At 42.6% G+C, this 288358-nt stretch overlaps 3 protein-coding genes across 3 annotated transcripts; 1 reads left to right on the top strand and 2 right to left on the bottom strand.

Moving 5' to 3' along the window:
- Positions 1-4534: 4534 nt before the first annotated feature.
- On the bottom strand, positions 4535-48456 carry Slc17a5 (solute carrier family 17 member 5). Its single transcript, XM_051140268.1, has 11 exons — positions 48287-48456; positions 37133-37329; positions 34828-35061; positions 32169-32256; positions 27986-28072; positions 24560-24678; positions 22632-22790; positions 20124-20256; positions 17435-17582; positions 7528-7618; positions 4535-5007 (listed from the first exon to the last, which is right to left on the bottom strand). Exons 1-11 carry the CDS (start codon positions 48378-48380, stop codon positions 4870-4872), a joined length of 1488 nt encoding a protein of 495 aa, XP_050996225.1. The 5' UTR covers positions 48381-48456; the 3' UTR covers positions 4535-4869.
- Positions 48457-81003: 32547 nt separating this feature from the next.
- Cd109 (CD109 molecule) lies at positions 81004-193207 on the top strand. The gene is made up of 33 exons (XM_051140837.1): positions 81004-81241; positions 82267-82439; positions 108542-108570; positions 109932-110165; positions 117684-117809; positions 135761-135800; positions 137946-138030; positions 139774-139870; positions 140384-140525; positions 141215-141324; positions 143547-143771; positions 144973-145074; positions 145166-145228; positions 146994-147170; positions 148920-149072; positions 152359-152433; positions 152901-152961; positions 161752-161893; positions 162700-162817; positions 164190-164303; positions 167547-167765; positions 168541-168685; positions 169809-169985; positions 174745-174826; positions 175713-175941; positions 177000-177165; positions 179890-180077; positions 180541-180696; positions 181947-182012; positions 186804-186943; positions 188250-188397; positions 190916-191018; positions 193032-193207. The coding sequence occupies exons 1-33, from the start codon at positions 81171-81173 to the stop codon at positions 193205-193207; spliced, it is 4332 nt and encodes a 1443-aa protein (XP_050996794.1). The 5' UTR covers positions 81004-81170.
- A 62558-nt stretch (positions 193208-255765) lies between these two features.
- On the bottom strand, positions 255766-257155 carry LOC127184456 (centromere protein W-like). Its single transcript, XM_051140838.1, has 2 exons — positions 257050-257155; positions 255766-256020 (listed from the first exon to the last, which is right to left on the bottom strand). Exons 1-2 carry the CDS (start codon positions 257153-257155, stop codon positions 255779-255781), a joined length of 348 nt encoding a protein of 115 aa, XP_050996795.1. The 3' UTR covers positions 255766-255778.
- Between the last annotated feature and the right edge of the window lie 31203 nt (positions 257156-288358).

Raw genomic sequence — 288358 nt, forward strand, 5'->3', positions numbered from 1 at the left:
GGATATGTAGCCGGGAATGATCTTAGACTGATCATCCTGCCTTCACACCTCCTGCCTCCTGGGATTATAGGTACAGGCTGCTGTCAGTCCTCACACCTGGCTCAATTGTAAATTTGACCTGTTTTTTTTCCTTTTGGCAGAGTTTTTCTTTCTTCTTCTTCTTCTTCTTCTTCTTCTTCTTCTTCTTCTTCTTCTTCTTCTTCTTCTTCTTCTTCTTCTTCTTCTTCTTTTCCGAGAAAGGGTTTCTCTGTGTAGTCTTGACTGTCTTGGACTCGCTTTGTAGACCAGGCTGGCCTCAAACTCACAGTGATCCGCCTGCCTCTGCCTCCTGAGTGCTGGGATAAAGGCATGTGCCACCACCGCCTGGCTGAATTTTTATTTCTAATAGTGGGATGTTACTCTGAGATAAGTCAGAGTCAGGGGATCTGCTTTGCAACAGGTGCTAAATTCAAGAGCTGATCAAAGTTTGGAGAAGGGCACAAGGGCTGAAAGAGACTGCTGATGTCAGTATTTGCCCACATTTTTTTTTTATAAGCCTGGTTTTCTAGCTCAGCTGGCAACTCATCTCCATGGTATTTCACTGCTGGGTGTTATAAAACAAAGTTTTGCATGGAAGTTTTCAAAAGTTGCAATTTATGAAGAGTTTGGAAGCCAAGCATGGTGACCCATGGCTATAAACACCAGCAACTAGGAGATAGAGTAGGAACATTGCCTAGGGTTCAAGGACAGCGTGGGCTACCTAATGAGTTACAGGCCATCCTGGGACACACAGACTAAGACCCTGTCACAAAGAAACAAACATCCCTCCCCAAATGTTTTCTACTAAGAACAAGAGCCCCATAAGAAAAAGAACTTGTGTTTTTTTCTCTGCTGGGTCCGTGAGCAAAGAACAGTTGCCTAGTGCAAAATGAATGCCCAATAAATATGGCTACATAGCTAGCGAAGTGTCTTGACTATATGGAACTAAGCCCTTCCTAAACCCTTTCAGAAACATTTACCAATGGGGCCTGATGGTATGTGAGCAACCCCAGCATTTGGGAGAAATCCCAGGACTTGGTCGGCAGGGACAGGAGGGTCTGGAATTCAGCCATTTTTGATTACCAATTCAGTTGGAAGCTAGCCTTAGCTATATGAGACCATCTCAAAAAAACAACCCAACCCCAAAAACAACACTTCTAAAAAACAAACACAACAAAACACACACACACACACACACACACACACACACACACACACACACACACACACAAAACTAGTAATTGTCACAAGTTTTTTGTTGTTGTCTGAGACAAGGTCTCAACTGTCAGGCTGTTTTTCTTTGTTCTTTCTTTCCTTTTTTTCCTTTTTCTTTTTTTTTAAGACCAGGTCTCTTTCTGTCCTGGAACTCACTGTGTGGACCAGATGGACCTCAACTTCACAGAGATAAACCCACCTAAAGGTGTGAGCCATGCCTGGCTAGACCCATTCTTATCCATTTCAGTGGGAATAAAAGTCACAGCTTTTTGTTACTTATTTTTGTGTTGCTGGGAATGAACCTGCCTTGAACACTCAAGGCGAGTGCTCCTCCACTGAGATACATGCCAGCCCTAGCCATAGATTCTTAGGGGTCGGCAACAAGGTAAAAGCAATGTGGAGTGTGAAAGCTAGGTGGTTAACCTGGGCCTGGGGATGCAAGAGCAGGGAGGAAGGACAGGAAACGTCTCCAGATGCCTGGGAAAAGGGACAAGGAATGTGGCTGGGTGGCCGTTTTTTTCTCTGACAGGGATTAAAGGATCGAGGTTGGCTTTTGCTAGTTCCAGGTGCAGGAGGACAACAGCTGGGATGTCCAGTGGACAGCTGAGAACCTGGGGGCCCCTAGAGCAGCTGGAGACATAACGCTTGCTTTCTGCATGCTGTGCCTGCCTGAAGCCTAGTGGCCTGTTGCCTCCCCACACAGGTAGTCATCATTTCTTCTTTCCTATAATTCTAGAGATATTCCACATATTGATTATTCATGTTCCCAGGACACTTTTATATTTTTGTTTCAAGTCTAGAGAAGACCTGTATTTTTTGAGAGAGAGAGAGAGAGAGAGAGAGAGAGAGAGAGAGAGAGAGAGAGAGAGAGAGAGAGAGAGGAGAGAGAGAGAGAGAGAGAGAGAGATTTAAAAGAGACCCTAGCATTCGGGAGGCAGAGGCAGGTGAACCCCTGGGCCAGCCTGGTCTACATAGTGAGTCCAGGACAGGCAGGGATACATACAGAGAAACCCTGTCTTGAAAAACCAAAAAAAAAAAAAAAAAAAAAAAGAGTCAGTGACAGAAGCAGCTAAGAGGAATTACTGAACTGAGTCCTTAGAGGAAGTAGGGATGGATGTATCAGTGAAGTGGATATGTATTTTATTTAAACTTTTAAAATTCAATATGTAGCTTAGGCTGGCCTTGAACTCAAGATTCTCTTGCCTCCACCTGCAGAACACTGGGACTTCTGGTGTGACATCCCATCCTGCTCTCTCCATCCCATCCCCAGGGTTTCTTTATGTAGCCCTGCCTGGCTTGGAACTCACTCTATAGACCAGGCTGGCCTTGAATTGCTGCTCCTGCCTCCCAAATGCTGGGATTAAAGGTGTGAACCACGAAGCCTATGCTGGCAGGCTCTTGAGAAATAAGACTGGGTCTTCTTCAAAACTGGGAAGGGCAGAAAGATGGCAAGAGAGATTTCTCTGGATGAGCCCCACCCCTGCTCTCATGCGTGCTCAGCAAGTGCCGTCCGTGCTCCATCTCCAGGAAGCATAGATTTTTGATGCTGTCTCACTTCCCACCTGGTGCATTCACAGCTGGAAGAATGCTGTGAGGGAGGACGCAAAAGAGATGTAAAACAGTCCTGTGGACAGAACAGTCAGATACGGGTATGAACGGAGAGGGAGCTGGAGAGATGACACGGACTTTAAGAGCATCGGCTGCTCTAGCAGAGGAGCTGGGTTTAATTCCCAGCACCCACACGGCAGCCCACCCCCACTCATACCTATGTTCTTGGGGGGGCTGATGACATCTTCTGGCCTCCTTGGGGAGCAAAGAATGAAGGTGTTGCCCAGGTGTACACGCAGACAAAACACCCATACCACACACATAAAGGAAAACAGATTAAAAACAAACACTTAATGCAAAAAGATTTATTTTGATGATTTATAAAAGACATGTCACACGACAACTTAATCTATATTTACAAGTTTAAAAATAAATTTATATAAACATATTTATACAATGTTCCATTAGCCGAGTGCTAGTTAAAATGTGATAGGTAAGTGTTGGGATAGACACAATAAAACATAAGACAGGCTTTCACTCCTTGACTAATTTGGCTTGTTTGTTTATTTTGTTTTTCCGAGATAGGGTTTCTCTGCGTAACATCCTGGTTGTTCTGGAACTCACAGAGATCTGTGTGCCTCCCCCACCCAAGTGCTGGGACTAAAGGTGTGTACCAGGGCACTCTTACAGGATGCCCAACAACCAGGCGGCACTGATCAGGGGAAGGCTGGCAGAAGGTGGTTTCAGGAAGCAGGGTAAAGGTGATTTACTGGTGCTCTGCCCTTTACCTCTATTTTGCTGTTGGATGGAACACTATTCTAGGTAAATGCTCTACCACTGAACCAAACCCCTGGCCCCGAAATTCACTTTAAACTGTATTCAGAATCATAAATCAAGACAGACTGAAGAAAAAAAAAATTAAAGCATTTGAAACATTCTATTGTAGCTAGAAAAACCGAATGTGAAAATCTATATTCTGACTCATATGCAGGACATTTTAATCAAGAATGGCATTATCTGTGGCTGACCAGGCATCATGGGTTTGCTTTGTAGATCACGTGCCAGGAATCAGGCCTGGGTGCTGCCAAGGGCAGGCTGGCAGAGTCAAGACAGTAGCTGTGGATCTCACTGCTCTAGTCCACTTGGGGCTTTATCTACACATTGACAGCCACGGGGGGGAAGAGTGTCAGCCAAACACTTGGCATTGGCCCTACACTTGGAAGCCACTCCTTGATAATTTCGGGGCACTCCAGCTCTGCAGCCAGGAGGACTGCTTGGCAGCTGCCTGGGCACCGATCCGCCAGTCCACTTGCCAGGCCAGTTCTCACAGTGGCTGGCAGCTTAATGGAGATGTTACTGAGATCTGTGTGTCAGGGAGACTGGACAACAATTTTTATGAGGAAAGTAGATGAAACCAGGTATTTAACAAGACCTGAGATGATTTATCTCATTTAATTAAACAAATGTACATGTGTGTGTGCCCATTTCTGCTTTATTTATTTACTTCCCAAGACAGGGTTTCCTCTATGTAGTCTTGTCTGTCCTGGACTTGTTTTGTAGACCAGGCTGGCCTCGAACTCACAGAGTTCTGCTTGCCTGTGCCTCCCGAGTGCTGGGATTAAAGATTAAAGGTGTGCACCACCATGCCTGGATCTTTCTTTCTTTCTTTCTTTTTTGGTTTTTCGAGACAGGGTTTCTCTGTGTAGCCTCGGCTGTCCTGGACTTGCACTGTAGACCAGGCTGGCCTCGAACTCACAGGGATCCGAGTGCCTCTGCCTCCCCAGTGCTGGGATTAAAGATGTGTACCACCACGCCTGGCTTCAGCTTCATTTCTTAAGCCCTATCTTATATCATGCTGCCTTACTAGAAGGCAGGTATGTGAATCCAGTATAAGGTTTGGCAGATATATTCGTAGTAATTAAAAATAGCTCATTTTAAATAATCTTGGAACTAGTAACATTTCATGATTACTTTAAAAATGGAATACAAGCACTATTTTTCTCACATAGAATGTTCACACATTAAAATACCAAAGGCACTTTCAGTTTACATGATAAATAAAAATACAGTAATTATTACTCGCTGTCTTCAGTTTCTGTGTCCATGGTGGTCGCTGAGAGCCCAATTCTGCACCTCCCCTTTGGCAAACAGCAGGAAGAAAATGGCACCGAACATGTTAATAGCAGCAGCGATATAGAAAACGGCCTGCCATTCTCCAATAGTGTTCTGAACAAGGAAGGAAAAATGCAAGTGAAAAAAAAAAAAAAAAAAAGGAAAGGTGTTTGTATAATAAATGATGACATCGCAAGGCTGTGAGAACAGACGTATCATTCAGAAGTGTCTGTGGATCGGAACAAAGCAAACACCCATCTGCAGCAGCGTGGTGGAACCTTTCTTCAGTACGGTATCAAATGACAATGAGGACGAACCAGTTATACTAATTTGGACCCGAGCAACGAACACAGACAGAGTGTGGACTGATGACTCGGTTTCTATAAAAAGCTCGGGCAAAGCGAATGGTGAGGGCCAGTGTTCGGCTCTGTGAGTGGGTAACAGCTGCTCAGATAGGTCAGTGTCTTGAATATGTGCTAAGCTGCATTTTCCTCATGTCTCTCACGCCCTCTGTCTTCACAGAGCTAAGTTTCTCCCTTGTCTCCGTTCTTCCTCCCTTCCTCCTTTCTTTCCCAGAGACAAGCTTTCATTCTGTAGCCCTGTCCTTGCTCCCTAAGTGCTGGGTTACAGGCTTGTGACACTGAGCCTGGCATATTCACCTATTTATTTGCTTTTGGGATGATCAATCATGTCCTAGGCTCACCCTGGTCTTGCCCTGGAGTTCTGTTCCTGACCTTCTCCCCTCTCTCTCCTTTCCTGAGCGCCGGGCCAGCAGGCACACACCACTAGTTGGCTTAAGGGGCATTTTTCATTTAGCAGCCCTTCAGGTCAGTCCTCCAAACGTTCATGATAACTCTGGCTGCTTGCCATTCACTCACCCGGATTTCCTGACACCTCACTCACCCTGACGATGCACTTCATGTATTATTTCATACTGCTGTTTTTTCCTGCTTTTTTTGGTTTTTCGAGACAGGGTTTCTCTGTGTAGCCTTGACTGTCTTAGACTCACTTTGTAGACCAGGCTGGCCTCGAACTCACAGCGCTCCGCCTGCCTCTGCCTCCCGAGTGCTGGGATTAAAGGTGTGTGCCACCATGCCCCGCTTTCCTCCTTCTTTTTGTGCTGCTGGGATTTGAACTCAGGGCCTTGTGAATGTTAGGCAAGCACTTGGCCACATCCCTGACAGTATATATTGTTAGTTTCAAACTGAACACACACTGTGTTTGGTAAAATATCACAACATTTAAATAGTTAGGCTCTAAGAGCAGGGTGTGGTGGCACATATTTTTTATTTTCAGCACTATGTCTCAGGAGTTCTTTATGTATCCCAGATAAATTATTTTTTTGTCCCATGCTCTGTGAATATTCTCACCCAGTATGTTACTTTCCCACCATTTTTCTAACTAAGTCTTTAGATAAGTAGATATTTAAAATTTTTGTTTTGCTTTTTGGTTTTTCCGAGACAGAGTTTCTTTGTGTAGCCTCGAATTCAGAGAGACCCACCTGCCTCTGTCTCCCCGAGTGCTGGGATTACAGACGTGCGCCACCATGCCTGGCTTTTTTCTTCTTCTTCTAATTAGAATTTAGTTTTCATTTTAAAAATTTGTGTCTGTGTGAGTGTATACCACATATGTTCAGGTGCCTGAGGAGGGCAGGAGTCACAAGTGGTTCCGAACCACCTGATGTGGGTGGTAGGAACTGAACTGGTCCTCTGCAAGCAAGTACTTTTTAACCTTGGCACTACCTCTCTAGTCCTACTCTTTTGTTTTCTTTTTCTTTTCTTTCCTTTTAAAATTTTTTTTTATTTTTTTTGTTTTTGTGCTGCCCTTTTGTTTGAGAGTGTGTGTGCTCACAAAGTATGTGGACATGCTTGTGTGTGGAGGTTAGAGGTCACGGATCAGTTCTAACCTTCTACCATGCATGTAGGTCCTGGGGACTGAAGCCAGGCTTTGTGGTAGGTGCCTTCACCCACTGAACCCTCTTGATAAGCCAGCATTGTTTTTCCATAGCCAGCCTACTCAACATACTGAGTTCCAGGGAAAGATCTTTATTTAAGTCTATTATTCTGCCTAACCCCCAAAGAGTGTTCTATGAAAACTGGGAATCAAATCCAGGGCTTCTTGCATTCCAGGAAAGCATTCTACCACTGGAGCCACCCTCCAGCCTGAAACCAGCGTGTTTTCCCATCTACTAAGGCATGTGACTCCAATCTGACCCACATCCCCACCCGGTAAAGCAGCAGCTTTCAACATAAACTTTATTGTACTTTTTTTTTTTTTTTTTTTTTTGTCACAAAGAATTTCATAAAAGGCTGGACAGTGGGCTCAGTGGTTAAGAGCACTTGCTGCTGTTGTAGAGGACCTGGGTTTGGTTTCCAGTACCCACATGGTGGCTAACAATAGCACTCCCATGATGCCTAATGATCACCTATAACTACAAGTCTATAGGCTCCAAGGCCTTCTTCTGGCTTCCTTGGGCACTGCATGTACATGGTGAATAAACATAACATTCAGGTACAACATCCATATACACATTTAAAAGAAAAAATTCCTAATTTTGCCATTACAACACACTCGAGTGGATACAGACGTGAAACCCCAAAGTCTTTTTACTTTATAAGCAAGATTTCTACTTACGTCAGGGGTCAGACTCTTAGCAATGATGGGCCCAATCATTCCGGGAATAGTGGCGAATGTGTTTGTGACTCCCAGGAGGATGCCGGCATACCTGAGGAGAGTTTCAGAGGCTCGGGTTATGGGGCAGCTCCCTCCATAGACAGCTCCTCCATTGCTGAGGCACTCTGTCTCTATGAAATGACGTACGGAACCAGGATTTTATATTTAACAAAACCCGTGCATGGAGTCATGTTAAGGTCCGGGGGACACCTATGCCTGAGCAAAGAAATCAACCTTAGAGGCAAGGTTCAGCTTAGGGCAGGTAGGTCATTGGCAGATTCTTTCGTAAAATTGCCTACATTGGGTTAGATTAAAAAAAAAAAAAAAAAAAAAAAAAGATCACAAAGGCACATAAACTATTACATATGGCAAGGAGGCCAGTGATATGGTTTTATTTTTTAGTTTTTTGAGACAGGGTTTCTCTGTGTAGCCTTGGCTGTCCTGGACTCACTTTGTAGACCAGACTGGCCTCGAACTCACATGATCCACTTGCCTCTGCCTCCCGAGTGCTGGGATTAAAGGCGTGCGCCACCACACCTGGCTGATTTTTTTTTAAAGGGAACTTTTGTTTATCTTGTCCCTGGACCTACAAGGAGTTTAAAAGTGAAAACAGTTGTAGTGGGGCATGGTGGGGTACATCTTTAATCCCAGCAACAGGAGGTGGAAAAAGGAAGACCAGGAGGATCAAGGCAAGCCTTGGCTACATACCAAGCTTGAGGTTAGCCTGGGCTGCCTAAGATGCTGTTTTAAAATAAAGAGAGAAAGAAATTATAGGTTGGGGGCACATCTCAGTAGCAGAGTCCTTGTCCAGTGTGCTTGTTGTCCTGTCTGGTATTTCAATCTCCAGCATCTAAATAAAGCTACTTCCTGGTTACAAAGCTTTGTTTTGTTTCGGTTTGGTTTGGTTTTTTGAGACAGGGTTTCTCGGTGTTAGCCTTGACTGTCCTGGACTCGCTTTGTAGACCAGGCTGGCCTCGAACTCATAGCGACTTTCCTGCCTCTGCCTCCTGAGTGTTGGGATTAAAGGTGTGCGCTATCACACCCGGCCCCAGTGACAAAGTTAATTTTTAAAAATTTAACTTATATTTTCAGTGTGTGTGTGTGTGTGTGTGTGTGTGTGTGTGTGTGTGTGTGTGTGCGCGCTAGCATGGGTCAAAGGTCAGCTTTTGGGATTTGGTTCTCTTTTTCTACCATGTGTGTTTCAGGGGCCAAATTCAGAGCACTAGCTTAGTAGCAAGTTTACTTAACCATAGAACTATTTCTTTTCTTTTCCCTTTCTCCCCATTCTCCATCCCCTTTAGTGTTTTGAGACACGGTTTCTCTGTGTAGTCTTGGCTGTCCTGGAACTTGCTTTGTAGACCAGGCTGTCCTGGAACTCACAGAGATCTGCCTGCTTTTGCTTCCAAGTGCTGGGATTAAAGACGTGCCCAATCACCACCCAGTACCTCAGTGCTAGTTTAACAGCTCCCTGAACTAAAAATTTTGAAAATTATATAAACAAGAAAAAAAAATAAGAAAGTAAAAGTCTGTAATTCTTTCATATAGAGATAATCATCTAATTAGCACCTTGGTAAATATACTCATTACTGTTGGCATATGCTTATATTTCCAAGTATGTAATTAGACATGAGACTCTATTAAATACACAATTTCACAGTTCACTTGTTTCACTAATTACATATTTGCTGAAACTTAAATCTTCACACATTGTTCTAGCAGATAAGTTAGGTCCACTTTGTGTAAGTGACAGAGATTAAAAAAAAAAAAAAAGCTGGGGAGGGGGGAGATGGGGCTGGAGAGATGACTCAGCAGTTTAGAATACTGACTGCTCTTCCAGAGGACCCAGGTTCAATTCCCAGCATCCACATGGCAGCTCACAACTGTCTGTAACTCCAGTTCCAGGGGATCTGACACCCTCACAAAGACATACATGCAGGCAAAACACCAACGCACATAAAATAAAATAGTACAGACCCAAGAGTGGGCATGGACTTTGTAAGAGCATCAGCTACAATTTTTTTTTGAGACAGTGTTTCTCTGTGTAATAGCTCTGACTGTCCTAGTCTTTGTAGACTAGGCTGGCCTTAAACCCAGAGATCCACCTGCCTCTGCTTCCTTGAGTGCAGGGATTAAAGGCTTGTGCCACTACTGCCTGGCGAGGCAGGGTTTCTTGAGACACAGGCTGACCTTGTACCTCACCAAGTAGCTAAAGATGGCCTTAAACTCTTTATTTTTTTATTTTGACATTATGTATATATGTGTGTATGTCTTAGGCTAGGTGTCAGGTCTCCTAGAACCGGAGTTATAGGCAAGTGTGAGACACCTGATGTGGGCATCGCAGATTGAACTTGGGTCACCTGCGAGAGCAGTACCTACAGGTCCATGTTAGCTGCTGAGCCACTTCTCCAGCCCTCACCTTGAACCCTCTTTGGAAAGGCTGTCATGTGTTTTAAGTGTATGTGAGTGTGTGAGTGTGTGGGGCGGTGCAGAGGATGTCAGAGTCCCCGGAACTAGAGGTACAGGTGGTTGTGAGCTGTCCGGCGTGGACGCTGGGGACCAACTCAGATTCTCTACACTTTGTGGAGGAGCAGCCAGTGCTCAGTGGTCCTCACTGCAGAGCCACCTTTCCTTCAGGGTGCCTGAGTTTCTCCCAAATTCTTTTTTTTTTCTCAATATTTTATTTAATCTTAATTTATGTGCATTGGTGTGAGGGTGTCAGATCTTGGAATTACAGACAGCTGTGAGCTGCCATGTGGGTGCTGGGAATTGAACCCTGGTCCTTTGGAAGAGCAGGCAGTGCTCTTAACCACTGAGCCATCTCTCCAGCCCCTCTCCCAAATTCTTGCCTCCTCTGTTTCCACCTCCCAAATGCTGGAATTACAGATGTGTGCTACCATGCCCAGCTGCTACAGACACTCAATATAGTTGGGCTAGTTTTTAGAATGTTTATAATTTAATTTAGGTCATTCTTCCTATTAAGAAGCCTACAGGGACAGGGTGTTTCCATAGTGTAGTGGTTATCATGCTCGCCTCACATGTGAGAGGTCCCCGGTTTGAAACCGGGCAGGAACAATATTCGTTATTTCAGAGCTAGAGAGATGGCTCAGATGTTGAGAGCACTGGCTGCTCTTCCAGAGGTCTGGAGTTCAATTCCACATGGTGGCTCACAACCATCTATAATGAGATCTGTTGTCCTTTTCTGGCCTGTAGGCATACATGCAGGCAGAACATTGTATACATAATAAATAAATCTTAAAAAAAAAAAAAAAGAAGCCTACAAGGATAGTTTAATGTCTATCTCCAGAAGGCTGTGATAGCCCAGCAACCATGATTGTGCCCTCATTATTTGGTAGGTGGAGACAGGAGCTCAGAAGTATAAGTCAATCTTGGCTACATCATGTGTTCAAGGCCAGCCTAGGTTACAGATGACCTTGTGTTCAGAGAATAACACTAATTAAATAAAAGAGACAAATTGCATGTCTTTCTGGCCAGCCTGGCTTCCAAGAATGGCACACCCATACCTCCAGACCCACACTGCTCTTGCTCCCAGTGCTCACATCTGGCACAAGCATTCCTCTTGCTCACACTGTAACTGCCACCTGAAGCCTACATCCTGGCATCCTACCACTCCTTTTATCCCTCTTTCAGGAAGCCTTCTTGTCACAGAATCCTCCTTGTGGTCCAGGTTAGTGATGCGGGAGACTGTTCTGTAATGCAAGCTTGCTGACTCTGAGCACGAAGCCTCACTACAAACTCAGCCTTCCCTTTCCTCTGTTCTGCCCACTGCCTCAGTGCCACACACGTGCTTACTCAACACGCGCTGACTAAGGCAAGGCGGCATGCCAGCCTCTGCTATCTCAGCCCACGCATTGGACCACTGCACTCTGCCCACACTGACCATGGGAGCCTAGTCCCACAGAGGGTAGTGCCCCTCTTATACACTGGATCCAAAGCTGTCAGGTCCTGAGCAGGAGACTTATACAGGGGGACTCAAGTGCAACATCTTGGATTATATACCATGGTTGCTGACTTACTACAAGCTGTTATAGGGACCACTTCCATCTGCCAACGATTCTGTCTCTACTGAAGAGACACGTTTGATCTTTGGATAGTCCTTAAACTCTGGTTTTTACAGACTGAGCTGCTGATGTATCATTTAACATAATCCCGTGTCTCCTGTAGCCTGAGCACATAGCAGGACCTGGAGTCTGGCTTCCAGAGGGCTCCCTGAGTTAAGTTTGATACTTTGGTAAGAAAATGTAGAGGTGGAGGGTTCCAGATCATCATAGGTCCCGGAAATGGCACCATAAGCATATTTTCATGATGTTCACCCATACACCTGCTAGGGCTTTAGTGCTTTATGGAGGTGGCCACTATGACTGAAATGCAAATTCTTGGCCCAAGTGAAGGAAATGATGTTTTGTTAGTCCAACGCAATCCTAGGTGGGGCGCTGCAACTTCTACTAGGACCCTTGGCATCTAGGCTGTCAGCTACTGACCTGAAATTGCTTTCTTGTTTTAAATGGAAAGACTCCTAAATAAATAGTAACAATGATATTATTATTATTATTATTCTGCTGTGTCTAACTCAGCTATCCACAAACATCTATATTTTTATACTTTAAGCCCATTCATAAACTATATAATAACCAAGCCAAGATCTTTTTGGCTCGTTCCCCTCAGGAGTACTTCTTAAATTAACAACCTTGGCAGTACTTCTCGCTCTCTCTTTAAACCATTAGCACCTTGGCAGGAGGAGGAACCAGCTGCAACGCTGCCAGGCCTTTTCACCGACAGATTCTAAGTGCAGAGGAATGCTGTGAGATACTTAATGCCAGCACCGAGCAGCCATTCAAGTATTTATATTATCCCTGGCCAGGAAGCGTCACAGAGGACAGATGCCTGCCATGAGAATACGCGCTGCGCAGATTCAGTCAGTGTTCTCTGGTACTGGAGTGAGAGATGCTGGTGGGCATAGCAACTGAAAATCTATCCAGGCTCCAGGCAACAAACCTACCCATAGGTAAATCATTGTATCACTCATAGCGGTGCATACCTGTGGTGCATAATCCCAGCACACAGGGTGTTGAGGAAGGGGACTTCTACAAGTTTGGGGCTAGCTTGTTTCAAAATCAAATGAAAAAAAATCTTAATTTCAATGTTTGGAAGAGCTTGGAAAATACCATGTATGCATTCCATGTTAATAGGGACACTGCCCGCTGGGAAACCCATGAGTGGCTTCTAAGTACTTTCCATAGATTATCTATCAGTAAGATCAAGTCTGCGAAGGCTAAAGAGCTAAGGCTAGTGTGAAGAGCATTTGTTGTGCTACCACGAGGGTGAGAACTAAAGTCTCAGCATCAGTGAGATAAGAGGAACGGGGAGGCATCCCTGGAAATGCCCGTAACTCCAGCTTCACAGCAAGTGGACAAAACAAGGCTGCTGGGGCTCGCTGGCTTTCAGCCCAGCGAAGACATTAGGCCAAGGCTCAAAAGGTCCAGGGCAAGAGGGCTGGAGAGGACTTCCAGTGCTCTCTTCTGGGCTCTGGATGTGTGTGCGTGTGCATGCGCGAGCAAGTGCCCATGTATGCGTGCAGATAAACTTTTGTGAGCATATTAAAGTGCCTGGGTTAGGTTTTTCTTCATCCTAGAGCTAGATGGACTATGAAGTTGAATTGTTTAAGCCTCTTTTGTTATGACAGATCAGGACACACCAATTTCTTTGGCATCTCCTGTAAACTTCTGTCTGGAATACTAGCTCTTTTTCCTGCTGGGAGCCAACCCTGGGATTTATTCATAGGATGGGAAGTGTTCTACCACTGGGCTACATTGTCAAACCCCAGATAAACTGTTTCTCTTTTCTTTCCTTTTTTTTGGGGGGTGGAGTCGGGGGGTGGTGGTTGAGACAGGTTCTCTCTGTGTAGCTCTAGCTGTCCTGGAATTCACACCGTGCAGACCGAGCTGGCCTTGAACTCAGAGATCTGCCTGCCACTGCCTCTGGAGATGCTGGGGTTAAAGATATGTGCCACCAAACCCAGCTGGCACCCTAATACCCTCCCTACTCCCCACACCCCAGTAACTTCTTTGCACTCTTTCTTTTCTTCAGGCTTCAGGGTTATTTCAACATCCCAGCCATAATTGTTTGCTTTTATGAACAGGCTCGCACCATGTAGGCCAGGCTGGCTTCGACTTGTCAGCCTTTTGAATACTAGGATTATGGACATGTTCCATTAAGCTCTGAACAAAAGAGGTTGCTTGATTTGTGTGGCTTTCTTGTCTCCCACCATTACCCAGGCCCCGTCTGTTACGGCTTGCACAAATAGATTCTTAGTATTTGTTGAAAAAAATTATAGCACACAACAACTGCTTAATTTTAATTGGTTCATCCCTGACCTTGACAAGCAGGCACCGAATCTCGGTGTCATGTGGGGTGCTAAATGCTGTGCATATAAACTCCACAACTATTTACTAAGGGGGTGGGGAAGACAGACTGGACTGGTGCTTCAGACTCGAGTGTGAGAGAGACTCACCCATGGGGCTCAGAGTGGAGAGTCGTGTTAGTGGGTCTGTGGTGGAGGCCAAGATGGACGGGTCACTCCATCCTGCCAACGCAGAACTCTAGGATCCTGCATGTTACACAACTGGAAACGGGTTTCAACTGCAACGTTTTCAAGATCGATTATTGATTTTCTCTCTTTCTTCCTTTCTTCCTTCCTGTTTACTGAGCAGCATTAATCACCATATTTTGCAGTGTTAGAGGCTTGAACCCATGCCTTTGCACAGACTAAATAAGTTCTCTGCCACTGAGCCATGGCCCCAGACCCTCAGTTTGAAAATTCTGTCCATCTCCTAGACTCTGTTTTTGGTAGTTAGGCTTAGTTCCTATTCTGTAAAGGTTAAAGCTTCCACGGCCTTGAAATGGGTCAAGTGCATGCCCCCAGCCCCCTTAGATGGTTTTCAGGACACACAGGATGATGTCTGTACAAGTGACTAGTAAGCTGGCAAATAACCGGCAATGGCGTTTTCACATGAGCAGTATATGATAACTGACAACTGGGAAAACCAACAGCTCTGCTCTTTGTCAGTTTGTTATTGTAATTTGAGACAGGGTCTCTCTCATATGGCCTAGGCTATCTTGAACTCAGTAGGCTTGTAGCCAGGGATGCCTCGGTCACTATGAGACTCTTTGCTAATAAAATAGTCCATCTTTCTGTCCCCTTTTCAAAGAAACAGCCCTGACTCTTTCAACTTGAAGTGGCCCCAGTTCCCAGAGACAAGGTTTCTCTGTGTAGCAGTGGCTGTCCTGGAACTCACTCTGTAGACCAGGCTGGCCTCCAACTGCCTGCTTCCCCATGTGCTAAAATTAAAAATGTACACACTACCGCCTGCTGTTGTTGTTGTTGTTGTTTTAAAGAAAACAGATTAGAATAATATCAAAGGTATCAGATTCTTTCTTTTTAAAAAATTGAAACAAGCCGGGCGTGGTGGCGCACGCCTTTAATCCCAGCACTCGGGAGGCAGAGGCAGGCAGATCGCTGTGAGTTCAAGGCCAGCCTGGTCTACAAAGTGAGTCCAGGATGGTCAAGGCTACACAGAGAAACCCTGTCTCGAAAAACCAAAAAAAAAAAAAAAAAAAAAAGAATTGAAACAGTAGCGGTGACGCAGGCCTTTAATCGCAGCACGCTGTAGGCAGAGGCAGGTGGATCTCTGTGAGATCGAGGCCAATCTGGTCTACAGAGTTCCAGGATAGCTAGAACTTCACGGAGAAATCCTATCTTGAAAAACAAAACAAAACAAAACAAACAAAATCAAACCCCAAAACTGAAAACGATTTAAGCAGAGTGTCAATACACAGCTCAGGTTGGCTTTGAACTTTCTCTGATCCTCCTGGCTCAGCCTCCATATGGTTGGGATTACAGGCCTGTGTCACCAGGCCTGGTCAGGTCTGTTCAGGGGCTCTCTGAGAGACAGGACAAGGGCTTATCTCGGTGTCTTCACTGAACACAGAGGAGCCACAGGAGTCAGAGGGCTCTGATGTCTGGCTGGTGCAATCTGGGGTATTTCAAAGGTAAAAAACTACCTCTCAACTCCTCCCAAATAAATAGCTATCCATTACTTTTAATAAATGAAGTACTCCAACTCTTCTGGGGTGAAGTACTCAATCTAGTCCCTTCCTTTTATCTTCTCAGCTGGAAAAAAGAATTTAAAACTATGTGGCTCCAAGAATGTTTCCAGAGGGGCCGCTGTAGGAACAGTTTTGGGCTTAAAGTAAGAACTTGGGTTCAGACTATGGGTTTAGCACTTGTTAGCTGCACGGCACCGAGACAAGGCACTTAATCTCCCTGAGCGTCTATGAAGGAAGCCGAGAGCGCCCATTGACCTCACTGCACCATGTTTAGGACAAACAAGACATTTGTGTAAGATGTTAGTAAGCAACCAAGTCCTAGACAGTTGTGCTTACATGCATGTAATGCGCTGAACGCCAACTGGGCAAGTCAATGGTTCTACCCCTTTGTAATCGTTTTGTTCTGTTTTTTTTTGAGACAGGGTTTCATATGGATGAGGCTGGCCTTGAACTGCAACCAAGGCTGATTCCGAAGTTTTGCTCCCGTTTCTACTTCCTCATTCATTAAAAAGCTGAAACAAGGGGCTGGAGAGATGGCTCAGAGGCTAAGAGTACTGTCCATTCTTCCGCAGGGTCTGAGTTCAATTCCCAGCAACCACATGATGGCTCGCAACCATCTACAGTGAGATCTGTCGCTCTTTTCTGGCTTGCAGGCACTCATGCAGGAAGAATACTGTATAATAATAAATCTTTAAAAAAAAAGCCAAACAATATGTATGTATGTATGTATGTATGTATGCATACATGTATATATGTATAATTTTACTCTCTAAGCCTCTAAGCCATCCCTCTGGCCCCATTTTTATTCATTTACTCATTTATTTGTTCGCTGACTTATTCATGTATTTATAGAGACATGGCCTCTTGTGCCTCAGACTGGCTCTGACCTTCTGAGTCTCCTCTTTCCACCTTCCAGATTCTGGGATTTCAGGTGTGCGCTGCTGCTCCGTCTGTGGTGCTGGTCACTCAGTCCATAGCTCCTCAACGCTAAGCAAGCATCCTGCCAAAGGAGCCAAAGTCGCAGCTTTGTCTTTGACAAAGAGGGCTTTGTCATCTGTCTGTTCAATTAACGCCTTCTATGTGTGAAGCACCATGGCAGTTCCCGAGGATGTGCCTTCCCAGAGCTTCCTATTCTAGCTGGAACAGACCCAAGTTACACTGTCACTGCTGTGTGCAGGCGGACGCCATGGATAGAGGTGGGTGGCTGTTCAGGGTTTGAAAATTTACTCGTGTGTAAACTGAAATGTAGCAAAAAACTTAAAGTGATTCGTATAGTAGTAAAACTCACGGTAAACAGAAATAGAGACGGTGGCTGGCAGGGAGGAGGGGAGGTGGAAAGGCGGCATTAGTGTGTGCTGCACTAATTTCACAGACACAGAATTTCAACTGGAGACGATGTAAAACTTGAGAGATTGTACGTGGGATGCTAACCAACCATAGAGTGTCCTTCAGGCCATAAAAGTGCACTTAAGAATGCCTAAAATGGGCCTGGTGGCGGTGGCAACACACACCTTTAATCCCAGCACTTAGGAGGCAGAGGGGCAGGCAGATCTCTTGAGTTTGAGGCCAGCCTGGTCTACAGGATAGCCAAGGCTACACAGAGAAACCCTGTTTCGAAAAACAAAACAAAACAAAACAAAAAGACTGGCTAAAATGGCAAATACTATGTTGATCTATGTTTTACTAGACTATAAGGAAAACAAAACCAAAGCCCTCCCCAGCAAACCTCTGTGTGTGTACTCACGAAGGAGCAATGTCCAGATGGTTGATGCTAAATCCAGAAGAGGCAAAACCTCCCAGTGTCGTGGATATGGTTAGGAACGCGACAGCCAAAGAATAGTCACAGCCTATAAATCCAGCCGCGATCAGGAAAACTGCAGGGCCAACCATTCCTGGAACGATGAAGTTGTAAGAGAAAAAGAAAGCGCCATTATTGTACTTGCTCTACTTAAAACTGAGTGAACCTGAGTTGGCCAGTGCTGCCACCTACTGTAGAAACACTGAACTGCCCGGAAGACCGAAGCCTTTTCACTACTTTTATCACTAGAAAGCCTTCCAGGAAACATGGGATGCAACTCATGAAATAAGAAAAGGAGACCAAGCACTCGAGAGGCAGAGGCAGGTGGATCACTGTGAGTTCGAGGCCAGCAATTTACTATGTAGACCAAGCTGGCCTCAAACTCATAGAGATCTGTCCACCTGCCTCTGCCTCCCAAGAACTGGAACTAAGAGAATCCACACCACATGTGGACAGAATTTACTTAAAACATATTATTTTTATATATGCTGTATGTACCCTCTGGTACCTGCAGAGGCCAGAAGAGGGTGTCAGATGCCCTGCAGGGGCTGGGCGGTGGTGGCGCACGCCTTTAATCCTAGCACTCCGGAGGCAGAGGCAGGTGGATCGACATGAGTTCGAGGCCAGCCTGGTCTAAAAAGCGAGTCCAGGACAGCCAAGGCTACACAGAGAAACCCTGTTTCAAAAAAACAAAAACAAAACCAGATGCCCAGCAGGTGGAGTTACAGGCAGTTATGGGTGTTGGGAACCAAAGTCAGGTTCTGTATGTGATTAAGGCAAAAGATTATTTTTTGCTGCCCTGTCTTACTGTGACATGAACGGACTTGCCTCCTTGCTCTCTACTCCTGTTCTTGGCACTGGGCCCTCAGGCCTCTGGGATTTCTGGAGGGATTAAGACAGTCTTTTGTTTGCTAAGAACATGACTGGTGACACTGGGACCAGTGGCCCTAGACCGTATGTTTTCCCAATATGCCAAGACAGCACGGCAGGGAGCCCAACCTGGCATCAAGCCAGCTACATATCAGAGGAAGCCTTGAACCTCCGATGCTCCTGGCTCGACTTCCCACACACTGGGATCCTAGAGACACCACCAGGCCTGGCTTGCACGGTCTTTTTCTCTTCGAGATGAAGTCTCCCTCTGGCTTCAAACTCTTGGTCTCAAATGATCCTCTGGCCTCAGCCTCCCGGGCAGCTGGGACTACAAGTATGTGCTATGCCTGCTGGTTTAGCAAAGGCAAAGGACCAGTCTCTGAGAAGGGTCGGCCTGGAGGTTGAGCTGGTCATGGGACCATGACTTACCCAATCACGCCAGCGTAAAAAAGCCTCCTCAGAATCTCAAAAGGACAAGGTGTGGCCTGGGTGTGGCCATGTAGCTTTTTGTCTTTTATTATTTCTGAGACTTTGTGTGGGTTCTTCCCCTGGCTCAGCTGTCACCAACTGTCTTCTCCCTCTGCTGACCCAGAATTCACTTTCACCTGCCTCCTGTTCTCCCTCTGTTCAGTCTCTTCCCTAGCCCTGCTCACCGTCTTCTCTAACCCTACTCTCTGACCTTACTCCAGTCTTATTCTAATCCTACTCAATCTCGCTCTGGCTTTTTTTTAATATCCTCTCCTGGTCCCAGAAGTCCAAGATACATAGGGTCAACCGGGGATCCTTTAAAGGGCCAGGCGCACAATATAAGCCACACTTATATTGTCCAGGTCCAGGTCCACGTCCAGGTCCGTAACCCCAGCTCTTGGCAGTTGGAGAGGGGTGTGCACGGAGGCTGGACCCCGGTAGTATAGCACGGAGAATCTGTCTTAGAAACGAGAAGTTAAGCCACCAACTAGCCAGGTAACCATGCCTGTAACTGCAGTACTCAGGATGGCAAAGCAAGAGGATGACTTCCAGTTCCAGGCTGCCTGAGCTATATAGTGAGTTCCAGACCAGCTATATAGTGAGTTCCAGTTGAGTTCCAGAACAACTCAACAACTAACGACAAAAGAGCAGGGATGAAGTTTAGATGAGCCCTGAGCAGCAGAACTCCAGGAGGTCACCTAGAAAGGGAGGCAGCTCCACCGCCTTCCTATAGGCCTTGCCCTAAGGATTTTTCTATTAGGCTATTCATCTCTGCCCCTTGTATAAGTGAGTAGACGGAAAGAAAATTTGTCCCCTGAGTTCTAGGAGTCAGTCTAGCAAATTAACTGGGGCCAAGGACAAGTTAAGGAAACCCTAGTTTTGTTTTTTTGCTTCTTTTTTTTTTTTTTAAAAGATTTATTTATTTATTATGCATACGGCATTCTGCCTGCAGGCAAGAAGAGATGGTTGTGAGCCATGATGAGGTTGCTGGGAACTGAACTCATGACCTTTGGAAGAGCAGTCAGTGCTCTTAACCTCTGAGCCATCTCTCCAGCCCCGGAAACCCTAGTTTATAGTTAGTCAGTTCCAAGTGTAGGTCACAGCCAGGTTCCTGCTACTAGCCTCTAAGGTGGAAGACGGCAGTCTTGGGAGACTTTGCTGTTTCACTCAGCTTTACATGCTGAAGCCCCAGTTATGTGTGAGGAGATCTCACCTTTTGGTACTCAGAGGCAAACGGGTTTGGTGTGTCACGGGTGTGACTGGAGAAAGAAAACAAAACTTGATTCACCTCACTTACCTACGAGGGTGAAAATTCTCCGAACACTTATGGTTGAGACGTTCCACTTGACCCTTAAGTAGTCAGCAGCCTGGCCACAGAGAATCATGCAGAGCCAGCAGCCAAAATAAGGCAACGCAGATAAAAACCCATTCTGGAAGAGGGAAGGAGATGCGGGATGAGTTGCCGTGGAACACGTGACAGCAGCAGGTATGTAGTGGACACATGCGTTGGTAATGTCCAGACGGCACAGGAAACACGCTGGGCATTTGTAGGGATGGCCTGACTCCCAGCAGCCTGCACTGCTTCCTCGGAGCCAGCTGTTTTGACTTCATGCCTCCACCTCCCTAGGGTGCACCGAGCCCCAGATCCAGAACATTTTTTGTCTCCAAAGCTCTATTTAAAAATCACTTTTTCCCCTGTTTTTTTTTTTTTTTTTTTAGACAGGGTTTTTCTGTGTAGCCTTGGCTGTCCTGGAACTTACTCTGTAGACCAGGCCGGCCTTGGAACTTATAGAGACTCACCTGCCTCTGCCTCCCGAGTGCTGGGATTAAAGGTGTGCGCCACCATTGCTGGCTGATTTAAAGTTTTATAAACAATCCTATGTACAAGCTTCTGAGAATAAGCTCTATTGTGAGCAAAGGACATCTCACGAGTCTCATGAACATGCTGACTTTAAAGGAAAGTGTGTTTGAACTGTGCTGCTATAGAACTATAAATTTATTTTCAAACCCTATTCTCATTCCATTAGATAGGATCTCAGGTACACACACACACACACACACACACACACACACACACAAACACACACACACACACACACTCTTTCAGGGGTAGGAGGGGAACATGGTGACAGGTGGACCTCTGTGAGTTTGAGGCCAGTCTAGTCTCCAGAGTGAATTCCAGGACAGCCAGAGCTACAAAGAGAAACCCTGTCTCAAACAAACAGGAGCTGGGCATGGTAGCACATGCCTTTAATGCCAGCAGAGGCAGGCGGATCTCTGAGAGTTCGAGGCCAGCCTGGTCTATAAAGCGAGTCCAGGACAGCCAGGGCTGTTACACAGAAACCCTGTCTTGAAAAAAAAAAAAAAAAAAAAAAAAAAACCAAACCAAACCAAAACAACAAACAAACAAACAAACAAACAACAGAGAAAACAAAACAAAAAAATTAGTACAGCAGGGCTGGAGAGATGGCTCAGAGGTTAAGAGCACTGCCTGCTCTTCCAAAGGTCCTGAGTTCAATTCCCAGCAACCACATAGTGGCTCACAACCATCTACAATGTGAGCTGGTGCCCTCTTCTGGCCTGCAGGTGTACATGCAGGCAGAGCACTGTATACATAATAATAATAAAGAAATCTTTAAAAAAAATTTAGTACAGCAGAATATAAAAGACAGGTGTCTTAGTTAGGGTTCCTCTTGCTGTGATGAAGCATCATGACCAAATCCACTCAGGGAGGAGAGGGTTTACTTGATGACCAAGCACGAGTCACAGTTCATTGAGGGAGGCCGAGGCAGGAACTCAGAGCAGCTGGGAACTGGAGGCAGGAGTTGATGCAGAGGCCATGGAAGGGTGCTGCTCACTGGCTTGCTCCCCATGGCTTGCTCAGCTGTCTTTCATACAGAACTCAGGACCACCATTCCCGAGAGGACGACACCACCCACCGTGGGCTGGGTACACTCCCCCATCAATCACTAACTAAGAAAATGCACCACAGGCTTGCCTACAGCCTGACCTCATGGAAGCATTTCCTCAGTGGAGGTTCTCACCTCGAAAATGACTTACCTTGTGTCACGTGGACATAAGAACTATCCAGCACAGGAGGAAATGTCTGGATTTGACACAGGTGAAAAGGAATTATGGGGGCTGGAGAGATGGCTCAGTGGTTAAGAGCACTGTCTGCTCTTCCAGAGGTCCTGAGTCCAATTCCCAAAAACCACATGGTGGCTCACAACCATCTATACTGTAGTCTGATGCCCTCTTCTGACATCCAGGTATACATGCAGATAGAGCACTCATATACATAAAATAAATAAATATTAAAAAAAAAAAAAGGCTGGAGAGATGGCTCAGCTGTTAAGAGCACTGACTGCTCTTCCAGAGAACCCAGGTTCAATTCCCAGCACCCACATGGCAGCTCACAACTGTCTGTAACTCCAAGATCTGACACCCTCATACAGACATACATGCAGGCATAACACCAGTGCACATAAAGTAAAAATAGATACATTAAAAACAAACAAAACATCTGCCACTTTGAGCTGGGCGTGGTGGCGCACGCCTTTAATCCCAGCACTTGGGAGGCAGAAGCAGGCAGATTGCTGTGAGTTCGAGGCCAGCCTGGTCTATAATGTGAGTCCAGGACAGCCAAGGCTATACAGAGAAACTCTGTTTCAAAAAACAAAAAAACAAAACAAAACAAAACAAAAAACAGCAACAACAACAAAAGAAAAAAAGAAAAGAAAAGAAAAAGAAGGGAATGTGTGTGCGGTTCTGGACACTTCTCTAGCAGGTGATTATTAGCTCTTACCTCTTGAACATTGAACCGTAGGATTTCTTTCATGTAAGTAGGCAATAATGTCAATAAAGTGTAAAAGGTCCAGTTGTAGGAAAAATGCGCTACTACGATTGCCCAGAGTGGCAGTGACTTCAAGATGGACACCCACGGCACCACCTTCTGGGAAGAAAGCTGAAGGACACAGGCCAAATTAGGAGAAGCCTCAGCTCTGTTAACACTTAACTACACATCTCATTAGCTGGAACTCAGCCTAGAGCACAGAATACCAATTTTCGTAGAGCATTCTAGATCTGAAAATCAACTCTGTGAAATGCTAAATAGCTAGGTCATTAACAAATTTTAGTCATTTCACTAAAAAAAAAAAAAAAAAAAAAAAATCTCTGACTGAGATTAGAGGAAACCAAAGGTATAGTAGAGTTATAAATGCCACGAAAGCTGCAAGTGTCGATGCTGATTTAAACATTCATGCTGGGGCAAAACAAAGAACAGTGCCATTGTCACAGTTGGAGGGCGATGTGAGGGAAGAGCAGAGACTGGAAGGCCTCAGTAGCATCCGTATTTCACTATCCAGTTTTAGTTATATTGAAACGATTTATAAGACCTTGCAAGCTGGGTGTGGTGAGGCACAGCTACAGCCTCCGCTGGTCAAGAGGCCTCAGCTGGAGGGTGACTTGAGCTCAGAGTTTGAGGTACACTGGGCAACATCACTGAAAGGACCAGACAAACTCCATTTTGAAAAAGAAACTCCATTTTGTGTTAAACCTAGGCAAGGGCTGAACACAGAGTCCAGAAAAACCACAAACTAGTCTAAACAGAAGAATATTCCCTAGCAACCCAATCAGCTCACCTTGGGAAAGTCCAAATCTACTCTCCACTGGTCAAGTTGCCCCCATGACTGCTTCGACCAATCTTTTCTATAGGGCAACTTCCCCTACACCTATTACCCAACCACCAAACGCCAAGGCTTGTAACTCCCTGCTTGCAGCTTTTCTACCCAAGTACCATCCAATCATATACTGTAAAATCCATTTCTGGGTTTTACAAAGGATCTGGGTTTGGTCCCCAGCATCCATTATGGGTCATGTATACCCTCTGTAACTCCGGGGGACTTGATAACCTCTGGCCTCTAAGGGTAACTACACTCTCATGCATATATTGACACAAAGACAAATATATTTAATTTAATTCTATTTATTTTTATTCTTTTTTTTTTTTTTTTTTTTGGTTTTTCGAGACAGGGTTTCTCTGTGTAGCCTTGGCCATCCTGGACTTGCTTTGTAGACCAGGCTGGCCTTGAACTCACAGTGATCCGCCTGCCTCTGCCTCCCAAGTGCTGGGATCAAAGGCGTGCGCCACCATGCCTGTCTCTATTTTTATTCTTTTTTAAAAAAGATTTCTTTATTTATTATGTATACAATATCCTGCCTGCAAGCCAGAAGAGGACACCAGATTTCATTATAGATGGTTGTGAGCCACCATGTGGTTGCTGGGAATTGAACTCATGACCTTTGGAAGAGCAGTCGGTGCTCTTAACCTCTGAGCCATCTCTCCAGCCCCTATTTATTTTTATTCTAAAAAAGATACTAAGCTATTAATATTTAATAAATGGGTTGGCCATGGAGTATGCTGGATAGTCACATAAGGCCAAACCCCCCCAATTCATGGGGGTTAATACAGGACCCTCTCTGTCTGTTTGACCTCAGCTTGTATCTGCCTACTTGGATGGACTCCTGGATGGGTATGCTCCACCACTGGGCCATGCCCTTAGTCCCTAGAGTGACCTTGCGAAGAAATTAATTTTAGTTTAGAAAGAATTGCAATTCCTCAGGCAATATTGCAGATATTTATTTCATTCTAATTTGCCCTGAGACACATACAACAGAAAGATCTATTTCAAAACTTGTTATACCACTTTTTAAAATATGTGCCAAAGTCCATACCTGATTTTTTAATGATGAAACAATGTATTCTTTTTCTTGATGGGAGATTGTCTTGTGGATTTCTGGTGTATCACTAACTACCCACATCCATAAAACAAACCAAACTATTCCAATTATACCTTAAAATAGAATGATAACAGTTAAATAAAATTTGAATATATCAACAACATTTTGCATACACAATGTAAAATCAGATTTAATTTCAAGCATCCGATAATTTTCAAAGCACCAGAAGGAATGCTTTGAGACAGGGTTTTGCCAGGTAGTCCTGGCTGGCTTTGTATTCACTATGAAGCTTAGACTTAACTTGAGGTAATTCTCCTGCCTCAACTGCTGAGATGACAGGTATGTGTGACCATGTGCAGCCTCAAATGTACTCTGATGAAATCAAAGACTCAGCTAATCAGGGCCTACAGATAGATAGACTCATCAGGGTCTACAAACAGGCCTGTGTTTGCATTTTTTTGCCTTAGTCTCCCAAGTAACACAATGGCCATTCTTGGCTCAAAACAATTTTTTTTTTTTTGAGACACGGTTTCCCTGTGTAGCCCTGGCTGTCCTGGACTCACTTTGTAGACCAGGCTGGACTCAAACTCACAGAAATCCACCTGCCTTTGCTGGGATTACAGACATGTGCCACTGTGCCTGGCTCAAAACAATATTTTAAAAGCGTATTTCATTGTGCTAATATAATTAATTCCAGAACATTTTCATAACAAAAAAAGAAAACTTGTGATGATTAAGTTAGTCCTGAGTCCCTTCTCTTCCCATGGCTGGACACCCAAATATGAAGTTTACATTTTATTTTTTATTTTTGTTTTTTCTCGAGACAGAGGTTCTCTGTGTAGGTGGCTTTGGCTGTCCTGGACTTGCATTGTAGACCAGCCTGGCGTTGAACTCACAGAGATCTGCCTGCCTCCGCCTCCCAACTGCTGGGATTAAAGGTGTGTGCCACCATAGCTGGCCTTAAATTTACATTTTATCTTTAAGGGTTGCCCATTCTGGACAAGAACACCCTCCTTCTTTCTTCCTTTCGCTCTCTCTCTCTCTGTTTTTCTGAGGCAGGGTTTCTCTGTATAGCCTTGGCTGTTCTGGACTCCCAGCTTTGTAGACCAGGTTGGTCTCAAACTCACAGTGATCCACCTGCCTCTGCTACCCTGAGTGCTGAGATTAAAGGTGTGTGCCACCACTATGCCCAGCAAGAAAAATCTCTCTCTCTCTGGTTTTTTGAGACAGGGTTTCTCTGTGTAGCCTTGCCTTTCGTGGACTTTCTCTGTAGACCAGGTTGGCCTTGAACTGAACTCACAGAGATCCACCTGCCTCTGCCTCCCAAGTGCTGGGATTAAAGACATGCGCCACCACATGCAGCGAAAAATCTCTTACAAATAAATTTCTAACTGAGTACTGGTGGCACACGCCTTTAACCCAGCACTTGGGAGGCAGAAGCAGATGGATCTCTGTGAGTTTGAGGTCAGCCCAGTCTACAGAGCAAATTCCAGGACAGCCAGGACTTCATTGAGAAACCCTGTCTCAAGATAAAACAACAACAAAAAGGAATAAATTTCTATAACATATAATATGTAACATATATATATATATCCACATGTCTGTTTCATTTTGAAAGTCTATTTCTTATAGAAGATGCCTGTGTATAGCCGGGGTGGTGGTGCACGCCTTTAATCCCAGTACTCTGGGAGGCAGAGGCAGGTGGATTGTTGTGAGTTTGAGGCCAGCCTGGTCTACAAAGCAAGTCCAGGACAGGCAAGGCTACACAGAGAAACCCTGTCTCGAAAAACTAAGAAATTAAAAAAAATATATATAAAATTTATTAAGAATATGTATGATCCTGTCAATCAATTTGGAAAATGAAATGCCTTCATACTAAAGGAAGGGAAAAATGTTAAATCCTTTAGGTGAGAAACATCCTAGTTTGCTTGGGAGACAGTATTTTTTTGTTTTGTTTTATTTTGAGACAGGGTTTCTCTGTGTATCCTTGGCTTGGCTGTCCTGGACTCACTTTGTAGACCAGGCTGGCCTTGAACTCACAGCAATCCACCTGCCTCTGCCTCCACAGTGCTGGGACTAAAGGTGTGCACCACCATGCCCGGTGGGAGATAATATTTTTGAAAGACTATTTTCATAACCCCGAGATTGTAGCTTTTCACAGTGTGACACTAAAGTCCCAGATTCAAAAGCAGTTTCTACAGAAGCCTGGTCTAAAGCTAACAGGTCAGACTGGGCTAGGCCCTGTCAGCCACAGCAATCTGGGAAACAGGTTTTCAGTGTTTTAGAACACTGTGGTTTGGACAATGAGTCCTTTGGTGAGTTAGTAGGGATTTTTTGTTTCTTTTTTGTTTTGTTTTGTTTTAAAAGCTCTGGCTGTCCTAGAACTTAGTCTGTAGAACAGGCTGGCCCCAAACTCACTGAGATCCACTTACCTCTGCCTCCCAAATGTTGGGATTGAAGGCACGTGCCACCACTGTCCAGTTTAAACAGTAATTTTTATTTTATTTTATTATTTTACTTCATTTTATTTTTTGGTTTTTGAGACAGGGTTTCTCTGTGTAGCCTTGGCTGTCCTGGATTTGATGTTGTAGACCAGGCTGGCCTGGAACTCACAGCTATCTGTCTGCTTCTGCCTCCTGAGTGCTGGGATTAAAGGAATGGACCACTGCATCTGGCTTAATTAAAAAAAATCACACCCTCTAATCTAACCGAAAGATATGCTGATTTGATACTTACAGGCTGAAGAATTACAGTAGAATACAGTCTTTTTTTCCCCTATAGTAAACATTGCACATACTGTGAAAACATACAATATTTTTTGGGGGGGGGGCTTTAGAGACAGGGTTTTTATGGTAACACTGGCTGTCTTGGACTCACTTTGTAGACCAGGCTATGAAGTGTTTTCCGGGCCACCTTCATGAGTATTGTGTGGTCTGGCAGCACGCAGGTACAAAATGCATGTTCCCTCAGAACCTAGGTGAGATCACATGACACAACCTGGGCTAGTGCTGCCAGAAGGACCCCAGATCCCCTTACACGTGTGACTCTGAATTAATATTTGGTCACTGTGTGTTCAAAGCCTTTTACTAAATTCTTATGACATACCCCTCCACCACCCCATGTTCCGTTACGAAATTCTTTAAGTTAGGAAGCTGGGAGACAGAACTGATTTTAAATGTAGTCAACTCCTATTACATTTTTGTTTGTTTGTTTGTTTGTTTTTGTTTTTTGCTTTTTTCAAGACAGGGTCTCTCTGTGTAGCCTTGACTGTCCTGGACTCGCTTTCTAGACCAGGCTGGCCTCAAACTCACAACGATTCACCTGCCTCTGCCTCCCGAGTGCTGGGATTAAAGGCGTGCGCCACCTCACCCAGTTACATTATTAATTTATATCATAGATTAGTTAAAAGTGTATACTTACCAAAAAGATAGAAGACATAAGTCCAATCCATATAGTAGCAAATTATTCCAGAGAGAGGGAGTGAGATTACTGTCCCAAGCTGCGCTCCTAGGTCAACACAAGAAAGGCTGTAAGTCTTGGGGGAAGGTGAGTCAACAAGATGCCCACTGTTCAAGGAGGGTGGGGAGCAGTGGCACAGGATGGAGCGAACTACTGACTTAGGAGCAGCTATATGTGAACAGAAAACGCAGCATGCTTCTACAGGATCGTGGAAGCATGTACACACACACACACACACACACACACACACACACACACGTACAGTTACAGTATCTACAACTACGCAGATATTGATGAGTAAGAGGTGCCAATCAGTGTGAGAACCATGCACAGTGGTACATGCTGCCATCCCAGCACTAGAGAGGCTGATGGAGCAGGCCAGAGGGTATGGGCATGCTTGTTGAAATAAGAAAGAAGCTTTTTCATAGTTTTATATATTATAAACAATTGTCTTATAAATAAAACAATACATTTTGACCATGAAAGACATTTTAGTTAAATGCAGTGGGTGCTAAATGATAGTCTGTATCTCTCTCTCTCTCTCTCTCTCTCTCTCTCTCTCTCTCTCTCTCTCTCTCTCTGGGACAAGACTGTACCCTGTAGCTCAGGCTACCTTGCTTGGCTAGATAGTATTTATTTACTTTTAAAGACAGGGTCTTGTGTAGCCTAGGGTAGCCCTGATTTCCATCTGTAGCTAAGGATGACCTTGAACTCCTAATCTCCCTGCCTCCACTCCTGAAGTACTGGAATTAGAGATACATGCTACCATAACCTGGCTTAGACGTTATCTCTTATATTTTTGGTTGTGAGCCTAGCCTTTAACAGCTGAGCCATCTCTCCAGCCCTAGACATTATTTCTGATACCATCTTTTAGTCATAGGTAGGAGACAGATATTAGCCAATGACTATTAAATATTAGGAAGCAAAAGGGCAACACGCAACACGGAGCTCAAATAGGAGAGCTATTTCTGACCTCTAGAGAGGGAAAGATATATGGAGTAGCAACCAGACTTTGAAAGAAGATTCATTTCCAGAGCAAGGAATAAAGAAAGACAATGAGGAAGTGGAGACAGCTGGGCGGGGTGGTACAATCAGTAATCCTAGCACTCAGGAGGCAGAGGCAGCCTTGCGTCAAAAACCAAACCAGAACAAGAAAGAGCAGGAAGTAGACCCAGGTCTGAAAACAGGAAAGCAGACAGCGGGTCTGGGGACTTCCCTTGGATAAAAGAAGGACTAGAGATAAAGCCAGAACAACAGATGACAAGGTCACTGAGTACTGGACTCTATGGCAGGCACTATGTGCCAGGGCCTAGTCTGTCAGGAATGCTGCAGTGAAAACGACCAGTTCCAGGATAGCCAGGGCTACACAGAGAAACCCTGTCTCAAGATAAAGTAAAATAAAAAATAAATAAACTAACCATTGTATTTAAAATTAGTCAGGCAGAAAAATTTCCCGTTCAGTTAATGGAAAACAAGCGAGTACTTCTTACACAGTCGAGTTAAATTATAATTTACGCATAAATCTCATGGTATCTCACTTGAAGCTGCTGTGAATGATAATAAACTCATAGGAAAAAGGGCATGGAGAGAAGAGCTGAAAGTAATACGTTTATTACACAGTCAAGTTAGAAATCATAATGAAAGGGCTGGAGAGATGGCTCAGCAATTAAGAGCTCTTAAAAAAAAAAAAAAAAGAGCTCTTGATGCTCTTGCCGAGGACCTGGGTTTGGTTCGCAGCACCTGTAGGGACTCTAAGCAGCCAGAGCATGGCAAACATGGCTTTGGCAGGCTTTGCCCTTCCCCTACTACCTCTGCCTGGCTAAAAACTGTTACATTACGTTCCCAAAGCTAGCCACTGTAGCCATCATTTGCTACTTTATGGGTTCTTCTTCTATCTTTCTCCACTTCTTTTCGTCTTCCCTTTCAAAAGTCCCCAACACTAAATATAAGAGAAGAGAAAAGAAAAGAAGAAGAAAAAAAAAAAAAAAGCATAGAGATGAAAGAAAAAAGGATCCCTGAATAAAGTCAGAAGTTAGAAAGGGGGCGACGTCATCGTTAAGACTACTTCCTGCTGATGAGGGGCCTCGAGCTCCTTGGGGCAAGTTTGATCTTCGCCATCGGATACCTAACTTCTTCTTGCTGTTTCTTCTTTGCGCAGGACTTCTTAACAGACCAAGACGAACAGCAACCAACAACCCGCACCGCCTCTTGTGGGCCCTAGTGTTTATATACCCGCTGAAATGTCCCCAAAATTCCAACCATCACACAATTGCAGAAACTATCTGCAGCTGGCAAAACCACGCCCCTGTCACAGCATGAGGCAAATCATAGCCGCTGCACAGTAGCTCCATATCCCACACCTGGGATTAAAACAAAAACTTTTAAAAATAATTTTTTTTTTTTTTTTTGTTTTTCAAGACAGGATTTCTCTGTGTAGCCTTGGCTGTCCTGAACTCACAGCGATCTGCTTCCCAAGTGCTGGGATTAAAGGAGTGTGCTACCACACCTGGCTATTTCTGTGTTGTTGTTGAAGAAACTAAAATTCCAGAATTCTCACTACAAGCCACCAAAGTCTAGTCCCTTGTTTGGCTACTCCTTCCCCTAGGCTGACTACCAAGGTCCAGCTATCAAAGTATTGAAATCGAGTAATCAAAAGCCCTCTTTGGCCCCTCTAACTAACCAGTCCAATAAAAGCTAAACACCTCATCCTCACACTGGGTTCCCCCTTTGCCTGTGGGCCACATCTGTCTCCTCTCTATCCAGAGGCAGCCCTTTGCCCTCCAGGACAAGCATCCCTTCCCCCCCTCTCTTGTTCCCTGCTTCCTTGTCCTTTCTGTCCTGTCTTTGTCTCTTACTCCCTGGCCCCTGGCCCTCTGGGGGCAACTAAGTCTCCTTTGTGCCGAGAACTTGGTCCTGGGGTGTCTTGTGCAGAATACCAGTCCTTTCAGCACCCACATCAGGTGCCTCACATCCACCTGTACTCCGGTTCCATAAGAGTCTACCCACCTCCTCTGTACTGTAGGGGTATCTCCACACAGGTGGTACATATATACACATGTGCAAGAGAAAACACAGGCACGCCCACTTGGCACACTGCACCTCCAAATAAGAAGCATGGCACACCATGTTCCTGAAGTCAGAGCACTGAATTCTGAAGTAACCTGAGTAGCCGGTATCTAGCCAGCTCTCGCTGCTCCAATCTGATGTAATGTGCTAACCAATCACAGTCGTTAGGCTTCTACTACATAAGTGGCTGCTCACGTGCAATAAAGAAATGCTATTCCTTGAGCCTTCCCCCCCACCCAGTGGTTTACCTCCATACCTCTTACTGACCCACTGCCTTTGGTGTCTTGTTGGGGGATGCCCTGGGGACAACAGCACAAAGAATCAGACACACACAACAGACACATGAAATTCAGAGTATATACTGTTCGTCTACCTGAATTCAGCTCCAAGTATCCACATCGGGCAGCTCACAACTACCTGTAACTCCAGCTCCAGGGGATCTGATGTCTTTGTGAGCATCCACACTTATGTGCACATGCACACACAAACATACACATAGACCCAAAATTAAAAATAAAATAAATCTTGCTGGATGTGGCGATACATGCCTTTAATGCCAGGACTTGGGAGGCAGAAGCAGGCAGATTCCTATGAGATCAAGGGTAGGTTGGTCTACATAGCAAGTTCCAGGCCAGCCAAAGCTACATAGCCCCGCGTCTGAAACAAACAAAAGACAAAACAAAACCAGAAACAAAAGAACTCAAAAGAAAACAAAAAACAACAGAACAAAACAAAACAAAAAACCCAAACCCCCAAACCAACCAACCAACCACCACCAACAAAATCAAAGAACAAACAAAAAAATTTCCAGCTACTGGGCTATTTTATAAATACCAACATTAGAAAAGACCACATATTTTGAGATACGTGATAGCAGGTTGAGAAAATGGCATTAATTAATCACAGCACATTATTCTGAGCCAAAATAGGAAAACTGAGAGTAAAGGCATACCCTTAAAAGGTGATTCCCCTAAGAAGAGGCATCTACACTGTGAGTCTGACATGTAGGGACGGTTCCCAAGGCTGGTACATTGAGTATCCGATTACAGCAAAAGCTTTATAAGGATCATTATCTTACCTGCGTAGGAAATGGTAAGAAGCTTGCTTCTTTCAAGAGGGGGAGCCCAGGAAGACCACATGGCATGCATAGCCGGAAACGTAACACCCTGGGGGTGGATATTTCTGATGAAATACAAGGCAGCTTCAAAATCAGACAGAAAAGATAAAAGTTGCTGACCTAGCTTTTTATGGAGGAGGTGGGCGGTATGCATAGAAAGAACGGTGAAAGATGAGCAAATCCAAGTATAAACACAATTTACATTCTATTAAGAAACACAGTGGTCATCTGAGACAGCACTAGGAACAATAGATAGATACGACGTTAAACATCCACAGACAGGAAACTACGCTACCAGGAGAGTTCAGCAAAGAGACATAGTAACTGGATCAGAAGCAACACACTACAAATAAATATATTTTATTTAGGTAAGAAAAAACCAAACCAAAACAAAAACCCTGGGAACAGAGGGGCTGAGCTGATAGTATTTATTTATTTATTTATTTATTTATTTATTTATTTAATTTGGTTTTATGAGACAGGGTTTCTCTGTGTAGCCTTGGCTATCCTAGACTTGCTTTGTAAACCAGGTTGGCCTCGAACTCACATCGATCAGCCTGCCTCTGCCTCTGCCTCTGCCTCCCAAGTGCTGGGATTAAAGGTGTGCACCACCACACCCGGCCTTGGTAGTATTTATTTTATAACCAGGAAGGAATTATTTAATAGACCTCCGTGAAGACTGCTATTTGGATATGAATGGAATAAGAACATGCAAATTTCTAACAAAATTCTAAGCTGGGCTGTGGTAGCACACACTATTAAGCCTAGCACTTGGGAGGCAGAAGCAGGCGGATCTCTCTGAGTTGAAGCCAGATGGGTCTATAGAGAAAGTTCCGGAACACCCAGGGCCACACAGAGAAAACCAGTCTTGAAATAAAACAAAACAAAACCACAAAAGTCAACTAACCAAACAAACAAAACTTTAAGAGCTGGGCATGGTGGCACAAGTCTTTAATCCTAGCACTTGGGAGGCAGAGGCAGAAGCAGGCAGGCGGCTATGAGTTCAAGGCCAGCCTGGTCTACAAAGCAAGTCTAGGACAGCCAAGGCTACACAGAGAAACCCTGTCTCGAAAAACAAACAAACAAACAAACAAAAAAACCAACCAAAAAAACAAACTAGAGGCTGAAAATCTCCACAGCTTTCCAGAAATCTAACCACATTAGAGCTGCGCATGATTCCCGTGACTGAGGATGGGCAAGCCCTGACGTCTCAGACAGGAATGACGGAACTGAGGCCTAGGGATTGGGATTCACCCAGTGTTTTACTGAGACCGTGGAACTACTGGTCAAAAGCTGACGCTTTCACTCTAGTGTTCTTTCCACTGTGCTGTGGTGCGATGCTACCTACCACGGCCTCCTTAAGTTGAGCCTGACCTGGTGGCCACATTGTGCTGGCACTAAAGGCTCTTAATCAGTGAGCATCTCTCCAGCCTGGAGAGGATCCATTAAGACCATCATCCATTCAGTTAAGATGGAGAGAGACACAAGAGGCACGGAGAGGCCTAGAAAGATAAAGATGACCAGGTTTGTAAATGGGGCTGTAGGGTCAGCCACTGAGAACATCTGCAGTCTGTGCGAGGCCCTGGGTTTGGTTTCCAGCACAGAAGCAAAATCAGATAAGAAAATAAACTAAAAATGAAGAGCATAAAGCCAAATAGTAATATTTCATTCAGAGCATAAACATTTAGAAGAACCCTAGAAGTAAACTGGTATAGTTAGATAAATTACAAATTAGTCATCTCTAATTTAGAAGACCGGGGGAGGGGGTTGGGGGGTGAAAGAACTAACGATAAAGAGGAAGTTTCATAAATAACAAATTTAGTAAAATAAGGCAATTTAACAACATGTTTTATAAAATGTGCCAAAACAGGGGCAGGAGAGATGGCTCAGGGGTTAAGAGCACTGGCTGTTCCTCCAGAGGACCTGGGCTCAGGTTCAGTACCCATATTGTGGTAGTTTATAACAAGCCAAAATGTACGTATACAAGGTAAATGTGGACCATTTTAGCCTTTGTGACAGGGGTTTATTTCTCTGTTTTCTAAAGCATGGCTATTGTGTCCTTTAAAAAAAAAACCTGTTTTCTTGGCCAGAGAGATGGTTCAGTGGTTAAGGGTGCTGGCTGCTGTTTCGGAGGATGGAGTGGGAGTACGTTTGTTTTCCAACACCCCCTTGATGGCTCCCAGCCACTGTAATCCAGTTCCAGGAGACCTGACACCCTCTTCAGGCTTGTGCACGCACCTGCACGGACATCATAGACACACATACATGCTGACAAAACACACACACACACACACACACACACACACACACACACACACTAAAATCTTTAAAACAACATTTAGAGGGGTTAGAGAGATGGCTCAGAGATTAAGAGCATTGACTGACTGGTCTTCTAAAGGTCCTGAGTTCAATTCCGAGCAACCACATGGTGCCTCACAACCATCTATGATGAGATCTGGCGCCCTCTTCTGACCTGCAGGCATATATGCAGGCAGAGCACTGTATATATAATAATAAATAAATAAACATTAAAAAAAAAAAAAAAAAACCCACAACATTTAGAACAGCAGAGAGGAGGAGATAAAGAATAAGACGCAAAACAAGAACTGGAAATTTTCACCTCTCCGAGTCCTTCCAGCGCTCTGAGCGCCACAAGGGCCACCACTCCTAAGTCTGCGGCCAAGGGTGTGAACAGGGTCAAGACAGCAGTGCCCAAGATGCCAAAGCCCAGCAGCAGCTTCCCTCCGACTCTGCTGGCAATGTATCCCCCAGGGATCTGCGTCACGATGTAGCCGTAAAAGAAAGAGCCGAGGATCCACCCTTGCGTTTCTGCATCCCACTGGTACTTTTTACCCTGTTTAAAAAAAAAAAAAAAAAAGGAGAAAGAAAAACAATCCTTCTGACTTTGAAATTTTGAGCTCCTGTTTCGGATCACAAAGCATGCAAGTTGTGCTGGCCTTTTCGTTTTGTTTTGTTTTTCAACTTGACATACTACGCTAGGGTCAGGTAAGAAGAGGGAACCTCAGTGAAGAAAATGGCGCCATGAGACAGGCTTGAAGGCCGGTGTGCATGGCATGTTCTTGATTGATGGTGGATGTAGGATGACCTAGGCTTCTGTAGACAAAAGCAAGCTGACCAGGTTATGGGAGGGGGGGGGGGCGGCCGTTCCAGCAAGCAGTGTTCCTCTGTGGTCTCTGCTTTAGTTCTGACCTCCAGCCTCTGGCACTGACTTCCCTTCGTGAGGGACTGTAAGCTGTTGCTTTTGGTTGTGGTCTTTCATCCCCAAAACCTAACTAGGACAAGCTTTCTAGAAGGCAAGTGAGTCTCTACGACATGCAGTTTCCAGAAGTGCGTGGACAAAGACCTGAAAGTCATAAGCTTTAAGAAGTGTATCACGCCAGGTGTGGTGGTGGCGCACGCCTTTAATCCCAGCACTCGGGAGGCGGAGGCAGGCGGATCCCTGTGAGTTCGAGGCCAGCCTGGTCTACAAAGTGAGTCCAGGATGGCCAAGGCTACACAGAGAAACCCTGTCTCGAAAAACCAAAAAAAAAAAAAAAAAAAAAACCAAGAGAAGTGTATCACTCGGGCTCAGAGGTTAAGAGCACTGACTGCTCTTCCAAAGGTCGCCAGTTCAATTCCCAGCAATCACATGTTGGCTCACAACCATCATTAACGCGATCTGTATACATAATAAATAAATAAATCTTTAAAAAAAAAAAAGTGTATCATTCTATGACACTAGACGAGAAGAGGAACAGTTGAGCTTTAAAAGAAAAGAGCCACAGGCTTGGGCTGGGCTGCGGTAGTACATGTCTTTCATGCCAGCGCTCAGGACGCAGAGGCAGATGTATGTCTGGTCTACATAGTGAGTTCCAGGACAGCCGAGGCAACATAATGTCCTGGAGAAGATACTTATTAGGATTTAGAACAGGGGCTGGAGAGATGGCTCAGCAGTTGGGAGCACTATTTTGCTCTTCCAGAGGTCCTGAGTTCAATTCTCAGCAACCACATGGTAGCTCACAACCACCTATAGTGGGATCTGATGCTCTCTTCTGGCGTGCAGGTGTACACGCAGATAGTGCAATCACGTAATAAATAAATCTTAAAAAAAAAAAAAAAAAGATTTAGAATAGTAAGCTGGTGGAGTTGGTGCACACCTGTAATTCCAGCACTCAGGGAGCCAGAAGCAGGAGGATTGCTGTGAGTTCGAGGCCAGCCTGGTCTACAAATCGAGTACAGGACAGCCAAGGCTACAGAGAAACCCTGTCTCGAAACTCCCCTCCCCCTCAAAAAAAAAAAAAGATTTAAAAGAGCTGGCAGTGGTAGCACACGCCATTAATCCCAGCACTCAGGAGACAGAGGCAGGAGGATCTTTGAGTTTGAGTCCAGCCTGGTCTACAGAATGAGTTTCAGGGCAGCAAGAAAGAAACTTTCTCAAGATACAACCAAACAAAAAACAATCCAGTTTTCTGATGTACCAATGAAGCTTCTTCAGATTGTTCCCAGGAAACGGAAAAACTACTTTCCCAACAGATCAGTGTGTGTGGCAGCATAAGCTATAATTATTTAATTTTAATTGTTCAACTAACTACCTAGAAAGCAGAAAAAGATTATGGTTTGGGAGAAGATACAGAAACAAATATTTTGGTTTCTTTTGCATAAAGACAGATCCCCCTTTGCCCCCCCACTATTTTTACTTGTAAAGATTTCATTATTGGGCTGGAGATATGGCTCAGAGGTCTGCTTTTCCAGAGGTCCTGAGCTCCATTCCCAGCACCCACAACCTTCTATAATGAGATCTGATGCCCTCTTCTGGCCTGCAGGTGTACATGCAGGCAGAGCACTGTATACATAATAATAAATAAATAAATCTTTAAAAATATGTTTTAGTATTAATCAAGTTTTTGTTTAGATCTGGCACTTACCGTGTGGTTGTAGTGTACTTTTACAGGGGCAGAATGTTCTGGACACTCCTTGGAAGTTCTGTTATCGGTCTGAGTTGTATTTGAATCCACCATGTCCACTAATGCAACACTTAGGTTCACCCGTAATGAATAGAGAACGAAGAAACCAAAGAAAGCCAAAACTGCTAGGTTGTAACGAGCTGAGCAGCATACTGGAGCTGAAATCAAGATTGGGAGAAAACATTAAATTACATGATCTCTAAATCATGAAAGGAAAATTTTAAATAAAAAAGGTTTATTTATTTGATTAATTTATTTACTTGATTCTTCTCTCTCTCTCTCTCTCTCTCTCTCTCTCTCTCTCTCTCTCTCTCTCTCTCTCTTTAGGTTTTTCTAGACAGGGTCTTTCTGTGTTAGCCTTGGCTTGGCTGTCCTGGACTCGCTTTGTAGAGCAGGTTGACCTCGAACTCACAATAAACCACCTGCCTCTGCCTCCCAAGTGCTGGGATTAAAGGCATGCACCACCATGCCCAGCATTAGACAGGGCTTCTTTGCGTAACAACAGCCCTATTTTATCCTGGACTCTACTTGTAGACCAGGTTGGCCAAGCTGGCCTTGAAATCACAGAAATCCGCCCACCACACCTGATTCTTATTTGATTTTTTTTTTTTTTTTAAGACAGGGTTTCTTTTTAGCCATGGCTGTCCTGGAACTCACTCTGTAGATCAGGCTGGCCTTGAACTGTTGCCTTCGAGTGCTGGGGTTAAAGGTGTGTGCTACCATGCTGGGCAGATATATCTATTTTTATATCCTATGGGTGAGTATTTGGCGTGTATGTATGTTTGCGTACTGTGCAGAGCCCACAGAGGCCAGAGAGGGCATCAGATCCCCTGGAACCAGAGTTATGAATCATATGTCAGCAGCCATGTAGATGCTCGAAACTGAACCCAGGTCCTTTCTAAGAGCTGTAAGTGCTCTTTAACTATGAAGTCATTGCTCCAGCCCTGAAAAAGGCAGTTCTTAAAGAAATCCCTATACACACTACTAATCAGTATTTTCTGAATAGCCCAAGGTTAAGACTATCTACACGGATTTACCCCGTCTTACCCAGACCTTCAGGAAAACTTTAACATGTGAGAGCATTAAAACATGGGTAACTGCCGGGCGGTGGTGGCACACGCCTTTAATCACAGCACTTGGGAGGCAGAGGCAGGCAGATCACTGTGAGTTTGAGGCCAGCCTGGTCTACAAAGAGAGTCCAGGACAGTCAAGGCTACACAGAGAAACCCTGTCTCAAAAAACCAATTTATTGCACTAAACTATGTTATGTTACCCTTGCCTGTACTATCATTGCTTGTGAAGCCTTGGCTGTCCTGGACTCAATCTGTAGGCCAGGCTGGCCTCGAACTCACAGAGATCCGCTTGCCTCTGCCTCCCTGAATGCTGAGATTACAGGGGTGTGCCCTGGCTTCCTAACAGTCTGAAACTCCAGCTCCAAACAATCCAATGCCCAGACATACATACAGGCAAAACTCATACACATAAAAATAAATTAGAAAAATAATTTAAAAAGCTGGGCACAGTGGTGCATGCCTGTAATCCCAGCACTCAGGAGGCAGAGGCAGGTGGATCTCTGTGAGTTTGAGGCCAGCCTGGTCTACAAAGTGAGTCCTGGACAGCCAAGGCTATGCAGAGAAACCCTGTCTCGTAAAACAAACAAACAAAAAAAACAAAATGAACTTTAAAAGTTTAAAAGGTAAGCAAAGTATTTCAAAGTATTAATGACAATCCTTAAAACATTATAGGTCAGGTAATTTACCCTTCTAAGGTACTGTCAATAATCAGAAAATAAAATACATGACTACAAAGTTTTAAAAGTTATACTAAAAATAAATTGATACAGTTTATGAAAATGGTTGTGACTCTAAGTCCATTTAGTCAGAGATATTTTTAGCAAGTGAAATGTGTCTAGAAAATTGGGATGTTCTCTGAAATTGATCCAAGGTAAAACAAGCTTGCATGGCAGAGAGAGCCGGTGCACTGGATACCCACCACATTGAGTTCAAAGCAAAATCATGCTAGCGTAACGAACAAAGCACTCATCAAAACAAACACCAGCCCCTGCGATGTGCTTTATAAACCCAGGGACATGGAGTGGGTGTAACAGTGAATACAGACTAAAAGTGAAATAGGCCTCGGTTCCACCGATTGAGAAAGCTCAAGATAAAAGTCTAGGATAAAAAAAAAAAGTCTGAGATAAACATAAAAGTCTGGGGGAGGCAGGTGTGGGCTGGCCCTACAGATAGCACAGGTCCCCAGGATATTAAGCACATCTAATCCCAGCCGTCTGGGCAGAAGACAGGGATCCCCCCTTCTGTTGAACAGACAACCCTGTGTGTTTAACATCCCAGGTTCCCATGGAGCTCATCCGTGAGCACAAGGACCTCGTGCCCTCTGCATCTCCCCACGTCTAAGTTTTTAAAGAAAAAAACAGTGGCCATGGCTGAATGCACTGTCGCTACGCTAGCCTAATTAACACAGGCAAGCATGAAAGAATTGTAATAATAGTTAACAGAGGAGCAAAGGAGAAAGCCACGTTAGCCAGGATGTCCATTCAAAGGTCACTTGAGAGAGTTTGCCTATCTCTTTACGCAAATTATTAATTCGACCATCAATAGTATGAGAAAAATATGACACATTAAAGCAACACATACCAGGACACTGTTGACAACTAAGATTATACTTGAGCAATAGATAACTTATTGTAGCACTATTTTGTAAAATGGTGGTCCTCAAATCACCCATCTCTTGATTAATTCCTGCTAAGATTTTTACTGTAATATTAGTAGTTATACTAGTCACATCGGCCATCTTTGAGACCCCTCTTTGTGTATCAGTAACCATTCCTGGGATTGGCAAAAAAAAAAAAAAAAAAAAAGCCCCAAACCAACCCTTTGTATGGCTAAACAATAACACACTCTCTCCTAAAACAGGTGTGCCTTTTTTTTGTTTGTTTGTTTTTCGAGACAGGGTTTCTCTGTGTAGCCTTGGCCATCCTGGACTCACTCTGTAGACCAGGCTGGCCTCGAACTCACAGCGATCCGCCTGCCTCTGCCTCCCGAGTGCTGGGATTAAAGGCGTGCGCCACCACGCCCGGCTCCAGTGGCGCAATCGGTTAGCGCGCGGTACTTATACGGGTGTGCCTTTTATCCCCGCTGACAAACGGCCTTCAGGCTCTGTGGTAACAGACAAGCCGAGAGCTGCCATGTGGGAGAATCATTTTGGGGTTAGTTGTATCGTATCCTTGCTGTATCCCTAAAGCCTGGACGTTTTGCCAAGTTTTTGGCTTCCTCTTCCTCTTGGTGGGCTTGTCACCTATCTTTAGATGATTCCATTGTGCGCACTGATGCTGCCCTGTTCGGACGCATGGAGGTGGGAGCCATCCGGGATTTCGTGCATTTTCTGGAAAGAAACCTCGACTCGATGCTATATGGGATAAAGAACACTGGGCCTTTACCGTTGACCTTTTATTTTATGTATACATATATGTATGTGCGTTTATATATCATATATATGCACATTCTCTAGGCTGTGTCTCCTTTTAGGGCAAAATGCTTTTGGGCATCATAAAAAGCATTATCCTTTAAAGTGAAGTTAGCATAACTAAATGTAGCGGAAGTATGTGGGGATCTGGGTGGTATACTCCCTTTTATTTTAAAATTTTACCAATTAAGTATTTGATGGGGTCATTCCCCAACAGCTAAACCCTGTAGGCTGTAAGGGCTTTAGTAACATGTCTAACAGTCCAGAGATCGCAAAATTCTTTAAAGTCTTTGCTAATATAAGCTGGACCATTATCATTTTTTTTTTAGTTGTAATGGGTCCTCGAAAGAAAAATGTATAAAAAGTTATTTGACCAGGGATGGAGAGATGGCTTAGTGGCTAAGAACACTGACTGCTCTTCCGGAAGACCTGGGTTCAATTCCCAGCACCTACATGGCAGCTTAGAAGTGGTTGTGACTCCAGTTGTAGATGATGTGTTACCCTCAAACCAATGCACATAAAATAAAATTAAATAAATTAAAAAAAGAAAAAAAAGTTATTTGACCAATACAAGTCCCACATGTGGCGTAAACTAAAATAAAGAAAAAAAGAAAAGAAAAAGAAAGTTTGACCAAGACAAGTCCCACATGTGGCATAATGATATTTTCCCGTAGCTCCCAGCACCCTGTGTCTCGCCTGGGGCTGTGTTGTGTGGCTGATGAGTTGGGGAGAAGCAGTACGCACGCCTGCTGTGTACTGTGCACACCTTTGGAGCATTCTAGCACAGATATCTGTATACCTAATAGCAAAGAAGGCCCCAGACATAGGCAGCTGTAGTTTCAAAAGTCAAACTGACCTACACTCACTACTAATTATGCACGAGAAACTTGAAATGTTATGTAAAATAATGCCTTCAGTAGAGGATAGGCCTATGTGAGCCTCCTCGAACTTCCTCCCTTGCCAAGGTCTGACCGCTCATCAAACCAAGGGCAAGCATAAAACTATACAAAGCAAACAAAAGCCACTTAATAAACAATGGTTTTTACGATTAAACCCCTCCCCCCGCCCAGGGTTTCTCCGTTTAACAGCCTTTGCTGTCCTGGAGTCTCTCTTTGTAGACCAGGCTGGCCTCGAATTCATGGTCTTTAAATTATGAAGATTTATATCTAAATTTAAGATTTGGAATCTTGCGGGACCTATAATCCCAGCACTTGGGAGGCAGAGGCAGGCGGATCGATGTGAGTTCGAGGCCAGCCTAGTCTACAAAGCGACTCCAGGACAGCCAAGGCTACACAGAGAAACCCTGTCTCGAAAAACCAAATAAATAAATAAATTAATTAAAAAAAAAAAAAAGAAGACTCTGCTATTAGGTAATAGGACAATCTGACGCGTAGCTGGAATAGTCACAGAAAATCTTGAAGAGAAAAGCGATTGGGTTCCTCCTACCTGTAAAAAAAGTACACATGTAACTGATAGTGTAAATGAAATAAAACTAGGAACAAAACCAAAGCTTGATGGTCTCCCAAAGGAAGAACTTGCTGGAAGGCTTTAGGCTTCACAACATTTTGCAGACAGTCAGATGTAATGGATCCTCAGGTCACGCTAAAAACAATTTAGGTGAAAACGAGAAAACAAGCTAACTCCTATCGGTTGCACATTTATTTAACCCCTTGAGGCCTCCAAGGGAGTCTGAAAAACATGCAATTATGTTTGCATTTCTTGGCCACCATATTATACAGAATACTTTAAAAAACTTTATTCCAATTTACTATTTTTCTTATTAAATCCATCTCAATGTTGTGTACATTGTTATTTAAAAATTTTTTGTAATGTACAAAAATACTAAAAATCCCACAAAGACCTCAAGTGAACTTTTAATAATCATAAATATGCCCTCAGGTTGGGCCTGTTCCTATTCTCAGTGTATTTCTACCTTTCATGTACTAATTTATATTGAATTAAAATACAAAATGGCTGAGAAACAGCTAACAAACGCTGACTGATTACAAGGTCAGATGTTGTGCTGTAGAACCAGGGTGGGCATAATCTTTTTTGTGGAACATTTGGAATTTATACCTAAAACATATATTCTTTGTCCTTTAGAAGAGCCACCTGGAACTGGGTGGTGGCAGTGTACACCTTTAATCCCAGCACTCAGGAGGCAGAGGCAGGAGGATCTCTGTGAGTTCTAAGGCTAGCCTGGTGTACAGAGTGAGCTCCAGGCTGGCCAGTGCTTCATAGTGAGATCTTGTCTTTTTTTTTTTTTTTTTTTTTTTTTAATATCTTTATCTTTCTGTACATTGATGTTCTGCCTGCGTGTATGCATGTCTGTGTGACGGTGTCAGATGCCCTGGAACTGGAACTACAGACAGTTGTGACCTGCAACGTGGGTGCTGAGAATTGAACCCAGGACCTTTGGAGGAACATCCAGTGCTCTTAACCACCGCGCCATCTCTCTAGCCCTGAGAGTCTCTCTTAAGAAAAACAACAGCCAGGGGTGGTGTGGTGGTGGTGGCACGCATCTTTATTCCCAGCATTTGGGAGGCAGAGGCAGGTGGATCTCTGAGTTCCAGGCCAGCCTGGGCTACAAAGCAAGTCTAGGACAGCCAAGGCACAGAGAAATCCTGACACACACACACACACACACACACACACACACACACACACACACACAATCCTAAAAGCCCTAAGCTCTCGGGGAGCCTAGACTTACTAGCTCCTACGGTGGCATCAGGGCCCTGCTCACTATTCCTTGGAACACAGCAGGTGTTGCACCAAGCCACTCTAGACCGGGCAGCAGGAAGGGTGGCAGGGCTAGAGGACTTGAAGTTCCAGTTAGATGGCTCAGGAGGATGAGCCCCAAATTTACACAGATGTGTGACCAACAGCGGGTCAGGAAGCCTGAGTGGCTTTGGGACCTCCTTAGACCTGCCCTGTCAAGATGTGTCCTGGCAGAAAAGATTCTTTTTTCTCTTTGTTTCTTTTCTCTCTCTTAAAAAAAAAAATTCTCTTGCTGGGTGTGGTGGCGCACGCCTTTAGTCCTAGCACTTGGGAGGCAGAGGCAGGTGGTTCGCTGTGAGTTCGAGGCCAGCCTGGTCTACAAAGCGAGTCCAAGACAACCAAGGCTACACTGTGAAACCCTGTCTCAAAAGACAAAAAACAAAACAAAACAAAACAAAAAATCCTCCTGAGCTGGGCATGGTGGTGCAGGCCTTTAATCCCAGCACTCAGGACGGAGAGGCAACAGGTGGATCTCTGTGAGTTCCAGGCCAGCCTGGTCTACAAAGAAAAGTCCGGACCAACCAAGGCTACACAGAGAAACCCTGTCTCTAGAAAAAAGAAATCCTCCTGAAAGGGTCCAAGAAATACATTACTGAACTCTAGCTTGTAAAATACTTGGCAGAAAATTTATCTCCCTTTAGTTCTTATATGCTTCCAATATTTAACAAGAATAGTTATTGGTCTGGAAACCAAGGATTAAATTTTAGTTACTTGTACAGAATTGCAGAGCTCTCGCTTTTAACATTTTTTTTCCTCAGGGTCTATTTATTTGTTTACTTTTCTGTGCATTCTTGGTTTTGCCTGTGTATGTGTCTATACAAAGGCACTGGATCCCCTAAAATTGGAGTTACAGATAGTTGTGAGCTGCCATATGGGTGCTGGGTGCTGAACCCAGCTCCTTCCAGGAGAGCAGCTGCTCTTAACCGCTGCCCCGTCTCTCCAGCCCCCTCCTCTAGGTCTTAACAACTGGTTCAATAATTGTATAACGTTCTTTGTCTCAGACTCCAGTCTCTCACTTAAGATTGTGAATCCATCTTTGCGAGTTCCAGGCCAGCCTGGTCTACAAAGCAAGTCCAGGACAGCCGAGGCTACATAGAGAAACCCTGTCTTGAAAAACCAGAAACAAAAACAAAAACAAAAACTGAATCCTCGGGCAATAGGAGCAAATTCCTGCCTTCCGCTTCTATGTAAAGAAAATTTTTCTTACCTTCTCCGACGGCCAAGCCCCTCATGTTGGGTGCTGATTGCGGGGGTCTCTGCAAACACCAGGGCCAGCAGAGTGAGGCAAGAAGTAAATCTGGCTCAACCCAACTCAGGAGTAGGTGATGTTTTAAACCCTGAGTAGTTTATTTTAGGCATATGTAAGTACAGCCCCGATTTTGTAAAAGTTTCCTGGTGAAGACTAACTCAAACGCATGCGCAGATAACGCTTATTACTACATTCAAGTTCTTTGCAAGGCACACATCACCTCTTCTATAAAGATGGATTCTACAGATAAAGGTGTAGGCAGGAGGAGTCTGGGATAGGTGTCATGGTCTAAGGCAGTCAGGGGTGGGCTGGCCCTACAGCTAGCACACGTCACCAGGCTATCAACTGTATCCAGTCCAGCCTTTCTGGGCAGAAAACAGGTTATAGACCTCTAGGGTTGAAGAGACAACCCTGTGTTTAACATTCCTGGTTTCCCCAGTGGCGTCTACAGAGCTGTGGCGATTAAATACCACAGGAAATGACAGTGTATACTCACTTAATCCTCACCTCCATACCTCAGAAAGGGGGGAAGGGGTTGTGTGTGTGGGGGGAAGGGAAGCAAGGTTCCAGACAGGGTTTCTCTGTGTAGCCCTGGCTATCCTGGAACTCACTCTGTAGATCAGGCTGCTTTGAACTCAGAGATCTTCCTGCCTTTGCCTCCCAGGTGCTGGCATTGAAGGTGCACTGCGCCACCACTGCCCAGCTCTGAGAAAGCTCTTCTGGTAAGATCTAGTGCTACATACCTATGTAAGGGAGAAAGGAATCCCACTAATCTTGGGAGATGGGCCAGGGTCCTTTTGTAAGAGGGATATTTAACCCAGGCTTTCTCAGTGAGCAGAAGTTGCCAGGCAGCTGCGGGGGTGGGGGCGCAGATGCATGAAAAGGAGAGACGCTTGGGCACATGCGTGTGTGTGTGTGTGTGTGTGTGTGTGTGTGTGTGTGTGTGTGTGTGTGTGTGTATTGGGGGGGTGGAGGGGTGGAGTTTAGGACTGTCTCCTGATCCAAATCTAAGAACTAATAGCACTGTGTGAGACAGTGGGCACTGGGCTTTGCTAACAGCTCATGCTCCCGAGTGCTTACTGTACTGAGCTCGTGTTACAGATGTTTTAAAGATGAACTTGGTTACACAGAACAGTACTCAGGACCCAGTAACTCCAGGAACTGGACTGCTATCATTGCTTTCTTTGGATCCTGGACCTCTAGCTCTATGTTAAGAACTGTGAGCAGGGCGTGGTGGCCCACACCTTTAATTCCAGGACTCGGGAGGCAGAGGCACTGTGAGTTCGAAGCCAGCCTGGTCTACAAAGCAAGTCTAGGACAGCCAAGGCTACACAAAGAAACCTTGTCTCTAAAAACCAAAAGTAAACAAACAAACAAATAAATAAAAATAAAAATAACTGTGACTTTTTTTCATTTGTGGGAAATTAAGCTATGTGGGGCACCAGGCTGCTAGTGGGACACACAGACCCGCCAACAAGGCAGACATGCATACAAAATGGAGGGGAGCCATCGGCCAGGTGTGTGACTTCAAGTGCTGTGTGTCTGTGGGGAGGTGGTTGGCGCCAAGACAGATGTGATGACAAAGCACAGGGAAAGGGAATCTAGAGTGATGGCAAGACCAAGTGCCAAGCTTTGATTCTAACCCAAGAAGAAAGGAAAAGGGGCTGGAGGTGTAAAACAGAGCACAGAGTGCCTGCTCAGCACCCATGCAAGGGGCAGAGGCAGGATACACAGCAGCCAAGGCCAGCCTGGGCTACAGGCGTCCCTGTATCAAAGAAAACCAACCAACCAACCAAAACAAAACAAAACAAAACAAAAAACCGAGGGTCCTAAGTTCAACCCACTGCTGCCTTACAATTTACAAAATAAACCTGGTGTGGTGGCGCACACCTTTAATCCCAGCACTCTGGAGGCAGAGGCAGGTGAACCTCTGTGAGTTCGAGGCCAGCCTGGTCTACATAGTGATTCAAGGACAGCCAAGGCTACACAGAGAAACCCTGTTTCAAAAAAGCCAAAAGAAGAGCCGGGCCTGGTGGTGCATGCCTTTAATCCTAGCAATTAGGGAGAAACCCTGTCTTGAAAAACCAAAAACCAACCAACCAACCAACAAATCAAAAGAAAAACAAAATTTACAAAATAAAACATTCGTTTAGGCAGGCGGTGGTGGCGCACACCTTTAATCCCAGCACTTGGGAGGCAAAGGCAGGTGGATCGCTGTGAGTTCGAGGCCAGCGTGGTCTACAAAGTGAGTCTAGGACACCCCAGGCTGCACAGAGAGACCCTGTCTCAAAAAAACCCAAAAAATAAATTTAATATAAATAAATAAAACATTCTTTTTAAAATTTTATTTTCTGTATATGAATGTTTTGCCTGTATGGATGTCTGTGTATCACATGCATGTCTGGTGCCTAGGATCACCTGGAGCCAGAGTTACAGACGGCTGTGAGCTTTCCTGTGGGCGCTGGGAACTGAACTTGGGTCCCTGAGAAGAGCATCCTGGGCTCTAACTGCTGAGCCATTTCTCCAGTGCCCAAACTATTCTAAAAATAAAACAAGACCAAGACAAGTCCCCCAAAAGCCCGAGCAAAGCAGTCTGAACTGTCAGAAAGTAGAGTAAGACAGTTTACCCACACAAGTAGGAAGGATGCTTATAGTTATAGCTGTTAGGAAAGAAAGGAGCCTTCGGTAATGTCAACAAAAGACACACCCATGGAGCCGGGCGGTGGTGGCGGTGGCGCACGCCTTTAATCCCAGCACTCGGGAGGCAGAGGCAGGTGGATTGCTGCGAGTTCGAGGCCAGCCTGGTCTACAAAATGAGTCCAGGATAGCCAAGGCTACACAGAGAAACCTTGTCTCGAAAAACAAACAAACAAACAAAGGACAAACTTCCAGTTCAAGTCTTTCTTACACCTGTATCCTTGAATACGTGCAAGCAACGTTGGGTAGCGAAATCCAGTGAAGACACATACTTGTGTTTTGGGGGAGGATGTGTAGGGAGACCAAGCAAGGACTCTACCACTCAGCTACATATCCAGTCAGGGAAGATGCTTTTTAAAGTACCGCCCGCAAGACCTTTGGCACACTATCTTAACCCTAACCGTGAGTGCGACAGATATCTTATCTTGAGAATAATCTGTTTCCTAACTTAAACTGTAGTCCGATAGACGAGGGGAAAATTGGAAATGTCTGCAATATTTTTGGTCTCTTACAGCAAAGTAAGAATATTCGCGGGATTATGCAACTGTCCCCCGCACACTCAACAGCTGTTAACTCTTTTTGTTGTTGTTTTGTTTTTTTATCTCCCCCCTCCCTGCCCAAGGAGCTGCCAAGATCACATGCCTTGCAGACCTGCATAAGCGGAAATCTGGCGGCCACTGGAGGCAAGCGAGCGGCACTTCGGCCCTTTGCTCATTGGGATACCTCAACCCCAAACTGCTTGAGCCCCCGCCAGCTCCACAGGCAGCTCCGTCCCGTCCCACAGGGCTGCGTCTGCTACCTGTGCCCCGATCTCACAGCCACTTTCACGAGGCGCCCATGGCCGGGAACCACCCGCCCTCCCGGAACGCTGCCTCTAGCAGCCTCTCGGTGGTCCCGCGGCTCACCCGCTTCGGCCTGCCGGGCGCTCGGCAGGAGCGGGGTGCTGTCTGAGCTCTCCTCCTCATCGTTCACCGCGGGACCCCGAAGCAGGGGTCTCATGGCGCCTGGAGAGCAGATGTGCTGAGGATGTTGCTCAGCCAACAGAGCTCTCGGGAGGACAGCCCCCCGCCAAGCTGGCCGGGTGGAGCAGGACATTGCTCCACCCTCTACGTCACTTAGGCCCCGCCTATCTCTGGGTGCTTATTCCTAAGGTGCCATCTTAGCTTCGGGCAACCCCGGTGTGGGCGGGGCTGGATTGGACGTGGCGTTTGCGTGGTGCGTCGCAGGCGGTGGGGAGTGCAGGCTTCTTGTATCCCTGGCAAAAGCCAGGCACAGGGATCTTAGAGGCGGCGACCGGGTTGCATCTCACAGTGAAAGAGAGCTAGGGAAGTGGGCAGGGAGTCTTGACCTCCAGATGTGTGTAGTAGAGTTCCCAACTATGTAAAAATCTCTGTCCGTTTTATGACAGCATATGGATTTTGAGGTGGAAAAGCAGCACAAGAAAACATGTTCTGAGACGGGCGTGGTGGCGCATGTCTTTAATCCCAGCACTCGGGAGACAGAGGCAGGAGGATGCCTGTGAGTTCGAGGCCAGCCTGGTCTACAAAGCGAGTCCAGGACAGCCAAGGCTACACAGAGAAACCCTGTCTGGAAAAACCAAAAAACCAAAACCAAAAAACAAAACAAACAAACAACAAAAAAACATGTTCTGTCCGATGAAATCGCCTGTTTCACAGGTGTGCAGCTGTCTTTTCTCTTTAGGAAGAAGGTATCGCCGATTGAACCCAGGGCCTCACACATACTAGACTAAGGCTGGGACTATGGACTTTCATCCCCTGCTGGCAGGCCACGTGATGTATGAGCGTGGTTTTTTTTTTTTTTTTTTTTTTTTTTTTTCCTTTTAGTAAATCTAATTTGGACAGATTTTTCCTACTGCTGACTCTAAGAAAGAGGAAATAGGAAAACGCCTGAATCAGCCTTGGTGGGGCCACTGGGCCTCTGAGTAATAAAGCCCAGCTCTGCGGACCGATGGAAAAGACAAGATGTCTTAGATGCCCTTGGAGAATTCTAGGCAGACCAAGGAAGAGCAGAGGCTTTCAAGCCAGTAATTCAGTAAGTCAGGCGAGGCCCCTGTCTAGAAGAAGGGCTGAGGCTTTCTAAACACATCCCTGATCTTGGGCCAGTAAATGCTGGGCAAGTTTTCAAATTAGAACAACCTTACCTTGCAGATTTCAAACTCACGGTTGCAGAGATAGGCCTTGAGTATGTCGCTTGGCAAATTTTTCTTTCTTTTCTTTTTTTCAAGACAAGGGTTCTCTGTGTAGCCTTGGCTGTCCTAGACTCGCATCGTAGACCAGGCTGGCCTTGAGAGCACAGGGACCCGCCTGTCTCTGCCTCCCTGAGTGCTAGGATTAAAGGCCTGCGCCACCATGTCCAGGTTTGGCGAGTTCTTTTAAAATTTATGTTCAAATAGTAGTTCTGGGGTGGTTAATTTGATTGTGTCAGTTTGCTTGCCCACCACATGGGTGGGTTTCAATCAATTTTAAGGTTTGATTAGAACAAAAAACAAAAAAACCTAGCTTCCCTATCTCAGCCTCTCTTCCCCCTCCCCCACCCCACCCCACCCCACCCCACCCGTCACCCTACCCCGGCTCCTGAGCATAGGGCAGGAGAAGGGACCCTCCAGCCTTCAGTTTTTCTCTAGCAGGAGCCCTCTGGGTTCTCAGCTTTCTGCACCACTGCTGTTCTGTACTGGCCAAGGTTTGCTCTCTGCTGTATCTCATTTCCCTTACAGGTTCTGTTTCTCTGGGGAAAGACTAAGCTGTCCTTTTTGGCCAGCACAGGGAATCAGACTCCAACAGCCTTGAAAGGTTTCAAGTTAAGTGGGCTGGAGAGATGGTTCAGAGGCTAAGAGAAGGCTCAGGCTACGGGAAAGTTGCAGAGGCAATAGGAAAGCAGAGTTTGAGGGGATGCGGGAAAGGAGCCCTTCACTCCCATGTCTGGTGAAATACCCCCCCAGCCAGCCGAGTCATGAACTCCTGCACAATTAACACAGTTTGCTGTGAGGGGCCATACCGAAGGCCTGAGGGCGTGTGTCCTTCGAGTATGGCCTTTCTCTCCCAGATGTAAACCCAGGGGAATTTCTAGGACTCTGACAAGAAACTCCACTTGGTTACACCCTTGTGCAACCTTATGACGTTGTTTTACCTATCAGACTGCAATACTATCCATGGCACCTGGACAGATAGACAGATGGATGCCCGTCCTGTCATTTATTGAAGGAGATTTTTTTCTTTTTTCTTTTTTTTTTTTTGAGACAGGGTCTCTCTGTGTTAGCCTTGACTCTCCGGGACTCACTTTGTAGACCAGGCTGGCCTCAAACTCACATGATCCGCCTGCCTCTGCCTCCTGAGTGCTGGGATTAAAGGCGTGCGCCACCACCGCCAGACTGAAGGAGGTTTTTTCTTTTCTTATTCTGAGACAGGGTTTCACTGTGTAGCCTTGCTGTCTGGACTCGCTTTGTAGACCAGGCTGACCTTGAACTCACAGTGCTACTGATGCCCTGCTTGGGCCTTGCGGGGTGGTTCTTAGCAATATTTTGATCTGTAATTTAAGGGCCACCAAAATCATACATATGGCTGCTGCTAAGACCCTTAGCTTTGAGAATCCCACCCCTACACTTTGGTGTGCATTATCCTTTGCTCAGGCATCACTAGCTCTCCCTGACAGCAATGCTTAGATCTCTGTTAAAGTCTTATCATAACAGATGGCAGCCCTGCTTCATACTGGCGACCCTGAATCTTGTGTCTGCCGTGAAGTAAGAATCCTGAGATTATCTCAGTAGAAGACTGAGAACTCAGGCCACTATAGGTGCTATAGGTGACAGACAATGTGGGTCCGCCCTATCCCATAGTCAATAGCTCTCCATATACTGTACCAAATTGGAGCCCTTGTCTATTATAGCATGACGCATTTATTTCAACTATTAAAGCAGGTTTTTTTTTTTTTTTTTTTTTTTTTCCCTCAAGACAGGGTTTTTCTGTGTACCCCTTGCTGACCTGGACTTGCTTTATAGACCAGGCTGGCCTCGATTCATACCGAGCCACCTGCCTCTGCCTCCTGAGTGCTGGAATTAAAGGTGTGCGTCACCACCCCCGGCTTTATTAAAGCATTTTTTTTTTTCCCGAGACAGGGTCTCTTTGTGTAGCCTTGGCTGTCCTGGAGTCGCTTTGTAGACCAGCCTGGCCTCGAACTCACAGCGATCCTCCTGCCTCTGCTTCCCAAGTGCTGGGATTAAAGGTGTGCGCCACCATGCCCAGCTTATTAAAGCAGTTTTTGTGTTTAATGAACATCGTACTTGACTTGGATTTCGTTACTTTTTACCTATCCCCTCCTCCTACTCCAGGGTTTAACCCAGGGTGCCATGTTAAGTCCCGTTAATGTGTGACAGTAGCTCAGACTCTTCATTTTTGCTGACCTTGTCAGTTTTATAGAATTCTGATGCTTTTCTATAAAGTTTCTCAATCTGAGTTTGTCTAATGTTTCCCATATAGTTTAACTGGGTGTGGATTGTCTTGGAGACAGGCCAGAGTAAAGAGCCTCTTGTAGGAATGTGCTGGGGATGCAATCTGGGGTTGATGGTCAGCTCTGGTGGCAGCGTTAGGCTTCATTGTCAGCGTTTTCTACCACGAAGTTACTGTTTTTACCCCTTTGCATACTTTTCTTTATGGAAGGAAGCTGGCATGCTCATCCGACTCTTCTGGCATGCTCATCCAACTCTTCCGGGTCAAGGAGTTAGGGGCCGCACTTTGAAGAGCTCAGTTCTCTCATATGGGGGATTTGTCAGGTCTCCACCTGCTTCCCTGTTCGTATTAGAATGGATCCCTGGCTACTGTAAACATTAGTATGTAATCCAACGACTTGCTCTGTTGATTAGATTATAGCCATGCTGCTTACTTTGTAGATCAGAGCACTACAGTTTTGGTAATTGGGAACTCTTTTAGTTGGCTGCAAGGTTCTTATTTGTTCCCATTGTTTTGTTTTGTTTCTTTAGTTTTTGGAGACAAGGTTTCTCTGTGTAGCCTTGGCTGTCCTGTCCTGGACTTTGTAGACCAGGCTTGAACTCATAGCAACCTGCCTATCTCTGTCTCCCAGATGCTGGGATTAAATGCGTGCCCTGCTACTTTCTCCCATTGTTAAGATAGCTTTTGTTAGCTGAGTATGGCAGTGCACACCTTGATCCCAGCACTCAGGAGGCAGAGGCAGAGGCAGGCGGATCTCTGAGGCCAGCCTGGTCTACAGAGTGAGTCCAGAACAGCCAAGGCTATACCAAGGAACTCTGTCTCAAAAAAAAAAAAAAAAAAAAAAAAAAAAAAAGCTTTTGTTGCTGGGTGGTGGTGGAGCATGTCTTTAATCCCAGCACTTGGGAGGCAGAGGCAGATTTCTATGAATTGGAGCCCAGCCTGGTCTACAGAGTAAGTGCCAGGAAGGCCGGGGTTAGACTGAGAAATCCTGTCTCGAAAAACAAAGCAAATAAAGATAGCTTTTGTTTGTTTGGGGACAGGGTCTCTGGCTGGCTTGGTACTCATGATGTGGCACAGGCTGTTCTTGAACTTGAACCCTACGCCTCTGCCTCGGCTGCTTTATTGTTATAACTTCTGAGCAATGCTTTTTCCTTTCTGGTACAGTGATATTTCAGGCTTTTTTTTGGTTTGTTTTTGCTTTGTTTTGCTTTGTTTTGTTTTTTGAGACAGGGTTTCTCTATGTTATCTTGGCTGTCCTGGACTCACTTTGTAGACCAGGCTGGCCTCGAACTCACAGCGATCCACTTGCCTCTGCCTCCCAAGTGCTGGGATTAAAGGCGTGCGCCACCACGCCCGGCTGTCTTCCCACCTCCCTACTCCTTTTTAAATTTTTTTTTTTTTGAGACAGGGTTTCTCTGTTACACAGAGCCTTGGCTGTCCTGGACTCTTTTTGTAGACCAGGCTGGCCTTGGACTTATTGAGATCTGCCTGCCTCTACTCCCGGGTGCTGGGATTAAATGCGTACAGCACCGTGCCCATCCTTTTTTTTTTTTTTTTTTTTTAAACAAGCTTATGATAAGTCTGAAATCTCAGAACATGGCATTGCACATGGGTGGTGTCTGTGGAAACAGATCTCTTTAACAGTTCATACTGTAAAAGGGTCATAGCTACCGTGAGTTCTGTATGAGCCAGTGGACAGCAACTTTGTTCATTTGTTTGCTTTATAAGCCTAGTAGAGACTGATTTTTAAGAATTTAACTGTATTGAACACTGGAAAGTGGATTAGCAGTTAAAGCACTTGATATTTTTCCAGAGAACCTGGGTCTGACTCCCAGCACCCACATCATGGCTCACAATCATCTATAATTCCATCTCCAGGGGATCTAGTCCGTCCTTCCTTCCTTCCTTCCTTCCTTCCTTCCTTCCTTCCTTCCTTCCTTCCTTCCTTCCTTCCCTCTTTTATGGATTTTTTTGCCTGCGTGTGTGTCCACTCATCACATATGTGCAATGCCAGAGGCGGCCAGAAGAGGGAGCAGTCTCACTCTGAACCGTTGCTCCAGCCTTGTCTGATACCTTCTTCTGGCCTTTCTGGCAGTAGGTGCACAAAAAGGCAGACATGCAGGCAAAACGTCCATACACATTAAAAGATAACTAGAATGAAAAATTTTTGTAATGCATATAATTGTGTATAATTCAGAGAAATTTAAATCAAAATCTGCAAATCTTGTGAAAATCAGCAGAATACTCAGTAAATCTGTTGGGAGAACCACACCGGAAGTGAGAGAAACGTCATTAGTTTGAGTAGTGAGCTAAAAGTGCACACAAAACAACTAAAAATCTGAGGGACTCGGACAGATGGGAAAATTAAGGGTAAACAGGTTTGAGCAGGTGTCAAAGCGCAGTGCTGCTGCACCAGCCTTTCCTTTCCAGTCAGAGTTCTTCCTACACCCATGTTCATCCTTCCCGGTCAATGAAAAGTGTAAAAGCGGGCACGGTGGCGCACATCTTTAATCCCAGCACTCGGGAGGCAGGGGTAGGCGGATCACTGTGAGTTCCAGGCCAGCCTGGTCTACAAAGCGAGACCAGGACAGGCAAAGCTACACAGAGAAACCCTGTCTGGAAAAACCTAAACAAAGTAAAAAGAAAAAAGAAAGAAAGAAAAAGAAAAGAAAAGTGTAGTGGTTCATAAATTAACTGTTATTACTTACATAACAGAAAGAAAAAATTGCTATAAGCTGAAAAGCTGCTGTGAGACACAAATCCATATATAAAAAAGCTTCCTGCATTTCTTCCTTTGTCATTCTGGGTCTCCCTCCCCCACCTTCTCTCTCTCACATATTTAGCGAATACAGTTAGATGGGGGCTGGATAGATACATGCCTGCAACCCATGAACCTGTCCACAGTCAAAGTAACATCCGAAAGGTTCTCTGTGCCTCTTGTGGTCAGGACACAGCATGAGATCCACTTTTTTTTTTTTTTTTTTTTTGAGATGGGGTTTCTCTGTGTAGCCTTGGCTGTCCTGGACTCACTTTGTAGACCAGGCTGGCCTCGAACTCACAGCAATCTGCCTGCCTCTGCCTCCTGAGTGCTGAGATTAAAGGCCTGTGCCACCACACCTGTGCTCCTGATCTACCTTTTTTAAAAAAGTGAATAGTTCACTGTTCTTAATCATAGTTATGCTGTACCATTCGTTCAAGAACTTACTTATATTGTTTAACTGAAATTCTATACCTATCTCTGTGTAGGCCTGGCTGTCCTAGAACTCACTCTGTAGACCAGGCTGGCCCTGAACTCACAGAGATCCTCCTGCCTCTACCTCCCAAGTGCTGGGATCAAAGGCATGTGCCACCACTGCCTGCCAATAGTCATGTTTTAAATTGAATTTCTCAGGAATAAAAATTGCAGTCCTGTAAATCTAATGCCAATTAATGATGTTATGCTGCTATTAAATCAGGATATTGAAAGTTACTTCTTGCTATTTTTAAAAAATTCTGTCAGACTCAAATCTCTATCAATATGGATGATAAAATAAGTGTAACAAGAGTTTGACAACAAAACCAGGATGCAGCTCAGAGAAGGCAGTTAGTTGACTTCCTCTCTCCAGCCGTCATCTGCACGGCCAACAGTGACGTGCATGTGCGTAAGTAGTGATGGTGTGTGACGTGGCACCAGGGCATCTCACACAGAGGGAAGCATTCCGTGCATCTCTGTTTGAGCTTATGCTGTGTGGGCACGGGACAGCAACATGCGTGGGAACTGCTTCCCAGATCGGCTTTGAATACAGTTCGAGGGGGGAAGAGTTCCAAAAATGCTTTGAAAACTAGAGCAGCCAAAGTTGCTTAATCTGTTAGAACTTGTACTTCCTTCTACATCGATTTGCGTTTATTTGGAAAAATAACCCACTAGTTCTATTGCTTTATCGGGGCACTATCCTCCCCTCCCCGGCCCCGCCCCCCGCCCCGGCCCCGCCCCCGGCCCGCCCGGCCTCCTTCCCCCCCCCCCCACCAATGCCCTGGCCCCATCTTAGCCATGTTAATGTCAGCAGAGACATATCCCATGCAACACTTCTGTGAAGGAGAGCCTCAGTGAGATGATAAGGAAAAATAGCTTTTTTTTTTTTTTTTTTTTTTTTTTTTTTGCTAACTACAGATTTTTTCCTAGAAAAAGCACCACGGATGGGCTCGGGTCCGGGGCTTTCTGCCTGATGGAGAAGAGGCAACCATAGTATGGCTAAAATCTGATGTTATTAATTTCTTTTTTAAAACATTTATTTGTTTTTTTTTATCTTTTATTTTGATGTTACTAATTTCTTTCTTTCTTTCTTTCTTTCTTTCTTTTTCTTTTTCAAGACAGGGTTTCTCTGTGTACCCTTAGCTGACCTAGACTTACTTTCTAGACCAGGCTGGCCTCGAACTCACAAAGATCTACCTGCCTCTGCCTCCCGAGTGCTGGGATTAAAGGTGTGCACCACCACACCCAGTTGTTATTATCAGCTTGCAAGCTATTATTCATGGTAAAATCATGCTTTCATTCCATGTAATATATGTGTCAGACATGGTGGTACACATTAAATATCAAAATATTCATAGCGCTAGATATCCTAGATGTCGTTTTTTTTTTCTTTTGTTTTTTGTTTTTTTGGGACAGGGTCTCTCTGTTAGCCTTGGTTGTCCTGGACTCACTTTGTAGACCAGGCTGGCCTCGAACTCACAGTGATCCACCTGTCTCTGCCTCCCAAGTGCTGGGGTTAAAGGTGTGCACCACTATGCCTGGCTATCATTTTTATTTTAAAAAGGATTTTATTATTATTTTAAATGTGCATATATGTGCGGGCATATGTGCATGTGGCTGTAGTACACAAGGACACCAGAAGAGGGCGTTGGATCCTCTGAATCGGGAGTTACAGGCAGTTGTGAGCCATCTGAAGTAATGGTGGGAATTGAACTTGTCCTCTGCAAGAGCCATATGCACTCGTAACTTTGGAGTCCTCTCTTTAGTTTCTCATTTTTATTTTATAGCTGAGGAGACCTGAAGTCATGGAGGATAAATTGCTCGAGTATAGGAGCCAAATGTGTCTCTCTCTGACTTCTAATCCCATGCTCTTTCCGTGTTGTGTTCCAGGTGATGAATCCCCATGCACAGGGTGCTAAGGAGCTCATTAGTGTGTTGTCCCATCACCCGAATCCACCATCAGTGGGCAGAGCTTCAGGATGAGGGCTCACTTGTGTGCTAGAGAGTGCATTAGGCTAGAAGTAAGGAGGGCAGATTCTATTAAGTCCAATGGGCTAGCACAGAGTCAATGGGATCCCCAAGAAAGTACAGGCCAGGACGACATGAGATACTAGAATATAAGGGCAAAGGATCTTTGGGGCTGGAGAGAGGGATAGCTCGGTAGCTATGAGTGCCCGTTGTGTGGTCCCAAGGACTGGAGTTTGGATCCTAGCATCCATGTATGTAATAAGCCTGATAACTGGCAAAGGCCTGTAACTCCAGAGCCTAGGAACCTCATGTCCTCTTTTGGCCTCTGTGAGCACACTAGCACACACACACACCACCACCACCACCACCCCCGCCGCAGCCACACTACAAATTGAAAAGAGATCTTTTGGTAGCACTGTGGTTTTAAAGTACCAAATACTCAGGGAGTATATTTTGGGAACCAAAATACAGTCTCAGTTCACACTTAGAACCACAGTGTTAGCTACCTTTCCATTACTGTAACAAATTTCCGAGATAATAAATTTATAGAGAAAAGGGGTTTTTTTTTTTTTTGTTGTTTGTTTTTTCTCCTTCTGAGGATGGGACCCAGAACCTCACACAGCCTTGATCTTGGATTTCCTGATCTCTAGACCTGTGAGAAACACGTTCCCAGGCTTCTATGTCAGTAATTTGTTACAGCTTCTGGGATGGCTCAGGACGCATTGTAATAGAATGTTTGTTCTCCGGCCTCCTTGGCTTTCCCAGTAAGCAGGACTTAGGTGTAGAAAAGGACGTTGGTCCATTGCAGTTTGTAGGAGGACGCTGATAATATGGTGCACTAACTCATGTGAGCACTAGGTGGCAGGCTGGTGCACAGCGACGAGCAGGAGAAAACTGGCCTTGGACCTATAGTCTAATTTTATTTTTTTGTTCTAAGTTTTACTTTTAGGTTTTGAAACACAGCCTACAGGTCTGACTTTAGATAAGAGAACTATTCCTTTGACATTACTGCACAAGCCCCTGACATCTAGAACTTAAGAGAGGCCACAGTATACTGTCTGAAATCGAACTTTGACCACTTAATGAAAGTAAAGAACCCACCCAACCAAGCGAAATAACCAAAGGTTCTAGAAATGGTGATTAAAATTATAAAGAGGAATGTGATGATGGCGGCTCCTGGAAGATACGGCAGCCGACAAAAGTACCCCTCTTTTCACTGTGTTGAGAAGTCGAAAGGGCTCAGTCTAAACTGGCTTCTATTTCCTGCAAGAACTTGGATGCAGTTGTCTCCTTTACCCGACTCTTTTTTGCTTTGGAACGGTGTTCCCTCCACCAGGGAGGCTCAACATCCCAACCCAAATAAAAAAACTTTTGGATTGGCAAAAGTTCATTTTTGGCACAAATTGCTTTGCCTGAAATGATTCCCACAGGACACTGATGTATCTCTTTACACTTGTTGCCTCTGATGCTTCCCAGCTTGTCCGTTCATTTGTTACCACCACCCCAGCCCTTGTCCCCTCTGTGGTCCCCCTCCCGCCCCACCCTGTGCTGGGCTGTATCCTTGTTAAAATGATAACTTTGCTTTGTTAGTGTTGTTGCTATGTTTCACATTAGGCTCTCATACCACTGCCTAAGCCCTGAACGACTTGCTTTTAACACTCTTTTTTGTTTGTTTGTTTGTTTGTTTGAGACAGGGTTTCTCTGTGTGTAGCTCTGGATGTCCTGGAACTTACTTTGTAGACCAGGCTGGCCTCGAACTCACAGAGATCCACCTGTCTCTGCCTCTCTGAGTGTTGGGATTACAGATGTGAGCCACTGTGCCAGGCTGCTGCTTTTTAAAAAGAGAGTGTGTTTTATTTATTTTTATTATTGTAGATTTACTTATGCATGTGAGTATTTTGTGTGTGTGTGTGTGTGTGTGTGTGTGTGAGTGCGCATGCTCCCCCCCCCCCCCCGCTATTTTTTTTTTCGAGACAGGGTCTCTCTGTGTAGCCTTGGCTGTCCTGGACTCCCTTTGTAGACCAGGCTGGCCTCGAACTCACAGCAATCCACCTGCGTCTGCCTCCCGAGTGCTGGGATTAAAGGCGTGCGCCACTACCACCCAGCCGCCCATGCTCCCTTTATCTGTGCCTAGTAGCCACAGGCCAGAAAAGGGACAACTGCCAGGTCTCCTATAACCAAAGTTATAGGTGATTGGAAGATGCCATGCAGTGCTGAGAGAGGAGCCTGGACCCTCTGCAAGAACAGCTGGTGCTTTTTACCACTGGGTCATCTCTCCAGTCCTGAAGACAGTTCTGAAAAGGAACTGGCAGGAAGCAGGTATGACCATGGCGGTCTTTGATCCCAGCACTTGGGAGGCAGAAGTAGGTGGATTTCTATGAGTTCAAGGCCACCCTGGTCTTTATAGTGAGTTTCAGGCCAGCCAGGGTTGCACAGTGAGACCATGTCTCAAGAAACCAACCAACCAATCAACTAACCAACCAACCAACAGATCAAAACAACATTGGCAGGAGGATTTCTTTATTAGGCACCAAATGTAATACTGAATCATTTACTAGGCAGTGGCAGTACATGCTTTTGGGAGGCAGAAGCAAGCAGATCTCTGTGAGTTCGAGGCCAGCCTGTTCTATAGAGCAAGCTCCAGGACAGCCAAGGATACACGGAGAAACCCTGTGTCAAAACAAATAGACAACAAAAAGCCTGAACCATCTGAATTAAAGCATGTCCTTGTCTCCGTGACAGATCAACAAAAGAGAAATGAAATATTAGAAATAGGCTGGCACCTATATAGAAAAATTAGCATAAATGCAGTATGGAAATCATGTTATTTTTTTCTTTCAGTGTTAGAAAACTTAAAATAGCAGTCCATGGCTTAAGAGTTATTAGTTCACTTGCAAGAAGAACATCGTGATGGGTGGATCAGGGCTCAGGGGGGTCTGCTCAAACTATTTCACTAACCAAGGACAATACAATAGTAAACATCGAACCCCTACTCTGATCTACCCAACGGACAGGACATTCTCCACAGTTATGTGGAGAGTGGGGACTGATTTTGACATGAACTCTGGTGCCCCATATTTGACCACCTCCTCTGGGTGGGGAGACCTGATGGCACTCAAAGAAAGAATAAGTAGGCTACCAAGATGAGACTTCATAGCCTATGACCATATAGTGGGGGAACAGGTCCCCTTTGGTCATAGACCTAGGGGAGGGGAATAGGATGAAAGCGGGAGGGAGGGAGGAATGGGAGGGTACAAGTGATGGGATAACAATTGAGTTGTAATCTGAATAAATTAATAAAATTAAAATAAAAAAGAGTTATTAGTTTATTCACCTAAAATTCCAGAGGACACCAGGGGCTTAGACATGCTCTATTACTATTATTATTATTAATTTATTTTTTAAAAGTACTTCTCTCTCTCTCTCTCTCTCTCTCTCTCTCTCTCTCTCTCTCTCTCTCTCTCCCTCTCTCTCTGCTCACAATTTCATGGTACATTCCCCCATGTTATGTATGGTGTTGATCTCTAATCACAGCACTCAGGGCTGGGCGTGGTGGCACGTGCCATTAATCCCAGCACTTGGGAGGCAGAGGCAGGTGGATTGCTGTGAGTTTGAGGCCAGCCTGGTCTACAAAGCAAGTCCAGGACAGCCAATACTACACAGGGAAGCCCTGTCTCAAAAAACAAAAACAAAAACAAAAAACATAACAAAACAAAAAAAGCAAAACCCAAAACAGCACTCAAGAGGCAGGGGCAGGAGGATGTCTTTGAGTTTAAGGACAGTATGGCCTACATAGTAAGTTCCAGAGCAGCAAGGCTACATAGTAAGACCCCATCTCAAAAAACAAAACAAAACAAAAAACCAACCAACCAACCAAACAACAAAACAACAACAAAAAAATTTAATGTAAAAAACAAAGTTTTAGGACTGAAAGAAAATATAGAAAATACATTTTGATGTGTTTGTAGGTTCCTCTCCTCCACAAGACGTATAAAGTACAACTCACTAAGTTAAAACTTGAGAAAGTTGCTGCCTAAGTAATAATTTAAAACTTCTGCACAGTGACAGAATAAACAAAACAAGGAACTGAAAAAGACATTTATAACCTATATTAATTACATTAAAAAGTCTAGCCTACACAATCTGTCTAGAAACTCACAAGAAAAAGACAACCTATTATTATACATGGCATGAATGGGTTTCCCAGGTCGTTTGTGAGCGGTACGACAGAACAGTGGGCTGGGGCCAAAGCTCTCTCTGTGGAGTGCTTGTCTGTTTTGCACAAAGTCCAGGAGTATATAAAACCGGGCATGGCCGTGCGTGTCTGTAATCCCGTAACTCTGGCACTCTAGCTGTAGCAGGATCAGAGTTCAAGGCCATCTTCAGCTATATAACAAGTTTGAGACCAGCCTGGGATGCATAAACACTATCTTAAAACCAAACACCCCAAAGAGATGGCAATCAACACATGAAAATACACTCGGCTTTAATAGAAAAAAGATTAGTTGGAAGGATGAATACCAAATTACATGTTGTTAGCATAAGGACAATACCAAGTATCTACTGAGGGAAGGAACAGGAGTGGGGAAAGTAGTAACAGAGAAATTCAACACGTTACATGGGTCTTAGTTGTCAAGGAAAGGGCTTGTTTGGTGCTATTCTGGGTGTCTTAGTTACTTTTCTACTGCTGCGATAAAACGCCACGATCAAGGCAGCATAGAACGGAAGCATTTATTTGGGTTTGTGGTTTCAGAAGGTTAGAGTCCATCATGGCGTGGCAGCAGGGACACCTGGAACTCACGCCTTGAACCACAAGCCTGAGGCAGGAGAGTACTGGTGATGGCTGGATGTTTTTGAAACCCCAAAGCCCACTCCCAGTGACACACCTCTTCCAGCAAGGCCACTCCTCCTAATTTCCCAAACAGCGCCACCAACTGGGGACCAGTCAACCATTAGTCAAGGAAAATGTGCCCAGTACTGCCTACAGGAGGCATTTCTCAACTGAGGTGGTCTCCTCTCGGACGGCTCTAGATTATATTACCAAAGTGGGAAGACACACTCTAAGCATGGAGCGGCACTGCTTCACAGGCTAAGGTCCCAGATTGAATAAAGCAGAAAACGGGGCTGGAGAGGTAGCTCATCGTTAAGCGAACCTGCGTTTGGTGTCTGCCACCCATATTTGGTACTCGTAACTGCCTGTAACTCTAGCTCTACAGGATCTGACACCATTTTTGAACTTTGTGAGTACCCGCACACTGGGCATATGGGCACTAACATAGGGCCAGACTCAGATGAAAGAAGTAAGTTGAGTTTATTCTTTTTTTTATGATTTATTTATTTTTTTATGCACATTGGTGTTTTGCCTGCATATGTGTCTGTGTGAGGGCGTCAGATCCCCTGGAACTGGAGTTACAGAAAATTTGTGAGCTGCCACATGTGTGCTGGGAATCGAACCCGGGTCCTCTGGAAGAGCAGCTGGTGTTCCTTACCACTGAGCCGTCTCTCCAGGCCTGAGCACATAGTCTTTGCTAAGTGCTTCTTGACTGCACATGCATTGTGACCACACACTTCCTAGTCCAGTCACCGTGCCTCACTTGCTTTTAGGGACTGACCCTCCTTGCATGGCTTTTCTTGGCTTTTTGTTTTTATTTTTACAACAAGACAAATAACTAAGTAACAGAAAGCTGGTACTGCAAGGTGTGGCTGTTGCTGTGGAAACCTGATTACATGACTTAGAGGGCTTTGAAATTGTTTTCAGGAAGAATATGGAAGAGTTTGGACCATGGCACCAGGAAGCCCTAGGATACTGCAAATAGAGCCTAATGGGCCGTTCTGTTGTGAGCCAGAAGACCAGAGTGCTCAGAGAAACAGGAACAGCGGAAGCTTCCCTCAGGAGGTTCTAGGGGGCAGAAATAACTGTATTAGGAGCTGGGCTAGAGGTCATTTGTATGATGCTCTGGCGAAGAATCTGCCTCCTGTGACCAGAGACGATCATGCTGATGCGGGTTTAAACCAATAAAAAGTCTTTACTAGCTGCCAGGATCTCACTGTTGTCACAAGTGTTTCTCAGGGTGAATTTTTTTTAATTTTACATTAAAAATTTTAATAAGAAACAAAGCAATGCCGGGCGTGGTGGCGCACGCCTTTAATCCCAGCACTCGGGAGGCAGAGGCAGGCGGATCGCTGTGAGTTCAAAGCCAGCCTGGTCTACAAAGTGAGTCCAGGATGGCCAAGGCTACACAGAGAAACCCTGTCTCGAAAAACCAAAAAAAAAAAAAAAAAAAAAAAAAAAAAAGAAACAAAGCAATGAACATATTTAAAAGCCTAGTGATTTGGGCCAGATTAACTTCAAACTACTGATACATAAAATAAAAAGTAACATTTTAGAGACGAGGTAATGAAATGAAAAACTATAACATACAAGAAACTGATGGAACACTGAAAAATGAGTAACTAGATTATACATAGGTACAATTTTTACAGTGAAACTTTACAAAAATGTAAAGAAGAATTCATCTCTTATGTGGAATTTTATAGAGCTTCTGCTCTCTAAAATTACAGAATTTTGAGCGCTGTGATATTATACCTCTTTAAAGCCCTCTAGGAACAAGTTTATGCCCTGCAGCATGATCTTTTAATTACCTCGTCAATGTTGGACCACACATTAAATATATTAATCAGAATAAATCTGTACATGGTATTCTATAGAAAAATAAATATCATCAAGACCTGAATACAAGTATCATTAAAGATGTTTGAAACGAGTATTAAGTAACACAGAGAACTCATCAAACATAAAATAGTCTCAACATGATGTTGGTTCAAGCAATTTTGCTCAGTGCAAGTGAACTGCACAGGTGTTTCAATGTTCAGGGTGACCTTTTAAGCACAAAACCTATGTTCTGGGTTGACATACTTCAGTTAGCAAGAACAGTTAGCTAGAAGCAGAACTATAGGACTCAAAGAGCAAGGTTAATACATTTAGAGACTTTCCCAGAGCCATGGACTATGATGAATTAAGTCTTTGTTTTCGTTTTGGCAGGTGGTGCTGTCTACATGCTGAGTTTTATGGCCTGAATGGTACTTCCACCATGGAGTCAGGTGTGCTAAGCCTCTAAGGTCTGCTGGCCTCTTACATGTCCATGTCTTGAGAACCCAAGCAAAGTTGAATACAAACATAATGGACTAATTTAATGCCAGAGGAACTTTCAAGACAAGGTAGAGTTAAGGCCGTGGCTTGGGAACTGCTTGCTGCTCTCTCTCATCGCTGCGCCAGAAGAGCCAAAAGTGAAGCAGAAACACATGAAAAAATGTGCAGTTTGGAAAGGAAAAATGTGTGAAGGAGTTTGACGTTACCGACCAGGCAGGTTTGAAAGCAGCTGTAGTTATTATTATTATTATTATTAATTTTTTTTGTTTTGTTTTTTGAGACAGGGTCTCTCTGTGTAGCTTTGGCTGTCCTAGACTCACTTTGTAGACCAGGCTGGCCTCGAGCTCACAGAGATCCACCTGCCTCTGCCTCCCGAATGCTGGGATTAAAGGCGTGTGCCACCACACCCAGCTAACGCAGCTGTAATTATTAAAAAGGTTATCAGTATTAAAGAGAAATTTGGTGTTTTTCACTGGGACAACAGGAAAGGTGTTCTGAGAAAAAGACTCTGTCATAGAGGCTCCATCCTGTGTGAATGCAGATGGAGCCTGAAGTGACAATGTCATGGGAGGAGTTTCCCTGCTCAAAACCAACTGCCCCAGAAAGTGTTTCCCAAGGGTCAGTGTGTACAGGCGGCTGTAGTTATGGTCTAAGGGCCTAATGCTTTGGCCCTTAATGCAGTTCCTCCTGTTGTGGTGACCCCATAAATTGTTTCCTTTGCTACTTCATAACTGTTATTTTGTAACATAAATATCTGTGTTTTCCTATGGTCTAAGGGTGACCCCTGCGAATGGGATTGCAACCCACAGGTTGAAAAACACTGTTCTGTGGGGTCAAACTCCATCCTGAACTAGCAACAGAATACATCAGCGTCCTCCATTTGGTACTGGCTTTGCAGGCATGAAAAGATGGAGGCTTGATCGAGTCATGGAGTCTTGAACCACAGTTCCAAAGAGGCCCTGAGGCCAGGCAACGTGTATCAGGGTTGGAGTCCTCACCCAGAGGCCTAGGGAGGCCACTGTGTGAAAGAGAAGCCTAATAGGGCGTTGGACCATGGGAAGTCTGTTAGGGGAAAGCTGCATGTAAGGAGTGGACCAGTCCAAGAGACAAGCTATCCATGTTGTGGACAATAGATCAGGAGTGAAGGGGGCTACCCAAGCAGTTTGGAATAGAGACGAGGTCATCAAGAGTCATAGATTTATTTTCCCTACGAAGTTTCAGCTTTGCTTCGATCTAATCACTCCTTGATATGCTCCCATTCTTCGCTTTTGGAAGGGACATGCTTATCTGGTGCCGACGTATACTGGAAACACACAGCTTAGTTTGGGCTTTACCGGAGCTCACAGTTAAGAACTGCTGGAGTGTCAGAGGGTACTCTGCACTCATCCCTTTGAGCAGTGTTCTGGAACTGCTAAACTCCGTGAGAACCTGGGAAGTTGAACTAAATGAGATGGCCACAGACCTCTTTGGAGGAAGATTATGGCTTAAAAGTGATGTGTTGGGTATCTAGCTGATAAGGACTGGACACATCTGGAATAGTTAATATTATTATCACCTGGAGACAAGTTTTTCTCTTTCTTTTTTGGTTTTTCAAGACAGGGTTTCTCTGTTGTAGCCTTGGCTGTCCTGGACTCGCTTTGTAAATCAGGCTGGCCTTGAACTCAAAGAGATCTGCCTGCCTCTGCCTCCCTGAGTGCTGGGATTATAGGCATGCGCCACTGTGCTCATCTGGAGACAAATCTTTACACATGTCCGTGACGGATTTTCTAGGTAGGTTAGTAGTAGGATAGATTTCGTTTTAAAGTAGGCCAGTGAGTGGTAGGCATTGAAAGACACATTGTCAGTGTGAATGGCAGCATTTTGTGGGTGGGATCTGACTGAGAAAAAGGAGAAAGTGAGCCGTGTCCAAGCGTCCTCCACTGCCTCCTTCTTGGTCCTGGACACGGTGATACAGTGCCCAGCTGCCTCCCGCCCTATTGCTGTGCCTGCATTGCCATGAGGAACGGCGCTGGTAAACCATGAGCCAAAATAAGCCCTTCACAACAAAGCAGATAGCTTAACCGCAGGGAAAGGCAGGGTTTTCTATTTCAGTGTAGTAACAGAGGGAAGCAGCAATAAGAATGTTGTAGATACTGTTACTTGTGCTCTTAATGAGCCATGTTGTACATGGAAAGCTGCTTATTTTAGAAGAAAATAAAGCCACATATGGTTGAAAATTACTTGAGCCTAAGGTCTGTACTCAGGTAACAAAGTCAGTGAAGCTGAGACCATAAGTTCAGGGACATGAGGGAATTCATGGTTGGTTTCTCCTTTGTTTCTAGTTACTTTTGTGCAAGGGCGCACACTTCCTTTTGTGCGTGTGGGTACAGTTGAGTGCACATGTGTGGAGGTCAGGACAACTTTGGGTATCATCGTCAGGAACGCCACTCAACTCTTTCGAGAACAAGTTCTTCACAGTTGGCGCAGAGCTCAGCAGCCAGGCTGGGCTCATTGGGCCGCGAGCCGCAGGGATCCTCCTGGCTTTGTTTCCTCAGCAGCAGGGTGAACATTGCTTATCTGGTGAAATGGTTCCGCGGTGGTGGGGGGGGTGGGGGGGGAGGCATTTGTTGCCAAACCTAAGTCCCTGGGCCCCACGTGGTGGAAGGCGAGAAGCAGCTGCTGTAAGTTGCTCTCTGATCTATATACTTACGCCCTGTCAGGCGTACATTCTTACCTACGTTCAATAAACAAACAAACAAGCAATATTGAAGGAAAAAAGGCGCATATCACCACACCTGCCATGTTTGTGTGGGTCCTGGAGGTCAAACTCAGAGTCTCATGTTAGTTGTGCCAGCACGTTACTGAGTGAGCTGTTTCTTTAACTTTCAATTAAAAAAAAAAAAAAGATACATTTAATTATTATTTATACATATTCTGCCTGCATGTATGCCTGCATGCCAGAAGAGGACAGCATGTGGTTGCTGGGAATTGAACTCAGGAACTTTGGAAGAATAGACCGTGCTCTTAACCTCTGAGCCATCTCTCCAGCCCCTCAATTTTTTAAAAAAACGATTTATTTATTTATTATGTACACAGTGCTCTGCCTACATGTACACCTGCCCACCAGAAGAGGGCACCAGATCTCACTATAGATGGTTGTGAGCCACCATATGGTTGCTGGGAATTGAACTCAGGACCTTTGGAAGAGCAGACAGTGATCTTAACCTCAGAGCCATCTCTCCAGCCCTAACTTCCAATTTTATCTTTACACATTGGCCATCTGTTTAATACATATATTAGCTACTGGGCTGTGATTAAATTTATAGAATTTTATTATTCTTTTCCTGCTGCGACTCCCTTTTGAAAAATAAATGTGTGTTTCTAGAAGTATAGTAGGCAAACACATTTTAGTAGAGGAAAGTAAATATAATCTTGTACCAGCCACTGAAGTATAATTGGGTGACTAAAATATGACTGTGGAAGGGTGAGCCATGCTTAAAATAAAGCACACTTAGGGATGGGTGGAGAAATTGCTTCCGTGCCAACGAGGCTTCACTGTGGCAGAAATCACTGACCTCAGGGATATTTAGTGGTGTGTGTGTGTGTGTGTGTGTGTGTGTGTGTGTGTGATAGGATAGGAGAGATGAGCTTGCCCACTCTGGGCAAATGTGGAAGGAAAAATGGCTGGCATGGGTTTTGACACAATAGGTTCCCAGTTTACCCATGAAAGAGTCCTGGGTGGCAAAGGTCCACACCTGACAGTCTGATCCACAGACTTTCTTTCTTCTTCTTCTTCTTCTTCTTCTTCTTCTTCTTCTTCTTCTTCTTCTTCTTCTTCTTCTTCTTCTTCTTCCTTTTTAAAAAAGATTTATTATGTATACAGTGCTCTGTCTGCATGTACATGTGCAGGCCGGAAGAGGGCATCAGATCACATTATAGATGGTTGTGAGCCACCATGTGGTTTCTGGGAATTGAACTCACAACCTCTTGAGGAGCAGGCAGTGCTCTTAACCTCTGAGCCATCTCTCCAGCCCCCATGTTCCTTTCAATAGAGGTGGATGACTGGGGAAGGACAGAGCTGTAGGAGATGCTCGGTGGTCCTCTCAGCCACCAAGTGTTTTCCATCTTTCTTTTCTTTCTTTCTTCTTGGTTTTTCAAGACAGGGTTTCTCTTGTACTCCTGGCTGTCCTGGACTCACTTTGTAGACCAGGCTGTCCTCGAACTTACAGAGATCTGCCTGCCTCTGCCTCCGATCTTTCTTTTCATTATTCTTTGTTTTTGTTATTCTTTTTAAATTACTTTTTTACACATACATTTATATTATTACACACACACATATAATAAACTACATCGAGCAAGAAGAACCATGAAATAATCAGGGATTATATAAATGTTACATTCATAGTGTTTTAGCTATTTGTATATGGCAGCCTTGAAGAAAACATCTTTCCTATATTGGTGCATCTAAAAATTCTGAATGTAAATCAATATCTCTCATACCTCGTTTCTATCAACCTAAAAACATCTATCTAGGCCTAAAAGTAACTTACCCCCTAAACAACTAAGGTTAATTGTAAAACTAAACTATCTGGTCTTCAACCCCATCAGAGACTTGAGAAGGAATAAAATGAATTACCTGAGTAAACAGGACATGGAGGTTAGTAGCTTCCAAAGTGGGGGGGGAAAAAAAAAATGACAGAGACAGTTTGCTGCCTGAACAGTCACCTTGTTAGGTATGTGGCTTGTGGTCTCTGAGTTGCAAAGTGTGAGGTCTGTGCTGACTGACAGAGCCCCGGTTAAGGCTCCACTGAGGTGTTACCTTTATTTAGCAGGGACTTCCTTCCCTAGTGTCTTCCTTTTATGTCTCATCCAAAAATATGTTATGTGGCCATGAGATTTAGTTTCCAGCCTCTTTGGAAAAGAAACAGACAAGAAAGGGAGTGGGGTGGGGGGTGAGGGGGTGGGAAATGGATAGTTTTTCAGTAACCGTTGTGCTTATTTCTAGGCAAGTTGATAGCAGTACAGAAAGTGTCCCTAAGTCAGAAGTGAACAATGAAATTAAAGGTAAGTCTATACCAAGAATCTAGTCTATAGATGGTGTGTGACACATGTCTGGAATCTCTACATGTAGGAGTCTAACGAGTTTAAGGTCACCCTGAGCCCTGCTGTCTCAAATCACAAAAACAGCAGGCTGTGGTAGCACACCCCTTTATTCCCAGAACTTGGGAATAAGAGGTAGGCAGATCTCTGTGAATTTGAGACCTCAAATATATAGTGAGTTGCAAGCCACCCAAGACTGTACAGTAAGACCCTGTTTCAAACAAACAACAAACAAACAAACCCCCTCAAAGCTCCCCAAACCAATTTGCCCACAAAAATAAATGCAAAATAAAAATTATAAAAAGCAAAACAAAACAAAAATCCTTAAATGAAGCCAAAACAAAACAAGACAAAAACCTAGAATGTGTGCAACAGAGCAAATTAAAACACTGGGTTAATGTGACAGTGTTTTTACTCGTTAAAAATATCGGGGCTGGTCACGGTGGTGCACACCTTAAGTCGCAGCACTCAGGATGCAGAGGCAGGAGTACCTCTGTGAGTTCAAGGCCATCCTGGTCTACACAGTGAGTCCAGGACAGCCAGGGCTACACAGACTATGTATAGAGACCCAGCATCCTTCCCTTCTGCTGGGGGTGGGCACACAGCAACATGTCTCAGTGAGTCAAGGTGACTACAACAGTCTGGGTGACCTGAGTTCAATCCCTGGGACCCACATGGTGGGAGGAGAGAGCTGACTCCTGTAAGATGCCCTCTGACCTCCACACAGGCATAACATAGCATGCACACACTTCCGCATATGCATACTGTAGCATGCACACACTTTGAAAAAAAGCTAGCATATGAAATAATAGAGCTCATTATAACATTTTTATATATGTATAGCATTGTATCTTTTGTTGTTGTTGTTGTTTTTTGAGACAGGATTTCCCTGTATAGCCCTGGCTGAACTGGATTCGCTTTGTAGACCAGGTTGGTCTCGAACTCACAAAGATCCACCTGCTTCTGTCTCCAGAACGCTGGGATTAAAGGCGTGCGCCACAACGCCCGGCTATAGCATTGTATCTTGCTCACATTCTTCCCTTAATACCTTCTTCAGTCCCTTCCTCTCTCTAAAGCCCCCCCCCCTCAACTATTTTTATGACAACATGGCAGTTCTGATACTTGGGTGATGGTGGCCTAGTTTTTAAAATGTTGAAAGAATCTCGGCTTGGCTTCTTTTTACAAATGCACACATTACAAATTAAATTCAATAGTTTTTCAAAATATGAAGTTACAGCTGAGCAGAGCCTAGTACATACATAGAGACAATTCTACGATACAGTTCAAAGACTAAACAAAACTCAGCTGTCCTCCCCTCCAGTGATCTGTTCCTGAAAGGAGCCATTTAAACTCAGGTGTTTCTTTCTCAGCGTGTGTATGTGTGTGTGTGTGTGTGTGTGTGTGTGTGTGTGTGTGTGCGCGCGCGTATGTGTCTGTGTGTATGTGCGTATGCATATGTGTGTGTGTCTGTGTATGCATATGTGTGTGTATGCATATGTGTGTGTATATGCATATGTGTGTATATATTTTTTTCTTTTTTTCTTTACCACATTGTCCCCTCTTCATTGGAGCCTTAATCTTGCTTAGGTTATGGATATTTGGGTTACAATTTTCACCTCTGTAGTAACATTTTTGTTGCTGTTGAGTATTGATCATTTAAAAATTTAAGTTGGACTTTTTATATCCTTACATTAATTTTTTTTTTCAGTACAAAAATCATCATTAAAAAAAAATCAAACATACAGGAAATAGAGAATGAAGTGACTCTCCTGGTACCTCTGGCCACTTTCAGACACTAGCACTGGGTTGTATGGTCCTCTGTCTTCTACACTTACTCTCAAGGTCCTGTGCCTTGTTTCCTATTGCGGCAAGAGATACTAAATGCAACAGTTAGCAGCCGAGCCCTGTAAGCATGTCCATATAGTCGTGCAGATGACCCATTGCTGTCCAGCACCAGCACACTTTCCTCTTCTCTGTCCAGCATCTCTCAAGTCCCACTCCGTAGGCCACATCAGCCACCATTTCACTTCATATTTGTGAACTTGACTCCAGCAAGCTCGTGTACTTGGAAACATATAATATTGGCATCTTTTTTTTTTTTTTTTTTTTTCCAGAGACAGGGTTTCTCTGTGTAGCCTTGGCTGTCCTGGACTCGCTTTGTAGACCAGGCTGGCCTTGAACTCACAGCCTCTGCCTCTCAAGTGCTGGGATCAAAGGCATGCGCCACCACCACACCCGGCTCTAATATTGGCATCTTATGACTTGTTTATTGAACAGAGAGTAGTGTCCATGTTGTGGTCTACGTCAGAATTTCCCTCCTTTTGAAAGCTACCTGACATTCAATTGTATTTAATATATTTTATTTATCCATTAATAAATCTTTGGGCTACTTCCACCTTTTAGCTAATATGAATAATACTGTTAGGAACATGAGTGTGCAAACAACTGTGCGAGTCTGTTCTTTCAGTTCCTCTGGGTGTAAATTCAGAAGAAATTGTAGGTATGCTAGTGCTCTGAATAGCTGCCCACAACAGCTCTACCACTGAACATTTCCACTAGTGATATGTATAACCATTTTCTCAATGTCCTCCATATCTTCCCTAATAATTTGCTATTTTTATTTTATTTTTTCTGAGAGAGGGTTTCTTTGTGCAGCCTTGAGTGTCCTAGAACTCTTTCTGCAGACTAGGTTGGTCTCGAACTCACAGAGGTCCTGTGCTTCTGCCTCTTCAGTGCCGGGATTAAAGGCCTGAGTCACCACTGCCTGGCTAGTCCTCATTTTTAAATATCCAATAAGCCTAGAGTTATTTTTGTTATGCATTTATGAAAGGTAAAAGACCTTTAAAATTAACCATATCTGAGACAATTAAAGCATGATTGCACATGCTGCCAGTAGACACATTTTTAATTGCTTTACAAATGAAAGCCCTCTCCTGTTCTGTTTGTATACAGAGCCACACAAGGCTTGTATATTGCTACTAGATTCCACCCACACACGTCCCTGCCCAGGGATCTTACTGTGCAGCAACAGCTGGCCTGGAGCTCCCTATATAGACCAGGCTGGCCACAAACTCACAGAGATGTCTGCCTCTGCCCTTCTGAGATCAAAGCTGTGTGTCACAGATGCCAGGCGAATCAGTTATTTTTAAAAGTCTGTTTAAAGCCATGGTTTCTGTTGGGTGTGTGGTGCCTGCCTGCAGTCCCAGCACTCTGGGGGCCGGGGTGAAGAATGGCCAGGCTGAAGGCAGCTTGGATCGTGTAGGACGATGCTCCATTTCATCACTGCCTTATTATTATCCTTCTAGTCCACTCTTGAGTGTTCCCACTCACCTGAAACTGCAATCAAGGCAGTTGTGAGCTGCCATGTAGGTGCTGGAAATCCCAGGTCCTCTGTAAGAGCAGCTGGTAGTCTTAACCACTGAGCAGTCCCCAGTTCCTCATTCCTGATTTTTATGGAGGTGCGTTGAGTTGTGGGTACTGGTATGTGCCAGTGTACCTGCCTTTTGTTAGGTTCACCGTGGTGAGGGCAAGCATGGAGTAAGAGCCGTGTTGGCTGGGCTTCACTTTGCATCCATGGTCAGAAAGAAGAGAGAGATGAGGCCAGGCGTGGTGGCGCACACCTTTAATCCCAGCACTTGGGAGGCAGAGGCAGGCAGTTGGCTGTGAGTTCGAGGCCAGCCTGGCCTATAGGCAGAGAAACCCTGTCTCAAAAAACAAACAAACAAAAAAACAAAACCAAAACAAAACAAAACAAAAAACAAGAGAGAGAGAGAGAGAGAGAGAGAGAAAGAGAGAGAGAGAGATTGATAAGAACAACTTTGGGTATGGGGGCATGCGAGGGAGGGCTTATTTATCCCACAGTTGAAGAAGGAATAAAGTTTATCTAGGTAGGGAATATATGAAGGCAGGAGGTGAGGCGGCTCATCTTGTCCTCGATGTCTCCTTTAGATAAGTGACCCCATCTCATGGGATGACGTTATCCATACCCTGACGGGTCTTCCCTCCCCAGTTAAAGACTCCTGGGGACACCCACCAGACACACCTAGAGGTGTGTTACCATGGTGATTCTGAAGAAGGTTAATCTTCACAAGTGTCTTCCTCTTTTGTCCTCTTTCCTTCACTCTAGGATCTCAATCTATGAGATCGGGCCAGGCACACCCATGTGTGTTCCTCTTTCAGGTAAATTGTTCAGAACACTGCACAGACATGTCCAGAGGTGTGGCTCCTAGGTAATTTGTTCTGAAAATTAGCCAAAACAGTTTCTCTTCTCCCTCTCCCTCTCCCCCCCTCTGTCTCTCTCTTTCTCTGCCTCTCTGTCTCTGTCTCTGTCTCTCTCTCTCTGCCTCTCTGTCTCTGTCTCTGTCTGTCTCTCTCTTCAGTCAGTGTTTCATTTCTAACATCTTATTTAATTTTTTTCAAAATCTTATTCTCCTTGTGGTTTCTTACATGTTGCCGACATCATCAATATCACTGATTTTTTTTTTTTTTTTTACCTATTTTACTTTTTCCTCTATGTTGTTGCTTACTTTGTTTTTTGGCTTGACTCATTTGCTGTTTATCTCCTCTTTGAAGTACTTTAAACAAAAGTTTTACAAAATTCTACTTATTTACTGTGGATGTGTGCACACAAAAGCACAAGTGTTACGGCATGTGTGTAGAGGTCAGAGGACAACTTGAGGTGGGGTCAGTTCTTTTCTCCCACCAAGTGAGTCCCATGAATTGGACTCAGGCCATCAGGTTTGGCAGCAAGTGCCTTTACCTGTTGAACCATCTCAGTGACTCCGTGTACTAATTACTTTTCTGTTGCTATGACAAAACACCACAGCCAAAGTTTGAAAGAGTTTATTTTGGCTGGGCGGTGGTGGCACATGCCTTTAATCTCAGCACTTGGGAGGCAGAGGCAGGTGGATCTCTGTGAGTTTGATGCCAGCCTGTTCTACAAAGTGAGTCCAGGATAGCCAAGGCTACACAGAGAGACCCTGTCTCGAAAAACCAAAAAAAAAAAAAAAAAAAAAAAAAAAAAGAAAGAAAGAAAGAAAGAAAGAAAGAAAGAGTTTATTTTGGCTTATGGTTCAAGATATATAAAAGGCCATCCTGGAAGGGAGGCGTGGCAGGCAGCGAGTGGCAGGCATGATCGCAGGAACAGGAAGCTGAGAAACCCCGTCTTCAAGCACAAGCATGAAGCAGAGGCTGAACTGGGAGTGACTGAGGCTATGAACTCTCAAAGCCCGGTCTAGAGATGTACCTCCTCCAGCAAGCCTGCACCACCTCCCCAAACACCACTGACTGGGGACCTGAGACTAGCGGGGCATTTTTCATTCAAACCAAGTGATCTTTTTAAATAGTCGATTTATGAAATCATCTCCCATTAGTCTACCTATTTTTTTAAAAAGAAAATTTTTAAAAAACTTCATTTTTATGTGCACTGGTCTTTTACCTGCATGTATATCTGTGTGAGGGTGTCAGATTCCCTTGGAACTGGATTGGAGACAGTTGTGAGCTGCCATATGGGTGCTGGGAATTGAACCTGGGTCCTCTGGAAGAGCAACCAGGGCTCTTAACCACTGAGCCATCTCTCCAGCCCCTCTCTAGTCTACCTATTTTAGTGTCTTGGAAGTCATTTGGAGGAGTCATGTTGCCTTGCTCTTCTATGTTCATCGCATATTCTTGCACAATGATTTGAATGTCTGTCGGTTTAGAGCTCTTGACTGGATTTATGTTTATATCCTTACTGAATACCATACTTTTGACAGCTTAGTCCCCAGTACAACTCAGAAAGTAGAAAATGAATGGTTGTAACAGTGACAAGATGTAAATATATAGAAATATATTTAACATTGGTTAAAACCATTAGTACATCGCCAACAATCATAAAAGAAAAACTTGCAAAATTAACACAGAACGTAGCTAATTGTTTTTTAAGGGAAATGTGGAAATTGTTAAGGAATGCTATATTAGAAGGAGACAGGTGAGGGGAAACAGCAGAGGAGAAGTTAAATAGATGAGAGGTAAAAGAAAAGGAGGAATGTGGAAGAATATTATGAAAGGAGACACAAAAGAACAATCAAAGAAAAGAAAAAGAAAAAAAAAACCCATAGTTTTTCAGTTTGGAAGAAAAAAATTGAATAAATGTAAGGAATATAAAATACAAAATAGAAATGAGATGGATTTTGTTTGTTTGAAACAAGGTTTCTCTATATAGCTCTGGCTGTCCAAGAACTTGTTCTGTAGACCAGGCTAGCCTTGAACTCAGAGAGATCCACCTGCCTCTGCCTCCCAAGTGCAGGGATTAAAGGCCCGAGCCACCCTGCCCAGCTGAGAGGCATGTTTAAAACAATAAGACAAAATCCAAGCAGAAAGGGAAAAAAGGTGACAAAGAAGAAATAAAGGAAGAATAAACAAGAAAGAACATTGCCCAGCAGTGAAAAACTTGTGAATACACATCATATATACATGTATGCTGAGGAGTCGATGACAACATAGAGATTTAAAAATGCAGTAAAGTGAGAACAGTGCTAAGAGGGCAGTAACACAAAGGCGGAGCCAGTGGGGAGAGTGCAGAGCCGGACAGCTTGTATCTGACCCTCAGAACGTGAGCCGGTGTTCTATGCACCAAGTCGGGGGGGGGGGGGGGCGGGGATGAAGTGAATCTGGGGACTCTTGTCTTTCCTGTGGTTTATGCTGTTGTTGGGTCTGGACTGGGCATGTGCCCCATGTCGGGAAGAGCTGTCTTCACTTGAATAGTGTCAGGGTTCTCTTTAGCTCTGTAGTCTGTGAGCCGGGCAGGTTCTCCCATCCTGCAATGGTACACCTTGAGTGGCTAATGCTATAGCTATAGCTGGGAGTGTGTTGGAGCTGTAGGACACAACCACAGCCCTGAGAGGGCCTGTTTCCATGCTTGCAAGATCGTCCAAATGTTGGTCACCATACTGGAGGCATGCTCTTCAGTATGGCGGTTTCCTCTGTCCCCCTGACCCAAGTACTGGGGAATCAGGTCTCACGGAAACCTACAACTGGCGGCTCCTGAGGGCAGTGCCCTTTTCTTAGGTCAAAGAAGGCCAATTTTTTTTTCTTTTCTTTTTTTTAATTGTATATGCACTGATGTTTAGCCTGCACATATGTCTGTGTGAGGGTTAGGATGTCAGATCTTGGAGTTATAGACAGTTGTGAGCTGCCATGTGGTTGCTGGGAATCGAACCCTGGGTCCTCTGGAGGAGCAGTCAGTGATTTTAACCGTTGAGCCATCTCTCCGGCCCCCAAGAACGTCAGTCTTTTCACCAGGGCTGTGTTGCTTGCTTTTGGGATGGGGCTTCTTCTCCGTATGCATGCATGTATATATGTATGTATGTATGTATGTATGTATTTAGTTTTTGTATCTATCCTTACTTTTTGTATTCTGAAGCTTTTCTTTCTTTTCTTTCTTTCTTTTTTTTTTCAAGACAGAGTTTTTCTATGTGGAACTCATTTTGTAGACCAGGCTGGCCTCAAACTCACAGAGGTCAGGCTGCCTCTGCTTCCAGATTGCTGGATTAAAGGTGTGTTCCACCACCGCATGGCCCTAATTTTATTCTCTCTCTCTCTCTCTCTCTCTCTCTCTCTCTCTCTCTCTCTCTCTCTCTCTCTCTTTCTCTCTGTCTCTCTCTCTGAGTAGACTCTATTCTTTCTTGTAGCAGGGCTAATGCCTATCTATCTGTGAGGCTGTGAGGCTAAGTATATTACCAAAAGTGTGCTGTGAGGAAAATATAAACCTGGAGGCCACAGCAACCTAAAGTCTGCACAGTTGGAATTAACCCATTGGTGCTAACCCTTTCTATTAATCTTGGAATACAACATTATTGACTCATATTTTAGAGTCCCTGGCTGCATTTCTTGTCCACTACTATGAAATCAAATAGTTTTAAAGTTTTTTTTTTTTACATATACATTTATCTTATTACACACAAATACCATAAACTACATATAGCAAGAAGAACCATGAAACAACCAGGAATTATAAAAATGTTACATTCGTACTATTTTGGCTATTTGAATTTGGCAACTTTTTTTTTTTGAGACAGGGTTTCTCTGTGTAGCCTTGACTGTCCTGGACTCACTTTGCAGACCAGGCTGGCCTCGAACTCACAGCAATCTGCCTGCCTTTGCCTCCAGAGTGCTGGGATTAAAGGTGTGCCCCACCACCGCCTGGCTGAATTTGGCAACCTTGAAGAAATATCTTTCCTATCTTGGTGAGTATAAAATTTTGAATGTAAATCAATATCTAGAATATCTCATTTCTATCAACTTAGAACATCTATCTAGACCTAAAGACACCTTAAGCCCTAAACAACTAGTAAACAATTAGTAAAACTAACCTATCTGATCGTCAACCCCATCAGAGACTTGAGAAGGAATAAAATTATTTACTTGGAGTAAACAGGAAGTGCAGATTAGCAGCTTCCAAAATGAAAAAATGACAGAGACAGTTTACTGCCTGAACAGTCACCCCAAACTCTATAACATTGGAGCATCATCGTCAGCCTTCTGGCCCAGTATATCTGACAGTCATATTTGTGAGGCAGGAACTGTTGAAGACTTGCTAACCCTGTCTTGGCAGGGTTTTGCGGGCAACTCTGCCTGCATCCAAGCTTGCCCATTTTTAGGCAGAATTCTGTCTGTGGTAGAAATGAGGACATTTTGCCCAGTGACCTGTTTGCCACATTTGAAGCCATCTCCATAAGGAGGTTCTTTGATGCTCATCATCTTCTTTGAGGTAGGCTGGGTATTGCCAGGAGTTAACCTGTCTTGTTGCTAAAGAATCTTAAAAAAAAAAAAAAAAATCTTTAAACGTCATATTCTGTAGCTCTCTGAGGTTTTTGAAGACCTTATCTAACTATTTTACCTTATCTATCTATAGAATCATATCTATCTGTAAAATTCAGGATGTGTATTCTTGTGATAAAAATAGACTAGGAATTGACATGACCAGGATTTGATCAACTAACAATTAACTTGTACTGCTTAATTATCTTAAACAGCCTGCATTAGCACTTTCAAAGTATTAGAGGTAAACCTTGCGTTATAATTGAGTTGTATGGGTGCAATACCTCATATTAGAGCAGAAATATATATATTGTGTGAAGAATAATCTTAAGTGTGATTTTTATACTAATGTACCAAAATTAAACTTATTTTGCATCAATATACAAAATTCTATATCAATGAATCAAAATAACCTTATTTGTGAGTAACAATTAAGGCCTTATGCTGAGTAGGTTTAATAATCTACTTTTTGTACTATCAACCCTATATATTTTTATATTCCCCCTTCTTTCTTTTCTTTTTTTTTAAAGATTTATTTATTATTTATACAGTGTTCTGCCCACATGGGCACCTTCCCACCACGAGAAGGCACTGGATCCCATTACAGATGGTCTGTGAGCCACCATGTGGTTGCTGGGAATTGAACTCGGGACCTCTGGAAGAGCAGACAGTGCTCTTAACCTCTGAGCCATCTCTCCAGCCCCTCCTTCTTTCTTTTCAAGTCCTATCTCCATACCTATGAAAGACAAATAAAGAAAAAGAAAAAGAAAGGCATTTCTGAGTCCAACCTTGTTTTCTCTCTGGATAAAACCAATAATAACTTATAACCAACTCCCAAATGAAAATAAACATCTATAGGCCACAAAAAGCAACCAAAAACCTACCCAACACTCCTTAAGGGAAGTGGGGTGTCATTCTCTTAAGGTTTCTCCTGGCTGATTTGGGGGCAAACAATACTTTTGGAGGGGTCCAAACAAAATTGGGGAAAATGGTTAAATAAGCTGGGAATAGCATTTGTGGTCCAGTTTCTAAATGTTGAGAAATTCCAGGCTGCGGGACAGTCTGAAATGCTGGACCAATTGGGATTGGATGGAAGCTTTCTTCGAAGCTGTCCTGTGAAATTAAATCTTAATTCAGTTATTCCAACTTCTTTTTGTTCATCAGAGTGTCTCTAGTTGCCCCTATCTGCAGATTCCCTGTGGATTACTGTCTGTGGGTGGAAAGAAGAATTGCAGTTCCCACTCAGGACCTGCTGAGTCAACATTCGCATCTCGCTGTGATTCTCACACACATTGGAGTGTGACAAACACCCATTTAGAACTTGGCTCATTGCCCACAGTTGAATGGGCACCTCTTCCCTGTGTTAGGAAGTTGAGGAAGTCAGTCTAGCAGTGACAGCTGTGCCAAGAACCAGCTGCACCCCAGGGCACAACCAGACACTTCTCAACAATACCCAAGCCCCGAGTGCACAGAAAGATGACCACTAACAATAGGCTGCCCTCAGAACAGGACACAAGGGGCATCTTCAGACGTTCAGCGGGGCGAACAAGGGTGGGACAGGAAAGGGAGGGAGGAAAGCAATTCCTGTGCTCCCAAACCCGCACTTTGTCCAGGTGCCGCCACCTCCCCCGCTTTTAGCACACAGCTGTGCCCACACCCAGCTCTTTGTCCGACGTTTCTCTAGTTGCATTTTGTTCCAAATCAGACCATCACCAGCTAAAATTCCTTTTGGGGATGAGAAAGTTTAAGCCGTTAGGCACCGGAGTGTGCTGTTTTCCTAGTCTCTGGCCGTTCCCTGCTTGTATGGTGTAGCCATGGTGAAATCTGAGTCATCTGAAGACAGCGATGGTGCCAAATAGGGTGTCAGGGAAGCAGCTACAGAAACCCTGGCTTCAGAAAGCCTGGGGATCAGTAACTGCCTTGCTCCAGCGCCCCTGGCCACCTCTGTTCTCAGCGCAGCACTTCTTTCCCCACCCTATGTACTGATAAACTGTTACAAACTCAGAACTCTAATGAGTACCTTCCGAAGAAAATGCGATGGCTACAAGGATACAATCATCTTCTCTGGCAGTTGCTTCTGACTTTCAAGTGGCATCACCTAAAGCTTTGCTTGTGCTAGGATGTTATTTTCCTCCACTATGTCTTTTACGTTTTAAATAAAAACAAACAAACAAAAACAAACAAGCAAACAAAAAACAAAAAACTAGGTGCTCGGGTCACACCCAGGGCTAGGCACCCTCTTTTAAATCAGAGAAACCATAACACTTTCTCTTTCTTTCTTTCTTTCTTCTTCCTCATCTTCTTCTTCTTTTATTTATTTATTTTTTTGAGACAGGGTTTCTCTGTGTAGCCTTGACTGTCCTGGACTCACTTTGTAGACGAGGCTGGCTTCGAACTTACAGCTATCCACCTGCCTCTGCCTCCCGAGTGCTGGTATTAAAGGCGTGCATCACCACCGCCAGGCACATAACACTTTCTTAGAGCGCTAAGTATACTTATATTAAGAAAAAAGTTTTTTCCTCTGTTCTTATACATATACAGTAAATAACTACCAATATACACCCACCGGTGTGTGTGTGTGTGTGTGTCCAGGCACGCGCGCGTTTGCCATTTCCTAAACTTCTGATTCATCGTCTGGAGAACAATGATTGACTTTTTCCCACTTCACAAAGCTGCTATGAATTGCTCCTCACAAGGATGGGCCTGTTCATTCACTCCGGGCACCGTTGGTAGAGCGCTAGAGTAAACAAGTCCCGCGTTCCTGGTGGCCGAGGAAGTGGGCGCTCTCTGTTCTGTGCCCCCCCCACCCCCCCGGGAGCAGGGAAGGTGGGGCCAGGTTGTGGCCACCGGGAGCAGAGACCGCTTTTCTCAGCCACAGGACGCGCGACGTTAGCCGGGGAGAAGCCAGAAACGCCATTGTGATGCAGCGAGATGGGTGGAGCCATCAAGTCTCAATTTAGATCTCTCTGCTTTTAGGCGCGCCCATTTGAGATTGCTAAACCGTGGTGCGAAGTGGGAAAGGCAGGCAGTAGGTGGCCAGCCACACCCCGCAGGGCGCGCACGTGGCGGGCTGCAGACCCCGCCAGCAGAACGCCGAGATGCGCAGCCGGAGGCTCCTGAGCGCTGCCCACCTTCTCTGCGTGTGCACGGTCGCGCTGGCAGCCCCCGGGTAGGAGGGCACCCGCGCAGGGGACGCGCGGCCTGTGGGACCCACCAGGGGGCTTTTTTTTTGTTTTTTAATGTTCTGCTGCGACAACTTGCCAAAGAATGTCGTTCTAGCTTTAATCCACGTTGCTCTGCCTTTTGCCTCCCAACTTGTTGCTGCTAAATAATACGCCTCTTTTTTCAGAGACTTTTCCCTTCTTTTTCTAAACAGGGTGTTTCTACTGTGACACTGTCTGTGTGACTGAGGTGACAGGAGTATGGTGAGAGTGCCACATCAGAGATTGCGGGAAGAGTAACAGGAATTAGATAGTATAAAATGCTCCATTTCTTTTCCTTTCTCTCTCTTTTTTTTTAACCTTCAGCAAAGAAAGTATTATTTTTACGGTGTGTGTGTGTGTGTGTGTGTGTGTGTGTGTGTGTGTGTTCATTTGTAGCTCAGACTGGCTGAGGGACCCTGGGCAGTCCTCCCACCTCAGCCTCTTTAGTGTTAGGCGTGCACCACCACACCCGGCCTCTTTGCGGGGAACTTACTTGCTTTCTAACCTGGGAGATTTCTTTGCGGCACTTATTTTCAAGTGGTAATTTCAATCAATGGAGTCAATTAAATGCTCCCCACAATGGGTGGATAGTCAATCACAGAGATTTGAGCACGCGAAATCCTAATTCTCGGACTCCCTCCCACTCCCCCTCACTCGTTTGCTCCCCCCTTCTGCTCCCCCCTCCCTCGTCCCCTTCCCCCATGCTTCCTAAGAAAATAACGTGGGGATGAAGTCATCTTTAACGAGGCTTGAGGACTTGCATTTTGCAGTGACTTCTGCATACTTTATTTTTCCCTTTGGTTCCCCTGCATTTGAACTGTTTGAGGAATTGCGGTTTCTGTAGCATCTATTACTAAGCAGCAACACCGCCACATTAATTATAATTACCCTAGTGGGGCAGTGCAGAGACCTCACTCACTCTCCAGAGAGTAGGGACCGTGGAAGTGTGCGAATTAGAAACTTTGCCTTTCTTTTGTTGGGAACTCTTTAGGCCCAGCTTTCTGGTGACAGCCCCAGGGATCATCAGGCCAGGAGCAAATGTGACTGTCGGGGTGGAGCTCCTGGAATACAGCCCCCCACAGGTCACTGTAAAGGCTCAGGTGTTCGCGACGGCTTCCAACAGAACGCTGTCCGTCCTGGAGGCAGAAGGAATCTTTGAAAGAGGTAAGATAAGCGCACGGTCTTACAGGTTTTACAGCTATAGTTGGAATAAACGAACCATGGGTTAGGCGAGTGCAAAGGAGGAATACAAACAAGTTTTCAGTGACTTCCACAGTGCCCATTTGATTCTCACACGTGCAAAATTGTCCCCGAGTGTTCTACCAAGTGGACAACGACCCAGGTCCTTTCATGTGTGGCTGCATCACATCTCATCTTCTGAGACTGAGTTTCTCACTCAGGGAGGTGTTTGTGGGCCAGCCCTGGAAACGGTGCTTACCACCATGGCTCATGTACAGGCAAGGAGGCTGGGAAGATCAGGCCCAGAAGAGACCAGGCAGAGCTAAGTGCTTATTTCACATAAGCGTACCAAGCTTGCTGGCTGGGTATGGTGGATTTTTATAAGTAAGAAAGAAGAGCCACACAATTCAGTCTCGTGGGATAGTAGACCCAGTTTTATTAAATACACTCCACCCCAATAATTTAAAACGTGATGAGAGTGTGTGGGAGGGGGAGGGGGGCCTGTGAAAAAGTGTCAGCCGCTTATAAAAAGAACCAACATGCCAGGAAGAGACTTGATACCCTATGAGCATATACAGGGGGAGGAGGTCCCCCTCAGCCAGTCATAGGGGAGGGGAGTAAGGGGAAAGTGGGAGGGAGGGAGGAATGGGAGGATACAAGGAATGGGATAACAATTGAGATGTAATATGAATAAATTAATAAAACATATATACATACATATATATATGTATGAACCAACATCTTTTGGTTCAAGGTTGACTTCTAATTCTGTCCCAGGATTATATTGGGCCCAGGACTGTTCCTCCTGCCGCACTCCCACCCCACCCCCGTGCCCCAAGTATTAAGGGAAAACTAAATCTAGGGGTTATTAATTAAAATATAAAACATATTTTAAAAATTCTAAACGGATATTTATTGTGGTCCCCCCCCCCCCAGCTACAGAGCACAATATGCCCAATGAATGCAACTTGATAAGCATGCTAATAAAAGTGATAAGCCCCTACTCCAATACCCAGGTAGAAACACTGTTAACTAGAAAGCAGGCTTAGAGCAGACCTGAGGTGTACATTCCTCTACTGTTGAGCTATTTATTTATTCATATTTGCTTTTTTTTTTTTTTTTTTTTTGAGACAGGGTTTCTCTGTGTAACAGTCCTGGCTGTCCTCGCCTCATTTTGTAGACCAGGCTGGCCTCGAACTCACAGTGATCTGAGTGCTGGGTTAAAGACACTCGCCACCACATCCCGGCTATTTATTTATTTTGAAATCCTGTGAGAGCATGTATTGCAGGGTGGGTGGGATTCCACAGTAGTTCCTTATATACAAATGTATTCTTTATCAGAATAGAAAAAACAAAAGATATCATCATATGAGATAAACGTTTGTGCATATGTGTGACTTTCTCTACAGGAAGTTGACTGGCTGGGTAGGGAAGTTTAAGTCTGGAATCCGGAAAAGGGTTATGTGTGCTGAGAGGCTTGGCTGTTTTTCACTATGGGAGCAAAGTCAGGGAGGGTTTGTTTCCCTGGAGAGGAAATGTTGACTGGCTCTTGGTCTGGGCTGCTTTGTGTATGTGTTTGAGTGCGTGTGCGTGCATCAGTGTGTGGAGGCCGGAGGACAACCCAGGAGCCCTTCGTCAGGACCTAGCCGACTTGTTTTCGCATATGACCTCGGCTCCCAGAACTCCTGGACACTCAAGTGTTCTGAGCACTAGAGTCCTCATCAGTGAAGCAGAGGCAATGCAACTGGTCATCTTGTACAGTTATCAAGTTAAAATTGCCTAGTATGAAGCCAGGTGCGGTGGCGCACGCCTTTAATCCCAGCACTCGGGAGGCAGAGGCAGGTGGATCTTTATGAGTTCGAGGCCAGCCTGGTCTACAAAGCAAGTCCAAGACAACCAGGGCTACACAGAGAAACCCTGATTCGAAAACCTAAAAAAACAAAACAAAAGCAAAACACAAACAAACAAAAAAACCCCCTAGTATGTAGTTTTTAAAAAAGCAGATACAGAGGGGGCTGGAGAGGTGGTTCAGCGGTTAAGAGCACTGGCTGCTCTTCCAGAGGTCCTGAGTTCAATTCCCAGCAACCACATGGTGGCTCATAACCATCTGTAATGAGATCTGGTGCCTGCTGATGTACACAAAAACAGAGCACTCATATTCATAAAATAAACACATCTTAAAAAAAAAAAAAGCAGATACAGACACACGGAGACAACCCTTTCTTTGTATTTTTGGAGTTACCATTTCTGAAAAAGAACAAACCCTTGCTCATGGTAGTGGCTAGAGAAACACTGGAGTGAGTATCAAATCAGAGGCAATAATCCCTGAGCAGTTTCACCTTCATTATTTATTCATCAAGAATTTATGATTTTTGAAAATTTTTTCAGGAATGTACAGGTCCAGAAGGGTGTGAATGATGGTGACAAATATCTGGGCTTTGCCTGGACATTTACACACTCATTTTTACTTTTTAGATTTATTTATATTTTATTTTATGGATATTGAGTATTAGCATGCAGTGCCGGGGGGAACCAGAAGAGGGCATCAGAGCCCCTGGAACTGGAGTTCCAGACAGTTGTGAAACCACCAGGTGGATGCTGGGAATTGAAGCCAGGTTCTCTGGAAGAGCAGCAGCCAGTTCTCTTAACTGCTGAGCCACCTCTCCAGGCCCACACCCTTACATTAGAATTCTACTCTTTCCTGCACTTTCCTTTATCAGTTTCTCCGCCATAACAAATAGCAACTGCACTAGGGATGCGTATTGTTATGGCTTGGTTTTAATGTTATTATTAGATTTTTTTTTTTTTTTTAGGAATATCCCCCATATGCTCAAGGTTAGAACAGAAGACTCTACCTTGGACTGGACTAGATCTTTATTTATTTATTCATTTTTTGGAATAGATCTTTGAAAAGGAAAGTGGGAAAGTACTGCTTTTCCCACTGGGAGCCACTTGACTGTTGACTTAGCAGAGCATTGAAACTCACATTGCTAGGAGCGGGCTCCCACTTTGAAAGGAGAGAATTGCTGTACAATTGGAGGCTGGTAATTGTTCTCTGAGCAGATGCTTCCTGTAACGTCAGGGCTTAAGGATGAAGACATTCCTGTCTCCTTTTCCTCACATCCTTTGCTTTATCTGAGTTCTGCAGTTGTGACAGTATGCAGATGAATGAGGAATTCTAAATCTGTAGGGCCTGAATCTTTATAGAATTTGTGTTTTATTTTTTTCCCATTGCATAAATTCAAACAAGTTCATTTTCAGCCTGATTAATTCATCACTTTCCTCATGAAAAGGTTTGTTTTAATAGAGAGTTTTCATCTAGTATAGAAAAGATAGAAAAGAAGGGGGAAACTTCTGAGTGATTAGAAAAATTGCTGGGCCAGGCTTGTGTGCCACAGCACAAGGATGGATTTGTAGCCTTAACTGTGCCAGAAATACTATCAGGTTACTGTCATTAACAGATGCAGATTACACAGTGAGCTTAGTTTTACTTTATTGGTGGGCTTTATAATTAATTAATTAATGTGTGTGTATGTGTGTATGTGTGTGTTTTCAGACAGGTCACATCTATGCCAGGCTTGCCTTGAACTTATTATGTAGCTGAGGTCAGCATTAAACTTCTTTTTTTTTCTCTCTTCTTTTTTTTAACATTAAACTTCTGATCCCCATACCTTAGCTTACCAAGTGTGAGGTTTATGGGCATAAGCCGTCAAGCCTGATACTGAGAACATACCATATCATAGGCAGAAGAGTATGGCTTTTTCCCCCCATGGAACAATTTATTTATTTGTTTGACATATATGGGGTGCTGATTTGATTATGTGCGTAAATAGTGTAAAAACAGTAGTGTTTTAGAAAAATGTTTCTTCTAAGCTTTTTGGAGTTCTGCCTTTCCAGTACGTTATTCAGTTTCTTACTTTCATGCCCCTCATCTCTGCTGAAAATACAGCTGGGCTCACAATTTTACTTTCCTTCACATGCAAGAGGTAGCTCCACTACCAGCATTGACAAAACATAGTGAGATCTCAGCAGGTGATGTGTGCAGAGGCTTGGCATCCTAGTGTGGGTGAAGAGTGAACCTTCCTCTTCCTTTGGTTGGTTCTTGATATCTTTCTTTCTTTCTTTCTTTCTTTCTTTCTTTTTTTTTTTTTTTTTTTTTGGTTTTTTTTTGAGACAGAGTCTCTCTGTGTTAGCCTTGGCTGTCCTGGACTCACTTTGTAGACCAGGCTGGCCTCGAACTCACAGCGATCCGCCTGCCTCTGCCTCCCAAGTGCTGGGATTAAAGGCATGCGCCACCATGCCCTGCCCAATCTTTGTTTCTTTTTCCCTATCCCAACTGGAACTTAAAAAAAAAAAAAGTATCCTCTATTTTTTGTTTTTAAAGATTTATTTATTTTGTATGTATACAGTGTTCTGCCTACATGTACACCTGCACGCCAGAAGAGGGCACCAGATCTCGTTATAGATGGCTGAGAGCCACCATGTGGTTGCTGGGAATTGAACGCAGGACCTCTGGAAGAGCAGCCAGTGCTCTTAACCGCTGAGCCATCTCTCCAGCCCTCTTCTATTTTTTTTTTTCAAACAAAATGATAACCTTTCCTGTAGTCAAACAATTCACTACCACTAGCTCCATGTAAACCTGGTTTAAGAAAAAAAAGCCTGGCGTTCAGAGGGGAGGACTGGAGAGATGGCTCAGAGGTTAGGAGCACTGGCTGTTCTTGCAGAGGACCCTGGTTCAATTCCAAGCACCCACATGGCAGCTTTCAACTGTAACTCCAGTTCTAGGGGATCTGACACCCTCACACAGACATACATACAAGCAAAATGCCAATGTCCATAAAAAAACCAAAGAAAGAATCATTAAAAAAAATTAAAGAAAAGTAAAAGGCCTGAACTGAAGATGCCAACTGAAATGTTTGGGAGCTCTGCCTGGGCATCTTTGATGAGTCCCTGCCCACTGGAGGCACTGCCTATTTATTTAGTCTCCTTGGCTTGCCTGGAGCTCAATACATAGACCGGGCTGGCCCTGAACTTACAGACATCCTCCTGCCTCTGTTTCTTAAGGCTAGGTTTAAAGGGAACATCACCATCTCTACACTGTTTATTTCTTATGTTGCTGGGTTCTTTGCCTGCCCATTGTGACCAGGCGATGCAACCATCTCCATGTCTGTGTTCTCTGATAACTTGCTTTTTGATTTTGTGCTAAAACTCTTGGAGAGTGAATAGATCTGTTTATTCTATTTTTTTTTTTTTTTTAAGAAGGAAAACCCTAGGGCTGGAGAGATGGCTCAGCAGTTAAGAACACTTGCTGCCTTTGCAGAGGATTTGAGTTCAGTTCCAGTACCACACACACTAGGCAGTTTATAACCAAGTGCACCTCTCCTTCCAGGGCGCCACACTGTCTTCTGGACCCTGCGGGCACGTGACGCTCATGGTGCACACACACAGGCTCAGACACACACACACAAAACAAAAACAAGTCTTTAAAAAAGGATTAAGAATGCCTCCTCTAATAGCTTTCTCTTCTTGAGTATGGAATATTTTTTCCCCCATCCTTGTAAGGAAGGGGAATTTTAAATATTTGAGGTGTTAGCTGAAAAGTGAAAAAAACAAAACCAAAAAACAAAAAAAACCCCATGTAGCTAAGTTAGCATGGTCTTTTGAGCCAATGCTGTCAAGTGTACCTTTCGTCTGTGTAGATCAAGATCTGTCCCACAGTTTTTATGAAAGTACGTTAATTAGTATAATGAGTAGGCGGATCCCAGGGCAGGTTTTTACAAGCAATTTCTGCATGCAGAACTCAGGCTAAACCTGTAGTTACATGAGAATTACCGTGCTCTTAAAGCATGTAGATTCTTCATTCACACATCTTTTTCTTTGTGTGGGATATATATTAGTAATGGTGGCTACTAACGCTGAGGACCACATCAGGTGCTGGCCATTCTAATTTTTTTTTTTTTTAATGTGGAACCTGAGGGCTGCAGCAGCCTTTAGCTTTATCACCTGATAAATAATGGTTTCTGACTTAATGTGATTATATACTTTTTGGATTAAATGAAGATTTTTTTTTTTTTTTGAGACAGTTTCTCTGTGTAGCCCTGGCTGGTCTGGAACTTGCTGTGTAGACCAGGCTGGCCTCAAACTCAGAGATCTGCCTGCCTCTGCCTCCTGAGTTCTGGGATTAAAGGCGTATGCTACTACTGCCAGGCTAAAAAGAATCATTTAAAGCACTCAGCAGGAACTGTTCAAGAAAATAGTACCTATTGTTGAGGAGAGTATCAATAATTCATGTTTGAAGTGATTATAGATTATAGAGATGACGCTGAGCTTGGAACTCTGAAAAAGGCATTTAAGCCCATCCCGTTACTGTTTGCGTATAGTGTCAAGGACACAGTGTTTAATCTCAACAACCCGATGAAATAGGCACAATTACAGGTATGTCGGAGAGTGAAGTGAAGAGGAAATATTCTGTTTCCCTGACAATCAAGTCAGTTGGTAGACGGTGAAGTCTGACCAGAGGTGAGCCCTGTCTGGGCTGCAGAGAGTAGAGGCGTATTGTATTTCCCTTTTCTCTCGGTCAGTGCTTCTCAACCTTCCTGATGCTGCGACCCTTTAGGACAGTTCCTCATGTTGTGGTGTTCCCCCAACCAGAAAATTATTTTTTCTTGCTACTTCATAACTGTAATTTTACTACTAATATGATCATAATGTTGATAGCTGTGTTTTCAGGTGGTCTTAGGCGATCCCTGGGAAAGGGTCATTTGAGCCCCAAAGTTGGCAACCCAGTGGTTGAGAACCACGGTCCTGAATCATCTTCAGATTTGCTTACAGTAGATCCGACTCACATCTTTATGAGACCTAAAGTGGATCTAAAGAACTGCATGTTGAGTTAGGCCTGTGTTATACACCTGTTATTCCAGCACTTGAAAGGCTGAAACAGAAAGATGCTGTTGGAGGCCAGCCTGGGCTACATAAAGAGACTCTGTCCCAAAACAAAACAAAAATGACCCCAATAGCAAAAGAATTGTAAAGTGGAATGCCACCTTTTCTCTGAATTTAATTATGACCACTGTTTTGGACCAGGAATGGGACATCAGAGTTAGGTCAACCCAATTACCTAATTTGTGGCTGAGGAGAGGCCTGGTGTCTGGGGCACTGCCCAAAGTCAAATTGCTTCTTCCTGGCAAAGCTGGAAATGGATCCTTCTTCTCCAAATCTCCAGTCCAGTGTTCTTTTCACCCTATCCTCTAGGGAACTCTCCTCTCATAATATGTGCTGAAGCCAGGTCTAAGACATAGGCTGTATTTACAAAGTTGGCTCTTCTGATACGGCAGAAGGCCTATGGAAGCTTAAAAAACTCCTGAGTCCTGTGCTAGCCCAGGGTGAAGTCTCTTGATGGGCCTGCTGAGAAGCAGTGGGAGAGTTGGTCCGGGAATATCAGAGATCTAAGTTCTATCCTTGTGTTTCTCAAGGCATGAGTTGCACTCATAAGGTGTGTAGATTCGCAGGCACCCTTCAGGCTTGGCTAACGTCCAAGTACCCAAGTCAGTTCTGCCATCATCAGCGAGGAGTCTCAGCCGCATTAACTGAGAACACCGACCTGCCATTGTCTTCCAAACTGTACTTGACCAAGCTTCGGAAAGCCAGGGAGCGAGAGGCAAGCCCTTGCAAGCTTGGTGACTCACCTAGTCTGAGAGAAGGCTCCTCCTGATTTCTGTGCTTGCTTTTTAAGTATTCTCCCCATCCATAAACATCGGTGTTAGTTTTTAAGCCGAGAAACAACATGTTTTGGGGGTTGATTGTGAATCAACGGTTGAACGAAGTTGAAAGTAAATACACTAATTCTTTAAACTTCAAGTTAAACATGTGATGCTCATTTAATGAGGAGTGAGTCACTGTCCTTGTGACTCATGGAGGGCTGTGCTGCAAATAGAAAGCAGATCCTGTAAGAATTTGGGCTGGGTTACTGTCGGAGCTTTTCTATTTTGCTAAGATGGCTTTGTAATGCTAAGACTTCTCATGTTCTCAGAGATGTGTCTTTTTGTTAATTTAATATTCCACTGATGAATGAGGGGTGAGCACTAGGAGGAAGGATAAGATTGGAGGATCCAGAAGAGTCCTACTTGAAATTAAAGGCACAAAGCTGAGCGAATGTGGTTCACATCTGTCATCTCAGAATTTGGGAGGCTGGGGTAGGAGGATTACCAGGAGTTTGAGGCCCTGCCTGGCCTTGAGACCTTGTTTCAAGTAGTCAAAGTCACTTTTAATCTCAGAGCTCCAGAGGAAGAGGCAGGTTGATCTCTGTGTTTGAGGCCAGCCTGGTCTACACCAAGACAGCCAGGGCTACACAGAAAGACTCTGTCTCAGAAAACCCAAAAACCAAAACAACCAACCAAAGAAATTCTACTCTTCCCCAAAGAGAGATATTACCAGTGGGTGCTACGTTATATGTACCTGGGAGGAAGAAGCTCTGGGGTGCCGTTTCTTAGTGGCGTGATTAAATGTGGCATAATGGATTCCACATAAAAAGCTACAATAGGTGCCAGGTAGGTGGTTGAGCAGGTCAGGATGCTTGCCACCACACCTAAAATCTTTAGTTTAGTCTCCAGGACCCACCTACGTGTGAGAAAGAGAGAACTGTCTCTACAAAGTTGTCCTCTCATCCTCATACACATGTGCGCGCTCTCTCTCTCTCTCTGTCTCTCTCTGTCTCTGTCTCTCTGTCTCTCTCTGTCTCTGTCTCTCTCTGTCTCTCTGTCTCTGTCTCTCTCCGTCTCTCTGTCTCTGTCTCTCTCTCTCTCTGTCTCTCTCTCTCTCTCTGTCTCTCTGTCTCTGTCTCTCTCTGTCTCTCTGTCTCTGTCTCTCTCTGTCTCTCTGTCTCTCTGTCTCTCACACACACAAACACACATGATTTAAAAATGTAAAAAAAGCTACAAGATAATTTTGAACATGTATGTATGTATGTATGTATGCATGTATGTATGTATTTAGTGTGCACTAGTGTTCTGCCTGCACTTGTCAGATCCTCTGGAACTGGAATTACAGGTAGTTGTGAGCTGCCTTGGGAATTGAACCGTAACCCCTCGGAAGAACAGCCAGTGCTCCTAACTGCTGAGCTATCTCTCTAGCCCCAATTTTGACAGATTTTTTTTTTTAAAGTTTTAAACCACAAGAAATTGATAAATATTTGATCTGTGACTTAAAACTTACATAATCTATATGTGCACCGAAACTGCCACATTGTACTCCATGAATGTGTATAAATTTAGTGTAAAATATATGGCTTGAAAGATTGGGCCAGTTCCAGTCTCCCCCTGGAGGGGAGGTATGTTTCCTTCCCATGAGTGCAGATGAAACTCAAGTTTGCAAACAGCGCTTCTTTTCCACTCTGTGCATGCTACTGTTGCCTTCTACTTTTAGCGGGCTACAGATGCCGCTCATGTGCCCCCTCCTTGGCTATGACATCTGTGGCGTTTGGTGGGCACCTTTATTTCATACTCTGGAGAAGGGAAGGGAGTGCTGGAGGAATGTGCTGACCTGTTAGAGTGGCACTTGGGTGGCAGTCTTGAGAGGCAGGTAGCAGTTGTGTGTTTTCTGAAAGCACGTTTCAGTCTTTTCTGGACGTGAGTCTGGGGAGGCAGCCAGCTGCAGGCATCCACAGGTGGTTTTGAAATTGTAGCTGGGGAAAGAATTAAAGGCACTGTTTTCATAGAGACAAATAAAATTTGAGGATATCTGAGCTCCACAAGAGAGACAACCTATAAAAAGAGCATGGCAGACGATGGCAGGAACTTGGATGAGGAAACAGGCCAAATTTCTTATCCTCCTGCCTCTGCTTTCCAGATGCTGAGATATGCAGGTGTGTGTTCCCACCCCAGCACCACTTTTTCATTGAAAGGAGAAGATTAAAGAGGATGAGTAAGGCAAGAAGCATTTTTCTAAATGAAGAATAAAATTAAAGTGGAATTTTAGGAAGACTTTGCCAACGTTCCCACCTTCCTCTAAGTTGTGTCGATCTGGCTGACTTCCAGGAAGTAGGACAAGGGAGAAGAACGTCAGAAAGAAAGCAGTGCGCTGAGCTCTTCCGGGATGGGGTTATAAGGCGGACCACTGCTGGGTTGTGAGAAATTAGAGCAAAAGGCCTGGGCTGCATGTGCACGCTCGCTTGTGTCTACTCAAGGGTAAAAGGGACAGGGCTCTTTGTGATGCAGCTGTGCCTCCTAGGGGTGCAAGAGGATAGGAGAGTCTTCTCCCACCGTGAATGCCAGCGTGTGACGTGGCACTCCGAGTCACCACTTTTGACTCATCATATTTTGGTCTGGGCCAAGATGACAGTCATATGACAGTGTAGAGACAGAGCTTGAGGAGGACGGTAGTGGGTCCTGGTTTTCATCTCTTTCTCTCTCTTTAAAAAAAAAAATTGAAGTTTAATTTGTTTACTTTACAGCCCGACTGTAGGCCCCTTCCCTCATCTCTTCCCCATCCCTCCTCACTCCCTCATCCCCCTTCCCCCTCCCCTAGTCCTCAGAAAGGGGAGCCCTCCTCCCCTATTATTTGACCTCAGCCTCATCTGTACTACCTGTAACCTCTTCCTCTGTGGCCTGGTAAGGCCACCTTGCCACGGGGGAGTGGTCAAAGTTCCGTGGTCAGAGTCCATGTCAGAAGTAGTCCCTATTCTCCACATTGTGGGACCCACAAGGAGACTGTGCTGCTACATCTGAGCAGAGGGTCTAGGTCCACATCATACATGGTCCTTGGTTGATGTATCAGTCTCTGTACTGTAGTGTAGTTATCCTGTATTGTGTGGCTAATATCCGCTTATGAGTGAGAATATACCATGCATGTCTTTCAACATCTGGGTTATCTCACTCAGGATGGTCTTTTCTAGTTTTCTTTATTTGCCTGCAAAGTTCGAGATTTCTTTGTTTTTAATAGTGAATAGTGTTCCATTGTGTAAATGTACCACAGTTTCTTTATCCATTCTTCAGTGGAGGGACATCTAGCTTGTTTCCAGATTCTGGCTATTCTGAATAAAGCTTCTATGAACATAGTTGAGCAAATGTCCTCTTGCTGTGTGCTGGAGAATCTTTCAGGTATATTACAAGGAGTGGAATAGCTGGGTCTTTTTTTTTTTTCTTCCCCGAGACAGGGTTTCTCTGTGTAACAGTCCTGGCTGTCCTGGACTCGCTTTTCTAGACCAGGCTGGCCTTGAACTCACAGCGATCCCAGCCTCTGTCTCCCAAGTGCTGGGATTAAAGACGTGCACCACCACACCTGGCTGAATAGCTGGATCTTGAGGTAGCCCTAGTCCCAATTTTCTGAGAAAGCGCCAGATTGATTTCCAAAGTGGTTGTACAAGTTTGCACTCCCACCAGCAATGGAGGAGTGTTCCCCTTTCTCCACATCCTCTCTAGCACTTGAGTTTTTGATCTTAGCCACTCTGATGTAAGGTGGAATCTCAGAGTTGTTTTGATTTGCATTTCCCTGATGACTAAGGATGTTGAGCATTTTGTTAAGTGTTCTCAGCCATTCAATATTCCTCTGTTGAGATTCTCTGTTTAGCTCTCAACCCCATTTTTTCTTTCTTTCTTTCTTTTCTTTTCTTTTTCTTTTTTTGGTTTTTGAGACAGGGTTTCTCTGTGTAGCCTTGGCTGTCCTGGACTAACTTTGTAGAACAGATTGTCCTTGAACTTATAGAGATCCACCTGTCTCTGCCTCCCAAGTGCTGGGATTAAAGGCGTGCACCACAACTGCCCAGCATTTTTTTCTTTTTAAAAGCTTTATTTATTTATTATTATGTTTACAGTGCTCTGCCTGCATATACACCCACAGGTCAGAAGAGGGCATCAGATCATATTATAGATGGTTGTGAGCCACCGTGTGGTTGCTGGGAATTGAACTCAGGACCTCTGGAAGAGCAGACAGTGTTTTTAACCTCTGAGCCATCTCTCCAGCCCCTGAGCCCCATTTTTTATTTGGATTATTTGGTTTGGTGGTGTTTTGTCAGATGCAGGGTTGGTAAAGATCTTTTCCAAGTCTGCATTTTGTTCTGTTGAAAGTGTCCTTTGCCTTTCAGAAGATTTTCAGTTTCATGAGGACCCATTTATTAATTGTTGATCTTAGAGCCTGAACTGTTGGTGTTCTGTTCAGGAAGTTGTCTCCTGTGCCAATGAGCTCAAGGCTCTTCCCCACTTTTTCTTCTAACAGGCTTTGTGTGTCTGGTTTTATGTTGAGGTCTTTAGTCCAGTTGGATTTTAGTTTTGTGCAGGGTGATAGATAAGGGTCTATTTGCATGCTTCAGCAGCATTTGTTGAAGATACTATCTTTTTTCCATTGTATGGTTTTGGGTTGTTTTTTTTTTTTTTTGTCAAAATTCAAGTTGCCATAGGTGTGTGGCTTTATTTCTGGGTCTTTGATTTGATTCCATTGATCCACTTGTCTGTTTCTATGCCAGCACCATGCATTACTGTTGCTCTATAGTACAACTTGAGGTCAGTGATGGAGATACCTCCAGAAGATCTTTTATTTTATAGGATTGTCTTAGGTATTCAGAGATTTTTGTTTTTCCATATGAGGTTGAGAATTGTTCTCTTTCAAAGTCTGTAAAGGATTGTGTTGGCATTTTGATGGGAATTGCATTGAATCTGTAGATTGCATTTGGTAAGATGGCCGTTTTTACTATGTTAATCCTACCTGTCCATGAGCATGGGAGATCTTTCTTTCTTCTGATAGCTTCTCCAATTTCTTTCTTCAGAGACTTGAAGTTTTTCATTCAAGTCTTTCACTTGCTTAGTTAGAGTTATTCCAAGATACTTTATTATTTTTTTTTGTGGCTATTCTGAAGGGTGTTGTTTCCATAATTTCTTTCTCAGCCTGTTTGTCTTTTGTATAGAGGAGGATTACTGATTTTTTTTGAGTTGATTTTTGTATCCAGCCACTTTGCTGAAGGTGTTTATCAGCTGTAGAAGTTGCTTGGTAGAATTTTTGGGATCACTTATGTATACTACCATATCATCTGTGAATAGTAATACTGTAACTTCTTCTTTTCCAATTTGTATCCCTTTGATCTCCTTTAGTTTATTATTGCACTAGCTAGGACTTCAAGTACTATATTGAAGAGATATGGCGAGAGTGGAAAACTTTATCCTGTCTCTGATTTCAGTGGAATTGATTTAAGTTTTTCTTCATTTAGTTTGGTGTTGGCTATAGGCTTGCTGTATATTGCTTTTACTATGTTTAGGTAAGTATCTCGTGTTCCCATGTCTCCAAGACTTAATATGTATGAGTGTTGGATTTTGCTGCTGCCTTTTCAGCATCTGAGGAGATGATCATGTGGCTTTTTTCAGTTTGTTTATACAATGGATTACATCGATGGATATTTGTATATTGAACAACACAACCTCTGCATGCCTGGGATGGGGTGTACGTCCATGATGGATGATATTTTTGATGTGCTTTTGGATTCTGTTTGCATCACTGTTCATAAAGGAAACTGGTCTGAAGTTGTCCTTCTTTGCTGTGTGGCAAGGTGATTGTGGCCTCATAGACGGAGTTTGGTAATGTTCCTTCTGTTTCTATTTTGTGGGATAGTTTGAAGATAATTAGTATTAGCTCTTCTTTGAAGGGCTGGTAGAATTCTGCTCTGAATCCATCTGGCCCTGGGCTTTTTGATGACTGCTTCTATTTCTTTAGGAGATATAGGACTATTTAATTTGTTTACCTGATCTTCAGTTTTGGTAAATAGTTCCTATCAAGAAAATTATTCATTTCATTTAGATTTTCAAATTGTGTGGCATATAGGCTTTTGAAGTAAGACCTAATGATTCTCTGGATTTCTTGGTGTCTGTCATTATGCTTCCCTTTTCATTTCTAATTTTGTTGATTTGAATACTCTCCCTGTACCTTTTAGTTAGTTTGGCTAAGGGTTTGTCTATCTTGTTGATTTTCTCAAAGAACCAGTTTTTGGTTTCGTTGATTTCTTTGAATTCTTTGAATTGTTTTCTTTGTTTGTAATTTATTGATTTCAGCCCTGAGTTTGATGATTACCTGTTGTCTACTCCTTTTTGGTGTGTTTGCTTCCTTTTTTCCTAGAGCTCTCAGGAGAGCTGTTAAGTTGCTAGTATGGGATCTCTCCAATTTCTTTATGAAGGTGCTTAGTGCTGTGAACTTTCCTTTTGCACTGCTTTCATTGTGTCCCATAAGTTTGGGTATGTTGTGCCTTACTTTTTGTTGAATTCTTGGAAATCTTTAATTTCTCTTTTTATTTCATCCCTAACCCAGAGGTCATTGAGTAGAGAGTTGTTTGTTTCAATGAGTTTGTAGGCTTTCTGCTGTTTCTGTTGTTGAGTTCCAGCTTTAGTCTGTGGTGGCATGATACAATACAAAGGGTTATTTCAATCTTTTTGTATCTGTTGAGGTTTGCTTTGTGACTGAGCATATGGTCAGATTTGGAGAAGGTTCCATGAGGTGCTGAGAAGAAGGTATATTCTTTTGTGTTTGGGTGAAATGTTCTGTATGTTAGGTCCGTTTGATTCATGATGTCTATAGTTTCATTTTCTCCATTTAGCTTCTGTCGCGATGATCTGTCTGTTGGTGGCAGCGGGGTGGTGAAGTTTTCCACTACTAATGTATGGGGTTTGATGTGTGATTTAAGGTTTTGCATTTTTTTTTTTTTTCCAAATGTGGGGCATAGATGTTCAGGATTGCGATGTCATCCTGGTGTATGTTTCCTCTGATGAATATTAGTTTTGGTTGAAAATCTATTTTATTAGATACTAGAATGGATACCCTTGGGTCGATTTGCTTGGAAAATCTTTCCTAGCCCTTTACTCTGAGGTAATGTCTATCTTTATTGCTGAGGTGTGTTTCTTGTATACAGCAGAATGATGGGTCCTGTTTTCACATCCATTCTGTTAGCCTGTGTCTTTTTATTGGGGAATTGAGGCCATTGATGTTAAGAGATATTAATGACTAGTGGTTGTTCCTGGTTTTTTTTTTTTTTTTATGTTGGTGATGGTAGAGTGTGTGTATGTTTCCTTCCTTTTGGTTTTGTGAGATGTGGGGTTATTTATATCCTGTGTTTTTCTGGATGTAGTTAACCTCCATGAGTTAGAGTTTTCCTTCTAGAATCTTCTGTAGGGCTGGATTTGTGGCTAGGTACTGTTAAACTTGGTTTTGTTGTAGAATATCTTTTTTTCTCCATGTACGGTGATTGAAAGTTTTGCTAGGTGTAGTAGTCTGAGTTGACATCTGTGGTATCTTAGTGTTTGCATGGCATCCATCCAGGCTCTTCTGACTTTTATGAAAGCCAGTCTTTGTTGAGAAGTTAGGTGTAATTCTGATAAGTTTGGCTTTATATGTGACTTGGCCTTTTCATCTTGCAGCCTTTAATATTCTTTCTTTGTTCGGTACATTTGATTATTATGTGGTGGGAGGATTTTCTTTTCTGGTTCAATCAATTTTGAGTTTTGTAGGCCTCTTGTATGTTAATGGGCATCTCTTTCTTTAGGTTGGGCAAGTTTTTTATGATTTTGTTGAAAATATTTTCTGGGCTGTGGAGCAGGAGTCTTCTCCTTCTTATATTCATATTATTCTTAGGTTTGGCCTTTTTATAGTGTCCCAGATTTCTTGGATGTTTTGTGTGTGAAAGTTTTTAGTTTTTAACATTTTCATTGACTGATGTATCAATTACTTCAACCATGTCTTCTACACTTGAGATTCTCTCTTCCATCTCTTGTATTCTGTTGGTGTTTCTTGTGTCTAAAGTTCCTGTTCTCTTTCCCAGGTTTTCCATCTCTAGAATTGCCTCATATTGTGTTTTCTTTGTCACTTCTAATTCCTTTTTAAGGTCCTGAATAGCTTTATTCATTTCTTTCTCCTGTTTGATTGTATTTTCCTATAATTCTTTATAGGATTTATTCAATTCCTTCATCTGTTTGAATGTATTTTTTTGCTTTTCTTTGAGAGATTTATTTTCCTCCTTCAAGGCTTGTTTATAATTTTCATCACCTCAGATTTAAAACCATTTTCTTTTGCCTCTGGGATATTAGTATCTCCAGGGCTTGCTATGGTAGGGTTTCTGGTGGTGTCATATGGCTCTGGGTTTTGTTGCTTGTGTTGTTGCAGTGGTCTCTAGCCATCTGGTTGTCTTTGGTGTGAGCAGGCCTGGAGGTCCCTCTGATAGGGTTGCTGTCTGTGTCCCTGGGCGTGGCGTAGGCAGGTCAGTAGCAGGCAAAGAGAGCTCCAAGCTGAAGGCTGCTTGCTAGGGCTCCCCAGAGGTTTCTTCAGGATGACAGACAATGGGTGTTGGAGTCTGCACCCAGCTCAGCTCTTCTGAGTTCACTGTCTGTGTCCAGTTGGGTCAGGCAAGAGAGGAGCAGGCTGAGAGAGCGCCAAGCCAAAAGCTGCTTGGATGCCCCTCAGGCCTCCTCAGTATGGTAGATAATGTGAGTTGTGGCTAGTGTCCAACTCACCTCTGCTGGTTGCTGTTTGTGACCCAGATGAGCCAGGCTGCTTGGATGTCCCACAGGCTTCCTTGGGATGGCAGCTAATGTGAGTGTGCCCAACTCACCTCTGCTGGTTCACTCTGAGCCCAAAGCTGCTCGGGTGCCCCACCTTGATCTCTTTTACTCTTCACTTCTCATAGGAAAGTTCTAGGAAGTGACTTTCTTTAGCTTATTAGTATGTATTGCTTGTGCAAAATGATGGATTTCATTATGAAATCTGTCATGTACTTGCTCACATTTACCCTCCCTTCTCTCATTCCCTCCCTCCTGGTTGTCTCTTTTCTCTCAGCAGCCCTCCTCTCTCATGTTATATACTTAGCACCCAGATTCCGCAGGAGAGGAAACACATGGTGCTTTTCTCTACCCATTGCCTTGGTTTGCCTGCAAGGCCCTGGGTGAAAAGCTCCAAGATCTAGTGGTAGTGGGGGGATAGCAGTGGGTACCTGGTGGTCAGGTCTGTGAGACTTTCAGTTCCGAGGAAATGGTTCATGAATTATAATCTAAAAACCAGACTGAGTGGTGAAGAAACCGGAATAAGCGGAAAGGAACATTTCTAAGAATATCGTGTTGTAGTAGGCACAGTTAGGGATTCATATTTATGAACATGTAGCTACAGAACAGTTTGGCATTACTGTGTTGAGATTTGTGCTGAATACCTTAAGGAGTATATAGAGAAGTCATTCATTATATTCAGTATTTAAAATATTTATTGTGTGCCAAACTCTGAGATTATGTTGTAATGACTGTTTTCGAAATGATACCTGGGTCCATCCTGTTCTATCAGGAGGCACAGCGGGTCAAATGGGAGCTCTGAAGATGCTTTGAAACTAAACTCTCTTAAATCACCTAACAGTAGTAGTCGCTGAACGGCGTTTTTGTGAGGGCTAAATGAGGGAATATTTTTGCTGCTGCACCATCTAATGTGGGAGCCATTAGTTATGTATAGTTTTAAAATTATTAATTAATGTTTGAACCATGTTTAGCTTCAAATTCACAGAGATTTGCATACTTCTGCCTCCTGAGTATTGGGATTAAAGGCATGTGCCGCCCTGCCCAGCCTCACGTGTAGTTTTTTTTGTTGTATATAATGAGGCTTTTATGACTTGAGATGAGCTATGACTATAAAGTACAAACTGGATTTTGAATATTGGTACCAGGAAGCATCAAACTCACAACTTTAAAAAATATGTTTGACGATAGCATTTTGAACATTCTGGGTTAAATAAGACGTGCTACTGAATTTAATTTCACTCAGTTCTTTTTTGTTGTTAATACACTGCTTACAGCATTGATCATAATACCTGACATATCTCACATACAGTTAGCATTTCCCTCTGGCAGATATGGAGGCTCCCACCACCTTCCGAGCACACACATGGCCTCTTTGTTGTTGGCTTTAGTGGACGTTCAACCTAGTTCCTTGAGGAAGGAGGAGAAAGTCTCCCCACAGTGCACCAAATCACAAGGGGATACAGACTTTTCTGAATAGGGTTAAGTGTGGGGTTTGCTGTAGAATTCTGTCTTTATTGCTGCCACCCAACACAACCTTAGAGCCTTAAAGCAGCTGTAGATAAACCAACAAGCAACTTGAGGGTCTGCATACCTTTGACTAAAAGTAAAAAATTGTTCTCTCCCACCCTATCTGTTTAAAAATGAAAAAGCGTTCTTAGTTCATGAGCTGCAACAAATGAATGGGCCAGGTTGGGTCTGCGGGTTGTAGTTGGCTCTGCCTGCCTTGCTAAGCACTCTGTTCGCTTAGAACCCTGCCCGACTCCTGCTTTCCCGTGTGTAATGAACCTTAGCTTAAAACTATCTTACTTTGGTGGGTTTCTGTCTGACCTTATTTCACTGAGTCCTATGCATGTAATGAAACTATGTATTAATGTCATATTTACTGAAATATTTCTAAGCAAGGAAAGGCAGGAGGGGGGAGGGGAAGAGTATGAAAGAGTCCAAAGGAGGGTTTGTAAGAAATTGTGAAATATTTGTATTTTCTGTATTGACTCAACTAGTTTTTCCCCCCTCCCCAAATTAAACCATTAAAGAGAAACACTGTATTTTAAAGCTCTGTCTCCCAGAGATTTGTGGTGGAAAATGGTCACCTTTTTGTAATTCATCTGGAGATGAAATCATTTTCTGTCACAATGAGAGAATATTTAATAAACTTGTAAAGAGGTAAAAATTTTAACAGTAGGGATAAACAAAGTTTATTTTTACCCATGATTGCATAGCAAAGAATGGCCAAAGATATTAAGCCTCAAATATTAAGTTGGGCACATACATAGTGGAAAATCCTTTTTTTTTTTTTTTTTCCATAGAGTAATTCTGGACCTAGTTTTATTTTCAAATGTTCACTAGTCTTTCCTGTCACTGATTCTCTAGACCTACTTGGTGAGGACAGATGTCAGGTGAGGCAGCAGGGTATTACAGAGTGTGCTTTAGAAGCCGAGGAAAGGTTCTTTCTTGTTTCTGCTAGTTACAGAACTTAAAAATAGCCCTGACTCTATTTGTAAATCAAATGGCCGGTTTTCCTCCTGTGCCAAGTGTGAAGTCTGCAAACAAGGCTCCTTTTGAGTCGCTGCTTGATGAGGGGCGGGGGCAGCAGTCTGGAAGGCTCTGAGATGGCCTCGCTGTGGTCCCATGTGAAAGCGCTCAGTGAGAGTTGTCTGGAACAACGGGTCGGTCGTGAGACCTTTACGTAATAGAGAGCATCCGTAGTGTCCCCTCTTAAGAGACAGCCATTTCCCATGTCGGAGTGGAACCCGACCAAAAGCAGACGGGGGGGGGGGGGGGGGGGGGGGGGAGTTCCCAAAGGTTTGCAAATACGATCTGCTTAACTCTCTCACCCTAGCAACAGCTGCTACTCTCCCTCACCCCCACTTGGTGATCCAAGTTAATAGGAAAACCTTTTGACTTTCAAATAAGTCCTGTGCTAGGACGCAGTAAGCGTCTAGGAAATGCTAAGATGCATTTTTGAATTCACAGAGAAGACAACAGCAGTAGCAATGTTAAGCATTTAAAGTTGGCTTTTTAATAAGGACTCGTGAGATTAGTGCTGGTCCTCGCCGGTGTCTATCTCCACAGCGTCTGAGATACTGTCCGTACCCAGCAGAAACCGGAGGGGCTGAGACATCTCTGACCCCCTCCCCCACTCCCTGCCTCTCACTGCTGGCTCTCTCTGTTTTCCTGGTTCTGTGACTAATGCCGTCATACGTCTGTGGTGGGACCCAGGCATGCAACTCCTCCAGCTTTGCTCTCAAGTGGGAAACACTTCAAAGGTCGGAGACGATTAAAAGCTACACCCAAAGCAAAGCAAAGCAAAGCAAAAACAAAACAAGACGGAACAAAAACAACAAAACAAAACAAAACAAAACAAAAACAAAAAACGAGAGCCACTGTGAAATGAGATTTCTAGCGAGCCTCTTGGGAGTTGCCAGCATGCCTGTTCGCCTTCCAGTTAAGAGGGCAAGTTTGAGAGATTCATTTATTGCCTGATGTCACTTGGCTAGAAATCAATGGCCACATTCCCGCCCTCTTTAGTCTTTGTTAATCTGGTGGCCACGGGAGGTGCCTGTGTGTCAGACTAGGGTAGAAAGGAAGCATGCTGTTTCCGTGCGCCCCCTCCCCCGTTCCCTCCCCCCCCGGCCCCCCACCCCCCTCGCCAGGGAGTAGGGCTGACAAAATAGCCAATCCTGAAGATTGACCCTGAAGCTGGCTGGGTGGGGGGGGGGGCACAGCTCTCTGCAGTTTCATAACTTGATTCTGGTGTGGGACGCTGTGGTGGCCGCTGTCTTGTAGCACCTTTTGTTTAAACTGTAGGGTGTGTCACAGCCCTCTGATCCTGTTAGCTAGCGACTCGACTTGCCCAGGGTTGTCCCCTCCTCGGAATGGCCTGCATAAGTACCAGGATCCACACATGCTTAGGAAAGCAAGGAATCCGAGATGACTGAGAGTTTAAAACCTCTATGATTAAAGAGTTAGGGACATTTACAAACAGACCAGCCAGATGAAACGCTGACAATAGCCAGCAATACTCTACCGCGACCAGCCAGAGAGCGCTCTAATGCAGGGATCCAAGAGCCAAACTGCCAGCTGAGAGTCCTGCGTGATCCAGGGCCCCAGATCTCATTTGTAAAACAAGGGTAGTAGAATTATGGGAACATTCACCCAGAACACCTCTGTCCACGAAGCTCCTACTTTTAACAGATGCTTCTGCAGTAAACTGAACTGAAACGGCAAGGCCCACGGCGTCGCAGCTGTTAAGCAGTTGGTACAAGCTGCGACTCGCGGGCAGTTTACTTATTTCCGTCTGGTGAAGAGAGTTGGAGTGTAGGTCTGTGGAAATATATGTATTGTATTGATTCATAAAAAAGGAAAAAAATTGTATTCTGTCAGATCTGTTGGCTGTTTTATTGTTTCTAAACAAAGATGTCAGAGTCCCACCCCCCAGGACACGGCCGTAGAACAGAAATATAACTTAATAGTGTAAATAATAGAATATTCTCCAGTGACTGTATTACATCAAAGTAAAAGGAAACATGTAACTTAATTTTGATAGTACTTTAGTTGAGCTAGGTGATTCTTTGTAATTACAGATACTATGATTACACAAAATCCTTATAAAAACCATTGCCGGATGTTTCACTCTATATTTTGCTCTCAGTCTTAGGAACCAGGTGCATTTTTTACAGGTGTCACATGTGTCTGGTGCCTGCTGTTTGTGATAACATAGCTTTAGGAGTTGGCTGGAGTTTCCCCTTTTTTTCATCCCTGTGTTTGAGATTTGTTTTTGTATTAGTTATTTTTGAGCTCAGGCTGGCTGGCTTCAAACTTTTGATCCTCCTGCCTCAGGTCTCCACCACACTAGGCTGAGCTCTACTAGCTTATCTAGTTTGTTGCAAAGATTTTCCAATGATCTGTTTCTGGGAATGAGCTATTCCAAAGTTTAGTAGCTCAACATAAAGCATTGACCAGTTCTCACTGGTGTCACTTGGCTTGCATGCGCAAGGCTCCCGATTGCTGCCTGATCAGTTATTGTCGCCGTTCGCCTTACTGAATGCCAGAGACCCAAGGTTTCAGCTGCTTTCTTTCTTTCTTTCTTTCCTTTCTTTCTTTTTCTTTTCTTTTAAAAAAAGATTTATTTATTTATTATGTATACAGTGCTCTGCCTGCATGTACACCTGCAGGCCAGAAGAGGGCACCAGATCCCACCCTAGATGGTTGTGAGCCACCATGTCATTGCTGGGAACTGAACTCAGGACCTCTGGAAGAGCAGACAGTGCTCTGAACCTTTGAGCCACCTCTTCAGCCCTCATCTGCACTTTCTGTCTGAAGCTTTTCTTTGTTCTCATTTAGTCATGTATTCAATTATATATGGCAGCTTGAACTCATTGAAATTTTTGTTTTGTTTAGTAGGCCATGATCCATTATTTATTGAGTGTTAAAGTTGTTTGGTCATAATACCTTTTTTTGTGGTATGTGCGTGTCCACATGAGCTCATGTGTGTGTGAATGGAGTTATGTTCTTGCATGTGGACTCTGGAGCTCAAGGTCACTTATCTTCTCAATCACTGAACACCTTATTTTTTGAAACAGGGTCTTGTACTTGAACCTTGGGCAAGATGATTTGGCTGGGCTGGCTGGCCTGTGGGTGGCAGGGCCTCCTTTTTCTGCCTTCTGAGCAGCAGGGTTATAGGTGCGTACCACTCTACTTGGCTTTCACATGAGTGCTAGGTATACTGACTCAGGCTGTCATGTGTGTAAGGCAAGCAATTTACTGACTGAGCTACCTTCTCATTACCTAGCCTATAATATTTAAAATTGTAGGAACAATCTCCATTTATTTATTTATTTGGTTTTTTGAGACAGGGTTTCTCTGGGTAGCCTTGGCTATCCTGGAGTCACTTTGTAGATCAGGCTTGCCTTGAACTCACAGCAATCCACCTGCCTCTGCCTCCTGAGTGCTGGGACTAAAGGTGTGTGCCACCATGCCTGGCTTACAATCTCCATTTGTACCGAGGTATCTGGTACAATGTATTGCTCATACACCAACTTCTACTTTACAGATGTTAGTCTCAATTTCATCTTTTTCCTTCTGTAATAGACTGTTTAAGCATTTCAGTCTGGCGCTGGAGAAATGGCTTTGTAGTTAAAACTGAGAACTGTTCTTCCAGAAGATGTGAGTTCAGTTCCCAATGCTCACACCGCCTGTAACTCCAGCCCCAGGAGATCCAACTTCTGATTCTGTCAGGGACTTGTACTCATGTGCAGTGATACACACACAAAACAAGTAATTTTTAAAAAATCTTTAAAAATATTGTACCACAGTATTTTGTAGGGCCTTTCAAAGCCTTTCTTCAATAGAGAAAAAAAAATCATCAGATATGGCGGCTTTTGCTTATAATCTCAGAGCTTGGGACAACAGAGGCAAGAAGACTGCCTCAAGTTGGAGGAAAGCTCTAAGTATGTGTGTACAGAGAAATCTAATGAGTTTCAGGCTAAGGAGGGTTGCATAGTGAGACTCTATTAAAAAAAAAAAAGCCAACCAACAGAAAACACGAAAAGAAGAGAAGAAGAAAAAAAAAAAAAAAAGAAGAAAGAAGAAGAAGAAAAAGAAGAAGAAGAAGAAGAAGAAGAAGAAGAAGAAGAAGAAGAAAAGGGGGGAAAAGCCCTCTTTTTTTGGTGGTGGGGATGGAACTCAGGGCCCCAGGATGCTAGGCAAGCAGTTGCTAACACATATTTTTGAAAGAGACTTTTCTTGTCACATTTCCTATACTAGCTGAGAAACACGATGTGAGAAGCTTTAAACACTCTCTCTCTCTCTCTCTCTCTCTCTCTCTCTCTCTCTCTCTATCTATAATATATATATATATATATATATATATATATTCTATCATTTTCTCCTCCCTTTCCTCCCACCATCCCTTCCCATGTGGACTCCTTTTACTTTCTCTCAGATTCGCCGACTTTATTGTGATTATCTCTTATGTTTTAACTTTTTGCCCCTTTATGTTCTTTTTTCATAGTCTCTCTCTAGCCACATTCGTGGTTAACTGACTCCTTTGTGAAGTTTTGTTTTTTTTTTTTTTTTTAATACTAATTTGTTCCTAAATTCTTGCCCAGGGGGACTACTTCCTCATTCCTAAGTGTGCTTAGAGTATGCCTGTCAGTGTATTTATATATCTTTAAAAGGCTTTTCCCAAGCACGGTTGCTGATACAGCCTTTCAGTTTCACTTAGACTCAGTCTAGAATGTCAGCATCCTATGAAAAATGAAAGCTTAGTAAACATGATTGTTCCTGTGACATCAGCGTTCACCTGTGTTGTGACATAGCTCCTAGCAGCTAAGTGGTGGTAACAACCTAAGTGTCAGTTAACAGATAAACTGGTAAAGAAAGCTAAGGCCTGTTTTCACAGTGCAATACTGTTTCACACTGAGAACAGGAACCCTGCCCTTTGCAACAACGTGGGTGAATCTGGGGACATGGAGTGATTTCATTACACATGGTTTTAAAATCCTGAAATTAAAGAAATGGAAAGCAAACTAGGGTCTTCAGGGAGATATTGGTCAAAGGACAACAAATTCTAGTTAGAGAAGAGGATTAAGTTTCAGTGTACATTGTGTCATTTTTATATACTTAAAAATTGTCAGGAGAGTAAAAGGTAGTTAGTTGTTCTAACAGCAAACATGTGTATCTGTGAGGCAATGCAACTTGAGTAAGCCGTCCCACAGGTTATACATGTGTCAAAACATACTGTAGATCATAAATTTATTTAAAATTTCATGTTAAATAAGATAATAAGAAACATCAAAAGACAATAGTTAAATTAGAGCTATCTCACAGTTGCCCTCACAACTGAGCTGTGGGCTCAGCTCAGCCAGCTCTCGGCTTTGGTAGAGTCTCGGTGCCCTGCCCTGCTGTGCATTTTCTTCCCTGCTTCTCTTTCCTCTCCTGATTGATTCCTCCTGTTGCACATCACTGGAGGTCTATGTTATTCTCTTGAGGCACCCGTCCAAAATGCACCCCATCCTCAGTCTCCCCGTGTCTAATCAACTGTTTCTCTTCACTTTCTCCACATTTTGGTCAACGTCCTATTATGTCAGACTCCTGCTCTTTTTTTTTTTTTTTTTTTTTTTTCAAGACAGGGGTTCTCTGTGTAGTCTTGGTTGTCCTGGCTCTATAGACCAGGCTGGCCTCGAACTCACAGAGCTCCTCCTGCCTCTGCCTTCCAAGTGCTGGGATTAAAGGCGTGCGCCACCACTGCTCTTTGCAGGAGTATTTACAATCATTAGATAAGCTGATCTATGCTGGACCAGTGGTAGTTCCTGCAAACCTATATTCCCTTGAGGTCACTGGAGGGAGTGGTGTTTGAAGTAGACGTATACACTGCTGGGAATACACAGGATTGTTTCATAATTGCTAAAGGTAGAAAATATGCCTATGGCATATGGTCTGTTGATGGCATGTTTCTTCCTAAACACTTGAGGAGTGCTGCTATAGAGACAAGTTGGCATCCTGATGGACACCTCTCTAAGCCTTCCTGTACTCTGATGAATGTCGAGCACTTCCTCTGCACCCTGAGCCATTCTGTAAATTGCAGGCAACGAACAGCCTCCCCTGGATTAGTTTGGAACAACGATTAATACTTTAATCTTATAGATGAAAATACTGAGTGGGAGAATCAGGTCCAAGGACAGGGCAGGAAAAGAGAAAATTCATGAGAGAACTCCGTGTGATTTCAGAACCTGTTGTTAATTCCTGCCCTGTGCTGGGCCATGTCCTTATATCTCCCTGCTCTCACAAGGTAAACACACACAACTTCCTATTGAGAGTGACACTGTGGTTCCTTTAATAAACAGTTTGTCAATGAAGGGACCAAGGGTCTATTATCAATTCTGAAGGGGCACTTGGGGTAAGTGTTTTGGCAATTTTAACTTGGAACTATTTTTCCTTGAAATAAATGGGTCTGATGAGAAATTGACATGTGTTAAACCATGGGTCCTATTTTTAGAAACTGTACATGAAAACAGTCTGTACCACCCTGATCCTCATGAGTCATTTATGAGTCCTAGCTGCCCCCCTGGCATGACTAGTGCTTTCCTTCATCATGAGTGTAGGAGAACATGAGCAGTGAGCCTCACTGGGGCCAGAGCTCAGGGCAGAGCACGTGCTGGGTGGTGTGAAAGCCTGGGCTAAGTCCCTGTGCCACAATTGCTGCTGAGTAAAACAGAACAATCATAACACCCCCGCAACCCCCCTTCCCAAGCTTCAATCCTCAGATTTGTCCTGCCCTCTGAAGCATCCTTTAAGCCCTGTAACCCTAACAGTGGCCTGAGCATCAGGGACAGTGATAGGAATGGGGTCAGAGGCAGAGCTGCTTGGGATTTGATCAGTGGCTGATAATCTTTAAACCTTGATCTTTTCCATAAGCATAGGTTACAACTTCTTGGTTATTTTGGGCATTAATAAAGCTGTTTTAGTTTGGCCAAGTAAGTTTATGGTTCTATCCATATTTAAAAGTGTTAAGAGTTTTCTAAGTCTTGACAAATGTCTCTTTTTTTCTTCTTTCTTTTTTTTTTAAAGGTTTTTTCAAGACTCTTACCCTTCCAGCAGTAAGTATCTAATTAAATTAATTGCCCTAACTAACTAACTAACTAACTAACTAACTAACTAACTAACTAACTAAATGTCAATAATTGGTTTCAGAAATACATTGCAAGCTGGGTGTGGTGGCGTACATCTTTAATCCTAGCACTCAGGAGGCAGATATCTGAGTTTGAGGCCAGCATGCACCACCACATCCAGTAGACCTTTAAATTTTTTTCTGAGACAGGATCTCTCTGGGTTAGCCTTAGCTCTCCTGTACTCCCTTTGTAGACCAGGCTGGCCTTGAATTTACAGTGATCCGCCTGCCTCTGCCTCCTGAGTGCTGGGATTAAAGGCGTGCTCCACCACGCCCAGCACTGACTTTTAATTTTTAAATGAACATTTTATAGTTATACATACTAGCTTTCACTATGATATTCTCATACATGTATTTACTATAGTTTGATTATTCACCCTTTCTGACCTTCTCTTGCTCCCCTCCTACCCCTGCTGACCCCTTCCTGTTCTCAACTAGTTTTCCCAGTATTTCTGAGTCTTCTTTTGATGACCCCATACAGACTCTATTTTTCGGAGAGAGGTAGATCAGAGACTTTCTGGACATATTTAAAATCGCCACATGAAGCTGCTACTGGAGTGGTGCAGGATATGCCTGGTTTTGATGTGAGCTGGTGGTCTGCAGTGCCATCTCTAACTCTCTAAATTTAGTTTCTTTGTGAAATGGTTTTTACCAGGAGAATCCAGTTGAGGGTGGGTGTGGAGTTGGGGTGAGTGGTTATCTTGAGGTCAGATGATGTAGAACGTGTGAACTGCTCAATATGGCTCTGCTCTGTTCCTACCAAGGTAGGAATTTCTGCTGTTATTAATAGTATTAAAAATGGCAGCGTCACCAGCAAGACAAGAGACAAACAGGCTGCAGGAAGAGAAAGCATCACAGAATAGAGCTCGGGAGAGTACAGAACGGAAACAGATGTTGGCATTTTGTGGGCTGATTGCCTCAGGCAGAGAAAGCTTGGGAAAGCTTATTGGTGGTTTAGGTATCCAGCCTCAACAGCTGTGAGTGAGATCCAACGAGCACTTAGAAAAGGAGATGGCAAGGCGATGTGCCTGCTGCCGAGCGAGATAGCTGTGGGGCGTGTGTCCCTCACTCCAGAAACTCTCTCATCTAATCGAAGAACAGAGTACAGGATTGTGAAAGAGAGATAACAAATTATTCCACTCAGGTGCTAAGAAGGATACTTTTCTCCCATCACCACAGTCCTATTTGACAATACTATGTGTTCACTTTTGTTAATCCTAGTTTGTGACTAAAACATGCTTTAAAGGTAAAATGGTGAGACTTTGATATGTCCGATCTTTCCCTGCTCAGCTACCTCTCAACAGTGCAGACCACAATTACAAACTGCACGTAACCGGAAGCACTCAGGATGGGATTTTATTCTCCAACAGCACACGCTTATTATTTGAGACCAAGAGGATATCTGTCCTCATTCAGACAGACAAGACATTCTACAAGCCAAAGCAGCAAGTGAAGTTTCGTGTGCTCACCCTCTTCTCAGATTTCAAGCCTTACACAACCACCGAAGTGAACATTTTCATTAAGGTGAGTGGGCAGGCCAGCATGATGGCGGGGCTTCAAGCCTTCCTCCTAAAGCTGTCTTGAGGGCTCTGCTCATGTTACTGTGACGGTCATTTCTTAGAGTTTTACCTCAGTTTGTCTATGTGGTGGATTACATGGATGGATTTCTGTACGTTAAGCCATCCCTGCATGCCTGGAATGAAGCCTACCTGGTCATGGTGAATGATGTCTTTGATATGTTCTTGTAATCGTTTTGCGAGTATTTTATTGAGTATTTTCGTGTCAATATTCATAAGATAAATTGGTCTGAAATTCTCTTTTTTTATTGGGTCTTTGTGGGGTTTAGGTATCAATGTGACTGTGGCCTCATAGAATGAATTTGGTAATGTTCCATCTATTTCTATTTTTTGGAGTAGCTTGAAGAGTATCTGGATTAGCTCTTCTTTGAAGGTTTGGTACAATTCTACACTGAAACCATCTGGCCCTGGGCTTTTTTTTTTGGTTGGGAGACTATCAATGATTGCTTCTATTTCTATAGAAGAACTAGGACTCCTAGAAACCTGGAAGAACAACTTGATGGGTAGATCAGGCCATAGGGGGTCTGCTCAAACTATTGCACTAACCAAGGACAATATAAGTAGTAAACATCGAACCCCTACTCTGATCTAGCCAATGGACAGGACATTCTCCACAGTTATGTGGAGAGTGGAGACTAACTCTGACATGAACTCTGGTGCCCCATATTTGACCACCTCCTCTTGGTGGGGAGGCCTGATGGCACTCAAAGAAAGAATAAGCAGAATACCAAAATGAGACTTGATATCTATGACCATATAGTGGAGGAGGAGGTCCCCCTCAGTCATAGATCTAGGGGAGGGGCATAGGGTGAAAGTGGGAGCGAGGGAGGAATGGGAGGATACAAGTGATGGGATAACAATTGATTTGTAATCTGAATAAATTAATTAAATTAAAAAAAAAAGAACCAGAAAAAAATTTTTTACTTCAGATAGGCTTTTCTTTTGCCAGGGTGATCCAGGTAGTAGAATCTGGATTACAAACTCAGGCTATGGAGTCTGTCTGTCCATGTCTAGTGCTGGCTTCTTCACTGTGCCCTAGCCATTCATGAGCTAAACTTTTGTATTCCAGGCACTGATGTAAGGCACTGAACAGGACAGATCAATCCCCTGTTCATGTTGAATTTAGCTCTCAACGAGCAGCAAGAAGACAAATGGCGAATGGACAGACATACACACGAGGGGGTAGATTTTCACATGTCTATTTGTATGTGTGTGACAACGCGTGGAAGGGAGGGCCAGAGAACCAGAGGTGGGGTAGGGAGAGTGAGTTTATGGTTGATGCTTTTTATAGAGTCGACTGAGAAGAGCTGTGTGAGCAGAGACCTGAATGAAATAGAAGAACGAACAAATAAAAACGGAGGGGTCACCACATACAAAGCGAAACGCGCTGCTGGGAACAATAGTCCCGGAGCACACTGAGCTTAGGAAGGGAAGGGATGAGCATTAAGGGGCGAGGTTAAATGCACGTGCTGGGTTAAAGGACTGGGCACATTTGAGATCTTGTTGGATGTTACATGACCTGGATTTTACATTTACATATTTGGCTTTCGAGAAAGGATGCCGAGATACTTTCTTCTGTTAGGTCTGATACTAAGGGACCCAACAGGCCTGCTAACATGTAGTGCTTGCTCCTGCCTCTGGGAGGACATTTGCCTTGAAGTTCAGTGCTTAGTAACAGTGAGCAGCGGTGACCAAAAGCCTTCTTTGATACTGAGCTTGTAGGTTTAGGACATGGACTCAAGTCTAGCCACACTCCTCAGTGCGGAGCCCAGGCGGCTGTGGATGTTGGCTTTGCTGTTCTCCAGCTGCAAAGAGTGGAGATGGATGGGTTGGCTGATGGGAGTGGGTGGGGGGAGTGGGGGGTGGCGGGGAGGTGAGGGGTGGGTGCGGGGGTGGGGGATGGTGGGGTGGTGGGGAGGTGAGGGGTGGGCGCAGGGGAGGGGGAGGGAAGGACAACTAAGATGGCCTGCAAGCCAACTTGCCAAGAATGGTTGGGACTAAGATGCTGATACTCGAAGGCATCATCTTTAGGGCCAGGTATTTATCATGGCAGCATATTGAGGGTATCCATTGTTTTTGTGTGTGTGTGTGGGGGGGGGTCATTGACTATTATCTCCCCATCTTTCCTGTCTCAATAACTGACCTCAAGGAGGATGGGGGCTTCTGAGGCCCTTTAACAGTGGAGAAAGCATGTCCAATCTTGCCCCGAGTTCTCTCCTACCAGCAGTATAGCATTACAGTGTGCAAGTAAGTGGCCTCGACACTGTGGTGGCTGCTGGCTTCTGCCAGGGACATTCTTCTTTAAAATTTTGCTCTAGGTGCAGGCGAATAACCTTGTGTGAATGTTGCTATTTCTGGCTTGGAAGATATATCCTGTCTGAGTGCAGCTGAATGTGTGTGAACACAGCTATTCATGGCTTGGAAGGTATATCCTGTGACTGTGCTCTGGCATTGTGGCCCCTCCAACTCCAAGAAGAGTGACTTAAAGCGGAAGTATCAGTTTAGCCTCCTTTTTCTTGCAGGGCCATGACAACATCTAGGAGAAAACTAAACCCTCAGCTTTGTACCTCACCAGCTGAGGTGTCATGTCTCTTTTCCCTTAGGCAGGACTGAGAATACTGTATTTGTACTTCTTAAATCTCTGTCCATCTGATAGAAGAAACCCAGCATATCATTGTTTTTACTTCCTTAACCACCAGACAGGATATATTTATAGCTATTTGTACTTCTTCCCTGGCCCTTTCGCTCCACAGCTCTCCCATGCATCATGCTGTGGCAGGCGCAGTAGAGCCAACTCCTGCTTACAATGCCTGACCCAGGGGTTTGCCCAGGAGACGGTGACCTGCCCATGCTTGACCTGCCTCCTGCAGTGAGAATTTTGGTTTCTTAGGAAACTCAGCTAAGTTATGTGAATATGTTTTTGTTTCAGTCCCAGGTGTGGAATAGGGGGCTGCTTCCGACTGGCCACAGCAGCTGACTATGATTTATCTCATGCTCCAGGAGGGGCGTGATTTGGCCAGCTGAGGATAGTTTACATTTGGACTTCTGGGGACTCTTCAAAGTGTGTACAAAGTGTACAAAGCCCCAGAGGCGCGCTGGTGGCTGCTGCTCCCCCTGCTGCTGGGCCCTGCTGCCGTGGCTTTTACTATTGTTGGATTGCTGGATTGCTGGTTGTTGGTATTTTTCCAGCCTTTTTTTTTTTTTTTTTTTTTTTTTTTTTTTTTTTTTTGAGACAGAATATAGGAAGAAGAAAAAATAGAAAATCCCCTCTGAGAGCAAAGTGGGGGAAGAACCAGTGGTGGCAGCTGCAATAAACTGTTTGCTGATGTCCTGAAACAGAGTGTCCTTTCCTTCAAATGCTGCTGTCCCCTCTGTGGCATTAGAAGCCGAGTTTCCCATTCCGCCTCGGTGCATGTCTGGGCGCCACTTGTAACTGGGCTTTTTGGCTACTTTATTGGGTTCTTTTACCCTTCTTCGCCACAATCCTTTCTAACCACCCAATACTAGGAAGGAGAGAAAGAAGGACAGAGGAGAAAGGGGGCATAGATCACTTTAGACTACTACTTTCTGCTGTTCCTTGGGGCCTAAGTCCAGTCTTTGTTGTTGTTAGAATACCAGCAATCCAAAAATACAGCAATAGCAAAAATCAATATCAGGAACCAGCATCTGGGATCACCACCACCACCATGACCACTACCACCACCACTACCACCACCATGACCACCACCACCACCACCACCACCACCACCACCACCACCACCAGCATGACCACCACACCACCACCAGCATGACCACCACCACCACCACCACCACTACCACCACCATCATGACCACCACCACCACCACCACTACCACTACCACCACCATGACCACTACCACCACCACTACCATCACCATGACCACCACCACCACCACCACCACCACCACCAGCATGACCACCACCACCACCAGCATGACCACCACCACCACCACTACCACCACCATCATGACCACCACCACCACCATGACCACCACCACCACCATCACCATGACCACCACCACCACCATGACCACCACCATCACCATGACCACCACCACCATGACCACCACCACCACCAGCACCATCACCATGACCACCACCACCACCACCATCACCATGACCACCACCACCACTACCACCACCACCACCACTACCACCACCACCACCACCACCATGACCACCACCACCACCACCACCACCACCATCACCATGACCACCACCACCACCACCACCCATTACCACCAGCAGCAGCAGCAGCAGCAGCCAACAGTGCTCCTCTGGGACTCTAGCATTGTACATGCTTTGAAGAGTCCCCAGAATTCCAAACGTAAGCTATCCTCAGCTGGAAAGATCACGCCCCTCCTGGAGCATGAGATAAATCACAGTCAGCTGCTGTGGCCAATCGGAAGCAGCCCCCTATTCCACACCTGGGACTGAAACAAAAACATATTCACGTAACATAGCTGAGCTTTTAAAGAAACGAAAATTCTCACTACATTCTCTCCTTTTAGTCCAATAATTTTTTTTTCTCTAACGTCAATAAACTTTACACAATAAGAACAATTATGAGACCTATCAGGTAAGGATTATACTTACAATGTCTGTCTATTTGTATTTGGCAATCTTGAAGAAAGTGCTCCACTATCTATCCTATCTTGGTGAGTCCAAAATTCTGTACCGAAATCGCTTTATCATAATTTGTATTTATCACCTTTAAAACATCTTACACCCTAAAACACTGTTTTAGACCCTTCACAACTTAAGCTTTTATGTCTTTCTAAACTTACACCTCTTTTATAAGTTTTCTTTTTGTAACTGATAACAAGGAAAACTGTAAGACTATAACTATCTAGTCTTCAACCCATCAGAGATGGGAGAAGGATAAAGCAAGCAGCTTCCAAAGTTACAGAAATGGCAGAGACTGATGAATACCCAGACAGTCCCCCAAGGCTCCTCTGTGTTGGTGTGACAATCAACCTTTGGTGAACAGGCCCAGAATATCTGACACACTGTTCTGTGAAGCAGGAATTTTGAATGACTAGCCTACCTTGCCTTGGCAAAGGTAGGCAGTCTACTTCCCAGTGTCCTGCTTATCCACAGTTTGGACAGCATCCTGTCAGCAGTCCAGGTGAGGACAGTTCTTTGCCCAGTGGCTAGCTTTGCTATGTTTGAAGCAAACTCCATGTGGAGATTCCTCAGTGCTCATCCTCTTCCTTGAAGTAGGTTGGGGTGCTGTCAGAAGCTGACATGGCTCTCTGTCAGAAAAGCCTATTATTTAAACATCTTCAATGTCATATTGTGCACCTGTCTCTCTCAATGTTTCTAAATGGACAAATGTTGCTTGTTTCTAGCTATTTACTTTCTGCTTAACCTTGAAAACATACACAGGAGGCTAAATAAGGCTTATTTCTGTGACTGACTAAACTAGTACCTAACAAGACTACAAGTTTGATTACTGACTGCTAACTCAAATTTTTAAATGATCAGAAACAGTTTGCAACAGTAGCTTTCAAGGACTGGAACTTTACATTTTTAAATGAATTTCATATGCATGATACCTTAAACAAGAGTTGACTCACATGTACAGTATATTGCCGCAATTATAACCTTAAGTTTCTATCAATATACAGTGATCTATACCAACCTAAAATATTTGAGACTTGTTGCTTTCTTAGTCTAAAAGGAGATACACACATACATGCACAATACAATGATCCACCTTTCCTTCCTTCCTCATTTTTGGTAAACACAAAGTCATGCATACACACATACATGCACACACACATTCCCTTTATATTGGAATGTAGACTCCATGTATGAGAGAAAATGTGATATTTGTCTTTCTGAGTCTGGCTTATTCACTGAGGCAGAATTATATTGATTAGACATAAGCTAGAGTACCTAGCACAGTGGGCATTTAATCAATGAGAATTTCTATCTCACCAGTGAGAGTTAACTTTCTCTCCTTCCTTCCTTTCTTCCTTCCTTCCTTCCTTCCTCATTTTTAGTAAACATAAAGTCATGTCTTTTATGACACTTCATATGTGTCTATTATGTATCTTATTAATATTTACCCCCATCACCCTCCTTTTCCCTCTTCCCTCCCCTAAAGAAGCTTTCATGTTATATGCATGTGACATGAATCTGCATACAATGGCCAAAGTTGTTATTCATTCTTTTCCCTCTCATTTGTCTGTCCTTTAGATTTCTTTCTCCTCCCACATAGTACCATTTCTACTTTTTTCTCTCTCTCTCTCTTTTGTGCTCATGTGGACACACACACACACACACACACACACGCACACACACACACGCACACGCACACACACACACACACACACACACGCACATCCTCTATATTGAAATGTAGATTCCATGTATGAGAGAGAATGAGGTATTTGCTTTAGTGAGTCAGGCTTATTTCATTTAACATATTGTCTTCAGTTGCATCCCTTTTCTTGCAAGTGTTTACATGACAGAGCATCATTGTTTATTGTGCATATATACTACATTTTCTTTACCCATTTCTCTGTTGGTGGCCATTTAGGCTGGTTCCATAGCTTGGCTTTTTGGTCTAGTACTCTATAAACATGAGGTACAAGTGTGTTGACTTCAGTTTTTTCAAATGTGTGCTGAGGCGTGGCATCGTCAGATCATGCGGGAATTCTAGCTTAGTTTCTTGAGGACCCTCTATTTTGATTTACCTATGTGTGCACTAGTTTAAATTATCGTGGGGGGGGGTTCTTCAAGCCATTGACGGAGACTTTTGGCATGCTTGCTGTGTGTCCTCTGTAGAGAAAGTCCTGGTATCAGGAATTAAAAGGTGGATCGGAATCAGCAGGGTCTCACGAGAGGGGATAAGAGAGGAAGACATTTTGATTTGTCTTCTTTACTGGGATAGACCTGTCATTTTGCAAAAACTCTCCGTCTTTTCACTTTTCTCATGGCCAGGACAAAATACCTTTTGGAAGCACCTTAGGAAAGGCTTGGCTTTGGCTCCTTGTTTGAGGGTACAGTCCATCAGGGCAAGTGGTGATGGTAAGAGCAGATGTCACTGTGGAGGCAGGAGCGGGAGGCAGCTGGTCACACTACATCCATGTTCAGGAAGCAGAGGGCAATGAACTCTGCCCGTCTTCAGGTTTCCTGTCTCCTTCCCCTTTTTATTTGGCCGGGCTTGCTAGCCCCCTTTTAAGGTGGGCCTTCTCTCGTCAGTTAACCCTCCCTGGAAACACCTTCACAGATCTACCCAGGGGTTTCTCCTGGGTGATACTAAACTCTAATCCAGTTAACAATGGAGGTTAACCATTACACTATCTTAGTGTCATATTTTGGGAGGAAAATTCTGGATGTGTCTGGGAAGGCCAGGCACCATTCCTAAGCAGGATACACTTGCACTTGGGCGTGTCCTTCCACAGTTAACACACATGGTTTGGTTTTTTGTCTTAGGATCCGAAGGCTAATTTGATTCAACAGTGGCTTTCTCAGCAAGGTGACCTCGGGGTCCTTTCCAAAACATTTCAATTATCCTCGGATCCAATACTTGGTGACTGGTCCATTCAGGTTCAAGTGAATGTGAGTATAAATATATTTTTGTGTGAAGATAAAAATGAGTTAGATTGTTCATATGGTAAAATTTTCTCCTAAGTCGTTTTATGGAAAGAAATAAATTGTTATGAACATCTAGGCAATTTAAGTGACTCATTGTTAATTGGTTATATTTTCCAATAGATTAATCTTCATTATAGCTATTATCTTCTTCTATCATAGGATGTTTGAAGGTTTAAGCATTTTGGTACTTTATTCTAAAACTGATTAAATATTTGCTTATTAGTTGCATGCACTGGCTTTTTTGTTTTGTTTTTTGAGACAGGGTTTCTCTGTGTAGCCTTGACTGTCCTGGACTCACTTTGTAGATCAGGCTGGCCATGAACTCACAGAGATCTGCCTGCCTCTGCCTCCGTGAGTGCTGGGATTACAGGTGTGCACCACCACGCCTGGCCATGCGCACTGACTTTCAAGACCGAGCACTGATGACAAAGCTATTCACTTGGCACATTTTTATGTTTCAGAATAATGATTAAAATGAGTGATTGGACAAACCTGCTTTGTTCTTGTTATAAGACACAGTGACTGTAAAGTCACATTGACCCCTGTTCCTTAGGCCTTTCTTCTCAGAGTTCCTACTCGCTTCTTGTATTTGTTTCTCTCAGGAGCATGCTTGTGACCTAACAGGGCAGGAGCAGTGCAGGTGCCCTCTGCTGCTCTCTGCCTCAGCGTCTCTGGGGCCACCTTCCCCCCCCCCCCCCCATAGTTAGTGCTGTGATAAAACACCATGATCATAAGCACTTTGCAGAGGAAATGGTTTATGTAGCTTCCATTTCCACACCATAGTCTATCAGGGCAGGAACTCCAGCAAAGCAGGAACCTGTAGGCAGGAATGGATGCAAAGGCCGCAGCGGAACGGAGTGCTGCTTACTGCCTCGCTCCCTCCATAGCTTGCTCGGCCTGCTTTCTTCCAGCACTCAGGACTACTGATTGCCATCCCCAGCTGGCGTCAGTTGTCAACAGGTCCCCAGCTGGAGGTAGGACCTTATGCGTTCTTCCCTCATGTGTGATGGGATTTTGCCTGGCTTGTGTTTCTTGTACATCTATAGCCACTGTGAGTTCACGTGTGCCGTGGCCGTCCCGGCCTTTACCTCTGCCTCTTCCATTCTTTCTACTCTCTCTTTCGGGTTGATACCTGAGCCTTGTAGGTGAGGGCATTTAGGGGGCAGTTTAATTTTATGTCTACTTAGCAGAAGGATAGCATTAGGTTCTCCTCTAGGGCCTGTCACCTAGTTAACAGTTCCTGGCATGAGTTCTGTCTTGTGAAGTGGGCCTTAAATCCAAGCAAAATGTGTTTGGTTAACCAACTTGTGCAACTATTGCACAAGTGGACATATTTTGCTAGGCAACTGACTATTGTAGACACAAGGTCACAACGAGTAAGACTTTATTATTTTCCTACCTTAGTAGTATGTATAGAACCTTCCAGATAACTCAGTCGGGAATAAGGTTCCAGATTGGTACCAGCTTGATTTTCCCACGTCCTATAATTAAAATATGCGGTGTCCTTTGCAATAGGGTCTTATTATCAAGTCCTGGAGGGCAATCAGAAACAGTAACAATATCCTGTAATGTTTAGGGGAGTTATGGGACCCCACAGAATAACTTGAAAAGAAACCCATACCTGGTGCTGAGCTTTTTCTTTGCTAGTTTCTGGAGTCTGGGAGAGGCATTCCCACAACTCCCCGCCCCCCATTATAGGGCAGCTTGATTTTAAGTTCTTTTATATGATTATAGGTATATATTTTAGGGAGCATCTAAAGTAGTAGTTTTCTATATGTAGTAGCTTTCTATATGGCCTTTTCAAAGGTCTTTAGGGTTGGTTTCCTCCCCTCCCTTTGCCTCAACGCTCCCTTCTATACAACACAGATATTCCTGATTTAGACATGGTTTATGGTGAGGATCCTTGGCAAGCATACGGAATGTGGTTTTTATGACATCTTAGAATTATAGTTTTATTACTAAGACATTCACAAGGGAGCAACCCAGTTTTTGAGATATTTAAGATATCTAACTTGTTGGCACTTTTGTTATTTATTTATTTGAGACACAGTTTCTCTGTGTAGCCCTGCCTGTTCTGGAACTTGTTCTGTAGACCAGGCTGTCCTCAAACTCACAGGAATCTGCCTGACTCTGCCTCTCAAGTGCTGGGATTAAAGGTGTGTGCCACCACTGGTAGCTTATTTACTTACTTCCCCCCCCCCCCCCCCCCGAGACAGGGTTTCAATGAGTATCCCTGGCTGTCGTAAATTCACTTTGTAGACCAGGCTGGCCTTGAACTCACAGAGATCCACCTGCCTCTGCCTCCTGAGTGCTGGGATTAAAGGCATCCACCACCATGCCTGGCCTTATTTACTTATTTTTAAGACAGGGTTTCATTATGTCTGCCTCTGTTTCCAGAGTGCTGGGATCACAGACATGTACATGTACCACCACACATGGCTTGAACTATTTGAAATGAGCATGACCAGGTGATGGGTCAGGGTGCCTGCCCTGTCTCAGTCTTGGGGTGCTCCTCTGTAGGCTCAAGCAGAGGGCTCACACCTGGTGAAATGTTAAGCTCACTTGTCTGATCTTTCTGAAATGAGTTGAAATATTCACACATCAATTTGTGCCTTGAAAAGGTAAAGAGGTCCTCATCCTAGAGAGGAGGGTTATCCAGTCTCATGCCACGGCTCATATGAACCTTGATGTCACAGCTGAATGAAACCAGCCACAAAAGGACAACTGCTGTGCGGTTTCATGTAAATGCAGTAGTCAGGATATAGAAAACCAGTGAAATACAAAGTAGAGTGGTGATGCCGGGGGGGGGGGGGGGGGTGCGATGAGGAGATGGAAGCGGGTGGTGGAGCAGGAAGAGGAGGAAGGGGGTGAGGGAGCAGGAAGAGGAGGAAGGGGGTGAGGGAGTAGGAAGAGGTGGAGTTGTTTTGATGGTACAGTTTCTGTTCTGCGTGCCGAAGTTCCAGAGATTTGTTGTCAACGCTGTAGAGATGTGCGTAATACCACCGGCCAGTGCTCAGAGATGTCAAGGTGGCAAATTCACATCTCCGTAATTGAAATAAGCTAAAAATCAATGTCACCTAACTTAGGTATGTTGGTCGTTGAGCATACGATATTTACATTACTCTATAGTTTATGATATACAGATGAGTAATATCGGCTTAATTTTTTATCTAAATACCAGAAGATGGTGGATATGATGTCAGGTGAGATGTGTGAAGCATTGCTTGCTCGAAGCAGCATAATGAGGGAGTCCTGTGGGAAACAGTTGTGGGACCAGGACTAGGATCCTGCTAGACTCTCCCCCTTGCTGAACGGCCAGCAGTGTCTCTGCAGATGTTTATATACCTACCAACATTAGCCTTGTTAATTTAGCTGCTCTTACCCGATGTATGACATGTTTTTTTTTTTTTTTTTTAAATTATTTATTTATTTTTATTTTATGTGCATTGATGTTTTGCCTGCAGGTATGTCTGTGTGAGGGTGTCAGATCTTGGAGATAGAGACAGTTGTGAGCTGCCATGTGGTTGCTAGGAATTGAACCCGGGTCCTTTGGAAGAGCAGTCAGTGCTCTTACCTGCTGAGCCATCTCTCCAGCCCCATGACACGGTTTTAAAGAATATTGGAGGCAGTGTTGCAAGAGTCTTGTAATGTAGTGAGTAGCTCATAAGTATTAAAAGTAACATCTGTTGGATTTGTAGCCCAGGCATTTGCTTATTTTCCTGATTCATAGCTTAGTGTAATAATAACCCCCCAAAAAACCCCTAGACATTCAAAAAATAGGAATTGTAGAAGCTACAGGAACTGTTGGACATCATGAGAAATTCTGATCTTCAAGCGCCTCTCAGTATAAACACTGGGCTGACACACTATTATAACAAGATAAATATATTTATATTATAAAAGTATATAATATAGAAAAATTTATGAAGGTTGACATCTACTCCTGGGAAAATATAGATGCAGTATTTATATAACTTCTAATTTGTTCTTCATATATAATTTTGGGATATGGGCACGACTATGTCCGTTGTGTGACAGGAAGACCACAGCCTAGCAAATGAGCCTTTTTGACCTCCCATTTGGTCTTCAGTTCCATCCAGAACCAATGGCAGCTTTCTAATCCACACTAGTGTAACGAACAGTGGTGCTAACCTATAAATATATAATGTGTGCTCCAGCCTCTGGATGTGGCACAGTGCTTGCATATAAGTTATTAGGTGTCTTGATCTAAATGCAGCGCCTTCCCTTCCACATTTTAGAAGGTGTCTTTAGCTTATTGATAAAGACAAACACCAGGTGCTTATTGCCAATATGTCAAAGTGTCAATACAACTAAAGAAAAAAAAAAAAAAAAAAAAAAAAAAAAAAAAAAAAAGATGGCCTTTAACAAAATTGACGGCCACCAGGTGTCAGTATACTCAAACACGTGGTCTTTGTCTTTGCTTGGCTCCTGCTTTGCACTTGGGGGCTTTATATTTTATTACCTACTTTTGTAGCAGTGACCCATCACCATGGATGAAGCGTAATGTTCCACCATCATATTCTATGTTTGTGTATGTATTATATTACATATACATATATACATACAAACACATATTAGGCAGTTAACATTCTCAGTGTAAAGTTGGGGAAAATGATTTTCAGGAGAGACATTTGAAATCTCATTCTGTTTGTAGAAAAACTATGGAACAATATCAGCACCGCAATGGGAAGACAGTGCGTTGGAACCGGAAGCTTTACCAGGGGTCTGATGGGTAGCGACGTAGAGAACCAGAGAGTGGCGTTCTTTAGCTGCACATTTCTCCAGGTCAGGAAGGGACACTTTTGAGAAACACTCTGGGGGCTCTTGGCATTCATCCAGTTCTAACCCAGTCATTTGTAGTGGCAGCTCTCAAGCTGTGGGTTGAAACCTCTCGGCGGGTAGAACGACCCTTTCACGGGGGCCGCCAAAGACCATTCGAAAACACAGATATGTATATTATGATTCATAACAGCAGCAAAATTACAATTATGAGCTAGCAACAAAAGTAATGTTATGGTTGCAAGTCACCACAACATGAGGATCTGTGTTAAAGGGTTGCAGCGTTAAGAAGGCTGAGGACCACTGATTTATAGGATAAGACAATCAGTCACTTGCTGTTAGCCTTTCTAGACTAACTTAACTTCCATTTCGCCATCACATATTGCTTTCATCTTCAGGATTTTGAAGTAATGATGTGTGCATGTATGGTATGCATGTGCATGCATGTATGGATGTTTATTATAGGCTTGTAATTGTTACTGCGGTACTATTTACCCCTTTCACAATCAATAAAGACACAGACACCGGTTTTATTTTAAAATAGCCTTGGTTCACTTGGGTTGGGCAGATATTAATACCCTAAACTACCTTCCATTACTGCCCAGACTCCATCCTGTGCTATTTGCTTATAATAATTTCTATTGGCCTACCTCCCATCCATAATCCCAGAATACTTGCTAAGGTTGTTCGTCTGGGCTATTTCTTTTATGTGGAACCTCTGAGTTCTTCCTCTAGGCCCACGTGGCTGGTTCCTATCCCATGGCGATCCTCCTCCTCCTCCTCCTTCCTCCTCCGTCACCTGGCTGCTTCTTCTTCCCAAGATCCTCTCTGTCCTGCAAGGCTTCTAACTTTCACACTCTCTCTTCCTTCTGCCCTTCCCAGTATAGGCTTTTTAATCAGCCAAATCAGGAATAATTTCTAGACAAGGTTAAACAGTAATATTTGGGATACGTGACAGTTTGCTCATAAACAGTAAGAATCTGGGGCAGGGGCAAGTAATTAACAAATACAAAACACCAGGCCATACTCTAACATTTCATTGTTCTCCATCTTTTCTCTTTCTTTCTTTCTTTCTTTCTTTCTTTCTTTCTTTCTTTCTTTCTTTCTTTCTTTCTTTTTGAGACAAGGCTTCTCTGTGTAGCCCTGGCTGTTCTAGAACTCACTCTGCAGACCAGGCTAACCTTAAATTCACAGAGATCTGCCTGCCTCTGCTTCCCAAGTGCTGGAATAAAAGCTGCGCCCCCACCTGGCTTTTATTAATTGATTAATTCATTAATTAATTCATTAAAAAGATGTAAATTTAACTACTGAACTCCTTTTTTTCTTAAAAGGTAGATTCTGTCTCTAAACATAGAGCTCTTCCCCCGCCCCGCCCCGCCCCTAGTATCCGTCTGTCTGTCCTCTCATTATAGATGCACGCCACCGCCACTGCACCCAGCTTTATGTGGGTGCTGGAGGGTTGAGCTCTTGCGCTCAAGCTTATGCAGCTCTGAGCACCTTACAACTAAGCCATTGCCCCGCCCATCGCCCCGCCCAGCTGCTTTTGATGGACATTCTAGGTCTTCATTCCCATTTCCGTGCCTTTCACGTGTACTATGAGGATGGCTGTGGATCGCAGTGAGTTTTCTATGTGTTCCTGGATGTGCCAGTTTCCTCCACATTGTTATGTAACAGAAGTTACAACACAGTGTTGGGTCTTAGCACTGGGTCTCACAGATCACTTTGGCCCATCCCCTCATCTTACAGAGAGAGGCAGCTGCTCAGTGACAGGATGGCACTGGTGAGGCCACACTGTTCTAATGAGGTTTGGACATCGAGCTCCATCTCCTGCTACTCTCAGCTTCTGCTTAAAATTAAATTAGTTTTATGTGGCCATTGCTGCAGCTTTTAAGCGAGAGCCCTTTGGTTTAATTTCGGTATCATCAGGCCTTGCTTTGTGCACTGGTGGGGACTTTACATCTCTGTTAGATAGTTTGAGGGAAGTGTGTGGGTCACATCTTCACACACTACTTTGTTGCCGGGGGCGGGGGGGAGTCTCACAGCTTTCAGCTGTGGACCTGAGTCCCGGAGATTCTTATTTTAATATATAGGTTACCAGACAGCCAGTATCCAGGCAAATCTTTTAGCATATTATCAGGGATTAGCTGTCCCCTATCCAGTTGGATTACCTTGGCCTCATGAGGCATAATGATATTCATTTTTTTACTTTTCATTTTCTTTTTAATTAACTTAAATCTTATTTCATATGCGCGAGTGTCTTGCCCGCATGTGTACATGTGCACCGCGTGCATGCCTGGCACTCCCAGAGGTCAGAAGAAGTACCTAGAGCACAGCTGGTGGTGAGCTGGCACGTGGCTGCTGGGAACTGAACCCGTGACTCTGGAAGAGCATCCAGTGCTATGAACTGCTGAGCCACCTTCCAAACTCCCATTAAAATAAATAAATAAATAAATAAATGTATGTTTCATGTGTATGCATGTTTCGCCTGTGTGCATGCCTTTGTGCCACATGCATGCTCTTGGAGGGCAGAAGAGGGCGTTGGATCCATTGACACTGGAGGTACAGATGGTTGTGAGTTACCAAGTTGGTTCTAGGACTTTAATCCAGCTCTGCTGGAAGAACAGCCGGTGCTCTCAATCGCTGAGCCATCTCACTAGCCCCATTAGTTTTTTTTTTTTTTCGTTTCTTTTCTATTTTTGAAACATTTTCAATTTGTTCACTTTACATCCCAATTGTAGCCCCCCTCCCTTGTCACCTCCCAATCCTGCCCTCCCTCCGTCATCTCCCTGTTCCCCTCCTCTAGTCCTCAGAAAGGGGGAACCCTCCTCCCCTATCATCTGACCTCAGCCTAGCAAGTCTCATCTGGGCTGCCTGTGTCCTCTTCCTCTGTGGCCTGGCAAGTGATCACTGAGCAGGCACCAGCGTCCATGTCAGAGGTAGTCCCTACTCCACATATTATGAGACCCTGAAGGAGACTGTGCTGCTTATCTACTACATCTGTGCAGAGCGTCTAGGTCCTCGCCATGCATGGTCCTTGGTTGATGCATCAGTCTCTGCAGCACCCATCCCCTGGCCCAGATTCGTTGGCTCCATTGATCTCCTTGTGGAGCTCCTGTCCTCTCTAGGTGCTTCTATCCCCCAACTCTTCCATAAGTCTCCCTGCACTCCTCCCCAAAGTTTGGCTGTGTGTCTCAACATCTGCTTGGATCGCCTGCTGAGTGGAGTCTTCTAGAGGACCTCTATGGTAGGCGTCTGTCCTCTTCTTTCTCTTTAACAGCTTCCGGTGTGTATTCAATCTGGTGCTTTCTCAGAAAATTGGGACTAGTTTACCTCAGGACTCAGCTATACCACTCTTGGGCATATACCCAAAGATGCTCCACCGTACAAGGACATTTGCTTAACTATGTTCATAGCACCTTTATTCATAATAGCCAGAATCTAGAAACAACCTAAATGTCCCTCAGTAGAAGAATGGATAAAGAAACCGTGGTACATTTACACAATGGAATACTACTCAGCTATTAAAAAAATAAAGAAATCTTGAAATTTGTAGGTAAATGGATGGAACTAGAAAGGATCATCCTAAGTGAGGTAACACAGATCCAGGAAGACACGCATGATACATATTCACTTATTATAAGTGGGTATTAGCCACATAGTACAGGATAACCACACTGCAATACACAGACCTTAAGACGCTAAATAACAAGGCGGACCCTAGGAAGAATGCTGAATTCTCATTCAGAAGGGCGTTAGTCTCTTTTCCACATGAAAGATTTCATTCAGCTTATTAGGTTTTTATGAAAAGATCCAGGAGACAAAGGAACCTAAGCTGAAGATGTAGAAGAAGCCAGAGGTTTGGGATGCTGCCAATCTTGGGAAGAAACAGAAAGGAAATGCCAGAAGAGTCTGCGCTGTTAGTAACCAAGAATGGAAAAACATAAAGTAAAACAAATCTTTAAAAAGAGAGACTAACTTGAAATGATAAACAACGTTTTGACTCTGTGTCCCCTTCCACTGGTGTCATTGTCTCTTCCTAGTCAGTCCTCCCCAAAAGAAAGCAATTGTCTGATCTCTCTGCCTTCATTTCCCCGGTCCCTTCAGCTTTGCCTTGAAGGCTCCTGCTTTCTTGTTTTCACCATTTGTTACCTCAAATACATTGACATTTCCCAAAGTTTGCTTTTAAGTTCATTTCATAATTCATTTTAGGCAAGTCCAACCATAGGCATGGTCTCAACTTCCACCTACATGCCAATGACTCAAGCTTGTCTTTCCGAGAGGACAACTCAGGCCTCCGAGTCCCAGCCCGGCACCATCGCTGTGACCTTCCCCCACCAATTCAGTCTTCTTCCACTTGACCGAATTATTCTACCCTCCTGCCAGCTGTGCTATCATTGGCATTATCCTTGACATCTTATCCTCACCTTCCACCCATTTCCAGCCTCCGTGAACTTCCGTGGCATTGAGTCTTATGCACATTTCAGATAGACCCATTTCTCTTTCTCTCCTGCCCTCCGTCCCCTGTGAAAGCTGCCATCGCTGGAGATCATCGCTGTCTCTCAGGCATCTGTAAATGTACTTAATCTCCTTACTCGCGACCCATTCTCACACAGGGCAGTAACCACAATCTAAACAGTAGTTGCATCATGCTAGCCCTCCAGCTTAAAGCTTTCCAAACACTTCTTGTTGCTCACCGAAGATTTGCATTTCACCATCACTCACCCAAAGCCTTGCTTGATCTGATTCTATTTTTTCACCTCATCTCCAGTTTCATTTTCCTGCAAATTCAATCCATACTGTTTGTAACAGTTTGTAACTACACATAAATATATTTGATCAGCACCTTGATCACACTCTCCTTGCAAGGAAGGTATATCCTGTTTCCTTCGGAGTGCCTGATGCTCACTCATTTTTTTTTTTTTTCTTGAAGAAGTAGAGGAACAAATGGCCACATGGATGGATGGGTGAATGGACCTATTGTACTTGCACCCCTCACTGCTTCTGAGTCAGTGCCTCCCTGGTGGGAACTGGGTGTCTCTTGTTTGTTAAGTCCATCATTGACGACTCTGTGTGATTTGGGTTGAAATTCCTAGAGAAAGACATCATAACGACAGTTAGAGCACAGATGTTTGGGCTCCAAACACAGCAAGGAAAGGGCAATGCAAATGTTAATAAACATTTTCAGTCACTTGACAAATCCTTTTACGAACTGTCATTCCTTCAAGTAAGTCAGCATAAATACAGTGACACTTTGATACGATGATGTTTCCACCGTGAATTTTTTTTTGTTTATTTTTATACTTTTTTTTTTTTTTTTTTTACCAATTTCATGGCAAAAATAAAAGGGAAAGAAGATTTTATAGATAATGGAATTCCAGCATAACCAGGTTATCAGGGATCTAAATGATGCTGGAAACATGGGGCTTTTCTCTTGTGTGCAAGACCAGAGATGACAGCAGGCAGTACAAGTGTGAAGGTGGCAAGACTCATCCTTACAATAAGGAGTTGTAACAGAGAGCCATGGGAGTGAGAGTCACAAGGACCTTAGAGATCCCAGGCGTCCTCTATCAACTGTACAGAGCAATGGACCAGGAGTCATAAGATGCTCCAGGTCCCCAGGTGTCACACACAAATGCAGAGAGCACTGGATTGGGAGCTGCAGCCATGGGCCCTAGTGATTCAGCTGAGGGACTATGGGAAAATCAGTGCTGGATTTCAGATTTCCGTGCTGAAAACAGAGGACGTGCAGTAGAGAACGTTAAACTCGCCATAGCTCTATAAATGTATGTTGTACATAGATGGACCAGAAGGGAACTCAGGGTAGCAAAGGAGGTGGGGGGAGAGGTTGAGATGCAGTGCTGTAGACTCCAGAGCAGCCACGTGCTGGAGTTGAATACTGGTCGCAGTGGTCGTTGAAGAGAAGATACAGTTTGCATATACAGAATACTGGAGTTTTAGGGTTTCTTTGGCTGTGACCAAACACCATGACAAAAATCAAGTTGGGGAGGAAAGGGTTTATTTGGCTTACATTTCCAGATTATAATTCATCATTGGAGGAAGCCAGGCAGGAGGAGCTGAGGCAGAGGCCATGATGGGGTGCTGCTTCCTGGCTTGCTTTCCATGGCTTGCTCAGCCCACTTTCTTATAGAACCCAGGACCACCAGATGCTGGGAGCAATTACATGCTAGACTGGCAAAAGCAAGCAGGCGAGCTTCCCGGAGGCAGCCCACTCATTTTGTAAGGCTGACGGATGGGTGGATCCCTGGTTTAGGCAAAGCCCAGGGATTTTACCTCAATACTGCTTATTGTTGCTATACGGCCTTGCCATGTTTGTCTCATATATCTGGCATGACAGAGACCCTCAGTGCCCATTACTTCACTCCGCTGGGCAGATTTCCTGTAGATTATATTGAGGATGTGCCTTCATGACATAGCTCTGTTTATATGAGCTGATGATTTCATAATCCCTGATGATGACTTTATAGAATTTCTGACTTGCTTCAAGTAATTAAAAACTTCCTGCGGTTTAAACAAAAACTGCTAGGAGCTCTGGGAACCTTTATGTGAATTATACCAAGAAGGAAAACAGGATTGAAACAAATTAATAATTAAGGATATATAGTCATTCTAGGTTTAGTTCAAGGACAAGGCCCAGGTGTATACCACGATAAGAAAGACCATATGAATACAGAAACAATAAATGGCTAGCCAGTCATACAAGACAAGATAGACACCTGTTTCTTAGAAAAATCTTGACTTGAAAAACTTCTGCTTTGAACTCATAACGAATATATAGATAAACCATTGCTTTAAACTTATAACAGGCAAAAGCATCTAGTTAGGCATAGTTCTAATGAAAGAACTTACAATCAATAGCCCTACTGTAACTCCCTTTTAATGTGATGATTGTATCTATTCTTGAATGAGGTAATTTTTTTTTCATTCATAGAGAACCTTTGTATTAGACGGTTAAAAAAAAAAAAAAAAAAAAAAAAACACCAAAAACAAACCCAAGACAGAATTAAACAGTTGTTGAAGTCATTTGCTTTAACCAAAAACCTGTCTCTCTGTTTATATGTCTAATTGTCTGTATGTATTTTCTCTATATCTGTATATATTTATATTTACATCTGTATATTTACATATATGTGGATGAATGGTGTCTTTGGGAATCTCTTGTTTTGTCTATTGATTGTATGTGTGCATGTGTGCATGTGTGTGTGTGAGGTTCATAAAAATCTGCTTGCTTTTTCTGCCAAATGTGTGTATATTTTTGCATGCTTCTAAGTTAAGTAAGTGATAAGCAGTCTGGAGTGTTTTATCAGCTTTTTAAATTAGGTCTCTAGCTTCCAGCAAGCTGCTGTCCACTGCTAAGCCATTAAGTTAAAAGGAACTGAGGCTTTTCTTCTTACAACCCCTTGTTGTTTAATGCAGGCTCCTGCTCCTCTTCACATCCCCCCCCCCCCCCCCCCCCCCCCCCCCGGCCTGAAGTTGTTTCAATCTGTTTAGAATATGCTTGTGATGACTTAAACTTCCTGTAAGTCCCGCGGAGGGAAATTCCTAATGCTCTGTTTGTATGCAGGTGGTGCAGACCAACCCCCAACACAGCATATGCTCCTTTTGTTTTCTTTTTCTCTTTTTGGTTTTTCGAGACAGGGGTTCTCTGTGTAGCCTTGGTTGTCCTGCAAATTGCTCTGTAGACCAGACTGGTCTAGAACTCCAAGATCCACCTGTGTCTGCCTCCCGGGTGCTGGGAATTAAGGCACGTGAGACCACTGCCAGGCACAGCGTATACTCTTGGCCCCACTGTTCCTTGTGGTTGGTCATTGCGTAACCTCCCTTTAGTTTTCCGAGTGTTCCAAGAGTGTGCACATGATAGTTTGAAGAGGTTCTCAGGGACACAGCTAGCTTTCTGGATTGTTGTGGTGAAGAGCCTTTCACTAGGTTTGAAGTAAGGGGCCAGCAACTCCCCTCTGAGTTGGGGGTGAGGTGTGTGCCAGTACTACCTCCCTGGATCCATTCTCCTAAAATTCTCCTTAGTTTATCTCCCCCCTGACCCTTTTATATCCTCTACAAGGGTGAAGAAGTAAGAATTGTGAGACTAGGTTTTGTAATTCCTTTATAAGTCCTGCAGAAAGTCTCACTCTTGGCTTTGGAATGTGGATGCAGTTGACATCCATTGTCTTGGGGGCAGAAACCAAAATCTAGTCAGAAATAGTGCCATTTTAATATCCATTAGGTATGGACCTGAAATCACAGTGGGTTCTCCGTCTTTAAATGGAAAGTAACTGCAGGGTTGACTAGATGGCCCAGTGTTAAAGATGCTTGGTGCCAAGCGTAACTACGTGACTGTGATCTGTGGAGCCCATATAGTGGGATGAGATAGCCTAGTCTGTCTATGGCCATAGCACTCTGAATTCTTCTGATATTCTTTTTTAAAAATATATTTTATTAATTTATTCATATTACATCTAAATTGTTATGTCCTGATGTTCTTGTCTGGGAACCAATTCTTACAAGCTGTCCTCTGACTTTCAGAGAGAGACAGAAAGAGAGAGAGAGAGGGGAGAGAGAGAGAGAGAGAGAGAGAGAGAGAGAGAGAGAGAGAGAGAGAGACAGAGAGAGAGACAAAGAGAGAGACAAAGAGAGACACACACACAGAGAAACAGAGAGAGAGAGAGAGAGAGAGACAGAGACAGAGACAGAGACAGAGACACACATAGAGAGACAGAGGAGAGGAGAGAAAGGAGAGTTGGAGGGCTTCATTCTTAGAGAAGGAAAATTCTCAATAGCATGAGATGATGATTTCAGCAGTTTATGTGCTTCTTGTATGTAGCCTAGTCACAGCATCTTTTAAAAAGAGGGCCAGTGAAATAATGTTTTTTTTTTTTTTTTCATCTTCTTCACTTGTCTCATTTCCACAACATATGTTCCCACAATGTGTTACTTATTCAGGGACAAGAGTTTAGACAGACTACAGAAATTGCTGAGAGTATCTCTTGGATCTTTTTGTTTTCTATTTTTGTCCTAGACATTTAGAATATTTAATCCAAAATCTAAGCAATCTTACTTTTAGTACAGTGAGTGGATGTATGTCCTTTCCATGGGGACATTTTGCCATGAACACTTTTGTCCATTGGGGAAAGAGGAGCTCAAAAGAAATTGATGAGCTAAATATGCTCTTTACTGGGAAATGTCTGCTTGGAAGATTTCAGTGTTTTAAGTCTGTAGGTCAGCTTTTCTCTCTAGTGGTTGACACAGAGTGAGCATAGCTTTATTTGATTAGTTAGACTTAGCATAAGAACTCATTTAGAAGTATATTAAGTTCTTTACAATTTAATGAAAACTGTCCAAAGAAAATTTGTATATCCCATAAAAGACGAGGCTATCAATTACTTGGTTTTGTCATTGTTTTTAGTTCATCCCAGCTTAGTTTAGTTTCCTAGAACTAATACAGAGTAATTTGGAAATGAATTCAATTAATTCATTTTTTAGAGTGGGACTCTGCATGCTATGACCTGAAGACTAAATCCAGCCTAAGATTTACTCTATATATAAAGTTTAAAAAATTTTTTACTTATTTATTTATTTTTGAGACAGGGTTTCTCTGTGGAGTCCTGGCTGCCATAGAACTTAGTCTTTTTAGCCCAGGCTAGCCTTGAACTTAGACATCCACCTGCCTCTGCCTCCCAAGTGCTGGGATTAAAGGTGTGTACCACTAGTGCCTGGCTATTTTGTAAGTGAAGTTTTAAAAACATTTTCTGAGGCAGAGTTGGATAGGCAAGATATTTAAGACAGGGTTAAGCATGAGGACTAGGAAGAACAAAGGCCCTCAGAAGACAGTGAGATGTACTTGTATGTGAGTGTGACTGGTCAAGGGAGAGGCACCGTGATGAAGACAAGGTTTCTCTGTGTAGTTCTGGCTGCCCTTGAACTCGATTTTTAGCCCTCAAACTAAGATCCACCTGCCTCTGCCTCCCACGTGCTGGAATTAAAGGTGTGCACCACTGAATTTGGCCAATATATCTGTTTTAGATTCATCATTTACCTCCAGATTTCTTTTTTTTTTATAGCTGAACAGTATTCCATTGTGCACCTGTACCGCATTTTCATTATCCGTTCATCAACTGAAGGCCTTTTAGGCTGGTGTTTCCATTTCCTAGCTATGGCCGAGCGTTTAGATGTGGAATAGTATGCTGAGCTCTTTGAGCATATACCAAGAAGTGATATATTAGATTTAACTTGAGCTTTTTGGAATTCTCCACATTGATTTCCAGAGCGGCTGCCCCAATTTGCAATCCATTAATAGTGAGTGAGGGTCTCCCCTTTTCCACAATTTACAGATTGAATGCAATCCTCAAAGTCTGCATAATATTCTTCACAGAAATGGAAAATAAAGACTTTGTAAAATTCAGGGAACCATAAAAGACCCCAGATAGCCAAAACAATTCTGAGCAAAACAACAATGCTGAATTGATTACCATTCTAGATTTCAGGATACATTGGTTGTTCTTTCAGTTTGCTGATACTATTGTACGGTTGGGACAGAGACCATTGGGCCACATGTTTAGTGTCTGGCCTGTCTGGCCCTTTACACCCCACTCCTGCAACCCCCCTCCCCCCCGCAAAATGTGGATTCCTTTGCTAGGCCATTGACAGACTATTGACAGTACTTAGAATACACATTTTTTTGTGTGTGTGTGATTATTTGTGGCACAAATGGCTACTAATTGTCAAAATTGTTATTAACTTTAATATGCCAGTACTTTCTACCATTTTTCTCTTTGTTGCAAAGCCTCACTGTGTAGCCCAGGCTAGCCTGGAACTCTTTTATAGGCCAGGCTGGTCTGCTTTAAACTTGTGATTCCTCTGTGTCTGCCTCCCCAGTGGTGAGATTTCAGCTGCGTGCCACTACGCTTGGCTCTCTTCTACCATGTTTGAATATATATATATATTTCATAAAAATGTTTTACAAAAGTAACCAAACTCATTGAAAAACTGATCAAGCTTCTTGACTATCCAAACGACAATTCGTTTTTGTTGCAAAAGTCATTTCTGTTTCCCAGATCCTTCGGACAGTGGAATTATTTCTTGATTGGGATTTGTCACTTGTAAACGCCTTGGGAAAAATGCTGTGTGACATTAGGTATGCTGTCAGCACTCAGCTATGGAATGATTTCTTAGTTTATCATCACAGAGGGATAACGACAGGAAAGGCTTGGCTTCTTTTTCTTCAGCTTCCTTTGATGATGGCCTTGATCCCTCGGAAACTGAGAACACAGTTCTTACTTCTTCAAGATAGCCTGGCCCTTTCTAGGAGAAAGCTATTTGGAGGTCTCACAAGAGATACTGTTGGGTAACTGAGGGACCTTGAGGACTGCAGCAACTGGCCTGGGGACAAGAGTGAACTGGTTTACACACGTATACGTGCTCTCATCCACTAGCTGCCTGCTGAGCTAGCCAGCCTCTGTGCTCTAAGGAGGTCAGTTTGCCAAAGAGGAAGGAGCAAAGCTAATGATTACGTTAAACAGGGCGCAGGGCATTGTGGGAGCGAAGGGACATCCCTAAGGGCACGTGGAGGCTCCTGGGAAGAGGATCCGCCCATAAAAACAAATCCAGGGCGTTTAGGAGAACATGGGGCTAAGAGGAGGGCATTGGATCTCCTGGAACTGGAGTTACAGAGGGTTGTGAATCACCATGTGGGTGCTGGGAATCGAATCCGAGTCCTCGGGAAGAACAAGTGTTCTAAATGGTAACCCACCTCCTCTCCCTGCTGTGCTTATTTGTTTTGGCCTCAGTCATAAAGCAACTATTTTGAAGACTAAATTTGTTTATCAGCAAATCAGGCAAAATAGGTAAATTACTGAAGAGAGATTAGTACTCTGGATCCTATTCTTAAAACACTGAGCATCTCTCCACCCCCTACTTAGTATAGTCTTTAAATGATATTAAAACCGGATTTAAACAACTTTATTTCTTTCAGCATCGGCAATTGGGTCTAGAGACTGCTCTGCGTTCGGCATGTGCTCTGCCTCTGATCTGCATCCCAGACCTAGACAATCATTTTGTCAGCATATAGAGATTTGTTTTATAATTTGAAGTAAACTGTAATCTATTCTTTAAAGCTAAGTGATATGAGGCAGGTGTGGTGCCCGTGGGATGCTGAGACAGGAGGAGTGCCACTGGCTTTAGTTTAGCTTATACTATACAATGTGTTCCAGGCCCTCTTGGGCTACACACCAGGAGATCCTGCCTCAAACAAAACAAAACAAAGCAAAACAACCAAAAGACCTTCCAAACCAAACCAAACTAAAGCAACAAACAAACAAACAAACAAAACAAAGCCCCTTAAAATAGACACTTTAGACGAGTTGTGCTTTCTGGGAAAGCTGCTGTTTGATTGCCACAGCTCTGCTTACTCTGACAAACTGATCACATTTAGAGTGCAGGGTCGTTAGTGTAGTTACTTAGCTATTTTTCCAAGGTTTTTGTTATTTAGAATCTGCAGTTAGAATTCTAAGTTAGAAAATGATGTGTTTATTAGGAGACCTGTTTTCTTGCGAGTCTTGGAAAAGGGATTAATGAATGTTGCCTGCTAAAGTAGGGTAGGATGCACTGATTTAAACGCCACAGTGGAGAATAATGCAAGGAACAAGAAGGTGGAATATGCTGGTTCATGATAACGTTGTCTCCTTGGTTATTTATAAACATTTTAATTATGAGTACTTTCAGTTCTTTTCTTTTAAGAAGTCATATTTAAAACAAGCGAAGTCACTTTCTGTTAGTTGTTAGTTTCTGTTAGTGTTGTCATGGCTTCCTAAGCGTGTGAGCGCTTCGGCCTAAGCTTTGTTTAGCAAATGATGAGAATCAGATTAAACGATATGTTTAGATGACGTGTCATTATTTTTGTATGAACAAATTGGGAAGAAAAATTCCATCTCACGAGCTTGATATTGCAGTTGACTAAAAGTAAATGTCCACAGATGAAAATAAATTGTGTCAGTCCTTTAACCATTGTATATGTAATTCAAAATTAATTTTCTAAGTTTTTCTACGCAGATAAGAGGATAAGATAAACTAACTCATAGTTGGTTTTTGTCTTTTCTTCCCAATAGGATCAGCAGTATTATCAATCATTTCAGGTTGCAGAATATGGTAAGAGTTCTTCAATTTATTTTGAGGGAGGAAAAAAAAAAAAACTCCACTTATTACTTTCTATGGAGATGAGAAATTTTCAAGAGACATGCTGTTTAAAATAAAAATGCCAGGCTGGAGAGATGGCTCAGAGGTTAAGAGCACTGCCTGCTCTTCCAGAGGTCCCGAGTCTGATTCCCAGCAACCACATGGTGGCTCACAACCAGATATAAAGATATCTGGGACCTTCTTCTGGCATGCAGGTATATGTGCAGGCAGAACATTGTATACATAGTAAATAAATAAACCTTAAAAAAAATAAAATGAGAATCCAAATGAAGGTTTAAGGTTAGTATTCCTTGTAGGATTAAACGTATATTTTCTTTGCAAATGATCTGAAATTACATTATGAAGAAAAAAGCAGCCAGTATCTAATATTCCACAATGTCATTTTTTCTTATGACAATTTTTCTATTTTTAAGAAGTTTATATACATATATATATATGTATATTTTTTTTTTACTTTATGTGTGTAAATGTTTACCTGTCATGTGTGTCTGTGCACCACATGTGTGCTGTGGCCTATGGAAGGCAGAAAAGGGTGTAAGATCCCCTGGAACTGGAGTTATAGATGGTTGTGAGCTGGAATCAACCCTGGGCCCTCTGGAAAGGCAGTTAGTGCTCTTAATTACTTAGCTACCTCTCCAGTCTTCTGTTTTTATTTATTTGAGACTGGGTCTCTTCATGTAGTGTTGTCTGGAACTTGCTTTGCAGACCAGGCTAGCCTCAGATGTGATATTATCTTCTCACTGTGGCCTCCCAAGTACCTGGCTTCCCTGTACTGTTGTAAAACTCTTTGACTCTTTGAAAACTGAACATTGGAGTTGGGTCATGGCTCAGTGGAGAGCATGGCTAAGGCCCTGGGTCCATTTCCATGTATCAAAACAAAACAAAACAAAACAAAAACAAAACCCAACCCAAAAATGCCGATTTGACACTAGTTACTTTCTAGATTATCTTTCTCTGTCAGCACGGTGGAGACAGGGTACTTAACTCTTGCAGGTGTCACATTGCATTTTTAAGCACACAGATGAAAGCAGTGGATCTGGCTGTTGGTGGTGGACAGAGAGAAGGCAGAGATGAGTAAAGCCTAAGACCTAAGCTCAAAGCCTAAGTAGTGGCTTTGAGCTTATAGATGAGCCCCTTACTTGGATTTACATAACACTTTATGATCACTTTTAATTTAGGCAAAAGGAGTCTGAAACATAGTTTGGTACGGCTTTGTGATTCCAGCTTCTCTGGCTCCCACAGTATTTTCACATCCGTATGTCATGGCCTGGAACAGGGAAGAGTGAAGTATTTTCCTGTAATGGGACTGAAAGTAGTATTTTGGTCGCTGTAGGCCATAGGTATCTGTTATAATTGTTCATCTTTGTCTCTGTAGAATGACAAACACAGACAATACATAAGTGAATGCTGCTGTCATGCATGCAATAAACTTGTGTGTCATCATATATTTCTTTTTTGATTTTTCCAATCAATTAAAATTAGTAAAAGCTACTTTTAGCTTATGCTGGCTGTACTGTTTTGTGCCCCCTTAACTGGAACTGTGTGTGTCACCCAGAGCCCCTCACCATATACAAAGGTACAGTCTTTGACATGTATCTGGTCCCAATAAAGACATGTTATACATGTAAAATTCATACCAGATTTCCAAGACTTAATGCAAGAAAAAGAAAGTTGATTAATAACCAGTTTTAAATTTTGGCTAAATATTAAAGCATTAAGATTTTAGATTAGTTAAGAAAAATATTGCCAAATTGATTTTTACCTGTTGTTTATTTTTTTTAAAAATGTGATCATTAGAAATGAAAAAAAAAAAAAAAAGAAAAATTAAATGTGTGTGACTCACATTTTATTCCCTTTGGTTAACACTCTATATGTAAAGCAAAGAACAAAAACCATGCCATTATTATATAAAGTGACTTAAAGAAGGATTTCTAATTGAGTTATATAAAAGGGCTTTTCGATTTATGTTAATATGTGTGTGGATCCTACTAAATCCAAGTTCAGGAAATACCAATTATCAACTTGTTAGAACAAGTCTTTATTTTTATTGTGGTTCAGCTGAGGATGCCAGTAAACCAGATTCCTTTTCTTCTGCAGTGTTACCCAAGTTTGAAGTCACTTTGCAAACACCGCTGTACTGTTCTTTGAACGCTAAGAACTTAAGTGGTACCCTCACAGCAACGTAAGTTGCCTTTGCCTTTTGGTATGGCTCTAAACTGTTGTAAATCAGCATGGCGAAAAGCTCCGGATCATGCATCAGAATACTAGCGCAAGGTCTTGCTTTTTTAAAAAGACCCTAATGTATAGTCAGCAACTGTCTGCAGTACTTCGTGTAGCACAGGGCAGATGTCTACAAGTCTTTACGTCTGTAACTCTACTTCAAGCAGCTGCTCCTGAGACGTTTCCCACACACTAGCGACTAAGAAGCTTATAGGATGCATTGTTATGTTTGTAAACTGCTATGTGTTTAGGGGCTCAGAACGGGAAAAAAACAACTTAACCACTGAGTCATCTCTCTGTAGCCTCTCTGTTTCACATTTAAACCAAAATTAAAAGAAAATTGCCCTTGAGAATACATTAAATTGTTATTTTAAAGTACCCTGAAGTATCATATGATACAACTATTTAAAATATACTATCCTGGCCTTCTGGTTTTGCCTTTACTTAAATAGTTAACAAGACACAGGCCATGCTATGCACTGAGGACCCCAGTGAGTGGCTCTAATGTCCTGGTTTCCTTCCTGGCCCCCTACTAACTATACTCTTTCTATTTGGAAGGATGGTATATTTGAAGGTGGATTTTTTTTTTCCTTCCTCTTAATTTGGAAAATTCTAAATTTGCTTTGGAGTCAGCCCAGAGGAGAGGTTATTTCTGTGTCTAATTAACAGATTCAGGAAACATCAGCTCACCATTACAATCGTAAAATGCAAAGCAAAAGTGGCTTTAAGGGTTGGCCCAGCCTTTGGAATAGAGAAGGGAGGAACTCAGGCCACGCATTTAAAAAAGACTTGCTGGAGGTAGAATGACAGACTGAAGATCGCCTTTCTTTTACATGGAAAAAAAATGTTGCCATTATGAGAGGATATAACGAAGGGAATAAGACTGAAACTGTGAACTGGTACAGAATGCGGTTTGATGCAAGAGGTTTGATGCGAGGGTTAGAAATGATTATTTAAAGTTTCTTTTCGAAAAAACAAACTCAATTTCTTTTTTCTTTCTTTCTTTTTTTTTTTTTTTGGTAGCTATATGGGCACTTGATACTCCATAGTCTGAGATCTGATAATCTCTCCTGCAGAATCCTGGGACGTGCGACAATTGGCTGCAGTGACTATAACTTCGATCAACATTTATACATTTTTAAAGGCTGTGAAGTCTGTAGACACGCACGCGATGCCCAGTCTAGGTTTCTAGCGTGGAGAGATTTTCAAGGTCTTTTGGAGCTCACTTAATTCTTTCAATTTCTCGGGGAGCTCACTGTCCCTTAATTCTTTCAATTCCTTGGCGGAGGGCACTGACAGGTGGCCTTTGAACTGATTTTAGACGCTCTGATTCAGGCTTTCATTTGGAGACCTTATCTGAAGAATCACTATTTGTTAAGAACATTCTTCTTTCTTAGTGTTTTTGTTGTTTTATGTTTTCTTCAGATAGATTGTTGAGAAGTAGCCCAAGCTGACCTTAAGTTTTTTTTGTCTCAGCCTCCCTCCCATCTGCTGGGATAGCAGTGCTGATATGACTGGCTTGTGCCTTTTAAAAAATTATTATTATTGTTTTTTATTTAATTGTAGTGGAGGTGAGCTTTTAATGTAGTTCCATTCTGTTGAATTCCTAGTGTATGCTTATTGGAAATGATATTTTTTGTTGTGTTCCTCTGAGTTCCATTGAGTTGAAAATATAATAATTCAACATTTTAAAAATTGTTTTCAGGTATACATACGGGAAGCCAGTAAGGGGACACGTAACACTTACATTTTTACCTTTATCCTTTTGGGGAGAGAAGAAAAATATCACAAAACACTTTGAGGTAACCTTTGCAGACGTTTTATAATCTACAAGGGGACCTTTTAAGTCTTGGTTGAAAAAATAATTATAGGACCTGGTTGGGTGTCTTGGCACACACCTATTATTTTAGCCCCTGAGGAGGTAAAGGGAAGAGGATCAGTAGTTCAAGACCAGCCTCTGCTATCTAGCAAACCTGAAGCCAGCAGTGCTTTTGTGAGACTCTGTCTCAACAGAAATTAATTATAGAAATGACAGGAGAATGTAGTACTTATTGAGAGTTTATACCCATTTATTCATAATGTGATATAGATAGCATAAAAATTATGACTCAGGTCACAGTGTGGAACATTTATTTTTTTTCTAAAAATAAAGTTTTGTACAGAATTACTAAAATGAGACTATAAAAAAATTAAGAACATTCTAGCATAGATGAGTGAATGAAGTGGGCCAGAACTGTCAAATATGAGTTAGAGTCTTGTTTCTAGAATTCATATTCTTAAAGTGAAAATAAAATGGAATTTTTAAAACAAAACAGATAAATGGATCCACAAACTTCTCTTTCGATGCTAAAGAGATGAAAAGGGTGATGGATTTCTCGGATGTGCTTTCTGAACACGTGGGTCCATTCGTCCCTGGGCCCATAGAGATCATAGCCACCGTGACAGAATCCCTTACAGGTTTGTAGCCTTCATGAAGGTAAAATCCTTTCCTGTCTGTTACCTGCTTACTGCGCCAGCACGCTCAGGAGAGGGGATTCTCTGCTTCTTTGGGGGAGGTGGCTTAATGTTGAAAACTTGTACAGTGTTTCATTAAAGAAAGAAAGAAGAAAGAAAGAAAGAAAGAAAGAAAAAAAAAGAAACTCACTTTTTGGGAAACCTGTACTTCAACTCCATATCATAATAGTAGCTGCTGCACCCCCCCCACCCCCATTTCAGCTCTGTTTTCCCAGCCTCAAAAGAGCACAGGAGGCCTGCGTTTCTGTGCACTGGCTTCCTCTTCTTTCTTTTCTCCTTCATCACTTGCTCTTTGTGGTCTCTCCTGCTTCCTAGACAGTTTACTCTTTTAATAAGAAAAGTGAAAATAGAAGTTAGTTGCTTAGAGCCTTCTCTTACTGTCTCAAAAGATTGAGTTAGTTAACCCAGCAAACAAAACCTCTTCTGTCTGTGCCGTCTTCTCCTGGCGTACAAACCAGGGAGAAGGGCGCGCTGAAACTCCGTTTCTCTTGGCATTGGATTGTAGTCAATAACGGAAGTGGGCTTGTGTGCCCTGTTATCTTCAGCCGCTTCAGCCGCAAGAAGCTCAGGTGCACACAAGCCATTGGTGAAACACTCCATTAACAATCTAAATGATGCAATCCCCAATACAGGTATCTCCAGAAACGCAAGTACCAATGTGTTTTTCAAGCAACATGATTACATCATTGAGTTTTTTGATTATGCTACCGTCTTGAAGCCCTCTCTCAACTTTACAGCGACTGTAAGTTGGGGTATTTATTGCTAGCCCATAAGCATGCGACAGTGGGAAATCACGTGCTCAGTGTCTTTAAGTTAAGAAGGGTTACTTTTCTTCTTTAGAAATATGAATGCGGAGGACTGCTTCCAAATGACCTTTGTCTCATGTATTTTTTAAAAGGGGTTTCTAAAAATAGCCAAGTTCCTCCGCCCCCAAAATTTGCTTAGCTAGCAGTTCATTTGCTATAGATTACAACACTAAAGCTTTTATTAATGCAGAAATGACAGTCAAAGTTTTCAGTTTTATGTTAATCAATGCAATGTTAAAAATCACCGTCAAGGATGTTCCCCCTTACAGAGAGAAAATGTTGAGTTAATACTTAGCATTTGAGTAAACTGGAAAAAGAATAAACGTCTAGGAAACATGCACAATGTTGTGTTTCTTTATGATATTTTCATATGTATGCCATTTGCTCATTGTTCATATTTATGTGCCATCCCTCAACTTGAGTGAATTTTGACAGTGTGCAGAGTATGGTGCTTGGACAAGCTTATTACTTTCAAATAGCCTTAGTTAACGTGGAGCAGGGCAGATATTAATCCCCTAAACTACTTCCCATAGTGGGATAGGTATGGAATCCCTGCCCCAATCCCATACCGTCTGTTTCTAATAATTTCTATCAAGGTACCTCCCATCCATAATCCCAAATACTTGTTAATGCTCTTTGTTGGGGCCAAATCTCCATCTGTGCCGGCCATGTGCTTCTTCCTGCCTAACCCACGGCACCAGCCCCTTCTTCCTGCTCTTCTTCCTCTGGTCTCTTTCCTTCCCAAGATTCTCTCTGTCCCCCAAAGCCTGGGAACCTTAGCCACACCTATCCTATTTGTCCTGCTCAGCTGTAATGCCCTTTATTGGTCAAATAGGAAGTCTCGTAGGCAAAGTTAAATAGCAACATTGGGGTATAGAGATAGCAAGCATTATTTAGCATCAAAGTATATCAGGCCAACTTCCAACATGTGTGTGTGTGTGTGTGCGCGCGCGCGCGTGCGTGCGTGCGCACACACATACAGGTGGGAGGGATGCCATGAAAGCAGTGTCTGAGGAGGATGGTGGAGGCCCATGAGAAGAGGGCCCCAGCAGTGAGGTGTGAGATGAGGAGTGGAGATGAAAGGCAGGGAATTATGGGTCACTAGTTGGGAGGTGGTTGTGGGGAGTCAGTGGACAAATTGGAATTGCCATTCTTTCAGAATTATGGTGGCTAGTAAAAACAGGACCCGTGCAGTGGTTGCTTTGATATTAATGTGGTGAATTTGAGGTGATTGAGTATCAGGTAGAGAGTTCCTCAAGTGGAGCAATGGAATATGAGCTCCAGGGTCAGGTGAGGGTGGGAATTTTTAGTTTGGGGTACAATCACAAATAATGTTGAAGCTTAACTAGCTGAGTGTTGGACGTTTTGAAGAAGGAAAAAAAACCAGAAACCAATGGGGACACAGAGTGTTACCAAACATGGGGTCACAGCTAGTGACCCAGTATGCCATGTTTGGCCACTTGTCCTCAGTAAGCTGATTAAAGCAGTCAAATTAGTGGTGAAAAACAAACAAACAAACAGAAAGGTGATTTATTCAATGTGGCCACCGTGGGAAGGAGTACAATGAGATCCAGTGACCCTATCCTTCCAGGTCCATCGCTGGAGTCATAAAGTGAAGGCTTAAGTAGAGGCCACTGCCACTCATATCTAAACAGTCACAAGGCGAGGCCAGACAAGGTTCCACCAACGGATGGCCCATCACTGTCTCTCCTATCTAGCAAGCTGGAATTCCGGGAGACAAGTCTCCCCTCTGGCTGGTGCAAGGCCTTTCTCTTCTCCCAGCATGAGATTCCTGGGGGGGGGGGGGCAGTTCTAACGATTTGTGTTCCACATTTTAATAGTCTCATAGCCAAAGTGCAGGGTACAAGAGGGTATTTAGAAGATCTTCACCCCTGCTAGGCCAATTACAATAGGACAAAAAAGAGGGCTATGATGCAAAGAGCTGTGTCATGCAAGGATGCCAGGTGGCTAAGGGAGCAGTGATCACGGCATCAGATGCCTCCTGGAGAAGGGTTCCTCAGTGTGGACTGGGGTGCTACCAGTGGCTGCCAGAAGTTCAGCATTCTGAGAACGGTACAGACAGAAACTACGTTCAACCGGGCTCAACCCTTTTGCTTTTCCTATCACCTGTCTTAGAATATCTTGTTTTAACCATTAGGTGAAGGTCAGCCGCTCTGATGGCGGTCAGCTGACTCACAAAGAGAGAAGAAACAAGTTAGTCGTCACGGTGCGCCAGCGGAAAAATACCAACATCTGGAACAGGTGGTACAGAGGGAACCAGGAGATGGATGATGTCCACATCATAAATTATACCGTCCCCCACAGTGGGATCTTTAAGATTGAATTCCCGATCCTGTACAATTCCAGCGAGCTACAACTGAAGGTGCAGTGTGGTTTCACGTCACAGCAGGGTGTTATTGTTGGGATTTTTTTTTTTTTTTGTAGGAGACACCCCCTTGGAGTTCAGAAAGCACAGGATATGGACATGTGTTCGATTTACACATAGGGGAAGTGTTAGAGGTCATTGACCACAGCAGCGAAGGTCCACTTTGGATGCTTCCTTGTAATTTCATTTTAAGGACCACAGAAAAATATAGCAACACGAAGATTTGGTGAAGTGTCTCAAACCCTCATCTTTGATTTTCAGTTATTTCAAATCACCTTCCCTGATCTTTCTCTTCCAGCATGGCCTGTCTGGGAATGCCCCATGATTCCTGTAACCTTTCTTCTGGTATGGGCACTACTAAAGTCAGAGCCCTAAGTGGTTAGGGAACAGCACTGGTGGGAGCTCTTTCCTTTGTGCTGTGCTGTTTTGAGATAGAGTCTCATTACACATTCCAGCCTGGTCTGGAGCCCACTGTGTAGTCTGGATCCTCCTGCCTTTGGCTAATGAATGCTGGGATTGCAGGTGTGTCCCCACTATCCCTGACTGATTCCATCCCCTGCCCCCAGGCAGAGTTTCTATGTGTAGCCTTGACTTGCTGTGTAGACCAGGCTGGCCTCGAACTCGCAGAGATCTGCCTGCCTCTGCCTCCCAACCGTCTGGCTTGATTTTTTTAAAAGTTTTTTTGAGACAAGGTTTCTCTGTGAAACAGCTCTAGGTGACCTGGAACTTGCTTTATGGACCAGGGTAGCCTCAGATTCACAGAGATTCTCCTGCTTCTGCCTCCTGAGTGCTACACCACGCTTGCTCTGGCTGATTTTTTTGACTCTTGATGTTGGTGGGTGAGGCAGAGTGTGATGTTTCTTGCTTCTGTCTGAACTTTGTGTGGGAAGAAAGAGAGGACCCATTTCACGTTTAATTCCACCTTCTACTAGCGTTTCTTAAAGACATTGATGCTGACGTCAGTGAGGGCTGTGCTTTCTTCTTCTGGGCTAGTCAAAGACCCTTTTCCTATGTCTTAAAGCTGTCAAATTCTTCATAGTGTGACCTATAAAATGACGAGGAGCCGATGTCTGCTGGATGTGTTTCTGCAGGAATGCAAGAATGAAAGAATCTGGCTTTCTACAATTACTCAACAGTTAGCATTTCTTCTCAAGTTAACGGAGAGTAAGCATTTATAGCTTTGTTTCTTTTGTTGCAGGCTTCTTTTCTTGATAGCATAGGTAATATGGCAGTTCATGGCATGTTCACCTCCCCTAGTAGGACTTACATCCAGCTTAAAACCAAAGATGACCATGTAAAGGTAATGCTTGTGACTCCCTTGAGAATTGCAACGTGACTTGATATTCTTATCATTGGGGTGTATGTGTACATATTAATTCCTTTTTTTCTAGGTGGGATCACCTTTTGAACTGACCATTAGTAGCAACAAGCAACTCAAGGAGTTAAGCTATATGGTAATCTTTTTATTTTAAGGTTTTATTTATCACTATGTGTGTGTGTGCATATGTGTAATGTGTATTGTGGATGCAGTCATGTGTGTCACGGCATGTATGCAGAGGCCAGAAAGGACTTTTGAGAGTCGGTTATTTTCTTCAACCATGGATTCCAAGGGTTAAACTTAGGCCATGAGGCTTGTGTGGCAAGCACCTTCACCTGCCTTGCAGGCTAGTAATTTCTCAGAGTTTAAGTTTATGATCTGTTCTAGAACCATCTTAAGTGATACTTGCCTTATGTCGTCACCAGACTTACTAACATGTAATAAACCAGTCTGCTCTTTTCACTGTGTAATCAGTTTTCTTTCTTCAACTATATTTATATTTTCATTTAAAATAGATAATTAAATTTTGCACCAAGAAGAAAGTGTAAATTTCTAGTATACAGACAGTATGGATCCATTGATGAAAACTGAGAAATATAAGAAAGAAAATAGGGGCTGGAGAGATGGCTCAGCGGTTAAGAGCACTGACTGCTCCTCCAGAGGTCCCGAGTTCAATTCCCAGTAACCACATGGTGGCTCACAGGCTTCTATAATGTGATCTGATGCCCTCTTCTGGCCTGCAGGTGTACATGCAGGCAGAACACTGTATACATAATAATAAATAAATAAATCTTACAAAAAAAAAAAAAAGAAAGAAAATAGAACTTGCCATCAATGGCTTGCCAACGAGAGCTCTGTATTTCTTTCCATTAAATAGTAGGTTTAGAAATGGCCAATGCAAATGCTTTCTAGAAATGGCACTGATCTGACATACCACACTCAGTGCTGGCTCCGTTAAGAGTGTGTACTGTTAAGAGTGTGTACTGTCTTACAAAAGAGCTGAGGTCAGTACGGAGCACACCTGTTGGGCAGCTCACAGCCACCTATAGCTTCAAGTCCAGGGGATTTGAGCCATCTGACTTCTGTGGGCACCTGTAGTTATATGCACAAACCTTCGTACAGAAGAGGATGTAGACACACAATTAAAGAAATACAAACTCTTAATGTGATATAGTAACATGAAAACTTCACTTGTCTCAGTAGATGCAGGAAACATTTGTATGTTAAAAAATATTCAATGATGTTTTATTGGTGAGATTTACTCAAATTGACAATGGACAATAATAATAAAAATGATTGCTGACACTTAGACATGAGATGGTCAGTGTATGAGGGCCTACATAGACCAGTTAACTTAATTTAGACATTATACATTGTATACATGCACTGAAATGTTACAATGGATTACATAAATATGTACAGATATTATGTATCAATTGAAAATTAAAAGTGAATAAAAAAGAAATAAAAACTGGGAATTAAAAATAACATTTGTAAAGGATGACATGAATATATTACTGCAATATAGTGTTTAATGCCATTTTATTTTTCAATGTACATAGTTTTTTTGTTTTGTTCAACTACCATTTATTTTTCATTGATTCGTCGTTTTAATGTCATTTTATTTTTCAATGTACATAGATTTTTTTTTTTGTTTTGTTCAACTACCATTTATTTTTTATTGATTCATTGCTGGTCTTAATCACAATATCTATTTTTGAAATTTAATTCCTTTTTAAAATCTATCACATAGATTTTTTTTGCATGTACAAAGTTTGGGAAGATAATTTAAGAATTTATATGTATCCTTAAAATTATTCCAAATATAACTTCAGTTGAGATATGACAATCTTCAGCAAATAATTAACCCTTATTTTATTTTATTTTATTTTAATTTTTAGGTAGTATCAAAGGGACAGTTGGTGGCTGTAGGCAAACAAAATTCAAGAATTTTCTTTTTAACACCAGAAGCTTCCTGGGCTCCCAAGGCCTGCATAATTGTGTATTATGTTGCCGATGATGGGGAAATTATAAATGATGTTCTTAAAGTCCCCGTTCAGCTGGTTTTTAAAAATAAGGTAAGAATTCAGGTGATGATGCTTAAAACTTCATTCTAGTGACAGCTGATAAATGTAATATTCTTTACTGAAGAATTGTTTATCCACCTTGCCCAGACACTTGCATTCCTCCCTGTACTAAGCAGATAGATATTTCATATGAAGCTCTACAGTTATTATCTGTCAGGTGTGACTTAGCCTGGCCTTAAGGCTTTAACTCAAAATCATCCAAGGCATGTCAGTATCTTTTTTTTTTTTTTTTTTTTTTTAATATTTGAGTCAATATTGCTCTGGCCTGGAATTCTAGTGGTGACACAGACTGGGTGTGGTGTTGACTGCGGTGTGACAGTGAGTTGGGTGTAGGGAATGGCAGGACCGTTGGAGGTGTGTGGATCTACGCTGTCATCTGGAAGCTAACAGGAGAAAGTTTCAGTGATCACAGTGCCTTGCTCTCTGGGGTGTGTGTGGAGCCTCGTCTTCAGTGCATCAGTACCAGGGTATTCCCTTAGCTTGCACAGGAGAGCACCTCAGCCTGGCTCTGAAGATCTTACATCTTACGGATGGCAGAATGAGGCGCTGTTCTCATTAAACACCGCTGCCTTGATCTTCCCAAGAATGTGTTTCAATGTTGTGATTTGTAGAGTAAAGCTCTCTTAATATTTCCTTTAAAAATTGTTAAAATGTCGAGTTTGTTTTCTTTTACTTAAAATGATTTATTTTAATTATTTTTTGTATGATAGACAAATGTGCTAATACTGAGCTGCACCCCAGCCCCGAGCAACCCCAATTTCCTCTAAGTATAATACAAACTTTTATTCTTTATCTTGTGAAAAGTTTTTAGAGAAGTAGCGATATATTTTCTTAGTGTCAGTAAAAAAATTCACTTTATAACGATCACCCACAACAAGTGAATTTTAGAAAGGAGTTATGGAGCCATAAAGAAGGAGCCCCACCTCTAGGGACCCCATATGAATCTGTGAACAGAGTGGAAGGTTACCAACACTGGGGAAGCCGAGTATATGAAAGGGCGTCTACATGTAATATTTTTGGACAAATGAAATAGAAAATTTCAATTTTATTAAAACACACTTTCTGTGATTTTTGTGTAATGATGATAAAAAAAGACTGAAGTGAAAGAGTAGTTAGGGAACGCACACGGGAGGAAGCCAGCCAGTAGTTCAGCCACTTAGAGGGAGCATCTTTGGCTGTGCAGTGTAACCAGGGGTGCAGCTTGCTCTTGGATCGAGCTGGATGACATGGATGTCTTCGGCAGGAACTTCCTCCCACAACAGAGTCATGGTCTTTATGAAGTATTAGTTGGACCAGGCTTTGTGGAACATACAGACGGATGAAGTTCAGTACAGGAGAATTTGACTATTCCCTTTCTGCGAAGAACCTTTTTTTCACTCACACCCCAGGCAGTTCTGTGAGAAATGTCACACCCCGAGAGTCCTCATTATGTTTCCTACTGGGTCACTAAGGTCGCTGACCTGTTGGGACCTACAGCAGTTTTCCTCTTTCCGTGTCTCCATTTAGCGGGTGGCCTTCCCCAGGTATTTTAGATACTATTGTAATTTGGATATACCAGCTGAGGACTGAGGGATGGAAACTGGAGAAAGGTGGAGGGTGATTGGGAGATTTGTCATTAGAGGACAGTTGTATGTGGTTTTGGAGTTATCCCTGGGCCGAGGCAGAGGTAGAATCCGGAGGTCTTGATCCATCGATCTGAAGAAAATGAAGTAAGTTAATCTTGCCTTCTCCTTTTTGAAGATAAAGCTATTTTGGAGTAAACCTAAAGCCAGGCCATCCGAGAAGGTGTCTCTCAGGATCTCTGTAACACAGCCTGAATCCGTAGTTGGGATTGTAGCTGTTGACAAAAGTGTGACCTTGATGAATGCCTCAAACGATATCACAATGGAAAACGTGAGTTTAACTTTTTATTTTGTGAAAATGTGTGTTAGTCACTATTGCATCACCTTAAATATTTAAAGGAAATTCATCAGTCCCTTTCGATAATAACAGATCGTAACAGGAAAGCCTTCAAAGAAGAAAGTATCTGCGTTCTAGTGTAGGCTGGGCAGAGGCACATGTGTGTGTGCCTCTATGTTAGTATAGGGCATGTGTATGTGTTTAAAGCTTACTTTTTTGGATACCTATTATATTCTGATACCTATTATAACATTTTGGATCTTAATTTTTGTTCTTATTATTAATTATATGTATTACTAATACTTCCTTGTATCCCTTATGTATATTTACTGTGCTTACTTTACAATTTTTAATTTGTTTTAATATTAATTAAATTTTCTCTAGTTCTAGGATTTGATGATCAGTATGTTTTCTGAGCACTTTTGAACACTGTGTGTCGTGTGTGTGTGTGTATTTGTGTGTGTGTGTGTGTGTGTGTGTGTGCGTGTGTGTGTGTGTGTGTGTGTGTAGTCTTAGAGATTTAACCTAGGACATTGTACCATGCTAGGCAAGCCCTGTTCCACTGAGATGCATGCTGTGGTTAGTTGTTGTTGTTATTATTATTATTATTATTATTATTATTATTATTATTATTATTATTGTTATTTGGCTTTTTCAAAGCAGAGTTACTCTGTATGTTCTTGATTGTTCCCAAACTAGCTCTGTAGACCAGGCTAGCCTCGAACTCACAGAGATCCACCTGCCCCTGCCTCCCAAGGGCTGGGATTAAAGGCGTGCTCCAGCACTGCTGGCTTTATTATTGCTATTTGAGACAGATTCTTAGTGTACGACACAGACTGCTCTCAAACTCCTGCCTCAGCTTCCCGCAGTGTGTGTGGACAACCGGGAGCTTTGGGTGGTTCAGTCCGATGGAGAGTGCCTTTCTAGGTAATGTGGTCAGTGTGAACCTCTTCCCGGCAACTCAGCTGGTTTCTGTTTCTTCCGGGCAGCTTTGATGATCCGCCTCTTCCAGGCATCTTGGCTAGTCTCTGAGTCTTCTAAGTGTCTCAGCTAGTCTCCTTACTGCTTATATCAGTGGTTCTCAACCTGTGGGCTGTGACCCCTTTGGGGGTCGATCAACCCTTTCACAGGGGTAGCATATCAGATATCCTGCCTATTATGTATTTATATTACAATTCATAACAGTAGCAAAATTACAGTTATGAAGTGTTAAGAAAAATAATTCTAAGGTTGGGGGGGTCACCACATGATGAAGAACTGTATGTATTAATGAGTTGCAGCATTAGGAAGGTTGGGAACCACTGGCTTATATGTACTTGGGGAAGGGAGGGGGCTAGTGAATCTGATCAGCTTCAGGGACTTTCTGAAGCTTCTGGGTTGCTTACTTCCTGAGCGTAACAAATCCTGTGCTAGATGGGAGATCTCTCCCTCCAGCCCCGCCTCCGTCCCTGCCCTCCCAGAACATTCCACTGTGCCTTAAAGAGCTCCCCTACAAGATGAGGGTTTATGTCAAAGGAAGTTCATGTGAGTCGGCGACTCCGCAGGCTCTGAAGCTTTCTGTCCCTTTATGCTTGGCTTGGTTGTTGGTGCTTGGGCTGATGACACTTGCTAGCTTGCTGAGCATAACGTGTTGTTGGTTTGTTCCCTTGGTGGTTTTCTCTCCCAATGTCTGTTCCAGTGTTGCACGTGCTTAGTGTCTGAATAGCGAGGTTGTTGTCAGCCCAGCAGAATGCAGCAGCAATGTGGTTGTGGGTGTTTGCTTTAAAGAAAGATTGATTTTTATTGTCTCTAATTCCATGTATGGGTGTATGTGTCTGTGTGGATATGTACCATATGTGTACGTGAGTGAGAAGGGTAGAAGAGAGATGCCCTGGCGCTCTTACAGGTGGGTGTGAACCATTGATGCAAGTGCTGGGAACTGAACTCGGGTTGTCTGTAAGAGCAGACACTGAGCTGTCCCTCCACCTCTGAGGAAGTCTTTTATTAACGTCTTCATGCTTTTTAATCGGGCCATTGTCTTAACGGCAATAAGATAGACGTATCGGACATTTCCTAAGAGTGCATAGTACTTGTGGTTCCCCCCACCAGGTAAAATGCACACAAAATTGTCCCTATTAGCACGAGGACACAGAAGTTTCCTGTTGCTTCTCACAGAGACTCCATAATATTAAGCAATTCCTACTCCGCAGGCCCTGTTTCTAGCCTCTGTTAGCCTCTACTGTCTTTTTAGAGCTTGCCTATCCTAGATGGTTTATGTAAATGGAATCCCTTCATCTTTGACTGTTTGCTTGGCTTCGTTCACTCAGCTGAGTGTTTTCACTCATCAGTATGATGTTTTCATGACTTTTTCGTGCTGTAGTGCGTCCCATCAGAATGCTGGTTCATTGTATGGCTAGTATTCTAGTATTCGTTGTATGGCTAGTGTGCCATGTTTTGTCTGTTCCTCTAACCTTTTGGCTGGCGTGAGTGCTGCTGCGTATAGGAATACCCCTTAGCCTTTGTTTTCAGCTCTTTCGAGTCTAACCTAGGTGTAGACTTGCAGGGTCTGATTCTGACTCTATGTCTACCCTTTTGAGAAAAAGAGAAATTTTTATCAATCCGTTAAGCCTCTTTCACCCATTCTTTCTAGCAATGTCCTCAAAAGCATTGCTAAAGCGATGCATGCAAATATATAATTATTAAAAAATTCTTCTTTTTTTTCTTTTTTTCCCCCCTGGTTTTTTGAGACAGGGTATCTCTCTGTGTAGCCTTAACTGCCATGGACTTGCATTGTAGACCAGGCTGGCCTCGAACTCTCAGCGATACGCCTGCCTCTGCCTCCCAAGTGCTGGGGTTAAAGGCGTGCGCCACCTGGTGCAATTCTAATGCTTTGATCACCAACAAGGCTAAGTGCTTTTTTGCATATTAATCACATACTATTTTGTGAATTTTCTTAAGTATCAACCCCTTCACTTTAGCCTGTTTGTCTCTGCTAAAAGTATGGATACATTTTAATGCTGAACCCTATTTTAGCCACCGACATTTCAGTTTTTTTTTTTTTTTCAGGAAAACCTCATGTCAATATTTATAAAAAATTCCATATTACTGAGCAGAGTAAACAGGATTTTAAATAAGAAGTGTAATTGTGCTTGATTGAATGATCATTCATATCCTCATGGTACCTTGAATTGTGTCATTTTCTAGTTCTGTAAACATGAGGGCGGTATCACTTCTAAGAAATGAGTGGGGGCAGGATAGATGGATGAGAATCAACCCAGTCTGTGTTCTGTCTTCTGTGCAGGTAGTCCATGAGCTGGAATTGTATAACACAGGGTATTATCTAGGCATGTTCATGAACTCCTTCGCTGTCTTTCAGGTAGGTACAGTTGGCCAAATAAACTGAGAAGATATTATTGTCTTTTGATTTTATAAAGACTTTCATAATTAATTATCCTAACAAAGAGTAACCTCTATTGGGGGTGTGACTGAAGTTCACTGTCCCATAAATCTAATCTGACTGGAGAAATAAATCCTTTCGGTTTTAAAAGAAAATGGAAAAATTCACCGATTCACTGTTAGACTAGTGGAATTGTCATTAAACACACTTTTGTATTATTATGTTTGACTTTGAGAAGTGTGTTTGTATGAATGTGCGTGAGAAAAGAAAGGAGGAGGAGGGAAAGACACATATGCACACGTGGGGTGTGTGTGTCTGTGTGTGTGTGTGTGCTTAAGTCCCCAAATGGGTGTGTTTGGGACTTTTATGATTAAAGAACATTTAAACTTTGATTTTTATTTCATTTTAGTTAAATATTTTAATTATATATATATTTTTTCCTCTAGGAATGTGGTCTCTGGGTACTGACAGACGCAAACCTTGCAAAAGATAACATCGATGGTATTTGTAAGTAAAACCTGACAACATTCTTTTCGTTGTTGTTCTTGTTTAAAGACAGGGTTTCTCTGGGTAGCCTTGGCTGGCTTGGAACTCACTCTACAGACCAGGGTGGCCTTAAACTCACAGCGATCCGGCTGCCTCTGCCTCCTGGAGCTCTGGGATCACACACGTGTGCCCCCAGGCCAGGCTGCTCCTGACAACGTTCTTAATGGGACAGGTGCTTTCTGGTTCAACATGACTGCCATGTGCCAAAGCGTTTGGACTTTATGAACTTTGGAAGCACGTGTGAGGATGACAAGGAATGTCATCTGGGCTCCTGACTACGTCTTTGAAACGGATGCTTTCCATGTGCCTTCCGTAGTTTATTAAAGTGGGGTTATAGTTTAGGTGTTGCACCATCCTTCCATTCTAATTTGTGTTGTGAATTGTGCGGTTGTTTTGGCATTGGTTGAAAGGATCAAGCTTATGATGCTTTTGTATTCTCTACCTTTTGTTATCTTGAAGGACTACGATGCTTTATCGTCTCTGGGTATTAAAATCGCCAATGTATTTTAGTTTCATCTTCATATTCTCTGTCCTACACAACTTCCCAAATCTGTGTCCCGCCTTCACTCACAACTTTTTCTGTCGCTCCTCTACAAGAACAGTCTTGCTTGATGCCCACTGCAGTACGCAGTTTATTGTCAGCAATGTGGCTGTGTCCATGTGTTTCACATTGGTGGGATCACAAATTACAGTTTAAAAAATGATTTCTGTACTGAACGTTTATAGACTTTTTCTTATTCTTGCACAGAACAATAACTATTTACATAATGTTATATTTTACTATTATACTATATTTATTACATTGGGTGTCAGAAGTAGCACAGAGGTGGCTTAAATGTATACGGGAATGCACGGGAATGCATCTGAAGGACTACACTGCCTTGTACATAGGACTTGAGCACTTAGGTTGTGGCATCCAGCCGGGATGCCAGGGGACAACTGTACCTACTGTGTCCTTGGCTGAGAAGCTTCTACTTTTTCACCACAAGAGAAGCCTTATACTCTCCGTAGCAGATATGTCTCCAGATGGCTACCCAGGTGATGGGCATTGATTTTTCCTCTTCTGTCTCAGAATAAGCAGCTACGTAGGGAGTGAGATGTTCTTGGCCATTTTTAGACCGTGTGGAGACAAGATCCTACCTACAGTTTGAAGCTCAAAACTGTCAACTGTCACTCTTTTGAATTATCATGGACATCATCAACTTCTCTTACGTCTAGGATTCCAAGTCCCAATGTTGTCACCCTGGAGGACTTGAAGGTCCGTCTAACTTGTATTATCATTCGATCATCACTATGCTGGTGTCAACTCAGCTTGTTTGTCTTGCTCCCGTTTCTGAGCTCTCAGGCCTTACAAATGGCTCTCATCCACCATGTACCAAATCAAGTTTTAAATCTCTACCCTTACAGTCTTGTGTTCCCTTTCTTTGACAAATAGTTAATATGATTTCACTCTTTTTCTTGTATGAAATCATTCTTTCCTTATATGCCTAATTAAAAAAAGAAATTCATGCTAGCACTTCTCCTTAAAATCCCTCTCTTTCTCTGAAAAGTAGCATAGTGTTTAACGAAGGAGTTTGTTGTCATACACTGCTGGCTTTGATTCAGGAACTATGATCGTAGGGCTGAAGTGATGGCTCAGGACTTCAGAACACTGGCTGCCTTTTAAGAGGACCTGAGTTTGATTCCCAGCACCCACAAGGTGGCTCACAACTACCTGTAACTACAGTTTTAGGGGATCCAGTGTCCTTTTCTGGTCTCAACATGTACCATATGCACACGGTGTACAGACATATATACTGGCAAAAAAACCATACGTACACATAAAAAAAAAATGTGACCCAGGGCAAATAGTTCAAACCTTTTAAGCCTCAAGTTTCTCCCTTCCACACAGAGTTAACATTATGTGTTTTGCAGGATTATTCGGACATTAGACATAAAATCATGCTTTATCCTGTATCGAACGTAGTGGATTGTTTAAGAAATTCAGGGTTCTTCACCCATGCTTGGCAATTTCTCATTTATCTCATCTCTTAGATTCGGAACATTTATTCACTCTTCGGTAGACAGTGATGAAATTAAGTGTGCACCTAGCATATTAGAGGCAATGGGGTCTGCTTTGGGCTAAGGGGCAGACTGAGACACCAGATGGCTGTGCCAGGGCCGTGTGGGGAGGGACAGCATGTTACAGGGCCGTGTGGGGAGGGACAGCATGTTACAGGGCCATGTGGGGAGGGACAGCATGTTACAGGGCCATGTGAGGAGGGACAGCATGTTACAGGGCCATGTGGGGAGGGACAGCATGTTACAGGGCCATGTGAGGAGGGACAGCATGTTACAGGGCCATGTGGGGAGGGACAGCATATTACAGGGCCATGTGGGGAGGGACAGCATGTTACAGGGCCATGTGAGGAGGGACAGCATGTTACAGGGCCATGTGGGGAGGGACAGCAAGTTACAGGGCCATGTGGGGAGGGACAGCATGTTACAGGGCCATGTGGGGAGGGATAGCATGTTACAGGAGACTGAAGTACGCCCAGGCACAGAGCAGAGTTGCCTCTTAACTAATTAAAAAAATTTTAAGTTTTTTTGGCTTTCTTTCTTAAAAATTAAAAATTGAAATTATAATTTCCCCTTTCCTTTCCTTTATCCAAGCCCTCCCATACATCTCTCCTTGTTCTCTTTAAAATTAATGACTTCTTTTTCATTATATATGTGTGTGTGTGTGGGTGATACATATGCATGTGTGTATTCCTAAATACATAAATACAACCTTCTCAGTCTTTATACTTTATTTTTATTTTATGTATATTGGTATTTTGTTTGCATGTGTGAGGGTGTTAGATCTCCTGGAACAGGAGTTATAGACAGTTGTGAGCTGCCGTGTGGGTGCTGGGAATTGAATGTGGGACCTCTGGAAGAGCAGCCAGAGCTCTTAACTGCTGAGCCATCAGTCCAGCCCCCTTCTGAGTCTTTATAATGTTACTTGTATGTATATGTTTTCAGGGCTGACCATTTGGTACTGGATAACCAAACTGGTGTGCTCTAACGTGGGCAAGACTATCTCTCCTGCTCTCAGAGTTTCTTAGTTGCCCGTAGTTCTTTGTGTAGGATCGATGCCTCCTGGGCTTCCCCCGTCCACCTTACCATATTCTTGCTGTCCTTGTCCAGCTAATGTTGATGCGGTTGTATTGGTGAGAGTACGGGCATAACTTCTGCCATTCCTAGAAGACACAGCCTCACTCCCTGTTCCTCTGGCTCTTACAATCTTTCCACAGTCTCCTTTCTGGAGTGTTCCTTGAATCTTAGGCACAAGAGTTGTGTCGTAGATGTGTCAGTTGGGGCTGGACTCCACAACTTTGCATTTTGATTGGTGGTTTTCGGTAATGGTCTCTGTCTACTGCAAAGGGAAATTTCCTTGACGAGGGATGAGGACTGCACTTGCCTGTGTATATAAGGACAAATGCTTAGAATATAGTTAAGGATTATGCTGGCTTAGTACATGGGGTAGTTGTAGGTTCTCCTTCAAGATCCATGACCTCGCTCTAGCCTTGAGTAGCTGGCTAGGTTGCCAGCACCAGGCACAATTCTCCTCTTGTTGAGAGTCCCTTAAATCCAATTAGAGAGCTGTGCGTTACTGTAGGGTACGTGTGCCCCTACTGTACCATTAGGCCATCCTGCCATGTTGGTTATTACTGTGGTTTGTAGGCGTCAGAGCTGGGTGGGACTGTTGGCTGCTTCCTTCTTTTGGAGACTTGCTTGTCTCCTTCTGGTACCATAAAAGCTAGTTATTCAGCTAGGCGTTCAGGCCAGCTCCACTCACGGACCTCTGGGCCCTGCGTCTAATGTGCATGGTGTTCTTAGAAATAGGGATTTACATTCTACCTCTGGGGATGGCAGGCAACCAAGAGTAAGAACAATGGCCTCACACGCTTTAGGGATCTGTTGCGGAATATTTATTAAACTCTAGAGGGCTATTCTATGACCAGGCTAGCCTCTCCCCCCAATAATGGAGACAGAGACCAATTAATTGATTTAAACACCTTTGGCACAATAAGTAGGCAGGTGTGATTTAAACTGATTTTCTAAGCTAGTCTGGCTATCTCTAAGCTGCATCCCCTAGGTTCCTTGCCAATAAGCCATCCAGTCTGGGCTGGATCTGCTCTACCAGGCCATGTCTTCTTTCTCCATCTTCTTCTTACTCTCCTCGCGTTGATTCTCCTGCTGGTGGTCCCTCCTGAGACTCCCAGCTCAGCCTACCTCTATTCCAGCTAGAGGCTCCAGCCTTTTTTTTTTTTTTATTTAACCACCCAGAGACCATTGGGGATCAAATTTTGTACAACATCATTTGGTGTATGTGAGATATTAGTATCTGAATATGAAAGCATCAGACCAACCCCCAACAGGGGTCTCTAAGGTATCCCTGAACAACGACTCAAAAGGTGGCCTTTTGTGCTTGATTTTTTTTTTTTGTTGTTGTTGTTGTTGTTAGATGGTCTTTGACTCTTGGAGGGAGCATTGTCAGCCTAGATGGGAAAATTTCATTTTCCCTATGTATGTATGTATGTATGTATGTATGTATGTATGCGTGCATGTATGTAACTTGTATACTAACTAACATGCATTATAGGCATTTTGAAAGGTGGTTAACAGTGTGATTCTTTACGGCCTTTTCAGACATCCTGACTGTTATTTTACCTTTGTCCCCTATTCTATATTTATCTTTCCCAGATTTCTAATTAGAGCCCCCTGTTTTGTCTATTTCTCCCTTCAGATCACGTGTACCCTGCTAGTCCTCTTCTCTATTGCTCTCTAACTGCCTGCCACACCAGCGATGGCCCCTTTTTACTTTCCTCACTTCTGCAGTCAGTGCAGGGCTGTGCTTGCATCTGAAGATTTGGAATAGTTAGGAGCCTCAGGTGAGAGAGAACATACAGTGTTTGCTTTCCCGGGGCTGGGTTACCTCAGTCACATGAACTTTTCTAGGCCCATTCATTTACCTGCAAAGTTCAGAGTTTCCTTTTTATTTACAACTGAGTAGTATTGTATCGGGTCTATGACCCACATTTTCATTATTCATTCATTACTTAAAGGACATTTCCATTTCCTAGCTATTGTGAATAGAGCAGCAGTGAACATGGCTGAGCACCTATTTGTGGCCTATGATGGAGCCTTCTGGGCACATGCCACGGGGTGGCATAGTTCAGTCACATGGTAGATTTATCTTTAGTCCTTTGAGTTTTCCCATCCCTTATTTCCAGAGTGGCTGAAGCAGTGTGCAGTCCCACTCACAGTGGTTTTTTTTTTTTTTTTTTTTTTTTTTTTTACCATATCTCCTCCATTCTGACTGGAATAACATAAAATCAAATAGTTTTGATTTTCATTTCTATAATTGCTGGGACTATGAACATTTTTTTTGAGAGATTTTTTTTTAGACTTTTTTTTTATCTTTTGAAAACTTTGTTCAAGTGGCAGGCCCTGGAGTAGGTCGATCATGGTTTTGGCTCTGTTTCTTGAGTTCTTTCTGTGTTCTGGATGTTAATTCTCTGTCCAACCTGTAGTTGACAAAGGTTCTCCCCTCCCCTGTGGGCCTTCTCTTTACTCAGTTGATTATTATTTTTTTTTCCGGTTTTTGGTTTTTTGTTATGCCCAGGAGTTTTAGTTTTATAAAGTTCCTTCTTGCCAATTGTTGGCCTTAATTATTAGGCACATGAAATCCTAATCAGAAAACCTTTTCCTCCATGTATATCATGTTTTCTTTTAGGAGTTTCACGTTTCACATTTAGGTCTTTGATCCGTTTGGAGTTAGTTTTGGTGCAAGGTGATAGATATGGATCTAATTCATTCTCTTCAGTGAACATCCAGTTTCCCCAGGACCATTTGTTAAAGATGATTTTTCCTCTAGTCCTAGGACTTTTGTCACAAAGGCATGCTTGATTTTGTCATGGGCTTTTCTTTTTCTTTTTTCTTTTGCGTCTGTTGAGATGATCACATAGACGCGGGATGCATACCTCCAGGCTCTTCTGGCTTTCAAAGTTTCTGGTGAGAAATTAGCTGTTATTATTATTATGATTTTTTTCTTGTGTTTTTTAAAAAAAAATTTATTTATTTATTATTATGTACACAGTGCTCTGCTTGCATGTACTCCTGCAAGCCAGAAGAGGGCGCCCTATCACATTACAGATGGTTATGAGCCACCATGTGGTTGCTGGGAATTGAACTCAGGACCTTTGGAAGAGCAGGCAGCGCTCTTAACCACTGAACCATCTCTCCAGCCCCTTTTTCTTGTGTTTTCACTCTTGCGGTTTTCAGTCTTCTTTCTTTGTTTTGTATTCCTGGTATTTCAATGGGGTGCTGTGGGGATTTTCTTCTCTGGCCTTGTCCCTTTGGTATTCCATGTGCTTCTTGTATCTGTATGGGTGTATCTTTCCTTACCTGGGAGAGGTTTCCTTCTATGATCTTGTTGACTAGAAATCCATGCTTCAGGAGTACAGAAGGCCATTCAAAAGCAATGTAGATTTGTCTCTTAAGTTTTAGAATTTTTAATTAAAAATTTTATTTTATTTTATTCTTTGAGAAATTTACACAACGTGTTTTGATCGTTATCTTTCTTTTCTCCAACTCCTTCCATACCTAACTTTATGTCTTTATGTCTTTTTTTTCATCAAGTTCATGTTACTCATATATTCCTCAATCTGTGACTTTGCACTAGAGTGGATGGCTCACCAAGGGGTACAGTGCAAGAGCAATGAAGGCTCTTAACTGCTGAGCTCTTTCTTTGGTACTGTTATAATTGTGTGTGCATGCGTGTGTTCGTGTGTGTGTTTGTTTGTATTTCAAGGAAGTTTCCAAAGTAGTGTGCAGGCTTCCATTTGATTGTTTGAGTGATATTTATTTATTTATTTATTATGTATACAGTTTTCTGCTTACATGTAACACCTGTAGGCCAGAAGAGGGCACCAGACTTCATTATAGATGGTTGTGAGCCACCATGTGGTTGTTGGGAATTGAACTCAGGACCTTTAGAAGAGCAGGCAGTGCTCTTAACCTCTGAGCCATCTCTCCAGGCCCTCTTTGCGTGATCGTTAGTGTTACTTATCCCTCTGCATATTCCTTCTTCTATCTTGTCTTCCCACACCAGATTACAATTTAACTTCCCATTCCATTATTTCCTTTTAAGCCTTTATACCATTTGCTTCTTCTCCTTTCAAAGTGCACCCTGTGCTCCTACTAATTTCCTGACATCTGTGTATATTATAAATAAAACATAGACATCTCAAGATTCAAAGCTAACATCTGAAAATGAGAGAAAACCTTCACGGCTGTCTCCTACCCTCTCATCACCACCTCGCTTACAGTTGTCATCTTCATCTCCTTGGCCACTGCCTCCTAACACTGTTTTTCATGGCACCAAACCATTTTTCATATCGATGCTAGAGTTAGCTTTGCAAAACACAGGTTACTTTATGTTTTTCTTTATTTTAGACCTCAGTGATCATCACTTACAAAATGCAGTCCAAAGCCTTTAGTTTGACTTACGTACTCAAAGTCTGAACCCAACCATTCCTCCTTCTCAGCGATGCCATTTTTACAAATACTGTTGTATTCTGGAGACGGCTTTGTGCTTGGCTCAGTTTTCTCTTCTGCATGGGCTGCCCTTAATATTAAGACTTAAAGAAACCAGAATGCAGGCAACTCACTACAAAAGGAGTATTTTTATACTGAGAATCTTTTTATCATTCAGATTCCTTGTAAGTTTAACTATTTTCTGTTTAGTAGACCCTACATATTATCATCCTTTCATGTTTACTGCAATTTTTAATTTTCACTATAGGCTATAAAGAGATTTCATTGTGATCACCTTCATCGCCTAGGTACTTACTTGGTACCTACATACACTGGTGTGATTTTCTTGCATTATATTTTTAAAAATTTCTTGCATTATATATTTAAAAAATTGATAGGGTCTCTTTAGATAGCAATGGCTATCCTGAAAATTACTATGTAGACCAGGCTGGCCTTGAACTCAAAGAGATTCTCCTGCTTCTACCTCCTGAGTGCTGGCATTAAAGGTGTGCACCACCATGCTGGCTCATAGTTTGCAATAATATTAGATTTACAGAAAAGTGGAAAAAGGAATTAAATGATGCAAAAGTCTTAATAGCCACATGTGGTTTTATTTTTTTTGGCTTCTCTGTTCTTTATATTGTTTTTAAAATATATTTTATTAATTTATTCATATTACATCTCAATTCTTATCCCATCCCTTGTATCCTCCCATTCCTCCCTCCCTCCCATTTTCTCCTTACTCCCTTCCCCTATGACTGAGGGGGACCTCTTCCCCCTGTATATGCTCATAGGGTATCAAGTCTCTTCTTGGTAGTTTTTTTTTTTTAATGCAAAATCCAACACATGAACAGACTATAGTTTCTTAGGTTGAACCAAGCCTGTCAAGAAGCTGTCAAAGAAGAAGTACATAAAAATCATAGGCAGGCTTAAAATGTGATTTAACTTTAATAACTTAAATTTAAATAAATTAGGTAACTAAACCCTAAGTTTTCAGTTATTGACCATTAGAACAGAGGCGATCGGAAGAATATTTTTAGCTCTGAGGTCGCTGTCCACGTGACTTAGGTCTGAGGTCATTTGTCTGCTGCCCAGGCCTCTTCTTCAGGAAGTAAAGAGTTGAACAAGTGTGCAGCTCTTTCTCTCCAGTGCCTTTTCTTTCCTCACCATTGTCAATGCTTATTACAGATGACACCGCAGAGTATGCTGAACGGTTTATGGAGGAGAACGAGGGAAACCAGGTTGATTTGCAAGACTTTTCTTCAGGTAGCAACCCACATGTCAGGAGCCACTTTCCAGAAACCTGGATATGGCTGGATTCCCACATGGGGTAAAGATCTGTGAAGTTCTTTGTCCATTTATGTTTTGCTTAGTGTGTGCTTTTGAGCAATATTTACTACTTTCTAGTGTGTTTTAAGCATAAGTGTTGTGTGTCAAGGAGTTTGGGTTTAGAATGGCAGTGATTGACACTAACTGCACTGTGTGGCGGAACCATGCGCAGATTGTGGCCATAAAGTATTGTCAAGGAGAAGATGGGGCTTTTTTTTAATTTAAAAAATTTATTTATTTAATTTATTTATTTGCTTTACATCCCAAGCATAGTCTCTCCTCCCTCCCCTCCTGGTCTCACTCTTTCTCTCTCTTCCCCCAAGCCCTCCCTGTTTCTCAGAAAAGGGGAGCCCTCCTACCTACCCAGCCCAGCTCATCAAGTTGCTTTTTTTTAAAATTTAAAAATCTTAAAAAAAAAATTATCTAGTATTTTGTATAGTGTTCTGCCTGCATGTACACCTGCACCCCAGAAGAGGGCATCAGATAACATAAACAAACAAACAAACACCCAAAAACTTATCTGTAAATTGAGAGAAGGAGTACTGGAGGAATAAAGGTTGAAAATATGTTTCTAAAAGCTTGTGAAAATATAGTAGTTAATTGAGAAGGTATTAAGCTTATGGATTTTATTGGAGTGTGAAAAGTTTGACATTATAAACTGTTTCTTGAGAAGCTGAAATGCTATCGTTTTATATTTAGATATGTAAATAGAAAATTAAACATTTTCTAATGATTGTTAGTTATGTAGACTTATTTGGAATTATATGAAATCTTGTTTTGTAATTTCTGTATTTGTGTTGACTTCAGGTCCAAGATGTACCAAGACTTTGAAGTTACTGTACCTGATTCCATCACTTCTTGGGTGGCTTCTGCTTTTGTCATCTCTGAAGACTTAGGACTTGGGCTAACAACTGTTCCAGCAGAGGTAGAAATACTGACAAGGAGTGGGGGATGCAGGGGGAGGGTCAAAAATCTAATGAAATGAGGCTCAGAAAATGACTGACTATTCATTGTCTTATTGGTCATGGTTTACTGTGACTTTACCTTTTTGCCTTCATCTGTGTCAACATCTTTTTTAGTCCAGTAGCTATCACTCCAAAAAGCCTCTATAACAACTATTTTTTTGTTGCCTCATTATGATCTGTAAGTGAAATTTGTAGAAATAACTGTGCTTTGGGTTTGTATATGGAATTACGTGGAAGCCTTGGTCATTTTAACATTGTGGATGTCTAAGCAACTGCTAATATCTGTATAGATACTTATATGGCATCTTCCATTACATGATCTGAAAAGCCAAATGCACCCAGCAACAAATCTTATTTCTATGTCCCAAATAACAAACCGCATGCTAATAATAAATAAATCAAGACCCATGAGGAATACAAGACAGTAGTTGCTCATTGTTTGGGACAGTCCTAAGTGTTGTAGAACGTCATTTCGCAAAGTGCCATTATTGCCCTTTGATCACTGTGACAACCTAAGATGTTCACTCTGTAAATATTTACATAAACCTGGCAGGCTGTGTCCAACCTTCTGGCATTGTGAGATGGCGTTGCTGTCTCCAAAGTTCATACTTGAGAAATATGCAACTGAATTTCAAAAAAAACACACCTCACCCCTATTCATGTTGGCTTTGGCTGCACGTGGCCCACAAGGGCATGGCTTGACCACGTCTGCTAGAGGGATGTACTTCTGCTATTGAGACCACTTGGCCTAAAGTAACCAGGCTTAATTTCGGGGAAGGGATGGGGTCTGGCCTCGCCTGTAGGTCTTGACTAACAGTTTCAGAGTTGGGTCACATACACATGTGTGCACATGTATGTGACAACACAGTAAGAAGAACATTACTGGGCGGGATACATTAAGAGTTCCCCCAATGTGAGTCTCAAACAGAGACTGTTGGACAGTAACTTTTGAGCAATTATAGAGTCAGTACAGTGTAACAGAGTGGCAGCCCGTTTTGGTATCAGAGAGAATGGGGTGTATCTCTGGTATCTTCACTTATAGTAGAGATTTCTGAACACCATTAAAAAAAATAGGAACACAGCACCCTTAGGGGGTATAATGATTTCACGAATAGTTATGAAGTGCTTGGCCACTATTAGGACCTTAATACAGTATGGTGATTACACTGTTAAATAACAGTCAAGTCAGCTTGCCATCATTCATCTGGTGTAAGTTGTTAATAGGTGATTTGGGTGTTATAGGCTGTAAAGTTCTGAGGACATTGATCTCGTATATAATGTCACGCATTTTAAAAATCTAAATCAAAGCATGTATTTTTGTGTTCTTTCTAGTTTCAAGCCTTCCAGCCATTTTTCATTTACCTGAATCTTCCCTACTCTGTTATCAGAGGTGAAGAATTTGCTTTGGAAGTAACCATATTCAATTATTTGAAAGATGCCACTAAGGTAATGACTTTAGGGCTTTGTTGGTTATTTACACTTTGGGAAAACCAGAGGGATTGATTATTGACTGGTTGCATAGTAGGCACCTGAGCATCAGGATCTCCAAGCATTTTCTTTTAACCATCTTAACCATTTTTTTTGGCTTATATATGTTTCTATTGGTTTTATTATTATTATTATTTTTTAGCTTGGTAATTTGAAATATTAAGAAAAATTTAGTTTACTCTTTGACAATTTCATACTTATACATAATACATTCTAGTCACATTAACTTCACCCTCTTATCCTCCTTCCGCCCCCACCCCCTTTCAGTAGGTTCCTCTTCCCATTTCCATGTCTTTTTCTTTTTCTTTGGTACTGTGGCCTGCTTGCCTTTAACCAGGGCCACCCACATGAGCGTGTGTGTGTGTGTGTGTGTGTGTGTGTGTGTGTGTGTGTGTGTGTGTGTGTGTGTGGCTGCTCCCAAAGTATAGACAGCTTTCAAGTGGCTACACCACTGAAGACGATGAGTCTCCTTCCAGGCATTAAAACTTCCAATAGCTCAAGGATGGGATGGACCCTTTGAGTGCCTCTCCCAGCCATAACTGAATGTTGTGGGCCAAGTCTCTGAGGCTGAGAACAGCACTAGTCTATGGGTATAAACATAGAGTGGGCCTTAGAAGTAATCAGAAAGCAGTTGGTCACCACCATAACTGTTGTTCCACACTGGGCATTTCTTGCTGGACAGATTGGGACTGTAAGCAGGCAAAATCCACACATGGGTAAGACCGTTAATGCTTTTTATCTCCCAAAGGTGCCTAAATAGCAGCCTTTGGCATTATGAAGGCAAGCCAGCAAGGAGGAAGCTTTTGGTGGCATGATTGACTTTAGTATAACTAAAGTGTGTGGTATCTTCAGCAATAGGGTCTTAACCTCTGTGGGAAACCAAGACAATGACGGCAACTGGGGGTCCTTTGGAGTCCCTCTGACTAACAACTATCAATTCTCTCACTAACACAGGGAGGAAGCCACATCTGACACTCCTTCAAGCATTTTGTATTTTGCTGGGAGATTGAACGTATACATACTTTGATAGTGATTTCTTCTGTTTATAAGCGTCTGGGTGTATCATTAGAATGTCTGCACCTTCTCTTAGTTTTCCAGTACAAATCATTCCTTTTGGCCTTGGGGATGTGCCTCCCCCCCACCCCCGGCCACTTCCCTGCATTTCTTCCTGCTCTTCCATATCTAGAGTGTGTTTTTTCTTCTCCTTACCGTTTTGTACCCACTGAAGTTGGTAAGAACTTATTCTCTTTGGGACAGGTTGCAGCTAGGATTCCTTTCCCAAGGAGCCTCACCCACTCTGTTTTGTTTGCAGTCTCCATGGTTATTCAGTGTATTATGTTTTCAGGGATTATTTTGTGAGTCATGTTCCTGCGTCTCCTTAAGCAGTCAGTTTGCTGCAAGGCAAGGATTGGGACTTAAGGACTGCTTGCGTTGTTCTTTCATTTGCATTAGCCAAATGGTTTAGTTTTCTGCCCTAGGAAAAATAGGCATATGTGGCTAACTTTATTGTATGGAGTGCCATAATGTCTTTAAGAGTGCACATCTGCATAGTGAGTCAAAATGTTTACTTATTTTTTTTTTTTTGGTGTTGGAGATTGACTAGGAACAACCCAACCACTGAGCTGTACTCAGCTCCAGCATTTTGTTAGCTGTCCTGTTCTGTGTGGTCAGATGGTCACAGCATAATGAGCAGAAGATGCTATATCCAGTTTACCACTCTTTAGCATAACTCAATAACAAGATTGTAGTTTCCTTATCTGTTTTATAGGAATCATTATTATGTGAACAAATTCTTATGAGAAAATAATTTGGAAAATACTTTGAAAAAAAAAAAAAAAGGTCCATGCTGGTTGTGGTGGGACACACCTATAATCCTAGCCCTTGGGTGGCAGAGTCGGGGGTGGGGAAGGGGGAGGCAGGGGTGATTGTTGCAAGTTTGACACTAGCCTGGTTTACATAATGAGTTTCAGGCCAGCTAGGCTTACAAAGTAAGATTCTAAACCAATGGTTCTCAACTTTCCTAATGATGTGACTTCTTCAGACAGAGTTCCTCATGTTGTGGTGACCCCCAACCACACAATTCTTTTCATTCCTCTTTATAAGTATATTTTTGCTAGTTATGACTCATAATGTAAATATCTGATATGCAGCTAGTCTTACCCCCAATGAAAAGGTTATTCAACTACTAAAGGGGCAGCGACCCATAGGTTGCAAACTGCTGCTCTAAACCTTCCCTCATCTTTGTGCATAATGATGTACTTCTTTAATCCCAGAACTTGGCAGAGGCAGAGGCAGAGGCAGAGGCAGAGGCAGAGGCAGAGGCAGAGGCAGAGGCAGAGGGGCAGAGGGGCAGAGGGGCAGAGGGGCAGAGGGACAGAGTCAGGGGCAGAGGGACAGAGGCAGAGGCAGAGGGACAGAGGCAGGGGCAGAGGGGCAGAGGGGCAGAGGGACAGAGGCAGAGGCAGAGGGACAGAGGCAGGGACAGAGGGGCAGAGGCAGAGGCAGAGGGACAGAGGCAGGGACAGAGGGGCAGAGGGTCCAAAGGGGCCAGAGGGGGCAGAGGAGGCAGAGGCAGGCATATCTCTGTGAATTCAAAGCCAGCCTGATCTTCCATAGCATGTTTCAGGTCAGCCAGGACTACACAATGAGACAAACCAAAACTACATAAACAACCAAAAAAACCAAAAACCTGAGAGAATACTACTTAGAGTAGAAACTTTGGAATCAGATATGCTTTAGGACTACTGCATTAACCACACTTTTCCTTGAATAGTTTTTTGCAGAGATTCTCAGTAGATAAAATGATAGTCAACCTGTTTGTGCCATGCTTCCCTGATAGGACCCGTGACTCTTAGATGACAGTTAAATCAGGAGGCAGTGAGACTAGTGTTTGAAATGGCCTTTTTGTATCTAGTCCTACCACTCAATGGCCTTGTTAAATGAGAGAAGTTAGTGAAATGACTGAAAACAAGGGCAAGAAATGCCTTTTCCAAGATGTATCTTGAGATAGAAGAGGAATGCACATAATAAACTAGTTTTCTCTCATTTCCTTCCCGTTTTTCCTCTTCTTGGCCTAATCTTCGTCTCATTTTTCTCTGGTTGTGAGTCTCACTTAAAATAGCTATGGAGAACACTCTACAGAGACTTTTTTTTTTTAAAATACAAAACCTTTGGTTTTTTTTTTATTTTTCTCCCTCCCAGGTTATAGTGCTCATTGAGGACAGCAGCAGCTTTGATATTTTAATGTCTTCAAATGACATCAATGATACCTCGTACCAGCAGACTGCTCTAGTGCCCAGTGAGGATGGGGTCACTTTGTTTTTCCCTATCAAGCCAACACACCTGGGAGAAATTCCCATCACAGTGAAAGCGGCCTCGCCCACTGCTTCTGACGTTATCACCCAGACGGTTTTAGTGAAGGTAAGTAATTGGTGGAAACAGCGAGTGGAATGGAAAACCAAATGGGAGATGGCGTTTCTGTGTGGAATTTGTTGGTAATCCTAAAACGTCTTCTCTCCTCCATTGCCTTGGTAATGCCTAGTTGTGTTCTCATTTGTCTGTAAAAATGCACCACGCGCATGCTGTATAGAAGTATCGCCATTTTCCTCTTTTGATTTGAGCAGACACATGCCTGTTAGGAAGGTCAGGTATTTTTAAGAAGTCATTTTTTTTTTTTTTTTCTTTTAATATCCACAAACTGTGTTATATTGGGATCCTATTGGGTCATGGTCAGGTCGATAAGGTAGGGCATTTTGGAACGCCTCAAGGTAGATTTTTGTAGGTTGCTGTTTTGAGAGGACGTTGTACATGGAAACCCAGCTCAGCCCAGTGGATGGCCACTCTTGTTCTGGGGTGGAGTTGCCTTGGGTTTGAATCTCTGTCCAGCTGGTGATCTCAGTTGAGGTGTTCAGAGCCCCGGTTTGGTTAACAACAGATGAGCTACAACCCATGGTTTTCTTTGTCATGTTTTCCCCGTTCCCTTGGTCACCCCCAACTTCCATTCCAGTTCCACGAAGTGCTTTCTTCTTAACCAGAAAACAAATGCTTAACATGTTTGAAGTCAGAATCAGGAAGCGGTAGGTGGGTCTGGACTGTGTAGCTGCGTTCATAGCAGACTGGATGTTTGTCTTGACGTCGGCACACAGTTCTCTGTTAACAGATAAGCAGAGGTCACGCTGTGTTTCTTTCCCCACAGGCGGAAGGGATAGAAAAGTCATATTCACAATCTATTCTACTGGATCTGACTGACAAGAAAGTACAAACTACCCAGAAAACTTTGACTTTCTTGTTTCCTCCTGATACGGTCAATGGCAGCGAGAGAGTTTGGATCACAGCAGTTGGTAAGAATAGTGTGTGTCATCACATACCAGCTGATTTGCATGCAATAATATATTTTTCATCTATTTAGAGCTATAGCGTCTTACTTAGCCCCAATGAGAAGAGATGGTGAAAGGCTTTAGTTGTCGTCAATGGCTGTAACTTAGATCGGCGCTTTTCATTGCATGTCTGTGGGGTCTTGCTTAACAGGAAATTCTGATCTAGTATGTCTGGGGTGGGTCTGAGCTTGCTTCCTCTTCCCTCCTTCCTTCCTTCTTTTCCTCTCCTCCTTTTTCCCTCCCTTAACCTTTCTCTCTCCTTCCCAAGATGAAACACAGGGCTTTGTGCACACTAGGCAAGTACTTTACTCATGACCTATATCACCGGCTCTTTGTTTAATGAGCTAAGGTCTTGGTATGTAGCCCACTCTGGTCTTGAAATCTATAAGCATCCCAGGCTGGCCTTGAAGTCCAGATCTACGTGTCCCAGCTTCTTTGCTGGGACTATAGGCCCGCATCCCCGTGCCTGGCTGGAAGCTTTGGATTTCCGATGGCGTTGTTTCTCATGCACAGATACCCTGTGACCACACCCACTGTGACCTAGAGAAAAGCTCCTGGACTCTGGGCCCCTTGGCCACTGCTGAGGATCCTCGTCTTATGTAATAAGTTTAAAAACCCAAATGTTTGGGTTTTTCTCTAAACACACTGAACTAGAATTTCTTAGGCTATCGTCAGGGCAAGTGAAGTTTGAAAACTTTCCACCAGTGAGTTTGTTAAGCAAGGCTTGAGAACTCTTGCCTAGGAGAGTTTTCCCGCCCAGATTCTAGTAATCTGTCACTTCCTTCTAACCTACAATGCTTTTCACAGTGCACTTGAGTCTCCTCCTGAGATTTTGATTGACATTTTGATCTAAAGGAACACTTGGTTTAGAGCCTACCGATATCTAGGCAGAAGCCCCTTGACTTACCACATAATCCACAAGTTACGATCTACAGCATTGCTCTTGCTTTGACTGTTTCTGCTCTGTCCCACTCGCTTCTATGATAGGCGCGTGCACTGAGCTGAGACCACCTGCCGCCAGCAGGGAAGAGCTAGCGAGCGAGCATTAGGAGCATTACCCGCTGAGCCCGGTGCTTTGTGCTTTCAGGTGATATACTTGGTCCTTCTGTCAACGGCTTGGCCTCGCTGATACGGATGCCGTACGGCTGCGGTGAACAGAATATGATAAATTTCGCTCCAAATATTTACGTTTTGGATTATTTGACCAAACAGAAACAGCTGAGAGACAATTTAAGGGAAAAGGCCCTTTTGTTTATGAGGCAAGGTAAGCAGTAGGTGCATGCCTTTATTTTATTTTATTTTTAAAAATTTATTTATTTTTATTTTATGTGCATTGTATGTCTATGGGTGTCAGAATTTGGAGTTACAGACAGTTGTGAGCTGCCACGTGGGTGCTGGCAATTGAACCTGGGTCCTCTGGAAGAACAGTCAGTGCTCCCAACCGCTGAACTATCTCTCTAGCCCCTTCCCTTTTATTTGTTAAAAAGCAAGTTTGCATTTGTTTATAGGTCAGGGTCTCCCTAGGCCATGTTGTGGAATAGGTGGACATTGCGTCTGTCCGTGATTGGTGGGGCGAGTGGTAGTTGGGGAGGTGCCGCTTGTCTTCAGGTAGCCAACTGTTCCTTAACTGCTGCTAATGAAAAACCCTTTCAGAAAGTAAAATGAATGAATGAATGCTCATTTGTGGTCAGTTATTCACCCCCCCCTTATGAGGTACAAGTTAGCTTCAGGGCAGAACAGTGTGCACAGAGTGGATGCTTGCACCTCCGAAAATGGCAGATGTAACTCTGCTCTGCTATGGTGACAGCTTGCTCATAGCACAGTTAGCGTGGGGTGAGTGCTGCCTTTGTGCAGGCAGTGTTCTGAGCACTCTCCGTCTACTATCTCAAGGAAGCCAAGACACAGGGAAGTTAAATAGCTTGACCAGAGCCATATGGCGAGTTCGTGGCCAACCTGGGGTTGGGGTCCAACATTTGTCTTGAGTCCTTGCTCTCAGCATCCATGGCTAGAGAAGCTGGAGACTGGTGAGCTGTCTGCATCTAATCCCCTCACGGGGCACCTCAGTGAGTGTCGAGTGGGTGGGTCCAGGAGCATTCTGAAGTACTCCCACAGTTCAAAGATTACTTGTAGACACCAGCCCTTCTACCCAGCCTGGGCCGGCTCTCACCAGCCAGCAAGTGCGAGCAGTGTTTCTGGTTTGCCCCACAGATTCCATTTGAAGGAGAAGGCAAATGTTTCCTGACACTACTCTTCATTATGACATCAGCGTCTCACTTTTAAGAACTGTCTTTTCTTGGTAGCCTGCTATCCTTCCTCTGAGTGCCACCAGGTCTCCCCATTCAGGGGACGTGGTCAAATATGGGGCACCAGAGTTCCTGTGAAAGTCAGACCCCACTCTCCACTCAACTGTGGAGAATGTCCTGTCCATTGGGTAGATCTGGGTAGGAGTTTGCAGTTTATCGCATGTATTGTCCTTGGCTGGTGCCATAGTTTGAGCAGGACCCCTTGATACCCTATGAGCATATATAGGGGGAGGAGGTCCCCCTCAGTCACAGTCATAGGGGAGGGGAATAAGGGGAAAGTGGGAGGGAGGGAGGAATGGGAGGATACAAGGGATGGGATAACCATTGAGATGTAATATGAATAAATTAATAAAAATATATATAAAAGAACTGTTTTCCTAAGTCTTGGAAATACAATGTAGTTTTTATTTTTAAAGGCATTAGTGTTTTGGGGTGAATTGTGATTGTTTAAACACGCATTGTCTTACTTAAGTCTCCGTGGCCCAGGGGTCCCGTAACCAACAGCTACATGCTACATCACTGAATGAATTTTTTTTCTGTCCAGAAAAGAAAGAACTGTAAAAAGAAACCATTTCTGACAGAGGCTGGACATCCTGAACCTGTGAATTGAAGGGTTAAACTGCTGTTTTTCTCAGATATTTAGATTTTTTTAAATTACATTTTATTTATTTTTATTTTGTGTATGTTGGTGTCTAGGTGTGGGAGCATGTGTGTGTAGAGGTCAGGGGACAACTTTTGGGGTTTGGTTCTGTTCTTCCCCTTGTGGGTACTGGGAATCGAACTCAGGTCCTCAGGATTGGCAGCAAGTACCTTTATCTGTTGAATCGCTTAGATGATCCTTTTCTTTACGTATTTAAGTTACGACACCTGCAGTTTGTTTGTCAGGTGAGACTCAGACTGAGTCTAGTTGAAAACATGTTTTCCTCTATTAAAATATACTCCCTGCCTTCTCTCAGAACCGAAGCCTACACCTGGAAGACACCGAGAAAGAGCTGGACCTGCCGAGCTATACCCCAGCCCTAGCTTTTGTTTTGGTTCTGAAAGCAGTACTTTCATCTTTAGCTTAACAAATTGTGACTACTTTACATTCATGGCTAGTCCAGAGAAAACTCATGACCCAGAAAAAGTTTGCGTCTTATCTGGCCCGTTGTAAATGACAGTTTATAGGTTGTTGTACTAACGTGTTTGTGACTTGTGCATTTTAATTTTCAGAGAGGTCTGATTATATTATTATTTTCCCAACTAAAGATCTATGTGTAAAACACTGAACTTAAGAGTGATGCTCTTATTTCTTTCTAAACTTGTTGTTAATTTACCAGTATGGCCTAATAATGTTTATTATGAGGCCTATACTTATTATTACGGCAGTATTTTCTAACCCACTAACAATGAATCAAGACACAGACACTTGTTATATTTTAAAATAGCCTTAGTTAACCTGGGGCAGGGCAGATATTAATCATCTAAACTACTTTCCATAGTGGGGCAGGTATGGGATACCTGCCCCAATCCCACACCATCTGGTTCTAATAATTTCTATCAAGCTACCTCCCATCCATAATCCCAAATACTTGTGAATGCTCTTTGTTGGGGCCAAATCTCCATCCACACCAGCCACGTGCTTTTTTTCCATCTAACCCACGGTGGCACAACTTCCTTCTCTCCTCTCCTCAAGTCTCTCATCTTCCCAAGATTCTGTCTGTCTCCCCCAGCCTGGGAACCATGGCCACGCCTATCCCACTTGCCCTGTGCCCAGGTGTGGTGGCCTTTTATTAATTAGCATCAAACTTCATCAGACCAACATGAACTTTTGGAGAAAACCAAGGTTTTGACTCATGAGAAATCTCCAACTTAGATAACTACCGTAGAATGAAGATTGCTATGCTAACAATAAACATGACCGCCACGTCAATCAGTATCATTTTCTGCTAATAGAGTAGAAATTAGGTTTGACAAGGGCAGTTGCCTGGAGGAGAGGCAGCCAAGGGTCCTTTCTCTAAGCATGCATAGCCAGCATCGAATGAGAAAGGGGGTCTCAAAAGGGCCTCCCACAGAGAGTCAAACCAGCTCTATGCCAGGCTCTGTGTCTTTCCTTTGTTGTTCCATGGGAGCAGAGCTGGAGATCTGCGATCTGTAGTGTTACTCAGCTCTGAAGTGGATTAATGCAATACAGGTGCAGCTCCTGTTTTGTTCTGGACTGGCTGCCCTTAGCGTAGAAATAAGGCTAGTTTTTGACACTGGTGGGGGATTGGAGTGTTAGTTTCCATAGATGCTGACCTCATGTCTTGATCTCAGTTCTGACCCGTTTTATTGTATCTTATCAAAAGGTTAATAAAGACATCACGTCTTGGCGTTATGAGACTCACCTAGCTTAATACTTAGAAGGAGCTTCTCACATTTTTTCCTGCTTAGTAAATACAAAATCACGATTTGCTATTTGAGGAAGCATAAAGATTACAGCCTGATGTTCCCTTCTTAAAATTAAGAAGAAAATTGCATATACTTTGAGTGTGTATATATTCCTATTGTTATCAGTCTCAACTATCACTGTGGAGCACACTCTTCTGTCATTCATATATATATATATATATCTCCAGATGCTCAGATGCAGGGTTTCTAGTGGGAAAAAAAAAAAAAAAAAAAAAAAAAAAAAAAAAAAAAAAAAAAAAAAAAAAAAAAAACAACCAAAGGAGAAACCTCGGGACTTCACGGGAGAGGTAGACTGTTGTTGAGTGATTCTCATGGGCTTGTCACATGATTTCTAACACCGGACTTTGAACTCTTTGCATGGCTTTGCAAAGGGGAACCCAGTTTCCCTTTGTTTGGAATCATTTGTTTGCAAGTATGTAGCTTCTGCTTTCATTAAAGCAAATGCATTAACCCCGCCCCAATTTATTATTATTTATTTTTGTGTGTGTATGTATATTTATGTATGTATGCTGTGAATATGGGTACACGTAGTCACGTGCACATGTGGAGGCCACACGCTGACATCAGGTGTCTTTCTCAGTCCTATCTCCACCTTGTTATCTTTTTGAGATTGGGTCTCTCACTTAAGCAGAAGCTCATTGACTGACCAGCAAATTTCAGGCATTCTTCAGTGTCTGTCTCTCCAGTTCTGGGGTTATAAGTGTGCGCTTCTGTGCCCAGCTTTCCGGGTAGGCGATTGGGATCTGAACTAAGGTCCTAGTACTTATGTGGTGAGCACTTTATGACCGAACCATCGCCGCAGCGCCCCTAATTTACCTATGGTGTAATACGTCATTGCTACCTCCATGGGTGCACGCGTGAATGCGTGCGTGCGCATGCGTGCGTGCATGCATATGCGTGTGTGTATGTATGTGTTTGTGTATATGTGTGTGTGTTTGTGTGTGTATGTATGTGCGTGTGTGTGCGTATGTGTGTAAATTTGAAGTGTGGTATTGCTATTGAAGCAGGCAAGTTGGTTTTATTGTTTGGCCTTAAACTGTAATTATGATACTGGTGTTTTTCTGAAGCAGTAGACAATCTTAGATAGCTAAGCATCGAGACCCTTCTGGTGAATTCTAGAAGTAAATAAAGCTCGACCTTGACTTTGCTTGCTTTTGGATGACCAGAGAGGGTCTTTGATATCACTCCTCATTTCCCCTATCTGTCAACAGCACCAGCATGACACCAACATGAAGGATAGCAAGTGGATTGTTTTACATGGATTTTTTTTGTGTGTGTGTGTATATTCAGGTTACCAAAGGGAACTGCTCTATCAGAGGGAAGATGGCTCCTTCAGTGCTTTTGGGAATAGCGACCCTTCTGGGAGCACTTGGTAAGTGTCTTTTCCTAACTAAACAATTCTGTATCATGGAACGCATGTTACTGAGTATGTTCACTACGTTAAGCTCTGATGAGACAGATTGCTTTGGATTTTCACTGTCAGGAGTCAGGATGTCAATCTGTAAATAGTTTTCTGTTTTGTTACTTGGTATTTTTTACACACACACACACACACGCACACCATTCCTAGATTTTGGTGTCAGGTAGTAGGTATATAAGTGTGCAGGTTTGACCCTTAGGCTACAGTTGTAGAGGACTGAAAAAAATACCCATTTCTATCACTTAAGTACTGAACTTTGTTGGCGAATGCCAAATGGTTATCTAAAGCTTTGGCCTGAGATGTCTGAGGTTTTTGGTGCATGCTGCCTAAAGTGGTTAGAGCTGTGTACCCTTGGGCAGTTTAACTACCATGGAAGGTTGGATCCTCAACTTGTGAAATACCGGGACAAGATGGCTCATGTTTTTTTGTTTGTTTTGTTATTGTTGTTTGTTTTTTTCCCCTTAGAATTGGAACCAGGGATGGCTGTGAACCACCATGTGGTTGCTGGAAATTGGACTCGGGTCCTCTGCGAGAGTAGCCAGTACTCTTTATCCCTGACCCATCTCTCCAGCCCCACAAGCTTGTTTCTAAATACCAATTAGATGATTCCTAACTTCGTTTCCAAATGTGACATCTTGTGAATTGATCTGAAATTTCTTAGCCATGCTCAAACGAGAATCAGGCCCAGCAGCTAAGACAAGTTTTTCCATGTTGTCTCTTTGGCTGTTTTTCCTTTCATTTCATGGCTGATGAATTTTCTGAAGGAGAACCATGCTTTGTTTCCTGTGCTCAGGGTGAGCTCCAGGACTTACATATGTTTTCCCCTTCTTTCTCCAAGGCTATCAGCATTTGTTTTAAAGTGTTTTCTGGAAGCGGATTCCTATATAGATATTGACCAAGATGTGTTACAAAGAACATACATTTGGCTCAAAGCACATCAGAAAACCAATGGTGAATTCTGGGAGCCAGGAAGAGTGATTCACAGTGAACTTCAAGGTGGCAATAAAAGCTCAGTGACCCTTACAGCCTATATTATGACTTCTCTCCTGGGCTACAAGAAGTATCAGGTACTGCTTTGGTCTTCTTCTTCTGCAAATCAAAGGAAAGTGGAGCTTGATGCGTCAAACATGTGTCTTGTAGTGGAAAGTACTCTGTACTCTGTAATTTTACATTGCAGTTGAAATCTGTGCTTTGCATTTGGGGACATTTGTGGACATGTTTCAAAACACAAAGAAAAATAATAACCCACTCAGGAGAATCTGCAAGGCCTTTTAGTGTATGCATCGTGCTTGTTATTGGAAGCAAAAGTTAGTAATATTTCATTGTTAGGAGAAAGCATCTACTGTAAAATTTGGGACTATGTCCTAGCAAGCTGAGGTGAAGGTTTTTGTTTTTTGTTTGTTTGTTATTTTACAGTGCTAAGGATTGAGCTCAGGGTGCTCTGCCCTCCATCATTTTGAAAGATTTTTGTTTGTTTGTTTGCTTTTAGGATCTTTAAACATTTAGGGAGTAATTGCAGTGTCTGTTAATTTAGTGAAAACTACTTACCCCTGACAGCCCGCAGAAGGCGGTGCGGGCGTGTTGGTGAGAGCGGATGTGTATGCAGAGATATAATTGACTTAATGTTGCTGTGGAGACCTCAGGCTGCTTGATGCCTGATTGCTTATTGAATCCCACTTCCAACATCAGTAGCCACTCTATTAAACTCTGGCTATTTCTCAGCTTAGCTAGGCCTGTGCCAGGCAAACTCTTGAGTTTAGAGGTTCAATTCCCAGGGTTATGTACAAGTCATGTACACGAAGTATGTTTCTGAAGGTGTACTTGTTTTTTTGCCACTTGGACTTAAAACGCTCAGCAAGATAAAGAGATTGCAGAATTTGTTTTTAAATTATTATTATTACTATTATTCTTTTTAAAGACTAGTGTCTACTTAATTATACCAACTGAGCAGTACTATTGCTTTCGGAATGCAGATGCATCAATGTCATGAACATTGTTGATTCCCATTGACTACGTTGAGGTCAGACACTTCACAGGCCTGGGATCGGTCCCTGAGTGGATGTTTCAATGTACATTTTATTTACATATGGAGATGGTAGTAAAATGTGCATGTTTCTATTCCAAGCCTAATGTCAACGTACAAGACTCTGTCAAGTTCTTGGAGTCTGAACTCAGCAGAGGAATTTCGGACAACTATACTTTAGCGCTTATAACCTATGCGCTGTCTTCAGTGGGGAGTCCCAAAGCAGAGGATGCTTTGCGCATGCTGACTCAGCAAGCAGAGAATAAAGGTAATGCCTGGGACCCACCTGAGGCTGAAAGAATGTTGGGCATTATGGGAAAGATGTGAAAAAAGTTTGTACGCTAAGTATGACATTGGTAGTGTTTGCATCATTAGGGTGATATAAAAAATGCAGAACAGAGCAAGACCAGGATGGCATCTGCATGCTGTATTGCTCCTTGCCTTCCAAAGACTTGGATTATCACCTATCTATCTATCTATCTATCTATCTATCTATCTATCTATGTCTGTGCGACATGTCCATGCAGTTCCCACAGGGGCCAGTAGATGGCAGTATATCCCTGGACCTGAGCTGCAAGAAAGTAAGAGCAGACTGTGCTCCTAATCACGGAGCCAACTCCTCAGTCTGGCTTGGCTTCTTCTTTTAGATTGGTTCTCCCTTGAATTTCCCTTTGAGCTAGTTACTCCTTGAGTTTCTGGCCCATGAAGCACAGGTGTTAGTCCTCCAAAAGTCTGTATGAAGTAGTCAGAGATCAGTGCGTTGTAGGCCGAGTTGGTGTGCATAAGTAACGTTAGATGGTTATCTACTGAGTCAAAGTTGTGTTCACTCAGAAGGGGATAGCGTGAGCCTGGAGAGATGCCTCGGCAGCTAAGGACACTTGCTGCTCTGTCACAGACCTGGAGTCTCAATCACAGCACCCAAGCAGCTCACAAAGACCTATAACCCCAACTCTAAGGGAGCCAGTGCCCTTTTCTGGCTTTCATGGGGTACACACACACACACACACACACACACACACACCATACCACACACACACAAACCACACACACACACACAAACCACACACACACACACAAACCACACACACACACACAAACCACACACACACACCACACGACACCACACACAGACACAGACACATACAAACTACACACATAGACACACAGACACACACCCACACACCACACCCATAGACACACAGACACAGACACACGCACCACACCACACACACAGACACACACACACAAACCACACACACACCACACACACACACCATACCACACACACAGACACAGACAGACACACACAAACCACACCTTCCCCACACACCACCCCCTATCACTCTCACACAGACACACAGACACAAACCACACCACACACACAGACACAGACACACACACACACCACACACACACACCACACCACACACACACCACATACACAGACACATACACACACACCACACCACACACACAGACACACACACACACCACACCACACACACAGACACACACACCACACCACACACACAGACACACACACCACACCACACACACAGACACACACACCACACCATACACACACACCACACCACACCCTCTACACCACTCCCACACAGACACAGACACACAGACACAAACCACACACACACCACACCACACACACAGACACACATACCATACCACACATACACACCCACACCCACATACCCCCCCACAAACACACACACACACACAAACCACACACACAGACACAGACACACAAACTACACATACACACATACCACATCACACACACAGACACAGACACACACATGCATAACACACACACACAGATACACACACACATACCTCACCACACACACAGACACAGACATGCACACACACAAACCACACATACCACACCACACACACACACACCACACCCCCCACATCACCCCCCCCCCACACAAACCACACACACACCACACCCCCCCACATCACCCCCACACAGACATAGACACACAGACACAAACTACACACACACACCACATCACAGACACAGACACACACACAAACCACACACACAGACACACACATCACACACATACACATACACACACACACACACACCACAGAAAGAGAGAGAGAGAGAGAGAGAGAGAGGGAGGGAGAGAGAATCACTAATGTTAATGATGTAGAGCCAGTCCTCATTCCTTGTTCCAGGGCTGACGCTCGGCGTTTGTTCTGTGCTGCGATCCCTGATCTCTATTCCACACCCCACTGACACGTAATCACCGTCTCTGTAGACGAGAGGACAGTCTGGAGGGCTAGGGCAGGGTTAGCTCAGGAAGGCTGTTGACCTGCTTGGAGTGGCTTAGACTTTGGATTTATTACATCAGCCTTGAGAAGACAAAAATGGGGAGAGGCCTCCCAGAACCCGAGAGCTGGCTACTGATAGATTCCCACAACAGGCTTCTTCCCCTAGTGCCCTAAACTATTTGTGGAAGGAAGATTTTATATCTATATATATATCGTGTGTGTGCTTCCCCTTTTTATTTATAACTGTTTAGTCTTGCACCAAACATACGATATTTCCTTTGGGAAAGACATTTTAATCAAAACATTCTCAAGTGCAGGCAACACGGAAAGGAGGAAAAGTTATACATGTAATAGTTTAAAACATAACATGTGACACATATTTATGTATGCTTATGTATGTATGTACTTGAATATACATACACACACACACACACACACACATATATGTTTTGCTAGCACTAGTACAGAAATTTTTTTTTCTTTTGAGACAGGGTCTCTCTGTGTAGCCTTGGTTGTCCTAGACTCCCTTTGTAGACCAGGATGGCCTCGAACTCACAGTGATCCACCTGCCTCTGCCTTCCGAGTGCTGGGATTAAAGGGGTGCGCCACCACGCCTGGCTACAGAAATGTTTAATGGTTATAAGATGTAAGCCTTTCGGTATTTGCTCAGTACGCTGTACGCTTCTCTCAGGAAACATGCAGTTCTGGTTGTCATCGGCACCCACGCTTTCTGAGTCCTGGCAGCCTCGCTCCCTGGACATCGAAGTTGCAGCTTATGCGCTGCTCTCACACCTACAGCAGCGTACTTTTGAGGGGTTTCCAGTTATGAGGTGGCTCAGCAGGCAAAGAAATAGCCTTGGAGGTTTTGCATCCACTCAGGTGAGAGATGACAGCTTTTTTTTTTCCCCCCTTGAAAAAGAGATAACTTTCTAATGTCTATGAAAGATCATAGCTGCCTTTTTCATACAGTCATAAAGTCACTTAGATTGCAAGTTCAGAAAGTGAAGATGGCAATTTTAATTCTTTTCTTATTTGAGCTTCATATCTGGTGTGAAAAGGGAACCCCCCCCCCCCCCCCCGCTGCCCCCATCTGCATCGGCTGCTTTGTGTCTGTGGTAACTCACTTAGGTCTGTGTTGGAGTAGTTTGTTGAGCCTCTAACGTACTCCCAGCAAGAGACCCACAGAGGACGGAGGAACAGGAAGAGCAGTCTTCTTTGCAGGAGTGTGGAAAAACCGTCCAGCAGGTTCCCAAAGGTTGCTGAAAGTTTTCTTTGGAGATCTTGCTGGACACTTCAAAGAAACCCCCAAACCAAAAAGCAATCGTTTTTCTTTTCTCAACAGGATACTATTGTGGCCTTGAAGGCGCTATCTGAATATTCAGCCCTAATGCACACGGAAAATATAGATATCCAAGTGACTGTCACGGGGCCCAGCGCACTGAGACCTGTACACTTCCGGATTGACACACAGAACCGCTTTCTCCTACACAGGGCAGAGGTGCGGACAGGGGCGGTCATTTCAAACCCCATGTCGATGGTTCTTTATTCTGGAATACTTCCTTAGTTTTTGTCTTCTGACTTCAACCAAGAGTTGTTCCCAGAGTCCCACAGGAAGGTGGAGGAGGGTCGCCCCCTTTTTGGTTGGATTTTCTGAACCATGGAGGGATGGAGGGGATGGGGGCCTTTGAGAGAAAGAAGGCCAGAAAAGAAAATATGGACACTTTCACAGTGGGCAGGAGTGACATCCACTGAGGCCCAGTTTTGCATAGACACTGTGCTAGGTTATGCTAATGCGTTTATGCCTGGGCCAATCAGGCTTTCCAGGAGTTGACACAAAAGTAAACTGGCTGAGGAGCCACGTGGAGGAAAGTAGAGCTGAGATTTAAACCCACTAGTTCGCATAATTATTCTTTTCACCTGTTGTTCCTCTTCTCTTAGAAGAAGCAAGGATCAGGACTAGAATTAATATTATTACTGTTACTACTACTACTATTATTTATTTGAGTTTTCAAGACAGGGTTTCACTATGTAGCCCTGGCTGTTCAGGAACTTACTCTGTACACCAGGCTAGACTTGAAATCACAGAGTTCCCACCTGCCTCTGCCTCTTGAGAGTTCTGGGATTAAAGGTGTGGACCACCACCACCCAGCAAGATGATGATGATGATGATGATGATGGTGATGATGATTCCTCTTTTTGAGACAGGGTTTTTGCCAGCTACCCCAGGGTAGCATAGACATCACTACATAGTCCAGGATGGCCTTTGCCTAATGACTCTTCTACCTCTGTATCCCTGGGTACTCGATTACAGGCACGTGCACCCCTAGCTGCCTCAAATTCTTCCTTTAAAATTCAGTAATAGATAATGCTAAGAGCTAACCAAAGAAGAGGAGTAAGGACACAGGAAAAGAAGGACCTACCTCGGCACAGTGATTATGTGCTATTGTGTTCATGGTCAGCCCTGGTGAAGGGAGGTTAGGGGAGATGTGTTTTAACTCCAAAAGGAGCACAGTCTGGTCAGGAGCACTGATGTGAGGGAACTAGAAGAGCTTGGGGAGCACACTTCACTCAGGTTACTTGGGTGATGGAGAGCTTTTGGTATTTGGGACCAAGCAGAGCTCCCAGCATTCCCCAAGGCAGCCTCTGCTTCTAGAGTAGGATGCAGCACAGAACTTTTGTGCTACTTGGGAGGACCTTTCTGTGGAAGTTTTGCCTCTCTCACTTTTTCTTTCTCTCACCTTTCTTCAGCTTGCTGCACTAGAGCCCACTGTAGTGCATATTTCTGCACATGGTTTGGGATTTGCTATTTGCCAGGTATGTATATATGGTGATTGTCTATTTTTTGCAGTTAAATATGACTTCTGGTTGCAATTCTTCGTGAAGTCTTTAACTTAGCTTGTGTGAAATTCGTATTGAGGGTTGGCAAGATAGCTCATCGGATAAAGGTGGTTGCGGCCAAGCCTGAGTTTGGTCCCTGGGACCCACAAGCTGGAAGGAGAAAACCTACCCCTTCACGTTGTTCTTTGGCTTTCACATATATACCGTGGCATACATACTCCTTTACACTAAATAAGTGAAAATATAACAAAAATAAAGCTAAATGTAATAAAAATACAACTAAAACTTCTGTGACTTAGGTGAGATATATATCTTTCTTTAATAGAAGTATTGGAGATGTTACTAACTAGAGAATAGATGATAATTTCTTGTATTGGCAATCTACTTGAAAAACATCTCTTAGTGATTGCTTACTTTCTGAGGTTAATGTTGAAATCCTCCAGTGTGATTCACGTGAATAGTTTGGAAACTCTCTTCCTTTAAGACACGGGCTTACTTTGTAGACACAGCCAACTGTATAATCAAATTATAGCCTAGGCTGGTCTCAAACTTGTGATCCTCCTTCATCAGTCTCCAAGGTGCTGGGATTTCAGGCATATACCACCTTGCCTGGTTTCTATATTTTTTTGTTGTATTTGAAAAGTACAGTTAAAAAATTATGATGTTGAGGGCCTACAGCAATGGTTTAGTGGTTGAGGGTAAATGCTGTCCCCCCCTTTTTTAAAGATTTATTATACACACACACACACACACACACACACACACACACACACACACACATAGTATTCTGCCTGCGTGTACATCTGCAGGCCAGAAGAGGGCATCACAATACATTACAGATGGTTGTGAACCACCATGTGGTTGCTGGGAATTGAACTCAGGACCTTTGGAAGAGCAGGCAGTGCTCTTAACCACTGAGCCATCTCTCTAGCTCCCAAATGATGTCCTTTTAAAGGATCAATTTCCAGCACACATCTCGGGTGGCTCACAGTTGCCTGTAAGTCCAGCTCTAGAGGGATCCTGCCCTTCTGGCCTCTGTGTGCATCACAGACAGACAGACAGACAGACAGACAGACAGACAGACACAGACACACAGACACACAGACACACACACACTCATGTTCACATGCACATAATTGAAATTTAAAGTGAAACTAAAACACTATAATGTTGATAGTGGAATTTATATTATATGAACTGATAACAAATATGTATTTCACTTATAAATTATTAATATTTATGTAAAGATAGGAAGGCCAGCATGGCTTTATAAGCTGTCTTGACAGGCAGTGTGTTTCTTTAAGGTTAAAAAAAACCTCACAAAATAACAAATTCAAAGAGTAGAGCATGAATATGTTTGATGCCATGATACAGGATGAAAACACTAACAATCCTACTTTTGATTGTACGATAAGTACTTCAACTAAAAGGTAGACAGTATGTGAACTGCTGACTGGAGCAATTTTACTAAAGACATATACATATCATAGAGCCTTTAAAATAATCTTAATGAAAATCCAAGAGTAATAAGTGACAAGGCAAAAAATGATTATGTGCTTGGGTGAAAACAAACCAAACAAGCACTAATAAAATGACTACTACATAGAAAAGGTATTTTTAAAGTCTATATTAATTATATTGAATAACAGTTGTTAGTATGGCATTTTCAGACATGCATACAACATATTTTGATCACATTCATGCCCCCAGTTACACACACTTTTCCTGTCCACTGTCTCTGCCAGTTTCTTCCCTTCTTAAAAATAAGTTCAAAAAGGTACTTTAAAAAAATACTGTTACAATGTCTTCTGTTATGAAAATAGCATCTTCATTTTTTTTAAAATATGTTTTTTGAGACAGGGTTTCTCTGTGCAGCCTTTGGCTGTCCTGGACTCACATTGTAGACTAGGCTGGCATCGAACCCACAACGATCCACTTGCCTCTGCCTTCCAAGTGCTGGGATTAAAGGTGTACACCACCAGGCCTGGCATAGCATCTTCATTTGCTTTCTGTTGCTGTGACAAAATACTGTGGTCAAAAACAATTTGGGAAGGTAGAGGTTTGTTTGATTTACTCATCCAAGTTGAAGACCATTGCATCAGTGAGGAAAGCCAGGGCAGGAACGTGGAGACAGGACCTGAAACAGAGGCCACGGGAGAGTTCTGCTTACTGGCTTCCTCCCTTGGCCTCCTCAGCTTGCTTCAACCCAGGACCACTTGCCCAGGTTAACTGGGCCCTCTCACAGCAATCATTAATCAAAATAATGCCCCTCAGACATGACCACTGGTCAATTTAACTTGAGAGGCAATTGCTCAACTGAGACCCCCTCTTTCTGGTGTCTACATTTGTGCTAAACTGAACAAAAGCTAATCAGCACAGGTGTGTATATCACTCAACAGAGAAGACACACTTTGTCACACAGATATAATTTGCAAACTGCTGTATAATTTGTAAGCTTTCTTGGAAAGGTGTGTGTGCGCGTGTGCATGTTGGTGCACGTGTACCACTGTGCACGTGTAGAGGTCTGCTTTCTTCTTGCATTGTAGGTTCTGAGGAAAGAGCTCAGGTGACCAGGCATGCACAGCAAGCACTTTTATTGGCTGAGCTATCAATCTGGCTCTCTAAGATTATTTTGCGTGATACTCAAGACACAGAAAACATCTTTTAAGAAACCAGGGGAAATAATTACAGTGAAATGGAATGTTTTCCAGTGAGAAGGAAAGAAAAACTAAATAATTTATGTGGTTCTTTGTGAAGAATTATGGGAAACTCTTTTTAAAAAAATATTTATTTATTTATTTGTTTGCTTATTATGTATACAATGTTCTGTCTGCACATACACCTGCAAGCCAGAAGAGGGCACCAGATCACATCATAGATGGTTGTGAACCACCATGTGGTTGCTGGGAGTTGAACTCAGGACCTTTGGAAGAGCAGTCAGTGTTCTTAAGCACTGAGCCATCTCTCCAGCCCTAGTATGAGAAACTCTTATTCCCTAGACAGATGTTTGATGCAGAAAATAAATCCAAAAGTAACCATACAGTACAGTCTAGGAAAAATTGGAAAACTTAGTATTCTTAAATCATTTGTTGGGATTACTGCATTGGTTGGAAACTATTTTTGATCCCTGACATATAGATGAATTACTGAAGCCATGTGATTGTTGCTTTAGGCTTGAGGAACACTGAGAAATACGGATCTTTTGGTCAGAATGTTCATTAGTCAGTGTCTGTATCAAAATTCAGAAGACAAGAGAGTGGGAGTAGGAGGCATCTGTCACAAAAGAGGGAAAATATAAAACTATTAATCACCCAAAAATGAAAATTGAGATGCTCTTTGTTAATATTTTTATAAGTGCTTTGGAAAGAGTGCAAAGAGAGCACTTGGGTTTGTAATAAATGTTTCCCTAATTGGGTACTAAAAGTCTAAGCAATGATGAATAAATTCTTTTGAAGTCTGTAATGGTCGAGTTTTGCTGTCAGCGAGCTATAAACTCCAGTCCGTATAGATAGATGTTGGTCACTGCCCTAGTGACAAGCCCAGTCATCTTCTTTGATGGCACTGGTCTCTGAAGGGACAACTGCATGCCATGGAGAGGCAGATGCTGAAGACAACAGACAGCTTTTAGATGTTAGAAAACTGCTCTCCAACTGCTCCAGGAATAACCTTAGTTAACATTATACTTAGTCATTAATTGTTGTAGGTTTTTTTTAAAGAGTTGAAAGATGTTCAGAATAAGAAATCCAGAAGGAGCAAGTGAATGAAAGATGACGATATTAACTTGTATTGTAGCAAAACGGAAAAATTAGGGCTCTTATATTTGAGGAGAGGAGGCTTGGCAAAAGGTGTTTTAATCTGAGAAACGTGCCAGATGTTTGCTTCTGAGGTGTGTGTATGTTTATGTCTATGTTTCAAGTAGAATAAAAGGAGAATTCAGCATTACACAGTAATATTAAATTCAATGAACTTGCTTCCAAAGCAAATGGATGAATTAAATATTTAAAAGTCCCATTCTGTTGGGATGGGGCAGCCTAGGCGAATTTTGAGTACTTTCCTAAGCTTCTGATTTAGGGTGGCTTTGAGAAAGATACTGGTCCTTGCACTACTCCAGAGTCAGAGATGGGCACAAAGGATGTGCTGAAGACGACTCAGCTGACCTGAAATCTATCACTTTTATCATCTTTGAAAAACGTCTTATGATGAAAAAGAATCCCCAACAATTGGACAATTTTAATTTGCTCTTTCTTACTGGGAATTTCTGAGCTTCCATTTTGGTAGGAAAGCTTAGAAATTAGTAAATTAAGTATAATTCAGTAAATGCTTTCAAGAAAGTTGTTTGTAGCTTTCCTTGAGGAAACAATTCAAAAACATTATTCCTAGTGTTCTGACATTTTTGTTGGGATGTTACCTAACAATTTTCTCAATAAAAATGACAAACATTTATAAAAGCATTGCCTATTGATGCTTTCTTAGCTGGTAATATTTTAAATTTGAAAACCATGGATTTGTTAATTGGTTTTATTATGAAAAGAATCATTGCCTACTGTTCAGATTATTGTAAACAGCTTACTGTTAGTTTATCATATATACTAGTTTTCTAAATTAGTGTTTTTGGTGAGGGATGAGAGCTACACTTATCTGTGGGCATAAAGACAAATACTTAGGATGTAGTTAGCAATGTTGGTGGTTTAATAAAGTGGTGGCTGTCGGTTCTCTTCCAAGACCCATAACTTTACTTACGCTAATTTAAAACAATTTTTATTGCAGCTTAATATTGTTTATAATGTGAAAGGTTCAGATGCTTTAAGAAGACAGAGGTCTATCCAAAATCAAGAAGCTTTTGATTTAGATGTTGACGTGAAAGATGAGGACGATGTCAATCACGTGAACTTGAATGTGTGCACAAGGTAGGTGTCTGTGTAACAGCTCCTTGAAGAGACCAGCTCTGAAGACTTTGTGTGGTTGTCGAATGAGATCAATTCAGGCGTTTCTTTTAAGAGCCTTCCCTTGTCACCCCTCTATATTTCAGACTAAAGGCACAGGTAATTATGTTTATGCCCTTCTTAGGCAGGCTACAAATGCAAACAAGTTTACTTTGTATTTGTAACAAATTTGGATACAAAATGTTAAATTCCTTAAAATTATTTAATGGAGGGAAGCTGAGAAAGCCTTGGGCGAACAACAGATTGTTGATATGAGCATTGCCACGTCAGTGACCGGTGCCTCAACCCACGGAAATGGCAAAGCCTCTTCTATTTTAAGTGTAAATGTTGGCAGTGTGTGCAAAAGCGAGCCACAGCCGCTTCCTCCTCCAGGATGACTCTAACCTACTGAGATGGGCTAACCCTCACCCCTGTGCTATGCATGCTACAAGTCCTGAGACTCCAGGTGGCATTGTTGGCGCTACCCAGTAAAGCAAACACAGCTCACCTGACCCCAGCTTTTCTGTCTGTTTTTTTTTTTTTTTTGCTTTTGTTTTTGTTTTTGTTTTTTTTTTTTTGTTTGAATTACCCTGTTGTTTCTAGTCAGAGTATTGGGTACAAACCATGCGGGGCATAGCGCTTTATTATTTTAAAATTTACTTATTTATTTTTTATATGTATGAGTGCTTTGCCTACATGTCTGTCTGTCTGTCACGTGTGTGCCTGTGCTCATGGAGGCCGAAAGAGAGTATCAAATCTCCTAGGACAGGACTTACAGACAATTGTGAACTACTTTGTAAGGTCCTGGGAATTGAACCCCAGGTCTTCCAGAACAGCCAGTGCTCTCAACCACTTAACTATCTCTCCAACCCCTAAAGTTTTATTGTTTCCTTATTTTTGCTGTGTTTACGATACGTCTCTGTAGTGCACACACGCGGCAATGTGTGCATAAGGAAGTCAGAGAACAACTTTCTGGAGTTGATTCTTCCCTTCCACCTTTGAATGACCATGCATTGTGCCTGCTATAGTCTGTAAGCACAAGCCTACCTCATCAAAAAGCACTTCATCCCAGACAAGGACCCACTGTTAGCTGTCACCATGTGTCACCACAAGTTATAAGACTATAACAGCTATAAGAAAATGAGACACTGTTTTAAGATTTCCTAAGGTGAATTTTACTTGTGCTTGAACACTATTTAGAGTTATATTTGGTACTTTTAGTTTTTACATAAAAATCATGTGTTGAAGTTTTTCCTAAAGGTTTTCTTTTTTCCTTATCTCTTTGATGCAGGTTTTTGGCCTCAAACAGGAGTGGCATGTCCCTTATGGAGGTTAATCTCCTCAGTGGCTTTACTGTACCTTCAGATGCAATTCCTCTGAGTGAGATGGTGAAGAAAGTGGAATATGATCATGGAAAACTCAACCTTTACTTAGATTCTGTAAGTAGTAAGATGTTCCATAAACCTATTGGTAAAAGTTCTATGTATTGCGTTTAGAAGCCTACCATCTGTTAAGCATTAGGTCATTATTACTTCAGTTTTTTTGTCTCTGAATAATTTTGATATGGCAACCATATGTTTTTCTCCATTAAAAGACACCACTGGGCCTGGGAGATGGCTCAGTGGATGAGACCTCTTTCTGTCCAAGTGTGATGGCCTGAGTTCCAGTCCCTAGGGCCCATATAAACAGCTGGGGGTGACTAGAGATGCTCATAACCTCATCATCGTGGAGGGCAGAAACAGGAGGATTGCTGGGTGCTACTGGCTGTCAGCCTAGCTCCAGGTTCAGCATAGGACCCTGTGTCATAAAAATAAAATGGAGATTGATAGAACAGAATACTTGATGTCCTTTTCTGGCTTCCATATCCATGGGGGAATGACCCTCTCCCCAATACACATATACCACACATAAAACACACATCACATATACTCACAAGCTTAAAAAGAGATATCGTCATGAAATTAATGAGCGTTACTATTAATGTTGAGCCCAAGGAATGCCTTTTAAAAAAGAGCTTAGTAATTGTTTGTTGGAGTATTGTTTTCTTTGTTTGTTTTGTTTTTCGAGGCAGGGTTTCTCTGTGTAGCCCTGGCTGTCCTGGACCCACCTAGACCAGGCTGGCCTCGAACTCACAGAGGCCTGCCTCTGCCTCCTGAGTGCTGGGACTATAGGTGTGCGCCACCACACCTGGCTTGTTTTTTTGTTTTTTGTTTTGGAGTATATTATACTTACATATGTACAGTATTATGCAGTCATTTGGAAGACAGTTACTTTTGTGTGTGCATGTATATGTGGAGTCCAGGAGGTGACACCAGCTGTCTTCCGTCCCTCTCCACCTTGTTGCTTTGAGTGAGGATCCCTCACTGACCCTGGGCTGATGGTTCATGCAGGCTGGCCAGTCAGCAAGCTCCAGCGATTTGCCTGGCCTCACCTCCTGAGTGCTGGATTGCAGGAGCATGCTGTCAGGCTTGGCTTTTTGGGTGTGGACTCTGGAGATCTGAACTTAGGACCTTGTGCTTGTACAACAGACACGTATGTGGTTTATTGAGCCATCTCCCCTGCCCTGATAAGCAGTTTCCTTTGAAATTATCTTTCTCTTTTGATTGATTTTTATAAGTGGGCAAACAAGGGAATGGGTTTCAGTAGGGCGCTTTGATATGCATGTGGCCTTGTAAAGTTTTTCTTCTCCTACTGCCTCCCTCTACCCCCCCCCCCCGTGCTAACTCTAACACCCTTTATCCCTCCTAGTGTCCCCCCCCCCTTTCATTTTACATATATTCCATCACCCTTTCCTCATAGCAGGATCCTTTGCCCCTTTTTCATGCTCCCCTTTCTAGTTTAATGCCTTACACCCCCTCCTCCTCTCATGCACAAAAAATTAAAATCGAAGACCTTCAGCTGAGAGAAAATATATGGGATTTATCAACCACTCTGGGTCTGACTTCATGTAACACAGTATTTTCCAATTCCATCCCCTTTTCTGTAAATGCTGTGATTTGATTTTCTTCATGGCCCAGCTGGCCTTCTGTTGTGTACGCGTACCGCCCGTTTTCTTTATTCATTCATGTGTTGCTGTCTGTCTATGCTGGCCCCATTTCCTGGCTGTTATGAGTAGCGCAGGAAGAGACACGAATGGGATGGTTGTTGTTGAGTTTTAGTTCATGCTCAAGAGTGGTATCTCTGTGTCATGGGGCAGTATGTATGTGTGTGTATACATATAAATATATAGACATGTGTACATGCGAACACACAGACATATTATTTAGAAACATCTATACTGATTTCCATGATAGCTGGACCAGTTTACATTTTCACCAGCACTAAGTGAGGTCATTTATATCTAGAAATAGGTATCAGTGCCCCGTGAATTGTAGTATGCACCCCTTCACCTGAGGTCTCTCTCTGGACTGCTTCTATGCGCTGGTCACTGTCTGCAGAGTTAGGCCTCTCTGAGTCATTAACAGGAGCTAGGAATGAAGTACATTGCCTGAGACCTGGGTTCGAGTGGTCCCAGGAGCAGGCTGGCTGCTTACCAAATACTTCTAAATCTCAACAATCTCTTTGGGTAAAATAGGACTATGAACGATTCCTATCTCATAGGTGTTGTTTTGGGATTTAAATAATATGTTTATAGTAAGTTCTTTTTTTTTTTTTTTTTTGGTTTTTTGAGACAGGGTTTCTCTGTGTAGCCTTGGTTGTCCTGGACCCACTTTGTAGACCAGGCTGGCCTCAAACTCACAGTGATCCACCTGCCTCTGCCTCCCGAGTGCTGGGATTATAGGCGTGTGCCACCACACCCGGCTTATAGTAAGTTCTTAACTGTAGTACCTGGCATGCAGAAACTCTCCCTAATAATGGTTTTTATTTATTTCCTAAAATGAAAGAAAAAGTAATGTCTCTGACTTTCTTATGAGCACATAGTGTGGCAACTTCTTCACACCTTTTGTATTTTTTAAGGTAAATGAGACCCAGTTTTGTGTTGATATTCCTGCTGTGAGAAACTTCAAAGTTTCCAATACTCAAGATGCTTTGGTGTCTATAGTGGATTACTACGAACCACGTAAGTGGGGTCTGGGGTTCCTCAGACTTTGGAAATCAAGCCAAAGTGACCATGGCACTGGTTTGGTTTTGTGGGGCAGGTGGTTGGGAGGAGAAGTGTGGATGGAGGAGCTGCAGGAGGCAGGCTGTCTGTAGATGAGGACTGCTGACAACATACAAGGCCCACACAGTGTCATTTAGCACTGGAATGTTAAAAAGTGTTAAAACATTTCTCATAGTGTTTTAAGCCACAATTACAAACTTCACAAGAAAAAACCCACAATGTCTAGTTATGTTTGGTTTCCAAGGGTTTGCTTCTTTCCAACCCCTCCTCCTGCCCACGCCCCCACCCCCCATTCTTTCTGACCCCCCCCATGTGAAGGGGCGCTCCTCAGGAGTGCAATAATGGCATGGGGGTTAATTCTTCACCAGGAACTCGACAGTTTTGGTAAAACTTGTGCATTACAACTTTTTTGTTGTTGTCAAGAAAAACTGAGTGCTGGGGATGGATAGGTCCAGCTTCTTCGATTTGACTGGTAACACCTTATTTTATAAAACAGAAGTGATCTAGCCCATGAGAGGAATCAGCTGGCCTGGCAGACTCCCAAATTACTTATGGAAACTTGAACTCAGAGTAAGGCCGTGTGAGTGTGCAATTGTGGCTAGAGTTTCTAATGTTAAAGTCTTATTCTGAATAAGTGCTCATGGTGTTCAGAGACATTGGAACACATAAGAAGGGCCAACATAACTGTGGATCAGATAGTTGCAGGTAATTTCACCTTGAAAGAAGGCGAACCAGCTCACAGTGTTGGTAATGCTTGACAGTATTCAAGACGAAGGTACAGCGTCAGGCAGTTCTCTCTCCTAGGACAAAAGCCAGTCTCTCTTGTCCTTTGCTTCCTGCTGCTGTTGATGATGAGGATACACCCGAGGTCTTGTGGGATATTTGGGAAAACAGGTGTAGGACCTTTTTCTGAGGTCTGAAGGGACAGAATAGGGATTTAGTGACAGCCTCTTGCCAGCCAAAGTATTATTTACCTAGTTGCAAAATCCCATAACTGATATCCTTTAGGCACATACAAAATATTTTAAACATTTAAGAAACAAAAAGATTCAATATATATATATATACATATATATATTAAAATATTCTCTTGTAGAAAATAACTTACAAGGGAACTATGTTACAATGAAATTAAGAAAGATAAGAAAAATTAAATCTACTCATTTTTTAAGTGTCTGAAAATACATTTGTGATATTGAAAACAGTCTTTAGCCATCATGAAAAATGAAAAATACAATTGTATTAAAATCATAAAATGCAATACTTAGTTTTTCAGTGAGCTTTTTATAGTGCGATATGGACTTTTCCTACTTTAGAAAATAGTATCCATTTTATAAATTGTACCCCAAATTGAGTAGTTATCAGTTAGTATGCATTCAGTGTTTTAAAACATTGAAGGAAAGCTGTCTTAGTCTTGGTGAGCTTATTAGATTGTGATAGGTTATTTATGCAGCGTAAAAATATTAGTTTGTGCTATGGATTGTACCTGGAGTGAACCGTGTTTGATATATGTCCCTGACTAACAACGGGCGTAGACAACTTCCCGTCATTCTTTGGTTCTCTTGGTGAAGCCTGGGTCGGAGACTCTTGCCTGGAGTTCTAATGGAGCAGAAATTTTCATCCCCAAGGAAACTCTCGGGGAGCTTAAATGACTCAAGATTTCACATTCTCCCTGCTCCAGTCAGAGATTAAAGCATTGTTTGCAGCTGCACCCTATTTGCTGCCTTTTAACGCTGGCCAACTGCCTGTAGATAGACTGGGCTGCCCACCACGTGTTTCTTGGCATTTGTTTGCAACCTGTCCCCCCTTGTAAGCGGTCCACTTGTTTCTGATAAAGAAAAAAAAAAAAAAAAAAAAAAAAAAAAAAGGCCGTGTGAAGGCTAGCTGCTCATGATACATGTATGCTCAGCAAAAAATCACTGTTTCTCAGCAAAGGAGGCGTGTAACCCGGATGTCTGCCTCTTTACACAGGGAGGCAGGCTGTGAGGAGCTACAACGCCAAGGTGAAGCTGTCGTCATGTGACCTCTGTGGCGACACCAGCTGCCATCCGTGCATGGATGGGACCACGGGCTCCCTTCGCGGTTCTTCGGGCCTTCTCGCCTGCTGTTTCACTCTCCTGTACTTGGTGCAGCATCATAGGTTGTGATTTATTTTTCCAAGGACTCCGTCTAAAACTAGTCTTTCCAGAAAGTCAGGTGTGATTGTTTTCTTTCTGCAGCTGATGATTTTTTTTTTTTTGCCTCCGATGATTTTGAAAACCAACTGTTTCCCTTTCTTGCGGGGGGGTGGGGGGGGGGCGGGGGCGGGGGTTCCTGAGGAATGTCTGGAGGCTTGTGCGGGCATGGAGATCAACTCACCTGGTCTGTGTGTGGAGGATGATCAGAGTGATGACACTTGTGTCTCTTTACTTCTCCTATTCTGGAAAAAAAAATTTTTTTTTAGACTCAATTGTTTCCTCCAGAATAAAAATGTTATTTTCCATTATTTCTGTTTTGTAAAAGATGTAAATTGGAGAGGCAGGGGGTGGGGTGGGGTGGGGGAGATGGGGGGGCATCTCCTGTGCATCTTGTCCTTTAGCCTTTGCTTTGGTGTCCAGGGAGCAGTAGGATTCTTGTTCTTGTTATTTCTCATATTTGGCCTGCCTCTGCTGTGGGCCCACCCCACCGTCCTCGGTGACGCTTTATGAGCAGCACATTGGTTCTTTTTAGAACGTTGATGGTGAAAATGTAAAAGTAAAACGGTCTCTTTCTGCTCGAGATCTGACACGCTCCAGACTTTATGCTCCCCAATATTTTTTTATAGAGAGAAATCATGCATTTTTCTGTGTTGTGCTGCTCAGCAGGTGACAAGACAATGGAAACTGCCTTTAGAGGTGCTGGGGTGCAGTCCCACCCTGGCTTTGATTCAGGAGTGAGAGCTGGCAAGTCCTGTAACATGCACCTGCATGCCAATTTGGGCTGAAGAGTGTCAGGAGACACTATGAACCCAGGGTACAAAAATAAATAAATAAATAAATAAATAAATAAATAAATAAATAAAAAATAGTGCCTGTGTCACAGCTGACCTGTTTCCCTGGGTCTGGGTAAGAAGCTGAGGTTGAAGGTCTCAGAGAGTCTGGACATAATTCCTGCTCTGAAGAATATAGTGCTGGCCCTGGCTTCTTCTCAGTCTCTTCCGGTCATAGGGTCTGGGCATTGGGCTGCCATGTGTCCAATGGGCTGCCATGTGTCCAATGGGCTGCCATATGTCCAATGGGCTGCCAGGTGTCCAGTGAAGTCTTGAATCATTAAGATTCAAGTATGAGATTAATTTCTGTGTGTGAGTGCTTAAAGAGAAATTCTTTCCTTACCTCTTCACTCCTTTTCTTCCTTTCAGCTTTTCCTTCTGAGCATACTGAAATAGATTAGGGGTGTAAAAAAGAAAAATAAAGATTTTAAAGAAATCAATTTATGTGGTTTAATTTTGTTCAAGGGGATATGTAAAGATAGTTACATGGACTACGAAAAGTTTGCTTTATAGCATTTTCAGCTATTTAAAGTTATCTATTGATGAAGGGTTAGAAGCTGAAGGGATCTCTGTGAGTTCAAGGACAGCCTGGTCTACAGAGTGACGCCAGGACAGCCAGAGGGCTCTGTTCCAATGAAACCCTGTCATGAAAAACCAAAAGAAGAAGAAGAAAACGAAAGAGGAGGAGGAGGAGTAAGAGGAGGAGGAAGAGGAGGAGGAGGAGGAGGAGGAGGAAGAAGAAGACTACTCTGCATATGACAGAAAGAGACAATGAAGGAAAAAGAAAGAGGCTGAGAGGATAAATCCTCTGCTCAGAAGCAGGCAGGGGTGACTGCTGATCAGACTGCACTGGAATTAGCAGTGGCTACCAGGCAGGTACAGTCCCTCCCTACCTGGACGTACACACAATACAGTTGTGATCCAGCCGGGAAGGTGAACAGGGACCGCTACACACTGTCAGAGCCCCTCAGAGCCCCGGGCCCCACTGAGCCCAGTGGGAAGTGTGATCTGCACCCCACCACACACCAGTGGCAGGGTTACAGCTGGGGAGCACCAGGGCACTCAGGCTAGAGAACCCCTGCTCTAACTTACCTTGTTCCTCTCTTTTATTATCAATTTATTAAGAGTGAGCAGGGGCAGAGGCGGAACAAGGCTTAGCTGGCACGTCGTCATGGCACAACAGTCTACATCAATGGTTTGGCCTCCTCCTGCTTTGCATTGCTCTGAGAAAGTTTGTTCTGCCATAGCAGTGAGCGAGAAGCGACTGGAAGGCCCCAGGCAGAAGAACTGGATGGCTGCGTGGGTCAGTAATGTTACTGATGAACAGGAGGGATGTTTTTGTCACATGTGCTGAGCAATGATATTAAAAACGTATTTTTCCTTAGATTTGCTTTGGCTGATAATTTGACAGCTGATGAGTGCTGTTGATTTCGTTTAGTGCTGTGGTTTGATTCGAGGTCCCACTGCCTTGCAAACTGAAGATGCCAGCCTAGCGCACTTCCACATTTGCCAGTCCACTGGTTCTATAGACTGAACACCATGGTAGCCAATAGGTAACAGCACCCAGAACAGAACGGCACTTCTGTGCTGACCACTTCCCCGCAATTTGTTATGGTTCTGATAAAGAGATGAAGGATCAGTCAGAGGTTCCCAGCGAGTGAGATGCTCTCTTGACCACAATGCTCCATTGCACTCCACGTGCACACTGCTTTCCAAAACACTCGGATGGCAGCATCTGAGGGTTAACATTTTAGATCTAAGATGCGGAGAGTTGTGCTCATATAGACGCAAGTACACAACTTTCCCTCAGAGTTTGTTACTCACACAGACAATATAACGGCCGGCACATGGGAGTTTTCAGAATTGTAGGTGTAACTCTGCATTCTAATCTGTTGTGCCTAAGTTATTTTTTTTTTTATTTTTAAAATCATGCTTACACTGTACTTTTACTGATGTAAATATAGTTATTTTTTTCCTGGCCAATGTATCATCAGTTATTTTTATTTTGAAACAATTCAATGTATTTATATAGGACATTCCTGACTGTCCTATAACATTTAAAAAAATGGTACTAAGATTGTTTTTGTTATTACTGTTTTTAAAAAAGACCAACTTTTCTCCTCTGCTGGCATATACTCTGGGGTTCTTTGTAACAACCTTCCCTTTTTTTTTTCTTTTTTCTTTTCTTTTTTTCCTGATTTGCTTTGTTGAACTGCTGGTGCTCATATACAGTTAAGTTGCAAATTCTTCTTTAAGACTTTCAACTTAAGGATGATAACTATTCTGAGTCTTTTAAGAGGGTACAGTGGCTCAAGGTACCATTGCATTTGCTTGAGGCAACATTCTCCCATAACAACTTTAGGGTATTCAGAGCAACTGGCCTCACTCTTAGATAAGTCTCAGAACATTGTACATTCTCCTCAGAAGAACACGTTGCTCTTCGCCTTTTATTTTACAAGTCCAGTAAAGTATAGTGCTTGTAAGAACGTAAACTTTTCCTGTCATCTGTGCAAATTATGCTCACATTCGCATTAAACACCTCGGTTGTGTTGGGAGCAGCGTGAGCTGCAGCCTGAAGTGAGCATTTTGAACAGAAGATCTCTGTACAGCTTCAGGAAACTAAGCGGTGGGTGCAGCATCTCGTTAAGCACGGGATGGTGAGAATAAGCTTAACATCTTTTCTAACCAATGAGTTCTGTTTCACATACCTTGTCCGAAGTCAGTGCCACACTGTCTTATGCCATGAAGCATCTGGCCATGGTCATCTCAGTTATAAGAAAAAAAGAAGGCTGCGGAGGCCTGGTGGCACTCAGAGGAAGGATAGCAGGCTACCAAGAAGAGACTCGATACCCTATGAGCATATACAGGGGGAGGAGGTCCCCCTCAGTCACAGTCATAGGGGAGGGGAGTTAAGGGGAAAATGAGAGGGAGGGAGGAATGGGAGGATACAAGGGATGGGATAACAATTGAGATGTAATATGAATAAATTAATAAAATATATTAAAAAAAAGAATGCTAGAAGAACTCTGAGTCTCTTACTTCATGGCACTTATACATGGGCACGTGCTTGTTTGTATTAGAAGTGATATTTATATATATGTTATGTTTACGTTCTCCCATCTCATGCTCCCATGATGTTGAGATTTAGACTAGTCTACTCAGTTTATTGAATACATGGGCAGTTCGTGTCCCATGGGCAAATTTTAAATCATTAGTTTTTGATAGGGTAATGGTAAGTTATTGATCGTCAATTCCAAGGATCTGGAGTTAACAAAAGGACATGCCTCTGGGTGGGTCTATGAAGGCATTTCCGGGAATGATTAATGAGGAAGTCCTCTGTAGAGTGGGCAGCCCTTTCCAACGTAGGGCCCGGATCTAAAGCGGGCTTAGGAAAGAGTGCTGCATGCCTGCCTTCACTTCTTGCTGACTGGGTGTGTTTATCCCAGTTCTGCTGTGGCCACTGTTGCAGATACCAGATGCCAGGTTCTTCAGCCTTCCAAGGTGGACCAAAGATCAGCAACTCTCCAGAAATCTATTAGGGTAGCACTATATCAGATTGGGATTTTGGGAGATGCAGATTTGTGAACTGAGAACACTATTTGGTTCTCAGCACCTCTAGCATAGCCAGGCCCTATTATGAAAGCCAGGATTAAAACCTCCTTTATAACAAGTATAGCTTATACCAGTTCTGTTCCTCCAGAGAACCCTGCCTAACACATCGCTCTGCTCGAGTGTGGCTTGACTTTGGTCCTTTGAGCCATTATGTTTTGGAATTTTAGTAGGATACAGTTGATAATGGTGAATAGGTCTCATCTGTACACAAGAAACATTACAAAATTTCACTCAACAATTCCTTTATTTTTAGAATCTACTTTGTATATGAGAAGAGAGTCATTGAAACGTAACATCACCGTTATTATTAATTTTGATTTTTGGAGACTGGGTTTCTCTGTGTAGCCTTTGCTGTCCTGGACTCACTTAGTAGACCAGGCTGGCTTCAAACTCACAAAATTTTGCTTGCTTCGGCCTCCCAGAGTGCTGGGATTACAGGTGTGTGCCACTCCACGCCTGGTTTAACATTATTATTATTATTTTAAAAAAGAAATGACACTTTATTTGTTGATCCAAGTAACAAATTTTAGATGGAATATGTTATTAATTGTACTCAAGTACATACTCCACAGGAAATCATAATTTATCCATAAAACACAAATCCTTGAAATCTTGAGAAAGAGCCAGGATCACAGACTTGGGGGATTACAGAGGAGAGCAGGTTCTATGTCATATGGCTGTGTGGGAAGCCCTTGCACATACTAGGTAAGGAATTTACAGTATGACTGCTTTCGGGTCATCCATACTTTTGTCAGGAATCCCTTACCTATGCTTTGCAAGTAAGCCCAATAAAGCCATTGTTTTCCTAAGTGAACCTTGAGAAAGTCAAACTTTGGTTTGTCTTCTTGGGCACCTTCTGAGGAAGGGATCAACATTGCTCAGTGGCCCCAACCAGGGAACAATTGGTTTTCACAACAAATGGGAAATTTATTTGTTATTGTGTCTCATGGTATTAACAAAGACAACAAATCAGCAACTAAAACAAAGTGCTAAAAGAATGTAAACATTTAAATTGTTTTAATAAAAAGGATTTGTGGGTAAAAATTGAGATGGCTGCATGTTTCCAGAATGGGAGGAAAAAAAATCTAAAAAGCTTATGTAGGTTATAGGGATGAGACTTAGAGATGATGTATATGGTGTTAAAATTCCTAAGGTCAAAGTCCAACAATTACAAGGACTGGCTCATGTATGTCTAATCAAAATTTTAGAAGTATCTGTGATTTAAAATTTCATACAATAATAAAAAAATATCCAACTTGTATAATTGGTCTTATAGGGTTTCAATAACCATACTTAGAGGTCTATACTGTTGGGAACAGAGGGATTAAAAGGGACAATATTTTCCTACTTGTCCTCTAATGCCATCTAAGTCCCAGAGGACTTTCGGATATCTCTCAATTGTCCTGTAACTGTAGTGTTATCATCTGCTGTCTTGTTCAGGGGAAACATGGAACATACACCTGGTGAACTCTAATCAATGTCCAGTCTACAAAGAGGAGGAGGGTCAACAAAGAGAAAAACTATTTCCCCTGCACTTCCCAGTAAAGCAGCAGCCAACCAAGGACTTCTCCTCACAGTGATGGTAAAAGAAAGACTAGGGGAGCCAGAGGTTCCTCTCAAGCTCAAAAGACCCCTGAGGACCAGATCCTCAACTGGCCTTCACAGCTAAATGATTAGTGCTGATCCCCTGCAGGGTCTAAAAGAACCAACAAAAAGAGTAGCCAGGAGTAAAATGATTTGTACGTTTCTTTGACGTTTGGATGAACTATGCTCCACAGACATAACTATTTCTCACTAATGATGCTCTTCTTAAAAGAAATTATATACTCCTAGTTCAGGAAAAACAACTGACCAATCTCTTCTAGTCAAATTGTAATCCTCCACCCTGCATCCCTAGGATACCCCTTTATGGCACAACCTATAAGGCGAGTTATCTAGTAACCTGCTTTGACCTCATGCCATGTCTCCCCTAATACTTGGGATGAGGACTTGTATCTGGCCATGCTCTCGCCTAATAGATACCCCACCCCTATGCTGATCTCTATCCCAGTAAAAGGACAGGACCATCCACAGCATTTTCTTCTTACTGGCTCCGGGGACCCTCATGGTAAGGGGTGTCATGCTAGACATATCTTTCCATCAACTAGCTTTTTCATCTCATCAGCCCTTGGCCTTAAAGAAATTCCAGAACATCTTGACATCTTTAAGATCAACTCCACTTTTTGACTGCTGTGGTGCTTCAAAACAAGAAGCCTAGATGTCCAGATTGCTGCCCACAGCAGAATTCCTGCCCTTGAGGAACAGAGTTGTTTCTACTCCACAGAAGAGCAAAACTGGCTCAAGATGGGACTCAAATACTTAGAGACCAGAGAATTCAACAGTGAGTCCTCTCCTCTGATTGGCTCTTTGCTCCCTCCCATCCTAGCATCTCTTTTCCTCCCTCCCTCCCTCTCTCCCTCTCTCCCTCTCTCCCTCCCTCCCTCCCTCCCTCCCTCTCTTCCCGTGTCTCTCTCTCCCTTTTTCCCTTCCTCCCATCCTTCCTCTTTATTATCCTTACACTTATGTTTTACCTTATTCTTAAACTTTTCACAAAAACTCTTTTAGTATTGTTTCCTATCACCACTTGGTCTATCACACAAGACAAAATAAAAACAATATTAAGAATCATTCCAGGCCCCCAAACCCTAGGATGATACCCTCTCCACCAGCCAGAAGTAGTCAGAAGAAAATAAGACCCCTGCCCTTTATAGATAAAGAGTCTGGAACCAGTGATTCCCCCAGACGCCAAGCCGAGGTCCTAAAGCTGAGCTCAAAGTTTCAGAAAGCCAGAAGAAAACAGATGATTCCGACTCCAGACACCTGGTGGTTACAAAAAGAGACAACAGACTATGACAGGCATGACAGAGGGCAAGAGATCACAAAGAAAGGAGCCGCCAGCCATTGGGATCTGAGAACAATGTCGCTATCACACTCTCTAAGGCATATTTTATGGGATGCCAGCAGGTGTCATGCGAAGCAGCTAGGTATCTCTATTAATGACCACGTTTAGCCAACTATAGATATTGTCATTGACATAGGACTTAGCGAGGAGATGATAATGTCTATTTCAGAATTAAGTTGTAGAAATGATGTTCTATTCCTCCCACACTTTATGGTTGTCACATATATTCGATTTTCTTCAGAGTTTCTCTCTGGGAGTTTTCCAATGACATTGTTTTGGTAAACTTACTTTAAGCTAATACACAACCTTAAAGCAAACCAATGACATGGAACCTTACAAAAGCAAAATGTATTTATTAAGTTTAAAAGTTTATAGTATGCAAAAAAAAAAAAAAAAAAAAAAAAAAAGGCAACAGAATTACTGATTGCATGAAAACATGCTGCCACTAGAGGGCAGAGGAGGGGTAAGGGAAGAAAGCAAAACCCTAGTTCAAATTCCAAAACCAAATTCCTGTTGTGAACTAAAGATAAAATGAAATCTGAAGTCCCCCCACTCTTTTACTTCTGTGCAAACAGATATCCTGGTTATTAAAAGCCTGCTTACTCAGACTACCACACACTTTTTAGGATGCATCCTTATCTTTGGCATGTAACTTATGCATACTAATTTGTTATTTTTAGAGGAAAAATGCCGCCAGAGTGAGTGTGTCTGTGCGGGTGCCTTTGATTTCATAAAGATAAATCCTGATGTTTAAAATCCCGATGATAGTTAACCTTTGGACAGTCTGGAAAGAGATATGATTGCCAAATTCTGCTGTCATTCTTTTAGCCTGTTTTGATTAGGGAATAAGTTACGGCAAGTAGAGTTTGACCCAGAATTTGTGGAATTTTAATCCTCTAATGGAATCAAAGCGTCTGGATTCATCACCTGACAAATATTTATTGCCGCGTTTTTCTACTTACTTTTGCCTTGTGCCTTATTCCTGCCCCATCACTTTTCCTTTCATAACCACTGCTAGAGAAAGAATAAACTCGAAAAATAGGTGTTTGTGGGTGGCAGTTTGGTTGCTGTCAGTTTTCCCAAAGGTCCTTCTTTATTATAGGTCACTGGCTGACACATGCATTAATTCATTTTGAACTAGTTTATATGTGTAGGAAAACCCCTTTCACTCTGGAGGGCTGCCTAAGCTCTCTGAGAGGAAAGGGCGTTGTTGGGTTGGACACTGTATGGAAGGGTCTCCACAGCCATCCCTACTTCCTTCAAGCAAATGCTTGTGATAGGATTTTCCTGGTGGGAGACAGAAGGTGTATCCCCCAAAAGGGAAATTCACTTTTGTAGTCCTGTTTCAAAAAGTTGTGAGTCCTCAGGAAAGCAGATGTCAGGAGATGAGCAAGGCAGCTTGCCTTTCTCTGGGCATATGCCTGTGCTGCCAGGTGTGTGTGTGTGTGTGTGTGTGTGTGTGTGTGTGTGTGTGTGTGTGTTTGTGTGTGTGTGTGCGCATGCGCGCGCATTTCTGTAACAAAGCATCCGTGAGAAATTAGGAGAGGAGGGGTTTATATTTTGGCTCATGGTCTTAGAGCTTGGTTCAACGTCTCCATGTCTATGGCGAGGCAGTGAATGATGGAAGGAACTGCTTTGGTGAGTTCCCATGGAGAAACAGAAAGGGGCCAGGGCAAGAAATATCTCCAGAAGAAATGTTTCCAATGATTAGGTCCTCTACCCAGGCCCCTCCCCCTAAGAATTCTAGAACTTTCCATAATAACATTACCATCCAAAGACCAAACCCTCAGTACATGAGCCTGTGTGGGATGTTTCACTTTCAAATCAGGAATTAGAGGCTTTTATATTGATTGCTTATTTGCACTGTGTCCAGCATTGTTCTAAGCTTTTCACGTATTTTATGATATATTACCCACCTATAAACGCTTATAAGGAAAGTGCATGTACTGGCTAGTTTTGGAAGAGAAAATGTCAATTGAGAAAATGCTGTGACCAGATTGGCCTGTGGACAAGCCTATGGTATATTTTCTTTTTTAAAAAAGATTATATATATATATATATATATATATATATATATATCACTCTGAATGCATGTACACCTTCAGGCCAGAAGAGGGTGCCAGATCTCAGAATAGATGGTTGTGAGCCACCATGTGGTTGCTGGGAATTGAACTCAAGACCTTTGGTAGGGCAGTCAGTGCCTTTAACCTCTGAGCCATCTCTCTAGCCTTGGTATATTTTCTTAATCAGTGATTGATATGGAAAGGCTCAGTTCACTATGGGTGGTGCCACTCCTAGGGAGGTGGTCTTAGATGGCGTAAGAAAGCCGGTTGACTAAGCTAGTAAGCAGCACTCCTCCGTGGCCTCTGTATCCGTTCCTGCTTCAGGTTCCTGCCTTGACTTCTTTTATTGATGGAAGGTGACGTAAACTCTTTCCTCCCCAAGTTGTTTATGATCGTGGTTATATTGTTCCCAGCAGCAGACACCCTAAGACAATGATTTATCAGAGACAAAGGTGCTGAGGCGGGGGGGGGGGGGGGGGGGGGGGGCGGTGAGGTTAAATATCTACCAGGTGATCGCAAGTGGAAAGCTCTGGCTCACTCTTAGCAGCCTGGATCCTGACGGCATCTTGCTCGGCTTCCTCTGCCTTCCATGAGCTCAGTGACTACGTGTTAATCTTGCAGTTTAGCCACAGCCCCTCAGCTTCTAGTGTGCCTGTGTGCCTGCAAAGGGTCTGTCTGGTGTGGGGAAGGAAAACTGAACACTGGCGTTGGATGGTAGAGGGTCACCCCAGTGCCGCTTCAGCGACAGTGTGACCTGGGATGCTGTCTGCCTGTTTCCAACTCAACATCATTTTCAAATGATAAAGCTCATGTCTTCTGGATTATTATTTAGCTGTTGACTAACTAACTTATATTTATTATCTCTTGCCCTTTTCAGTGACAGATTGAGGGAGATTATTCTTCCCATTCTAAGGATGAGTTCAAAGCTAGTGTCTTGTTTCCCAGTATTATAGAACTTCTTAAGAGGAAGAAGTGAGATTTGAACCCAGCACCAGGGTCCACACTCTTAATTAGCGTTGTACCAGTATCCTAGTTTTCTGGCTTGCAATTGAGAGCAAACATCTTTTCAACCAGGCAGTCTTACTGTCAGCCTGGGCATGGCACAGAATTGATTTCTGTGTCCTCTTGCTTTGCTGATTCTTGAACTGTCTGTCTGTGGGCCATTCTTTCGTATTCAGCTTTTATCATCTGGCTTTGATTTGCTCAAACTCCTTTCTCTGTGTGACTTGCATTACTTTAGTTTCTTATTTTATGTGGAAACCTTTTTGTAGTTAGTTTAATAATACACATTTTTGTCACGTTGAAGTACTACACTTACATGATGGTAAAGACATTTATATATCACAGCGACTGGTATTTTTAGTAAAGACTAAACATAATGCTACATGTAATTTTAGGCTACAAAATTTTAACCCTTGTTATAGGAATCATTCAATTGTCCTTATGAGTTAACGTTTTTATTATTATTATTGTTTTAAATTTATTTTAAAGATTTATTCATTTTACATCCCAATTGTAGCCCCCTCTCTTGCCTCCTCCCTTCCCCCTTCTGCCACTCCCCTAGTCCTCAGAAAAGGGGGGCCCTCCTCCTCTCCTATCTGACTCCAGCCTATCAAGTCTCATCAGGACTGCATCTTTTTCCTCTGTGGCCTGGCACAGTGATCAGCAAGCAGGCAACAGAGTTTATGGCAGAGAGAGCCCATGCTCCCCATATTATGGGACCCACACGGAGACTGAGCTGCCTTTCCACTGCATCTGAGCAGAGAGCCTAGGTCCTCTCCACGCATGGTCCTTGGTTGGCGCATCAGCCCTTATGAGTTATTGTCAAACCCCAAGATTCTCTAAAAATTGCTTTCTGATGTCACCTTTTTATATACGATAAGTAATTACATAATATAGTAAGAGCAAGTTTTTATCTAATATATTTAAATTTAATGGCAAAGATAAAGTATAATATTAAAAAAAAAATTCTGCAAGAATGCAGAGAAGGTCATTAGGAAGGACGGGGCACCAGCTGAAGACTCAAATGTTTTGTTAGGAGTTTCCGGAGAGAGAGGTGGGGATTTTGGTGAAATACAGATTCTTGTATTTGTGGCATGTGTGCACTGACCAGTGAACTGGGAGGGTGTGAGAACCTTGGAGAAAGTGGTTGGTGGCCAGTGATAAGGTGTTTTAAACGTGTGCAGAAGTGCAATGCACATGCAGTGGTCATCGGTATAGTGGCTGAGCCACTTGTTGGATGCCATTTGCTGGCCATGCCTCATCTCCTGCCCCTGTCCTTATCATTGCAATGACACCTTCTTGTCATAGAAACATCAGCATCTTTCATTCCCATCAGCAGCGGCCAAACCTAAGGGTTTAGATTGGTTCATGTCATTGCTGATACTTTCTGTTCTCAGCGTTATCACAATAGCCATCCACCAGGGTTTACAGTCTACACTGTGTTTTTGATTGGCATTCTTTTTGTTGATGCTTCTTTGTTTTAAGAGACATGGTTTCTCTGTGCAGTCCTGGCTGTTTCTGGAATCTAGCTCTATAGACCAGGCTTGCCTCAAACTCAGAGATCCACCTGCCTCTGTCTCCTGAGTGCTGGGATTAACAGTGTGCTTCACCATGCCTGGCTTGATTGTATTTCCTGAGAAGTGGTGTTCAGTCAGTAAGCCTATGGTCCCTGACCATTTGTATATTGTCTTCAGAGAAATAGTTATATAAACACTGCATTTTTATCCCTGTGCTGAGTTATCAGAATGATATTGCTATGTTCTGGATTATTAATATCTTATGAGATTCATAATATATGTTTTAATGTAGTTTTTATATTGTTGATTGTAGGCTTTTTGTTGGTTTGTACATGTGTAGTGAGTGTATATACTTGCACAGCAACCTCTCTTAACCACTGAGCCATTTTTTCAAGCCTGATTGTAGCCTTTAATGCATAAATTCAACACATTAGGTGTATATCATATTTTGTTGCTTATACCTTTTGTGTCATATTCAATAAATTATTACAAAACTGCGTATCATAAAGGTTTCCTCATTTTTACTCTAAACTTTTAACTCTTAGATCCATTTAAAATTTTCTTTCGTGACATAAAGTAAGGACTGACTTTGATTCTTATGCAGGTACATACTACTTTTATCAAAGTCTGTGAAACATCTCCCTTTTCCCATTGAATGGTATTGAATAACGTACAAAAAAACTTGATCATATGTTTGTGATTTTATTTTTGGGCTTACCAATTTATTACCTGGGTCTATGTGTCTGTCTTAATGGTAGCACTATACTTTAAAAATTACTATACTTTTAAAATTTTGAGACTATAATTTAATTACAACACTTCTCTCTTCCTTTTCCTACCTTTAAACCATATACCTTGTTCTGCTCTCCTACAAATTCATGCTTTTTCCACTAATTGTTATTGCATGTATATGTATATTAAATATATATTATATATCTAAACATGATCTGTTTATTCCAAATAATGTTATTATATATATGTTTTCAGGGCTGAGCATTTGGTGCTCAGCCTGATGTACTCATTCCTGGGAAGACACCTCTCTCCCCACCATCTTTCCTCAGTTACCAGGAGTTCTTTGTGTAGGGTTGAAGTCCCATGAGATTTTCCTCTTTGTAGAAACTCCAAAAATACAGGAAGTGTGAGAATTTCAAATGTACTTTTCTGTTCACATTTATTTTGGCTATTAAGGATTCCCCAAGCAGCTACATGACTTTTGGGATAGATTTTTCTGTTTACGTGAAAGAAATCATTAGGTTTTGATGAGGACTGTCCTGCTTCATGAAAATATTTTCTTTTGTCATTTGTTTTTCTAGTCTGTTCCTTGTTCCCCATTCTCTCCCTTTTCTTACTCTTTATCTTTCACCACACATACACAACACACATACACAACACACATACACGACACACATACACAACACACATACACAACACACATACACAACACACATACACAACACACATACACAACACACATACACAACACACATACACAACACACATACACAACACACATACACGCCACACATATATTCATACATATATTCATATACAATATACACACATACACACATACTTTCTAGTGATATTTAGGTGAGATCTATCCAATTCTCCCTCTTTTGTTTATTTTTCACTCATTCTGGAATGAGTAGAAGACCTGTACCAGACTTTACAAGAAGTTTATAATGAAGGAGTGATTAAAAAAAATTCTAGTCATACGGAACACTTTCATTCCAAGTAAAGTTTATTATAATACTAAAGTTCCTTATAATAATTCCAGATATCAGAAAAATGCAGAAAGGCCTTTGCTCCTTAAAGAGTAACTTATCCACACTGTCAACACACACATTCTGGTCCTGGTATCATGAAGGTAGAGCTTTGCAAATGAATGTGGAGAATGCAGTTGCCTAGAAACCGAGCATTCTGGGAACAACAGAAGAGTGCTGACGCAGTAAGTGGTAGAATGGCAACTTGATGGGGGCACAGGAAGTAGAGTTGTTTAAGATTTAGTCTGCGGAGTTACTGCCTCTTTGGGAATTGACAAACAAGAGAGCTGTATTTCTAAAGAAGATGGAGCCATTTAATATAAGATTCTGAATCAACAACAACCTGGCTCATGTCAGTGTGAAAAAAGAGAGGTGATTATGTGAGGTCATGGGTGAATAATCTGCTCCACTTAGAATAACAGCTTTTCTTTTTGTCTCAATATATTTTACGGATTATTTACTTTTACTCTTACGTGTGTGGGTGTTTTGTCTGCATGTGTCTATGCACCATGTACGTGGCCCTTGTGAAACTCATTGTAATATTTATCGTCAGTTGGGGGTGGAAATCGGATCCTGTGCCCTGCAAGGCCCTGACAGCTGAGGGACAAGAACATCATTAGTCTACTGGGAGACCTGCTAGCCCTGGGGACCAAGCTCTCTGTTGAGGCTGCTCTTGCCTTATCTTGTCCTGGTGTGCTATCCTATCAGACACAGACTGTGAAAATGCATGCTGACCACATTAACTCAACACAACAAAACAACAACAGCATTCCCTTTCCAGTCCTTACATTTTGTGTTATTATTAGGTGTCAAACCCAGGGCAAGTGGCTGAGCTGCTTATTTAACATGTCAAAGCAGACATTGACACCAGGCTCTCCCTGCATCCCTCAGTCCTGACCTGCTACAGGGTATGGATGGCATACCTACACTAAACTTTTCCAGGCCAGTGTTGGGCTCTCCTCCCCCAGCTACCCTTCCTTATATAATCCAGCCAGTTTGCTGTGCTGGTGCTTTTTGGTCCTATTGTCTACCCTTTACCCTTCTGGCCTCTTGGTCTGGCTCTTCCCTCTCCCCTACCTCCCCTCCTAACCTTGCCTCTCCTCACTTTTCCCAGCTGTTCCTGCCTCTGTTTATGCTCTCCTTTTACTTGTAATAAACCTTCTCTCCCACCATACCCAGGAGCAGTCATGTCCTTTTTGTTTTTATTTCTTTTTTTTTTTTTTTCATTCACTAGTGAGTGACTTTAGACATGTTGACAAACTGAGGTTGGTTGTGATAACAGGTCTCTCCTTGGAAACGCAGAATAAACCGTACAGCCAGCCCAGAGCTGAAGATGTATCTAGTCCGTGTGTAACAGGGGAGAGATGCTAATAAGGTGACTTTTGCAGCCGTCCCTGGCTATCAGACTATTGAAACAGTGGCCACTAAAGAATTGTCATTTCCCTAGGAGTGCAATGCTGTGGGGGAAGCGAAAGGCTCAGGGCTTGGTGTGAGCCAGAGGAAAGAGCTGCCTTCCAGGAAGGATTTCCTACAGTTCCAACATGTAGGACAGATGAGAGTTGAGACAATGATGGGTCAGTGACAGGCAGGACTAGCACGTGACCAGGACGATTTCTAGGCACACTTCTGACCCCTCTATTCAAATCTGAATGTCAGGTTAGTCTATTAATTACAGACTTGGTAGGGGAGGGGCAGTATACCAGCTCCCTCTCTTCTTCCTTGTCTCAGTGAGGTCACATTGAGTCAATCTCTTTTCTCTGCTTGTCACTATTACTTGTCTCTTTAATGGACATATGGGGTGGGGACTTGGCCCTAGTGTGGAGGGGATTCCAGAGTCCACATGTTTGACCCAAGACTTCCAGTAACCCTGGCACTGAGGAGATAACTCTAGCACCTTGAGAGAGTTCTCAGTCATAGCTTTGCAAACCTGGGTGAAGAAACAGGATAGCTGGGGGGGGGGGGGGGAAGGGGGGAGGACTGGATATCTATTCTGCTGATAATTGAATCTTTTCCTTAGCCTGCCTTTTCTACCATAGCTTCTGTCAGGGTGCCTTAAGGCACAACATAGCTCCCACAGACAGTTTCCTGAGATCTGGGAGCTTGAGATTCATTAAGCTTCCCACCCGGCACTTGGCACTGCCTGTGCCAGCGGATGGTGGAGGGGTAGGGTGGTGTGGGAGGAGGGGCCCCCTAATCATTTGGATCAACCCACCCGCAAATATCTTAACCACAAATGAGAGACTCAAGCCTGAAGTGCGTATCTTGGCTGGCTTCTCCCATTGTTGCGTAGGGTCACCTTTGGCGAGCCTCTCACAGCCCAGGTGAGTAGTCCATTTCCATTCTAGGCTGTGCTTAGTTGCAGTGAGGTGAACCCTACTGAGTGGTGTAACCTTGGGCAACCATTTAAAGTAGGAAGGGTTAGGAGTGGACTTCATGTTGTGGTAAAGATTTGAGCCATACAGAAAATCTTTGCCATCTTTCATTTACTCATGGGGGGGGGTGCCAAATGAGCTGCATAAACTCCCCCCCAGAAAGGAACATATAGTATACAAATTGATTATGGGCTGGTTTGGGGGGTGTATATGAGGGTTTGGGAGGCTATTCTAGCCATCAGGTTAGGATTAGTCCCCTGAAGACTTCAGTGTCACTGGATCCCTTTCCTTGTTCCTCTGCCCAGTCTCTCCCACCATCAGCACTTAGCTTGTGGGGCCTGGCCAGAGGCCACATGGCGTAAATTCCCAGTGGTTTCCTTAATGAGCCACAGCCTTACCGCTCACAAGTGAAGTCAGGTGTTCTGGCTAAAACTCTATAACTCACCCCAGAGAAAATGAGGACGGGATACTTTTTTGTCTTACGAAGTTTTCTTGCTTTTGTCTCTTCAGCCATTTGTAACTTCATTAAAAGATTTTAGTTAAGTTTTTCTTACTTTTTTTTTTCTGAACTCCTGGTTAGAAGAGAAATGTATGAAGAAATAAAATTCTGTTTTTATTTGTTTAAAGGGAAAAAAGTCACTTGATAGTTGCCACCAATGGTTCAAGGAAAATTTGAGCATTGCTTATGACCTAGGTGTTGGGCCTAATGCTAAAAAAGATTCAAAATTAAGAGACTTCTTATCAGTCACAGGGAGTTTGTAAAGATAGCCTCCCTGCTCAGAGATAGAGGCTGGGCCATTAGGATAGAGTCATCTTGAGTGTCCCCGATCCTACCCACCAACTGTTAGGGGAGACACCTCACGGGCAGCTGTGTCTTTCATTTTCCTAAACTGCCACACTTACTGTCCAGTGTTTGGAAGTCTCTTCACCGAGGAACCTCAGCAATTCAACAAAGGGGATTTTCAGCAAACGAGGGAAAAGCAATTTGTACTTGTGGAGACTATCTCCAAAGTCCAAAGTGGGCAAGAAAAAGCAAGGCCTTCCCTCTGTGAGGTCTTGGAGCACAGCCCCAGGCCGCTCTCCAGCCTGCTCAGACGCATGGTGTTCACCGAGAGCCTCAGGCTGCTCCTTCTTGACCATACTCCTCATAGGCCCAGCAACTGCTCCCTCCCAAGGCCAAGCTTTAGCTCAATTCTGAAGGAAAATTAAGTTGTTTTCTGGTCTGAAACTTTGCAAGCTGTTCTTCTTTTTTCCTACACTGTGGTGTTCTTTTTATCCACCTTTTTAGATCATGCACCTTAAGGGACTCTGGGAACAGGAAAGGACCTAGATTTCTGTCTCCTGTCTTCACACCGACAAGGCACAGATGACAGCTCTTCTAGCAGGACTTTTCTTGGTCAAGATGTTTATTCTCATTTTGGGGAAGGCAAGGACAAATGTCACTAGACTAGTGACAGTGTTTCTTTTCTCCCCCCCCCCCCCATAATCAATCTGTAGCCTGATCCCAGCCCCTCCCTCCTTTCCTCCCAGTTTCACCCTCATGCCCCCCCCCCCCATTCTCCCCTCTCCTTCTCAAAGAAGAGGAGGCCCTGAAAGGGTATCAATCAACCCTAGCCTGGCAAATTGCAGCAGGACTAAGTACATCCTGTTCCACTGAAGGCTGACAAGGGAGCCCAGCCAGGGGAAAGGGATCCAAAGGCAGGCAACAGAGTCAGAGTCAGCTCCTGCTCCCGCTGTTAGGGGACACACATGTGACAGTGTTTCTAATCTTGCATTCTCAATATGCTCACACATCTTACTTATTAAATAGCACACATCTTACTTTCAGGAATAAATAGCACCTTCCGGTTAGGAATAGGCTTGAATATTTTTCATGTATTTATCTACCTATTTTTGTATCCTTGGAAAACTGTTGGCTCATATTTTCTCAGGCATATCACGATATTCTTACTGCTCTGTAAGAGCATAAATACCAGACTTGACAGTGTATTCCATCCTGCAAAATCAATGTTTTTCTTTTCATTTGTCATATGCAGTAACTGTCATGTTACTATCTGAGAATTTTAGGCCAGATGAAACTCTTCAAATTTTGTTTGTGGTAGGATACATGTTTTGATTTAAGGAACAGAGCATTTAATTTATTTTTTGTTTAGAAATAGATGCAGAGTTTACAATGAATAAGCATGATAGATAACTTATTCATATATTATTTTACAGTTCCCCCAAAAAACCCATTAAACATACAGTCACATTTAGGACCCAACACGGTGTTCTCTGAGATCTCAGGCCACACAGAATGAAGTCTTTTCATCTCTGTCACAAGGGTTTCAAATCTAGCAGTTCACTGTATCTGTTTCATGGGAATCCAGAGTGCTCAGCACGGAGTGCTATGTTCTGGTTAACATCAACAACTCTGCTGTTGCTTTACACTAAGGAAGGCAACCTCTTCTTCAGCTGGGAAGCCCAATTGGGATGAATCAGAATTAAATTCTGACTCAGAGCGTTTCAATCGGAGGCACTGAATTATATTAAAAAATATTTTTATAAATGTGACAAACAGAGCATAAAATTTGTCATCTGAACTTTTACTTATACAATTGTCCTGTTAATTTCATTTACTTACATTTATCCCATGTAACCTGCTTGCTTTCCATTTCCAATTTTCTCAACTTTGCAAACCTGAAACCGCAGCTCCCTACTTCATTTCACCCCCCTGGAAACCTTATTTTACTTTTTATCTCTGTGAACATAACTGCTCTTAGTTGCTTCATAGAAGTGGAATCTTCATCTTTTTTTTTTTTTTAAATTTTTTATTATTAATTTATTCTTGTTACATCTCACGGTTATCCCATCCCTTGTGTCCTCCCATTCTTCCCTCCCTCCCCTTTTCCCATTATTCCCCTTATTCCCCTCCCCTAGAGGGGGATTACCTCCCCCTGTATATGCTCATAGGGTATCAAGTCTCTTCACGGTAACCTGCTGTCCTTCCTCTGAGTGCCACCGGGTCTCCCCCTCCAGGGGACATGGTCAAATGTGAGCCACCAGAGTACGTGAGAAAGTCATATCCCACTCTACACTCAACTGTGGAGAATGTTCTGACCATTGGCTAGATCTGGGGAGGGGTTTAAAGTTTACCACTGGTATTGTCCTTGGCTGGTGCCTTAGTTTGAGTGGGACCCCTGGGCCCAAATCTGCCTATTATGATGTTTTACTTGTAGGTTTCTAGGACCCTCTGGATCCTTCTACTTTGCCATTCTCCCATGCTTTTCTCATCTAGAGTCCCAATAGGATGTCCTCCCCTCTGTCCCAGTTTCCTGGTAAGTGAAGGCTTTCGTGGGACATGCCCCTTGGGCTAGTATGCAGATATAAGTGAGTATATATCATTTGAGTCTTTCTGCTTCTGGGTTAACTCACTCATTATGATAATTTCTAGCTCAATCCATTTATCCACAAATTTAGGGAATTCCTTGTTTTTAATAGAAGAGTAGTATTCCATAGTGTATATGTACCACAGTTTCTTTATCCATTCTTCTATTGAGGGACACTTAGGCTGTTTCCATGTTCTGGCTTTTATGAATAAGGCTGCTATGAACATGGTTGAGCAAATTTTCTTGTTGTGTGCTGGAGCATCTTCTGGGTATATTCCAAGGAGTGGAATAGCTGGGTCTTGAGGAAGCCCTATTCCCATTTTTCTGAGATAGCACCAGATAGATTTCCAAAGTGGCTGTACTAGTTTGCATTCCCACCAGCAATGAAGGAGTGTTCCTCTCTCCCCACATCCTCGCCAGCATGTGGTGTCGCTTGAATTTTTGATCTTAGCCATTCTGATGGGTGTAAGATGGAATCTCAAAGTTGTTTTGATTTGCATTTCCCTGATGACTAAGGAGGTTGAGCATTTCTTTAAGTGTTTCTCAGCCATTTGATACTCCTCTGTTGAGAATTCTCTGTTTAGTTCCAAGCCCCATTTCTCAATTGGGTTATTCGGTTTGGTGGTGTTTAATTTCTTGAGTTCTTTATATATTTTGGATATTAGACCTTTGTCAGATGTAGGGTTGGTGAAGATTTTTTCCCAGTCTGTAGGCTGTCGCTTTGTTCTCTTGACAGTGTCTCCTGCCTTACAGAAGCTTCTCAGCCTCATGAGGTCCCATTTATTAATGGTTGACATTAAGGCCTGGGCCGTTGGTGTTCTGTTCAGGAAGTTGTCTCCTGTGCCAATATGTTCCAGGCTCTTTCCCACTTTTTCTTCTAAGTGGCTTAGTGTCTCTGGTTTTATGTTGAGGTCTTTAATCCACTTGGATTTGAGTTTTGTGCAAGGTGACAAATAAGGGTCCAGTTTCATTTTTTTACACATAGACCTCCAGTTAGACCAGCACCATTTGTTGAAGATGCTATCCTTTTTCCATTGAATGGATTTGGCTTCTTTGTCAAAAATCAAGTGACCATATGTGTGTGGATTCATATCTGGGTCTTCGATTCGATTCCACTGATCAACCAGCCTGTTGCTGTGCCAGTACCATGCTGTTTTGGAATCTTCATCTTTTCTCTTCCGTTCTTGTTTATTTTGTGACCAGCTTATTTTATTTTGATCACTGCCATTTTAGGTAGGATAATTCTTGAGTGAGTGAGGCAAGTCTGACCATTGCTTGCATAGTGTGCGGCTTATGGGTTGCCCTCAGGCACCGGATGGCTGTGGAAATACTAGTGCAAATGTGACAGTTGAAACCAGAGGATGGAATTGCCTCTGGTTGAAAACTAAATCTTTGGCTAGGTCTCCAAATTGAACCTCCAAATCATCTGAGGCTGGTTGCTGGAAAAGCAGATATGCATTTGAAGTGTAATTAGCCTCCTCTCCCACTCAGCATATATAAACAAGCCCTAGATGCTACTCTCAGACCTGAGGGAGTCAAGCCAAGTTTCATCAAAGACTCTTTCAAAGTTCAGCTTCCTACCAGGCACTTGGAAACGTTTCCAACCTTCTGCTTGGAGTGTGTGGTCTGCATTTGGGACTGCGCGGACTCAGAGCCCTTGCTGCCTTGCGTCGGGAACGGGCTGCACTCCGTTTGCGGCTCCCTCAACTTCCTCCTCAACAACTAGCTCTGACAGCTTCACTTCATGCTCGCTATGTAAACTGTTCACTGGCATGCTTATTACTTTTTACTGCATTTTCCATATGTTGATTTTTAGTAGCAATACCACAAATAACTTAACTTAGTACAGAGTAATCTTTAACATTTTTTAAATTTAATTTTTATTCTTTACATGTATTATATCCTGCAGTTTCCCTTACGTCCACTTCTCCCAGTTACCCCCACCTCCCTTTTCCTCCAGATCCACTCTTCCTTCATTTTTCATAAAAAGAAAAGAAAGAAAGAAAAAAGAAAGAAAGAGCAGCCCCCTCCCCCAGGGATGTCCACTGAACGTGGCACAATACATTACAATAAGACTAGACACAGAGCCTCATATCAAGTCTAGACGAGGTGACCCAGTGGGAATAAAAGGGTTCCAAGCGCAGGCAAAAGACACAAGAACACCAAGCTACACATCCATAATATATATGTAGAGGACATACTAAGATCCATACAGGATCTGTGATTGCCACTTCTGTCACTGTGAGGCCCTGTGAGGCCTGCTTAGTTGATTTGGTGAGTGGTGGTCTTGAGCCCCCGTTTCCATCTCTTAGGATCCTTCCTCTCCCTTTTCTGAGGGGTTCCCCTGGCTTGCACAGTGTTTGGATCTCTGCATCTGCTCCCATCAGTTGCTTGACAATGCCTCCCTGATGCCCATCAGGCTAGGCGCTGATCTATGGGTATTAGCAGAATATCGTTAGGAAATATTTCATTAACTTAAAAATAATTTGTTGTTGTTGTTGTGTTGTCAGTTGTATTTGGATCTGTCCTGGGTCTCTGGGCTGACTAGCTTCTGGTTCCTGGTCATCTACGCAGTGTCAGGTGCGGGCTCCCTCTTGTGGCATGGACCTCAAGTAGGACTAGTCACGGCATGGCCACTCCCATAAGGCCCATATGGCCATTACTGCAGCTCATCTTGCAGACGGGACAGATTGTAGGTTGAAGATTTTGTGGCTGGGCTGATGTCCCAGGCCCACTGCTGGGAACCTTGCCTGGTCATAGACGATGGCTATTTTGGGCTCCCCTATTACTAGGAGACTTTGCTCAGGCCACTCTCATAGATTCCAGGGAGTTCCCACAGCACTAGGTTTCTACATCAATTCCCAAAGCCCCCAATTCCAGTTGTTTCTCTCAGTACTTTATCCCTCCACCCATCCCCCTAGCCCTCCTGCTCCTATCCCACCCACCCCAGTCTACCCACAAAGTCTATTCTATTTCCCCTTCCCAAGTGTCCCCTTGAGCCCTCCTTGTTACTTAGCCTCTCTGGGCCTGTAGATTCTGCCTGGTTGCCCTTCACTTAACAGCTAATGTCCACTTATAGGTGAGTACATACCATGTTTGTCTTTCTGCATCTGGGTTACCTCACTCAGGATGAATTTTTTTTTCTAGTTCCATCTCTTTGCCTGCAATTTTCATGATGTCATTGTTTTTTTGTTTTTGTTTTTTTTAACAGCCAAGTAATACCCCACTGTGTAAATGTACCACAGTTTCTTTATCCATTCTTCAGTTGAGGGACATCTAAGTTGTTTCCAGTTTCTGGATGTCATGAAAAAAAAAAAAAACCTGCTATAAACATAGTTGAGCAAGTGTCCTTGTGGTGTGATGGGGCATCCTCTGGGTATATTCCAAAGAGTGGTATAGCTGGGTCTTGAGGTAGAGAAATTCTCACTTTTCTGAGGAACCGCCTTGTTGATTTCCATAGTGGCTGTGCAAGTTTGCACGCCCACCAGCAACGGAGGAGTGTCCCCACCCCCCACATCCTCAGCAGCGTGAGCTGTCTGTTACTTGTGTTTTTGATTTTAGCCAGAGCAAGGGTACTCTTGAGGGTTATGATCACCAGGCTTTAACTGTTAAAAGACTTGATCAGTAAAAACTTAACATTTAGAAAATCAATAACTTTATGGAGGAAGAAAATAAAAGAAGAGAAGGAAAAGATTATGTATGATTCCTTCTGCCTGAGCCTATTGGTGTTATCAGCTTCTAGTACATTCAAATCACTTGGTGCAGAGCTCCCACTTATTTTCTGTCTTCCTTTTCAAAGGAAACACTCTTGTCTTCAGTTGGGCTAGGTCAACTGACTGTACAATGGTTGAGCTGAACTTGGATTCAGTGACGGGCTAGACCCCTTCCCTTCCCTTCCCTTCTTTTCTTTTCTTTTTCACTCCAATTACTTTTATTTTATACATTGTTTAAAATAAAAGTTTTATACATACATTGTGCTACACGCTGTGGCTACAGTCACTAAAAGCCAGACAACATTCCTACTCTCCTCCGACAAAGTTCTCTGAGGGCAGGAGAGCACCTCACCTCTGCTTGCACTACTTTGTGCAGTTGTGTTTGGTAGCCCTTCTGCGCGGGGACGACCTGTGTAGGCAGGACTGTGAGCCATGTGCTGCGTGCCATTTCTTGCGGCCTCTGAGATCCCATTTACTTTTTTTTTTTTTTCCTTTAAGGCCTTTGAACATACCCCATGTCCGTTTACAGCTGTTTTGCAGGTTATCTGACGATGCACCAACTCTGAATATATCCTACCTGGAGCTAAGTCCCGGGAAATCATGCTTCAGTCTGCAGAAAATGATCTCAAAGCAAGAAGGCCCGCATTTGCCTTGTCATGGGCAGCCACAGGATTTCTGGGACCTTCATTTTTTTTTTTTTTCCTCAGAGGCAGGCCTAGAGGTAGAGGTCACCTGCACCCAGCCACTTGGAAAAGAGATATTTGGAGAGACGGGCAAGCATACTTTTGCCAGGCCAAGTCCTAGCTGGCTGCCCTTGCTGAGGTGCTCCTCTGCCTCCATCCTGCCCTGCAAACATGAGCAAAAGCTTTCTACGATTGCTCAGTCTTAAGACACTCTGAAACCATCAGCTTCCTCTCACTACTGGTCTCCTATCTATGAAGTTAAAATAATACCAACTCTACAAATCTACCTATTTTATTGCCTTTCTCCCCAGTAGACCATAATTTATCATCTGTTTCCTAATCCTCCTTTAATTTTTTCATTTGTTTATTTTCATTTGTATCTGTGTGTTCTTTCGTGAGTTGATGGGCACTGTCTAGGTTCCTGCAGAGGCAAGAAGGAGGCAACAGATACCCTGGAACCAGAGTTACAGATGGCTGGGAGCAGTTAATAGGGGTGCTAGGCACTGAACCCAGGTCCTCTGCAAGAGTAATAAGCGCTCTTAATCATGGAAGCATCTCTCCAGCCTCTAGATCTTTCTCCCGTTTGCTCTTGGAATAGCTTGGTACTCAAGAGGTGATGGTCGACTAAGTAAATGACTTATATTTAGTCAAAACTAGCCATAAAGAGACTTTCAAGTATTTCGCTGAGCTGAATTTTTATTACCAAAAATTTAAAAACTTAATGTTCCATTTGGATAAGGATTGGGACCATTAAAGCACAGGTTTTACAAAGTGTTGAAACCTGAACTCTTACTGTTTTGACTTATTACATTATTAGTGAGTGGTCACGGAATGCTTGGTTAGTAATGACAATGGAAAGAAAAATCCATCACAACCTGGGGAATAAAGAACAGACCAGGAGGGAGGCTCTTTTTAGCTCAGTCTTCTGTGGTCGCGTGATAGGCATGGGCCAGTAAAGGTTTCAGAGCCCTCTGTCTGTAGTTTTGTGCTCATCTTGTAAGAGGAAAGAAAACGTGAGTTTTTAATATGTGCGTGTAAACCGACACGCTAAGACACTCCCATCAGAGGGAACAAGCCGTTTTCAGTCATGGCGAAACATGTCAGCTGGTGACCCGAAGATGTGAGGAGAGCGCGGAGTGAAAATGAGGCAGGGACTAATTTCCAATCGCTTTCGTGGCTGAGCAGACAGCTGTGTAGTCAACGCAGGGATTTTCCTATAACTTCCTGTAACTCATTGATGACATAAATTGGCGAGGCTATGCATGCTGGGAAATTTGTAGCCGAACTTGAAGGTTAGTTTTTCATCGTTACTTTTAATCAAAAGCCACGCTCCAAGGCAGAGAACCACACGCTGTGGCCCTCCTTTCTAGACGCCGGCTGTAGCTTTTTACCTCTAGCAGATTGTTATTTTGAGACTAGCTTGGTGTGTGAGCTAACAGAAGCTTTTGAATTAGACGACAGTAAAAGGTCAATGCTCATTATAAAGACTTTGGAATACTCCCCTTTTCCTCTTTAAACTCATTACAAACTAACAAACAAAGTCATGGCAACGCTTCATGAGTGGAGCCGCTGAGAGGCTCTTACAAGCTCCATTGTGGGCTGCGACAAGCAGCTGCTCAAAGGTCTGTGGCCTGCGTCATTTTTTTTTTGTTTGTTTGTTTTTTGTTTTTGGTTTTTCGAGACAGGGTTTCTCTGTGTAACCTTGGCCATCCTGGACTCACTTTGTAGACCAGGCTGGCCTCGAACTCACAGCGATCCGCCTGCCTCTGCCTCCCGAGTGCTGGGATTAAAGGTGTGCGCCACCACGCCAGGCTTTTTTTTTTTTTTTTTTTGCGGGGCGTCATTTGTTTTTATTAGACGTTAGATCCTCCTTACCATCTTCCTAACATACTGCACTCGCTATTTAAGAAAGTGAAGTTTTCTTTTGCTTCTTAATGTTAATGAACGTTAAGGGGATTTTTTAATTTTTATTTTATTTTATTTTTTTTACCAAGTAAATGAAACAAGCAAACAACTTGGCTAGGGCAGATCTTAGGAAATCTTAATTGTCATTTGTTCCTGTGGTATTTGAATAAGGCTATAAACATGATAGCTTTTCTTAAAATTTATAAAATAATGAGAATGATGCTGGGGATGATAATTTTATATCCTGGCTACAGTTTCCCTCTCTTCCTATCCTCCTGGTACTGTCCTCCCCCTTCCCTTCTCCTTCCCCAACCCATCCACTCCTTCTCAAGAAAAGAGGAGGTCCCCATGGCTACCGACAAGCCTTGGCATATCAAGGTGCAGTAAGACTAGGCACTTCCCCTCATATTAAGGTTGGATGAAGTAACCAAGAAGGAGGAAAGGGTCCCCAAAGCTGGCAACAGAGTCAGAGACAAGCGCTGCTCCCACTGCTAGGAGCCCCACAAGAAGACCAAGCTGCACAACTGTAAAGTATGTGTGGAGGGCCTCCGTCAGTCCCAGGCAGGCCCCTGGTTGGCGGGTCAGTCCCCGTGAGCTCCTATGAGCCCAGATCAGATGATAGCACGATAGTTTTATAGAGAGACACAAATGCACTGATTGTTCAGCAAAAATTACTTGGCTATGAATTAAATCATGAGATTTTGATGATATTTCATTTAAAAATGTATTTTTTAAAGGTATGCATATGCATCTTTACCAGAAAAGTAGGTTCAGACGCTAGAAAGAATCCTAGGCTGGTGTTTACAATATCTGAGTTCAAGTTTTGGCTCTGTCCCCTACATGGAACTTTTGTGACACTTCCAACGGTTTCCTGCTCTATGAAATACCACAGTCTGGCCTTTTGTTGCTATAGAAACAAAGAAGTTTTAAAATTTATATTGTAAAAAAATTATATTGAGCTTTGAAAAAATAAACTCGAGGAAATCTAAATTAAATTAGTAATACCGATTTGAAGGTCTGTTGATTGTTTTTATTAATATTTTTCTAATTCTTGTTTCATCTCTTTGTAAGGGAACATAAACTCCCTTTAAGCTTCAGAGAAAATGTTTTCTTTGCTGATGAGGGACAGAGTTGATTTCTCCCATCAGTAATGCTTCTGCTTAGCAGTATCATTCAAACCATGGTACCATTTCTTTTGGCCTCCACCTGGGTAGAAAAAAATGGCAAAGTGAACTGAGAAATCCTGAGTTGTTTGACAGCCCCAAACCTCAGTGTCATTTGAATATTCTGTTGCGTGGCTCAGGGACTGTTTTTTTTGGGGGGGGGGGAGAATATAGCTTGTGTGTGTGTTTGTGTCTGTGTGTGTCTGCGTGTGTGTCTGCACGAGTGCGCATGACTGCTTGTGCTTGTGAGTTCAGAGGCATGTGGTGGAGGCTTGAGACATCCACTTTTGTTTGCTTGGCATGATACAGTGGCTTTGGACTTTATTGTCGACATTAAGTGTCCCAAGTACTGACTCCTGAAAAGGATAAGGGGACAAGGGCTCTCTTCCAAAGAACTTCATCCAGTGCCAGGGATCAGTCAGTACCCCATACAAGCCATGTGACACAGGATGTGGTCTGATATTCAGTCTAAACACATGCTCTGCTTTTTCCCTTTTCCTCTGAACACCGGGGGTGGGGGGGGGAATGCTATAATACTTCTTTTGTTATGGAAAGATTTCATATAAAAGTGCCTTCTTTCCTCCTTAAAACTAGTATTATTCAAGCAAATTAGAATTAAAACAAAAAACCCAAACCCAAAATTCAATAGTACCCAAACCAAATAAACGCTGAGCCTGGCCTTAAAGTGCTTTTTGGCCCACTGCAGCCATTTTGGTAGAAGGCACAGGATGTGTTTTCTAGGCTCATTATTTCTGGGATGTGCACAGGGTCAGGCACCATGGTCCAAGGCAGGTGTTCTGACCTGGCTGCAGCCCTGTGCTGACCTGGCTGCAGCCCCAGTCTCCGGGTAACAAAGCTGACCCCTCTCCTTTGCCCTCCACATTGCCTTCCCTGGCTGATAACCGTTGAGTAGTACTGGGCTAAGAGGCATGACTGTGAGCAAACCCTCCTTTTCTCTCTTATCTGTTAGCTGCATGTTGTTCATGCTTGAGTTAGTTATGTGAGTCTAGAACTTCACCTGTGATAGGGCAATATTTCTTACACATCTCAATACTCATTAAAGCAAAGCAATGTAGCTGTGTGGTTTTCCTACAGATATGAAGGGCTATTGATGTTTTTTCATTGATGTTTCATTGATGTTTTTGCTGAGAAAAAAATCTACTCTTAAACGAATAGAACTTAATTGTTAGACAAAAGCTTTTGTGAGGCTTTTGAATTTCCTAGGGCATTGCTTTTGCTTAGGTTTTTCCTTTCCATATGATTTTAATGATTTCTGGTGGGCCTAGTATGTTCATAGTGACGAGAATTTTTCTTTTTAAAACTAATACTTTTATTAGGTGCTTGAAAATTTTATATACTGTAATTTGATTATATTCACTACTCCCCCAACCCTTCCTCCAAGATTTACTCTTCCCACGTGAATTCATGTCTTCTCTTCTTCATCCTCCTTTTCTTCTTCTTCTTTTTCTTCCTTTCACTGAATCCAATTTGTGTTGCTCAAATACTCTTGGGTGTAGGACCAACCCCAAGTGTGTCACCAGGGGTCACACCCCTCAGTCCAAGGCTCGGTCGGAGATCATCATGAGAGAAAGGGCAGGAAGACCGTAAGAGCCAAAGGTACTGGGTGACTACAAAGAAACAGTGTTTCAAAACACATTAGTTACACAAAGGAATGCCCAGCGGTTCTGACAACTTACACAAGAGTTAAGAAAATGCCAGCCAGACAAAATCCCAACGTGGATGGAAAAGGTAGCTACAAAATCTCACCCTAAGTTGAGCTATTGCCATTTGGTACCTGCTAGGATAAAGAGAGTCGGTTTTCTTTAATGGGGTGACCCCTTCTATTTCCCCATTCTCCCTTGCTTCTCTCATCTAGAGTCCCAATAGGAAGTCTACCCCTCTGTCTCACTTTCCTAGTAAGTGAAGACTTTCATGGGACATGCCCCTTGGGCTAGTGTCCAGATATGAGTATATGCCATTTGACTTTTTCTGCTTCTGGGTTAACTCACTCATTATGATCATTTCTAGTTCAATCCATTTGTCCACAAATTTCAGGAATCCCTTGTTTTTAATAGCTGAGTAGGTATCATTCTCTCTGCCTGCTGCCTGGTGACCCAGATGTAGAACTCTTGGCTCCTCCAGCATCATGTCTGCCTGCTTGCCGCCATGCTTCCTGCTGTGATGAGAACGAACTAAACCTCTGAACTGTAAGCCAGCATGTTGTCTTTATAGGAGTTGCCATGGTTACAGTGTGTCTTCATAGCTATAGAAACCCTAACTAAGACATAGGCTAATTGTGTGCTCCCTGAAAGACGCATCGAAGCGCCAGCCCCTAGTCCCTCAAATTGTGACTGCAGTTGCAAATAGGCTGTTTCTAAATCTCCTTAGTTAAGATGGGCAGTTGGGTGGTCACTGATCCAACATAGCTGCTGTGTCAATACAGTAATCATGTCAAGGCAGGCACGCAGGGAGAATGGTATGTAGAGACAGACGTAATGCAGCTATAACCCATGAAGTGATAAATACTACAAGACCACCAGAGAATAGAAAGGATTTCCTTGTAACTTCCAGTCAAAAGGCTCCGATGATAACTTGGTTTTAGATTTCTAACCCCAGATAATTTCTGTGGTTTGGATCCCCCGAGGTTGTGGAATTGTCTGTAATCCTAAGAAACAAATACACCTGTGAATGCTTTTGCTGACTTAAGAAAGACTCAGCCTCTTACACCTGCCTATCACCAGCCTATATGTGAGAGCCAGTCACAGCACAGCGCTTGGAAAGCAGCAAATCTTCCCAAGCCAACCTTTCCAGTCAAGGGACTATTCCCAATTAATGCGTTCATACTTCATTAATGGGTTCACTTATGGTATAACTCGATTAATGTTATGTTTGGGTCATAAAATGTCAAACCTTTTCCTGTTCTTTTACACATTACTTCACAACATCTACTCTTTTAATTTTATTATTCTGTATAGTTATTTATTTTTAAAGACAGAGTCTTATTACATAGCCTGGGCTGGCTTCAGACTCATGATCTTTCTACCTTAGCATTACAGGTCCATATCACAGCATTTGGCTATATTTTTTGTTTTTCAGAGGCAGGGCTTCTCTCTGTAGTCCTGCCTGTCCTGGAACTCACTCTGTAGACCAGGCTGGCCTTGCCCTAAGAGCGCTATCTGCCTCTGCATTCTGAGTGCTGGGATTAAAGGCATTTAGCCCATTGCCCCGTTATATTCAAAATTTTAATAACTAATTTTTTGGGGAAAAATTCTTTCTTGAGATTAATTTTATTGGGAACATTTTTAAAAACTAAAACATTAATAAATATCTCTCAAAGTATGATGTGTCATGGAGTGTCTGAAAAATACTATTTGTTGAAAGGTATCCAAATACACTTAAATGGAAAATGAAACAACTGACTATGTTTTCCCCCTTCTCTTTCCTCCTGGATTTGTAATTGTCTTTATGATTGTAAGGGCAAAATTAATACATTATTTTATATGTAATGTATATTCTGCAATTAAGGCCATGTTCTGTGAGAAGCTGTCCTCCAGGTGATTTCAGTACTTCCTGCATTCTGGGAAAGACCACGCACTGCCATAAACTAGACCTGCCAGCACTCTCCAGAAACTCCACAGGAACAATTAGATACAATTAGCGCCCAAAGATCCTCCGAGATAAAACAGCTTCCCTGGAGATTCAGCCCGCTGGACCCAACCTGCCTGAAGGTCCACATTCCTGAGACTTACAACTTTCCCTGGAGATCCAGCCTCCACCCCACCTGCCTGAAGGTCGACTTCCCTGTGACCCCCAAGCCCTAATTACAGGTTTTCCTTATAAACCCATTACCCCTGAAACTCTGGTATCACTCTCCTATCCTGCTGTGTCAGGAAGGACTGTGATCAGAAGCTCTGAGCCTGTAATACAGGACCCTATGTATATTGTATCGGTATTGAGTCCTGGTGGTCTTTTTTGGGGGTCTCGCAATCTGGGTAATCGTGGCATAACATGATGCTCTTGTTTATTGTATACATCTCTAAGGGTTAAGTAGGAAATTGAGAGCAATTATTGGGGTATCCTCAAGTTATTTGCTTACATATATTTTTTGAGGAATGTTCGGAGACTGATATTGCCCCAAATGTATTTTGAGAAATGCAAGGAAGACACACAGGATCTTAAGCTCTGGGAGGGAAGAAATCTGGTGACCTACCTTAACCTTGAGATCTTGAGCTATCCAGCAGGGCTCTACAGTTCAGGCTTAAAATTACAGTCCGGGCTTCTGAAGCCTAGTATAGTGACTGTCTATTATTTTGCATAACCGTCAAAATAAAGCTTTGAAATTGTGTACCATGTACATGTCAAAATAAGAAAAACTGTGTTTAAGCTTGATTGTAAAGCAGATCCTCTGTCTTTTCATTCTGTTATCTGAATATCACTCACTGGATTGTGAGCATTTTTGTTTGATCAGAGCTGTGTCTGCTCCTGAGTGGAAAGTGTGACTATTAGATTTTGGCATTGTCTATGGATGCAAAATATGACTTAGAAACAGATGGAGGCCAGAAAATTTACTGTTGGGAGCGAGGAGTGTGGAGGAGTAGAAGGCAGAGGAGCCCTCCCAATGAGCCATGTAGGAGGAGCCGAGTCCAACGGAAGTGTCTCTGTGCTTTCCAGGTCTGGTTCTGAAATGTGCAAATTAGCATTCTGCAGTTCCCTTCAGCTTCTTACTGACTTTTCACAGACTGCGAAAATGACAAGAAACCCATTCCATCATCATTCCCAGGGATTCCTGAATCATGCCAGCAAGACGATAACTCCAAGAAACTGATGTCACCTCAGGCACTTGGAAAAAGTATGTGTCCCGTGATGGGGAAATCTTTGTCAGTTCATTCTATTGGGCAATAGCAAAGGTGATCATAGCAGTTTCAGTGATTACTGTATGCTAGCTTCTTACTCACAGAGGAAAGTCAGAAAACACAGTGTTTAAGTGCATCTTTGTTAATGTCTGGTGTCTACTCCAGGGCCTCATGGTCATCAGTCTGGGAGTATTTTTAAGGATAATTGATAACATTGGAAGAAACTAGCATCCCTGAATTTGTCTGGTGTGAATTTCAACCCCAGTAAAGAAAATAGAAACACAGTAGACTCCCTTACAAATATTTTATTTCTGATTTTGAAAAAAAAATTGTGCCCTCTCAACAAACAGAATATCCTTCCACTTAGAGAACAGATTTGTGGTACTGTCATGGCACTTTGTCGTGGAGTGAGCACACCCAGACATTTAAGTTCTTAGAAACACTGTGATGTGATGGCATGTGACTGATTTTTAGTTAGGAAAATACTAACCCCCCTGCTTTAAAATTGTCTAACTGCTTCCCCCAGGCGGGGCAGCCTTGCCAGACCACAGAGGAAGAGGATACGGGTATTATAGATGAGACTTGATAGGCTGAAGTCAGATGTTAGGGAGGAGTGCTCCCCTTTCTGAGGATTAGATAGGGGAGGGAGAGGGTGTGAGGGAGAGAGGGTGAGATTGGGAGGTGATGAAGGAGAAGGCTACAACTGGGATGTAAAGTGAACAAATAAAAAATAAAAATAAAAAAAATAAAAGTGTCTAACTGTTTGACCTGAGACTGAGCATATTACCTGTCTGGGCTTCTCTCCTCTTCTGTGAAGTGAGTATACTTAGATCAACATGTGGAACTGAGGTTCAAAGCCATCACTACTTAGCATCTGATGTAAAAAGGGATTCTTAGTAAATATTGGTTGCTGTGGATTTACGGTCCCGTCAACTTGGATTTTTGGACTTTGGTTGTGTAGAGACATATTTGTTACTTCTCAAAATATATTATTTCTGGATCAGGAAGAAATCGATGCTTTCTTAGAGCCCTATACAATTCTTTTTTTTTATAGTTAAATATTTTTCCTTTTTTTATTATTAATTTATTCAAATTGCATCTCAGTTGTTAGCCCATCCCTTGTATCCTCCCATTCCTCCCTCCCTCCCACTTTCCGCTTCCCCCCATTCTGTTCTTCTATGTCTGTGACTGAGGGGGACCTTCTCCCCCTGTATATGCTCATAGGGTATCGAGTCTCTTCTTGATGACCTATTATCCTTCCTCTGAGTGCCACCAGGCATCCCCATCCTTCTCCACTTAACGGTGGAGAATGTCCTATCCATCGGCTAGTCTGGGTAGGGGTTCGAAGTTTACTGCCTATATTTTCCTTGGCTGGTGCCATAGTTTGAGGAGGACCCCAGGGCCCAGACCCACCTGTAGTTTTCCAGGGCCCTCTGGATCCTTCTATTTCCTCATTCTCCCAGGCTTCTCACACCTAAAGTCTCAATAGGATGTCCTCCCCTCTGGCCCACTTTCCTGGTAGGTAAAGTTTTTCATGGGGACATACCCCTTGGACTAGTGTCTTGATATAAGTGAGTATATACCATTTAACTCTTTTTGCTTCTGGGTGAACTCACTCATTATGATAATTTCTAGTTCAATCCATTTGTCCACAAATTTCGGAAATTCCTTGTTTTTAATAGCTGAGTAGTATTCCATAGTGTAAATGTACCACAGTTTCTTTTTTTAAAATTACTTTTATTAATTTATTCATATTACATCTAGATTGTTAGCCCTTCCCCTGTTTCCTCCCATTCTTCCCTCCCTCTCACTTCTCCCCTTCTCTCCTTCCCTATGTCTGTGATTGAGGGAGACCTCCTCCCCCTATACATGCTCTTAGAATATCAAGTCTCTTCTTAGTAACTTGCTATCCTTCCTCTGAGTGCCACCAGGTCTCCCCATCCAGGGGACGTGGTCAGAAAAGGGGCACCAGAGTTCCTGTGAGAGTCAGATCTCACTCTCCATTCAACGATGGAGAATATCCTGTTTGTTGGCTAGGTCTTGGTAGGGGTTCGAAGCTTACTGCCTATATTCTCCTTGGCTGGTGCCTTAGTTTAAGGAGGACCCCAGGATCCAGATCTGCCTGTCATAAAGTTCTTGTAGGTTTCCAGGACCCTGTGGGTCCTACTATTTCCCTATTCTTCCATGCTACTCTCGCCTAAAGTCTCAATAGGATGTTCTCTCCTCTGACCCACTTTCTTGGTAAGTAAAGTTTTTCATGGTACGTATCCCTTGGACTAGTGTTTTGATATAAGTGAGTATATACCATTTGTCTCTTTTTGCTTCTGGGTGAACTCACTCATTATGATAATTTCTAGATCAATCCATTTGTCCACAAATTTCGGGAATTCCTTGTTTTTAATAGCTGAGTAGTATTCCATAGTGTAAATGTACGACAGTTTCTTAGTCCATTCTTTTACTGAGGGACACTTAGGCTGTTTCCATGTTCTGGCTATTATGTATAAAGCAGCTATGAACATGGTTGAGCATATGTCCCTGTTGTGTGGTAGGGCATTTTCTGGGTATATTCCAAGGAGTGGGATGGCTGGGTCTTGAGGAAGCCCTATTCCCATTTTTCTGAGAGTACCACAGTTTCTTTATCCATTCTTCTACTGAGGGACATGTAGGCTGTTTCCATGTTCTGGCTATTATGAATAAGGCAGCTATGAACATGGTTGAGCATATGTCCCTGTTGTGTGGTAGTGCATCTTCTGGGTATATTCCAAGGAGTGGAATAGCTGGGTCTTGAGGAAGCCCTATTCCCATTTTTCTGAGAAAGCACCAGATAGATTTCCAAAGTGGTTGTACTAGTTTGCATTCCCACCAGCAATGAAGGAGTGTTCCTCTCTCTCCACATCATCGCCAACATGTGGTGTCATTTGAGTTTTTGATCTTAGCCATTCTGATGGGTGTAAGATGGAATCTTAGTGTCGTTTTGATTTGCATTTCTCTGATGACTAATGAGGCCAAGCATTTCTTTAAGTGTTTCTCAGCCATTTGATAATCCTCTGTTGAGAATTCTCTGTTTAGTTCTGAGCCCCATTTCTCTATTGGGTTATTTGGTTTGGTGGTGTTTAATTTCTTGAGTTCTTTATATATTTTGGATATTAGACCTTTGTCAGATGAGAGGCTGATGAAGATCATTTCCCAGTCTATAGGCTGTCTCTTTGTTCTCTTGACAGTGTCACCTGCCTTACAGAAGCTTCTCAGCCTCATGAGGTCCCATTTATTAATTGTTGACCTTAAGGCCTGGGCTGTTGGTGTTCTGTTCAGGAAGTTGTCTCCTGTGCCTATGTGTTCCAGACTCTTCACCACTTTTTCCTCTAACTGGATTAATGTCTCTGGTTTTAGGTTGAGGTCTTTAACCCACTTGGACTTGAGTTTTGTGCATGGTGACAAATAGGGGTCTAATTGCATTTTTCTACCTGTAGACATCCAGTTAGACCAGTACCATTTGTTGAAGATGCTGTCGTTTTTCCATTGAATGGATTTGGCTTCTTTGTCAAAAATCAAGTGACCAAATGTGTGTGGATTCATCTCTGGGTCTTCAGTTCGATTCCATTGATCCACTAGCCTATTGCTGTGCCAGTACCATGCTGTTTTAATTACTGTTGCTCTATAGTACAGTTTGAGATCAGGTATGGAGATTTCTCCCGAGGATCTTTTATTGTATAGGATTGTTTTTGCTATTCTGGGCTTTTTGTTTCTCCATATGAAGTTGAGAATTGTTCTTTCAATATCTTCAAAATATTTTGTAGGTATTCTGATAGGGATTGCATTGAATCTGTAAATTGCTTTTGGTAAGATGGCCATTTTTACTATGTTAATTCTCCTGATCCACGAACAAGGTAGATCCCACTACCTTCTGATGTCATTTTCAATCTCTTTCTTCAGAGATTTAAAGTTTTTTTCAAATAGGTCCTTCACTTGCTTGGTTAGGGTTATTCCTAGATATTTTATATTGCTTGTGGCTATCGTGAAAGGAATAATTTTCCTAATTTCTTCATCTGCCTGTTTGTCATTTGCCCTATACAATTCTTATATCTCCTTTGCATGAGGCCAGGTGTAACATCACATTGTTCTGCCAGGACAACAAAGGTCTCCGTCATATTTCATTTTCATGACATTAAAAGAGAGCACTGATACCTTGGTGAAAATAAGCTGACTCAGTGAGACTCCTCAGTAGCACTCTCACTAAAGCTTGTGGGTGACTGGCTATCTTGATGGTTATTTCCACTGCTGACATGTACAAAGCAGTGAACTTTGGAACTAAAGCATCTGTTTGTGTGCACTGGGTCAGACTCTGAAGAAGAAACTCAAGTCCCAATAAATGAGATGAATTAAACCACTCATGCAAAGAGTATGAAGAAAAAAAAAACACATGAGAGGGACATGCAGGAGGCATGAGGGGCCATGGAAACACACGCTCTTCAAATTATAGAAGTAGATGAAGTAAGAGAAACCCAGGTCAACGGCATAGGCAAGATCTTCAACAGGTCGAACAAGAAGACTTCCCCAAGTGGAAGGAAGACTGCAGCTACAAGGAGCACACAGAACACCAAACAAACAAGATCGGGAGAGAAATTCCCCACAACATGTTATAGTTAAAATACTAAATATTGGAACAAGTGAGGGTACTCAAGGCTGTAAAAGAAAAACTGTAAGTCAAAAACAAAGAAAGGCCTCCAGAAGAGGAGCTGGTTTACTCCCACTCTTTGCTTTTGCTGTCTTGTGGTGTGCTGACAGTCGCTGCAGCCTGAATTCTTCATTTCCAGTCGGCTGCTTCTGAGGTGAAAGGAGCTGCAGATGTGTTGCTGATAGGGGCTGCCGTTCACGGGATGTGTATGAGACGTCACGCGTTTTCTGAAACATCTAGATGGATTATTTCACGGTCACAACAGCAGATCAGAGGGGTGGTGTTGTCTGTCTTTCCCCCTGTGCCCAAATGGGTTTAGAAAAAAGAAGCCAAGTTTACAAGCCAAGCTAATGGCCACTTGGTTTGGAACTGAACTACACGGAATATGTTGTTTTCTTACATCACCCCATTTTCCAAAGTATTAGTCTGAAAAGGAGTAATTAATGTAAATACAGTTCTATTTGGTTCCCTAAAGTGGGGTTTAATTATAGGCTTTTACAATTTTGTTCCTGGCTCACCATCTTGTTTTCTTTCTGAGCAGCATCTATGATCAGATGATTGAAGAAAGAGGTGCCTGAGAATGTGTGTCTAAGTTTTAATTCCTTCATAAGCCCTGCTTGTGTTTTGTATGAGTGTGTGTTTTAAAACTGTGATTTTTAATTTTAGGACTAGATATGCCAAAATCAATTCAATCATGCTGACCTTGATCCAATATCTAAAAATTCCAGCAATTTCAAGGGGACTCTATGCCCCCAGAGCACTTGTAATGGAGATATGGGCAAAATTGGCATTTCACTGCAGTGTTTTGTTTTAAAAGTTGACTTACAGGTGTGTTCTGTGGCACAGTGGATAGTCCATTGGCCTTCTAGCATGACCAGGAGATTCAAAGCAGTTTTCTGATCCATACTAATTTCTGTATTAAAATAAGCTTTTAATTCACATGCTCTTTAGAATGTAGATATTTAGATTGTAGTGTGTTTCTTCTTTGATCATTTTTTCCCCCATGACACTCAAGGTAATGATGAAATAGATTTGCTTGTCTCCTAATGAGAGGGAGAGAGGAGAGAGAGAGAGAGAGAGAGAGAGAGAGAGAGAGAGAGAGAGAGAGAGAGAGAGAGAGAGAGAGAGAGAGAGAGAGAGAGAGAGAGAGAGAGAGAGAGAGAGAGAGAGAGAGACAGTAAGGGGGGAAGAGAGAGAGAGAGGGAGGGAGGAAGAGGGAGAGGGAGAGGCAGAGAGAAGTAAATATACTATTTCTGTTTGTTTAAGGGCAAAGGTCAAAAGAAATAAATACATGGTGATTGACTAGATCAATTTAACTAATATACTAGGGTGGTGTGTATGGCCAGTCCTCTAGAACTGCACATGCATAAGGGATGAAGTAAAGGAAGAAAAATACCTCTTTCTTTTTGCCTACTGATTAATCACTCACCCAAAAGCCCTGATCCTCATCCACTTTCTTATTTTCATTCCAAGTAAGATCATACAAACTATTCAAGCAAATGGGATTTCAGTTCTGGTCTTACCATTTGCTGGTCATGGGCAAATCATTTAGCTTTCTCAGAAACTTATTTTCTTTATTTGTAATAGGAGAAGATGGGAGAGGTTATTGTTTATTTTATTTCCTTTATGAAATGACATTTTCCAGTATCTAACAATTTCTGAAAAAAAATGCAAGTATTTAATTTTCTCAATACTCTGTTACTCTACCAAATGCCACTGATAATTTTGGGGGAAGATTTGGTAAAAAAAAATATAGTTTATAATTACACTTGTGACAATGCTGAAGAATTCTTTCTCAAAGGAGTTACTGGGTCTGCAAAGTCGCCACTGTCTGGAATGAGCATGATTGTCACCTCTCTCTGCTGTGTAAGTCAGGTTTCCAGTCATCCAGCTTGGTTAGGAGCATGAACCACATATGGTACATCCACATTTGCACCCTCACCTCCCCAACCTCTGTTTCTCTCTCTGCATGGTGTCCAGGATGGTCCATAACCTCAGCTCCTTCAAATGTTGGGCAAAAGTTAAGTACAAATTGTATCTAATAACAAAATAAGTCGAAGAAGGCACTTCCAGGTACCTATGGCACTATACCCCAAGGCGCAGGGAAGTATAGTAATATCCATAAATTTAACAGTAAAAGTTTGTTCTCCTGGTCTCCATGTATGAATAAAATTCACAGTCCATTTGGTATACAAGCTGTTACTTTCTGGTTCAAACTTTGATCTAATAGTCTAATGGTGGCAGGAGTTAATTAGAGGGTGTCTTGATGACAATGCCATTATGTGCAAGACGTCTATCCCAGTTGAGACAGCATTGCTATCTTAGTTATCTGTTTTATTAAGAGATAACTAGTCTTTTGAACCTAGGATGACAAGTTGCTTCCATTGGCAATGACAGCCAATTCCTATCTAGATGTTATGGGAGTGTCGAGAGCTAAATATGATTTAGGGTCATGAAAATAATTCTTTATCATGTATTATAGAATAGTGTCAGGGCAAATTATATCATGAGGTCACACTGTCACACATAATTCATATACTCTTCATTTTTGAGAAGGAGGCAGGAAACAGCACACCCTGATCTTGGGGTCTTTTTAAAATGGCAAGTCTCTAATATACACTGGCTCTTCTTCTGTTCTGACTTAGGGCCACTACCATGAGTTAAAATCCATTGGTGGCATGGAGGGTTTGGTTTTGTTGGGTCCCATCAGTCTGTTGCTTTTGTGTGGTATCGATCATTGAATATCTATATACACCACATATAGCTATATCTTATTTAGTCTTTGTTCATAATCATAAACTTAACTGCAATCCAGCTAGACTTGGGGGATTGAGGAAAATATGGGTCCTGAAGAACTTCTTTGAGAGAAGAGGTTACTGGGTTTTGAGAGCAGATAGAGTCGGGCATTCTCCTTAGCTACAGAAGGAAGGGTCTGGTGAGGAAGAAGTCCTCAAGTCAAAAGTACTAGAGTTGTCCACAAGAGGCAATGGTGGTCTTGCCATTCCTGGACCTAACACTCCATGGCTTCTCCAATGCTCATGCCTTCTTTCACCTTCTTTATTAAAGGGTATATGGTTTTATTTACTCTACTAACCAAAAATATATAGCAATCCAATTACGTTCACATCTCAGATATGAATTAAAATGTCAAAGCTTAGCTGTTGATTTTTTGATGCTTATGAATTTATTTAAACTTCAGAATATATTGTCCTCTTTTGTAGAATTTGGGTTTCTTCACATTCTAATGCCGAGTTATGTATTTTCATGAATGTTGAACATTTGTCTGGTTGGTGAATTTTTTGTTGTTGACATCTTCCAATACAACTGCTTGGATAAGTAAAGTTTTCTTTAAAACAAAGCTATAGGAATCTTGCTGCCTCCATCTGCCAACAACTCTTGGTGAGAGTTATTGTTCAGTGTAACCCTTTCCCAGCTCCGCCATTTCGGCTTGTTGATGGTGATCTTGAAGGCATTTAGACTTGCCTAGGAAACGCCCTGTCCTTGAGAACGTTTCCAGAGAGGAGTAACACTGAGGGAAGACATACTGAGTGTGGGGTTAGCACGCTCTGGGCTGGGCTTCTGAACTCATGGATCCCACTTTCTGACTATGGATTCTCTGGCCAAGTAACTCATGTTCCTGCTGACATAGCCAGAGCTGTGTTCTTCATGTTTTCTCTGTCATCATGGGTTGTACCCTCAAATTGGGGTCATAAAGAACCCTCTCTTAAGTGGCTTTTGTCAAGATATTTTGTAACAGCAGTGAAAATATTAACCAACATGTTCTTCCAAAATGTTTGGAAATACAATTTTAACTCCTGGGTGATCAGGTTCTGTAAGTGCCTCTGGTATAAGACAAACCCCAAAACACTACAATGGCTTTGTTATTGTATACAAAGAAAATTCATGGACAGAGTAGAAGGCTTCAAAGGAGTGTGTGTGGACTTCAAAGCTCAAAGGATACAGAGACCAATGCTCTAGGGCCTTGGATTGTTTCTCTGAGTCAGGTTGGGGTTTGAATTACTGTATACAGATGAATTTCTTTGATTGGTTGAATTATTGGAGCAAGATCCCTGCAATGAGTTAACTAGTGCTAAAGTTCATTCTTAAGCAGTGAGAATATTAAGGAAGACAAAATCACTGGATGATGCTGGCAAGATGGCTCAGGTGGTAATGGAGATTGTGGCCAAGCCTGAAGACGTAAGTTTAATTGGCAGGACCAAAATAGTGGGCCTAAGATAAACCATTCATTCTTTTGATTTGTCCTGTGACCTCTGCCTGCATGTGATGGTGCATGTAACCCACAAATGAATATATGTAATACAAATGAACCAAATTACTGGTTCATCTATTCTAGCTGAGGTCCAAGTGCATAACATACGGAGAAGAGAGTATTTGAAGCACTGTAACAGCCTCCCCACTTCTCTGGCTTTTGGGGATGAGGTACACTATTCAGCTCCTTGATATAAATGGAGTGTATCGTGTAGCATGCAAGACAGAATTATTTATCTACAAATGTATGTACCTGATCACTTAAGGTGCTTGTAAAAATACAGATTCGTATCTTACTTCATATGTCTTGAATCTGAAATCCTGAGAGTCCATATTGAAAATCTGTGGTTTCCACCAGATAATATGCAGAAAACAACTGGAGTCAAAAGCAGATGGGGCCTGATCTATAATCTGCTGCTTTAGTTAAAACAAAGCAAAGCAAAGCAAAGCAAAGCAAAACAAAATAAAATAAAACAAAGCGCACCATTACACAGATTGCAGTATGGTACCTCACACTGACATCCCACTGAATCACAGTGGGAAGTCACATGTATGATTTAATTCAGGTAAATAAGGGCTTCAGAATCTTAGAATCCACACTGTTCACTGACCATCTCATGTTGGCCCCCAGTAGTTTTGGATCTCTCTATACAAAGTAGCCTTTTGTAGAAGCTTTAATGTGGTCTGTCTCTTAAGGCAAAGGTAAAGATGACATCCCAGAAAGCAAATGATAACTATGTATCGATGCTGTTTGATCTCTGAAGTGATTTAGAATATTATTCTTTAAGTACCAAAGTCAATACATTCAAAATTGAAATTACTTTGCTAAAACAATCTTAGGCTACTTTTTTTCAGTACAACATCTGTTATGTTAATAATGTTTTTAATGTGGTTGCTTGGAACTGAGTGTCACAGGGACCCTGGAGAGGTCAGAAAGCATTTATAGGCAACTACCTAGACATTTTAAATCCATCTGGGGATACCTGCTTTCTCCATCACTGCCCAAGCTGTGTGTGCTGTTCGTGCTCATGTGTTGTTGACTGGTACCCCTGAGCATTTTGGATATGTGGTTTCTGGAGGAAACATCAGATTTTATGACTTATGCCAGTTTGGTTCTCACACAGGTACACATAGTGTGAATTTAGTATCTGAAATTTTTTAAAAAACAAGTTACATATGTGATCATAATGAAGGAAATCATGTGATGCTGGTTTTTTTTAAAAAAAGATTTATTTATTTATTATTATGTATACGGAGCTCTGCCTGCATGTACACCTGCAGGCCAGAGGAGGATATCAGATCACATTATAGATGGTTGTGAGCCACCATGTGGTTGCTGGGAACTGAACTCAGGACCTCTGGAAGAGCAGTCAGTGCTCTTAACCACTGAGCCATCTCTCCAGCCCAGTATCTGAAATTTTAATTTTTATTTTTATAATACTTTGGTCCCTTGGAAGGACACTCCTTAAGCAGTAAGGAATTGTAGCTACATAGATGATTCCCCTCGAGGACATCTTGCAAATGTGTTTCATGTCGACAGATCTGCTTTTGTTTTCAGTTCTTCCCTTCTGCATGTGCTTTGTTCAACAACCTTACAGTGGCAGCAAAGGGCACTATGCCTGCCTCAGGCAGTCTGGGATTATCACAGGCCTGAAGAGAAAGGATATTTTTTTTGTGTGCTACTGTTACGGCATGTTCAAGATTTTACTATTTGATTTACTAATGGATTCTAGCAAATTTAAATATTTTAGGAGTTTAAATTGACTTTCCATTTTATGTTTTGATATAATATTTTTAGTAATTGTTTTAGGAAATTCATACACACTTTCCATGTATTCTGATCATATTCAACTCCTTTCTCCCCATAACTCCTCCCAGACCAACCCCCATCTTCCTACACCCTCGCATCTTTTCTGTGCTTTCCCCTTTTATCCTTCCTGAGTCTAGTTTCTGTGTTCATGTGTTGATGGGTGTGGGTTAGTTTTATGCTTTTAAGGCTGCTTTTATATTAATAATGTTATGGTTATGATCTTTGAAAAACAAGAGACTTCATATCACAATTGTTTCTTCCAAGAAAAAGATCCAAGAATTTAACCTTAGTGATACAGTGACATCGCATTTTGAAGAAATACATTAGTTTTAAGTTACAACACTTGGCCAATTTTGGTTAAACGATTTATCTTTAATTAAAAACACATATTTTAATTTTTCCTTTAAAAACAGCTTTGGATATCAGGCAAGGAAAGAGATAAAATATAAACAAAGAGCTCAAGGATCAGATGTGCGTCTGGTAGAAAAAAACAAGTGTTATTAGCGGACACCAGGGGGCAGGCGAGCACTTGATGAGGGAAAGGGGTTGGGGCTTTTATTTTTTTCCTCAGATTCTGCCAAAGTCAGGACTGTCTGGCTGTGATTTACAAAGACCCCAAGTAATTGTAGCTTAGCCAAGTCTGATTCCTCTTACACACAAAGAGTTGAATTGTGTCTTCCTGACGGTGTGTTCTTCTCTCTCCTTCCTACCTGAGATTATAACATTATGTGGAAACAACGTAGGTTTTAAGTTGCAATGAGCTGAAACGAGATTAGAGTCCTGAGGTAGAACAGGAAAGCGGGTGGAGGACATGACTGCAGAGGTTAACACATGGAAGAAGGTGGCGTCAGTGGAAGACTGGGATCCTCCATCCCTGGGTGCTGGATACACAGCCTGACGTCATATGTAACTGGCCCATAAGCTATCATAAGGACTCTTTCCCTTTCCTGTAGCTGGATAAGGACCCAACTGTGGTGCAATTCCAAGCTCATCTGCTTTCCTCTTTTAAGATAAACTATCCCCTTTCCCGTAACCACGTGTCTCTACAATTTACTGTTAGGAGGAAAAGGAACCTTGGAGGCGCCATTGTGGGTCTCTGATCTTGGATGTTGGTAACAGTCTTCCCTAACGCAACAATTATACTCTTTTAAGGCAGGAGCTTGGACTTTAAGACACATGGGGCTGTGCAGTGTGAGGTAGGGATTAGAAGGAATTGTCTGTAGGCCAAGAATTGCTTGAGTATGGTATAAATATGAGAAATAAGACACTTAGTTCTGTGAACATGTCTTAAAAATTTTTATAAGTTCTTATCATTGCTTTTGAAGTACACATAAATCTTTTTATAAGGGGGGCGTGGTGGTGACAGCCATTTGTCAGTCTTATGCCTGCCAGGAATACAATTGATGAGGAAGACAGAGCTCTAATTGCTTTGAGAGAGTAGGCGCCTAGCTTCAGCATTCACTTTGCTGAAGAATCACCTCCCAGCTCCTGAAGATATATATTGGTTTTTTTAAATTGGGTAAATCGAATTAGTAAACACAGCCATCCATCCCAGGTACCAGATAAGTGTAGGATATGTGACAAAAGGTGATGTCAAATCCGTTTCCTTGAGCCTTTCTCTTGGGAACATGAGTGGACTAAGTTGGGCTTGCTTGGCATGTCTCAGGGTGATTTATTTTTCTGTTTTCTTTCTTTGTTTTTTTCTTTCTTCTGTCTCTTTGTGGACTGCTAGTGAAACCTGTTACATTCTTGCTTAATGCTTATTGAATAATAGCATTCATTATTTTCCATCACTTCTACCTTTGTTGGGAAAATTTCTGAGATAAAATATTTCTTCTAGTTGCACTTTCCCCACACCAGCAACTACTAGAAACAGGGAAAGTGAGAAGACAGACTCCCCTCTGTGTACCTCAGGGGGAGTACAGGCCTGCCTCCACTTTGATTTTGAACTAGCAACCTCTGAGAACTATGACAGAACAATTCCCTGTTTTTTTTTTTTTTAATTTTAACCCATTTGTGATAATTTGTTGCAGCAGGTTTAGGAAAGTAACACAGTAATCCAGGTCTGGCATAATACCTCAGTACCACAAAGTCCATAAAACTGCTTTCCCCTGCCTTTTGTTTTGTTTTGCCTTCACTACGGCATTCCTTGGTCCTCATGGTGAGAGGTGGAGATCAGGATATGTCTGAATCCAAGCTACAGGATGAGGAGGTTGTAGAAAGAGGCCAAGGGATAATGCCAATCCTTGAGAGTCGTCATAGGAACAGCTCCATGGGGTAGAGTTTAAAATAATGGCTTATCAGAAAGAAGCAAGAGAATAAAATGAGCCATTTGCAGCCAGATGCTTCTGAGGCACCACTTGGAACATATGAATGCCAACTATTGCCATTATCTGGCATGAATGGCACAACCGATGTTCATTAACATTCATTAGGATGTGGAAGTACCTCCTTTGTTAAGCATTTGTATCGGGACTCTCAGTTTAAGACCCCCCTTTGGGACCCATGAATCCAAATATGTTGACAACTGTGACACAAAAGCATATGTAATGGTCTGCCATCCCTTTAAAAGTGGCGTAGTTAGAAGTTGACAATATCCTTTTGAGATAGAGTGCTGGTTAGTTTGTGTCAACTTGACACAAACTATAGAGTCACCCAGGAAGAGGAAACGTCAGTTGAGGAATTGTCATCAGATTGGCCTGTGTACATGTCTGTGGGACAGTTTCCTAATTGGCAGTTGATTTAAGAGGGCCCAGCGCATTGTAGGCAGGGCCATACATAGGTGGGTGAGCCTAAGCTGTATAAGAAAAGTAGCTGAGCAGGCCTGAGGGAGTGAGCAGTCTCCTTCTTAGTCTCTGCTTTCGTTTCTGCCTTGAGTTCCTGCCTTGGCTCCCTCGATGATGGACTGCAATTTGTAAGCTAAAAGAAATCCCTTTCCCCGGGTGACTTTTGGTTGTGGTTTTATCCTAGCCGTAGAAGGCTAAGAAGGGCAGGTAGTAAGCCTGACAATGCAGCAGGGTGACATGGGGTTGCTCACTACAGTTTCACCATTATCTTGACCTGTTTCCATAAAAAGTCAATTCAAGAAGCAGTAGAAAACCAAACTGTCCTTAATACTCTGCAGTGCAGGCTCTATTCCATTATGATGTGTTGCACTGAGCTTAAAACAACCCTTTCTTCACACGGGTATGGGTATTCTAGAAAATACAAATCAGAGAAATCTCAAAAAATGGTCTCAGGTTTATGCCAGTGCTTGTAAAGAAAACATAGAAATGTTTTAATGTTTATACTATATAAGTAAAATAATGTGATACTTTAAAATGTATAAACTGAGTTTTTAAAAAAAATTAATTGTTAATTTGCATAGTGGGTGAGGAGGCAGTGGTGAGACTCTGGGCTACTAGGCTTTGTTCCACAGAATGTCAGTTCCACAGAATGTCTAAATCCCTGGAGTACAGTTCCCATCTGTTGGCATTGAAAGTCATGTGATTAGTATTCAGAAACATGTCTTTGAGTGGCTGCTCCCATCATGTCTGTCCTTGAGTGGCTGTTCCCATCACGTCTGTCTTTGAGTGGCTGCTCCCATCTCTCTGTGTGCACCATCACTTTTGCAGTCCCCACCTGTCCTTGAGTGGCTGCTCTCATCTCTCTGTGTGCACCATCACTTTTGCAGTCTCCACCTGTCCTTGCGTTGCTTCTGTTTTGTTTCTGCATTGTGTACAGTCCGTGTTTTGTTTGCACTGAAGGTCATCACATGGATTGTTTTGACTGTTTCTAAGACTAAAAATGGACAAGGATTTAAAAAATATGTTCCTGGTACTAAAGCAAGCTATATTTATTTACACATCGGAGTAACCCACCCTTCCCCTAAAATTTATCACTTTTTCAGCTGAAAAGAGACTATTTTACACTTTTATGAGTCATTGGCCAAGTGCCTGTTCTCTCTCTGACCTCAGGCTAAGCCCCGCTGTGGACACTTCCCTGCTTTATAGCCTTTTAGTCACTAATAGTGCGCTCTGACGAAGGGCTCGACAGGTCAGCTTTCAGCTAGTTGGATAGGATTTCTGTCTAGCAGACTACATCAGTCAATAAGTCTAGAATCTGAGCAGGGGGCTAAGAGGTTTTCAGAGTTTGGTGAAACATAATTCTTTGAGGTGGGACTTTCAACAGGAAGAGAAAAATGTGGAAAGAGACCATTTAAAGACAGGGTCACAGTAGAGGACTCTGCCACTAATGTCTAAAGGTCAGAAGCTATGTATAGGGACTTGTATAAAGATGAATAATGGGGCTTCTCACAAAAGAGAATCAAGGAAAACTTAGAAGAAGCTGGGGCAGAGATGCTGCAGTCAGAGAGGTTGATGGTTGTAACATTCAAGACAAGACTCCTGAGTGTTGGTTGAGGTACTGTTTTCAGAAATTGTTGGCTCTGTGTCTTACAAATTAAACTTTATTATACAACCCAGCTAGCTTACACAAAAGGGAAAAAAAGTTAAAGGGAAAAAAGAGTGAACCTTCCGGTATCTGTTCCACGGGATGGGTCCCTAGATGTCTCTGGCCTATGCGCTGGTCTGGCCTGTTCACTGATCCTTTTCCCAATCCGTGTGCACTCAAGCAGAGTCTGAACCTGCTGCTCCTCTGTCCTCTCCGCCTGCCTGTCTGTCATGTGTAAGGGGCGGTCTCCCTCTCCCACTGAGGGTCGATTAGAAACACAGTAGTCCAGGTGGAGTTCCCTCCGTCCCCTTCCTGAATTCCAGGCCCAGGATGGCTCCACCCATCCGTGGTGTGTCCAAAGGCAAAGCCCGCCAAGACTGCTTTCACCTGTGACAAAGCTTACAATCCTTCCCACAAGAAATACACCAAAGATGTATTTCTGAACCTGGATTTCATGGGATGAAATTACAAATGACATCTTTGGGAAACGGTATGGTATAGCGGGAAGAAGGATGCTGGAGTAAGTAGTGAAGGTTATAGAAAAGAATTTTCCAGTCTAAGAAGATACTTGGTATCTTTGTGGGCAAAGGCAGAGACTGATACAACAGAACTGAGTAAGGTTGAATAGAAGTTGATTTGAATAGGGAAAGAAGCCCAGAACTGGGCTCTTGACTGTGCCTTCCAGAATCCTGTAATTTATGATGTTGGCCAAGTTCATTGGCTTCCCCGAATCGTTTTTTTCATCAGTAAAGTAGGGAATTCACACTAGTGCAATAGGCTTTAGCCTGATAACAGCCTGGGGAAATATGGAAAGACATTAGAGCTGACGATTCCGAGAGACTGTCAGAGGCACGGGCTTTATTTTACAAGGAAACAAGATGTGCCGGGGAGTGGGGTGACTTGCTTGGGGTTCTGCAATTAGTTGGAGAGCTGGAGTTGACACCTGGGGTTTCCACGTCTTCGGTTTCTTCCATTCCGTCACAGTGCTGACTATGAGGAGAGATGTACATGTTCATCATTACCAGGGAAGTTCTGATTGGCTTAAAAATAAGCTCGGAATCTGACTCTCACACGAACTCTGGTGCCCCTTTTCTGACCATGTCCCCTGGATGGGGAGACCTGGTGGCACTCAGAGGAAGGATAGCAAGTTACCAAGAAGAGACTTGATATTCTAAGAGCATATATAGGGGGAGGAGGTCTCCCTCAGTCACAGACATAGGGGAGGGGAGAAGGAGAGAAATGGGAGGGAGGGAAGAATGTGAGGAAACAGGGGAAGGGCTAACAATCGAGATGTAATATGAATAAATTAAAAAAAAAAAAAAAAGCTCTGAGTATGTGTTGGCTAGGACAGTGACCAGGGCAGCTGGTTTGAACTTAGTTTATGTGAAAAAGATGTGAATTTAAATTCTCTATAGGTACAGCTTAAGCCAACGGTGTAGTCTAGTGGCAGAAAGGGTAAATATCTCTCCTCACTAAATGAAGTTTCCAGTATCAGGAATGTGTTACACGAGGAAGCCTTTCTAAGCATCTCCCCAGTGGTTAATTGGAGCACAGATATGCTATGTGCAACTAAATGGGTATTTGTTGATCACAGTGCTAATACTCACTTCTGTTTCTTAAATTGCGTTTACAGAGGGCATCAAATATGCCAGGCACTACAAAAAAGCTTCTAGGCGATAATCTGTTTAATCCTCACAAAATTCCAAGTTGAAAATGAGGAAGGTGAGGTTATGAGATGTGAAAGCAATTTATATAGAGAGCTGTCAGCAGAGTCAGGACTCAAACTCAGGGCTGTGTAACTCTGTTCTTAGCCACTGTAAGCTGGGCCTTTACAGATCCCCCATGGTTTCCTGCATGGGTCGTGTATTCTCCGTGGTTTCCTCTGTGGGTCATGTGTTCTCCCACCGTTATTCTTGCATCATGCCCTACTTAAATTTTAGGAAAATCTTTAATCTTTTGTTGATTGCAAAATGGAGCTTCAGTACAGAAGGCACGTGGCTTGACAGCTATCCTTCACACTGATGGAGCAGCAACATCCATACGGAGTATAACTACTTACCTAAACCCCAAACCTCTTTGACAGTTAGTGAAAGTCTATATTGAATATTACTGGGAAGGCCTTGGATGTTACCTTAAATATTTTACCCCATATTTAACTTATTTGATTCCATCAAGGCTTCTGAGCCATGTTATCTGTAGATACTAGAGAGCCAGTGAAGAAGGCAAAGTATCATTTTACAATGTATGTATGCCTCAGGAGAAAGGGATAGGGACTGATGAGCACAAACAACACACATTACACACATGCATAAAAGATTTGAGTCGGAGTCCTCTAAAGTCCAGTCTTTACTCTGAGTTTGAACAATGCCTTCTAAATCTTTAATACCTTTGGGTAAATCTTGCGCTTAATTAGGAGACCTCGGAGGCTGACACTGACTTTGGTTTGTTCTATACAAAAAGCCTTGAGTTTTGATGCTTTTGGCTTAGAAGAGTTTGGTTGGGACCATATAGAAATTGGTTCTCGGTATAATTCATGTGTGTGTGGCACAAGGATATAGTTTCTGTAATGTTTAGGAGACCCTCAAGAAGAGCCAGGACTTTTCTTCTCTATAAACCCTTCACTCACGTATGTTGTTTCAGAAGCCCAGCTAGCACTTTATGCTGTGAGGTCTGGTTGGAGGGGGCACACAGATCTTTCCCCTAAATAGTTTTAGGAATAAGTGAAAGAAATGTGAGCACCAAGCAGATGCTCCAGCGGCTTCACTGGGTTTGGATGTTGGCCAAGCTCTTTCACAGTGGCACAATGTCTCTGTTAACCTTGGTCCTCCACTGTGGCTGAATGAAGCTTGGTTGCTGAAGATGATTCCCGCAAAGGCAAGAGGTATTTGCTCAGCAGAGAAGCTGGAGGGTAAGAAAATAGAGCTGCAGGAGGCTGAAGTGGGAGACGGTAATATTTTATTGAATTACGTGGAAATCTTGAATATTGGTGGGAGTGGTTTCACAGAGGGTCGAAAATAGAAAAATGTGATATTTATTATAAATATGTCTGGGGCAATGAAGGCTTTATAGACAAAAGTCCTAGTCTTGGCAGGAAGTTGCATTCCTTGACCAAAAAGGTATTTTTCCACATCTAATTCATTGATTAAATCAAGGTTCTGAGTCATGAGGAAACATACATAGACACTACTGTAATCGACTTGGCAGAGGAAGATATTGAAGAGAGACACCATATTTCTCAGTCTATTGAGACAATGGACCCCAAAGACGTGAGATTTCCCCCAGGAATCCCCTGCTTGGTGAAGGAAAAGGCTCCTTCAGAGAGGAAACTTGTTTTTCCAGAAAGAGACTTTGTACAGCTTCAAGAACTTGTCAGATCACCTTACAGAACGAGACCAAGCCCAGACAATGATGGGTTGAAGGTGGGTGGGACCACATCTTGACCAGGACTGCTAAGATGTGCAGTTCTTGGTCTTCTATTACAATCTCATTTTAGGATCCTGAAGACCAAGCCAGGCTTGAGGGATTTTCTGGATCTCGTTGTCACTCTTCCCAGTGTGGCCACATTGTATAAATCTCCCTTTTCTGCTTTTCACTTTTAATTGGCTTGTGGTTGGCTGGACCTGACTTGGGGCACAGATGGGGATCCCCAAGTTCAATATCACTATCTCTTCAGTAGGAGGCAAATGTATCTTCCTCAATAGAATCCAAAGAAAACAAAGACTGTACAAGATTTGGAGTATGAATGGTCTAAAGTCATTCTTCCTGCTACTTTGTATCTAAGGCAACTGTGCACTCACTTTGAACTGCAATTTTTTTTTTTGTCTATAAGTGTGAGATGACAAGCATCTTACAGGGCTTTAAGATTACCTGAGAGAAACAAACAATACATATATATTATATGTAATATGTACATGTATAATATAATATAATATATAAATATATATTATATATTATAATATATATAATATATAAAACAAATGACGATTTAAATTATTTATTATTATTGAAGATGAAGCCTTAAAGTCAAAGGACAGTCATATAGGCATAGAAAAACTTAACTGCAGAAAGAATTGCTTTAAGTATATTAAAATTCTTGCTAAGGTGAGATAAAAATTTGGCTCAAATTTTAAGGCAATAAAAAAGCCATTTGTGGAAAAGTAAAGGAATAGAAATGGCTCTCTGCCTACAGTGAGGGGGGCACATTGGTTCTCCAGAGAGAAGACTAAGTCTCCAAAGGGCTGCTTGGCCCCATCCTTCAGCGAATGGGCCCCCTGGTGGGATGAGTGGGATCCACTAACTCACCTCACTCTTGAGCAAGGCTTCCAAGAGTGCTCCTGGAATCCAGTTACAAGCATTTGTTTCCTCGTACAGTCTGCCAGTAGTTGCTCAACACAGGGAGAATAAGGAGAGCCTGAACACTGAGATGGTATTTACAATGTAATGTAACTCTTTCACAAAGACCTTCTTGGTGTTGCAGATCGTGCTCAGCTGACCCCAGTCAGCCTATGCCATGGCCCAGGGCCCAGGTTTACTTAGGATGACACTCCTGTCAGTCTTTTTTTATTGTACATTCATTCCCCCTCCCCCTTATACTAAGATATTAATTATCCCACCTGGAAAAAAAATCTTCATTGTTTTCAGAGGTGGAGGTTTCATTATTGTCGAACACAGCCTGAATGTCACTCTTAAACCCTGACAATTCCTGAGGCAGAGCTCTTTCCTTTGGACCACACAAGGAGGCAAACTTGCTCACTGTTTTCTTTGTATTTTTTTCCCTCTCTGACTACATTATAAAAATCTAAGCGTGTTTCTCCTACATTTTGTATTCCTTTAATATCTGTCTAGAAAGTTAATAGATATTTATTCTATAAAGTATGATATGGTAAAATAATTTATTAAGTTGGCGCAGAAGAAACATAAAGAGAATAAATATTAGTAATTGTCTTTTATTTACTTTGACCTTGCATTTAGCAAGAGTTGGCTTTTAGTGAATTTAAGTATGAAAATGATGTTTTTCAACGGTCTCTGTGAGGATTGGGTTGGTTAATTTTTGTGGACAGGACCCAAACTAGAGACACTCGGAAAGGGCAATCTCAGCTGAGAAGTTGCCTCCATCAGATAGTGGATGGGCAGGTTTGCAGGGCATTTTATCAATTGCTAACTAATGTGAGAGAACCTTACTCACTCTGAGTGGTGGCATCCTGGACATGTGCTACCGAGTTGTTTAAGACAGGAGGCTGCATATGCAGCAAGTCCAAAAGCAATGTTCCCCCATGGTCTCTGCGTCGGTTTTCTGCCGCTAGGTTCCTGTCATGAGCCCCTTCCCTGACTTCCTTCAGTGATGAGTTGTAAACTGCTAGGAGGATGAAATAAATCCTTCCTCCTTCGAAGTTGATCTTGGTCAGTGTTTTGTCACAGCAATAGAGAAGCAAATAAGGACAGACTGTACCATGGTTTGCTGTAAACCACATAGGCTTTGTTTGGGGGTACGCCAACTAGAATAAATGCCTCTAATCTTATTCAAAAGACAATATTGCATTACTCAAACGGTAAAGCAACTCCTGGCTAGATTGCAATAAGTCCTCTAGATGGCAGGCGACTGCTGGAGGAAGGGAGCCTGTGGTGTTTCAGGGAATTGGTTTATTCCCACCCAGTTGTCTCTATCAACAGGTATCGTTAACAGTGCCTTAATTTCTATAAAGTTTTTCAGCATTAATTTTCCAGAATTTAAAAAAGCGATTGCAACACATTCCATGAACTGTACCTGCCCGGATATTTTCCACTACCACATCTAGCCCTAGGCTGACCTTTTATTCATGTTAATTTTCTTAGCCTCTAAATACTGTCTTGATCTAATGTGGAAATCAAAATAGAACAAAGATGAAAATGCATTATTTGAGTAAAGGGAGAACACACAATTTCTTATTTATGTGAACACTGCAACTTAGATATTTCTAGGAATGATTACTTTTGAAACAATGGAGTGTAAATACAGTTCTGCTCATTAGCACCAGGTCTCAGTACTCTGAGTGAGCTGGGGGAATACTGGCTCATGTTTGTTAGTGCTTGCACTTGACAGGTCTAGTGAATGTGTAAGACTGAAACTATGTCCGAGCAATCTCCATTTCTGTGCAGTCAGAAAGATAGTGCAGGGCTTAAGATCTCTCTATTTTACTGATGGATATTTCTTTTTTGCTACATTGTTGACATGTGTTCTGTATTGTAGAGAGGCCCATAAGAGTCAAATAAGAGCTTACTTAAATGCCTAAGTCAAAGGAAATGAACTATATAAGAGACCTGTGCTGGTGCTCTATCGTATTTAGAGTTCTGTATTTCCCCGTTGCTATGAATGACACTTGAGGCAGAAGGTCATCCAATTAACTTACGGTATGCAAACGTATCCCTTAGCATGTGCATCTGTCTGTTCTATTAAAAGCAGATGCTGTCACATATGGGCCCATAACGAGCTTTTCTGCTGCTTTTTAACCTTGGCATCTATATATAATTTAGTTAACTGAAAACAAAGCTCTAAGGAGGGACCATTACATTTTAGTTAACAAAACTTGACAGAAAAATCACTTAAGTCTTTTTGGACAAAATTTGAAATTCAGCAGGGTAGACTAAGAGCATGTGCACTGCACACCTGTGGCCCGAGGTTCCTTTTAGGTTGTTGAGCAATAAGTGAGGAGCAAAGAAAAAAAAAATGAGGGTCAAAGGAGTTCCTTATTAAAGGGCAGAGCCTAGCCCTTCCTGCCCCTCAGCTGTTAAAGATTTTGAATGCCTCCTTTGAGATGAAAGCACAGGGTCTTTGAATTGGTCTTCCCATGACCCCCATTCCATATTAAAAAACACTGGGTTTTTTGTGTGTATTTAGAACTCAATTTAACTGCCTCAACATCGTTAATTTTCCTTTGAAATCCATGGTCTCTAGTATAAAACAGATGGATAGCTCCACCTCACACTGCATTTGAGTAGAATCCCAGTAAAGAGGCTTCTTCCTAGTAACTGCTGATGTTCTAACGGCGAGACTGACTCTATGGCAAGCACTGATAATTTTGTATAAGGAGAAATTAGGATAATTGAATGACAGTGCACTCATGTGTTATTTAACAAGTATTTACATTGTGCCTAATATTGCAACCCCCTATGCCACCCAAAGAAAACTAAAAATAAATACATAAGTACATTGAAGAAAATAGAAGATAGGAAGCTAAAAATTCTTGGCCTAAATTTCTGTTCTTATTCTAAGGACTTATTTGACGCTAAGGAAATAATGTCATTCCAGTGAGCTGGTCCTGCCCCAGGTCTTGTCACAGTTGTTTGCTTCACAACCGTTGTGTCTGTCTGTTCTTGCTGCTCTCGAAGCTGTGTGTTCCCAGCAGGCAGCACTGTTGCCTTGTGGATGGATACTAAGTAAGCATGAAAGCTACTGTCTTTGAAAGTTGACCTTCTCTTGCCTGACAAACCTCTTTGGCTGTTTGTTATTGTGACTTTGGTGATTTTCAGTTTTTTCTTCTGCTGTTATAAAGAGGGAGATAGCACGTTTTAGTTTGGGTAAGCATACAGTGCCCATGAGCATGCAATGGGTTATTCCCAAATTAGGACACTTTTGAGAACAAAAGGACAACAGGCAACAGGCATGGCTCAAGACCATGAACCTCCCATGAATATTCCTCCTGTTATCTTTTCTTATAGCCTCAGGCAACCCCAACCTATTTCCCCCTCAAATTTTATTTAAATATTTTTTAAAATTAACACACAGAGTGTTGATTCGCCATCCTCCTCTTCTACCTTCAACCAATAACCTTCTTTCCAGCTTTTACATCTCATGGGGAATATTTGCCCATCTTTAATTCTTCAACATTGTCTCATGGTATCCTTTCTAGTTTCCTAGCCTATACCCGCACTCACCCCATCAATATATAAACATTATAAACAAAGCAAGAACATGTATATGTGCTGGGTACAATGGCACATGCCTGTAATCCCAGCACTCAGGGAGGCAGAGGCAGGCAGATCTCTGTGTTTGAGATCAGCCTGGTGTACAAAGTGAGCCAGGGCTGTTACACAGAGAAACCCTGTCTTGAAAAACCAAAAACCAACCAACCAACCAAACCCCACAAAAACAACCCAACCAACCAACCAACCAACCAACCAACCAACCAACCATCCAATGACCCCCAAAGCCAAAAAAATAAACAACTGCCCCCCAAAATTCAAGTCCTCCAAAACATGTATATGAGAGAACATGTTATTTTTGTACGAGTCTGAGTTACCTCTTTGATTGGTGATTCAGTCTCTATGAGACCCCCACGGGCCCAAGTTGGTTGACTCTGCAGGGCTTCTTGTGGTGTCTTTGATCCCTCCAACTCCCTCAATCCTTCCTCCAACTTCTCCACAAAACTCCCTGAGCTCAGCCTATTGTTTGGCTGTGAGTCTCTCCATCTGTTTCCATCAGCTGCACTGTGAAGCCTCTCAGAGGACAGTTATGCTAGGTAAGCATAGCAGAGTATCAGTAATAGTGTCAGGGGTTAGAACTCTCCCATGGGGTGAGTCTCAAGTTGGGCCACATATTAGGTGGCCATTCCCTCAGTCTCTACTTTGTTTTTATGCCTGCACATTTTGTAGGTAGGACAAATTTTGGGTTGAAGATTTTACGGGCCCTTTCTGTTCTCATCATGCCTTCAATTGGAGTCCCACCTGGCTACAGGAGGTGGCAACTTGAGATTTCATATGTCCCACTGCTGGGAGTTCCAGCTGGGGCCACCCTCAGAGACTCCTAGGAGCCTCCCCAGTACTAGATCTCTGGCTTGTCCTGAAGACGCGTTTCTCTCCCAGTCCTCACCCACCCTGTCCCTGCATCTGATCCCCACTCCTGTTCTCCTCTCCACTCCCTCTTCCACCTAATCTCGTCCCTTCATCTACTTCAGATGTCTGTTTTATTTTCCCTTCTAAGTGAGATTCAAGTATTCGCCCTTGGGCCCTCATTGTTATTTGGCTGCTGGGGCCTGTGGATTGTAGCATGGTTATCTTGTTCTTTATAAGTGAGTACATATCATGCATGTATTTTAGGGTCTGGGATACCTCACTCAGTATGATCTTTTGTAGTTCCATCCATTTGCCTGCAAATTTCTTTCCCTTTTTAATTTTTTTTAATGTACACACACACACATATATGTATGTATATACATACATACATACAATAGACTACCTATAGCAAGAAGAACCATGACACAATCAGGAATTATATAAATGTTACATTCTTAGTGTCTTGGCTATTTGTATTTGACAGCCTTGAAGAAGACATCTTTCCTATCTTGGTGCATCTAAATTTCTGAATGTAAATCAATCTCCATCACATATTGTCATTATCAATGTAGAACACCTATCAGAAAAAAAGTTAAACTATCACTATTTTCAGATGATATGATAGTTTACAAAAATGATCCCAAAAATTCTTGCCTGCAGATTTCAAGATTTCCTTGTTTTTAACACAATTTCTTTATCCATTCTTCTGTTGAGGTTGTTTCCAGTTTCTGGCTACTATGAATAAAACTATTAATATAGTTGAGTAAGTGTCCTTGTTGTATGGTGGAACATATTTTGGGTATATGCCCAAGAGTGGTGTAGCTGGGTCTAGAGGTATAATTATTCCCAGTTTTCTGAGAAACCACCAGATTGTTTTCCAAAGTGGTTGTACAAGTTGCACTCCCACCAGCAATGGAGGAGTGGTCCCCTCTCTCCACATCCTCACCAGCATGTGCTGTCCCTTGAGTTTTTAATCTTAGCCATTCTGACAGGTGTAAATGGAATCTCAGAGTTGTTTTGATTTGCATTTCCCTGATGACTAAGAATGTTGAACATTTCTTTAAGTGTTTCTTGGCAATTCAAGATTACTCTGTTGAGTATTTTCTGTTTAGCTCTGTACTCCATTTTTAATTGGGTTATTTGGTTTTTTGATGTCTAATTCTTTGAATTCTTTATGTATTTTGGATATTAGCCCTTTGTTGGATCTAGAGTTAGTGAAGACCTTTTCTCATGCTGTTTTGTCTGGTGTCCTTTCTGTAACAGAAGCTTTTCAGTTTCATGAGTCCCATTTACTAGTTGTTGATCTGAGTCCCTGAGCTGTTGGTTTCTGTTCAGGAACTTGTCTCCTGCGCCAGTATGTTCAAGGCTCTTCCCCACCTTTTCTTCTATTAGATTTAGTATATCTGGTGTTATGTTGAGGTCTTCGATTTACCTGGACTTGAGTTTTGTGCAAGATGATAAATATGGATTTATTTGCATTCTTCTATATGCAGATATTTAGTTAGACCAGCACCGTTTGTTGAAGATGTTTTTTTCCCCATTGTATGGTTTTGGCTTCTTTGTAAAAAAAAAAAAAATCAAGTGTCTGTAGGTGTATGAGTTTATATCTACATCTTCAATTCCACTCCATTGACCAACTTGTCTGTTTTTATGCCAGTACCATGTGGGTTTTATTACTATTGCTCTGTAGTACAATTTTAAAACAGGAATGGTGGTACATCCAGAAGTTCCTTTATTTATAGTATTATTTTAGCTATCCTGCATTTTTTGTTTTTCCATATGAAGTTGAGAACTGCCCTTTCAAAGTCTGTAAAAAATGTGTTGGAATTTTGATGAGAATTGCATTGAATCTGTAGATTGTTTTTGGTGAAATGGTCATTTTTACTATGTTAATCTTACTGATTCATGAGCATGGGAGTTCTTTCTGTCTTCTGATATCTTCTTTAATTTCTTTCTTCAGAGAGTTGAAATTCTTGTCATTTTATATTATTTGTGGCTATTGTGAGGGATGATATTTCCCTAATTTCTTTCTCAGCCTGCTTGTCTTTTGTATAAAGGAGGGCTACTGATTTTTGGGGCTGATTTTGTATCTAGCCACTTAGCAGAAGGTGTTTACAGACTGTAAAAGTTCTCTGGTAGAATTTTTACTATCACTTACATATACTATTATATCATCTACAAATAAAGATACTTTACTTCTTCCTTTCCAATTGGTATCCCTTTGATCTCTTGGCATTGTCTTATTGCTCTAGCTAGAACTTTAATTACTATATTGAATATATATGTAGAGAGCGGGCAGCCTTGCATTGTCCCTGATTTTAGTGGAATTGTTTTACGTTTCCTTTTCATTTAATTTGATGTTGGTTATTGGCTTGCTATATACTGCCTTTATTATGTTTAGGTATGTGCCTTGTATCCCTGATCTCTCCAAGACTTTTAAAATAATGGTTGTTGGATTTTGTTAAAGGCTTTTTTTTCAGTATCTAATAAGGTGATCCTGTGTCTTTTCTTTTAGTTTCTTTATATGGTGGATTATGTTGGTGGATTTTTGTATGTTGAATCATTCCTGCCCACTTGATCATGGTGGTTGTATTCTTGGATTTGGTTTGCAGGTATCTTATTGGTCTGAAATTCTTTTTCTTTGTTGAGTACACCAATGTTGAGAGATAGTAATGACCAATATTTGTTAATTCCTGTCAGTCAGATGTTGGTGGTGGTAGTGTATGTGCGCATCCACCCTATTTTTGGTTTTCTTGGTGTGGAGGTACTTATTTCATGTGTTTTTATGGATGTAGTTAACCTTCTTCAGTTGGATTTTCCTTATAGTATTTTCTGTAGGGCTGGATTTGTGGGTAGAAATTGTTTAAATTTGATTTTATCAAGGAATACCTTGATTTCTCCATCTATGCTGATTAAAAGTTTTGGTGAGTGTAGTAGTCTGGGATGACATCTGTTGTCCCTTATGCATATATCCCTAGACAAATGTCCCTTAGACATTTGTAAGACATATGCCCAGTCCCTTCTGGCTTTTAGAGTCTCTGTTAAGAAGCTGGGTGTAATTCTGATAAGTCTGCCTTTATATGCTACTTAGTCTTTTCCCTTTGTAGCCTTTAATATTATTTCTTTGTTTTGTACATTTGGTGCTTTGATTATTATGTATTGGAAAGAAGTTCTTTCTCTGGTCCAAAATATTTGGTGTTCTGTAGGCTTCTTGTATGTTTATAGGCATCTCTTCTTTAGGTTGGGGAAATTTTCTTCTATGATTTTGTTCAAAACATTTTTTGGGGTTTTGAACTGGAAACCTTCTCCTTCTGTTTCTGTTATTCTTAGGTTTGATCTTTTCATACTATCCCAGATTTCTTGGATGTCTTGTGTCAGGGACTGTTTAGATTTAACATTTTTGTTGACCAATATATTTATTTCTTCAATTGCATCTTATATACCTGAGATTCTCTCTTCCATCTCTTGTATCCTATTGGTGATGCTTGTGTCTGTAGTTATTATTCTTTTCCCTTGGTTTTCTGTTTCCTGGATTCTCTCAGTTTGTATTTTTTTTTATTGCTTCTAGTCAGGTCTTGAAAAGTTTCATTTATTTCCTTTACCTGTTTGATTGTTTTTTCCTGTATTTCTTTAAGGGATTTATTAATTTCTTTCTTAGGGCCTCTATTATTATTATTTTTCAAGCAGTGTGGGACTTTATTGGTAGCAATAAACAGTAGAGGAGGCTCTTATAACAGTCCTAATCTCTCTACACTTACTACTGATATAAAGAAAATACTGAGTTGCACAATGTATCCATACTCTAAACTACATAATCATTAAAATTTTTTTTATATATACGGCCTCCATTATTTTTATAAGGTTGGATTTAAGGTCATCTTCTTGTGCTTTGGCTGCATTAGAACATCCAGGGCTTCTTGTGGTAGAATAACTGGATGGTTATTATTATCCATCTATGGATATCCATATATACTATCCATATATTATCCCACAATATGGGTGGTGCCATATTGTCCTGACTCTTGATGATTGTGTTCCAATGCTGGGCTTTAGCCATCTGCTTGTCCCTGGTGTTGGCTGGATGTTCCTGATGTCAGCAGGACACCTTGTGGAGGCAGGCAGAGCCATGGACTCAGGGGACATTATGCTACGCAGCTCTGCTGGCTGTGCCCCAGGTGGACCTGAATGTTTCTCAGGCCTCTTTAGACCTCTCTATGAAGTCAGGCATGGCTGTGAGCCTGAGAATAAAGCTTGATGAACAGAACCCAGCTTGCTGCTGCTGGCTGTCGCCCAGAGGGACCCTGCAGGCAGGGGATTGGTCAGAGTGCTCTAACCTGAATGTTCCAGGGACCCAGAAGGCCTCCTTGGGAAGGTCAGCAGAGCCCTGGGCTGGACAGTGGAGCTCAGGAGACAGAATGCATCCCACTTTGCAGAGCTGGACAATGGTGAGATGGAATCTTAAAGCAGTCATTTCCGTAATGACTAAGGATGCCGAACAGCTTTAAAGTACTTATATGCCACTTGTTTTTCTTCTTTTGAGAACCATCTGTTCATTTAATTAGACTATTTGCTAATGGAAAGAATTGATTTTGTTGTTTAATTTTTTCCAGTTCTTTATACAGTATAGTTGTAAACCACCTGTCTGATGTATGACTGGCAAAGATTTTGTCCAGTTGCTTAGGGTCTCTGTTTGCTCTGTGGATAGTTTTCTATACAGAAAGGAATAATTTCATGTGGTCCAATGGTTTAATTCTTAGGGATAATTCCTGTATTTTAGAGTCTTGTTAGAGAGTTCTTGCCTATATCCCATATCTGAAATGTACACCTTATACTTTCCTCTAACAACTACAAATTTCAGTTTCAAATTAAAGTCTTTTATCTACCTTTACTTTTTTTTTCACAGCTGAGAAATAATGTTTTCATTATTTTGCAGGCAGATAATCCAGTTCTGTGAAATCATTTTTTGAATAGGCTGTTTATTTCCCATTATATATATTTGATTCCTTTGTAAGCTAGTAGGTGGACAACAGGTATCTTGCTCTGTCACTCTTGATGTCTTGAGAAATTCTCCATTGGGGTTCAGCAAGTCCCCAGATTGCACCCATCTCTGTGCCCTAACCCTGGGATTATAGGCACACACAGCCGTGTGGTAGGATTTGAACTTACATCCTCATGTTTGTATAGAAAATGGTCTTACAGTATTTGTGTTTTTATATGCACTTTTGGGTTGATTTTTCTAGCTCTGTGAATAATGATGTTGGGATTTCCTTGGGCGACTCCATTCAATGTGTAGATTCTTCTGGGGCAGGATAGTCATGCAGGGGCATGGAAGGTCCTTCTGCCTTATAGCACCTTCTCTAATGTCTTTTTCCCACATTTTAAAGTTTTCATTGTAGTTTTTTGTTTTTTGGGTTTTTTTGTTTTGTTTTTTTCTGCTTGGGAATAGTTATTACTAGGTCCTTTGGAACTCTTGTGAATGGGCTATTTTTCTTTATTTCTCAGAAGGTGAACTATTGGTATACGTAAAAGCTGCTAATTTTAATATTTTATTTACATTTTATTTACATTACATTTACTTTGTATCCTGAAATGTCTCTTAAAGTACATACTAAATCTAAGAGTTTTCTAGTGGAGTCTGTAGGGTATTTTTTTTTTTTTTTGACAACCATTCATGGAAAACTTACTTATAATAGTCATCATCAAATTAGACATATGAAAATGTTCTTCAGTAAGCAGGCAGCTACACCAAATATGGTGCATCCACACCGCCCAGCAGAGAACACATGCAACTACTTGTACAGAACACGAGGATCTTACTGAAAAAAAAAAAAAAAAAAAGAGAGATCTCCAAAGGTTATTTCTTATATGCGTCCATCTATCTAACACTCCCCAAACTACAGAGCTGGAGAACAGCTGGTAGGGGTGGTGGTGTGGTAAAAGGCGTGGTAGCTGGATGAGTGTAAGAGAATCCAGAGGAGCTCTGTGGAACTGGAATAGCTCTGTAGCTTTAGGAAATCTCATGAGCCTGTACGTCATGGAGCTGCATATAGACTGCGCCAATTACCAATGCTTTGGTATATTACACTATGTGTCAGATGTAACTTCATATAAGCAAGCACCCACTAACCTGGGTGCTTAGTGTAGAGTATATGTTTATAGTCGGTTTGTATCTCCATATGCAACCTCAATCATTTAGAAATATTAGATACCATATAATAAGCTCCTAAATGATTGCTGTGGGGAAATGTCTTAGCTACCAAATCCCGCGATGTGAAGAAAGCAGGCCAGTGTGCTTTAGATCTCCCTGTTTGCAGTGTTCAGGTTTTTAAAGACAACTTTAGCTCATGCCTACCATCTTCTAGTTGAGAAATTTTACTGTTGTTATTAGTGTAACAATAGTACAGAGTAGACATGAATGCTTTGTGAATACGTAAAAAATTAACATACTTAAAATGTACCCAGGTTTTACTGTATGTTGCTTTCTTGAAGCAATTTACTGTGGCTAAATGCAAAGGCATGCTCTCAAGTCTAAGGCGTCTCTTCAAGGTATGTAATGTGGTACGACTTCATGCACAGCAGCACCACAGCAGGAAACCGAGGAGCCACTAATGAATAAAACACAATTCCTTAAAAAAGTAAACTTCACATACAGCTCACAGAAGTGCTGTTTTAATAATCCACAAAATGAAGTGATACAAAGTGTTTTGATGATCTGTTACCACTTAAATCAACAAACATATAATTCTTAAACACGTGTTGACTTCTAGCCTCTGCTCTTCCTCAGAATTACCTTTCCTGCAGTCAGTACATGATCCTGTGTGATAACTCCGGATTTACTCCCACAAGCATTTGTCCTGGACTCTTCTGCCAGTCGGTGAACAAAGAGTAAACAATTCAAATGAATCAGGAGGTCACTGCATGTCTCCAGACGCAGGTGTGGCTTCTTCTGCTTGAAGGTGCACTTGAGGAAGCCGCGGGGCGCCTTGCAGTTTACTAGCTTTGAGACTGTGGCGGAGAGGCTTTCTTCCCTCCACCTAGGCTTCCACTATTGCAGGACTGCTCAGCTGCATGGCCGCTGAGGAGAACGCCTCCAGGCTCACACACCATGGTCCTCCCAAGACCCCAGGGCTGTAGTCTGTAGGGTCTTTAATTGTAGAATCATGTCGTCTCTGAATAAGGATAATTTGACCTCTTCCTTTCTTCTTTTCATCATTTTGTATCATCTCATCTTAATGTTCTATCTCTGACGTCAGTCAGTACCTTGTCTAAGAGTGGAGAGAGTGAACTTTAGGGACATTTAAAAAAAATGATTCTGAGTAGTCCCATCCCTCCCTCTCCAATTTATACTTCAGGCGTCGCTTTGTATTGAAATGGATCCATAAAACTTTACTGGACCATCTATTTGCCTATTCATTCAATTCTCTGTAACTTTAGGGAATCTGGTACCCTCACATACACAAATAAAAATAAATAAATCATTAAAAAAATAAAACAACGACCAATGATAACCCAGTGACATGAAAATCGAGGGCAAGCAGTGAGACTATAGGGACAAGCACTGGGCTGTGTTTTGCATTGCCTCGGTCCTTATCTCATGACCATGACTGCACTCTTCTCTCGAGGATGTCCCCAAAGTTCCTTGTCAGTTGGCATAAGGAAGGTTCCCGTCTTGTTTCCTCAGCATTGGAACATGCTTCATTGTGTATCCTGTCCAGATTAATGGCAAAAATCAAGTCACTTAAGTTGTCCTTTCTTTATCCACCTTTTCCTTGAGTCTCTTTCTCTTCCACTAGGTTCTTGGTGTGAGGCGAGAGCCACAGAGGATCTCCAGAGTGCTAGAACAGGACACCTGGCTTGTCTAGCTTTCCTCTGAAGCCTGGGATGCCAGCTCACAAATGACTCATAGCACACTTAGTTATGCAATGCTGGTATGCAGACACAGGAGCACAGTAGCCAATGTGTGGGAAGTTTTAATAGCCCTGGGGCCATGGCTGTAATTTGCATAGAACAAGTTGGACATCAATCATCACATACAGGCTAGTACCCCAATATGATCTCCTTTGGGTTGATTGGCATCCTTGGGAGAGCGTGGTGAGATGGTCCAAAGTGGTAAATAGCAAAATGTGGTCTCTAGTTCCATTTTGTCCTGTTGGTCTGGGCATTTGCTTTAATGAATGTTCTCATCTCATGCTCTGTCCCAGACCTGCATGATCAGATCTTTGCAGAACCTTCAAGGGAGTCTTCAATTCTCTATAGTTTAAGAAACTTTGTTTGGAAAACTCAATCCCTTTTTAGAAAGAACACTTGGGGAGTTGATTGCATTTAACCTCCAAGTGCATTGATAGTAGGAAGAACGATAAATAGAAACAAATGAACCCCAGCTCTCCCAGCAAGTCTCTGCATGCTCGTGAGACATTTTTCTGTTGCCAACAGATTTTTGGCAGGAATGAATGCAGTTCAAGGAGGCAGATTACAATCTCTGAGCCAGTGAATAAGTGAAAAGTCTCCTACCTTTATTGCAGGTCCAGCCAAGAAGAAAGGCAAGGAAAGAAGAAGACTCCCTTAAACCCAGCTAAAAACCTGTAAGAAGATAGGGGCAGGGTGCTTCTCAGACTGCAGTGGATTCTAGTCCTGGCTGCAAGGGGAGGGGAGGCCCACACCCAACCATCACATGTTATGAATTGTGAGTACTATTTCCACATTTGCCTCATGTTTACCTGGCTTTTATTTGTGGCTGAATCTGCCTTCCAGGTACCCTGTGTTCCATAGAGTAGAGATCAAAAGAATTCACTTCTCAGTACTCAGAAACGCACAACCAAGGCATGAAACACCCTTTTCATAGTTTTTGTCCCCGAAAAACGAGGAACCTAGCTTTCTCAGAGGGAAGATATTCCCTTGAACCAGAAGCAGCAGCAGCAACAACAAATGACAACAAACAGCAGCAACAACAAACAACAGTAGCAGCAGCAACAAAGGATGACAGCAGCAGCAGCAGAAAAATCAAATGACAACAAACAACAACAGCAACCACAAATGACAACAACAGTAGCATCACCACCGCCAGATGACAACAAACCAGCAGCATTGGTAGCAGCAGCAGCAGCAGCTCCTACTTTGTTGTAAGGGACTTCAACACAACATTTATTCTCAAGAGTAAACTTCTATAGTTCTAGGATTCTTCACCTGGCTTTAGTGCTATTTCTCCGCGGGATTTGACTATTTTTTGAGGGGGGGGGTTGTAGTGTTGTTCAGTGTTTTTAATATACCAAGCACCATAATTATTGCAGAACATGTGAACTATAATAAACCCAGCTGTATACTCAGTATTGGTTTATTTTTAAAGAACTTTTCATTGGTGCTCAAGTCCTGCCCTGGGTAAGCAGTTGATGTACTCTTGAGAGGCAGAAGAAGATTCCTGAGAGTTTGCAGGGGGTGACCTGACAGTCAGATTGACCTGACCGGGGAAAGAAAAGCAGATAATTTTTTTTCCTACCCCTGTCTCTAGAGCTCCTTGTCTTAAGAGTGGGAATATGTCATCTCTGACACAGTTGTAGTATTCAGCTGACTTCATGCCATTTCTCCACATGATTTTGCTATTTTGGGGGAGTCAAAATTGGTGTCTCCCAATTGGGAGTCATAGGCATATCAGATCCAAATGTATCCAATACTTACTCATTTCTGTAGAAGTTGAGGTGTAAAAATACAATTTTTTTTAATTGAAAAAAGAGCCAGGTGTGGTGGCATGTGCCTACAATTTCAGCATTCTGGGAGTTCGAGGCCAGCCTAGTCTACAAAGTGAGTCCAGGACAGCTAAGGTTACACAGAAAAACTCTTTCTTGACAAACCAAAAAAAAAAAAAAAAAAAAAAAAAAAAAAAGCGCAAATGCCACACATGTCTTTCTGGGTCTGGGTTACTTCACTCAGGATAATCTTTTCTAGTTCCATCCATTTGCCTGCAAATTTCAGGATTTCCTTGTTTTTAATAACTGAGTAGTATTCCAATGTACCAGTTTCTTTATCCATTCTTCATTTGAGGAACATGTAGGTTGCTTCCAAATTCTGCCTATTAAGAATAAAGCTGCTTTGAACATAGTTGAACAAATGTCCTTGTTGTATGGTAGAGCATCTTTCAGGTATATGCCCAGGAGTGGTATAGCTGGGTCTTGAGGTAGCCCTATTCCCAATTTTCTGAGAAAACTCCAGGTTGATTTCCAAAGTGGTTGCACAAGTTTGCACTCAGCAGCAATGGAGGAGTATTCTCCTTTCTCCACATCTTTGATAGCTTGTGCTGTCATTTGAGTTTTTGATCTTAGCTATTCTGATAGGTGTAAGATGGAATCTCAGAGTCATTTTTGATTTGCATTTCCCTGATGACTAAGGATGTTGAGCATTTCTTTTTTTAAAATACTTTTTAAAATTAATTTATTCTTGTTACATCTCAATGGTTATCCCATCCCTTGTATCCTCCCATTCTCCCCTCCCTCCCATTTTCCCCTTACTCCCCTCCCCTATGACTGTGTCTGAGGGGGACTTCCTCCCCCTTTATATGATGTTGAGCATTTCTTTAAGTGTTTCTCAGCCATTTGATATTCCTCTGTAGAGAATTCTCTGTTTAGCTCTGAGCCCCATTTTTAATTGGGTTATTTGGTTTGGTGGTATTTAATTTCTTGAGTTTTTTTTTTTTTTTATTAGCTCTCTTTTAGATGTAGGCTTTGTGAAGATCTTTTCCCAGTCTGTAGGCTGTCATTTTGTTCTGTTGACAGTATCCTTCAGAAGCCCTTCAGAAGCTTTTCAGTATCATGAGGTTCCATTTATTAATTGTTGACCTTAGAGCCTGTTCTGTTCAGGAAGTTGTTTCCTGTGCCAATGTGTTCAAGGCTCTTCTTCACGTTTTCTTCCCTCAGATTTAGTGTGCTTGGTTTTATGTTGAGGTCTTTAATCCACTTGGACTTTAGTTTTGTGCAGGGTGATAAATATGCATTTTTCTACATGTAGACATTTAGTTAGACTAGCACCATTTGTTGAAGATGTCACCATTTTTTCCATTGTATTTGTTTTGGTGTCTTTGTCAAAAATCAAGTGTCCATAGGTGTGTGGGTTTATATCTGGGTATTTGACTTGATTCTATTCATTAACTGGCCTATTGCTGTGCCGGGACCATGCTGTTTTTATTATTGTTGCTCTATAGTCCAGCTTGAGAGCAGGGATGGAGATTCCTCTGGAAGATCTTTTATTGTACAGGATTGTTTTGTTTGTTTGTTTGTTTTTGTTTTTGTTTTGTTTTGTTTTTTTAGCTATTCTGGGTTTTTGGTTTTTCCATATGAAGTTGAGAATTGATCTTTCAAGGTTTATAAAGAATTGTGTACGTATTTTGATGGGAATTGCATTGAATCTATAGACTGCTTTTGGTAAATGGCCATTTTTTTTTAACACATTTTTATTGAAAGATAAAATAATTCATATTACATCTAATTTTCTATCCCATCCCATACATCCTCCCATTCCTCCCTCCCTCCCACTTTCACCCCAATCCCTCTTCCCTATGACTGTGACCAAGGGGGACCTCCTCCCCCTGAATATGGTGCTATGGTATCAAGTCTCTTCTTGGTAGTCTGCTATCCTTCCTCCGAGTGCCATTGGGCCTCCCCAACAAAGGGACATGGCCAAATATGGGGCACCAGAGATCCTGTGAAAGTCAGTCCCCAGTCTCCACTTAACTGTGGAGAATGTTCTGTCCCTTGGTTAGATCTGGGTAGGGGTTTGATGATGGTTGCATGTTTTGTCCTTGGTTGGTGCCTTTGATCAAGCAGAACCCCTGGGCTCAGATCCACCCATCATAATGCTCCTCTTGTAGGTTTCTAGGACCCTCTGGATCCACTTACTTCCCTATCCCCTATATTTTTCTCAGCTAGAGTCTCAATAGGATGTTCTCACCTCTATCCCACTTTCCTGGTAGGTGCAGATTTTGATGGGACCTTCCCCTTGGGCTAGTGTCCAGTTATAAGTGAGTATATACCATTTGAGTCTTTCTGCTTCTGGGTTAGCTCACTCGTTATGATCATTTCTAGTTCAATCCATTTGTCCACAAATTTCTGGAATTCCTTGTTTTTAATAGCTGAGTAGTATTCCATAGTGTATATGTACCACAGTTTCTTTATCCATTCTTCTACTGATGGACACTTAGGCTGTTTCCATGTTCTGGCTATTATGAATAAGGCTGCTATGAACATGGTTGAACAAATTTTCTTGTTGTGTGCTGGAGCATCTTCTGGGTATATTCCAAGGAGAGCAATAGCTAGGTCTTGAGGAAGCCCTATTCCCAGTTTTCTAAGGTAGCACCAGATAGATTTCCAAAGTGGCTGTATTAGTTTGCATTCCCACCAGCAATGAAGGAGTGTTCCTCTCTCTCCACATCCTTGCCAGCATGTGTTGTCACGTGAATGTTTGATTTTAGCCATTCTGATGTGTGTAAGGTGGAATCTCAGAGTTGTTTTGATTTGCATTTCTCTGATGACTAGAGATGTTGAGCATTTCTTTAAGTGTTTCTCAGCCATTTGATATTCCTCTATTGAGAATTCTCTGTTTAATTCTGAGCCCCATTTCTCAATTGGGTTATTTGGTTTGGTGGCATTTAATTTCTTGAGTTCTTTATAAAGTTTGGATATTAGACCTTTGTCAGATGCAGGGTTGGTGAAGATTATTTCCCAGTCTGTAGGCGGTGGCTTTGTTCTTTTGACAGTGTCTCCTGAAATAGCCATTTTTTACTATGTCGATTCTCCCAATCCACAAGCATGGGAGATCGTTCCATCTTCTGATATACTCACTTATAAGTGGACATTAGGCCAACATAGATGCCCTCTGAGAGTCTTCACCCGGTTGGAGATTAGAACAGATCCTGGGACTCTCAGTCTGACTGTGAGTTGTATGGAAGATTTGGGGGATGGAAAGCCTGGGGGTGGGGGGGGCAGTTGTCAGGAGCTACACAAGGAGATGATTAAGGCTGGCAGATCTGGACACAGGGGGCCTGCACAAACTGGGACACCAACCAAGGACATTGCAAGCACAGACCTAGACCCTTGTTCAGATGTAGCTGATGGACAGCTCATTCTCCATGTAAGAAAGTGAGGATGACAGCAGGGGGCTGACTCTGACTCTGTTGCCTGAGGTTTGGTCACTGCTCCTTGTGGGAGAGGTCCTGTTGGAACACAGAGGATGGGGATGCAGGCTGTTCAGATGAGGCCTGATAGGCTGTGGTCAGATGGTTTGGGAGGAGGACCTCATCTGTCAGAGGTCTAGGGGAGGGAAATAGGGCAGAAGAGGGAGGGAGGGTGGGAACAGGAAGATAAGAGCGAAGGGATAACAATCAGGCTGTAATGTGAATAAATTATAATACAAATAAAAAGAAAAGCCAAAAAATTGAGAAAATAATTTATTTATAACACAATATGCTGTTACTCTTGTAAAATGGTCAAATCGAGCTTGTTAGCTTATGATCTATCTGCCTCATATCCCTACTATTAAGAAGTCATCACTATTATTGTTGTTATTTTTAGTGTGTGTGTAAGGGGGGTACTCACACGTGCCATGGTATGTATGGAGTCCAGGTGTCAACTCTGTGGAATGGTTCCTCTTTCTTTCACCTTTATGTGGATGTTGAAGCTGAAATTATTTTTTCAGGCTTTTGTAGCAAGCAGTTTGACTAGCTGAACTGTCTCGCCAGTTGATTGATTGACTCCTTGATCGATAAGAACACTTCAAACTTCCTTCTTGCAATTTTCTGTGCCAGTACTAGTTGGCTTTGGTTCCTAAAACTTTATAGTAAATTTGAAGTCAAGAAACATGATGCCTCCTCCTGCTTCATTCTTTTGCTCAAGGATGGGCTTGTCTATTTGGAGGTCTCAGAAAGTCCATCTAAATTTTAGGAAATTGTTCTATTCCTGTGAAAAATGTCTTAGTCACTTTGAAACTGTGTTGAGAATGGATTGCTTTGGATAATAGGGCCATTTGAACAGTATTTACCACTCCAATGTGTGAACATAGGATATCTTTCTATATATAATTTGTAGTATCCAGGCGTGATTGGTTCCAGGACCCTACCCTTAAGAGACTCTTGGGGTACTCATCATATAAAATCTCATAGTGTTTACAAAGAACCCGCACACATACTGCTACTTTCTTCACGTAATTGCTGAGTTATTTATAGTACCTAATGTATTACAAATGCCATGTATATTGCCATTATATTGTACTTTTCAGGAAAACAGTGACACAAAATAACATCCTGTATCTATGTATATAATCCAGGCATTCTCACACCTAGCAAATTTGGTAACTTGTTGGTTGAACCCAAGGAACTTTGGCAGAATCTGTGGATAGGGAGAGGTGGTTAGCATGTAATTTGTCTTCCTCACTTTCTTCTATTAATGTTTATAAATGCCAATCTCCCTGACAAATATGTGTGCAAGAAGTCTCGGGGAAAAAAGCCCACTAGCAGACTGAATGTAGTGGCACATCGAAAGCATCGCTCACCATGCTCTTCTCACTGTGACAGGAGCCAATTCTGGTCCCCACTCCTCCAGTCACTCTGCTGTCTGACTTCAGGGGAAGTCAGCTTCAGTGGACATGCAGTGCGTTCACACACCATACCCAAAGTGCAGAAGTGCTCTTCTGACTTTCGCCTCTGCTTCTCCCCATTGGGTTGACCGTTGGAATCTGGAAGGTCTTGTTTGAGCACAAGGTTTGCCCACCCTCTGCAGTTCGGATTCTAGGTCTTCCTTGGCACATAACCCAAACGCCATAGCCATAGCCTCATCCTTCGGTGCAGTTCTTCCTGCTTATGATCATTTAAATCTTTGGATTTCTTTCAAGCAGCCATACAGAGGCTGACAGACAGGAAAATATATTCTCACATCACTGACACTGTTAGGTTGTGTAGGGAAGTCTTTCAAGGGCCTTACTTGTTTGGCATCCATTTCTCCTGCAAATATGAGAGCTTAACAAGGGAAATTTCTTAGAACTAGAGTCAATCACAGCAATGAAATGACTACAGAGTTTTTACTAATAGGTAATAGTTGCATAGAAAATCACCTCATGAGAGTTGGTGAGGCAGCTGATTGGTTGCTGTTTGAAAGACATGAAATTGTTTCTGAGTGTCTTCAATTAGTTTTTCCAAAAGCATCCCCTCAAATGAGTTATATATTAGATTTACTATTTACAATTTTGTTGTTTTTAGGTATGATGGTGAAAATTGATAATAATTAGCAGTTCAGGAACAATTTGGGTAGAGTTAAGTGGAAATAAAGACATTGGATTACATTTTATGTAATCAATTTGTTTCAGGAGAAGAGGAATATTTGATTTTGACACCAAAAGAGTCACAAGTACTCTGTGAATGTGGCAAATTTCATACCCACACCCACACACACCCACCCACACTCACCCACCCACCCACCCACCCACACACACACACACTCACCCACACAGACAAACACATTTAAATATAGTCTCATTTATCCCAGGCTGGCCTTGAACTTAATAAGTAGATGAAGATAACCTTGAACTTCTGATCCTCTTGTCTCTACCTCCTGAGTGGTTGAGAGTATAGACAAATACTACTATACTCAATCCATGTAGTGCCGGGCAGGGCTTGAACCCAGGGCTTCATGTAGAACCAAGCAAGCACTCTACCAAGTAAACGGCATCGTCAGACCTCTGTTTAGTTCTTGAGACAAGTCTCACTATTTAGCCAAGTCTGACCACATGATCATCCTCTCTTGGCCTTCCAAACGCTGGTGTTGCAGGTGTTTCCCACATTGCTTCATTTAAGTTTGCCATGCTGACATGCTGTTTCTTAACAGCTTAGCTAGATAGAGCAAAAGGTGTAGTCAAAAAATTATAAGTTCTGTTCTGGTGTTTGAAAGTTCTTAGGAGGTTATTATTGGTCCCAGAGTCACAAATTCAGCGAATAGTTTGATATTTGAAACATCCATGTAGGTATTACTTTTGATTGCGCCAACTCTTTGGTCAATTGCCAAAGCAACCTTATTTCTAATATGGACTCTTAGTGGTATTAAATAGAACTCTTCTAGAATATGGGTTTTCTGGAATACGGATTTAGTATTCAGCAGAATGACTGCTCAGAGTTACAGAGGATGAAGGCCAAAAGGGTCCTTTGAGCTAATTAAACACAGACCCTCATTTTAAAGTTAAAGAAATCGAAACTTGGGAGGTTAGAGGAGTCAGTCAAGGTCACACATCTCTCTCTCTCTCTCTCTCTCTCTCTCTCTCTCTCTCTCTCTCTCTTTTTAAAGCAGAAACGCTCATAGAATTTAAGGCCTGTGAGACTCAGTTTGACTTCGGAGCATCTGCTGGAAAGGATCAGAACCAAAGGAAGAAAACTTGGCCTAGCACACTGCTGCCTTTGTACGGCTTCTGGTGATGGAGCTGGGAGGTGGAACGCGGAAGAGGGAGCTCACTCAGATCCTTTCGGTTCATCACCGTCCTCTGATATGGGTCGTCAGTAGCTTGTTTCCCGAGTTCCTAGTTAAATACTTGAATCTCTTTGACTTTTATACATAGTTAGAGATAGATGTTGCCTTAGGAGTTAGATGTTGGATTTTGTTTTCTGTCAGTTTGTTGAGATGAGGCCACATAAAAGAGTTCAAATGAGTTACGCAGAGTTTCTGTGAAGTGAGAGATAGCTATGCCACGAGCTAAGAAAACATGTCTTTGTTTTCTTGTTGCTTGTTGATGACTGGGTCCACCTAATTATGTACAGAATGTGTTGTTAAGAGCACTCCACGTAGGAAAGGCTGCTCAGCCAGGGTGAAACTGAGATGCAGACCAAGGAGGAAACCTCTAGAGGGCAGTGTTAACTCACAGTTGTTAAGAGCCAGCTTGAGCCTAAGTGGGGTAACTTTGGTTGAGTTGTCTTGGATATCCAGACTGCTTAGATTTGTGCATTCAAAGATAAGTAATGTATAAAGTGTTGATATTTTGAACCTGGGTATCTTGAACTTATTTTTTGGAGTTTTAATCTTCATGGTGTACAGAAAGGTTACTAAATGGGTTATCTGCACATACGGGCTCTTATACTCCACAACTAAGAAACTGCATGCCTTTAGGTCTTCCTACTTCAACTGGAAAACTAAGTACTTCTATGATAGCTTCTCTCAAATGACACAGCAGCCTGGCTTTTCTCACCTTTCAACTCCCTATGTCATACTGATTCTTGGTTTCATGCTAAGGTTTATTTACTATTGGTGTTTGGAGTGATCTAGACACTTCCTATGTCTCCCTTGGCTATGTGGCCTGCCTTCTAATCTGTGATGGCTTTCTGACAGGGCTATCCTTCTGGACTATTACAATATGTGAGAAAAATCAGTAATTCTTAATCTTGCCTTATTAACCCTGGTCGTGGGTTGAACTGTGGCACGCCCCAAATTAACATGTTGAATGCGTAGTTCCCAGTGTGACCTCATTTGCAAATAGGGCCATTATGAGTGTGACAGTTAAGATGAGGTTATACCAGAGTAGATTAGGACCCTAGCTCAATATGGTTGGTATCCTTAGAAAAAAGGGCTTTGCACCTGGATGCGTACCCAAGAGAATACCATGGGAAAGCTGCAGTTGTGATACTACAGACTAAGAAACCACTCTACGAGAGCTGTGACAGATGCTTCACATTTCAAAGGGATGTGGCTCTTGATATTGACATCTTTTTAAAAAAATTTTATTTTATTAATTTATTCTTACTACATCTCAATGGTTATCCCATCCCTTGTATCCTCCCATTCCCCCCTCCCTCCTATTTTCCCCTTATTCCCCTCCCCTATGACTGTGACTGACGAGGACTTCCTCCTCCTGTATATGCTCATAGGGTATCAAGTCTCTTCTTGGTAGCCTGCTATCCTTCCTCTGAGGGCCACCAGGTCTCCCCATCCAGGGAACATGGGATATTGACATCTTGATCTTGAAATTTTAGCCTCTGGAATTGTGAGACATCTTTGCTGCCTCAGCCACGTCATTTGTGTCACTTTGCTACAGTGGCCTAGGAAATGGATATAGCTCCAGTGACCCCTAGTGCTGCATTGAATGCAGCTTTCCCTTAGTTGGTTATGACATGACAATGGCCCAACCCTGTTGTATGTAACCTCACCACACCAGTATCAGTAGGTTGTTCAAAGTGACAGCAGTTTTCTTGTCTCTTAAGACATATAATAAATTCAGTATGACAGTGTACCCTTCTGTACTACTTGTTAGCTTTTTTTTTTTTTTTGTAATCACACATTGACCTCTGAAGCTGATAAAAAGCTGCCAGTTCAGTGTTATGGGATGATTTTCACCTTCCAACAGTATTTGGAATGTAGACACTTATTTACTATATGGAGAACACAAGCCACTTCTAACAGAATAGGACAACTCACAGGTTTTGATCATGGCAATGGAGAAAGAAGTTAACCATGGTCACTTATGTTCCTAGAACTTGTCACCTACATCTTTCTCCACGTATAAACCTCAAACAAAACGTATCGAGAAAACTAGAAGAGAAGTTGTGTGCTGGTGAGTGTGAGGTAAGATGTGTAAGGGCAGTGTGGGGACAATGGCCTGTTTGGTCAGGATCTAGATTTCATCTGGACTCTCATTAACACTTGCTAACAGGGACCACCATTATATCTAGCTCTTAAACATGGGGATACTTTAAATTAACATATGCTGTCTAGGAAACTCCCAGAATTTTGGACAGCTTGGAAGTGATTTTAGACATTTGGAAGCTTTGGTTCAGTTGATTGGTGCCTGGTGCCTCTTTGTCTCCTCATTCAGTCAAGTTCGTTCCTGATTCCTACATTGCCTTGGTCCCCAAATACATCACTGGATGCTGCACGCAACTCCTAGGTGACTGTAGTCTGGGAGGCTGACATCGGCATGCCACTAGATTTAAGTCCCAGGCATAGCATGGGCAGTGCCTTTAAAAAAAAATTACTCAGTTGTGTTTTTGATCTTGAGATTTGTTTTTAGTGAGTTCCTATGCCTTACAAGTGGGAGAAAAAAAATAGCATTAGCTGGTTTGTACTAAAGAGGATGTATAATTTATTTAAAAATATTTTTGACACACTATAATCTAATTATCAGAAGGAAAAAAAAAAGGAGAGAATACATTTCATGCCTTTCTAGGAAAACCAGTGGAATAGGTAAATTTATTTTGTATTTATTTAAAATATTTTTAAGATTTATTTTTTATTCTATATGTATAAATGGTTTGCTCACATGTATGTCTTTATACCACATGCGTGCTTAGTTCTTGCTGAGGTCAGAAGAGGATGTTGGATCCCCTGGCACTACAGTTATTGATGGTTGTGAACTACCATGTGGGTGCTAGAAATTGAACCCAGATCCATAACAGTAACAAATGCTCTTTATTTATTTATTTATTTATTTATTTATTTTATTAATTTATTCTTGTTACATCTCAATGTTTACCCCATCCCTTGTATCCTCCCATTCCTTCCCCCCCCATTTTCCCATTATTCCCCTCCCCTATGACTGTTCCTGAGGGGGATTACGTCCCCCTATATATTCTCATAGGGTATCAAGTCTCTTCTTGGCTACTTGCTGTCCTTCCTCTGAGTGCCACCAGGTCTCCCCCTCCAGGGGACATGGTCAAATGTGAGGCACCAGAGTACGTGAGAAAGTCGTATCACACTCTCCACTCAACTGTGGAGAATATTCTGACCATTGGCTAGATCTGGGAAGGGGTTTAAAGTTTACCTCCTGTATTGTCCTTGGCTGGTGCCTTAGTTTGAGCGGGACCCCTGGGCCCAAATCTGCCTATCATATTGTTCTACTTGTAGAATTCTAGGACCCTCTGGATCCTTTTATTTTGCTATTCTCCCATGCTTCTCTCATTTAGAGTCCCAATAGGATGCCTTCCCCTCTGTCCCAGTTTCCTGGTAAGTGAAGGCTTTTGTGGGACATGCCCCTTGGCCTAGTATGCAGATATAAGTGAGACTTCTCTGTTTGAGGGTTGGGAGATGTACTCATCTGTGGTCCTAAAAGTAGGTCAGTAGCGATCAATTTATTGTGGTGTTCATTTAGCAAAGTAATGGTAATAGGTTCTCTCATAGAATATAGGGGCAGGGGAGCTGCCGCTGAGCTGAGGTGGTGCCTAGGATGGAACCGAGCACGTCACCAAGCCTGCGCCACAGCAGGAGAACTGCGGCTGCTCTGAGTTAGCGCCAGTGGTGGAACAAGTGCTCCGCCCAGACTGTGTCACCGCAGGGGAGCTGCCGCTGAGCTGAGGTGGTGCCTAGGATGGAACCGAGCACGTCACCAAGCCTGTGCCACAGCAGGAGAACTGCGGCTGCTCTGAGTTAGCGCCAGTGGTGGAACAAGTGCTCCGCCCAGACTGTGTCACTGCAGGGGAGCTGCCGCTGAGCTGAGGTGGTGCCTAGGATGGAACCGAGCACGTCACCAAGCCTGCGCCACAGCAGGAGAACTGCAGCTGCTCTGAGTTAGCGCCTGTGGTGAAACCAAGTGCTCCGCCCAGACTGTGTCACTGCAGGGGAGCTGCCGCTGAGCTGAGGTGGTGCCTAGTGTGGAGCAGCGTGCTCAACTAAGCCTGCGCCACAGCAGGGGAGCTATGGCCACGCTGAGTTAGTGCCTCAGGCAGAATTGTTTGCTGGCCTGGGCCAATACCCGGGACTCTGGGGCCGAACTGTCCGCCGAGTCCAGTCTGGGTCCAAAGGCTCCACGCGACCCAAATCCTGCCCCGAGTCCCCTCTCCCGCAGCAATTCCCACCAGCCACCACACCAATCGCCTCCACCGGAAGGCTATGAGCTGCAAACCTCAGCCGCCGCTGCTGGTGCCGCTGGTGCTGCTGCCTCTGCCGCTGCCGCTCCGATCAGAGAAAAACCACGCTCCTCCCGTGTGCAGGGGCACGCAGGTCCTCCGCACCCTGGTCCCTCCGAACCGTGGAGCACTCCCGCTGCCGTGATGTTCGGACCTCGGTGTTCCTGGCTCAGAAATCTGTCCAATTCCCTGAATTGTTCACTGGAGCCTCCAAACGCGGTCCACACTGCTCGCCGCCATCTTGGATCCCCAACAAATGCTCTTAACTGCTGAGTCATCTCACTAACCCTCAGGTGAGTTCAAAAATATTTGTCTTTGGATGTATGTGACACAGATGGAATGCATTGTTTTTCTATGTTACCATAAGCTCCACACTTTTAAAAGGACAAATGAAGATATCCTTTAAAAGATATGGTTATCCTATCTATCTATCTATCTATCTATCTATCTATCTATCTATCGTATAAAGAAGCATGCCATACATTCCATGAAAAGAAGATTAAATAACCAGTTGTGGTTCATGTGATACATTTGGGGATTTTGAAGGTATGTACCCTGTTGACAAATGAGGATTTTTTAAATCTAAGTAGAAGAGATATTAGAGGTACTGTTGGCAAAGAAGGTATAGACTTATGAATTACCATGAATAAAAGAAGGTGATGCTAATACATTTCCTTTAGAAAACAGTGGCGTGGCCTGTTCTAGAATCTGCTTTTATTCCACAGACTTCGTTTGCTTTTGCTCTTTTATGGAGCAGAGGCCTTCAAGCAAAGTCTCCTGGAAATCCATAGGTAATTATAACCCACCACTTGCAAACACCACATCTCCATCACTGTTTCTGCCTTTCCACACACAAAGTTCACTCTCAGTTATATTAGTTACCCACAGCTTTATAACAGTCGCCTCACAGTAGACTGATTCACATCCCACATCGTATCTTTGAGCTTCTGTGGAACAAGAGCCGAGGGGCAGTCTGGACCTTGCAGACTCCTGTGAGGGCAGGGGGCTGCATCAGCCACTCACAGTGGGCGATGGTGGGACCCATTCTTTGCTGGCAGTTGCTTTCTCTACAGTAGCTTTTAAGATGGAGGTGACTTCCGCTGGAATCAGTACGTCAGAGAGCAAGAGAAATCAGCAGGATAGAAGCCAGAGCCTTTGGAACCAGATCTTTGGAATGATGTCGCTCATTTTGCTACATTTTGCTTGATAATGTAACCCCTAGGTCCAGCCCTTGCCCAAGAAGCAGGAGGGGACCAACACAGAGAGTCCTCCAGACATCTTCTTCCCACATGAACAGCAGGTTTTATGTTAATTCTGCTTGTTTGTCTGAATAAATCTCAAGACAGGCTAGTGCTTTATCCCACAGGAGCTTTTCAGGAAAGCATATGTTTAATGAACAATTTTACTCTATTGCTTTGATTTTTAAAAAAATTTAGTGTATGTGTTTGTGTGTGTATGTGTGCGCATCTGTGTGCCTGTACACACACACACACACATACACATGTACATACTTGCTAGTGTGCGTGCATGAAGGTCAGTGGATAACTTTGTAGAATCAATTCTCTCCTTCCATTTTCATGGGGGCTTGGAGTCACCTCTCTTGTTTGACAAAAGCCTTTATTTTCTTGCACATCTTGCTGGCTCACTGTTTCCATTTAATATTTCAGTGGTACCTTTTTTTTTTCTCATTTTAAAGCACAGAAGTAGTAATTTCTTTCAAAACTTCACAAACAATTAATAGAGTCATTTTGCAGGTGAGATTAGGTGTCATTTAGATCTTATGCCTTCTGTCTGTATGGATAACAAACAATGTGCGTATAGAAAAATGACTTATTTAGAATCCTTCAGCTATCTTAGTGGCTGTGGCTTGGAATTGGGTTGCAATAGACTGAGGAATATTTCTGTTGTAAATGCTTGTGGGGAATACAAGTACAGTGGTCTCTTGGAGTGGGACATATCCTCACAGTTGCTAGAATGTCATAGAGGTTCCCTGCTCCCGATATCCCTGAAAAAAAAAAATCACTCATGAAGGAACCTTTTGTATTCTAGTTCTTCTCACATTAGAAACTCAGTGAATAGAATGGGTGAGGTGCAAGGAAGTAGGGGGGAAGGGTGTAAAAATTCAGAGCAGATAGACAGTAGGGCAGGGCCTATGCTGGGCTTTTAGCTATACATAAGGATGTAGCTGGCAGAGCCTACGCATCAGCCTTGGAAGAGGAGTGACTTCTCTGTGTTCTTTCACAAGGGTCTGGCTGGGGCATATGGAAATAACACTCCAGTCAGGTCAGTTGTAAAAAAAAAAAAAAACAAAAACTGGGCAACACACATTGAAGACAATGGGTCGTGTGACAGCCTGAGATGGTTTTATGTGGGTTTTTATGACCATGATGGGTAAATCAGCTGTGCCTGCACAAATTGTCATGTTTATAGTTGACTTGATGAAAAATAGCGGCATATGCCTTAAAAAATTATGAGGAAAGAAACCTAAATTTTATAGCCTTCAAAAGGTCAAAGTCGGAAAAAGGATTTTCAAAAGTTTCTCTCCCCCCCACCCCGAATCAGTTCCATGGAAAATAAATTAAATCTCTTAATAGTGGATGACCTTAATTATCTCTGAATAGGCTGCTCCAACAGTGTTGGTCCCTCCTAAACCTGTACGCTGCAGCTGCAGCTGAGTTAACTTTCCAAACACTACGTCAGCACGTGCCCAGAAGCACTTGGATTCTTAGGCCTCCAAATGCAAGGCTACGTTCTCAGTGCCTACTCCAAGTCTGCACGGTTCACATCAACTTCCCCAAGCCTCAGAAGCACGTGGCGGATGTACAGTCTTACCACACAATAGTCAGTCTCCAAGTCCAGCTGACTCCTTCATATCTTGACTTAAACATGAATGAAAATCTTGTGTATTGTGTGTCCAACGTGGGGACCTTTAATCTACTGCCTGTTCTCTCCACCTTTGCACCTCAGCACAGCTGGTTGGTATATTTTAACTCTATGACAGGTTGAAAGTGGTGCACAGGCAGTGAAAACTGTATTTGACGTTCTGAAGTTTGGTGGGTTTTTGGTGAACACCACTGCCCACTGTTAGATCAAAATGTTACAGGTCATCTCAGCTCTTATGCTGCTTTTTTTCAGGTCACAGGTTCAGTACAAATAGGAAGCCGTTCAAAATAGGCAATTTGCTATCCCAGACAACATGTTACCTTCCTCCCTAACTATAGGACTTTAATATTTTCCTAAATGTTTTCTCAATTCCATGCTTTCCGTCTTAAATCCCAAATTCTTCCACCGAAGAGAAACCTAATAAAAAAACTTACAACAATCCAATCCTGTATTTAATTTGGCACATGGTATCCGAAACACATGAACAGGATAGAATGTGATTTTTTTTTCTTTCTCATTTTCTTTTGTGCTTTTGAGACAGTCTTGCTAAGTAGCTAAGGCTAATATGGTACTGACTATGTAGCTCAGACTGGCACTGAACCCACACTTGTCCCAAATCAGCCTTCTAGGTGGTAGATTATAGGTATGTGCTACCATGTGGTACTAGTGTGTGATATTTCGTGTTGGTGCATGTTCACAATGTGTATTAAGCTGATCAAGGTAATTGGTTACTCATCATCTCTAACATTTATCATTTCTTTGTGTTGAGAACATTCAAAAAATTTTTTTTCAGTTGCTATTTGGAAATACCCAGTTAATTATTACCCATCATAGTTACTGTAGTATGCTTTAGAACACTGGAGTTACTGCTTATACCTAATTCCTCCCACCACCATCTTCTGTCCATCACTTCTTTTCTTCTAGCAGTATGGCTATTTCCTCTGGACATGATTATGTCATTTCCATCTTGAAGTAGAGATTACCTTGACCCAGAAGCAGAGTGACAGGGTGATAGATAGTTAGGTGGATGGTAATTGTAATGGGACTACTGGCACGGTGGTGTAGGCTCACAGGCTCCTCACCTGGGATTCTAGCCATGCTCCCTCCTGATCCGCCACCTTTCTCCCAGGTGCAGGTGATTTTGGGGATGCTGGAGTGTGTGTGTGTGTGTGTGGGGGGTGTGAAAGGCTAACTGGAAAGGAGTCCCATGATGTAGATCCCCGCGAGATCATCATCTAGGATGGAGTGGGTCTTCATAGTGACATAGTAGCTGTTTTGGAACCCATATTCTCACAACAAGTCTTTCATCATGCCCCTGAGAATAAGCCAATGAGTTCACCAGTCTACCAAAATGGAATTTGGTGGAGTCCTTGCTATCATCAAAGCCCTATCTAGGGCAAATGAATATTTTTTTTCATATCTCTTCAGGAAAAGTTGAGACAATAGATTGATGTCAAACTTGGGATTTGACAGGAGGAAAAATGTTTGGGACAAATGACTGTGAAGACCTTGCCTTGCAAGGCACCAAACTGAATTTGAAGCTGAGCCTCCTGAGGATGGAGCATGTACTGGGGCACTCTGTGATGGCCGTCATTCTCCATGTATGTGGTCCCACACTTTTTATCTATGGTAATGGTGGCTTGGGTTTCGCTATAGGCATTAAGCCATGCAACAAAGGTAAGGCCATTTGGAGGCGGAGTGTATGTGGAGGGAATACCAGGGTGGCCATATTCCTCTGGGTAGTATAAAGTGGCATGCCCACCTAATGAGCGAGGTCTGCTCTATGAGTAGCCCTCAGGGGATGTCCTGTCAATTGTTGAAGGGCTGAAGTATACATTGCAGTCCCTAAGAGCAGTGTTCATGGGTTGAGATTCCTGGCATGTTACTGCCGGGGTTGTGTGACTGGGTGTAAAAAGACATGTGAACGAGGCCAAAATGACTGTTCACATGAATCTTCCTCGTCTACAGTAGGGACTCTGGGGAAAAAGGGACATGTGGGTAGCATCCTCCGTATTCGACTCAGATTTGTCAGGGAGATCGTATACAAGAAAGAAATACTGGCTTGTCATTTCCTACAGTGGGGGACCAGGGCCCGAAAGGCAACAGAGCACAAATTAGAGTCCTTTCCAGGGCCTTTAATCCCAGCACTCGGGAGGTAGAGGCAGGCGGATCGCTGTGAGTTCGAGGCCAGCCTGGTCTATAAAGTGAGTCCAGGACAGCCAAGGCTAACTCAGAGAAACCCTGTCTCGAAAACAAAAACAAAAACAAAACAAAACAAAAAAACCCGAATCCTTCCTGGTGGGAACAAAAAACTTGGAGTCTACAGGAAAAATCAGACAGTGAAGAGGGAAAGAGTGAGGTGCAAGTGATTGAGGATACCCCCTAGTCCAAATTTTAATACAGAGGAAAAGAAAATCCATGATTTAGCATAGAGCTGGAGACCCAAATAAAAGCGTAATGTGAAGAGCCATGTTAAAAAGAGGAGACCTCTGCCTCTGAGCTCTTCAGCTGGGAAGGACTTTTAAGCAAGAAATGTAAGCAACGGTTCTAGCCCTCTAGCCAGGGCTATGGAGCCAACACTCACAGATATTGGGGCTCGGTGGCACGTGCTGGGGTTTCCAGGTTCTTCTGTCCCAGACCAAGGAGTTGGACAGAAGCCCCCAACAGTGGGTGCTGAGACACGCAACCGGGACTGAGTCCTCTACCATAGGAAAAGTCTGTTTTCCTCTCATGAGTTGGGTACAATGAGTAGGTAGAGAGATGCGCTGAGAGGTGAAAGGTTTAGAACACGATCTGTGCTCTGTAGAGTAACAGGTAAGGTACCAGAATGTTGAAAGGCCGCACAGAGGCTTCATGGCCACTGCCAGGTGTACTAAAACATAGGTTTTAAAGCTGAGACGGCAAATAAAGGGCGTGGCTAAGGAGGTCATGCCTCTTGCACCCGTGACAAAGAAAGCGGTTCGGGTTCCTTTGTGGTTGTTAGTTTGTACCGGAGAACTGCCATACGATATGGGTGGCATGATTTTACAGTGTGCGTAGACTGACCCGAGTCAGCTATTTGGAGAGGCATCTCTCAGGCATGTCTGGAATCAGCAGAAAGCTTAAGAGATTAGAAAAATAAATCTCACCACTTGGGCCGTCTGGCATGCCAACTGTTCTCGGTGGGTATTGGGATTTTTGTAGACAGAGCCACATAGACAGTAGTAAGCAAAGCAAGAGAATTTATTAAAAAGAATGTGCTTCCAAAGGAGTAAGCAGGCCAGAATAGAGACGGTTGGAAGCTTAGTGATGCCCGTGCACAGAGGATTGGAACGTTTACGGGTCGTTTGCATAGCACGGGCTTCCTCTAGCACGCAGCATCTGGTACACGTGTCTTCCTCTCTGCCATCATCATATTTTCGTTTCTCATATATTGTTTGTAGCTCTCATGTAAGACCTTTTCAGACCTCACTTTCTGCCCCACTCTCTTGCTTTGAGGCTGTGGGGTAGGTGGGGCAGCTGTAAGCGAAGCTGGACCATAGAACTGAGCAAAGTATCCACTCACCCCCTTTGTTGAAGCAAAGGTTGCATATTCAGAGACAACACGGAAGAAATCGGTCCTTGCTGACTGGCTCTTATGAGCCACTAGAATATTTTAGGTTACCACCAGCTGAGGTGACCCTGGCCTCCGGTGAGCAACTTGAGCTGACCCCACTGAGCCCATTGGAGATGGCAGATGCATGACAGCCCTGTGACAGTGTCTAAGGATAAGGGCGAGAGATGGAAATAACCTTAGATTATGGATTATCTAATGTCGTGGAACCATTCTGTCAAGGGCAAAGATATTCTGAGATGTAGCAGTGGCTCTGCCTTTGTCCATCACACTGTTGAAACAATAATTCCCAAGGACTTAGAATTTCCCCAGGGATATTATGCTAGGAGAAAGAAGGAAAAGCCTTAAGTCAGCCAAAGGAAGAATCAATCAATCAACCCCCTACCCCGCCTCTGTATTTTTTTTTTTTTGGTGGGGGCAGGATTTCTCTGTGTAGCCTTGACTGTCCTAACTTGCTTTGTACACCAGGCAGGCCTTGAACTTACAGAGATCCCCCTGCCTCTGTCTCTGCCTCCCTGAGTGCTGGGATTACAGACATGCACCACCATGAGAATGAAGACTTTGTTCTCTGTTAATAAGCGAAAGAAAAATTGTTACATTACTCTAAGTAGAATGCTGACACCCAAAGAAGCCCTACTTCCCATTGGGGTTTTGTCCTGTACTGGAGAAGGTTTCAGATCTGAGGGCACGTCCACGAAGACATATGGACAAGTATTTTAAAGGATGTGTCTCCTTGTTTTTAATAGCTGAGTAGTATTCCATAGTGTATATGTACCACAGTTTCATTATCCATTCTTCTACTGAGGGACACTTAGGCTGTTTCCATGATCTGGCTATTATGAATAAGGCTGCTATGAACATGGTTGAGCAGATTTTCTTGTTGTGTGCTGGAGCATCTTCTGGGTATATTTCAAGGAGTGGAATAGCTGGGTCTTGAGGAAGCCCTATTCCCATTTTTCTGAGATAGCACCAGATAGATTTTCAAAGTGGCTGTATTAGTTTGCATTCCCACCAGCAATGAAGGAGTGTTCCTCTCTCCCCACATACTCACCAGCATGTGGTGTCACTTGAATTTTTGATCTTAGCCATTCTGATGAGTGTAAGATGGAATCTCAGAGTTGTTTTGATTTGCATTTCCCTTTCTCACGTACTCTGGTGCCTCATATTTGACCATGTCCCCTGGAGGGGGAGACCTGGTGGCACTCAGAGGAAGGATAGCAGGTTACCAAGAAGAGACTTGATACCCTATGAGCATATACAGGGGGAGGAAGTCCCCCTCAGAAACAGTCATAGGAGAGGGGAATAAGGGGAAAATGGGAGGGAGGAAAGAATGGGAGGATACAAGGGATGGGATAACCATTGAGATGTAACAAGAATAAATAAATTTAAAAAAAGTAAAAAAAAAAAAAAAAAAAAAAAAAAAAAAAAAAAAAAAAAAGAATGCGTCTCTCTGGATTAATTGGACCTATCTATAATCATTCCAAATCATATATTTGTAGTCTTACTTGCAAGGGGCCACATTCCCCAATTATCCACATAACTCAAGGGCACACTATAGAGAGATAAAAAAAGGTTCACTGAAAACTGTATGTTTCAGAGTATTGGGAGGTAAGACATCACGATGTCATTCATAGATTCTTCAGGGCTTTATCCTATCACAAAGCTGATGGTTACCAGTCTTCAGTTACTTACAATCTTTTCAACGGATAGAGCTATGCCCTGGCAAGGATAAACTCTAGAGTTTAACATTGATAGAGTTCTCAAACCACTGCAAAGAAGACTGTTGCTATTTCAGTCTCACTTCGCATGTCTAGCTGCATGTGTGCTTTGCCTGCTCAGAGCGTGTTCTCTTTCTTTTTCTTTATTATAATTTATTCACATTATATCCCAATTGTTATCCCCTTCACTCTGATCTTCCCCTTCTCATCCTCCCTTTTTCTTCTGCCTTATTCCCCTCCCTTAGACCTCTGACTGAAGGGGTCCTCCTCCCCAGTCTTGTAACCACGGCCTAGCAGGTCCTATCCAGACAGCTTGCTTCCCCTTTCTCTGTGTGTGCGCCAGGTCTCCCCACCAAGGGGAAATGATCAAATTGGGGGCACCAGAGTTCATGTCAGGGGCAGTCCCTGCTTCTCCCACAACTGTGGAGAATGAGCTGTCTATTACTGGCTATATCTGAACAGGGGTCTAGGTTCTCTGCATGCATTATCCTTGGTTGGTGCATCAGTTTGTGCCGACTCCTCTGGGTCCAGACCTGCCAGTCTTGATGGTCTCCTTGTGGGACTCCTGAACCTCTAGGTTCTTTCATCATCCTATTCTTCCATACCACTCTGAGCACTGCACCTGGGAGTCCAGCAGCAAGTCCCAGCATCTGTACCGAGCTCCCACCATCAGACCTCAGCCTATCAGGTCTCATTAGGATATTCTGCCTCCCCTTCTTCTGTGTGCCTGAAAGGCCACCCTGCCAAGGTATCTTTCTTTTCCATCCCAGATACTGCCATTCTTCGTGTTAAAGGTGAAGCTAAACTGAATGACATTCATATTGCCTGAGGATTTCCAAAGAACTTTTCCAAAAGATTAAGGAATCGATAAGTGGTAGAGTTAGCCTGGCATGGCATTTGTTTGTTGCCTCTTATAATTTGGGTCCTTTTGAATGATAAAAGGCATAAAATAAAACCTCGTGGTAGTGCCCCAGAAGCTGGCATTCTGTTAGCCATTATGGTCTGTTCCCAAGATTTATAGGTAACCGCTGATTGTAAATAGTGGAAAACATTTAGAAGATGAGCTTGAAACACATGGCTAGGAACTCTCACTATTGTTATTTAGTATTTATTTATTTATGACTGTCGTTGTGGAGACATTTCAAACCAATAAATCTAACACATCATCTTAAGGAATGAAAGAACCTCAGTGGTAGAAATATACAAAACATTTAACTGGACAGGTCTGATCTTGTTGTAAGAACAAATGTTGGATGCTTTTGATTAGTCAAAGAAGATTGTATTTGTCAGAGTTCTCCAGGGTAACAACTTATAGAATTAATCTCTCTCTTAATTTATATAGAATTTATTATATTTGGTGATTTATTATAATTTGGCTGTGGTCCAGCTAATCTAACAATGGCTAGCTGTGTATAGGAAGTGTATGCCTACCTCAGAGATCTGGATTGGAAGTGGATCTAACTATTTCAAATTAAGCAAAAACACCTCAGAGATGTGCCCTCTATTTTTGAATTTTAGTTAATTCCAGGTGTAGTCAAGTTGACAACAAACAAACAAACAAACAAACAAAAAACAAAACAAAACAAAAAAAACAGGTGTCACAAAGCTAGAATATATATATTTCTTTCTAAAATGTGTGTAATTACTGGTCTGGGTTCTAATAACTAGGGAGCATGATAGGTCTCCGTTAAAATTTTTATTTATTTTGTTACTTATACAGCATTCTGACTGCATTTACATCTACCCACCAGAAGTGTGGATGGCTATGTGCCACCATGTGGTTACTGGGATTTGAACTGAAGACCTTTGGAAGAACAACCAGTGCTCTTAACCTCTGAGCCATCTCTCCAGCTCAGGTCTCCCTGTTTAAAGATGAAATTTTTTTTTTGATGTGTGTATTTGTAGTTAATGAAAGCCTTGCATACCTAATAGAGAAAACACAATTAAAAACTGGCAACAATACCCTCATACGTCAGTCCACACACAGTCAGCTACATGCTAACTAGTATGATAGCCATTAATTTTTATTCTTTCAGCTTACAATGTGTCGCTGTATTTTATTGGCATAGCACCTCGTTTTCTGTCTTGTTTAACTATCAGCTCATTTCGGTCTTTTCTTGCCATCTGAACTGCAAAGTTCCTTTGGTGTAGAAAAATACATCCTAAGAGATGAGATACTTGGAGTAATGAGAAGATACACCGAGGAAAGCAAAGCTCATTGGTCTCTATGGTAGAAGGGAAAAGATTGATGGGTAGCTCAATGAATTTGGGAAGACCATGGGGAGAGGGCAATAGACAAGTAGGGTGTCCGCATTTTGAACAAGTACTTATTTGGTTAGAATTAATTTCTCTGTGAGCAGTTTCTCAGCGTGCGATTCATATCACGTGAAGAAGGGCATCTTGGCCACTGTACAGCTTGGAGGAGTTAGTGCGAATTGTTGCACACATAGTTTCCGGTGACATACTATCTCATATGCAAGTATGGGCTATGCAAATAAGGCAGATGTGGTTGGCCAAGTCTGATCAAAGCTTTGATCACAAGGATGTAGCTCTGTCATGGCAGATACAAAAGTTTTTGATTTCTGGACCATATTTGTGTGAAAATTACCTAAAAGAGATCTGTTTCATATTTCAGTCTTTTATCTTGACAGAGCAATTAAATTGGTTGGATATCTGTTCTTTCAAGCTCCACAGGGTGATGCACTGGCTTTGCCAATTAAATTGTTTGTTACTTTGACAGGAGTTCCATTGATTCCCAAAAAAGGGAGGCTATACTTAAGAATTGTTTGGGTAGAACAGTGATTCTCACTATTCAGAATGGTGTATACAGTTCCTCATGTTCTTGTGACCACCCCCCCAACCATAAATTTATTTTTTGTTCATACTTCATAAATGTGTCTTTGGTACTGTTATGAATACTAATAATGTGAGTACCTGTGATTTTCAATAGTCTTAGGTGACCCTTGTGAAAGAATCCTTTGACCTTTCCTTTGACTCAGAAGTTGAAAAGCACTGGGGTAGAATATCCTTGTTGCCTTGTTCAGGGGCTTAAGAGAGGTGTGTCTTCCACTGGTTGGTGTTACAAGCTTTGTTGATGCCTCATTTAGAGAACTGTTAAACAGTAGTAGACACATCTGTGATAAGCAATTAAAAAAATGCAATGGTCAGGTTGACACCTAGAAACTTCATCCTTACTGGCCCATTTTTATAGTGCTGAAATGTGCATCCCTCAGTGAACTCTTGGACTCACAATAATGACTGGCATGACAAGACATGTCCACTAGTGCAATAGTGGCACAAAAGTTATGGGACTTACCAACCATTTCTGATTGGGCCCAAGGCTATGTCCAATGAGGTGGAATTTATACCTGTCATTATTAACAGAGACGAGAACTTGTTGCTAGATAGATCATAGATATGCTATATAGTAGAGAATCTATAGCTACTATTCTGCTGAATGAACATGGTATTAGGATGACTTCTAATGGCTTATTTTATTTTTTATTTTTTTAATGGCTTATTTTTATGTCCATAGATCAGTGACGATCTTAACATGATGATGAGCAGAGTCCTTCAACTTGTCAGTATGCAGAGAATTAAGAGATTGCATAGCGCTCAGTCCTAGAAGGGATGCCTTTACCACACTGCTACCACCAAGGTTCAGCAAACTTTACAGAAGAGGGACAGAAAGATTATGAGACCGAGATGGTGAATGACTTCAAGGGAACTATTCTGTGGACATATCAGGGTACATCTATGACTTCACAGCACACCCAAGATGGGTGCAAGGTCAAGCCAGACAAAATACTAGTGCAGAGGAATGGGGTGAGTAGAAAGTGCCAGCCATAGCTGAGTGGATATTGGTATTTTATAGGTGCAGGAGAGGGAGAACTAATTTTCTTTGATTGTGTGATCTCTGATAGGTTGACCATACTCCAGGATAAGCCCCAAACCCAAGAGTATCTGGGCAACACAACCTCTACAGGTTTACAAAAAAGAAAGAGAGAGATAGCTCAAATTTGGGTGGATAGGAAGACGAGGTAGATCTGTGAGGAGCTGGGGAAAGGGTAGTAAACAAAATAAAAATACATCATCTGAAATTATTAAAGAATTAACTAAAAATATTATTTAAAAATGGAAGAACTAAATACAAGAAGTGAACATATGACCCTGGGTAATCCCAGAAAGTGAGGCAACCAGGAAAATTAAGACTAGATACTTGTTTCAAAATCCCTCCAGTCAAACCCTCCTTTTGTCCCTTGTTCAGAAAACCACGGGCATATTTGGTGATAATTTGGAGATACATTTCTCTTGTCCAGCTTTGTTGACATAAAAGCAGCATTCCTTCTTCAGCATGGTACACATTCCACCTTGAGCAACATTCAGTAACTCTAGGGATCAGTGGTTTTAAATGACAACTATGGGGAGGGAACTTGGTGTCCTGTATTACTGAGTTCTTGGGATAGCACTATTATTTGATTATTGAGTTATAGAGAAAGTCTTTGGGCAGTATAAAGAAAGAAAGCAGTAGGTCTCACATTGAGACAATGTTTGCTCATGAATGGTCACTCATGGTAGTAAATACAACCTGTGTGGAACATAGGGAACATAGCACAATGACCTTTTTTTTTTTTTTTAAAGTTTGGAAAAATATGCTTAGTACATATGTGCCATGAATATTTCTGCTGTCTATTTTCTTTTTGACACCTGCTTGCTGTTTGTATCTAGATATTTTATCTTTTCTTAACACAAATTATCTGTTTTGTTTTCTGGTACAAATATTTTTCATTGTACATTATAATGATAATTGTTGTTATGTAGTGGGGGTACTCTTCAGGGATACCAGAGGTATGTTGATGTCAGTTTTGACCTCTTCTCACACGTGGGGCAGTTCTGATAAAGCTAGGAATCACCTGAATACATTTTAATTTACCTTCCAATTTAGGGTTAATAGTCTTCTAATGACACTACGATAAAAGACTCACATGCCTCTATTGATTAATAATACCCAAAAGATTAATGCTAAGATTAATTAATTGAAGTCACTTAAGACTTCAATACAGAGGGTAGAAAGGACAATAAGATATTGATATTTTACCGTGCACATCTAAATAGTGTCTTTAATAAAGCAAGCTGAATAGGTCATGCTGAAAGTAATTGCTGCTGCTGTGGCTAAGAAAGAATTGGCATGCGTTCGATTAATAGAAGGGTCTTCCCTCCTGGCAAACAAAGTGCATTGCTTAATCCTGGAGTGGCCCTGAAAGCTAGCGTGAAAGCAGTTGCCTGATTGACAAATGCTGTGACTAACTGAAATGGCTCCGATGAGGACATAATTTCTTCCCCTAGAAGTGTCTCTGATGCAATTTTGTGGGCAATAGCAGGGGTGGGCCACTATTTAATTTGATAAATTTAATTAAAAGAGTGAAAGATATCTACAGTGGAAGACATAAAAATGATGAAAGAAGTGGAAGGGGAGTAAAAGAAAGATATTTGGACTCATGGATTTGTTGAACCAATACTGATAAAAAGCTACCCAAAGCTCCATGTAATCCCCATCAAAACATTAATATATACTCTTCAGTTAAAAAACTCAAACCTTTGTCTAATCACAAATGGAACCTAGTAACTAAATTTATCTTGCAGAAAATGAACATATCAGGAAATGTATAAAACGTACAACAAATCTACAATAGCCAGTGTATTATAGTATTGTAATAAACACATGTATATAGACCAGTGGAGTAGAGGGAAGAACATAGAATTAAATCCATGCATATATAGCCAACTCATTATTGACAAATGCATTAGGAACACATATCAGAGAGGGGATGATCAATAGTGCTGGGAAAATTGAATAGTCATATGTAGAAAAATAAAAGTGTATTTCTGTTTCTTGGCCATGAAGCAAACAAATCAAAGTGGATTAAAAAATTAAAGATTTGAGGAACTTAAAGAAAATGTAGGGAAATTCTTTAAGACATTGAAACAGGAAATCTTGAGACTTTTTTTTAAAAGAAAATCTTTGAGATCTTTTTGTAAAGAAAAGATATCAAAATCACAAAAAAGAAAAGCAAAACTATATAAATGGAATTTCAATCGATGAAAAAGTGTCTACGTAACAACAGTGGAGTAGAGACAACTCCACAGGATGTGAAAAACATTTACAAACTGTTACACAACTACCAAGGTGTTAATATTCAGGGCATTTAAGAACTTCAAAAGCTCAACAGCAGAAAAGCAAACATGAAAAAAATGGACAAAAATTGGACAGACTTATGTAGACAGTTATTAAAATAAAAATGTGAATGCTCGATAGTTCTTGGTCAACATCAGTAACCATTAGAGAAACTGAAACCAAGGCCACGGTGCACATTATCCAGGTAAAAATAAAAATTCTACAAAGATGAAAGTGCTCACAGGGATGCAGAGACAAGGGGCCCCTTCCTCATGATTACTTATTATAGAAAATGTGTGTAGGTTCCTTTAAAATGTAAACCAGAACTACCAAGTAATTGGGAATAATTACAAACAATGATGTCAGCATGTTGAGGAGTCATCTGTGCTTCTGTGCACATTGCTGCACTATTCACAATAAGAGGGAATTGTAAAAGGAACAAGTCAATCAACTGGCAGGTGGACAAGGAAAATGTGGCACAGGAGCAGTGGAGCGCTAAACAGTGACAAACATACTAAAGTCCAGTCATTCAGGACAGTGTGTCTGCAGCTGGAAGCCTGAGGTTGATGATCCCACTCATATGTGGAAAGTGAAATGAGACTGCATAGAAGTTGAGAGCAGGATGGGGACTATAGAGGCTGGGGAGAGCTGGGGAATGAGGAACGGAAAAGGCTGAGTAGTGGTTACAAAAATAACTGGGAACAAAAAGTCCCAGTGTGCTACTGCACTATGCGGTGACAAGGGCTAACCAGAATGTGCTAAATACTTCACGAGGCTGGATGAAAAGATCTTAAAGGCAGTCCTTTTCTTTCTACACTTATTTTTTTTTTTTTTTGAGAATTTCATACACCAGCACTCTACATCATTTCTTCCCCATCCTCTTCCCGCTTCACCTCCTACCACATACATCTTTTCAAATTCAGGACCTCTTCTTTTTTTAAGTTATTGTTTCACACACACACACACACACACACACACACACACACACACACACACACACAGAGAGGAGAGAGAGAGAGAGAGGAGAGAGAGAGAGAGAGAGAGCTGAGTTCATGTAGTGTTGCTTGTATACACATGCATTTAGAGATGACCAATTGGGATTGGTGACCTACAAGGACCGGGGGCGGGATCTTGTCCACAGAGAAGACAGATTTGTTCTTTTATAGGAGCTATAAATCACCTGTCGTTCTTCTTCATGTCGGGGTGGGACCTTGTCAGATTTCTTCCATCCATTCTGGGAAGTCAACTGGTGTTATCATTGTGTATGTCTTGCTTAGCTGACCATACAACCGAGATTTCATCAGTGCAGTTTTCTCTCATATATAGAAAACACAATCTCATAGCAGACATATTGGTCCTTTGGCTCTGAAAATCTTTGTGCCCCCTCTTCTTCAATATTCCGTAATCCTTGAATGTAGGGGTTGTATTATAGCTCTATGAACTGGTGATGGGCATTGTAAGGTCAGCTCTCTGCCTTTTGACCAGTGGTGAATTTCTATGGTGATCTTCAAAAGAATGTTTTCAGTGAGAGGTGAGAACTACACTGAGCCATGGAAATAAGGATGAGTATTTAGAACATGGCTAGAAATTATATTGGCTTAAGAAAGTCTCAGTAGTAGGTTCTCCTCTACGGTCCACGGCTTGTCAATCAAAGGTAGCTGGCTAGATTTACAGTCTTGGCCTTCATTCCTTAAGGCCAACTAGATGGCTGTTGGTTATAAGTTGTTGTACCTTGAGCTTTCTTGCCATTTTAACCATTGTTGTTTATAGTCATTATGGCTGTGTACTACTATTAGTTTCTCCCTTGGAACCTTGCAAAGCATCTTTGGTTACTATGAGAGCTAACCCTCAAAGGAGGAGGTTCCCAGGTCAATTCCAGTTTGATATCTTACAAACTGATTGTGATTGTGAATGAAATACGTGGTGTCTTTGGACACTACTACTGTCTTACCTTCAAATTCGAGGAGGCCGCCAAGGGTAATGGCAATAGCCCATATTGTTCTGTGAGTCTTTTGGACTCTCCTGATCAACAACAGGAAATGAGGTTTCCCATTCTTGGCATGAATTTTGTTAATAGCCTATGGTTCGTGGGGGCTGTATTTTCACCCTAACTGATGCAATTGCATTTAAAGAATAAAATATGTGTATTTTAAATAATGTAAATGTTTGAGGAGATAGATAAATCTATACCGCTTAAAACATTACACAGTGTCTACACGTATCAATGCATCTCCTGGTGCCCTATTAACCTGGATAGTTTTATGTTGCTGCATATAAGTTACAAAATAGATTTAATTAAGAACCGCTATCAACAACAAAAGCTTAAGTCAAATTATCCAGGGTTGTCTGTCCTGGTTAGTTTTGCCGTTTTGACACACAAGAGTCATCTGGAAGAAGGAACACTGACTGAGACGGTGCCTCCATAAGACTGGTCTGCAGGAATATCTGTGAAGAATTTCCTTGATTAATGATTGATGTAGGGGGTCTTGGGATACTGTGAGTAGTGTCACCCCTCCATAGGTGGTCCTAGGCTTGTAAAGGAGCAAGCCAGTAAGCAGCATCCTCTATGGTCTCTAGTTCACTTCCTGACTCCAGGCTCCTGGCTCAAGCTTGTGAGTTGGTTTTTCTTGATGACAGACTAACTTGTAATCTGAAACAAGTCTTTAACTCCCAAAGTTGTGTTTGGACATAATGTTTATAACAGCAACAGCAAACTAGGGATCCTACTTCCTCCCCCCCCTCTCTCCCTCTCTTTCTTCCTTTTCTTTCTTGACAGAATCTCTCTAAATATCTGACTCTTTCTATGTGATGCCCCCTGAATTCTTTGCAAAGGCAGTGAGTCAAAATTATTATATTCTAATCTACTCAATAAAAATGGTTCAAGTAAAACCCACATGCCTATGGACACTTGAGTTTTGACAAAGAAGTCAAATCCATACAATGGAAAAAAGATAGCATCTTCAACAAATGGTTCTGGTCTAACTGGATTTCTACATGCAGGGAAAGGCAAATAGATCCATATCTATCACTCTGCACAAAACTGAAGTCCAAGTGGATTAACGACCTCAACATAAAACCAGACACACTAAATCTGTTAAAAGAAAAAGTGGGGACGAGGCTTGAGCTCATTGGCAAGGAGACAACTTCCTGAACAGAACACCAACAGCTCAGGCCCTAAGATCAACAATTATTAAATGGGACCTTATGAAACTAAAAAGCTTCTGGAAGGCTAAGGACACTGTTGGCAGAACAAAATGACAGTCGAGAGACTGGGAAAAGATCTTCACCAACCCTACATCTAACAAAGGCCTAGTAACCAAAATGTAAAGAACTCAAGAAATTAAACACCCCAAACCAAATAACCCAATTACCCAAATAGAGAATTCTCAATAGAGGAATATCAAATGGCTGAGAAACACTTATAGAAATGCTCAACATCCTTACTTATCAGGAAATGCAACTCAAAACGACTCTGAGATTCCATCTTATACCTATCTGAATGGCTAAGATAAAAAACTCAGGTGACAGCACATGCTGGCAAGGATGTGGAGAGAGGGGAACACTCCTCCATTGCTGGTTGGAGGGCAAACTTGTACAACCACTTTGGAAAACAATCTGGTGCTTACTCAGGAAATTGGGAATAATTCTACCTCAGGACCCAGCCATACCACTCCTGGGAATATACCCGAAAGATGCTCCACCATACAACAAGGACATTTGCTCAGTTATGTTCATAACAGCTTTGTTCATTATAGCCAGAATCTGGAAACAGCCTAGATGTCCCTCAACTGAAGAATGGATAAAGAAACTGGGGTACATTTAGACAATGGAATACTATTCAGCTATTAAAAACAAGGAAATCTAGAAACGTGCAGGCAATGGATGGAACTAGAAAAGATCATCCTGACTGACGTAACCCAGACCCAGAAAGACACACATACTCACTCATAAGCAGATATTAGCCACATAATACAGAATAACTACACTGCAATACAGAGACTGATACATCAACCAAGGACCATGTATGACATGAATCTAGACTGTCTGCTCAGATGTAGCTGATAAGCAGCACAGTCTCCTTGTGGGTCCCACAATATGGAGAGTAGGGACTACTTCTGACAAGGACT

Source organism: Acomys russatus, chromosome 32, assembly GCF_903995435.1.
Source record: "Acomys russatus chromosome 32, mAcoRus1.1, whole genome shotgun sequence".
Lineage (NCBI taxonomy): Eukaryota > Metazoa > Chordata > Mammalia > Rodentia > Muridae > Acomys > Acomys russatus.

Bases quoted from the DNA above. Each gene is read 5' to 3' on its own strand.
- Slc17a5 (XM_051140268.1), bottom strand. From the start codon at position 48,380: ATGAGACCCCTGCTTCGGGGTCCCGCGGTGAACGATGAGGAGGAGAGC. The intron at 32,257-34,827 runs GTGAAAATTTCC...ATCCACCCCCAG, and splicing joins CGCTGGAAGGACTCGGAGAG to GGTGTTACGTTTCCGGCTAT. The intron at 17,583-20,123 runs GTAAGTGAGGTG...TCATCGTTCCAG, and splicing joins GAGAATTTTCACCCTCGTAG to GAATGGTTGGCCCTGCAGTT.
- Cd109 (XM_051140837.1), top strand. From the start codon at position 81,171: ATGCGCAGCCGGAGGCTCCTGAGCGCTGCCCACCTTCTCTGCGTGTGC. The intron at 149,073-152,358 runs GTGAGTTTAACT...TCTTCTGTGCAG, and splicing joins ACGATATCACAATGGAAAAC to GTAGTCCATGAGCTGGAATT. The intron at 191,019-193,031 runs GTAAGTGGGGTC...CTCTTTACACAG, and splicing joins AGTGGATTACTACGAACCAC to GGAGGCAGGCTGTGAGGAGC.
- LOC127184456 (XM_051140838.1), bottom strand. From the start codon at position 257,155: ATGGAACTAGAGACCACATTTTGCTATTTACCACTTTGGACCATCTCA. The intron at 256,021-257,049 runs GTATGTGATGAT...TCTCCGCCACAG, and splicing joins TCATATTGGGGTACTAGCCT to TCTCAAAGCTAGTAAACTGC.